This window comes from Arabidopsis lyrata (genome assembly GCF_000004255.2).
Source record: "Arabidopsis lyrata subsp. lyrata unplaced genomic scaffold ARALYscaffold_1, whole genome shotgun sequence".
Taxonomy (NCBI): Eukaryota; Viridiplantae; Streptophyta; class Magnoliopsida; order Brassicales; family Brassicaceae; genus Arabidopsis; species Arabidopsis lyrata.
This window is the reverse complement of record NW_003302555.1, coordinates 10153020-10403155: the sequence shown is the minus strand read 5'-3', so window position 1 is coordinate 10403155 and position 250136 is coordinate 10153020. Positions and strand designations below refer to the sequence as shown.

The 250136-nt window shown below is 35.3% G+C and overlaps 54 protein-coding genes, 4 long non-coding RNA genes and 5 pseudogenes across 73 annotated transcripts; 30 read left to right on the top strand and 33 right to left on the bottom strand.

Moving 5' to 3' along the window:
- Window positions 1–1905: 1905 nt before the first annotated feature.
- On the bottom strand, window positions 1906–4266 carry LOC9326643 (axial regulator YABBY 4). 2 transcript variants are annotated; one of them, XM_002890535.2, is made up of 7 exons: window positions 3712–4260; window positions 3487–3624; window positions 3239–3389; window positions 3095–3143; window positions 2899–2974; window positions 2670–2768; window positions 1906–2261 (listed from the first exon to the last, which is right to left on the bottom strand). In XM_002890535.2, exons 1-7 carry the CDS (start codon window positions 3808–3810, stop codon window positions 2145–2147), a joined length of 729 nt encoding a protein of 242 aa, XP_002890581.2. In that variant the 5' UTR covers window positions 3811–4260; the 3' UTR covers window positions 1906–2144. The 2 variants fall into 2 exon arrangements, with proteins under 2 accessions (XP_002890581.2, XP_020869495.1); XM_021013836.1 differs by lacking the exon at window positions 1906–2261 and having other exon boundaries at window positions 2289–2768; window positions 3712–4266.
- Window positions 4267–5298: 1032 nt separating this feature from the next.
- Window positions 5299–9225, top strand: LOC9329346 (CRS2-associated factor 2, chloroplastic). Its single transcript, XM_002893239.2, has 6 exons — window positions 5299–7143; window positions 7235–7362; window positions 7619–7844; window positions 7940–8067; window positions 8439–8583; window positions 8712–9225. The coding sequence occupies exons 1-6, from the start codon at window positions 6465–6467 to the stop codon at window positions 9101–9103; spliced, it is 1698 nt and encodes a 565-aa protein (XP_002893285.1). The 5' UTR covers window positions 5299–6464; the 3' UTR covers window positions 9104–9225.
- LOC9329347 (ubiquitin-40S ribosomal protein S27a-1) lies at window positions 5543–6346 on the bottom strand. Its single transcript, XM_021013165.1, has one exon. The coding sequence runs from the start codon at window positions 6256–6258 to the stop codon at window positions 5788–5790; it is 471 nt and encodes a 156-aa protein (XP_020868824.1). The 5' UTR covers window positions 6259–6346; the 3' UTR covers window positions 5543–5787.
- Window positions 9226–10175: 950 nt separating the features above from the next.
- On the top strand, window positions 10176–11631 carry LOC9329345 (F-box/kelch-repeat protein At1g23390). Its single transcript, XM_002893238.2, has one exon. The coding sequence runs from the start codon at window positions 10330–10332 to the stop codon at window positions 11491–11493; it is 1164 nt and encodes a 387-aa protein (XP_002893284.1). The 5' UTR covers window positions 10176–10329; the 3' UTR covers window positions 11494–11631.
- Window positions 11632–21479: 9848 nt separating this feature from the next.
- LOC9329344 (homeobox protein knotted-1-like 6) lies at window positions 21480–26849 on the top strand. Its single transcript, XM_021014895.1, has 5 exons — window positions 21480–21989; window positions 22154–22276; window positions 22374–22512; window positions 26144–26385; window positions 26464–26849. Exons 1-5 carry the CDS (start codon window positions 21669–21671, stop codon window positions 26620–26622), a joined length of 984 nt encoding a protein of 327 aa, XP_020870554.1. The 5' UTR covers window positions 21480–21668; the 3' UTR covers window positions 26623–26849.
- Window positions 26850–27144: 295 nt separating this feature from the next.
- Window positions 27145–28921, top strand: LOC9329343 (2-phytyl-1,4-beta-naphthoquinone methyltransferase, chloroplastic). The gene is made up of 8 exons (XM_021015283.1): window positions 27145–27335; window positions 27421–27485; window positions 27573–27663; window positions 27736–27824; window positions 27914–28047; window positions 28135–28196; window positions 28298–28397; window positions 28572–28921. The coding sequence occupies exons 1-8, from the start codon at window positions 27189–27191 to the stop codon at window positions 28670–28672; spliced, it is 789 nt and encodes a 262-aa protein (XP_020870942.1). The 5' UTR covers window positions 27145–27188; the 3' UTR covers window positions 28673–28921.
- A 1937-nt stretch (window positions 28922–30858) lies between these two features.
- LOC9329342 (pectinesterase inhibitor 1) lies at window positions 30859–32081 on the top strand. Its single transcript, XM_021010883.1, has one exon. It carries the CDS (start codon window positions 31325–31327, stop codon window positions 31820–31822), a length of 498 nt encoding a protein of 165 aa, XP_020866542.1. The 5' UTR covers window positions 30859–31324; the 3' UTR covers window positions 31823–32081.
- Window positions 32082–34340: 2259 nt separating this feature from the next.
- On the top strand, window positions 34341–37576 carry LOC9329341. Its single transcript, XM_002893234.2, has 7 exons — window positions 34341–34987; window positions 35072–35158; window positions 35237–35446; window positions 35728–35892; window positions 36264–36317; window positions 36423–36569; window positions 36989–37576. The coding sequence occupies exons 1-7, from the start codon at window positions 34802–34804 to the stop codon at window positions 37364–37366; spliced, it is 1227 nt and encodes a 408-aa protein (XP_002893280.1). The 5' UTR covers window positions 34341–34801; the 3' UTR covers window positions 37367–37576.
- Window positions 37577–38331: 755 nt separating this feature from the next.
- On the top strand, window positions 38332–39710 carry LOC110225479 (annotated as a pseudogene).
- Window positions 39711–41809: 2099 nt separating this feature from the next.
- On the top strand, window positions 41810–44491 carry LOC9329340 (lipase). Its single transcript, XM_002893233.2, has 8 exons — window positions 41810–42457; window positions 42536–42630; window positions 42711–42814; window positions 42901–43001; window positions 43097–43200; window positions 43281–43724; window positions 43806–43937; window positions 44044–44491. Exons 1-8 carry the CDS (start codon window positions 42206–42208, stop codon window positions 44225–44227), a joined length of 1416 nt encoding a protein of 471 aa, XP_002893279.1. The 5' UTR covers window positions 41810–42205; the 3' UTR covers window positions 44228–44491.
- Window positions 44492–46133: 1642 nt separating this feature from the next.
- Window positions 46134–48204, top strand: LOC9329339 (tryptophan aminotransferase-related protein 1). The gene is made up of 5 exons (XM_002893232.2): window positions 46134–46296; window positions 46459–46762; window positions 46991–47274; window positions 47443–47732; window positions 47812–48204. The coding sequence occupies exons 1-5, from the start codon at window positions 46211–46213 to the stop codon at window positions 48009–48011; spliced, it is 1164 nt and encodes a 387-aa protein (XP_002893278.1). The 5' UTR covers window positions 46134–46210; the 3' UTR covers window positions 48012–48204.
- Window positions 48205–49814: 1610 nt separating this feature from the next.
- Window positions 49815–53175, top strand: LOC9329338 (glutamate--glyoxylate aminotransferase 1). Its single transcript, XM_021012012.1, has 14 exons — window positions 49815–50099; window positions 50327–50487; window positions 50693–50758; window positions 50847–50964; window positions 51053–51134; window positions 51228–51315; window positions 51398–51556; window positions 51664–51837; window positions 51928–52059; window positions 52152–52217; window positions 52300–52364; window positions 52443–52534; window positions 52627–52783; window positions 52865–53175. Exons 2-14 carry the CDS (start codon window positions 50371–50373, stop codon window positions 52992–52994), a joined length of 1446 nt encoding a protein of 481 aa, XP_020867671.1. The 5' UTR covers window positions 49815–50099; window positions 50327–50370; the 3' UTR covers window positions 52995–53175.
- A 3725-nt stretch (window positions 53176–56900) lies between these two features.
- Window positions 56901–60854, bottom strand: LOC110224375. Of its 2 annotated transcripts, XM_021010374.1 has the most exons (9): window positions 60100–60852; window positions 58984–59111; window positions 58610–58848; window positions 58296–58499; window positions 58128–58220; window positions 57816–57917; window positions 57432–57725; window positions 57241–57357; window positions 56901–57089 (listed from the first exon to the last, which is right to left on the bottom strand). In XM_021010374.1, the coding sequence occupies exons 2-9, from the start codon at window positions 59105–59107 to the stop codon at window positions 57039–57041; spliced, it is 1224 nt and encodes a 407-aa protein (XP_020866033.1). In that variant the 5' UTR covers window positions 59108–59111; window positions 60100–60852; the 3' UTR covers window positions 56901–57038. The 2 variants fall into 2 exon arrangements, with proteins under 2 accessions (XP_020866033.1, XP_020866034.1); XM_021010375.1 differs by lacking the exon at window positions 58128–58220 and having other exon boundaries at window positions 60100–60854.
- Window positions 60855–61434: 580 nt separating this feature from the next.
- LOC9326642 (protein DETOXIFICATION 32) lies at window positions 61435–63685 on the top strand. Its single transcript, XM_021011691.1, is given in 11 exon segments — window positions 61435–61659; window positions 61662–61848; window positions 61850–61922; window positions 61996–62270; window positions 62360–62446; window positions 62526–62582; window positions 62652–62890; window positions 62991–63109; window positions 63199–63223; window positions 63226–63272; window positions 63344–63685. Coding segments are annotated over 11 exon segments (1491 nt in total). The 5' UTR covers window positions 61435–61472; the 3' UTR covers window positions 63539–63685.
- Window positions 63686–63695: 10 nt separating this feature from the next.
- On the bottom strand, window positions 63696–64290 carry LOC9329336 (60S ribosomal protein L27a-2). The gene has a single exon (XM_002890533.2). It carries the CDS (start codon window positions 64241–64243, stop codon window positions 63803–63805), a length of 441 nt encoding a protein of 146 aa, XP_002890579.1. The 5' UTR covers window positions 64244–64290; the 3' UTR covers window positions 63696–63802.
- A 169-nt stretch (window positions 64291–64459) lies between these two features.
- Window positions 64460–66508, top strand: LOC9329335 (protein mak16). The gene is made up of 9 exons (XM_002893228.2): window positions 64460–64625; window positions 64718–64827; window positions 65004–65122; window positions 65235–65332; window positions 65448–65535; window positions 65624–65764; window positions 65857–65977; window positions 66087–66205; window positions 66299–66508. The coding sequence occupies exons 1-9, from the start codon at window positions 64564–64566 to the stop codon at window positions 66350–66352; spliced, it is 912 nt and encodes a 303-aa protein (XP_002893274.1). The 5' UTR covers window positions 64460–64563; the 3' UTR covers window positions 66353–66508.
- A 253-nt stretch (window positions 66509–66761) lies between these two features.
- LOC110224754 lies at window positions 66762–68170 on the top strand. Its single transcript, XM_021011688.1, has one exon. The coding sequence runs from the start codon at window positions 66949–66951 to the stop codon at window positions 67765–67767; it is 819 nt and encodes a 272-aa protein (XP_020867347.1). The 5' UTR covers window positions 66762–66948; the 3' UTR covers window positions 67768–68170.
- Window positions 68171–68673: 503 nt separating this feature from the next.
- On the top strand, window positions 68674–69509 carry LOC9329334 (annotated as a pseudogene).
- A 2868-nt stretch (window positions 69510–72377) lies between these two features.
- On the top strand, window positions 72378–74074 carry LOC9329332 (ubiquitin-conjugating enzyme E2 variant 1A). Its single transcript, XM_002893225.2, has 5 exons — window positions 72378–72554; window positions 72769–72908; window positions 73309–73434; window positions 73528–73654; window positions 73839–74074. The coding sequence occupies exons 1-5, from the start codon at window positions 72527–72529 to the stop codon at window positions 73892–73894; spliced, it is 477 nt and encodes a 158-aa protein (XP_002893271.1). The 5' UTR covers window positions 72378–72526; the 3' UTR covers window positions 73895–74074.
- Window positions 74075–74466: 392 nt separating this feature from the next.
- On the top strand, window positions 74467–76536 carry LOC9326641 (probable peroxygenase 7). 2 transcript variants are annotated; one of them, XM_021011690.1, is made up of 6 exons: window positions 74467–74615; window positions 74897–74998; window positions 75129–75214; window positions 75514–75608; window positions 75941–76066; window positions 76199–76536. In XM_021011690.1, exons 1-6 carry the CDS (start codon window positions 74567–74569, stop codon window positions 76362–76364), a joined length of 624 nt encoding a protein of 207 aa, XP_020867349.1. In that variant the 5' UTR covers window positions 74467–74566; the 3' UTR covers window positions 76365–76536. The 2 variants fall into 2 exon arrangements, with proteins under 2 accessions (XP_020867349.1, XP_020867348.1); XM_021011689.1 differs by lacking the exon at window positions 74467–74615 and having other exon boundaries at window positions 74794–74998.
- Window positions 76537–77611: 1075 nt separating this feature from the next.
- On the bottom strand, window positions 77612–85423 carry LOC9326640 (mediator of RNA polymerase II transcription subunit 23). Of its 2 annotated transcripts, none has more exons than XM_021010913.1 (20): window positions 85256–85423; window positions 85139–85182; window positions 84958–85057; window positions 83865–84869; window positions 83494–83731; window positions 82993–83210; window positions 82682–82883; window positions 82323–82594; window positions 82025–82108; window positions 81822–81904; window positions 81500–81662; window positions 80989–81405; window positions 80792–80905; window positions 80585–80710; window positions 80361–80509; window positions 79872–80112; window positions 78879–79665; window positions 78579–78760; window positions 78208–78311; window positions 77612–78126 (listed from the first exon to the last, which is right to left on the bottom strand). In XM_021010913.1, exons 1-20 carry the CDS (start codon window positions 85361–85363, stop codon window positions 77919–77921), a joined length of 4845 nt encoding a protein of 1614 aa, XP_020866572.1. In that variant the 5' UTR covers window positions 85364–85423; the 3' UTR covers window positions 77612–77918. The 2 variants fall into 2 exon arrangements, with proteins under 2 accessions (XP_020866572.1, XP_020866571.1); XM_021010912.1 differs by having other exon boundaries at window positions 81822–81916; window positions 85256–85422.
- Window positions 85424–85565: 142 nt separating this feature from the next.
- LOC9326639 (dynein light chain 1, cytoplasmic) lies at window positions 85566–87477 on the bottom strand. The gene is made up of 2 exons (XM_021010914.1): window positions 87035–87477; window positions 85566–85920 (listed from the first exon to the last, which is right to left on the bottom strand). The coding sequence occupies exons 1-2, from the start codon at window positions 87263–87265 to the stop codon at window positions 85762–85764; spliced, it is 390 nt and encodes a 129-aa protein (XP_020866573.1). The 5' UTR covers window positions 87266–87477; the 3' UTR covers window positions 85566–85761.
- Window positions 87478–87729: 252 nt separating this feature from the next.
- Window positions 87730–88520, bottom strand: LOC110225237 (endoglucanase 4-like). The gene is made up of 2 exons (XM_021014449.1): window positions 88146–88520; window positions 87730–88053 (listed from the first exon to the last, which is right to left on the bottom strand). Exons 1-2 carry the CDS (start codon window positions 88518–88520, stop codon window positions 87730–87732), a joined length of 699 nt encoding a protein of 232 aa, XP_020870108.1.
- A 367-nt stretch (window positions 88521–88887) lies between these two features.
- On the bottom strand, window positions 88888–89975 carry LOC110225349. Its single transcript, XM_021014857.1, has one exon. The coding sequence runs from the start codon at window positions 89831–89833 to the stop codon at window positions 89261–89263; it is 573 nt and encodes a 190-aa protein (XP_020870516.1). The 5' UTR covers window positions 89834–89975; the 3' UTR covers window positions 88888–89260.
- A 1276-nt stretch (window positions 89976–91251) lies between these two features.
- Window positions 91252–93582, bottom strand: LOC110225348 (protein CIA1-like). Of its 5 annotated transcripts, none has more exons than XR_002329717.1 (6): window positions 93376–93582; window positions 92728–93074; window positions 92550–92614; window positions 92233–92430; window positions 91974–92039; window positions 91252–91759 (listed from the first exon to the last, which is right to left on the bottom strand). XR_002329717.1 is itself a non-coding variant. In XM_021014856.1 (6 exons), the coding sequence occupies exons 2-6, from the start codon at window positions 92742–92744 to the stop codon at window positions 91714–91716; spliced, it is 225 nt and encodes a 74-aa protein (XP_020870515.1). In that variant the 5' UTR covers window positions 92745–93074; window positions 93376–93582; the 3' UTR covers window positions 91252–91713. The 5 variants fall into 5 exon arrangements, 1 of the variants encoding a protein (XP_020870515.1); XR_002329719.1 differs by having other exon boundaries at window positions 92233–92288; XR_002329720.1 differs by having other exon boundaries at window positions 92223–92263.
- A 2870-nt stretch (window positions 93583–96452) lies between these two features.
- On the top strand, window positions 96453–97858 carry LOC110225236. The gene is made up of 3 exons (XM_021014442.1): window positions 96453–96878; window positions 97079–97564; window positions 97787–97858. The coding sequence occupies exons 1-3, from the start codon at window positions 96453–96455 to the stop codon at window positions 97856–97858; spliced, it is 984 nt and encodes a 327-aa protein (XP_020870101.1).
- A 5185-nt stretch (window positions 97859–103043) lies between these two features.
- LOC110225230 lies at window positions 103044–103527 on the top strand. The gene is made up of 2 exons (XM_021014425.1): window positions 103044–103400; window positions 103513–103527. Exons 1-2 carry the CDS (start codon window positions 103044–103046, stop codon window positions 103525–103527), a joined length of 372 nt encoding a protein of 123 aa, XP_020870084.1.
- Window positions 103528–103803: 276 nt separating this feature from the next.
- Window positions 103804–106610, bottom strand: LOC110225341. Its single transcript, XM_021014831.1, has 3 exons — window positions 106157–106610; window positions 104779–105025; window positions 103804–104093 (listed from the first exon to the last, which is right to left on the bottom strand). Exons 1-2 carry the CDS (start codon window positions 106385–106387, stop codon window positions 104984–104986), a joined length of 273 nt encoding a protein of 90 aa, XP_020870490.1. The 5' UTR covers window positions 106388–106610; the 3' UTR covers window positions 103804–104093; window positions 104779–104983.
- Window positions 106611–106836: 226 nt separating this feature from the next.
- On the bottom strand, window positions 106837–109132 carry LOC9326638 (endoglucanase 4). The gene is made up of 4 exons (XM_002890530.2): window positions 108199–109132; window positions 107777–107869; window positions 107269–107706; window positions 106837–107174 (listed from the first exon to the last, which is right to left on the bottom strand). The coding sequence occupies exons 1-4, from the start codon at window positions 108952–108954 to the stop codon at window positions 106851–106853; spliced, it is 1611 nt and encodes a 536-aa protein (XP_002890576.2). The 5' UTR covers window positions 108955–109132; the 3' UTR covers window positions 106837–106850.
- Window positions 109133–109540: 408 nt separating this feature from the next.
- LOC9329331 lies at window positions 109541–110224 on the bottom strand. Its single transcript, XM_002890529.2, has one exon. It carries the CDS (start codon window positions 110190–110192, stop codon window positions 109623–109625), a length of 570 nt encoding a protein of 189 aa, XP_002890575.1. The 5' UTR covers window positions 110193–110224; the 3' UTR covers window positions 109541–109622.
- A 2212-nt stretch (window positions 110225–112436) lies between these two features.
- Window positions 112437–113238, bottom strand: LOC110225453 (annotated as a pseudogene).
- Window positions 113239–113365: 127 nt separating this feature from the next.
- LOC9326637 (21 kDa protein) lies at window positions 113366–114319 on the top strand. Its single transcript, XM_021015253.1, has one exon. The coding sequence runs from the start codon at window positions 113452–113454 to the stop codon at window positions 114067–114069; it is 618 nt and encodes a 205-aa protein (XP_020870912.1). The 5' UTR covers window positions 113366–113451; the 3' UTR covers window positions 114070–114319.
- Window positions 114320–119887: 5568 nt separating this feature from the next.
- On the bottom strand, window positions 119888–121359 carry LOC110225463. Its single transcript, XR_002329800.1, has 2 exons — window positions 121072–121359; window positions 119888–120369 (listed from the first exon to the last, which is right to left on the bottom strand). It is a non-coding gene; the product is annotated as an uncharacterized LOC110225463 (long non-coding RNA).
- A 363-nt stretch (window positions 121360–121722) lies between these two features.
- Window positions 121723–123237, top strand: LOC9326635 (chloride conductance regulatory protein ICln). The gene is made up of 4 exons (XM_021010627.1): window positions 121723–121801; window positions 122114–122289; window positions 122788–122853; window positions 122956–123237. The coding sequence occupies exons 2-4, from the start codon at window positions 122154–122156 to the stop codon at window positions 123069–123071; spliced, it is 318 nt and encodes a 105-aa protein (XP_020866286.1). The 5' UTR covers window positions 121723–121801; window positions 122114–122153; the 3' UTR covers window positions 123072–123237.
- On the bottom strand, window positions 123136–124192 carry LOC9326634. Its single transcript, XM_002890526.2, has one exon. The coding sequence runs from the start codon at window positions 124133–124135 to the stop codon at window positions 123554–123556; it is 582 nt and encodes a 193-aa protein (XP_002890572.1). The 5' UTR covers window positions 124136–124192; the 3' UTR covers window positions 123136–123553.
- Window positions 124193–128437: 4245 nt separating this feature from the next.
- On the bottom strand, window positions 128438–130964 carry LOC9326632 (probable pectinesterase/pectinesterase inhibitor 6). 2 transcript variants are annotated; one of them, XM_021014438.1, is made up of 3 exons: window positions 129854–130964; window positions 128666–129364; window positions 128438–128575 (listed from the first exon to the last, which is right to left on the bottom strand). In XM_021014438.1, exons 1-2 carry the CDS (start codon window positions 130845–130847, stop codon window positions 128700–128702), a joined length of 1659 nt encoding a protein of 552 aa, XP_020870097.1. In that variant the 5' UTR covers window positions 130848–130964; the 3' UTR covers window positions 128438–128575; window positions 128666–128699. The 2 variants fall into 2 exon arrangements, with proteins under 2 accessions (XP_020870097.1, XP_002890570.1); XM_002890524.2 differs by having other exon boundaries at window positions 128438–129364.
- A 2627-nt stretch (window positions 130965–133591) lies between these two features.
- On the bottom strand, window positions 133592–138205 carry LOC9326631 (probable phosphoglucomutase, cytoplasmic 1). The gene is made up of 18 exons (XM_021013011.1): window positions 138051–138205; window positions 137377–137458; window positions 137202–137257; window positions 136735–136848; window positions 136537–136599; window positions 136282–136401; window positions 136078–136178; window positions 135921–135980; window positions 135722–135821; window positions 135472–135629; window positions 135289–135384; window positions 135117–135180; window positions 134949–135030; window positions 134688–134866; window positions 134522–134598; window positions 134279–134411; window positions 134050–134166; window positions 133592–133926 (listed from the first exon to the last, which is right to left on the bottom strand). The coding sequence occupies exons 1-18, from the start codon at window positions 138126–138128 to the stop codon at window positions 133855–133857; spliced, it is 1752 nt and encodes a 583-aa protein (XP_020868670.1). The 5' UTR covers window positions 138129–138205; the 3' UTR covers window positions 133592–133854.
- Window positions 138206–138475: 270 nt separating this feature from the next.
- LOC9326630 lies at window positions 138476–142228 on the bottom strand. Of its 2 annotated transcripts, none has more exons than XM_021011770.1 (10): window positions 141826–142228; window positions 141314–141673; window positions 141009–141224; window positions 140118–140776; window positions 139939–140035; window positions 139784–139837; window positions 139663–139703; window positions 139398–139588; window positions 139023–139297; window positions 138476–138943 (listed from the first exon to the last, which is right to left on the bottom strand). In XM_021011770.1, exons 1-10 carry the CDS (start codon window positions 142081–142083, stop codon window positions 138587–138589), a joined length of 2508 nt encoding a protein of 835 aa, XP_020867429.1. In that variant the 5' UTR covers window positions 142084–142228; the 3' UTR covers window positions 138476–138586. The 2 variants fall into 2 exon arrangements, with proteins under 2 accessions (XP_020867429.1, XP_020867430.1); XM_021011771.1 differs by having other exon boundaries at window positions 141314–141678; window positions 141826–142083.
- Window positions 142229–142391: 163 nt separating this feature from the next.
- On the bottom strand, window positions 142392–145656 carry LOC110224767 (transmembrane protein 214-B). The gene is made up of 10 exons (XM_021011772.1): window positions 145009–145656; window positions 144777–144914; window positions 144486–144674; window positions 144133–144270; window positions 143900–144018; window positions 143690–143822; window positions 143480–143609; window positions 143321–143400; window positions 143093–143233; window positions 142392–142987 (listed from the first exon to the last, which is right to left on the bottom strand). Exons 1-10 carry the CDS (start codon window positions 145510–145512, stop codon window positions 142715–142717), a joined length of 1845 nt encoding a protein of 614 aa, XP_020867431.1. The 5' UTR covers window positions 145513–145656; the 3' UTR covers window positions 142392–142714.
- Window positions 145657–146132: 476 nt separating this feature from the next.
- Window positions 146133–150044, bottom strand: LOC9326629 (4-substituted benzoates-glutamate ligase GH3.12). The gene is given in 8 exon segments (XM_021011014.1): window positions 146133–146752; window positions 146754–146937; window positions 146940–147127; window positions 147231–148007; window positions 148118–148154; window positions 148157–148209; window positions 148377–148569; window positions 149910–150044. Coding segments are annotated over 8 exon segments (1716 nt in total). The 5' UTR covers window positions 150010–150044; the 3' UTR covers window positions 146133–146568.
- Window positions 150045–151459: 1415 nt separating this feature from the next.
- LOC9326628 lies at window positions 151460–152562 on the bottom strand. Its single transcript, XM_002890520.2, has 2 exons — window positions 151889–152562; window positions 151460–151807 (listed from the first exon to the last, which is right to left on the bottom strand). Exons 1-2 carry the CDS (start codon window positions 152118–152120, stop codon window positions 151614–151616), a joined length of 426 nt encoding a protein of 141 aa, XP_002890566.1. The 5' UTR covers window positions 152121–152562; the 3' UTR covers window positions 151460–151613.
- Window positions 152563–153541: 979 nt separating this feature from the next.
- LOC110225187 (protein RALF-like 3) lies at window positions 153542–154298 on the bottom strand. The gene has a single exon (XM_021014236.1). It carries the CDS (start codon window positions 153888–153890, stop codon window positions 153621–153623), a length of 270 nt encoding a protein of 89 aa, XP_020869895.1. The 5' UTR covers window positions 153891–154298; the 3' UTR covers window positions 153542–153620.
- A 185-nt stretch (window positions 154299–154483) lies between these two features.
- Window positions 154484–155506, bottom strand: LOC9329329 (protein RALF-like 2). The gene has a single exon (XM_021014308.1). It carries the CDS (start codon window positions 155076–155078, stop codon window positions 154767–154769), a length of 312 nt encoding a protein of 103 aa, XP_020869967.1. The 5' UTR covers window positions 155079–155506; the 3' UTR covers window positions 154484–154766.
- A 7870-nt stretch (window positions 155507–163376) lies between these two features.
- Window positions 163377–164437, top strand: LOC9326626 (protein C2-DOMAIN ABA-RELATED 8). Its single transcript, XM_021010370.1, has 3 exons — window positions 163377–163608; window positions 163763–163858; window positions 163960–164437. Exons 1-3 carry the CDS (start codon window positions 163498–163500, stop codon window positions 164248–164250), a joined length of 498 nt encoding a protein of 165 aa, XP_020866029.1. The 5' UTR covers window positions 163377–163497; the 3' UTR covers window positions 164251–164437.
- Window positions 164438–165391: 954 nt separating this feature from the next.
- On the bottom strand, window positions 165392–166366 carry LOC9326625 (MLP-like protein 31). Of its 2 annotated transcripts, none has more exons than XM_021011723.1 (2): window positions 165991–166366; window positions 165392–165907 (listed from the first exon to the last, which is right to left on the bottom strand). In XM_021011723.1, exons 1-2 carry the CDS (start codon window positions 166186–166188, stop codon window positions 165623–165625), a joined length of 483 nt encoding a protein of 160 aa, XP_020867382.1. In that variant the 5' UTR covers window positions 166189–166366; the 3' UTR covers window positions 165392–165622. The 2 variants fall into 2 exon arrangements, with proteins under 2 accessions (XP_020867382.1, XP_020867381.1); XM_021011722.1 differs by having other exon boundaries at window positions 165392–165900; window positions 165983–166354.
- Window positions 166367–167489: 1123 nt separating this feature from the next.
- LOC9326624 lies at window positions 167490–171271 on the top strand (annotated as a pseudogene).
- A 142-nt stretch (window positions 171272–171413) lies between these two features.
- LOC9326623 (synaptonemal complex protein 1) lies at window positions 171414–175849 on the bottom strand. 3 transcript variants are annotated; one of them, XM_021011719.1, is made up of 9 exons: window positions 173181–173616; window positions 173024–173104; window positions 172793–172924; window positions 172509–172716; window positions 172365–172429; window positions 172202–172274; window positions 172066–172128; window positions 171884–171982; window positions 171414–171817 (listed from the first exon to the last, which is right to left on the bottom strand). In XM_021011719.1, exons 1-8 carry the CDS (start codon window positions 173210–173212, stop codon window positions 171926–171928), a joined length of 711 nt encoding a protein of 236 aa, XP_020867378.1. In that variant the 5' UTR covers window positions 173213–173616; the 3' UTR covers window positions 171414–171817; window positions 171884–171925. The 3 variants fall into 3 exon arrangements, with proteins under 3 accessions (XP_020867378.1, XP_020867379.1, XP_020867377.1); XM_021011718.1 differs by lacking the exons at window positions 171414–171817; window positions 171884–171982; window positions 172066–172128; ... (2 more) ...; window positions 172509–172716; window positions 172793–172924 and adding exons at window positions 173936–174022; window positions 174094–174204; window positions 174290–174397; ... (2 more) ...; window positions 175168–175290; window positions 175602–175849 and having other exon boundaries at window positions 173181–173777; XM_021011720.1 differs by lacking the exon at window positions 171414–171817 and having other exon boundaries at window positions 171885–171982; window positions 172066–172091.
- Window positions 175850–178470: 2621 nt separating this feature from the next.
- On the bottom strand, window positions 178471–180522 carry LOC9326622. 2 transcript variants are annotated; one of them, XR_002329261.1, is made up of 6 exons: window positions 180477–180522; window positions 180056–180146; window positions 179899–179975; window positions 179702–179796; window positions 179229–179626; window positions 178471–178775 (listed from the first exon to the last, which is right to left on the bottom strand). It is a non-coding gene; the product is annotated as an uncharacterized LOC9326622 (long non-coding RNA). The 2 variants fall into 2 exon arrangements; XR_002329260.1 differs by having other exon boundaries at window positions 179899–180146.
- Window positions 180523–184850: 4328 nt separating this feature from the next.
- LOC9329327 lies at window positions 184851–186353 on the bottom strand. The gene is made up of 3 exons (XR_002329263.1): window positions 186278–186353; window positions 185503–186132; window positions 184851–185379 (listed from the first exon to the last, which is right to left on the bottom strand). It is a non-coding gene; the product is annotated as an uncharacterized LOC9329327 (long non-coding RNA).
- A 2850-nt stretch (window positions 186354–189203) lies between these two features.
- LOC9326621 lies at window positions 189204–191114 on the top strand. 2 transcript variants are annotated; one of them, XM_021011721.1, is made up of 10 exons: window positions 189204–189334; window positions 189397–189495; window positions 189587–189679; window positions 189766–189835; window positions 189928–190010; window positions 190099–190181; window positions 190270–190386; window positions 190504–190567; window positions 190659–190742; window positions 190863–191114. In XM_021011721.1, the coding sequence occupies exons 1-10, from the start codon at window positions 189248–189250 to the stop codon at window positions 190908–190910; spliced, it is 828 nt and encodes a 275-aa protein (XP_020867380.1). In that variant the 5' UTR covers window positions 189204–189247; the 3' UTR covers window positions 190911–191114. The 2 variants fall into 2 exon arrangements, with proteins under 2 accessions (XP_020867380.1, XP_002893265.2); XM_002893219.2 differs by having other exon boundaries at window positions 189205–189334; window positions 189575–189679.
- Window positions 191115–193346: 2232 nt separating this feature from the next.
- LOC9329325 (paired amphipathic helix protein Sin3-like 1) lies at window positions 193347–195032 on the top strand. The gene is made up of 6 exons (XM_021014388.1): window positions 193347–193455; window positions 193560–193731; window positions 194453–194555; window positions 194634–194654; window positions 194749–194850; window positions 194928–195032. The coding sequence occupies exons 1-6, from the start codon at window positions 193347–193349 to the stop codon at window positions 195030–195032; spliced, it is 612 nt and encodes a 203-aa protein (XP_020870047.1).
- A 1930-nt stretch (window positions 195033–196962) lies between these two features.
- Window positions 196963–198210, top strand: LOC9326620 (annotated as a pseudogene).
- A 526-nt stretch (window positions 198211–198736) lies between these two features.
- LOC9326619 lies at window positions 198737–200541 on the bottom strand. Its single transcript, XR_002329262.1, has 3 exons — window positions 200282–200541; window positions 199112–199343; window positions 198737–199029 (listed from the first exon to the last, which is right to left on the bottom strand). It is a non-coding gene; the product is annotated as an uncharacterized LOC9326619 (long non-coding RNA).
- A 934-nt stretch (window positions 200542–201475) lies between these two features.
- Window positions 201476–202411, bottom strand: LOC9329324 (MLP-like protein 328). Its single transcript, XM_021014018.1, has 2 exons — window positions 202088–202411; window positions 201476–202013 (listed from the first exon to the last, which is right to left on the bottom strand). Exons 1-2 carry the CDS (start codon window positions 202260–202262, stop codon window positions 201742–201744), a joined length of 447 nt encoding a protein of 148 aa, XP_020869677.1. The 5' UTR covers window positions 202263–202411; the 3' UTR covers window positions 201476–201741.
- Window positions 202412–203621: 1210 nt separating this feature from the next.
- On the top strand, window positions 203622–205429 carry LOC9326617. Its single transcript, XM_021010623.1, has 6 exons — window positions 203622–203864; window positions 203927–204355; window positions 204435–204490; window positions 204585–204663; window positions 204735–204873; window positions 204953–205429. Exons 2-6 carry the CDS (start codon window positions 204198–204200, stop codon window positions 205256–205258), a joined length of 738 nt encoding a protein of 245 aa, XP_020866282.1. The 5' UTR covers window positions 203622–203864; window positions 203927–204197; the 3' UTR covers window positions 205259–205429.
- Window positions 205405–206115, bottom strand: LOC9329323 (10 kDa chaperonin, mitochondrial). The gene is made up of 3 exons (XM_021010624.1): window positions 205915–206115; window positions 205689–205828; window positions 205405–205600 (listed from the first exon to the last, which is right to left on the bottom strand). Exons 1-3 carry the CDS (start codon window positions 206017–206019, stop codon window positions 205552–205554), a joined length of 294 nt encoding a protein of 97 aa, XP_020866283.1. The 5' UTR covers window positions 206020–206115; the 3' UTR covers window positions 205405–205551.
- A 6345-nt stretch (window positions 206116–212460) lies between these two features.
- LOC9329322 (probable sulfate transporter 3.3) lies at window positions 212461–217008 on the top strand. The gene is made up of 11 exons (XM_021013510.1): window positions 212461–212859; window positions 212971–213019; window positions 213123–213330; window positions 213851–214022; window positions 214105–214170; window positions 214766–214879; window positions 214971–215087; window positions 215395–215999; window positions 216227–216312; window positions 216498–216574; window positions 216672–217008. Exons 1-11 carry the CDS (start codon window positions 212611–212613, stop codon window positions 216822–216824), a joined length of 1896 nt encoding a protein of 631 aa, XP_020869169.1. The 5' UTR covers window positions 212461–212610; the 3' UTR covers window positions 216825–217008.
- Window positions 217009–218632: 1624 nt separating this feature from the next.
- Window positions 218633–221902, top strand: LOC9329321 (auxin efflux carrier component 7). The gene is made up of 6 exons (XM_021012957.1): window positions 218633–220042; window positions 220135–220405; window positions 220496–220581; window positions 221016–221173; window positions 221255–221331; window positions 221494–221902. The coding sequence occupies exons 1-6, from the start codon at window positions 218869–218871 to the stop codon at window positions 221558–221560; spliced, it is 1833 nt and encodes a 610-aa protein (XP_020868616.1). The 5' UTR covers window positions 218633–218868; the 3' UTR covers window positions 221561–221902.
- Window positions 221903–228459: 6557 nt separating this feature from the next.
- Window positions 228460–230582, top strand: LOC9329320 (protein LAZ1 homolog 2). The gene is made up of 7 exons (XM_002893213.2): window positions 228460–228906; window positions 229006–229062; window positions 229142–229250; window positions 229334–229512; window positions 229585–229673; window positions 229750–229999; window positions 230097–230582. Exons 1-7 carry the CDS (start codon window positions 228769–228771, stop codon window positions 230484–230486), a joined length of 1212 nt encoding a protein of 403 aa, XP_002893259.1. The 5' UTR covers window positions 228460–228768; the 3' UTR covers window positions 230487–230582.
- A 1330-nt stretch (window positions 230583–231912) lies between these two features.
- LOC9326616 (protein WVD2-like 7) lies at window positions 231913–234255 on the top strand. The gene is made up of 5 exons (XM_021013745.1): window positions 231913–232124; window positions 232221–232270; window positions 232840–233390; window positions 233464–233635; window positions 233713–234255. The coding sequence occupies exons 2-5, from the start codon at window positions 232226–232228 to the stop codon at window positions 234037–234039; spliced, it is 1095 nt and encodes a 364-aa protein (XP_020869404.1). The 5' UTR covers window positions 231913–232124; window positions 232221–232225; the 3' UTR covers window positions 234040–234255.
- A 355-nt stretch (window positions 234256–234610) lies between these two features.
- Window positions 234611–235554, bottom strand: LOC9326615 (leucine-rich repeat extensin-like protein 2). The gene has a single exon (XM_021013746.1). The coding sequence runs from the start codon at window positions 235261–235263 to the stop codon at window positions 234778–234780; it is 486 nt and encodes a 161-aa protein (XP_020869405.1). The 5' UTR covers window positions 235264–235554; the 3' UTR covers window positions 234611–234777.
- Window positions 235555–237956: 2402 nt separating this feature from the next.
- On the bottom strand, window positions 237957–238871 carry LOC9326614 (mulatexin). Its single transcript, XM_021015001.1, has one exon. The coding sequence runs from the start codon at window positions 238683–238685 to the stop codon at window positions 238248–238250; it is 438 nt and encodes a 145-aa protein (XP_020870660.1). The 5' UTR covers window positions 238686–238871; the 3' UTR covers window positions 237957–238247.
- A 5971-nt stretch (window positions 238872–244842) lies between these two features.
- On the bottom strand, window positions 244843–247441 carry LOC9329319 (U-box domain-containing protein 11). The gene is made up of 3 exons (XM_002890504.2): window positions 246921–247441; window positions 246224–246736; window positions 244843–246141 (listed from the first exon to the last, which is right to left on the bottom strand). Exons 1-3 carry the CDS (start codon window positions 247197–247199, stop codon window positions 245095–245097), a joined length of 1839 nt encoding a protein of 612 aa, XP_002890550.1. The 5' UTR covers window positions 247200–247441; the 3' UTR covers window positions 244843–245094.
- Window positions 247442–250136: the final 2695 nt, after the last annotated feature.

Sequence of the window (250136 nt, the reverse complement as noted above, 5' to 3'; positions counted from 1 at the left end):
TCTCCTTCGCTTAGGGTTCAGGACTTGGCTGTTGTTTGATTCTGCTTTGAGTTTTCTGTCTCGACAAGCCTTGACGTTTGGAAGAAGCATTTCTCTGTTGGCATCTTCTGCTCGTGGACATTGGCAGGATTATTAGGAGAGTGCTTCCTCGTGGCAGGTCAAGTTGTTTTGTCTTTTCGGATGCTCTTTTGATCATTCTTCTGGCTGCAGTAGTGTTTGATTTGTTGATGTTTTAGTTACCGGTGGTACTAGCTTTCATCGCCAATTGAGGACGTTACATGTATACCAAGACTTTTGGTTTGGTTCAAGGCCTGGTTTTGTTGTGGCTTGCTTTTGTTTTTGCCTTTTGGTAGAAGTTTGCTATGCTTTGAGTGTCCGCCTCTTGCTTGCGTTAAGATTGTGCTATAGAGGAGCTAGTAAGGCTAATGGCCTTTGGTGTGGTGGTGAACTGTTTTTATTATTGCTCTGCGCTAGCCGACTTCGGGTGAACTTGGTAGAGGGAGCACACACTGTTGGCATAATGTGGCGTGTGAGGTTCCGTCCAAAGAAAGCTCATGGACTTGATCAAAGAATCGCTTCTGCATTTTGCGAGGAGAGAATGTGTGGCAGGGTTTGGAGTTCTTTTCCGTTGACATCTCGGTCTCGGGCCTCCTTTGAAAGGCTTCTAGAGCTATGTGTCTTCTGCAACTCGGCGGTCACAATTTGCAGTCGCCCTTCTCCTTTTGCAATTCTTCTAGGAAGAACAACAAAATCGTCATCGCTTCATTTAACTCTCATAGCTCTTTCGCTATGGTTGAGTGGATGGACCGAAAACCGTGGTTACTAACTTATGCTTCCATGTTTTTATATTTTTTGCCATGGAACCATTTTCTAGGATTATAATCATCGATTGTAAACCTAAACATTTTTCATTTTATGAAATATTTACATTCTTAGCAAAAAAAAAAAATAATAATAATAATAACAAGTTATGACAATATCTAAACTGCAATGTCAATCTCTTAGTATGATTTTTTTCTTCTTATTATTATTCCCCTCGCCGTGACAAAAGATTAACGAGTTTGTTATGTGAATCGGTTCAGGTTTAAGTTTAACTATGGTTTCTTTATGTTCATGCAGATCCACCGGCAGTTTATTATTGCAAAAATCAGAGCCGGCCCGCAGGACAGGCCACCCAAGCGGTGGCTTGGGGCACCACAAATTTTTTTTTTTTTTTAAGGTTTTTTTTTTTTTTTTTTTGGTAAAAAGGCCCATAAAATGAAAATATTTAGTAAAAACTAAAGTTTTTTTCGAAAAAAATAAATAAAATAGGGCCCAAACAATTAAATTTGAATGTAATAATATTCAAAATATCATTATTTTTGTATAATTTACTAAAAATAGGTCAAAAAAAAATTTAGCCCTAAAACTTATAAATATATTGGGCATTATTTTATTTTTCGTGTAGGGCCTCACAAATGCTCGGACCGGCACTGGCAAAAATTAATGATATGTTTAAAGGATTCCGGTCGATCCAACTCTATACCAAGATTTGTTCATGCATTTACAAATCGGAATTGGTCTGTTTTTTTTAGTTGAAAGAAAAAGGGCATGTTTCAAGCTACATATATAGTTAATTATGATGAAAATTAATTTCTTTTAACCTTTTTGTTTCGTGAATATTGATGGTTCTATATTTTACTTCATAGTAACTAAGTAACTAAGAACGGTCAAATGTAAATCTCAAAAACATTAATATATATAGATTACTAATGCGTTTGTTTTTCTTTATCGTACGTACAAAAGCATTAAGCGAAGTCATCAAGAAGGATCTTTATTATGAATTTATGATAGCTTAACAAAGATTCTGCTTACTAAAGTACTGTTTCGTGGAATGTTAAAACATTCATGGAATAAGAGTAGTCATGAATGCAAAAGTAGGATTTGGTATAGAGTCAATGTCTCTTCAAATTAAGTTCAAAGTTGAGAAGTACTACTAAACTACTGAACATACTCGCTCATTCCCAAGACTCTTCTCGAACACACAAATCCTACGTACGTCTTAGATTCTTCTTCCCTCTATCTCTCTCCAACAACAGAAACCCTAAAGCAACATAATCAAACCCTAGAAGAAAAGAGTCACCATCACATGTCATATGCCATTATTATTTTTTTGTTAAAATTTCATATCCCAAATTGTTATACTCAAATGGAGATTTTCCCCAAATGGAATGCCTCTGAGCCTTTCTCTCTCGGAACCCATTATTGCTTTCTTCATGGTCCTGCATCCCAAACATTTCAACAATATTAATTGAAAAATATACACATTCAGCTTGAATGCTTTAATTAGTTGAATGGGTTTCTATAAAAGTAAACTGTGTGCAGTGTAAGCTTCAATACTATATAAGGGTTTACGTCATAAATTTCACACATTGTAGTAGTTGAGGATCAATGATTCTCACTTACCCCTCTCCTTGCTTTCACTCTAATAATCAGTAAATAATTACTCTAGCTAGGGTTCTGAAATTTTTACCGATAGTGATGCTAAATGGATTAATGCTTATTTGGTTTGCTTTGAATATGACACTTTTTTGTGGAGTTAACTTGTGAAGTACTATATGATAATCGATCTTGAAGCAAGCTATATCACTAAGGATAAAGCTTAAATTAATATTAGTTACTGAAATTACCTCAAAAGCATTGCATGGTAGAATTGCATTGTTATCTTCCTCACAAAAACATTGATCTGAAGCAGCTCTCTTGTTGTGAACTGGAGGAAAATGGGCCCACTTCACCATCCCCAAATCAAACAAATTGAAATCACAAAATGTTATTAGCTTACTAGATCTCTCAATTAAGCTGACTAAGAGATGAAAACTAAATTAGGGGTTTTCTTCTTCAAAATTAAGCTCTAAGTACATTTTTGGCAGCTAAGCTGAAAGCTTCCTTGTGAGCCATGCTTGGATTCTGAGCCTTTAACCTCCTGATCTCTTCCCTGCTCCAAGCCATCCCCACAAAAAGGAAACCAATTAACTCCAAAAGCTTGTTAAAAGTTGTAAGATAAGCGTAGAAATGAAACTATATATGAAGATAGTGTGTTGGATTGATTTCTTACTTGATGAAGCAATTGTAAGCTGAAGGAGCTCTTTGTCGTTTCTCAGGAGCTGTATACAAACTCAAACACATTAATTAGACTAATCAAATAAGCTGAGAAATCACAAAACCAAAATTGTAAACAAAAAAATATACTCAAACGTACGTTTATTGACAACTTGGTAAACACGAGAGACATCTTCATCTTCATTGTCTGAAGATGAAACCAAAGTCGTTGGACTGTTCTCCTTCTCCTGATTCACCTTCCATGCTTCTTCTTCCACAGCATCCGTAGCTGCAACCTCCTCTTTCCCCGTCTGCGCACATATTTATATATAATCAAGAGAAGTATATATATATTGATCATATAAAGATGCATATTATTTTCTATGTATGGATGTTAATTATGGTAACCTCATCAAGATGGGACAGAGAAGCAAGGAGATGGAGAGGAATAAAGGAAGCCTTCATCAAATTGACAGAGAGAAGGCTTGTGCAATGCCCACATCTCACAGTCACTACCATTGACAAGCTTGTGAAGGGTACACTCACCTGCAACACATATATATTCATCAAATTCATGATCATAAATATAAAGAGAGGAAGAGAGATGGGAAGAGAAGAATAGTTAAGGTGTACCAGTAAAATAGTGGTGCAAAAACCACATTGGACATGGCAAATCTGCCCCGGCAGATCAAGCAGATGGTTGAGTGTTGTCATGTTGGGGAGTTTTGTCATAGAGAGAGAGAGAGTGTGTGTGTACGATGAATGATAGGAGATATATGTGTGTGTGGGTGTATGTTTTTATATAGATAGAGAGATAGGTATGGTTAATCATTAATGCAAATGTATAATTATAACTTTCATGTGTAATGCTTTGGTTATATGCTAAAATGCACAACTCAATTCAACTTATGTGCGTCTCTATCTCATTTCTATTAATTGGAATCTTTTTCGTCTCGATGAGCTGTAAGCAGTAAATGATTCTCATTCTTTCTATTAATCACATTAATTCCTAGCTAGCTAATTAACTCCTTAATATCAAACTACATTTTCTCTCTAAAATAAAAATACATTATGTGTATTTATAATATGTTGTTGATTATGAAGTTCTAGTGACAATTCACGTGACTTTTCTCTAATTAAGATCCGATTCCGGTTAGACAAAAGCATTATTATAAGATTTTTTATATGAAAATGATACATAACATTTGAACGTTTACCATTAGAGGAGACACTTTTGTTGGCAAAACATATTTTATAAACCTATAAACAGAAAACATATAAGTTCCCTTCAAAACCATTTCACGATCGTTTTTCTGATACATAACCGTGCAAGATAAATATGAGTTATTGTGAGATAACAATAGAATAACAAAATCATAAAATCAACGGTAAAGAGTAGTAGTGTTAAAAATGAACATGTGAAAATGGAAAGCCACGTTGCACAAGATAGACAGTGGATCGAAGAGAGGTGGGGTTAACAAATGATGTGATGTGGTGTGGTTTGGTTTGCAAGTTATAAAGAAAAAAACAAGTGAGGTTGAGAAAGAAATGCCTCTTTGTCTCATGTGTAGTTGTCTCTTTAAATGGGATTTAATGAATCTCTCTCACAAAACTCAACAGTCTTTTGGAGTTTTGGTTGAAGTGAGACTGAAAATGAAAGTGCAGTGAGTTGAGACTAGTGCGGGTGTTTCTAGGAGACTCATCACTTTTAGTAACTCGGAATCTTAGGATTTTGTCCTTCTCTCTCACATTTTGCTAACTGTTTCTTGACCATTTTGCCCAAAGTCTTCTCTCTCTCTCCCTCTCTTCAAGTTTCAGTGCTTTCTCTATGTCATGTTATTTCTACTGTCCCTCTCTTTATTGCTCTCTCTGTCTCACTTACTCTCATCTCCTATTTTGTGTTCAACCACAAGAAAAAGACTAAACATAATAATATTTACTCAATTTCATACCCATTGGTAAAAAAATTTGTGTAGGTGGAATCCAATGCAATGACCCAACCCTGGACTGGACAAGTTTCGACCCATTTTGATTAAAGCACACGTTTTAGCAACCCACACACAAAGGTAACATTTAAGAGATTAGATTAAAATATCATAAAACATGTTCATAGGTATGGCTTTTTGGTTTAACAGTCTTCTTCTCCACATATACTTCTCATTTCTAGTTTCAAACAAACTCAAACTTTACATAACATAGAAACACAAGTTCGATACTTGGTCAAACCTCACTGTTAACATAAAAGAGAAGCTTTGAAATCAAGATAAGACTACAAAGACAACACATGTTAAGGGTCTAACACACATGCTATCAATATCTGAGAGAATCTAAAACCTATCTTAGCAAACAAGTTACCAGAGCCGACAACAACAAAACTTAAGACATTAATGGTGTAACAATATGATCAGAATCGACATAAGGGGTAGATTTCGCCTTCCACTAATCCATACTAAAACTAAAGCAATGTAGCAAATCATTGGTTCAACACAACATCCTAATTCTACAGCCACAATTCACCATTTCCACATCAGTCCAAGCATAATAAAACAAAAAAAAATTGAGCAAATTTCTAATCAAAGATAATATAATGTATTAATGGAATAATAAAAACCATCCCTCAATAGAACAAAACCATCTCAAAATATCTGAATTAAAATTCCAAAGTAAAAAAGAGATAGAAAAAAAAAACATAACCTAACCCAATCATCATCACTCTTCATCAGCCTTCTTGAACACGTAAGTAGTTCCACATTTCCCACAATAATGTCTATCAAAATGACTCGCCATGAAAGTTCCAGGACCACAGCTAACAGAAGGACACTCTTTCCTCAACCTCTGAACTTTTCCACTTCCATCAACCTTGTAAAACTGCAAAACCGCTAGCTTCACTTTCTTATGCTTATGCTTAATCTTCTTAGGTTTCGTGTACGTCTTCTTCTTCCTCTTCTTCGCACCTCCTCTCAGACGAAGCACCAAATGAAGCGTCGACTCTTTCTGAATGTTGTAATCAGCGAGTGTTCTTCCATCTTCCAATTGTTTTCCGGCGAAGATTAACCGTTGCTGATCCGGTGGGATTCCTTCTTTGTCTTGAATCTTCGCTTTCACATTGTCGATTGTGTCTGATGATTCAACCTCTAGGGTTATTGTCTTCCCCGTTAGGGTTTTCACGAAGATCTGCATTTTCTTGTTTCGCTCGAAGAAAAACGCTGAGAGTGAGAAACAATGGCTTTTATATCAATGAAATTAGGGTTACAAGCACATGAATAATGGGCCTGGACTTAGGCCCAATTTAAGAAATAAAGCCCGTAATGATTAAAACGATGTCGTCTAAAGGATAAAGTTTGAAAACTACTAAAACTCTCATCTTCTTCATTGAATCAGTATCAATGGCGATTGTAGCATCACTACGAGACATTAATCTCTTCTCTTCACTTCCTTCAACACCTCCAATGGCGGATTCATCATCAGGAACTTTCCGGCCAGCTCCGCCGATACCAATTCCCAAATACGCACCATCCACTAGAAATCGTAATCGGAAAACTAATCATCAAATTCAAACCGATACACAGACGAAGAAACCACAATCAAATCCAGCTTTAAAGCTTCCGCATCACCGAACCAGATACTACAAACCGGTTAAGGAAGGAGTTATCTCTTCAGACGGCGACCGCACAATCGTAATTGGCGAATCCGGTGTCTCGTACCAGCTTCCCGGTGCGCCGTTCGAGTTTCAGTTCAGTTACTCTGAGACACCGAAAGCTAAACCGGTTGGGATTCGTGAACCGGCGTTTATGCCGTTTGCGCCACCGACGATGCCGAGACCGTGGACAGGGAAAGCACCGTTGAAGAAATCAAAGAAGAAGATTCCGTTGTTTGATTCCTTTAATCCACCGCCGGCGGGAAAATCTGGGGTTAAGTATGTGGAAATGCCTGGGCCGTTGCCGTTTGGGAGGTATCCAAAGGAAGGAATGAATAGAGAAGAGATTTTAGGAGAGCCATTGAAGAAATGGGAGAAAGGAATGTTGATTAAGCCTCATATGCATGATAATCGTCAGGTTAATTTAGGTGAGTGTTGTTGTTGTCTTCACGTTTTGAATTTTTAGGAGTTTTTGGTTTGGAATTTTCACTTATTGGATTTGATAATGTGTGTTTATAGGAAGAGATGGATTTACACATAATATGTTGGAATTGATACATTCGCATTGGAAGAGACGACGTGTTTGTAAAGTTCGATGTAAAGGAGTTCCTACTGTGGATATGGATAACGTGTGTCGTGTTCTTGAGGTATTTGTTTGGATTCTTGATGTAGTTTGTTCAGTAACCACTAGTTTCTTGGTTTTAATAGAACTAGATACTTTGTTTAGGTGGAGATAGAGAGGAGACTTGAATGAAATATCAGAACCTGTACAGGGTTCTTTTGATAGATGTTTTGTGGTTTGAGAGAGTAACAAAAGATATCTACTTTCGAACTGTTGGATTAGTATGGTTGACTCTTCCAGTTTTTTTCTTTTTCTGCTCTCTTTCATTTGCTATTGTCTAGGAAAAGACAGGAGGAGAGATTATTCACAGAGTTGGAGGTGTGGTGTACCTCTTCAGGGGTAGAAATTACAATTATCGCACACGTCCGCAATACCCGTTGATGTTGTGGAAACCAGCAGCTCCTGTTTATCCAAAGCTCATTCAAGAAGTTCCTGAAGGATTGACCAAAGAGGAAGCTCTTGAGTTCAGGGTGAAGGGCAAGTCTCTTAGGCCTATATGCAAGTTGTGTAAGTGTATCTTATCTTTGCTTTAGTTCTGTTTTTTTTCGTGTTTTGTTAGTTTCGGCGTTACTTACTATAATTGTCTTGGTTTTGCATTGCAGCTAAAAATGGAGTCTACGTATCGCTAGTCAAGGATGTTAGGGATGCCTTTGAACTGAGTCCCTTGGTGAAAGTCGACTGCCCAGGACTTGAACCAAGTGATTATAAGAAAATAGGCGCTAAACTTAAGGTCTATGAATCCTCCAGGTTTCTTTATTTTTTGTATCTTCATTTCAATCACCTGAGGTCAATCTCAAATCTTGAAATTCGCAGCATTTTACTGATAATCCTTTTCACTTGGCTTAGAAGTTCTAGAGTTAATTTGCTTCGAGCGTTGCTTGTTAGGAAGACAAAAGTTCCTCTTAATACTCTCCATTTTCCATGCTGATTAATTTCACTCTGGTTTCTTATAATAAGTTCCTATCAGAGTATTTTTCTACATTAAACTTGGATTCATGTTCTCTCTCTCATTTGGTGTTCATATTCAGTTTCAAGGTTTCATCATCCAACATTTCTCTATATATCTGAAAAGCTTTCTCTTCATTTCTTATCTTTTTGCAGGAGTTAGTTCCATGTGTGCTTCTGTCTTTCGATGATGAGCAAATACTCATGTGGAGAGGACGAGATTGGAAGTCGCGGTTTGTAGACAATCCTTTAATTCCAAGCCTTTCTGAAACCAACATAGCAAACGAACTTGATCCCTCAGGTATTATAACTCTTGCATACTCAGAAACCTCTAATTAACTATCTGAAGATAACAACAACCACTGTCCAAAGCTAATAATACTCAAAAAATGCTTCTCATATACCTTTTATCTGTTCTTTTCTTTTCAGACAAACCCAGTGACGAACAAACTGTGTCTGATCCAAGTTCAACGATCTCAAGCCCCAAAATGATCTCGCTCTGGAAACGAGCATTGGAATCGTCCAAGGCGGTGATTCTTGAAGAGCTTGACCTTGGTCCGGACGATCTATTGAAGAAGGTGGAAGAGTTAGAAGGCACTTCACTGGCTGCAGAACACAGTTACACAGCTATGGTCTTGTCAAATACTGATGGTGCAGCAGAGGATTACGTTGATGACAAGGACCGGTCCGAAGAGTATAGTGACATAGACGATGACTTTGATGACGAGTGTTCCGATGATGAATCGCTAGATCCGGTTGGTCCAGTGGGAACTTTGCCCGTTGACAAGATAGTTAGGAAGCTGAGGGAGAGACTAAAATAGAGCCAAAAGTGTTACTGTAATTGTTTGGTGTAAATGTTGTAAACATACTAAAAACCCATAAGAAAATGCTTATAGATCACGCATTCCTTCAATCAAATGTTGACGCATACCCTTAAGATAAACGGATTAGAACGTGAGAAAATTTACGGATAGATCACATATCATCTTGAACTGTCATCAACAAATTTGCAGGTAATTCTTAATTTCTTATAATCTTGCAGGAGTACATGTCCTTTCTCACATTAAGATTTAGAGAGTGGTGTTTATGTTGAAAATCTCATCGCACATCTCAATTCTCAAGCCTTATCATGTAGTAGTAGGTTATGAGTAGGTTATTGGTCTAATCAAATATTCTTTTCCTGTTTTTTTTTTTTTGTCTTTTTTGCATATATATCTCAAGTCATTTGTGGTGTTATGCTCATTATTATTGATATCTCCTTATCTGTACGTTAAATAGAGAATTGGAGCCACAGATATACAGTAAGAGTAGTTAGGATATGGTCCTTGGGAGGTTGCAAATGGTCCAGGCTTGACATTTGTTCTTCAGGTTGTACTTTTTAATGCATTTATTCCTTCGGATATGATACAGAAGATGAGACCCAGAAACAAGTATATATTATTATTACATACTTAACATTAAAACCAACATAAGAAAATCTACATTACATAATCATCAAGCATTAAAACTGTTTCTAATATCCGCAGATTACCATTATTTGGAACTTCTTGTGAGCATGAACTTAGCTATGGTTATCAAGATTTGGCTCCACTATGAACTAAGGTCATCGTTCTGCTCGATGATTCATTGGTACCATGACACAAAGTTCATTCATCATAACTAGCTGTACGTTGGTCAATGTGCATTAATGATTTGAGTTGGTGGATAGATAAGAATAAGATAACTCGTGTCGTTTAGATAAGATATAATATATACACGGTTTGATGTTATGTGTGTATTATTAGTGTATATTATATGAATTTTTTTTTTACTCAAGTTTCAGTCCATAGTGTGAAAGAATCTTTGAGTTTAAACTTAAGGGGATTCATAATCTTGGAGTTTTTTTCCTGGTATTTCTTTTTTTATGAATGATTGTGTAATCAATTAGCTTATAATTATCAGAAATTACATGGCCTTTATTAATATTCCGTGGATTTTAATTCTCGTCTCTATATAAAGACTTTTCCCTCCTTTACACTTCTGCATTATCCAAAAGTCGTTCCAAAAAATGGAGAATGGAGGAGAAGAAGTTTCCATTGACGGAGACATACTCGAATCAATACTCTCCCATTTACCACTCCTCGACCTCGATTCCGCTTGCCAAGTCTCCAAATCATGGAACCGCGCCGTCTTCTTCTCCCTCCGCCGCCTTAAAACCATGCCGTGGTTGTTCGTTTACAATCAGAGAAATTCTCCGCCGTACACCATGCCGGCGATGGCGGTGGCTTATGATCCGAAGTCGGGTGAATGGATCGAGATCAAAAACGAATCATCATCTCCCGTCGAACACGTCTCCGTTGCTCGATCTTCTCACTCCGCGTTGCTCTACGCTTTATCTCCGGCGAGATTCTCTTTCTCAATCGACGCGTTTCATCTGACTTGGCAACACGTGGCAGCACCGAGAGTGTGGAGGATCGATCCAATTGTCGCCGTCGTTGGACGGAACCTGATCGTTGCCGGTGGCGTGTGCGATTTCGAGGAGGATAGATTCGCCGTTGAGTTGCTGGATGTCGAATCCGGCGACGGCGAGTGGGAGAGATGCGAATCGTTGCCGGATTTTCTCTACGAATCCGCGTCCGCCACGTGGCTTTCCATCGCGGCGAGTTCGGAGAAGATGTACTTGACGGAGAAGAGATCAGGCGTTACGTGTAGCTTCGATCCAGAAACTAGATCGTGGACGAAGCTTCTCGATCTTTGTCCCGGCGAGTATAGTTTATACTCACGTTCCATCGGATTCGCCCGTAACCGTCTAATCATGGCTGCGATCATCGGAGACGAGGATAATCCGACGGGAATCGAACTATGGGAAGTTATAGTCTCCGACGAATCGCCGATGAATTTGAAATTCGAATCGATTGGATCTATGCCTAAGACGTGTTTGGATAAGCTCAGAGGAACTGATTCTGATTGGCCGTTAACCTCGATAGCGTTTAACGCGGTGGGAGATATGGTTTATATACACGATGCGGCGGAGAACGGCGGAGATATAGTGGCGGCGGAGATTGATGGAGGAAAGCTTTGTAAGTGGAGGACTTTGCCAAACGCAGACGCTACTTGGATTAATAAAAGTCACGCGGGAGAGAGAGTTATCGTTGCGTGTTCAAACTTTGGTTTTAGCGATTTGAAACTTGCGTTTAGGAATCATTTGAGTTTCTCAACGTCAAAATATTGAATGTAATCGTGTCCGTTAAATTCAAAGTTTCTAGTCACATCTTGTACTCTAGTTATTATTATTACTGCATAAGTTATTTTGTTTTTTGAGAGATAAGCATTCACATTACAGAAACACTTATAGTAAAAGTTTCTTACATTTGGTAAATCCAATTGGACCACTTCATATGATTTAGTTGAAAAATCCCTATTGGTCATCAACAACTTTGACAAAGAGAATTTGAGCTATTTTGCACATTAACACCTAATATATCAACTTTATTCTTTACAGTTTCTTACAGACAATACCAATTAACTTTTAGGTATTATGTAAATCTTTGGGATTGCATAAACAAACACAAATAAACTGAATCCACAATAAGATTCATCGGAGAGCAAATATGAAAACGGATATTAATGGAAAAAACCCTAGAGAGTAGAGAGAGGTAGCCAATAGTAAGATAAAACATTTTGGCAGGCTCGAAAAAGAATCGAGCCCTTCCGCTGTTCCATGACTTGCCGGTTTAACCCCGCTGGCTTACTACATTGGTTTATTCGATTAAGCGCATCAAGTGAACATTAACTTTCTTGGTTGGTGGTGGCTAGGGAGTAGGGAGAGCCAAACCCTCTGGTCCACCTAGAAGCTTCCGAGGAAGCTCAAGCTCCCTATTTGGGAATCAGCCTATTAGCTTTTCAGTTTGATACATACATAAATGGGGAGGGAGTGTTTGTCTCTCTCTCTTTGTTGTCTATAAATAGCAATTTCGCCTTAAAGTGTTTTGACGTTGAAATTTAAAGAACTTGACTCCAACATAACTTACTTCAATGCCATTCGATTATCATGGGTACGAGAGTAAGATTTTATTTTACTACTTATATCCAAAACTTCAAATAATACATTGTGAAAGCTCTAGGCAACGGCTAAACTTTGAATTCAATTAGGTGTTGAATCATGATGACAATGTCGATGTTAATTCAATTATTAAGTATATACTAACATTAAGACAATTTTTCTTTTTGTTGGAAATAAGTGGGGCACGTCAAAAAACCAATCAATGAATTATATGATACATTTTTAGGGGGTGTTATTGGTTTGTGATTTTGACTTTTAAGATTTAAATTGTTATGAAAAATCTTTTGTTATTCAGTTAATAATTTTAGGAATGTAGCTAGTCTTTATGACGATAAACTTACTAACTTAGCTTTCAAAAGCATTGCTACATTACTCGTTACACGAAACAGTTATTATGACAATACGGATCACTATACTACTACCCTTAAACAGGCCCACAAATTTGGCCCATCAGATATTTCATATGTTAACCCATTATTGATTGGAATTTAGAATGGATTGGTTTGCACCAAAAAAATAAAGTGGATTGGTTAAATGGCCAGAAAGGAGCTACACCTTCAAAAAGAAAGAAACTTCATGCACCTTCTTTGTTTTTCTTTACACTGTGTATATGTTTTTCTTTAAATCTCATCCAAACACCTAAAATTAGGTCAGTTATCATATATCTTAATAAATTTATAGTTGTATTTGAAAAAATATTTAGATAAATGATAGTATAAACGAGCAAATGTATACCAGCACAATCATTTGTGGTTTGGACTTTAAACGATTACATGAGGTGTCTTGAAAACAAGCATGTGGAAATATCTTTCTTCTTACGTTATTACTATAAAGTATAAACTTATAACAGAACCTATTACCTATCCGTGGCAGTGGAAGAGTCAAAAGTCGAATTGTTATATTCTTCGTAAGATATAATGAATATTTTGTAATGCGTACAAATGTTTGTCGGGTTACTAAATTAATTATTTCCTTACAAAACCAGAGAGGGAGTGAGGCAAAGATCCTCGCAATCCAATTTAAATTCGATACAACATAATTAATTAATTGATTAAGTAGTTAATTATATTTCTTGCTTATAAAAGACATGAAAGATAGCATCATGTTCACTGGAATGTTTTTAAACTACTCTTTTTCTCGAATTTAATCTCCAAGAAAACCACATTTTATTCAGATAAGAAAAAGAATGATATCTTTGTCGAAAATGGAAAATGGAATATTTTCGTATGCTTTCGGTTTTGACATTATAAAAAGTAGGTTATATGGGCTGATACGGGCCCATTATTCTTTGACACTTTTAAACAAATATATATATATATATATATATATATATATATATATATGATATATCTAATCAAATGCTTTTATTTTGTTGTGAATTTCCATCACACATCGAAGTTGTAACTTGTAAGGCATTTCCAGTCGTTTGGTCAATTTGATGAAGAAAATATGATGCTTGGCTTGATGTACGTACAACTATAGGTTCAAAAAAAATAAAAAATAAAAAATAAAAAATAAAAATAAAAAACTATAGGTTCTAGACAATGAATGTTCAGTTAAAAATGGTTCAAAATATACGCGGAAGAGGTTATTTTTGAAACCTAGAGCTAGTTTGATTAGGATAATTAGATTAGAAATGGTTGTGAATCAGCTTTCAACAATAAGAGGCCATAAACTGTTTTTCAAGATTATTTGAAAATATATATTTATGACATAATGAAAGAAAATACTTACATTAAAAAAAATAAAAAAAAAATACTACCGGTTATCTCATTTTGGTACAAATTAATCAATTTTTTTAATTAATTAGTCGGATGTTATATATTAGGGTTTAGTTGAAAGCATATTAATGAAACTGAGAAATTATGGATGCCATTATTATCGGAACTCAGAAAAATAATGGTGGTCTTGATAAGTCAAAGATAGAGCACTCGCCCGTCGCCATTTGGAAAGTGATTTTGGCTATTTAATTAGCTTCCACTAATGTAACCATTTTTTTAAAAGGGACAAATCAACGTTGATTAACATGACACTAATTCACTTAATTTGGAGTTTGACTAATTACTTATATTTATTTTTTATATGCACGGAACTTTTTGATTCACAAATGATGAACTAGATGAAAAAAAAACCTAACTTTTATACCAAGAAAATAGAATAATATTTGACTTTGCATAGCGGGGAGCTCACAAACCACGATCACAATTAGGCCACGTTTAAAAGCAGATATTTTATCAAGAAAAGACTCATTAATTTCACATATATATATATATATATATATATATATATATATATATAGTGATGAAATTCAATTATTTTGTGATAATTGAGGATATGTTCAATTATATGCTAAAATTTGCACCAACAAGGGAATCGCCGAAGTCGAAGCACCGGGTCAGGCCCACATGAACTGCAAGAGAGTCTTCCTCTTCAAAAAAAATTGTTGGCCGGTTTTGTTTCTCTTCTATCTTTCTCTTAACGTCCTCTTTTTCTTTGTTTCATTTTGGTAAAGCAAGAAGGACCACAAGGAAAGAAAGAAATAATGTGAAGGAATGATTCAAAGACAACTTTCTTGTTTCTGTTGGATCGAAACCTTAATTAGTTAACTTTCGATACATTTTAAAGATTATGTAACAAAATTAAAGACAAAGTTTGTAAATCATTTTGATGGACCACAGACACAAAAACCTAAGGACCACTTCCAATAAAAGAGAATATATTAACTCAACAACCATTTAACACTTTGCATCATATGATCATGACGATGATGTTTCGATCTTCTTTCTGTTTCAATGCATGCCCACAACATCACCAGATTTTTGGGGTTTATACTTTATACACAAACATGCACGTGGCTTTTTCGTCTGAAAGAAAAAAATATTAGTAGTATAGTAGTATACATCAGCTAAAACTCGATTATTATAGTAATAGTGATTATGGACGTACAATAGTAAAGTGAAAAGCCAATTCTGACTAAAAAAATATGGGACGCATATATTCTCCGACCGCAGTGGGCATAACACTAGAACAGTGCTGATGCATTTTTTTATTATATAATTAAAAACACCTTTGTCATTTGTTAGTTTGCTAGATATTCTAAACTTTCCTTTATTTATTTTTTATTAAAAAGAAGATTTCCTTTTGTATCTTCATTTGTTTATATGCTCTACCATTTAGACCTGATCTCGACTTAATATTATTGAACATTTTACATCAAACTTCAAATCTTGAAGAAATACAATTATAAATATCTTAGAAGTAGTTGGCTGATCCAATCTAATTTAGACCTGTCGAATTTTCATAGAATTTTCTTATTATTATCGTTTGGTGTTACACTGAATCATTAATATTTAATACTAAACTAGATCAATTCTTTGTAACTTCGTACATATTCATCACGGGAATAATTTGATAATTTCGTACATAGTGCATATGGTTAATAACTCAATACGCATAACACTATGGTTCGTGCTACTTAAGCTGCATTTCACTAGATTTATTCCCCCATATATTCCATGAAAAGATATGTCATTAGTCATTCATTACATACTAGAGTACTTATTTATCTTTTACAGCTAATGAAACCACACACAAATATATATACAGATTGTTGGTCAGACTCTGTCCACGTACCGCATTTGGATTGGTTTTGTTCTTGTCACGTTTGGATTGGCTAAAGTTGATATTTTATAATTTGGTTGAAAACTGGAAATCTATTTAAATATAGTTAGAATACAAAATTTGGCTTACTTCCATCAAGAGGTGATGGTGTATATATCAGTACATATAAGGCTTGATTAGCAACAACAAAGACCGAGATATTTGGTGCTCTAATCAGATTTCTAATCCAGAATTTTTTCGGTCCATCGTAGTCCACAGATATAGTCTATTCTGGGTTACTTCGTCCCCTTCCTATAATAGCAGGTACGTTCACATTTAACTTTGTTGAATGTGAGGTTTTTTTTGTACATAAATGATATCAATTATTAATCTGTTATGCTCAATCATGTTGATCAAGTGGTAATATATAATTCTTCCAAATAAACCTGCAATTTCCCTATATGATATTAACACTGATTCTGAACTTTTACACAGAAAGATTTTCAAATGATTCTTATAGTTTTATAAAAAAAAAAAAAAAAAAAAAAACAGATTCTTATTAGTTAGGAATAGGCATATAAAACCATTGCTCGAATCATATCAATTATATATCTTACAAACATTGATCGAATCATATCAATTATTTGTTATGCATCACATTCCAAAACTAAGATATCCAGGGTTTTTAATAATGCATGAATCGACTAATGTTATCATATTTGAATGACGAAAAAAAAAAATATCATATTTGAATATAAACATGGTATGTCATTAGGTCTAAAGATAAACGGAGATTTTAACCCAAAAAAAAAAAAGAGGAGATAACCGAAATCGTCAGCTCAAAAAATTGAATAACAATACCCACATAAATATTAAAATTCTAAAAATAACAGCTTAAACTACCTACATACATACATACACACCAACCTAAATTAGTAAATTACTCTTTTATTTGATGTAAAACACTTGACTAGTCGGCTATTTATAAATAGAACCATTGGTACAATAATATGACCAGATATAAGTATCACTTCAAATATTAAAGTGTTAACAAGTAGTTCAAGCTGATGGTATGGGTAGTAATTTTAAAAGCAACATTATTGATAATATTTTAAGACAACTTTTATGTTAAGAGACATGTCTAATAACTAATAAGTATTTAATATAAGAGTTATTAGACATGTCTCTTAACATAAGAGTTGTCTCGACCATCTTATTAATGATCTAACATTTATAAAATTTGGGTGAGGATCAACGGTCGAGATCCAAGGGAATGGGATGGAGGGACCAAAGCTGTGCTTGTTTTTTATATGGATTCATAAGAAACCGTAGCTTTGTGTCAGATAATTTCCGAACAATCATGGCCCAAAAATGGATGGGTCAATCAACCTGTCCATCAACGAAAAGACCCTTTAACACTTTTTTTTTTTGTGCGGAGAAAATTTAACATTTTTTTTTTTGTGCGGAGAAAATAAAGAAAGACATTCGATAAAATATACGGGTCTATAAATCCAGTTATTTGTTTTTTCTGTCAATGATTTACATTATGGAAACTATTATCCAAGGGCTCTTAATAATATTTCTTAAGAATATTTAAGTAATATTTTTTTTGTTTCATCTCTTAACATTTTTTTTTTTCCTTAGCTAAGAAACACTTTTTAGCTTAAAGACACTTTTAGGAATAAATATAATCAATTAAATGCTAACATAATTTTAAATTTTTCTTAAGAGACTACCTATAATAATGCTATTGAGCTCAACTGTAATATTCTATTCTTAAATCTATTGTTTTCTCTATAAAATTATTTATGAAGGGCATACAACCGTAAGAACTGATAGTTTAATCGTATATGTAAGGTTACCGAGAAAATGTAATGTTACCAAATGATGTTCTAATATTTTTCTTAAGTTGTTCTACAAATATTTTATAGAACAAAAATTAATTTATAGGAAAAAATAGGAAATACTAAAATATTTTGTTAAGACAGTGAATTGGCAGAACATTTATGTATTTGTTTTTTTTGGTTGTGGCAATGAATTGGATGAAATGAAACTAACTAATTTATGATCTAGTGGCAAGTGGCTAAACAAAAATTCTAATAAAATTGGAGATTCGTTGGTATAAATTCCCTGATTATTTAAAGAAATAGTTGAGAGGCTTAGTAAATTTCCTAAATAATTCATATTTGCTGCATGGTCACAATTAGAATGGACTACGAACCGAATTATAAATTCAGTACTTGCTGCATGTGTAGTCCGTAGAAATAGACGAACTTTATAATTGGGTTACATACATTTATGTCGTCTTGCATTATTTGGTAATAATTATTGCAATTATATAGATAGGTAGGGAGATAGGTACAGAAAAATGAAAAGAATCTATCAAATCACAAAGCCTAAATATGATGATGGGAAATTAATAGAAGAAACATAGCTATGTGAACAAAGCAAGTATAAGAAAGAACTCTAATAAAACACCGCAGCATCAACATGCAGCATCCAAGTGATAACCAGAGAAAGAAAACATCTCTGCTTTTATTTTATTTTTACCTCATATTGGACATTTTTATGTGTGTTTTCCGGAACTTTTTATTAAATTGAGTTTTTTCACCAATTATATGCATAAATGAACAAAGAATATGTTACTTTATATATATATATATATATATATACATACAATATGTTCACTGTTCACACGTTTTAATAAAATCCTCGATTCCTCGTTAAATTATACGTCGGATTTTTGCCAATAACACGTCACATAAGGCAAAAATCGTTTGTGAACTCTTTTTTTTTTTTTTTTGCATACGCTGTTATGACTTCATTTTTTATCTAATTTTCAAACCTCCATTATTTAAGGTAATTTCCTTTGATTAATTATGATATGTTAGGTGATTTAAAGTAACCAATAGTTTGCAACTACCTTTAAAATGAAAATGACTTTCTCTAGTCTTTTGGAAAAAAAAAATTGAAAACAAAAACAGAGTTTATATTAAAAGTAGTATGATAGAAGTATAGAACATGCCACTTTCCTAATTGAAAATTATATGCTAGACTTAAAAAGCTGTCGACAAAACTAAAAGAATGGTTCCATTATATTCGAAATATATTATAGATGCTCTCGTTTTTTTTCGCTTTTTGGTTAAAGTGCTCGTTTTTTTCTTGATACCCTCTTAAACTACGGCCAATTTTTTTTTTTTTTTTTTTTTTTGATAATAATTACGGCCAATTTCAAACTTAAAAAATATATCCCAAATTGCTTATGTCTATTTTTGTTAATAATTTACATGGTTCACTTTCATAAGCTAAAGTCATCGTGTATATCATCATCATCAATGGCATGATTATCATTAACCACATCCATCAATCTAGTGATATCAATATATCATCGAAAGATTTATATCAGCTAAGAGTCTGACCACTGATTTTGCAGCTCCTACGCCTAGGCCACCGTTTATATTAGTCTTGGTTTTATCCACAAACTTGCTTTACACAGAAATTAACTATTCTAAAGTAAACACTAGTTGATACTTGATACTAGATACTATTTTAATCTTAATTACAACAAAAGACGAACGATTTTTTATAGGGTCTAGTTCTCTTATATAGGAACGGACCGTCTCTTCTCGAAACCCCTTTTGTTCCGTACAATCGAAATGTCCAACATCGGAGATGGTGAAATTTTCATATATACGTTCTTCACATTTGATATCAACCATTCATCAATATTTCATATCATCATCATATATATTTAGACTACTCAGGGGTGTGGCAATATTTACCCTTGTTTCACTATTTGCAATCAAATAAACGATATACATAGGTGTATGTATGTTTACATGATGTCTAAAAATCCTTTAGAGATGGTTTAGACCCTAAAGAGGTGAAAATTGAATTTACGGTAAAAACCTATATCAAATTATTTTGTCCAACATTTTCAACATTAAATTTAAGTGATATGATAGTAGTTCATTTAATAGTTTTTCCATTTTGCTCAGATTTTCTTCACGGGAAAGATGAACTATTATAAGTTTACAAGTTACATGCAGTAGTTAACATATTAGGTATTTAGGTACCTATCGTTCTTAACCAAAAAAATTCAGATGAAACATAAAAATAAAAATTTACATGGAACATTATTCTGATACGATGATAAATCACGAGTACAAAATGTAACATTCATGAATATATATTTAAACACTTTTGATAAGTAGGATGATAGAATAGGCGAGATTTTTTTGTCGAAAAAAAAGAAGAGTAGGCGAGATTTTGAGTTTGGTTTCAATGAGATGAATATATAGAATATGATTTTCCAAGATATTAAAAAGAGCATGATATTCCATTGATAGTATATATTTACGTAAATATTTTTGAATGATGAAATTTTAATTTGAAACCAAAGTTCAAAATAATGGAACAACAGATTATATTAAACAGTAGTCCCGATCATGATGTTTTCATCTAATGAATAATAATTTTGGAAAATCATTATGACGAGTTGACGACTATCGCAAAAGTACATGACCAAATCTCTTAGAAGTATAACAAAATTGGTTTTTAATCAAGAAAAAAGCATATAAATCAAAAGATATTATGTATATTTTTGTATAAAGATATGTTAGTCTTCACAGCTAGTTATTCAGATAAAAATTACTTATAACTAAGTAAAAATGTGGGTGAACAGAATTATAATTAAAAAGTGATTTCTATAGACTTCATTGAGAATATATATATACACTGGAGATTTTTTATTTTTATTTTTTGTCGTCTACAACTCACACATGCATATTATCATATTTGATTCTCAATGATACGGTAACCATACTAATACAAATCACTATGTTACATACTCAGTTTGTTTTATAGATCATTAGATCTCAGGGGCATAGCTATATTGTCCACATGGGGGTCAATTGACCCCTATATATGAACTTGTAGAAATTGTTATTTTACTTGTAGTTGTAGAAGCAAAATTCATTAAAATGTACTTATTGACCCCTACAAAATTTTGTAAAAAAATGGATATTTAGTGTTAGCATAAAAAATGACCCCTGTAAAAGTCATGGCTACCTCCGCCACTGTTAGATCTAATACATCAAATCTATTTTCAGTCAAAAGAAATTACACAGCTTTCGAATATTTGGGTGTAGTTTAGTGGTTATATGTACTAGTAGCCTGTTTAAAAAAAAAAAAATGTACTAGTAGCTATGTTATTATCTAAAATTTATTGTCGATGAGAAAAAAGAGTTCAAATAATTTGAGATTGTATGCTGATAAATTACCAAGAATGATTAAAAAGACAGTAAAAAACACATTCTTCCATTTCATTTTCAATAATATAATTTGTTTGTCGCCATATTTCTTTGATATTAAAAAAACCTCATGATATGCAAATTCTGGCATAACACACAGCCTTGGACCTTTGTTTATGAAGGCCTTATGAAAGCCTGAAAAAGGCCTTTTAGCATATGTCCTTTTTCGTAATTATCGTTTTCTTTTTTCTTCTCCATTAACTTTTATATCCTTTTTTTTTTTTTTGCCAAAAGAAAATAAAATAAGATCCCTTGAGCCCCTCTCTCTCTCTCTACACACTCCCATAGAAATAAATAATATATGAAGAACCCAAAAGTTTGTTAAACAGGCGGTTTCATATTATTTTTCTTCATCGATTCTTGATTTTTCAGAAGACAATTCAAGAAGACGATTTAGAAGACGGAGGAGTTCGCACCGGAGATCTTATACTAATGGATGGAATGTACAATTTCCATTCGGCCGGTGATTATTCAGATAAGTCGGTTCTGATGATGTCACCGGAGAGTCTCATGTTTCCTTCTGATTACCAAGCTTTACTATGTTCCTCCGCCGGTGAAAATCATGTCTCTGATGTTTTCGGATCCGACGAGCTACTCTCAGCAGCCGCCTCCGCTTTATCTTCGGAGGCGGCTTCTATCGCTCCAGAGATCCGAAGAAATGATGATAACGTTTCTTTAAGTGTCATCAAGACCAAAATCGCTTGTCATCCTTCGTATCCTCGCTTACTTCAGGCCTACATCGATTGCCAAAAGGTGATCGTTCACTTTGTTTTGTTATCACTTAGAAAAATCTAGGTTTCACTTTTTAAGGATAAAGATAAGATTGAGAAGCTTTGAAAAAACTGTATAAACGGTATTGATTTGTTTTTATAATTTTATGGTTTTAAGTTTTAACAATTTCATAATTTGAAAAACAGGTCGGAGCACCACCGGAGATAGCGTGTTTGCTGGAGGAGATTCAACGGGAGAGTGATGTGTATAAGCAAGAAGTTGTTCCTTCGTATTGCTTTGGAGCTGATCCTGAGCTTGATGAATTTATGGTCTCCTTCTCTTCTCTTTTTTTTTTTTCCGATTTTTGTTCGGATTTTTTTTATTATTTTTAGTTTTTTTACTTAAGAAGATAGTTTTTACTTTCAGGAAACGTACTGCGATATATTGGTGAAATACAAATCGGATCTAGCAAGACCGTTTGACGAGGCTACGTGTTTCTTGAACAAGATTGAGATGCAGCTACGGAACCTATGTACTGGTGTCGAGTCTGCCAGAGGAGTTTCTGGTATGTCTTAAATTAACCCTCTCTGGTTTAGTGGTTCAATTTGGTGGTTAGTCTCTGAGTGATGTTTTTGATCTTTTGTGTTGTTTTTACTTAAATATTATGCCTTCCTCGATCTTTCCATAGGTTTTTGATTCATATGACCAGTTTTTGAAAAATGATTGGTTGCTTATTGATAAAATAACCCTAGGTTTTTTAAGTGATCAGAAGCAAAATAGACAAAAAGATAAACCCTAGGTTTGGTGACTGAGCCACAACTTTCGTTTCCATAGCTACTTTTTCGGGACCTTGATGGGTTTTGTTTTGTGGCTGGTTTTTTTTTTGGGCACGTTGAAACTCAGGAGACAAAGGTCTGTTTAAGGTGTTGTGCAATTATTTTACTCATTCATTTAATGTTTTAGCCATGGGATTAGGGTGTTGGAGTGGGGTGGGGATTTCCTCTTCTTCTTGTATTTGATCTTTGTGCTAATCATACATTTTTACTTTATATCTTTTTCCCTTCTTTCTCTGTCAGAAAGAAAATGGTGTAGAAAGCAATAAACTTTTGCGGTAGAGATTCTGATTTTGACGTTTCAGAGGCTTGTTGCGTACTGAATGTTTTTTCAACTTGTTGCTTTTTTCCAGTGAAACCCAATTGACAGAAAAACCTAGTCATAACTTTTTAACAATAAGTGTAGTTGATTTTCATGATCTTATTTTACTTCACTTCTCGTTTAACGATTGTAAGTCGCTTCCCTCTTCTTTACATTGTTTACTTATTGGGATTACCAGCTTTTCTAGGACTCCAACTTCTCTTGGTGAGATGATTTTTTAACCAATAAGCCAAACAAGTTATATTAGCAATTAAAAACACCTTTTTAAGCTTATTCATGGATACTGGAGATCTCATAATAGAAAAAGTAAGTTTTCATTATAATTTCTACGTATGCTTAAAGATTTTTAGTAGTAAAAATTCTATTATACATGTCTTAATAATATGTACCATACAATATTATCCATCTAATTAGTAGATTAAAATAATAAAGATATGACTGAAATTATATTTTAGAAGTCTACAAAACGACATTCTCTGTTGAATCCTGAATACGACATTTATTATGAAGAACTTAACTTTGGTCTATTTCAAGTTCCAACGGTTTGAGAACAAAAGTAAGGAGATTTTGGTTGATCATCGGAAATAGTAACATTGCCAAGTGGCTACTCTTATCTGCATGTCCTTGTTGGAGTCTTGTTGGACATACATGTGAGTAATAAACCAAAACTGACTCATGGTGTTTAGAGGGTCTAGGTTTTATGCTTATACATGAATGAAATGCTTCAAAGAAGTGCCTTTCTTTGTGGCCTTTCTTTGTGGATTTGCTGATATTATCTCTTTAGACCACACATGGATGGTTCTAAAACTAGCAAAAACATTGTAATGCCTTGGGAAATTTTTTTAATTTAAAATAGAAAGAAAAACTCCACCTGAAAGAGTTAGCTGTAAAGAAATGTAACTCCATAGATTGTTGGACTTTTTTCAGCTTTGCAGGGTTTTTCCATTATCGTGGTAGATCTCAAATGCAGCTTCCACTTATACTTTGGTAATATTGTTTATTGAGGAAAAAATGCTGCTGAGATATGAAAACACATCAGCTTATATGTTATTAACTAATCGAGAGTTAGCATAGAGAATCAACTGGAAAAGGTAATAGATCACTGCAAGTTGTCCATAATGGACGAATGTTTGTGATTAATTATTTTAAAATTTGTTCGAAGTACAACTTGCTTTTTGAATGATCTCATCTGGGTTTTTTTTTTTTATTGGGTGTGAGCTTTATATAACCATCTTTTTCTTTCACCTGAATACAATCATAAACTAATAAAGAAAAAGAAGCTTACAATTGTTAGACAAGATTCACATGGGATGTGATGTTATCTACTAATTTCTCAGTTCAATCACATGCTTTGGGTTCTTCCACTAAAGTGATCATATAGATTTTTGATTTCCCAATTCTTGATTGTTGTGATACGGTAATGCAAATTTAGCGAACGCCCTTCTTTGGACTTGCTGAAAAGCTACATACACATTCTTTTCTTCTAATGCTTGGTCATCTTGCTACTGAGAGAGGATGGTCTCTTAATTGACTTTTTTTAGTCAACATTTGTCTTGTTGCATGCAATCTCATCAATGTTTCATGTTTGCATATTTGATCTAGAAGATAAGAATATTGCAATGGGAAGAATAGGAACATAGTGCATGATAAGCTTGAATTAGAGGTTCTTTTGGTTTTTGTTATAAAGTAAAAGTAGAAAAGTCACATGGACTCCCGCGGATTCCGCTAATGACCCCACCAACTTTCTCTCCGAAGATTTTATTTGTGATTTGGTTTAAAAAAGAGAAAAAAAAAAGAAAGACATAGGGTTCTCTACACACCACAATCAAATCATCTATAAGAGACTGTGACTATGCTTCTTCTCTATCTTTCTCAACTCTTTTGCCATGCCCTCTGGTTGCGTTGTTCCCTTGGTGGGTCGTATTATGTCTCTCTGCGGCACGCTACTTGCACGTGTCTACTTGCATGTTACCTTCTTCAGTCAACCCTATTTTCCAAGCAGTCAATGCATTGCTGAAATTGTAATAATATTATCTCAACCACATACTAACTATCGTGTTTTGCCAGTAAACTATTAACCTAACGACTCTTACGTGTAGTATATTGTGTATACAATATTATGTGAACGTAATGGTCTCTCTAATATTGATCAGCTCATGTTTTATGCATTTTAAGATATCTTCGTAATTTATAATGGCCTGTTTGATCTCTCTAGTTATGTTTGGATTTAATTTAAGAGATTGTAGGATCATTTAACTTTCTTTATACATGTTAAAACTGAACATTTTTTTTCTTTTAACATTGTGTATGTAGTCCATTATTTTGCATGACTGACTAGATCTTTTAATTGGGACTAACCACGGTTGCTTGGTCCGACTATAGTTTCTGCCACATAGACAAAACTATTGTAAAATCAGGTAATGTTCTTGAATCATCTTTGGGTTGAGTTTTGGTGTCAGAAAAGCTTGGTAAGTGGGTCAGTAGAGTCGTTGGGGCATATATATAAATGTTCAAATTCATTAAAGAAAGAGAGAGACTGAAAGGAAATTTGAGTTTTGGGGTGTTGTGGAGAACATAAATATGAGGTGTAGCGTTATTTCCGGGGGTTCACACAACCTCTATGTGGTATTTAACACGTGTCGTATTGAGATTGGGTAATGAGTAGGCCAAAGGGGGATGTCTCCTCATGGGGACAAGACTTATTAGTCCTCTCCCTGACAAATGACAATGGAGGTAACTATTCACTGCGGCGGTTTTTTGACTGCTGCACTCAATCGTGTGCGTCCTCGATATTCTCTCCCCCTTACCACTCTTTCTTCTTTCCTTTTTTTGCCCTCTCTCTCTTCTCTTTAGCCGTTTTAGCCGAGAAAGCCCATTTAAACATGTTCATGGTAGTGTGAATAGTGATTATCCTTTAGTAGTCTACTTATGTTACATTTACTTGCTATAACCATTCTCTTTACTGTTTTCTCTACGTGCATGTGACATATGTTGAATTTTTGAGGCCTAGAAAGTTACTGAGTTGTTAATTTGTGTAACAGAGGATGGTGCAATATCATCTGACGAGGAACTGAGTGGAGGTGATCATGAGTTAGCAGAAGACGGTAAACAAAGATGCGAAGACCGTGATCTCAAGGATAGGTTGCTACGCAAATTTGGAAGCCGTATAAGTTCTTTAAAGCTGGAGTTTTCAAAGAAGAAAAAGAAAGGAAAGCTACCTAGAGAAGCAAGACAAGCTCTTCTTGATTGGTGGAATCTCCATTATAAGTGGCCTTACCCTACTGTAAGCAAAACAACACTTATCATCCGCGACCTAACTAACCAGTACACTTATATTTTTATATGTTGATGTGTTACACAGGAAGGTGATAAGATAGCTTTAGCTGATGCAACGGGCTTAGACCAGAAACAAATCAACAATTGGTTTATAAACCAAAGGAAACGTCATTGGAAACCATCCGAGAATATGCCTTTCGCTATGATGGATGATTCTAGTGGATCATTCTTTACCGAGGAATGAATTTATTTACCGTATTTATTTAACGTTGATAAAAAAAAAGATGGGTGTATTTGACATGTATAATTCTGCCTTGCTTTGCCGACAAAGAAGAAAAAAAGAAAGAGAGAGTGAAGCATGGGACGACACATGAATGAATATTACACTCACTCACATGTAGGAGAAGGAACAAGTCAAAATGCTTTGTAACTATTATTATCGGTGAATAAACATAACTTCTTTGGTCTCTTTCCTAATGTTTGTTCTCTCATGATTTGACATTCAAAGAATTTAGCTTTTTACCCTCTCATTATCAAAACGATGAATAAAAAAATAGAACTAGTAGATAAGTTAGATTAATCTATCAAAACTAATTACATAATATCTTGTTATTTGTGTAAATCACACTAAATTAAACACATTCTTTTATTTACAGTTTTACCTTCATGTATGCTATGCTAATTTTAGCCAATTTTTTACCTATCTAGCAAAATAATTCACCATCGGCCCATTAGCAAACTGAAACCAGATTTTGACCCAATCCGAGTATGCGGAACAAAACAACATGATCGTTAATCGACGGCCAAAAAATGGCGGCTCTAGTACTTGGTATCGTCTCTCCGGTGACCTTCACCGGCAAGCTCTTGCCGAATTCCCGATCGCGACGGAGAATGGTAGTCAAATGCTCAAACGAACGCCGGATTCTCTTCAACCGCATTGCTCCAGTTTACGATAATGTTTGAAAACAATCCCTTCTTCTTCTTATCTCCTCATCTTTAACCTTTCCCTGACAAATCGTCGTCTTCTTCTATGTTTTCGCAGTTGAATGATCTCTTAAGCTTTGGCCAACATCGAATTTGGAAGAACATGACTGTCTCATGGAGCGGGTGAGTGAGAGTATTACATCAGAGTCTATGTTCTGTGTTTTGATTATCTCTATTTTCTGATTTTTGTTGTTTTGATGTGACAAATAGAGCAAAAACAGGAGATAATGTTCTTGATTTGTGTTGTGGAAGTGGTGATTTAGCGTTTCTTTTGTCTGAGAAAGTTGGTTCAACTGGCAAGGTTTGTGTTCTTGAAATGTGGCTTAGCTTAATTGTGAGATTCTTGATTTAGTAACTTGGTAATACATTATAGGTGTTGGGTTTGGATTTCTCATCTGAACAATTAGCTGTTGCAGCATCAAGACAGAATCTTAAAGCAAGGTCTTGTTATAAGTGTATAGAGTGAGCACTGGTAAAATCTTGCTTGTTGTTTTTGTTGTAACGTTTCTTGGGAAAGAGTTAAAACTGATATTTTATGAATGTGTTGTTAGGTGGATTGAAGGTGATGCTATTGATTTGCCATTTGATGATTGTGAATTCGATGCGATTACGATGGGTTATGGTCTTAGAAACGTTGTTGATAGACTTCGAGCTATGAAGGAGATGTATCGGGTTTTGAAACCAGGTCTGTGTTTTTTTGTTGTATATTTGATTTTTAGTCAAGGCTTTTTCTAGTGTTATGTTTTATTTGATTTCTCTTGTTGGTTTTCAGGTTCAAGGGTGTCCATACTTGATTTCAATAAGAGCAACCAATCTGTTACGACGTTTATGCAGGTGCTTTTTGTTTCTTACTATGACTGTGCTGTGTGGTTTCATTTAGTTTGCTAATTGTATTCTTAGGAAATCATTTGGGTTGGTGTTTTTGGTTTTGTAAGGATTGGATGATTGACAATGTAGTTGTCCCTGTGGCTACTGTTTATGGTCTTGCAAAGGAGTATGAATATCTGAAGTATTCAATCAATGGGTACCTAACAGGTTCGTTCTCTGTTGATAGCATATATGCCTTTTCAGTACACGGCACAGCTGATATTTGTATTCGTGATCGGATTTGCGACATTTTCACCTGTTGTTAATTCCATCCAATTTTGAAGGGCTTATACTATATCGTGTTTTGATTTGCTGATTGGAATGTCAAATGTCTTTTTGCAGGAGAAGAGCTAGAGACTCTTGCTTTAGAAGCTGGCTTCTCAAGTGCCTGCCATTATGAGATAAGCGGTGGTTTCATGGGGAATTTGGTCGCTGAGAGGTAAACGAATAACTTTCGACTGCCTTTCTATACCAGATAGATTCACACTATCTTTATCTGGATTGTTATAAGAGAAGAGAAACGCTTTGCGTTAGGATGATGCCGATAATGTAGAGGAATTGTTTTTATCTGTATAACTTACTTCTTTGATCAAACTGTCAGTGTAATCTGTTTCTGATCCCAACGATGACCATGAATCTTTATGCATTTTGTCTCTGTTTATATTTACTTAGAGTAAAGAATATTTCAATAAGAGCAAGTGAGCAACATGTCTGATCCAGGGATTCATATCCATCATTTATATTTTAAATACGTAATCTACCATAAACTTTTATGGATACAACAACTAAGCACTAAATCACTCCAGCTACAACGCATCGATGGCCATACATCAAACGCTCAATCACTTCCACAATCCGCAAAGCGCTCAATCACTTCCACATTCCCTCAACAAGAAGATGGAGGCATTGAGCAAATCCCACGTCACCGGTTTAGGCGATGTAATGCTCAATGCCTTGCAGTTAGTCTCGGATTGTGGAATGTTTCAGTGCTTGGTGAATGCCATCAATGCGCTTCCTGGGTAGGCAAAGATGGTTATTAGAATGTCCCACATTGCTTGGGATTAAGATCTTTGGGTAGTATATAAAGGATGTGGCAATCCTTAACTCTTGAGCTAGCTTTTGGGTTAAGTTAGGCCACATTCCTAATAATGGCATGTCTTGTTGTATTTCCGAGATGTTGGGCTTGGGCTGTTTCCCGTTGGACCGTTTCCCACCCACATCTCGAGGAGGCCTATTAGAAAGTTCCACATTGCTTGGGATTAAGATCTTTGGGTAGTATATAAAGGATGTGGCAATCCTTAACTCTTGAGCTAGCTTTTGGGTTAAGTTAGGCCACATTCCTAATATGGTATCAGAGCTCAAGGTTGGCCCAACAAGCAAATTCCCACACAAATGGTTTCCCACCTATGTGGCCTATATAAGTGGCATGTCTTGTTGTATTTCCGAGATGTTGGGCTTGGGCTGTTTCCCGTTGGACCGTTTCCCACCCACATCTCGAGGAGGCCTATTAGAAGGTCCCACATTGCTTGGGATTAAGATCTTTGGGTAGTATATAAAGGATGTGGCAATCCTTAACTCTTGAGCGAGTTAAGGGTTAAGTTAGGCCACATTCCTAATATGGTATCAGAGCAAGGTTGGCCCAACAAGCAAATTCCCACACAAATGGTTTCCCACCTATGTGGCCCATATAAGTGGCATGTCTTGTTGTATTTCCGAGATGTTGGGCTTGGGCTGTTTCCCGTTGGACCGTTTCCCACCCACATCTCGAGGAGACCTATTAGAATGTCCCACATTGCTTGGGATTAAGATCTTTGGGTAATATATAAAGGATGTGGCAATCCTTAACTCTTGAGCTAGCTTTTGGGTTAAGTTAGGCCACATTCCTAATAATGGTCTCAAAGGCTTCAACGAGGAAATCAGTTGAGAGATTTGGAGGAAGATTTGTGAAGATTTAGGGAGAATAGGTAAAGAATTTGGTGGGGGAATAAACAAAGGCCTTGTGGAGCAAGGAGATGGAAGAAGATGTTATTGCCATTGATTGGTTACTTGAGGAGAAGATGCTACTAGATAAATAGAGAGAAACAGACATACACAAGTAATTGTGAACATGAATTTTTTTGTTAATGAGAGAAAAATAACAAATGCAACATTTAATTATACAGCTAAGAGTTGTAATGGTGCCCTACATGGATTAGTAATTTAAGACATTTTTCATGGATTAGTAACTTCATAATTCATATCCAAACTTGCTACAACCAGTAACATATGACGTTTTTAGAAGTACAATTAGGTCCCCGCATCTTCAATTTTGATACACGTTAATAAATTTGGTGACATACACTATATCAAGTAATTAAATGATAGAAAACACATTAAAAAGTTTAATTTACATTGTTTTGGTAAATATGGTGGTTGATTAAAGTATAGTGTGCAAATAATTAGTAGCATTATTAATTTAAAATTCTTCTAAGTCACTATATCAGGATTGTATCTTTTTTTTTTCAATATTAGTTAGAGCAACAAGAAAATTCACAACTCGAAATTCACACAAAACCCACCACAATAAACCTAAACAAATCACTTTTCTTTGTTTGTTAATTAGCCGTTTCATCCAAAAAGATCTTATCTCTTATCTTATCAATTACGTATTTACGTACCATTTGGTAAAAGTAATAATTCTTAATCTTAGCTATATATGCTGACATAATACTGTACATATGTAACTGAAATTCAACTCAATTTCAAAGACATCCATATGAAAACAGAAAATATAGATTTGTCCCCAAAATAGAAAAACAAAATAAGTTCAAAACAATACAATCAATTTAACAAGAAAACGATAACCCAATATCATACCTAATTAACAACACATACCAAAATAGAAATGTCCAGTCTAATTCACCGGTGGCAAATCAGTCAAAATACTTCTTCAAAAACTAACTAAATATAACCATTTTATTGCATACCCATATATAAACTCATCTCCCTCTTCTTCATCAAAACTAATCCACCACCCGGTGTTCAACAAACAAACACAAGAACGTGTATATATACACACAATATATATACGTTTCCGTGTATATACCATACACACAATGTCTATCAATCCCTATATGACCGTCCTCGGGGCGATCTTCCTCTTCGCCGCTACCTCAAGCCAAAGCATGGCAGCGTTGAGTCTTTCTCTCGCTGACCCCTGCACGGTCTCGGATTTTCCGGCATTGTGCAGAGGTACCATTAAGGGTCAAACTAATGTGAACGCAGCGACGGATGTGGCCATTAGAGAGCTGATGAAACGGACGAGGCAAGCCAAAGAAATCGCCGAGAAAGAGCTGAAACGCGATGGAGGAGTCGCGACTTGTTTGTCCAACTTCAATAGCGCGTTTGACAATTTGGACAAGGCTCTTACCAACATTAAGGAAAATGATGGTTTTAGCCTTAACATTAACCTTAGTGCCGCGTTGACGGATTACGATACTTGCAGCGACGCGATGAAGGAAACTCGGGAGATCAACGTCATTTATAAATCTGCTGGCGTTTTGTATAAAATGGCTGATAATTGCTTGGCGCTCTCAACCCTCGTTAAACATTGATTTTTAAGGAGAATTGGGGATTTCGAATGAAAAAATGTTTTTATGGGTTTATTTCTTTGTTATTTTATTTCTTTAATTTGATTAAGTTCACTTAAAAAAAAACAAGAAAAACAAACAAAAAGAGAGAGGATGACGATCATGTGTGTATGTAGATGGAAAATGTTTGGACACCGGGTTCTAATTTCAAACATGTCAATTTCTGTTCCATGTCTTAAAAGTTTTAATTCGTAATGTTATATTAGTTAGATATACTGTTCTACTTCTCTTTTTCACTCTTTGATTTGAGGTTCTAAATCTGTAGGTTTATTTTGAGAGAAATTAAGCATTCAACCGCAACCATTGCAAAACAAAAGTCTTTAATTAATAGGTTTTCTTTATTTGGAGGAGGGAGATCATATCTAAATTCAGATTTAAGGATGCGAGTAAAACTTTTGTCATTTTGAAAGACAATTACAAGTAAGGGTCAAATGCTTCCACAAAAAGAAAGACAATCATATGATTTATCGAAAATCAGCCCAATGTAGCTAAACCAAGGCAATGCAACTTGTTAAAAGAAATTGCAATTCACCTCAGGCAGATTTTCCCCCTATGACCTATGATAATACTTGCAAAAAATCCCTTAAAATGATAGATAATCGCATGTTCAATGTGTAATCTTAACCTCTCTTTTTTTTTTTTTTGGTTTTCTTAACTAGTACGTGTATTAGAATCTGTAATATTGTCATGGTTACATCATTAATGGACAACTCACAATAGGTATCCATTATGATGTACCCTAAACAAAGTTAATGCATGGTCCGAACATTAACGTCCAACCTTTCACGCCGCTTTGTAAATCATGTCTCATCATGTCATAGTTAATAACTCCAACGCCGAAACGTACTTTGTTTCAAACATTATGTCCTTAATGATCTAATTAACTAAGATCCTTACTGGTATTGTTCGAGATAAAATTGGAAAAAGCTGAGCTCTCGAGGTTGCTTTAGAGACACTATCATTGCTCTTACATCAAACTGTTTCCATTCTCCTTTTGTTAGCTTTAATACTCATCTTTAACTCTCTTTAACTTTTTTTCTCTCTCTCTCCTTTTCTCTATCTTCCTATCAAATAATTATTAAAATGTTACTCTAACTGTTATTTTTTTCCTATATACATTTGTTGCACATTTGATAGTATATATTGTTCATTGCTAAACTTCTCAAGGTCTAAATCAAGCTGAATTTGATTCTTTTGAAGGCATGGTAAGTCAAACTTAAGCGTCAAAGTCTGGTCAAATTTATATGTGTAATCTTTTTTTTTTTTTTTCGTTTTGTCAAAAAGAAAAATAATGAGAAATAACAAAATCATGATTGGCTAGGAACATTCATATTAAACGCATCCAATCATGTTTTTTTTTTATACCAAAGTTATGAAATTAAATATATAATAGAAATCCAAAGGCAACATTACATGTTTGCATGCTTTGGCTCTCAATCATTCCCTCGATTTTTAAAGACTAGACAATATCATTTTAACAAATTCACTCTCGAGGTCCATTCCACACTTCGTACTTGACTACTTGCTTTATTAAAAACGATTCTCTTCTAGACCAAGTTATATAAGATTAAATAGTGAATTCTAAAAATTTAAGGTGCCTAGTAAAAATTCCAACACGATAATCAGTACACTTGATTTTATTTGTTTGTAATGGAAATATCCAGGTGGACGAGCACCTTGAGCCAAATATCTAAGATATATCAATCTAAAGCATCTCAAGTAGTAATATATTAAGTAACCAAACTTATCTATCTTTTTGCTATTTAATAAACTCATTGGCCTAAATGTTTAAAATGTTAAGAAGCATTGGTAACATTCGTAATCACTTTGACGGATTCACCACTCTTTGAAGGAGGTTTACACTACTGGTTTCAGACTAGTGGCAATTAATTTTTCTATATATCAAACTCTTCTAATTTTTTTCGAACTTTCCACTTGTTGACGCATTCATTGTAAAACAGTTTTTTTTTGTTGAATATAATTTTACATTCATACATTTTTAAAAAATTTGAGTTTAAATATTAATTAACGAACGAGTTCTTGGAGTTTGGATGTTGGAGCCTATAAGTACTTCATGCATGCATCCTTGTAGGTCGTAGTAACATGAAAATTCATGCTTTGCAAATCATTATGCCCAATTGCTTGAGACTTATGAAAAACTATTTTTTAGTTAAATAATTTTGGACAAAGGACAATGTACCTTTTAGTATATTCAAGAGAAATCGACCAACACATACGTACCAAAATTAATATGACGAAATGTAAAACTAAATGAGTGTTAGTTTTCTTTGACACGATGGAATAAATAATAGATTGTTAAAGTAGCTGGATATTCAAATGTATGTGGAAAGTGGAAACAGAAGTTAAACGTCTAGAATAACTGAGAAAATCAAGATCTTAAGTTTTCAACTTTTATCTTTCAAACCAAATCCATGTTTTACCACAAAATTACCGTTTTCACATTACGATAAAGCTGCATCAAAATCTATTCTCTCCTTTTCATCATTTAATTAATATACAAAATTCCTCCCAAAACCCTAGTAAATAAAAAAATTAACACCATTCCATGATTTCATCACTACCTAGTATTTATATCACCTTATGTGTAAACCCACATGCTCCAAAACTTTCTCAACACAGAATTCTATCAATTTACGCTACTATACACTAATTCATTTATTTTTGAGGGGTGAGTTGATTCATTAATTCTTGGTTCTTTGGGGGTCTAGGTTTACTTAGAGAAGTGACTTATGTCTTTAATGGGTTTGTTGAAAGATGTGTCAGTGACATGAAGAAGACGAACAACAACAATAAGCTTGCAATAAATGTTTTGCCTTCATCTTCATCACACATCAACACCACACAAAAAGTGTTTTACATACTCTTCAGAAAAGTCAATACCGTGAAAAAGAGGAGACTCATCCTCACTCCTCAGCCATTACAATGTCTTCTTCTTCTTGTTTGATCTTCATTTTCATTCTCTTACTCTGTCTCTTCTCCTCCTCTGCTTCTCCACCAAATTCGACATCTGAAACTGAGATTCTCCGGCCTCTAAAAGAGATTCAAAAGCTGAAGCTCATCAGAAAACAACTCCAAAAGATCAATAAACCAGCCATCAAGACCATTCATGTAAATCCAAAAACTCTATTCCTTAAACTGTTTATTTCTTCTATATATAAACTAAGTCATGTAATGTTCTTGTGATGTTTGCAGAGCTCAGATGGAGATACGATAGATTGTGTTCCATCTCATAACCAGCCTGCTTTTGATCATCCTTTGTTACAAGGACAAAGACCAATGGTACTCACATTTTCTTGTTCTTCTTATTATAACTATTTCAATCTCAAAAGCCTCTAACTTCGCTGAAAACATGTTTAGGATCCACCGGAGATGCCCATAGGGTATAGCCAAGAAAACGAATCCTATGAAAATTTTCAGCTTTGGAGCTTGTCCGGTGAGTCTTGCCCGGAAGGTACGATTCCGATCAGAAGAACGACTGAACAAGACATGTTAAGAGCAAGTTCTGTCCGTAGATTTGGTCGGAAAATCAGGCGCGTGAGAAGGGATTCGAGCAGTAATGGCCACGAGGTACGTATCATTAGATTAATTAACTTTATCATAAAGTCAGACGTTTATATACTTTTCTTAATTTCTTTTGAAAAAACAGATAGATACATTAATAATACCAAAAACTACCTTTCTCGCAAATCTTTGCAATGCCATAAACAGAATTTTACTTGTCAGAGTGAATATTATTCTTTGCTCAAATCTATAAGAAAAAAAAGAAATATAATTCTCTAGTTCCACTTTTTTTTTTTTTCTCGATTTACAAACAAATTATCTTTTAGCATTATGGAAATAAATTGTAGCATGCGGTTGGATACGTATCGGGAAGTCAATATTACGGAGCAAAAGCAAGTATAAACGTGTGGACGCCACGTGTCATAAGCCAATACGAGTTTAGTCTATCTCAGATTTGGGTCATCGCCGGTTCTTTCGCCGACGATCTTAATACCATCGAAGCTGGTTGGCAGGCACGTGTCATCCATCACCTCCTTATTTTTTCATAGAAATAATTTATTGTAATTGTATTTGTATCTCTTACTCCCTCCGTTCCTAAAAGTTTGATGTTCTACCGTTTTGGTTTGTTCCACAAAGATTGATTTTTTAGATTTTTTCTTTAATTTTAGTTTATTTTCGTAGATTTCAAGACGTAATGATTAACTGTTTCAGATTACTATTGGTTCATAGGTTATTAAAAATGTTTAATAAAAATAAATAATTAAACAATGATTGTTTCTTAAAATATGTGAAATCTCTAGAAAATCAATCTTTTAGGAACAGAGGTAGTATTTACTTAGACTAAATGCTTCTAAATTTTTAGCATTTTGATTATGTTGGACAGATTAGTCCGGAGCTGTACGGAGACACTAATCCAAGATTCTTCACCTATTGGACGGTATAACTTTTCATCCAACTTCCATTATCTTTTGATCAAAAACTTTTTGTTTTTCTGTTTTTCTTAAAATTATTAAAAAGCTATTACTATTTTGTGTTGTTGCAGTCGGATGCCTACCAAGCAACAGGATGCTATAACTTACTATGTTCTGGTTTTGTTCAAACAAACAATCGAATCGCAATCGGAGCGGCAATTTCACCCGTTTCGTCGTATAAAGGTGGACAATTCGATATAAGTTTATTGATATGGAAGGTATTTCTCTTTTCCATGCATAACCATTTGATTAGTTTATACTTACTAATCCTTTATCTAGAATCTGTTCCCATTGGGTGGGGGCCGTGGGGCACGCACAACCGCATAAAGAAGGACTTTAACTCGAGTTTTGAGTACTCTTAAGTGTCTACCATATAGTTATTGACTTATTGCACGTCACATTAATTTAATAGAATTGTCTCCTAACAATTTAAACGCAATTGATTTGAGCACTAATTTAGTGTCTCCCTTAAATTATAGTACTAATATTCTTGATTAAAACCATGCACATGGCTTATCCATCATATGCTTTGCATGGTCAGCATAGCTCACTCAACTGATTCCGATACATGAATTCCATCTTTGATAGTTTAGAATTATTCCAATAACGCAATAATATGTCAAAATTCCACGTGTAGGACCCAAAGCATGGACACTGGTGGCTCCAATTCGGGTCGGGTACACTAGTCGGATATTGGCCCGTATCTCTGTTCACACACCTGAGAGAGCATGGGAACATGGTCCAGTTCGGTGGTGAGATCGTGAACACACGACCTGGTGGTTCACATACTTCGACTCAAATGGGCAGTGGCCATTTTGCAGGTGAAGGTTTTGGAAAAGCGTCTTACTTTAGGAATCTTCAAATGGTAGATTGGGACAATACTCTTATTCCGATATCTAATCTTAAAGTTCTCGCGGATCATCCAAATTGTTATGACATAAGAGGAGGAGTAAACCGTGTTTGGGGTAACTATTTTTACTACGGAGGACCGGGTAAAAACTCGAAATGTCCATAGAGAAAAGCAAAAAAAAGTGGATAGTGTTGTTCTGAGCTTACGTAAATGAGATTTTTTGGGATTTAGGGCTCAGGACAATGATGAAAGATCCATAGATATATTTTTTTTGTTTGTAAGAAAAGAATTGTATCGACTGATTGATATGTTATCAAATGTATAAATGTAGAATATGAAGTGCTAAGTGGAAGTAGGGCTTTATATTTTTTCCTATGTCTTTCTTTGTCTGTAATGCATGACTGAAAAAAATTATAACACATAATTTATAAACTGACAATTGGCTAAACTCTCACGGTCTATCCATACTTTCATTTCTGAATTATATACACTTCAGAAGACTCAAGAAAGCTAATGGTTCTCACAATACAAAACCAAGACTTGAATTACGATTCCATTTGATATAATTTTTTTTTTTTCCTAAAGATTATCCATAAATATAATTAGAGAAAAAAGATCTGATCTCGTAGACTTGTAGTTTGCTTATAGCCTAATACTTAATATGGATAGAAGAACAGAATTTGTTTTTAAAATGTTAACTGACGAAGTGGCTATTCGCGATTGGTGGTTTAAAATCCTAGGTGGACAGCTTCAAAAGTTTATAGCCTCGACTTTTATATAGTATAGATTTCAGATTTAATATTCATAATAGCTATAGAAATTGATAAAGAAAATTTCCTTTTTGTTTTCTTATAGGAATTAATTTGACAAGAAATTTGCTTTTTTTTATTTCATTAGCGCAAACAATCTTGCTATAATCTTCTATATTGATCTTACCAAAAAAAAAAACAAAACCTCCTTCCATATAGATTTGATTTTTATCTGTAACTACCTTTTTTTTTTTTTTCAAACATTTGTTGTTATCTTTTAGAAAATTTACTTTGAACTATTCATAAATATATAATTTTTGACAAATTTCCTTTCCTAAAAGTGGAACGAAATGGTGATTTTTTCCAATTATTTATATTCTCCTTTTTTTGATAAAAAAAAAAATTCTTAGGAAAAGTTGCAGAGAGCATAAAGCGATTAAGAGAGAAAATAGAAGAAGAAGAGTAGAATAATTGGAACCAAGGAACTACGAGGACAGAAGAATCTATCATCTAAAGAGGTAAGGGCATAGTGTTTTGCTTTTTGATTCCTTCTTCTATTTCCAATTACTCTTATTTATTTATATTTGAACCATATCGTCAATCCTCTCTTCATCAGTTTAGTATGGAATTGCTACCCCATGATGTGTTTGAGCAAATTCTGGAGAGACTTCCGGTGAAATCTCTCCTTAGATTCAAGTGTGTATCGAAACAGTGGAGATCTACAATAGAATCTAGGAGATTCAAAGAAACACAATTGATCCGTAGGCAATCACAGGATCCAGATGTCCTTTTAGTGTCCGTGGCTGATAATTCTGTTGCTAATCCAAACATAGAAGCTCTAAGATCCCTACTCCTTGGGAGAACACATTGTACCAAGTTTGTAGTAGTAGTTGTGACGGTCTGGTATGCCTCTACGATGTCGACAATTCAAGTATTGTGGTTAATCCCACCACTAGATGGCATCGAACCTTTCCTTTATCTAGCTATCAACTACTCACTTTCAACACTTGGAAAACAAACATGGCCACTGGATCCCCCTTCCCCCAGCTTGGATTCGGTAAAGACAAATTCAGGTGTATATACAAGCCCGTTTGGTTATATAACTCACTCGAGTTAGGCCTAGAAAACGCCACTACATGTGAAGTTTTTGATTTCAGCACCAACACTTGGAGGTTCGTAGTCCCTGCCTCTCCTTATCGGATTCTCTTTTCTCAGGATCCTATATATTTTGACGGCTCACTTCATTGGTTCACCGCCCCCTATGAGGGTGAAACCAAGGTTTTGTCTTTCGATCTTCACACCGAAACTTTCAAAGCCATCTCTAAAGCTCCTTTTGTCCACGACTCTCATACAGAGATCATCATGTGCAACCTTAATAATTGTTTGTGCGTGTCCGAGGTTCAGTGGCCCGAGCAAAAGATATGGTCGTTCAGTGCAGCGAAGGAAGCATGGGATGAAATATATTCGATAGATCTGGTTTCAACTTTTGATTGGTTTGGGTTCCACAAATTTGCACTCAGACCACTAGCAGTTTTAGGGAAGAACAAGTTACTGCTTTATGAACGTGATTCTGGGGATTCACTGGTACTACATGATCCCCAAACTGGATCATATGATTTAGTTTTCACATCTAAATCAAGTGCAGATATTCTTTGTTATTTCCAAAGTTTGATCTCTATATTGTAAACTCGGATAGAGCAGTGTGATGTTATGCTTTTAAACTTTCTGGTTTTGAATGGTAACCCATTATCAAAACGGTACAGCGTGTACAGTTTTGACATTTACCAATCACAAAAGCTTTATCAAAAGCGTTATTAGCAGTTTTACTCTCAGTTTTTTTGTACAGCTTTTTTGTACACCTATATCTTACAGTTTTGCGCTATATCTTACAGTTTTGCACTATTCCGGTAAAGCTTACAGCTGTAGCTAACAGCTAAAAAACTTGTACAGTTTTTGGTTACCAATCAGACTCTCTATTTTTTCTTTTGGGCTGTTTGTTGCAATACACCCGTACTATAGCCGTTTAACTCATATCATCATGTACTTTCGGCTTCTGCCCTATTTAGTATGTATTCTTTTTCTTCTTTCTAATTCTATCAAATCTATAAAATTCTTTATGAAGTCATAAAATTCAATTAATCTCATTAATTGCAATTAAAAATCGTAAAGCCGTGTTTATTGTATCACGATTTGGGGCAAAATGTATTTTTTTTCTTATAAAATCGAACACTCACTTTCAACAAGAGGGCTTACCTTGGGATTGAATAGTTTTGACAAGTCAAACTCGGTTTTACATAAATACAATATTTTGAATGCGATTTTACGATTTTTAATCACAAATGAAGGAGATTAATTGAATTTGGTGAACTGGAAAGAAGTATAGATTGGACTGAATTAGAAAGAAAAAGAAGAATACATGATAAATTAGGTAGAAAGTACAAATTGATATGACTTGAACGGCCATAGTACAAGTGTAATCCTGCATGCAACCTTTTTTTTTTTTCAACGAAAATTTTGATTTTATAGAGTTTTTACACCAATTAAGAAAAATATTTAATGTTTAGTTATAAATATATCGTTTATTCATATCAAACCCTTTCTCATAGCTATTAACCAATAGTAATTCATCAAATTTTAAAATTCTCAATTAATGATTATTGAAATTCATAATTTATTAACATTAATTGATAAAATTTTACAGAAAATCAATTTTTTTGATACAAAAATAAAACCTCAAAAATCATTCTTTATGATACAAAGGGAGTACAATCGAATGTTTGATTGAAAACTTAATAAACATAGTTTTTCGGATTTTTTTTCTCTATTTAAACAAATTTATTGTATGAATTTTAGGTTCAACAAAAATAAAAATATGGATGGTTTCTTTGCATGAGTCGTCTTGTTAGTTGAACCTTAAACTCATTAGTTTCTCGAAATTGCTCACATTCACATTTTAGTACTCCCTCTGTTCCTAAAAGATTGATTTTCTAGAGATTTCACATTTTTTTAAGAAACAATCATTGTTTAATTATTTACTTTTATTAAATATTTTTTAATAAATTATGAACCAATAGTAATTTGAAATAGTTAATCATTACGTTTTGAAATCTACGATTTATTAAAATCAGTTAATTAAAAATAAAAAAAATCTAGAAAATCAATATTTGTGAAACAAACTCAAAACACTAGAACATCAAACTTCAATGAACGGAGGGAATAATTACTTTTTCGAAAATCGTGAAATTTGAAACCTTACACTCATGCATTTTTATTAAATTTATTAAATCCATACATTAATTTAACGGAAAAAAAAAAACCGATGAGTAAAGAAGTACTCAAACAATCAAACTAATCTACCAAGAAGGTTATAGGTAAGATCTTTAGGACATGCTAAAGTTGACTACTCTGAATAAAGATTTTAAACTAATTAAGAGAAACATGCTTAATTGTAGAGATTCAAAATTAACACACACAAATCTAAAAGCTCCAAACCAAATTTACTTTTTCTCTGTAGAAATGTCATTCATAAAGTTTCAAACGTGGAGGTGTGTACGACGTGATTTAATGTGGACCACGAAAACTTATTAGAAATTTCACGAAACATGAAGAAGCATTCTCCCAACACTTGTATGTATTATTTGACAGTTCAGCAACTGCTCCTACTTATACCAACCAAATGTTACATTTATTTTTATTTAATTTTGTAAATAAAACAGTTCACCACATATTTCTCAAATCTCAATGGAACCCACTTTTATTTTCCCAAAACATACACGTTTCATCTTATACACAAGAAAGCATCAATCACGAAACACAATTTCGAGATTTTTCCTAAAAAACAAAGTTAAATAGAGAAAATAAAAATTAAGTGTGCGTCTTTCATTGGTCCTTAGAAAACAGAGCTCTCTTTCATGCGTGAGGGCAGAAAAACGAACGAGAAAGTTGTGTGTTTCTGAGAGATAAACCATTTTACACAGAAAGAATCATTCAATCAAAAACAGTGATTCATCATAATTTGATTGTTCATCATCTTCTTTAGGGTTTTTGATATTGATTCAATGTTGATACAGAGCAATCTCTGTTGACTCGTTTTCTTCTTTCTTTCACTGTAGTTTCTTATTAGGTAATCTGAAGAACCAAAATTGGAATTTGGTTCATCTTCTTTGTGAAAAATCAGATTTTGATTACTGGGTTTTAAACAAGATTGGTTTTTGAGACGAAAGATTTGAGTTTTGGGTTTTGGTTAAGGAGGAGGATGATTCCATGGTTGATGGTATCAGCTATACAGGTAGCAGAGCTATCTGTGAGCTCCGTTGTTCATATGTTTTATGGGCTTTATATATTTAGCTCTGCCGTCGCCGGAGATCTTACTCAGTCGTTGAGCGAGTCAATCTTCAAACCCAAAGCCACCATTGAAGTCAGACAAATTGACCAAGAAAAGACTAAAGACGTCAATGATTTGCCTCCCATTGTTTTGGTTCATGGGATTTTCGGATTTGGCAAAGGAGTAAGTTCAAAACTTTCTTTGCTTTTCTACATGCAAGTGTTTTTTTTTTGTTTTCGTTAATTGGATTTGCCATTGCAGAGATTAGGTGGATTATCATACTTTGCTGGAGCAGAGAAGAAGGATGAGAGAGTGTTAGTGCCTGATTTGGGGTCTTTGACGAGTGTACACGATAGGTAAAAGAGAAAGTTCCAATCTTTTTGTTATCATATAGTTTCAACTCTCAAGGGGAATTGCTGATAAAGTGTTTTTGTAGGGCAAGAGAACTGTTTTATTATCTGAAAGGTGGATTAGTTGATTATGGTGAAGAACATAGTAAAGCTTGTGGGCATTCTCAATTTGGTCGTTTTTATGAAAAAGGTTTAGTCTTTTATGTGTTCTCTTTGGATTTTTTGAGTAGCTTTTAGATTGACTCTTGTGCTGATGAATGGTTGATTTTACTTCAGGGGAATACCAAGAATGGGATGAAGATCATCCTATTCACTTTGTTGGTCATTCTGCTGGTGCTCAAGTTGTTCGTGTGTTGCAGCAAATGCTCGCTGACAAGGTAAACTGTGTAAAATAACTAAAGACTTTATCAATTGATTGAGTTGGATTTGGTTGTGTTGTTGAACTTATTTGCTTGTGTTTTGTTATGTTCAGATGTTTGAGGGTTATGAGAACACGAATGAGAACTGGGTGTTGAGTTTAACATCTTTGTCAGGGGCATTAAACGGGACTACTCGAACCTACATCGATGGAATTCAGTGAGTTTCTCTTCTTTCTTGTGACCTCTTCCTTAACAATTCTTCGAATTATAATCCAAAATGTGTGCTATTGTTGTCAGACCGGAAGACGGGAAGTCCCTGAAACCTATATCACTGCTTCAGATTTGCAAACTTGGAGTCATAATGTATGACTGGATTGACATTCCTTGGCTCAAATCCTATTACAATTTCGGGTTCGACCATTTCAACATGTCGAGAAAGAAGACAGGTGTCCGCGGCCTAGTCGATCTTCTTCTTGGAAACGCAGGTCCTTTTGCTGCATCTGGAGATTGGATCTTGCCTGACCTCTCAATCCAGAGTTCAATGAAGCTAAACGCTAGTCTGCAGACTTTCCCAAACACGTTCTACTTCAGCTATGCGACTAAGCGTACTACTAAACCTCTTGGAATGATGACTGTTCCTTCAGGCGTGATGGGAATCCATCCTCTGCTTTTCATCCGCGTGTTGCAGATGAGTCAGTGGCAATTTCCTCGTGACATTCCTCTGCCTTATAAAGGCTACAGGTCAGATTCTCTGAACTTTGTTTCTCCACTTAAAGCTACACCATACAGTATACTAATCTCTGTTCAAATTTGGTATTGCAGAGATGAAGATTGGCAGGACAATGATGGAGCACTGAACACAATATCCATGACTCACCCACGAATTCCGGTTGAACATCGTAGTCTCATTCTTCGTAGTGACTCAGACTGTCTCCCTCTCCTACCAGGCATTTGGTTAGTCCTCTTCTCGCTTTAGCCATTACATTTGACCTGGATTACAGTTTCTTGGAGATTCAGTGAAAGATAAATAGTCTTACCGGTTTTTCTTGGTATGTTTCAGGTACTACAAGATCGTGGAGGCAGATCATATAATGTTTATTATAAACCGAGAGCGAGCAGGTGTGGAGTTCGATTTGATCTACGACAGTATCTTTGAGCGGTGCAGGAAACATGTATTCAGGAAGGCTCCTCAGACATTGCCTAACGAAGCTCAACACCATGAAAGAGGAGACCAAGAAGAATAGAGAGACCAAAATGTCATCAACAAATGTATGGCTTCGTTTGTACAACAAGAATCCCCAAAGCTCAAGATTTTGGTGTCTCCTAACTCTGACCAGCGTCTTAAGATTACTGGATTAGGATTTGTAATTGACAGTGTTCACTATGTGTATGATAATATCCTATTCGAAGATAACGTTTCCATGTTGCCTTGAATTCTGTTAGAAATCTCAAGTCTAGTATAACATGAGACTAAACTAGTGTATAAAAGATATGAATTCATCTAGCTATTGCCGAGTATGTTTTTTGTTAGATCGTCGCATCTCGCGTGTATAAAATAGTGTAAGGCTAGTTTTGAGTCCTTTTGACGTTTAACACCACTCGTTTGACACGCAATAAAGGATGTGCATGTAAAGTGAGTGACGTTTTAAACTTCAAATAATTATTTTCAAATTAAACTGATATCTCTTTGTTTTAAGTTTATTAAGTATCCATAGATTCATTATTTATTGTTTTTTTTTAATGTTACTTTATATCATTAAAAACATTGTAGAAGCAGTGTTATTATGATCCTAAAACTAGATTTGATAATTTGCTTTTTTTGTCCAAATTAATAATTTGGCTTCATAGTAATACTAATAGTTGCAATTTTGATTATATAATACTATCAATTATATTTTAAATAGCATGAGATTTATATTGGTCATTTAAATATACTTGAATTAATAATATTTAATTTAAAATATCTAATTTAATGCTATGTTTTTTTTGTCAACAACTTATTCCCACTATAATATTTAAACTTTTATGTGACACAATGACGGTATTAACAAAAAGAAGACGGCGTTACATTTTTAACGTGGTTTAATATACAAATTTTATGTGACACGATGACGGCACTAACAAAAAAAATTACGGTACTACATTTTTAACATGGTTTAATAAAAAAATTGATGTGACACAATATCGGCGCTGATAAAAAATGACGGCGCTACACTTTTAATTACGGTTTAATATATAAATTTCACGCCAGACAATGACGGTATTAATAAATTTTATATGGTTTAATATAAATAAAATGGAGTCATTATTATTTTATTACATCATTTATAATTTAAATCATTGAGTTATAATTGATTTTTTTCTTTTTTAGCAATTCATAGTAGCTAAACTAAACTGCATAGAAACTCAACATGTTACATGGTAGATATAAATCTATCTGAATACAAAAGATTAATGTTTTAAGTTATACTCCTAAACTCTACTAGCGACTTTAAATTTAGAAATATTATAGCTAAATCCTAAACCCTAAATATTAAATTTTGAAAATTTATATCGATCCACATTTACGGATTCTCAATATATAGAGTCCACAATTTTATCAAGTTTGTATCTAAAAATATTTCTTGTACGGTTAAATTCGATTATATCTATACTAGTTATCTTGAACATATCACAAAATATCTTTAACTACTAATTTATCCCAAATTCACTGTAAGAACAAATAAAAAGGAAATGAAAATAGAACGATAACACAACACGTGGGGACATACTGCTGGAGTAAAACCTGTGTTCTTATCTAAGTGAAATGTATCTGACTTAAAATTCTAGTATTAAATAGTAATTAAATAAAAGAAATTATCTAGATAATAATCTCTTGACCACATCCCTTAAATAAGTTTTCTACAAAAGTATGATAGATTCGTTATGACATTTGGCGTAGTTAGGAGAACGATCATAACTATGAGATACATATTGACCCAAAATTGTTGAATAACTAAATATTGACCACAAAAATGGAGCATATGTTTCTACAGCTGACAATACACAACACAAATATTTTACCTTTTTGGAGTTGTATTTACCTTTTAATTAATAGACTCCATATAAGTTATTTATTTTCAGTACTCCCCTTATAAATAGACTCCATACGATTTTCCCAATCACTAACATTCTTCTTACACATTGTTAAAATAGCCAGCAAGAGAGTAAACAAGGACACGAAGAAGATGATTGGGTGTGAAAATTCGAAGAAATCATACAGTGATTCGAACAAGGAGAAGTGCTTGTCGGATGACGTCATCAATCTTGATCAGTATGTGTTCTATTTCTACCAAAAACTCACTTTTATTGCATAATCATCCACTGAAAATCAACTTTGTTAATTTCGTTTTGTCAAAGCAAACCGTCTTGACGTAGAGATTCATGATGGATTCTGAAAAAAAGAGATTGATTTGCTTGTAAACAATTTTTGCAGAGGAGATCCGACGGCGTTTCAAGAGTATTGGATGAAGAAGAAGGATAGGTGTACGGTGGTGATACCAGCATGGGATCTGATGAGTTACTTCAGCGATACAACGAACGTGTGTTGGTTCCTAGAGCCAGAGCTTGAGAAGGCGATCAAGGCGTTGCATGGTGCAATCGGTAATGCAGCTACCGAGGAACGCTACATCGTGGTGGGGACTGGCTCGTCACAGCTTTGTCAGGCCGCTTTGTTTGCTCTTTCGTCGCTCTCTAAGGTCAAACCTGTCAGCATCGTCGTAGCGGTTCCTTATTACTCCGTAAGCCCTCACCCACTGGTTTAATTTGGTGTATATATTTTAGATATTCACTAGCGTTCTTATTTTAGGGTTTTGACGTTTTGTAGACATGTTTCTTGACCACAAAGAAAAATACAAAAACTGACCTTAGTTTAATTAATGCTCATGTCCCAATTTTTTTTTGGCTACCAAAAACATATTCTTCATTTAAAGTACGCTCAATATTTTGGTTTTTATGTATTGTTATAGACATACGTGGAGGAGGCATCGTATGTTCAATCGTCGCTATACAAATGGGAAGGAGACGCAAGGACGTTTGACAACAAAGGACCGTATATAGAGTTGGTGACGTCACCGAACAACCCTGATGGGACCATGAGAGAGCCGGTGGTGAACCGTAGGGAGGATGGGAAAGTGATCCACGACTTCGCGTATTACTGGCCACACTACACTCCCATCACTCGCCGTCAAGACCATGACCTTATGCTCTTCACCTTCTCCAAAATCACTGGCCACGCTGGGTCACGCATTGGGTGAGACTAACTAACCACTTGATCATGTTTGTTTAAACACGGTGATATAGTTTTAAGCGACATATACTAAATTAAAATTTAGTTGTCTCTAAATCAACTTATTTATGTAAGATTTCTTTTTACATATTGTTGTAGAATTATTGAATATGTTACGTTTTGTGGGTGAAGGTGGGCGTTAGTGAAGGACATAGAGGTTGCTAAGAAGATGGTGCACTACTTAACAATAAACTCCATTGGTGTGTCGAAGGAGTCACAAACTCGAGCCACTACAATTCTCAACGAACTGACCAAAACCTGTCGGACTCAATCGGAGAGCTTCTTCGAGTATGGCTACGAGAAGATGAAGTCACGGTGGGAGAGGCTACGAGAGGTCGTTGAATCCGGTGACGCATTCACTCTCCCTAATTACCCTCAAGCCTTCTGCAACTTCTTTGGCAAAACCATCTCCACTTCTCCTGGTACGTACTAGAAACAACAAACCCATTTTTGTGTTGAATTTGTTAACGGTTGGGTCGTTAACGGTTTGTGTTGTTGTAGCGTTTGCCTGGTTGGGGTATAAAGAGGAAAGAGATCTTGGAAGTCTCTTGAAGGAGAAGAAGGTTTTGACGAGAGGAGGGGACCGATGTGGTTGTGATAGGAAGTACGTCCGTGTCAGCATGCTTAGCCGCGACGACGACTTTGACGTCTTTATCCACAGACTCGCCACCATCAAGGATCTCAAATGCAACCAGCCTTGAGTGTTTTATTTAACATTTTGGTAATGTTTTGTTATAAACTTTTTAAAGTAATGTTACATAATAATTTATCATAAAAGAACTTTAATGTTGGTTTTTAATCGTTAACGATACAAAAAAGTACTTGAGTTTGTATTGGAACAACCACAAGAATTTTTTTCCAAGAAGATGCTAATGAAAATGAATATTGGCAATGTCAAAGGATTTTCCAATGACTTAGAACTGAATAACAACCTTAACTATAAATTTTTCAGATGAGAAAACTTTTCATCTCATCTTAAAGAGCGAGTGTTAGCATGCATTTTTGGAAATGAACCTTAGAGCCGTAGAGTACAAAATTAAGAGCTAAAATCAACGGATGGTTTTTTCAAGGGGAGTTTTATAACACAAACTGTAGTATCTCAGCTTCTAAGAATTCAACTTTATTTTTAACTAAATAAGTTTCCCACATAAAATAAATTCTAAGCTGCGCTACAAGAGAAATCAACATTCTTAGTTCACGATAAGTGCTATTATACATGTTTATTAGCGTTTTCATAAACGCTATGTTATCGACATATATGGTAGATGTCATATATTTAGCTGACAGTTAATTTAATTTAGTTTGACTTCTTAGACTTTTTTCTCTTCTAAATATGAGATCCCATGCTATACCACGTTATTATATGTCTATATGCATATTTTAGATAACATCAAAATTTCTTTGACTTTAACCAAATAGGGAATACAAGTTTGCATAAATAGTCTTTCATATTTTTAGATAGATAATATCCGTTACAAATTAATATTTAAAAGAAACTAACATATATGTATATTAGGGTGGTTTACAATGATTCAATTTGCACATACATCAAAATGTAATACTAGATGTGGCAATATAAGCCTCGGTAGGTTGTATTTTTAGTCCTGAATTAATTTTTCTTTTGTCATCTGAATTTTATTGAAAATACTAAAAAGGAATACTTGTTGAAATACAACTTAAGCCGGTGGAAAGATAAAATTTCTCCGGAATCTAAAGCTCTATGAAAAGGAAACAAACGACTGATACTACATGTCTAAAGGAATACAATGATAAAAGAAGAAACCTACAACAAAGCTAGATGAGAACAGAAAATCTCGACAAAATAGAATCAACAAGAAATCATGTCGCCGAAGATCCGTTACTAGTACATATCGAAGATGCCTGCGGCCAACCATTGATAATCCAATCCTCCTCTAAAGATGCCAACTGCCTAAAAATAACATTTCTGAAATAAAATCCAATTCGAGATATATTGTCTATTGATATGAGTTAACCATTTCAAGAAAATATGACCAAGGATATGACTAGATCCACTAATTACCAATTGCTTATGCATCATTTGAAACACATGAAACTTAAGAAACTGTTTTTTCGTATCGATTCTTATAATACAAAAGAAAGTACTGATAGAAGAAGTATAAAAAAAATCAAACAACTCATTTTGATTCACTTATGAAGTCTTGAGTTCAGTCATTCACTTATCAATTCTCAAAATTGAAGTGTTGAAATAACTTAAGCCCTTTGAGAGTACGAGGAGCCAATAGGCCCAAGACGATCCACTAGTAAACACAAACGTGCTGCGTCCAAAAGAGAACGAAACAAAAACGAAGGATACGTGGGTCGACCCTATTGGTCGTCTCCCAAACGCACAATTTTCTCAGAAGAAGAGTCCATAACATGACAAAACTAAACAATCTCTTCGTCTGGAATCTCCACCACATTTTATTCTCTTCCAAATTATCTGCTTCTATTTTTATTTCCTTAAGAACGGTCTTCGTAGCATAAAAACGAGACACGGATAGATAGATATCGTGAATTGACTTTTGTCTGACAAATCGTCTTCGTCAATTTCAGTGGCTCTGCTGCTTCCTTTGTTGTGAAGCCACATGATTGGATTGAGGAATGATCCAAATTCATGTCATACACACAATTGTAATCTGCTACACAAAATACTTTTTAAAATCACACACACTAATATTTTAACTCTACCCACTCTTTTCTTGCCTTTGCTCTTCAACCAAACGTGACTCTCCAGATAGACTTTTGGGGTCACAACATTGAGTTTGAAGGTTTGTGATTTCTTCTTTTGGATCGATCATTGATCTTGAAATACCCTTCTGAAAAGGCGTCTCCTTTTTCTGTTTAATTAAGAATTTGTTCTGGAAAATGAGCTACAGAAACCCAGAAATTAGGGGCCTTTGTGTGCTCTTAGAGTCAATTTAGTTTTGATCTTGATTCATTTATCCAATCTGGCTTTTTTGTTTCATTGCTGTGAATTGTTTTGTTCCAATTGTAGAGGAGTGTAGAAGTGAGCTAGCGATTGCTTAAGAGTGAACATAAATGGCTCTCAAGGCATTAGACTATGATACTCTGAATGAAAACGTCAAGAAGTGTCAATACGCCGTCAGAGGTGAACTCTATCTCCGAGCTTCTGAGCTTCAGAAAGAAGGCAAAAAGGTAAACACTTTTGGTTGTCTTGTGCCTTTTCATCTTGGTTTTACTCTATGTGTCTCTGTATCCAACTTCAATATGAAACAAGGAGCTTTAGATAGACTAGACAGTCTAGACCTGTGGTCCTTTGTTGGTTTTGGACTTGATTCTAGCACTTGATTTGTCCTCAGTTATTGGCAGTTGCTAACTTGGAATGAATATTACATAACAGATTATCTTCACAAACGTTGGGAACCCTCATGCTTTAGGACAGAAGCCGTTGACATTTCCTCGTCAGGTATGTGTATCTACAATTCTCAGACGACTAGAGTAGTAGACTTCAATCTAGGTTAAGCCTAAATAGTAAAGAAAACAACCAATTGCAGGTGGTTGCGCTTTGTCAAGCTCCGTTTCTACTAGATGACCCAAATGTTGGAATGCTGTTTCCAGCTGATGCTATTGCAAGAGCTAAACATTATCTTTCCTTGACTTCAGGCGGTTTAGGTATGACCTTATTTAGCCCATCTATGATTTGTAAATTAGTGTTGACAATCAGAAAAAGTTAGTTATATTGCCTTTTCTGTTTCATTAGGTGCTTACAGTGACTCCAGAGGCCTTCCAGGAGTTAGGAAAGAGGTTGCTGAGTTCATTCAACGACGTGATGGGTATCCAAGGTGATTGCTCTCATTCCACTTTTTCCTGCTCAGTGGATTATATTTTGTTGTTGAAACAAACCCAGCTTAGGCTTTCTGCTTCTTTATTTTTAGTGATCCAGAACTCATCTTTCTCACTGATGGAGCTAGCAAAGGTGTGATGCAAATCTTGAATTGTGTTATACGCGGTGATGGAGACGGGGTAATGCTCTGTCCCAGGAGATCTTTTCTGCTGTGATTTACCCCTGACATTCATTTATAAGTTTCTATTTCCCGTTTGACAGATTCTAGTTCCGGTTCCACAGTATCCACTCTACTCAGCTACCATATCACTGTTAGGTGGTACTCTTGTTCCTTACTATCTTGATGAGTCTCAAAACTGGGGACTTGATGTTAATAACCTTCGACAATCCGTTGCTCAGGCTCGTTCTCAAGGGATAACTGTAAGCACTCTTGTTCCTTTTTCTCTTGCAATAATCGGTGATGCAGTTAGCGTTGAGGCCTATGTCTTTCTTCTTCCAGTTACAAATTGCTTTGAATGTGTATACAGGTAAGGGCAATGGTGATCATTAACCCTGGGAACCCAACTGGTCAGTGTCTAAGCGAAGCTAACATAAGAGAGATATTGAAGTTCTGTTATAACGAGAAATTGGTTCTTCTGGGAGACGAGGTTTATCAGCAGAACATATACCAGGATGAGCGTCCCTTTATCAGCTCCAAGAAGGTTAGCTTCTATCGTTGGCTTCATGTGTCGGAAACTTGTGCCTGATTTGTGATCCTTCTTTTGACATGACCATTCTTAAAAAATCATAAGGTTTTGATGGAAATGGGTTCACCGTTCAGCAAGGGAGTTCAGCTTGTATCTTTTCACACAGTCTCGAAAGGATATTGGGGCGAATGTGGACAGCGAGGTGGATACTTTGAGATGACCAACCTCCCTCCAAGGGTTTGTCTTACTCTCTGTTTTAACCTTTATTTAGTTACTTTATGTTATGTGTCAAACATAACATAATCATAATAAGATTTCTGATTTTGCAGGTTGTTGAGGAGATATACAAGGTTGCATCAATTGCCCTCAGCCCCAATGTCTCTGCGCAGATTTTTGTAAGTCAAAGGTCTTAAAGTAATTTGGATTTGCTTTTGTAGAAATCATCAGTATGTTCTGAGAGTGATATGACCTGTGCAGATGGGTTTGATGGTTAGTCCTCCAAAGCCTGGAGATATTTCATATGATCAGTTCGCCCGTGAAAGGTATATATATAAGCTTACACTCTCGTGATCATCAGCCATGGATTGAATAACAAATCCCCCTTTTGCACATTTCTTTAGCAAGGGGATTCTTGAATCTTTGAGAAGAAGAGCAAGGATCATGACTGATGGATTCAACAGCTGCAAAAACGTCGTGTGCAATTTCACAGAAGGTAAAACAATAATGAAGCAATAAGCACCTGTCCAGTGTAGATATTTAGAAGTATATGTTGTTGAAGTTGATTCTTTCTTGTGTAAATGCTAGGTGCAATGTATTCGTTTCCTCAAATACGGTTACCACCGGGAGCTATCCAAGCTGCAAAACAAGCTGGAAAAGTGCCAGACGTTTTCTACTGTCTGAAGCTCTTAGAAGCCACAGGAATCTCCACAGTCCCTGGCTCTGGATTTGGACAGAAAGAAGGGTAAAGAATCTCCAAATACGATTCCGTTCTTGCTCATTTGATCTCTTCTTATGAACTCATACCTCTTGTGGATTTTGACAGCGTGTTCCATCTGAGGACAACGATCCTGCCAGCGGAAGAAGAGATGCCGGAGATCATGGATAGCTTCAAGAAGTTCAACGACGAGTTCATGACTCAGTACGATAATAACGTTGGTTATTCGAGAATGTGATTACTTCTTCAGTTCTTGTGAACGACTATTGTGTTCTGCTACACTCTTTAAAACTAAATCTCTGTAGTACACTCTTTCTCTTTGTCCTATTCTATAAACTCTCTCTCTTTCGCTCTATACTTCTATTTTCAATTGGAAACAGATTAAATCTTTATCTCAATGAAATGAAGTTTATGCGATACCTTTTTTTTATGTGGTACGTACGTAATGTGAAATTTGTAATTATGCAATTATAATAAAGAAAAAAATAATCCATGTCCTAGTTTATTTTTGATTATGAAGAAAAAATCCGACTTAATACTTCTTTAATTAATTAATATGATAAATCCAAACTGTGATATAGTCTATTTATTCTTAATCCTTGCTTAAAATCCTCACTGATTTTTTTTTTTTCTTAATCAACGAAGCACCAAAGTTACATACGACAAAGCTTCCACAAACTAAAGAAACAAAACAAAAAGGAAAAAATTGTTAATAAAAGAAAATTTTGGTAAGCTATGGATTTTGTGGGAAAAGAGGTGCAGAGTAATAAGAAGGGTAAAGAAGAAAACAGAGAAGTAGCAGAATTGGAGAAGAAGCCAATTGTTAATGGAGACCAACTGATCAAGATTCTGTCGCCGGTTAATTGTCCTGTGACGAAGCCGGAGAAGGAAGAGGAGGAAGAGTGCACAACGCCTAAAGCAGAGGAGTTTAGGATTCCGCAGCCGCTAGAATGTCCGCCGGCTCCCAAACCTAAACGCCGGAGAGGCGGAGATCATTCTTCTCTGGTGGCGCCAACAATTAGTTTTCAAACTTTGTGATTTTTTTGTTTTTGTTTTTGATGCAAGCAACTTGGGATGAGGCAAAGATTACTCAATACTCTACTTATCGATTTATAATAATTTTGTTTGATGTTTTTTTTCTCGTTTTGGTGTTTCAATGTTTTAATATCGTTTATGTGATCGAGTTGTTTCGGCCTCAACTGCGATTATGAGAAGAAGAAACAACATGTTTCAAAGTCCAAACTGTTGCATCAAGGACAAACTCATCCACTGATGTTAAGCATATGGATTCAGGTATTGTTAATTAGGACATATCTTTTCTTTTCTTTTTTTTTTTTAATTTTAAAATTATATTATCAACCCAAATAGGCTTTTGGCTTTTGGGTTACAGACAAATCACGGTTACAAAAGAGACAAAGCCCAAAACGGAAATTGTCGGAGAAAAAGAGATCTTAGCCGGACGGTACACAGGAGACACGAAATCTAGACTACAAACCTGACGCTACCAAGGACGACTCCATAGCAACAGGGCTTCCGACGACGACAAGCACTTAACCGGATATGTTCAATCAATTAGGACATATCTTACTTTGTTTGTATTTTTTTTTAAATTGTTTTATCTACGAACGAATTAACAATATCTCTAGATTTACTGACTAACTAGTGATGCAGTTTAAATTAAAGATAATCTAATTAAAAAGAAAATTTATATGCTAGTATTTTTCTAGCATTGACGTTCTTCAAAAAAAATAACAGAAAATGATGTCGTGTGTCACAAACTAGTTTCACGTTCTAAAAATTCCCGCCTACTCCGATTACTCCCCGCTTAATCGCTAGGTCCATCCTATCCGCCTCGATTAATGACTAATCTCCTAAAGAAATCTTTGTCTTACTATAGTTTGACCATTGTTACTAAAGCAATAAATATCCTTGCAGTTCTACTTCTACTTTAGACTCCTTATAAACAGTGACGAACATCATTTCTTCAACTTGAGTCAAAAGTCTACCTTTTCTGGCGTTATTTCTTTGTTCAGTTCTTTTGGGGAATATGAAGAGCTTGAACCAACACCCGAAGTTCCAATTCCTCCAAGACTTCCAATATACTTTTGCAGAGCAGCTGATACCCGATTACTCTCCGCCTAATCCGATTACTTTTCGTTTAATCCGATTACTCCCCGCCTAATCTTACATATCCCGATTATTTTTAGATTCCAAGTATGAAAAAAACTTTTTATTTTTGTTATTCAATCATTTAAATTGGGAGTTTGTGATGTTTTACAATAACTTATGTTCAAACTTTAATAAAAATCATAAATTTGTAATAAAAATCATAAAAATTTGTCTTAAAAATACAGTTTTATATATGTCTTTACTGCAATTATGAAAACAATATTAGATTAATATGTTTTAAAAATATTAAAATAACCCTAAAACTAATCAACGATTTTAATCCGATTTTCCGATTAATCGCTAGGCCCATACTGAGCGTCCGACTAGCGCCTAGCGATTTTCAAACAAGGGTTTCAAATAAGGATGAAATTTTTTGTTGTGAAAAGTAATTTAAACATAAAAGGATTTAGATTTTTTTTCTTAAAACTGCAATTAGCCCTTGATTAATGAATGTAGATTTTGTAGAGGTTTTTGGTTATGAATTTTGTTAGCTTTTGTTTTTTCATGGCAATGAATGTTTCTGATCTTTAAAATAGTTTCTGGTAAATTAGATGACAATTCTTTTTCTTTTGACAAAAGAATATTATCTAGATAATTTATATCGAATTATAAATTGCATTAATTTGATTTATATTTGTTTTGTTTTTTTATAGAAAGATGTCGTCATTTGGTGATTTATAGAATGACGTCGTTTCCTTTTTTTTATGGTTGAAAATTTTCTGTCTTGCTCCAAATGCATTTAAATGTGCTTTGCAGTTTCCACAGACCAATTATAAGCAAACTATAATTTTCCGGTTGTATTTCCGTTCATGATGCTATTAGACAATTAGTAAATATTAATTTTTATAATAATGCTCAATTGCTCAATGTTGAATACTTGAAAGATAGATACCAAATGACTTGAGTTCAGTCAACTAATTTCAGAAAGTAAAATTGGGTGATAAAGGTCACTAAAAGTTAGACCACTTTATCCTCGATCGTACACTCCATTGCATCTCTGAATTATGGAACAATACTAGAATCTTGACAAGCCTTAACTAAATTTTTAGAACCTAGTATGCTTAATTACTTATAAAACTTTATATTTATCTATACGCTATCATAGACATATAAATATATGCATTATGCCCAAGCCTTTCTGGTCTAGTGGCAGATGAAGCTTTGGTGAAGGGTGAAATTCCCAGATCCGAGTTCGTTTCTTCCTGAAAACAAAAACACATTTGTTTGGGAAGTCTGTCAGCTTGGCCCAATTGGTTTACCTGGTAGTCAGAAATGCAGGCGGTCTGACTACCCCCTGGCATTAGTCGGAAGGTATTCCAAACTCGGATCATGCAGTGTGGTGGCCCAATTCTACATGGATCGGGAGAAGTCCACTCTGTAGTACGTCGGTGCGTTCCTACCGACACTACAAAAAAAACATGTGGATAGCATCACTTATTTTCTATACTTACATCGGTTATCGAATGATACAAATGAGTTACCATCACTTATATAATTGATATCAAAAGTGGCGATGCAAATTAATGCATCGGTTATAGCAACCGATAACAACATTTCCATCAATTATAACGAATGATGCTACAATACGTCAGTTATAAGAAATGATGTAAATATTGCGACGACTACAATAACTGATGTAAATATTTACTAACAGTTTTAATAATTGATGTAAATAATTTGCGTCAGCTTTCACAAGTGATGGTAAACTTGTGTCATTTAAAATATGTGATATTAATAGTGACATCAGTTAGTATAAACGATGAAATAAATTGTATCAGTTTATCACAGTTGATATTAACTTTTGTGACGTTTATAAAAAAATGATAAAAAATATTTATATCATTTATTGTAATTGATTCTAACAAATTGTTGTTGCATCACTTTATATAATCGTCGTTAATGGTTATGCATCACTTCTACAATCGAAGTAATAGACTTTTTTATTTTGTAAATAATATATCAAATCTATTAAATACGTGATAAAATAAAAATGCATCAAATATAAAACCTAGTTGAATGTAACAAAATGTAGATATCACTGTTTAAAGAAAGCAAACACATAATCCACAAAGAAATATAGCTAATGAACTTAATATAACCAGATCTTGTAATCCTAAGTACCGGAGTTGCCCACGTTCCGATTTTCATGTCCTTCTTGCATTGCCTATGAACAACCCAATTAACAATAAATTATGTCAGACTACTCTCTCCTGACTAGTTCTTCACAGATATTTCGATATCAAATAGAATATTAGAGAGTTGAGGAGATATGATGAATTAAACAAGTGAAGACATAAAAGATTTCAAAAAAATACCTGAGAATTTGGTGGATTGGCCAAGCTCGATAAAATAGTAGTAAAATTTGGCTGATTGGCTAAGTTTGCTAACAGAGCAGCTAAATTTGGCGTCGATCCAGTTGTCGATCCAGTTGTCTATACATACAGTAACATTAGTTCACAATAAAACACACTATTATAACATGAAAAACTAAGCACCATAAATTTACCTGAGTAGTAGAGGCACCAACTAATTGTTGAATAATTCCAGCCAAGTTCTGGACTTGGCTTTGCAACCCTGAAACTTGTGACCTCAACTCAACAACTTCGGAATTTGTTGCATCTAATATTGGAGTAGGAGAACATTTCGGCAATTTTGAAGGTGTAGGTCCACGTCCGACACAACGGACGCGTCCTGAACGCTCTGGACCAAATACTTTGGAGTATTCATCATCCAAACTTGCGGTGATATTGTTTGACCCTCCAGCTGAAGGATTTTGACTCATCAAGAGTGTGAGTTCATCCTGAAATATTTAATCAAGATATAAACAAGCATAACCATTGATAAAACTAAGCATATTAGCTTAACAATGCATTTATATAAAAAAACTAACCGCACGGTTTTTTGCCTCTTCACATACAAAACTTCCATCAGGTTTCATGCGACTTGTAATGAAAAATTCTGCTCGACACGGTGTTTTTCCAGTTTGTTCTTCCTACGGATACATTAAAAATGATTAAAGAGCAGACATTATTTAAATAAATCCTTAGACTCATTATATATGTATGTGCAAGAGCTTATTATTAATAAGAACTACAACCAATAATTATTCTATTAAGGCACCATATAACAATTAAGTAATATACAACAAAATATATATGAAAAAGTATGAGAATCACCAAAGTAAGCAATATAAGCTACTTACAATTTCACGTCGTTTTCTCGCAAAACTCTTTCTTCCACAAAGATGTGGTATAGTATTCTTGCTTTGGTTCTTGATATTCCGTTCTCGCATATTCTTTCAATTCAAATTCATTACCAGGAAGTTATTTGCATTTCACACAGTATATATTAGATTAATATAGAAACATACCTTCCATTTTTCAGTGAATCTCACTGTCACAAAATTTCGCCACTGATCATCTGGTACTACGGTGGGACGATTTAGCATTGTTTCACTTCGATCATTTCGTTTGTAGATCTTCCAAAGATTACGTTTAACATCCTTACATCTGCTCCCTAATACACTAAGCACATAGTCCTTTCTTGCTTCCGGTCTATCGAACCAGAATTTTGTCTGTAATTTAGAATCAAAAAAATTATTACATATGCTTTAAAGAAACAATGAGTTTTCAGAAAGTCAATTATATAACCAAAATATTACAAAATAATATTAATTATTGTTACCTGGATTAGTTCCCATACTCTTTCCTTTATGTGGAGAGGATATAATCTCCAATCACTGTAGTCAATAGGTAACAAATTAACATCATGACTCAATTGGCCCAACCATGACCCTAATAAACCTCCAGAGTCTTCATCAGGTTGGCCATTGCGTTCATCAAAATGGACAATGACTTTGCGGTTTTGCAACTTCCAGATATCTTTAGTCGTCAATGTTTGTTGTTCTATTTCTCCATTGGCATCTATTAAATAATCAAACACTTCTTTAGTTATTAAAGCGACACGATCCATAATCAAAATAACAAAATTAGGTGCTTGATGAGGAGTATAACAAACGTTTCTACCATGAATTTAGAATTATAATATATTAACTTTACCTATGATTTTTACTTTCCATTTGAAGCTGTTACATTCTGGTGCAAGTTCATGCGGACCACTGAACTCCATCTGTGAAAGTGGCACATCTTCCGGCGGTTGCGTCTCTGAATCCGTGAAATTCATAACTCTACACATGAAATAAATAAAACTATTAAGTACTGGAAAATATAATAAAGATCTTAAGTGATGGAAGAAATATGCATAGAAACATGTTTAACACAATCAAGTCAATGATAATGAACGAACTAGGACTAATTATAACCTGGACAAGAAGGATTATAAGCATTCAAGTCCATAACACGTATTCATGTCGATGTTAGGGAAGAGATCATCCAAAAGTTCTGCAGTTAAATCAAATTCAGCTGGAGCTGATTCAACTGGAGTTGCGTGTCCCCCAGCAAGTGTTTCAGTTGCATTTTCAACCACACTAATTTCTTCTCCATGTAATACCCAATTAGTGTAAGAACTTAGAAATCCAAAACACATTAAATCGCCTTCAATATCCTCTCTCGACTTAGACTTGAATAGACAGCAACGATTACAAGGACATTTCAACATGTCCACCTTAATTTTGCCAAATGCAAAATCTAAGAAACTTTTCACTCCTTTTGTATAGTCATCACTTAAACGAGGTTTGTCTATCCAAGACTTATCCATAATTACCTAGGTTAAAATAAGAAATACGTAGATATGTTATTAGTTTAAATTCGTCTCTACTTCTTTACCTCTCTATATATAACTATCGGGAGATGTGATTTTCAAGAGATTAAGTTCTGCAAGATTTTACAAATTGACTAATAATTTACTAACTCTTTCTATAATTATGTATGTTTATCAAAGCATCCAACACACACAAACAAAACAAACGATGGTGTGAATTTGAGTTTCAAAGATATAAACTAAGAAAATGATAAATTTTCCAAGTCGTACACAGAGAATTTAAAGTTTCACAAACAATCAAGTCAAACAACACAAAGAGGAGATAATCATGCTTTTGAATTACAAATTAGAAAATGAAAACTAAGCTAGGTGTGATTTGTTTAAGAGATCAATCATAAAACGACAATCAAATATCAATGAATCTGAAAATTAAAGAGATGAAATACTAGAATTACCTTATTTAGAGTTGTACTCAGATTTCTGAAACTTGGTGATCCTCTCTGTTGCTCTTGAAAAACGCTATATCAAAATAATTTTAAGGTGAATATATATATGGACGAGTAACTGACGCTTGAGATACCTAAGAATTATGATACCACTCCCGCTTAAGGTTAGAAATTTGCGGGAATCTAAATGAAATATTTTAGGTTTTCACATATATATATATATATATATATATTTTTATTAAGTGTTACATGAACGGTGCTGGGAGAATTCTTAGCCACGATCAGAAAATTATATATTCAATTTAATCAAAAATAAAATCAGTTGTAGATTCACCAACCCAACATCAAATATATCAAAGATAGGACATGAATTACATAAAAGAAGATAATTACATATATATTTTCTTCATAGTTTGTTCAGATCTGTGATTATAAATATTTAGTATAAGTGAGAGAGAGAGAGAGTAACTCATCTGCCAATAAGAGGCTTCTCTTTGCTCTTCATGAAATTTCCAAAGCACAAATCAAAATCATCCATAGATAGTTAATCAAATCGAAGACTGCTTCTTGCTCTATCGAAGGCATCGTGATAAAAGCGGCGGAGCTTGGAATCATCGGAAATCACCGTACTCTCAATCCAACAATGGATTACAAACAAAGGAAACAAAGAAAATTGATTTGCATCTACTTTAATATTCTTTTGGAAACAAAACTGAAGCAAAATCGAAGAAGAGCAGATGTGTAATGGCCAACGGCGGAAGAGAAGATGAACATATATGGGCTTTACTTAGATGGGCTTTGCAAGAGTCATTTTGTATTTTTGTCGTTAATTTGAGTCTACTCTATTCACATGGGTAGAATATTATTCTTATTTAGTTAATGTTTTATTATATTATATTAACATGACCAAACAATAATAATTAAGTCACATACATGCATCTGTTTTATAATTGAGGTTAAATTAGTATTACTTGTTATTGATGCAAATTTTTTTTTATTAAAAATACGAAAAAATTTGCAAAAGCATCAGTTATATTACTGTTACAAATACGAATTATTAGTGTTGCTTGTTAAAAGTGATGCAAATTTAGATTATTTAGCATCAATTTCAAACAAACGTCATAAATCAGGTGCTATTTACATCACTTATTAGAAATGATGTTGAACTGCCAAATTAGTGTCACTTATTATTAATTAATTCGAATTTGTGTCAGTTAATTTTTTGACACAATAAAACTGACGTTAATCACCCCTTTTTTTGTAGTGCGAGGCCGACCGAATGAACCGATAGAATTTATCAAAAAAAATAAAAAAAATATATGCATTATTTATTATGCATGCATGTCTAAGATATTACTATCTATCTTTAGCTCGTAAGACTTATGGAAACTCTCAACGTTGATCATGAAGATACTATCTCCTCAGAACAAGAACATCAAACACATACCACATCCGACACCGACATGCCTCCGATCTCCGGTGATAGAGACTTCCTCCGGCAGTTTGCGGCCGAGTCAAAGAAGCTGTGGTGGCTCGCGGGTCCTGCGATATTCACATCTTTCTGCCAATACTCGCCGTCACTCAGATCCTCGCCGGACACGTCAACACGCTGGCTCTAGCTGCCGTCTCCATACAGAACTCCGTCATCCCCGGCTTCTCTGTCGGCCTTATGGTAATAATTAAACTTCATTACGTAAATATAACTTTTACGCATATATATCTAAGACATGAATCAGTAACGTTACAAAACTTTTAGTTAATCCACCCTTTGGCTGATTCCTCAGCTCTTTGCTTACGCTGTCAACTACTTCGCCACCGCCAAGTTCTTGCAGGTAACAACATCAAAATCAGTTTACTTAAGGTAAATTCAACTTGTTTAGTTATGAGATTGGTTAATTATTATAGGCACAAAGCAAGGTGATTGCAATGGCGGTTATAGCAGTGACCGTGCTGTTACAGCACACTCTGTTGAGTTGGTTTCTGATGCTGAAACTCGGATGGGGAATGGCCGGAGGAGCTGTTGTATTGAATGTGTCGTGGTGGTTAATAGATGTTGCTCAAATAGTATATATTTGTGGTGGTTCTTGTGGCAGAGCTTGGTCAGGGCTCTCATGGAAGGCTTTCAAGAATATTCTCAGAGGCTTTGCAAGATTGTCTCTTGCCTCTGCAGTCATGGTTTGGTGAGATATCGGAACATTTTGGAATCAGATCGATACATAATGGTTCATTGATGAGTACACCTAGTGACCTTAATGTTTGTTGGTTTCAGCCCAGAGGTTTGGTATTTGAAGGCGTTGATTCTGTTTGCGGGTTACCTCAAGAACCCTCAAGTCTCTGTGGCTGCTCTTTCCATTTGGTGAGTTCTATCTAAGTCTCAATGAAGCTTGTGTTTTAGACTTTTAGTTAAGAACAGAATTAACGATTTTGGGTTACAGCATGAACAAATTGGGATGGCCGATCATGGTGGCCTTTGGCTTCAATGCAGCTGTGAGGTACATCACAAAGACTGAGAAAAATAAAAGATTAACAATTGGATGAGGAAAAATATGTTATATGTGCAGTGTAAGAGTGTCAAACGAGCTTGGAGCTGAACACCCAAGAAGGGCGAAATTCTTGTTGATAGTGGCAATGATAACTTCTGTATCAATTGGAGCTATGATATCAATGACTCTCATCGTGGTACGAGACAAGTATCCAGAAATTTTCTCTGATGATGAAGAAGTGAGAGGACACGTGAAGCAGCTGATTCCAAAGCTGGCTCTCACAATCGTCATCAACAACATTCAGCCTGTTCTTTCTGGTGAGATTCTTATGCAACATATCAACCATATACTGCATCAACTTTAAGGCTACTATGTCCAAGTTAAAATGTGTTTTGGTTTTCGATAGGGGTACAAAAGGTGTCGCAGTTGGAGCTGGATGGCAAGGGATCGTTGCTTATGTGAACGTTGGGTGTTACTATTTATGTGGTATAACTACTGGTCTAGTGCTCGGCTACAAGATGGAACTTGGAGTAAAGGTAAGTATAATCTCAAAACCCAATCTCGATAAAAAAAACTTGCATATATGTTAAGCTTGGAGTTGATCTGAATACACACACAAATACAGGGGATATGGACAGGAATGCTAACAGGACATGTGTTCTACTTTTGATAATCTATAGAACCAACTGGAACAGAGAGGTAAAGAAGCAATCCTTGTCAATTAAGTATCAGTTTCTGTGGTATTATTAACGTTTGTATAAAATGTCCAGGCTTCATTAGCAGAAGCTAGAATAAGGAAATGGAGGGGCCAAACAGATATAGGAGAAGAGATTGAAGAGATCAAATGTGAAGAAGATGACACTATTCAAAATGGTGAATACAATCAAAGGCTGAACAAGTCATTGCAAATTCATAATAAACAAAATGGCCTACACCAAAACAATCATGCCAGAAGAACACAGTGATTCCCAAAATTGATCAATCTAAGACATTGTTGTAAAATGCTCTTATATGAAATAAGAGGCAATGAACATGAAGAACATGACACAATTGTAAATGCAGAGATGAATCAAATCAACAAATCATAGAAACCAATCAAAATTTCCCAATAACACAAAGCAATTATGTAATCCAATACCATAGATTAAAAGATCTCTGATTCCAAAATCCAACAAAGCTGAGTTCAAAAACATGAAAATAATACTTAAAAAGAGACTGAATTGAAAAACCTAAGCAGTGAGAACAACAGCACCACCAGCTTCCTTAATCTTCTTCTCAGCAGTCTTAGAGATAAGCTTAGCCTTCACAACGAAAGGTTTGTTCTCAGGCAAATGACCTTTCCCCAAAACCTTAAAGAAACCATGCTGCGTCACATCAATCAACGGAACATTATCCTTGCTCGATTTCGCCTTCACGTCTTCAGGAACAAGTGACCAGAGCTTGTCGAGGTTCACGATTGGGCAAAAGAACTTGTTACGAAGCTTGTGGAAATACCTCATACCAACTTTGCCGAAGTAACCTGGATGGTACTTGTCGAAGAGGATACGGTGGTGATGCATACCTCCTGCGTTTCCACGACCTCCGGGATGCTTGCGATGTTTTCCGATACGTCCATGACCGGCGCTGACGTGTCCTCTCTTCTTTCTGTTCTTCTTCAACGCCGTCGCCATTTTTGGGATTAAGATCTAGGGTTTTGAAAAGAAATGAGCTATAAGGGTTTTTATATAGAGAGGAGGAATAAACAGCTAGGGTTTTATATCTTTTGGGCTTTTTAATAAGTTGGGTCTTATAGAGTTTCAGCCTTTAAGATTTGGGCTATGAGGCCCATAAAGATGAAACCCTAATAATCAAGTGTAGTGAACTACTTCCCTTCGAGTTTTTTCGACGACAGTTGCTCGCCGCCGTCCTTCTTCTTCATCTTCTCTCATAAACCCTAAAATCTCTCCCGAAAGCTAAACCCTTTAGCTGATTTCAAGCTTCACCGTGAAAGATGCAACACGATAAGGTTATATGGCAGGTCATCGGGCACAATCACTGCAGTTACATGGCCAAGTATGTCTTTTAATCCTCACTTCTCAGCTTTCAATTTTCAGCTGTATCTCAATATGTTGATGGGTTTGTTTTGTTCTCTTCTGCTTTTGTAGATTCGAAACTGGAATCTTCTGCAGAAATCAATATAACGTAACCGGAATCTGTAATGAAAGCTCTTGCCCTCTTGCTAATAGCCGATACGCCACTATCCGTGACCATGATGGTAATTTCTAAAAAGAGTCAATCTTTGAGCTGATTCTGTGTGTTGGAATAGTTAGGATTGGGTGTTGATTTAGTTGATGTAGTAAAGGGTAATTAGAAAGATGTTTCTTTTGAGTTTAGTGTTGTTGTGGTGGTTTCTTACAAATGGATTCTCTTGTGTTGTTGTTGTTTACTCAGGAGTGTTTTATTTATATATGAAGACTATTGAGAGAGCTCACATGCCAAAGAACTTGTGGGAGATAGTTAAGCTGCCTGTAAACTATGAGATGGCTCTTGAAATGATTGACAAACACTTGGTGAGCTTGAGATTTATTGCCACTGTTTATTTCTTTACTCTTCTTCTTCATTAGCAATGTCAATGTCTTATGATTTGGTGGGTCTTAATTCATTTCTTCTTGCGTGTGGCAGTTGTACTGGCCCAAGTTGTTGCAGCATAAGGTTAAACGAAGACTGACTAAAATGACTCATATGCGTATTCGTATGAGGAAACTTGCTCTGAAAACAAGGTCTTGTCCCCTTCTGGTTTTTGTTTGGGTAGTTTGGTATCTTGTTTGATTTACAAGTGTCTAGTTATTTTCTTGTTGTGATTAATTATTTTGTGCTTTTGTTTTTGAATGACAGGGAGGTAATAATCCCTAGGCCTAGGAGGCAAATAAAGAGGGAGTTAAGAAGAGAGGATAAGGCTAAAATAGCAGCTCAGTTGGATAAGGTCACGATTTGTTGTTTTTATGTTTTGATTTACTTGCTTAACTGTAGTTCTGAGGTTCTCATGATAGTGCTGATTCTTTTTTTTACAGGCTATTGAAAACGAGTTGATGGAACGTTTGAAGACAGGCATTTACCCTACTGACATATACAATATCTCAGATCGTGCGTTTAACAAAATTCTTAATAAAGAAATCGAACTCAACCAAGAAGTTGAGGAAGAAGAGGAGGAGGTACTTTTGTATAAGCCGTGTAATTTTGGTAGTCCATCAAACCTATATGCAACCTCTTTCTACTGATCTTCATTCATTAAATTATATCTCAGGAAGGAGTGGTTGAATATGTTGAAGGCGATGATGAACTCGAAGCAGAGGAAGAAGAAGAAGACATGGAAGACTTCTCTGGTCTTCCATCTAAGGAGTCTTACCTTGAAGGTGATGATCATGGTAATATTCATCTCCCTCCTGTTTCTTTCTTCTTTTCACTATTTTCACTCAATAATTGAATCCATGCATTTTGAGAAACTATATTAACCCGATCGTGAACTCTCTACAGACTCGGATGACGAGGAGAACGATGATGCTGAAGAACAAGTTGTGATTCATAAAAGAAGAGCTTTAAAGAAGTCTGATGATAACCGAAAAGCAAAGAAGAAATCAAGAGTAGTTGTTGAGGTGAGATTCCACAAGATAGCTTAAATAATTTGCAAGCAGATGTTGTTGTGTCTACGATTTCGATGTTTTCTTACATATGTATGTCTTTTTCAGGTTGAGCAAGAAGATGGAGACACAAGGAGATCCCTGAAAAGCCTTAAACTTTGAGAAAGATAGCGAAAGTTTTTGATACTTTTTGGTTAAAAAGGTAAAACTTCTTCAGTTGAGAGGCCCTTGGTTTTGTAGAATTTCTACTTTTATCTTGTAAAAGCTTAATATTGTTCTTACATTTATATTATAAACCATTTTATTTTCAAGTTTCAATTTAGTTTTTGATATTGTTACTGAAAACTGGATAACAAGAGGCCTTGTTTGAATAATTGCTTCTTTGTATAAGTATTATTTATTGTCAATTTTCTGTATTTTCTAAAATTTTTACTTTTTGAATATATACTTATTATTAAAAAAAAAAGGAATTTCGTTTGAAGATATATATATATATATATATATATATATATATATATATATATCTAAGTCAATTCTACAATTATCTTCATAACTCGATCGATTACAAATTATGAAAATGGACAATTAACATATTTTTACCAGAGAAAAAAAAAGGACATTTAGCAGACAAAAATAGAAAGAATCTATAGACGATGATTATTATAAGTGCATGAATTAGCTCTTGCGTGGAAGAAGAATCATAGCATCGTTCTCTCTCCCAAGAAAAAACTCCAAAACCCTAAACCAAATCGACGAAGATGCCAATTTTTAATACTGGTAAAGACGATTTAGCTGTGGCGAATCTGCTTTCACAAGCTAAAGATCACTACGTTCTTGAACAAGTCGCCAAAATCAACTGCTCTGGCTTCACCGACGACTCTGCTCTTCCCTCTAATCACGAAACCCGTTTCCGTCGTCTCAAATCTCTTCCGGTTTCTCGACCTGACTCTGTTTCGTCTTCCTCGAAGAAACTTCTCTCTCAGTCCAAGAGCAAGGCAAGTTACCCTAAGAAGAAGAGTCGTGGAAACGTTTCCTCTGTTTCTTCTTTTTCAAGTTTCTCGGGAAATCTAACTGGAAACTCTTGTCCTTTAGATTCATCTGTCGGAATCAAACGTGATACGAGTGTAAATTCGAGGTTTGAGAATAATTCACGAGGTGAGTTCGGAGATTTCTCAGATTCTGGGAGAATTGGCTATAGTTCAACAATACGGATAAACCCTAAGTTTTTGACTCCAACAACACAAACCCTGAAGCTTCGTCCTAAACAGAACTCAAGAACCAGTTCAACTTCACTAACCTCCATTGATTCAGCTTCCCCATCATCTTATCTGGACCAAAAAGAGAAATCGAAATCGAGGTTTTTAAGATCATGGTTTGATAAGTTACCCCTAGCACAAGCCATGGGTTGCTTACAAGGCAAGTCTTCATCCAAAAGCAAAAAGACAAAAGAGAGCTGCGTAGAAGGATTGTTTTGGGAAGAAGAATTCAAGAAGGCGAAGAAGAGAGTCGAAGAAGAGTCGAAGCAAAAGAAAATAATGTTAAAAACTCGTCAAAATGTCAAAGAAGGCCAGGTCTGACTGATTCAATACTTAATCGACTACTAGGAAATTTAAGTCCATATATTTTTAGGACCATGTAGCTCAAAATTCTAAAGACGAGTAATATCTTAACTCGTAACACATTTATAAATAATATTCAGGGACAGTGGCGGATCTACAGTGTGTTGAGGTGGGGCACGTGCCCCATACTCACTATTAATAATTACTCAGTTAATAACAATATTATAAGATGTATTAGCTCAATTGGTTAGGTGTGCCCCATGTAAACTCTCCTGAGTCAGGTTCAATGCCTTCTGTCTTCCTTCATGAGTCTTCTAACGCAGGCTAAGCGATGACCCATACTTGGGTACGTGTATTTGATGTAGAAAGTTGCATCTCTGGCCATGAGTCTCTGTCTCTCATTTGGCGGCTCCACATTTTCCATAGTTTCTACAACTACAATTTTGAAAAGATTGGGATTTTTAATACTTCTTATAGTCGTTCCTCCTCCTCATGCTTCTTATACTCCTTTTCACTCTGTCGATGATACATTCTCCTTGTGATGTTTTTAATCGATTAGGGTTTTCTCATGACATCATGCCCTGCTTTATATGTACATTCTTTATCTTTTTTTTTGAAAGGAAACTCGTTTTGAAGATAAATTAATAAATACATGTCAATTTTGTAGTGACCCTACATAGCAAAATAAAGGAAATTACTGAGTGTATAGATATATACGCATTCAATTACAAATTATGAAAATGGAAATTTAACATAATTTTAACGGATAAAAAAGGGAATTTAGAAGACAAAAATAGAAAGAATTCAAAGCCAGAAGAATTATTATAAATGCATGGTCAAAAGCATAAATTAGAAGAATCATAGTTTCATCGTTCACTCTCCCACAAGAAGAAAACTCCAAAACCCTAAACCAAATCGACGAAGATGTCAAGATTTTTCTCTGGTAAAGACGATTCAGCTGTGGAGGATCTGCTTTCACAAGCTAAAGATCACTACGTTCTTGAAAATCAACTGCTCTGGCTTCATCGACGACTCTGCTCTTCCCTCTAATCTCGAAACCCGTTTCCGTCGTCTCAAATCTCTTCCGGTTTCTAGATCCGACTCGGTTTCTACGTCCTCGAAGAAGAAGCTTCTCTCTCAGTCCAAGAGCATGGCAAGTTACCCTGAGAAGAAGAACCATGGAAACGTTTCCTCTGTTTCTTCTTTTTCGAACCAAGTTGGAAAGTCTTGTCCTTTAGATTCATCTGTTGAGGAAACACAGATTTTCTCGAGAACCAAACTTAATCAGAGAGTGAGTTCACGAGATGGGCTTGTAGAATCTTCAGGTTCTAGGAGAATTGGTTCGAGTTCATCGAGATTTTCTTGTGGAAACGTGTCCTCTGTTTCTGCTCTTTCTGATTTCTCCGGAAAGTCTTGTCCTTTGGATTCATATGTAAAGGAAACACAGATTTTCTCAGGAATCAAACATAATCCAAGTATGAATTCACGAGGTGGGCTTGGAGACTTCTCAGAGAGAATCGGTTCGAGTTCATCAAGATATTCTCGAGAAGGTAAGATTTCGACTACAACACAAACCCTGAAGCTTCTTCCTAAAGAGAAATCAAGAATCAGCTCAACTTCATCTACTTCCATTGACGTAGCTTCACTATCATCTGATCAAAACCTAAAAGAAAGATCGAACTGGAAATCAAAATCAAAATCGAAGTTTTTAACATCATGGTTTGATAAGTTATCTCCAGCACAAGCCATGGGTTGCTTAAGACATACTCCAAACAAATCATCACCTAACAACAAAAAAGAAGTGTATTGGGAAGAGGATTTGAAAAAGGAGGCCAAGGCGTCATTCAAAAAAACAGAGCAGGTGATAAGAAAAGCAAATAAAGCCATCGAAAGGTTAAGAAGATTGAGGTCTGAATCAAAATTTGATTAACTTGTACTAGGAATGTTGTTTTGACGACCATTACTAGTTGCACATCTTTTTTAGTTCTTACTACTAAACATTTATTGGAGATTGTATTTTGATTTTAAAAAAAAAAAAAAAAAAAATTAATTCTTGTGTTCAATTACATTTAGGTTAAATGGGATTTTATTTTATTTATTATTAACAAACTAAATAAAATAAAATGTTTGGAATATGGATATTTTCCACTTTTTTTTTTTGTTAACATGATTTTTCTACCTTAACAAAATTAAGAATTTCATTAGATTGACATTTTTATGGAACGTTGGTTAGATATTGTTTAACAGTAAAACTTCTATAAATTAATAATATCGGGACTATGATAGTTTATTAATTTGTAGTGGTATTAATTTATCTATAAATTAACATATTTCATCATTTAAGATTTTATTTTAATTTTTTTTAATTTATGATTTGATATTATTTTTATCAAAATAAAACTAATGATTTGCATGCTATAAATTTCGTAGTTTTATAAATAAAGAAAGAACTTTTTGAACTATAAAAAACAAAGCCTACAAAAAAGTTCACTTGTGCAAATGATATAAATCAATTCTAATTTATTATTAATGACATTGTCATATTTTAATAATTTGTAAGATATGAAAATAAAATTAATGCATATTTAGAAGTTGGAAACTTATAAAAAAAGTTTGACATTTAAAGACAATATTACCATTTTAGGGTTTATTCCGAACTTCTAACCATTGTTCAAAGTTCCTCTAACTTGTAGAACACATCCACATGTTGGTTAGAGAAATGATAAAGAAAATGTTTAAAGTTTAGCGGATAAATAACTTGAAAATGAAAGGCTTTAATTTTACATCTTAACGTGGTTACAAAATAAAAGAAAATGAGGTATTTTCATTTTATAGCTTCCAAAATAAATAAATAAAATATCTAACATATTTTACACATAATCTAGATGGTTTAATGCCTCTTAAACTTGATTTTGCTACAACTAAACTTCTCATCTTAATAAAGTCTTTTGAGAGATTACATACAAATATCAACTACTTGATCATGCATATTCACGTACTTCAATTGTACAGAGTTCAAAACTCATGTATTTTGTTTTTTTTCTAGAATCAATGACTCACTGTTTATATTCATATGAGATTAATCAGTAGAAAACATTTTTCAAAATTTGAGACCTCTAATTCAATTCACAAAATTCAACCTGGAAGAATCACAATCCACTTGAATATTAGAAATGACCATTTTGTTTTTTTTTTTCATTTTTTTGTTTGTCTCGTTCATGTGGATCTATATAAAATGAAGGATACTGATCACTAAAAAAGAACCACACTTTTTCTCCACTCCATTGATTGCAAGCCACTTATTTTGACACAGACCACGCAGTGATGGTGGTCAATGTCAAGAAAATTATAGGCAAAGAGGTCGCCGTATGTAAATCGAGTCACGGGAAACACGAGAGGACTTTTGGATACATACTGGTATCATTGAACAGGATGGTGATTAGCGTTCCGATTGAACAAAGTCCTCAACGGCCAAGTCATTTGCTCTCCGGATTCATTTCTATATATCCACCGGACCACCAGCATTCCGATTCATCCGATGGATACGTTTCTGATGTGTCAGATATATTTTCTGAAGAATAACGCCCTGAAAAAATCACAATCCACTTGAATATTAGAAGTGACCACTTTGTAAATTAGTTTGGAAAAGAATTTTAGAATTTAACATATATGTAAGAGATTTTTTATTTTGGACAAAATATGTAAGAGATTTATATTATACTAGATGAATACCCACGCTACGCGTGGGTTTGTTTTAAAAGTTGTTAATAACAAATTATTTTGATTGTTCTTGTTGCTAGTTAATCACCCGCTTTACGCCGCGGTTTTTTCTGGTTTTTTTTTTAATTTTGATTTATTTGATGTTATATTATGATAAATGTAATTTTTAATTATCTAATCATTTACTCATACAATGAACAACTATTCTTAGTATTAAAATACATTTTCAACCAGCATACTCAACAATGCATCACTCACACAATCCGTAAACAATCTTTCCTAAACCAATTTTATAGATGGTAATGTTAGGATTATAGAACCTCCAAAATTTGATGACCTTACGTACTCTTCACCCTCAGTGTCATATATAGATCAAAAAATTAAGATAAAAACTTACTCAAACCATTAGCTAATCCACTATACTATTATCCACTCATATTTTGAGTTAAGATTACAAAAATTAGCGAAAAAAACTTTGGAGTATATAAAACCAATAAAATAATTTCATGGAAAAAAACATAAATAACAAATAAGTTAGTATTAGTAAAAATCAATATGTAAAATTAAATAATATATATAATTAAATAATAAATATATTATTAACTTGTGAAATAGATTTTCAAATTCATATGGGTCATTCCTCATGGGCTATTGTGTTTTCCCCATTTGACAATAATAATTAGAAGCTGATGTGTAAAAAATAAAAGCTGACTCATATTAATGAAATATTTTGATTGGATAGAAAGAAAACTGATGTGGCATCTCCAGAAGAGCCTAAAATGCTGACGTGGCGATCATATGGAGAGAGATAGCCTCCTTTTATATATATGATTTTTTTCCTTATAATGTTTATTGTAGCTAAATTAACCAAAAGTCTCTCTATATCCCAATTATTATTATTTTCTATTTCTATAGAAAGCCTTCTTCTGCTCTCAAACAGTACTTGAACATTCTCTCTCTCTACCTATCTCTGAGATTGCTTCTTCGCTATTGCTGAATTCTCTCTCTTTTTCACCTAACCCTAATTATTCATTATTGTTCCTGATATTCATCGGCGATGAGTTCGGAGGAAGCCAAGGTCGTTGGTAAGTCCCTGTCGATTTCTCTTCCAATTTCATCAATCGTTCTCGTCAATTGAATTTTGAGATCTAGGGTTTTTTTTTTTTTGTTTGAATGATTCGATCTACTATTAGATTTGTTTCCGAGCTTTTGTAATCAGAATGTGATGGTCTCGATTAGGTATCGGATCTGGAAATGATTGATTTGGGCGATATGTAATGGATTGATTTTGTGATGTAGTTCCGAGGAACTTTAGATTGTTGGAAGAGCTTGAAAGAGGTGAGAAAGGTATTGGAGATGGTACTGTAAGCTATGGAATGGATGATGCTGATGATATTTATATGCAATCTTGGACTGGCACCATTCTTGGTCCTCCTAATGTATGTCTCTCTCTATCTCTGAGGGTTGGTTTAGATTTATCTGTGTTTGATAGAGTAAAGATGCAATTTTTAATACGTTTGGCTGAGAGAGAATTGTTAGATAGTGTTTTAGTGTTCAAACATTTTTTTGGATATGCTTTGGAGTCTTCTTCTACTTTTTGTCTCTCTGTTTTGGGTAATAGTTCTGTGTGTTTCTGAAGTAAGTAGTTGTTGTGTGGCTTTTACTCGAATTGATATATAACTGTTAGCTGTGTTATCTAAGACACTTTACTCCAAATGGTATGTAGTTACATTTCTTGATTACTATTGATTAGAGTGGACAAAAATGAAGGAAATTTTTGGTTTGTGCTTTTGGACTTTGAAAAGATTAATGTTGTTTTTGGTGATAAACGAATATCAGACTGCATACGAAGGGAAAATCTTCCAGCTGAAGCTGTTCTGTGGTAAGGAGTACCCTGAAAGTCCACCAAGTGTGAGGTTCCAGACCCGGATAAACATGGCTTGTGTTAACCCAGAATCTGGAGTGGTAATAACCTTTGACATCTTTGGTGGTATATATGTGTGTGTACTGTGTGGATATTTGCTTATTCTAACAAGTTATATCGAAATATAAAATCAGGTTGAACCGAGTCTCTTCCCTATGCTCACTAATTGGCGGCGAGAATACACAATGGAGGACATACTGGTTAAGCTGAAAAAAGAAATGATGACATCTCATAACCGGAAGTTAGCTCAACCCCCAGAAAGTAATTTCTATAGTTGCAAACCCCAAATGCGGTTTTCAGTTACTGTTACGAATTGATGAGGATGACTGGATAAGATATTGCTTTCTGTTACTGAACCCCTTTGATAGACAAACTTGGATTGAGAATGTTTGCTTTTGACAAGTCTTAAGACCATCAGGCTCTAATCAAAGTCTTGTTTCTTCAGGTAGCGAGGAAGCTAGGGCAGATCCAAAGGGACCAGCTAAATGTTGTGTGATGTGAAGAGAGAGGTTGGTGGGAATCGGCAATTTGTATTAATATAAAGGACAGTGTATATAAACATCATTTGAAGCTTTGAAAATTGCCTACAACTTCCTAATGTTATAGTCTTGTTTGAGAATATATATGTTCGCCAAAAACAGGTGTTGATTATCTTAATAAACCTTCACTCTTCTTTTTCTTCTTAGTTCTTAGATGAGTTCTAAGCTGTTCTCTGGATGCCTCAATTTGCTGTGAAAAAAAAAATGTTAGTGTTTTTGCTACTGTTATTGAGCCACTGATGAAGACGGAGAACATTTAAGGTCAGATTGATGAAAGAACAAGGAGAATTTGAGTAGAGATGGTACCGTGTAAGTGAAGAAAGGGATGATAGTGAACTAAAAATGGAAAGCAACAAAGAAATAAAAAAATGTATAGAGACTCACACTTTCTGATCCTTTTGTATAAAATGAGGAATGCGTCTACGCATGACAAGACATGTCCAAGACACATAAGTACAGACACACACACAAACCTCTATCCACATTAGCTTGGATCGAATCTTTTGTTTATATATAAGTATTACTAATACAACATCTATGTTTATATAAACCCCAAAGAATAATCCTAAACTAATAAGAAAGCTTGTGATAATTTCAGTGTTCTGAGTCATCTCCAATCTCTGATATATTTCTCATGTCTCATCAGGCAGTAGAGCTATTATCTGTTTCTCCCAAATCCAAAGGTAAAGTGTTCATGACCCATTTTAGCATGCACAAATGTACCATTTGAACATGGCTCCAATTTTTCATATTAATGTAGAAAATTTAAAAGGTCCTTTTATATTATTTCGTTGACATACATATAACAATAATAAAATATGCATAATGTGAAAAGGTCCTTTTATATTATTTCTTTTAATTTCTTAATTTCTCGGAATGTTGTTCTGTTTTTGTTTATGCAAGTCGAAAGAAATGGTCTACGCAAGGAAACATAACTATATATGTGGTTATATTCGTTATGTAGGAGGAAAATCAGATAAGAAAGAATTGACTGCATTGGAGAAACATGTGTCCTTCTTCGACAGGAACAAAGACGGCACCGTTTATCCATGGGAAACCTACCAAGGTACATACACAATTAGCTAAGTGTTGAAATTTTTGAGCAAAAAAAAAAAATGTTTGAGTAATAAAATATAAACAAGATTTTGATATGTTGCTTAACATATTTTTTTCGCTGATGTATATAAACAAAAAAGGATTTAGAGCGCTTGGGACAGGGCGTCTTTTGGCGGCTTTTGTTGCTATCTTCATCAACATGGGACTCAGCCAAAAAACTCGTCCGGTACCAATTAATACCATTTCTCTCTCCTTTTATTTTTTAATTTGATTTCTCCACTCTTGGTTTTGCAATGCGATCAAGCATAAGTTAAAAACGTTGACGGCTACAAAAAAAAAAACGGCTAAACCGAATAACGAATATATTAATAAAACAAGAAGGAAATGTGAATGAGTATTTAATTAGTTGGTTGATTTGATTTTGTTTCTAGGTTTAATTATGCAAACAATCTATATATCTTAATTCTTAAACAATTCGGATTATATCTTACCATTGTTTTTGAAGCCATAGTGATTGTTAATTAGGGAAAGAGATTTTCGCCGTTGTTTCCAATAGACGTGAAGAATAGTCACCTTTGCATGCACGGTAGTGACACCGACGTCTACGACGATGACGGAAGGTTCTTTCATCTCTTTCCTTGACATCCTTCTTTTCTTAATGTATTAGTTATCCATGTGTGTTTACAAAGTGTAATTACTTAACCAACGTGGGTTGGGCTAGTGGTACTTGAGGGGGTAATCCCAATATGGTGCCCGCAGTTCGATTCCCGTTGGCCACCGAGGTTTTTACCTGGCTCCCTCGGGTCTCCAGGAAACACACTGAGCGTTGGGCTCGGACGGCCCGACAGGGAAACGGCCTCAAGCCTTGGTGCTAGTCGGGCTTCCGTCCGCATACCTGGATTATCAAAAAAAAAAAAAAAAAGTGTAATTACTTTTCTCCTAAATTTTACAGATTTGTGGAATCAAAATTCGAGGAGATATTCAAGAAGCATGCTCGCACACATAAAGGTGCTCTCACTGCAGAGGAAATTCAAAAAATGCTTAAGACTAACAGGGATCCTTTCGATATCACAGGATGGTTCGTTGTTTCTGAATTATTTCAAACAAATTAAATTATAGTCACAACGTAACGTATCATTCCGATTTTCATAAAAAAAAAAAAACAATATACATATGGCACGATGCTTATACCTAAGTATTATCTGCACAGGCTTTCAGATTATGGAGAATGGAAAATATTACATAACTTAGCCAAAGACAAAAATGGTTTGTTGTCAAAAGATAGCGTCAGGGACATCTACGATGGTAGCCTTTTCGAAAAACTGGAGAAAAAAAATTCATCTTCTTCTCGTGGCAAGAAACAAAAACTACCTTAAATGTTTACGTGAATCTTCTTATATTATTATGGGGGAGATCAAATAAATTTCCTGGTTTATAATTATATAATTTGGAAACCAAATAACCTTTGTAATGAATATTTATGTAACTTGGAGATCCAGAACTATTTATATAATTATTGTGTATATTGACAAAAAAACACTTATTAAAGTATACTTCATTGTGGAAGCCCCCTTGGCTCATTGGTTGACCAAGGGTTGATTAATGCTTCTACACCAAGAGGTCTGGGGTTCGAGTCCCAGGTATTGCGATTTATTAATAAATTTGCAGATTAATGGAGGCAAGTGTGCAAGAGATCTCCAGCGATATACAATTATAGCCGTTCGCCAGGATTCTACGCAGAGAAGGAAGTGTCACGGAAGTGTAGTCTGTCGTGGATCTAGTAAAGGTCGGAAGGAATTGTCAGTTGTAGAATCGTCTATGTAACAGTTCTCATAATTTGCAATTAATAATAAATCTAGACGACAAAAAAAAAAAAAGTATACTTCATTTAAGTTAAAAATACCCGCTTTATCATCTAACGATAATTTAAATTCTAAATTTCATAAATAAGGGAAACAAAATGTTATCATTGACATATCTAAGACTCAATGACATATTGATGAATGAATAAGGAGAAAATACTTAAATGATAACATGTGGCCTTCTTCGATAGAAACGGAAACGGCGTAGTTTATCCATGGGAGACCTACCAAGGTAACATACACTAATGTGTTGAAGATTTTGACGAAAAAAATTGTTAAGTAATAAAATATGAACAAGACTTTAATGTGTTGCTTATTCTTATGTTTAACTTCAAAACAAATTTAAATCTGATGTATAATAATGAAAAAAAGGATTTGGAGTGCTCGGGACAGGGCGTCTTGTGTCGGCTTTTGTTGCTATCTTCGTCAACATGGGACTCAGCTCAAAAACTCGTCCGGTACCATTCAATACTACTTCTTTACTCTTGGGTTTGCAATGAGATCAAGCATACTATAAACAGAAGGGAATGTGAATGAGCATTTGGTTAGTTGGTTGATTTGATTTTGTTTCTAGGTTTGATTAGACAAACAATCTATGTTAAACTATTCAGTTGGAGAAACAAAGATCTTCTTCTTCTCGTGGCAAGAAATTTTACAACCCAATTCATTCTATATTTATGTGAATCTTCTTATACTATTATATAAATTTTGTAACGAATATACTTGTATTATTTGGAGATCATATAATATTTTTCAAAATGTTACGACAATACCGGTTGATATTACGACAAAAAATATGAGATTGACGAAAAACATCATCCTGTGACTTGTCTAAATATGCTTGGTTGAATAAGCCTGCTTTATCATCTAACATAATTTTAATTCTAAATTTCATAAATAAGAGAAACATAATGTTATCATTGACATATATACAAAATATATAAACAGAACAAGTTGTAACCATGAACCAAATTTACCAGAACAAGTCTGTAGATGGAACAATCTTTTGTGCTTCTATTGCTCTACGACTTTACCTCCACCATGGACACATTATCATCTCAGTGTTTATTAAGAGGTGTTGGTCTTTGCGGTATTCTGCTGATGAGCAGCTGCATATATCGAAGAATTCGGGTTGGTTTTGAGGTGAGCGAGAAGGTGTTGTACATCCGGTCGGAGAGAATCTGCTGCTCTTCCGATTAACGCCAAGATGTCAGGCCTCGGCTTGCTGCTAGTTTGAACAGCTCCTCCTTGTCCCTCGTAGTGAATAATATGGTGTCTGCAACAACAGTTTATATGATTGTTAATCAATAAAGACAATAGTGAATCCATGTTCGGGTATGGTAGTTTAGAAGCTTACAGGAAATCGATAAGATCAGCAATCTTAGATGCTTCAACAGGGGCTGTTGTCTGTGCGTTCTTTCCGAAAACATCGACCAGCGCGGTTAAGAGAAGGGTTAGCGTCTGTTGAGGAACAAAAAATGAACACCAAAGTCAAATTACAAGCAACCTTTAGTCGAACATGGTCTGGAAATGGAAGATCGTTCCATTTCTGTTGTTCACTCGACAGACTATGTATTAACATGCCAGAAGACGGCAACTACAGAATATTCAAATTCTATCCAGCCATTGATATAACATTTAACATGAACAGAATGTTACATAGTAACTCTCACAAGGATATACTTGAAAATACTGACCACTTCATATGGGTACAAGCCATAAGAGTACCTTGTTAAAGAGCGTATGTGTGCTGGCAAGCCTCGGAAGCAGTGGCCCCATAATACGAAATACAACTCTGAGCATTGCGACAGATGTCACAGGCCGGAGGTTCTTGATGATGGCATTCGTGCCATCAAGCCATTCTTGTGGGAGATTGCTGAAGAAAGCATGAAGCAAGGCGACTATATTTCCTGGAAGAAGACACAACGATACACATGTTAAAAAAAAACCCAAACAAACATTAACTTATGGATGTAAAAACAAAACCAAAACAAACATTAACTTATGGATACAGAAGCTATAGCGTACCTATTGCGGTCGAGGTGTTGTCCTGAGCAGCCCATGTTGGATCCATCAAAGCGTATCCAACAGCCGAGTCTAGTTCACCTTGTGCTCTTTTCCCATCCTTAAGCCACCATGTTTCCCTTGTCACACGTGCTGCCTCCAAGTAAAGCTGCGTGTGAAAATCCGGAGGGAGCTGAGCCAGCAGAAGCCCACAAGCTTGAATCAACAGACACGACAGTTGCTGACATGTATAACCGCTTCTAGAGACAAAGCTCGCCGTGTTGATACCAGGAATCAGACAAGTGGACCGGCTAGCGCTCATGGAGTCCGTGCTCCCTCCTGAGGGAGACGTTGGCAGTACCGACCCTTGCCCCACCCCGTTCGCAGCGCCGTGGAACCCGTTTCCAGATTGAATCAGAGTCGATTGTATGTTGACAATTATCTGGACAAGCGAAGAGACAATCTGTGCAGCGGAGACGGGAAGCGAGAGGATCTCGATCACGGCCGTCTCAAGAACCAGTTGAGTGTAAGTTCCTGGGTCTTGGATCTGATAGAATGCTTTCTGGCCCTCAGAGGCGTTTGCTGGTCCAGGCTGAGATGTTCCTGGAGTTTTCCCATGAAGAGGTCTTGCTGAGCTGTTTAAGATATCTGCCATTGAGCCAGACCTCGAGCTGCAGTTGCTGCTGCTGCTAAGTGGAGGTATAACGTTGTTTACAAGATTAAGCAGAAGAGAGGCAAAGTAATCTAGAGGTGGGCATACAGCGGCACCGGCAGGGCTAATGTACTGCGGGAATGATTCAGAAAATGGAATCTGCAGAAATGTCAAAAGAGTTGTTACGTTCTATTTTAATCGAATGTGGAAACAGTTACGAACAAATGCATCTAGATAAAATGGTGAGAAACAAAGAGGAAATAGGCGAGTATTTCCTCTAAAAATCTTTACACTGAAATCCAGAAGCCACATCAACTTGAGGTAAATTTCAGAATCAAAGTAAGATCGGGATTTATTTCAATTACCTTGCTGAGATCAAGTACTTTGAGCATGCGCATAACAAGTTTCCCAGGAAGATGACCATAGAAATAGGCGAGTATATCACGGACAAACGTAAATCTGAGAGGATGATAAGCTAGAAAATGCGAGTGTGCAAGCAAAAGATTATCAGCTTGCTCCATCGCATTGTTCTCGATGAGCCTGTAAACCACTAGAGGGATAACTGGAAGCAAACGCGCTGCAATATCATCAAAGAACGTTGGATACCTGCGTTTAACATAATAAAAAGGGAAAACATTTCCCCAATTTTAGCAGAATGCAACACAAAATTGCCAAAACAGATAAAAAAAAAAAACACTCATCTCCTGGTCATACACAAGTTTTCATGGCAGGTTCCATCACACATTCATGGTTTGATGCCAACAAAACCAGTCAAACAATCAAAGTCATGTAATTAAGTGATTTTTTTTTCAGAAATCAGTTACATTGACGTTGAAATGGGCTAGATATATTACCTGTCCTTCCAAGAAAGATGGTTTCCAAGGGCCTTCTGGAGTTCATTGCGTTTGAACACCTGTGTGACAAGCCAGTGCTCAGGAGACCCACGGTTTTGGCAATAGTTTTTAATCCTCAGCAGAAGGTCTGGCGTTTTAAGTAGGCTCATCTGTAAATATATTGAAAACAACATTGTAAAATTTCTATGATGTTAAGCTTCTTTCACGTAAAAGCATGAACATACTGCAATTATCAAGGCGTGCGGATCATCATCACGGTCAATGAGCGCCAGAAGAAAAATGTCGAGAGGAAGCATTTCATGTGTCCAGAAGAAAAATGCAAGATTTGCGCCTGCCTTGTCTAGAACTGCCTAAAAAAATATTAGGATGCAATGTAAGAAGATGGATCAAGCAACGAAAAATGAGGTCAATCTCTTCTGGCAGACAGAAACCTCTAAAGATTGTCCTTGCTGAAGGTCTACATGAACGTGGTGAAGCAAAACATCGACCAAAGTGTATATGTTAGCAGTGACTTCTTCAGGAGAAACTTCTCTCAGAACCCGTGCCTGATAATCGTTTGGAAGAGAAAGTCATACCACTATCAACTAACAATCAGTTCACAATTATGAAGAGACTAAGCAAAGCAAACCAGATTTGTGCTGTTGATGTTTTCAGCGTGGCCTTGCATCAGCAGACAAGCACCAGCACATAGATACTGACGGTGTTGAGGAAAACTGTGACTGAGGTATGTTGAAACGTAAGCGGGTTCAGCAGATGGTGAGAGAAGCTGAGTGCACTGGTTTATCACAGTTGTTTCAGCCTGTTGCCATGCCTGAATTGATAGGCCCCTCTTGTCTACCCGTACATTCAATGTGTCACGGAGAAGGGATGGGAAATGCCGCATCGTCTTCTCTGACCATGTATGCTGACTCGTCGCGAGTATCTGTTCCAACATGGTTTGCAGATAAACCAAGTGATCAGGGTCTGCGATACCACGTGTTTTGATAGTGATAGCAAGAGTCATGATGGTTATGCGGTTTAATGTCTCAGTGAATTCAGTTGGCCCCTGGTGATAATAACATAAGAACAATTACTTACACCTGAGATCCTGGCACAAAATAAGAAGGGGACAGAGAGCGTAATTCGAAAAAAACACTTACTTTTCCCTCCCGTTTCACGGAAAAAAAGTCTCTGAGTGATAAAATGAGATTCATGCATAAGTTTTCAGCTAGTCTGAATATACGGTGGTCACCACGTTTTCCTTTCAATGCAGATATTATTTTAGTAACATCATACATTAAAGTTTTACTCTTTCCTTGGTATCTGCAAAAGGTGCATCAATAAGATCAGTAATTTTGTTTAGTCGGGTCAAACAGCCAATATGGCGAAAGCCCGAAACAATTGTCATCTAACTAAAAGAATGTCCCAGTTAAAACGTAAAGAAGGATCGACTCCAACTTGAGAAATTTTCGCTCGTTTTACCTGTAGAGCGGAAGCAACCGATAGTTCAGAATCTCAAGAACAAGCAAAGTCACTCCAGGCTTGCTTAGTAGAGAAGCATTTCGCTGGGCCAATTGCTACAGAAAGTTAGCTAATCTTATGAATCGCTTATGATCAATAGACAACAGTTATAAAACATAAGATAATGAAAGTCAAAAGGTAACAGAAGGAACCAAATAGCTTACACTGAAATGCGAACGGAACATCGAATGAGGGGAAATCAGAAGCAATCTTGTGTATGTCTCAACCATTGCAATGCTAGGAACAACCTGCACTCAGATGTTTTACTACGACACTATATTTATTTTACTCAGGATTTTAAAAATCTACTATTAACATTTTTAAACAAGAAAAACGCTAAAGTTGTTTACTAAACCGTGGAGAAAACAGGTCACTAAGTAAAACTGGCCAAAGAAGATGTTCTTCATAGATCAGTGTATTACTTAACATATATAATATCTTTGTGAGACAAAGGAAACAAACCTGGCTAACAAACAAAGCTTCTTCCATCTGAAGGGCCAATTTCAAGCACAAATTCATTGAAAAGCCAGATAGCAATGACATAGGTAACGGGGTCACTTCCTGCGTCATCATTACTCGGTCGTTTGGCTGTAATCCCGGTAACTCAGCCATGCCAGCTGAAGATAGCCAATTTATAACTGTTTCACACGCTGGTTGTGCCATGGTGTAGGAAACAACCCAAAACATGCCAATCGACCTATCATCCATATTCATATAATCCATCATCCGCTCTCCTGACAACCCCAAACAGAAACAGAATGAGAGGATGGTTTTTATAATCAGGAATTCTCTGCTAGCCCTGCCATTGAAACCTTATGTACCTTTGCTTCTCCACCACTCATCGATCTGTTTTCCCTTCAACAGCTGTTCATTGTTTAGGTATGCCCTAGTTGTTGTGCTTAGTGACCAAATCCGTAGATTCTGACAACTGCTTACGAAGTCAAGCAACACACTCTGAGGATTATTGGGATCAGAATTTCTGTCTTCCCTGTGAAATGATAAGATCTTCCTAGTAGTCTCCACCTGAGAGAAAACCCAAATAGAGCACAAATTGGGATGTCAAGTTCGACGAAAAAGAAGTACAAGTAATTGCATTGCAGCTGCAAAGATATCATTGTAATTGAGTAACGACCTTTTTAGCATCTGAGTTCAAAGCAGTCATCACAAGCTCCACGCGTATTATTTGTGCAAGCAGCCACGTCACATGATTCGTCCGAAGAATATGGTTATCAACACCGTTAAGGCGTGAAACCAACTTGTCAATGAAATCAACAAAATCAGTGCACCCACTTTTGATTAGAAAGAAGAAGATATCTGAGAAAACCAGCCACTCTTGCCAACAATTTGCATCTGCATAGAGAGGGGAAAAAGTAACAGATACCAAATCAATACCAAAGCAATCCTAGTATAATGGTATCTCAACTCTTACTTTTATCATTTCTATCTAAGCCTAACGAATCAACCATTACAGAACTTCCACACTTATTCTGAACTAGAATAAAACGTAAATAATGTAGGTTCTTTACAGATTGTGATGACTAGCAAAACCACTTGCTATTTCAAAATCATTTCCACAGATTTAAAAGGAAGTGACAGATCAAAGACATGAGAAATAGGGAAAGACAAACATTGCCTGAGTTGGTCAGCTTAAGAAGCTCAACAATCCTGTCAATGATTGCCTCACAAATCATGTCAGAAGTGAATACAGCACCAGGGATAGGCCCTGGTTGTGTAGATGGTCTATAACAAGGGGCCACAACAAGAACACGCTTCCACCAGTCCGGTGACGGCGTAGTGCGGATAGCATGTCTAATGCAACGCACTGCTCTCTCCCAATCGAGGCTTCCTTTTGGAATAAACATCGCCAGATCCTGCCAGTGTCGAAAAAGAAGAAGAGAGGATTGAAGTTCACAAATTGTCTGCCTAATGCAAAGCATATACATTACACAATAACACCTAGAGCCTAAGCTATGAAACTAATCTCCACGATTTCAAGGGAATCACCTCTCCATACAAAGGTTCCCCAAGCACACTTGGATATGTAATTGGTGAATGTCGTAAGTGTTGCACAGCCTCGGCTGAAACATTGGCAGTTACTTGGGACACTATACGATGGGTACCAAATGTTGGACAGTGAAGATGTTGGTCCAACATGAGCATGTGCATGGCCATCGCATCTCGCCTCCGGTGTATCTCCATGATAAGAGTGAACAAGGCTTCATCATCAGGTATGTTCTCTATAAACTGTAGACCACTGCGCAATAACTCATAAAACGGAATTCGAGATTCAACCTCTTTTACCAACAGCCAGATCACATCCAAACAACTTCGCAACCATTCAGCTAAAGTCTTCTCAGATCTCCACGACGTACCTGCAGAGTCCTCAGTTCCCAGATCTCTCCTGTCCCAGTTAACAAGCCAATTCAACATGTACTGGAAAATCTCGGCATGAGTAACGGGTTTGAGACTAAATTCAACGCCAATCAAGATAATCTTGCAACTGAGCTGGCGCAGACTGTTTATAGCAGCAGCTCTAATCCGTTGACTATTTCTCATAGCATTCTCTCTTACAGTCTGGCCTGCTCTTGCAATCTGCTGCCCATTCTCCAACGATTTAACCTGAGCGAAAGTAGTTAAAGAACCCGGCTCATTCCCTGAAGCTGATGGAGAACCAATACCATGAGCTGAAGGCAACAATGACGTTGGATTGGTAGAATGATAGTTCGACGAGCTAGAGACAGGATTGGCAGACACAGGAACTAAAGACTGTGAAGAAGTAGCAGAAGAAGCAGCCGTTGCCGCGGCTTGAACACCTTGGCTTAACGAAGCCTCAGCAGCAGAAACCGAAGAGAGAAGGGATGGTAAAAAAGTATCCCAATTGATATAACTAATCCTACACAATGTACGCAAAGCAAAGAGAAGAAACTCAGCACGAGGCGCATGATTGCTACATTGCACCACCAAAGATATCAAAACTGACTCAGTAATCGTCCTCAATTGCTCTGGATCCTAATAAAGAGTTCGAAAAAAAAAACAAAACTTTATCTTACAAAATCACAAAAGAGACGATAAACGATAATAAAAAACGAAACTTTACATTGAATTGGCTCTGAAGCTGCTCAAAATCCAAAATGAATTGCTCGTTTCTTGGTGGTAAGTCTCCGTTAGGAGCATGAACACGCTTCTGTGATTTGTTCCTGATGAAAACAATCAACATACTCAAAATCAAACACAGGAGGAAGAGAAACAAGAGTTATTCAGAATCAATAGAAACATACGGAGGATCTCTGAGGGACTCATCGGGCTTTTGACGGCTTCCTCTCTGTGTAAAAAGACAAGGCAAAATCAGCAGAGAAAATTGGAAGAAAAATTGGGAGATTGGAAAAGAGAATAACCCCTAAGTATAGATTGAAAAGATCGATAATTGCAGCACGAGCAGGGTGGAATTGGTATGATCGAGAAGACGAAGGCGTTGCAGCGACTGTTCGCTGAGATTGATCCATTTTTTTCCTTCACTGATTTTTTTTTTTTGGGTGTTTTCTTGATTGTAATAAACCGGAGGAGCAAAATTGGTAATAGAGGTTTTGGGTTTAAAGCTCTTTTGAGGAAGAAGAAAATGTCAACAAACACTCAACAGAAAGAAAGAACTCGAATTACACAATTTTTTTTAACACACCAAAAAAAGTTAAGATTTTGAGAAAGATGAGAAGAAAAGAAGAATATTTTGCATTGTGAAGTTGAAACAAGATCACTTCTAATTACAAAATAGGAGCAACAAAGATTTTGACTTAGGCAGATTAACACGGTGAACTCAGGAATTACATAAGAGTGTGGTGGATACAAGGCAGAGAATTCTAGAAGGGAATGATTAATTGAAGATGCTTTAATGTGATAGTTTTTCTCATTTTTGATCTAACGGCTCCACGGCGGTTTTGAAGAGAAGAACGTAAACCTTGTCGATTTGAAAGTATATGAATCCTCCAATGGAATGAGTCACGTATGAACCAAAGCTTGTCCCGACGATGCAGTGCCATGCCGGGCCGTAGGCTGAATCAAAGTCCTGAAATGAAAGAAAGATGAAAAATCGTTTAGTGAATAGAGTTTTAAATCAGCTGCAACATGCCGTTAGACAAATGGGACAGTGAGATTCACTTCAGTATAAGAAACATATGAAGGTCTATTCCGAGATAAAACAAGGCAAACAGCAGAAACTGACTCATATGCCAATCAATCATAAAAGAGGTAGCCATTATTAAGAGATTGATGAATAATGAGACAAAAAGTAAGCTGCACACAGATAAGTGAAACATTATATTGTTTTACTTACTCAACCACTTCATAAAACCAGTGTATGAATCAATCAATGCCTCTACCTATTCGAATATGAGAAATTGAGGGATTCACAAACTAAAAAGTGCTCCATTTCGCTCCATATGTGAATATTAAAAAGCTAATCATCAAAACCCTCTAAGAAGGAACAACATCCTCACATTTTAAAAGTGTTAAATGTGTTATTCATCAAACACATAAGACAAACCCGTTTTATCATAAGACAACCGAGTCCTTTATATATTTGGGCAAGGCTCAAATCCTACGGCAAACATGCTTCAGAGTTATCATTAGGTAGCAACTAACTCTAACAGCACAGATACAGAAGCTTAGCAGATGGTGCATGCTAGGTCTAAAAAGACATAGCTCCAATTTCATCTCAATAAGCAACAAGAACATCCAGTTTCAAGACATTTCACAAAGAGACTCATACTTAAGTTATCCTCGCAATACAAAAACAACCTAGTCAAGTAGACTAACCAAAGCTACAAATAGAAAAGACAACAACAATGGAACAAACTACAAAGTCAAATGCAACCAAATGAAAGCCAAAGCAAATATGGAACCATCTATGAATTTCAACAAAATGCAAGTACACAAAATGAAATCCAAATTCAAGATTCATCACATAACTACACATCTTCAAACAAAATCAAGAACGAGATCGACAATAATCCCATTCTACATAAAGCATGCGACTTTGAGACGTAGCCTTAGAACCCAAAACCAGCTCAATACTTAGATTCTGTGTCAAAATTCAAAACTCACTCCACAGTACTAAACTTCAACGACTCCATTTCAACCCAGATACAGAGAAATCAGAAGAGAAATACAAAAGATCTAACCTTTTTTAGGGTAAGAGCGAGTCTTTTGTTGTCAGCTTTCCCAGGAGTAGCATTCAAAATCTCACGCGACAAACTAAAGGCTCTGTTCTGTTGAACCAAAGGCATATCTGAAGCCCTAACTCGAACATTGAACTCATCTTTCTGATCTTGCTGTTCTTTAGCCTTCTTCTTCTGTATCAAACTGTTCAAGAACTTGCTTCTTCTCTCTAGTTCTAGCTCAACTCCTTCCATCTCTATCACATCACTCGTCTCAAGCCCTCGTTTTCGCTTTTTCCCCCTTCTAATCGGAGATAACCAAGCTTAGTGTCTGTCTCCTTGTTAGTTCGTAAGCTGTTTCAGAACGAGCACCATCTGTTTGACGAAATGTCTGAGAGAAGAAGAGGTAATTGCGTGGAGGAGACAAAATAGCGTTCTTGTTCTTGTGGTAAGCGGAAAGCAGCCGACCAAAGTCCTAAAGACAAATTCCTAATTTTGATTATTTTTGGTCATAAAAATATTAATTACTCTTGTCTCCTTCTTACTCCCATTATTACTCTTGTATTCCCTAACTCCCATATGATTAAAATTTGATGATTGTTATTAATTACTCGAGTAAATGACCTACTAATTAATTTGTTAGCAAATTGATTTTTCGGTAACAATCAAGTAAAAATATTTCACAACAAAAATAGACTTTCATGCTTCGAGTTGTGAAATCACGAATGGGCCGAGAAGTAACCAAGAAGGCCCAAAAGAGGTGCGTTGATATAAGTCGTGGGCTCAGTCAGCTGAAAGTAAGGTCTCGAATCAGGAAAATCGTCAGTGATATTAGGCCCACCAACGACGGCGCCAATTAGCAAATTAGGATTAGGATTATTGCTGAGGAAGTAACGAGAACCGTCTTTGCACCCTATACGACCAGGATGGTCCACGACTGAAGGAACCGAGCTACCACGGTGGTGAATCATCTGCGGAAACCTCGAACCATACCCAACCATGTACGACATTTTCATCGGATTATCTCCTAGTAAGTAGTCCACCTATGTTAACGTACACCACCAAAACAACATTAACACTACATTAAATAATGTCACGATGCTAACAACAGAGGAATGTTGGTTAGTTTACTTACCTGACGCTTGGCAACTTGACGGAGAAGAGCAGGAGAAGCGATGAATTCGCCACATGCCACTACCTTATTGGCGTGACTTAGGTAATTAGAGTATGTTAGTAACAAAAACGATAAAGAACCTGACGCTACGTTATCTCCAGCGTCGTAGTAGCCTCCCGTTAAATCCACGCCGGCGGAGGAACCGTCGCGTAAGGCGGAGTCACGGCGCCATTTAAGGCGTTGGTCTGGTGGAAGCTTACCGGAGCGTTGACCTTCGAAGAAAAGGATGCTCTTGCGGAGAGCGTCGCGGTAGTCGTGACCGGCGTGAGTCTCCTGTGAAATAAGGAGAAGCATCGCGAGCATAATCGCCGGAGGGATTAGGGAGTTTCCCGCCATTTTATATTTCTCACTTTGGCTCTGTTTTCGTTTGTATTGAGGAGCGTGGTGGGACATATGTTTTTATACTCGAAAGAAAAAGAAACATCGACCAATGGAAAATCGCCACGTGGAATTCATGTATTGGATTAAGTTCCATGTTGGAGTAAATACCCTTGATTGACGTGTGATTTTTATTTAGATTTTGGTAATCCCAATAATTCAGGCTTTTTAGGAGTTACGTAAAGATTATTTGATTATTTCCCTACGGCCGTCGAGTAAAATTGGTTAATTGGTTAATATGTTAACTATTAAAACCATCAATAAAGAACACATTTATCTGTCAAATAATTATGAAGCTGAAGCGACAATATAGCCACGGCAGAGATGGAGGAAAGAACAAACAGATTTCATGTCGTTTTTAAGTAAATGCTGTTTTGCATCACAAACAATGACCTTTAGAATCATCCACAGCCTAAGCGAACCGTCAAAGATTTGCTTAGAGACTTATATATAGTGACTTAGTGAGATTCCGGTGAATGTGTAAGTAAATTTGTTGAATACGAATTGAAGAGGTTAACCTAAAATCTTTAAAACCGTTATAAAAAAAAATTATAAAGACGATGACTGAAACATTCAACAAAGTAATTAATGAGTGGCCTTTTAGAATCATATTAAAACAGAAGAAGAGTATTCATTAAGAAGGGAAAAAAAAAAAAAAGAAAGCATAAAAATATTACGTAAATAAATCCTTTTGTTAATCATCGATTAGCATCAGCATCAGGTTCAGCTCCCTCCCTCGTATCCAAGGCTTTGATCTCTTTTTTAAAATGTTCTTCAGCATTTTTGAATACCGTGAGAAGCGGGTGATAGTAATCAGAATGAGCCTTCATACACTTGAACAAGGTGTCCATGGTTGGTGTATGAAGACAACTTTTATTATTCTTCTTAGCTTTTTTGCAGAAGTCATTCCAAGCCATAAAAGCTTCTTTGCAATCACCTCTTATCATGAACTTGGTAAACATCTCGTCTCTGTCCTTTGGTTTCGCATGGAGGAAGGCATCGATTTCTCTCAGCATCACTTCAGCACTAGCGTTCTCCAACGCGCGATATGGCTCAAAGTAATCAGAGCGAGCTTTCATACACTTTTCAAGCATTGAAAAGGCTTCCCTACACTCATCTTTCTGCGCATCACAACCTACACAAGCTGTATATGATTCTTCGCAACCACCTTTTTTCATGAACACATGTAATGGACCTTTCACTGCCTTCGACTTCGAAGAGACTTGGTTATTTTCAGATTTAGATTCCGGTTTGAGATCCGTGGATGACATAATACCCTTGCTATTATTCAACGTTTGGGGTTTTAGTCAGAAAGCTTCTTCTTAGGTCCCTTATTCTTTATTCACAAGGCATATATATATAATAAATAAGAGGAAATATATTGAGAAAAAAAAAGTAAAAAAAAAGTGCGGAGAGATAAGGAAGATTGACCAAAAAAAAATAGAAGATTATCTCTTTTTATATTTAAAAAATAAAAGAAGAAGATAAATAAATACTTAGTAGAAGAGAATCCCTTTTGTTTCGCTTAAAATCTAGCGAAGTTAACTAAACAGAAAATTAATTCGGACTAACCAAGCGACCAGAAAAGAGTCGTGAAGAATTTCTAAGTTTGATGATGTCAATGCTAAACATTCAGCCACCATGAAAACAAAATCGATTTCAAGAAGTTAATACGGAAAGAGAAAAAAGCACGAGATGGCATTTGGCAAAGATAACCTAAGCGACCATTTAATATGGGAGCGAAAATTAAAATACTAAACATTTAATATTTGGCAAAGTAAAACATGAGATATAAGGAAGATTTACCCCAAAAAAAGAAGAAGAAGAAGATAATCTCTATTTATATTTAAAATAAAAGAAGAAGATAAATACTAAAGATTAGAAGATAATCCCTTTTGTTTCGCTTGAAGACCTAACGAAATTGGAGACGTTAAGGAACCATTAAAATAGTTAATGACTACCTTATCCTTAACTAGTTAACTTAATACAAAAATTTAGTTGTATCTATAGATAAATTTATTGTGTGAGCTCGGATCAATGAGTTGTATCAACTATCAATACAGTTTTAGCATGAGAAGATCGTTAGCAAAAAGGATTGTGTACAATAAAAACCTTCAATGGAGGTGTTCTAAGTTTCTATCACACCGCAAAATTAGGAAAATCAAACGCATAATACATGAAAAATTAGGGAAATCAAACGCATCTCTATATCTCCAGTTTTTAAGTTTCTATCACACCAAAAAATTAGGAAAATCAAACGCATTTATCTCCAGTTTTTTAGTTTCTACTAGGTGTATTTTTCTGAATCAAACACAATTGAATCTCTAACAATTAAGAAACTAATCTTATTTAGTCTAGAGTCATAATCTATTACTTATTCTTCTTTAAAGAGAAGCAAGATGATTAGTTGCTCTATTATGGGGATTATACGAAGCTGTTTTGAGTAGCATTTTTCGTTAATATTTATGCTGGAGAGTGGAGACTATGAATAGCATTGAAAATATTTACCATTGTCTTTCATTTTCTAAGATTATATTTTCACCATTAGTTCACATTAATTAGTTAAAATGATAATTTAATAATTTATTCGATACCATAATTTTTTATATTAAATAATTCTTCAAATTATGCTTTGCCTCTTCTTTTTTTAGATTTGGTAAAATTATGGATTCTTACAGTTAAAACAAAATTCCATAAAACTAATTCTTTGTGAGCATAAATCTTAATGAACATCAAAACATCTAAACTATAATTTAAATCCAAACACGTAATGTAATACCCAAAATGAAATTCGTCTCTAATCGTCGTTGTCGTCTCTCATCTTCGTCTCTCACCAGATTCTTTAACTTTATCTCCGGAGTCACCAGAATTTCAGACCACAAATCTCCGGTTAGAGTCCGTAGATTTTCAGACCACAAAACTATTCTTCTCAGCTTAAAGTCAGCAGATTCTCAGACGCCAAAGCTATTCTTCTCAGCTCGAAGTCCCTTTGTTTCAATGTACTCCTGTCTTTTTGGGAATCGGTCAGCCTTTGAAGCCTTTGAAGTTTTGGAATTCCTTCAAGCAATCGAGCTTTGGTTCTTCGAATCTCTGCGTTCATCACCACAACTTTCGCCTTATTCGTCTCAAACGAAAAAGCCTCCTCTGTTTCTTATAACGTTCCTCCCAATCTTACAGTTACAAAACAAAAGAAAAACCTACAAAACAAAACAAAAACCAGATTCACAGAAACGAAATGAAATCGTATAAATGAAATTGAACCTGAAGAACAGGTGTAAGAAATCGTCTTCTTGGTTGCCCAAGGAATTTAGTAGGACTTTACCAATGTTTTTTTCCTTTTTGATAAAAACTTTACCAATGTTTCATTCAAATACCTCAAAATCAAAAGACACCAAAGTGAGAAGTCTATACCTTGACCAATGAACTGAATATATGGTACGATCATGAAAACCAGAGAGTGTACAAAGAAGATGGGTCCTAAAAAAATCAAACAGGTAAATGTTGTATTAGCTACAACTTGGAATATGAAATCCCTAGCGAATGAAGAATATCTGACCGTATGCATCTTATGTCAAACTTAAAGACCATACGAAAACAAAGAATAAATCTTCAAAAGATGAAAATTTATATGCTAAACTCTATGAAGTGATAATTGATTACATATCCTCACCGGGGTACATATCCTTCACCAGATTGCATCCCTGCAATATGTCCATCATATTTTCACTGTTAGATCATCATTACAAGTTCAAGCAATCTTAGTATTGTCAGACCAGGTAACAGAGATGAAATCTCCGATCAGAAACAAGTGATCATCTCGTTCCCATCATCATTAAAGGAGATAACCCAGACGGTAGAAGAATGACCACTAAGTGAAGATTAAAGGCAACATGTTATAAGCATATAAGAAGGTTTAGAAAACTATAGCATCAAAGTAGGAAAATTTTGAACGTGTGAGAATAAAGAAGAGGCAAATAGAGGATATACTTGTTAGATTCACCCAAGTTTTGGACACAATTATAATCACCATATTCATCCGTAGACCACCAAACCTGTTAACAGAAACACAAGAATTGTAGTTAAATGCTTATATTGGCAAACAATTATAAGAAAAAAAAGTGACTTATTCAATCTCACATTCTTACGGATATGACAGAACTTTTACCTTGATAGTGTTATCATAACTTCAAGAGAACAAAAGATCCATAGTAGGATGCCACTGCCCACTGGACCATCTTATGTACAGATTACTCAATGCTTTCCTTTAAATCGAACAACAGCTGAAACTTTGTAATTGTCGATATACTCCACTTGAGGAATCTTGTAGGAATCACTTGAAGACATTGTCTCGTCCAATGAAACTGACCCATCATCAGATTTGCTAGGTGATAAAGCAACTTTGTAAGGAACTACGCTTGGCTTAACACTTTGTTGCAGAGGTAAAACATTGCTCGAGAAAACATGCTGTGTTGGTGCTAACTTCAATTTCAAAGCCTTGTTCGAAAAATGTTCCTATACAAAAATCGAAACCAAAAACAATGAAATTCAATAAGCAAATTCAGAGATTGCTCATAGAAACCAAATCCAGAACAAAAACTGAAGCAAAATTTTGTAAAATCACACAACAATCAAAGAAACAATGAATCCATAACGATTCTTCAATTGAAACAATTACGTTACAAGAAAATGATACTTTGAAAGGCAGAAGAATCGAGTTCTCTGAAATATTTATCTCCACCAATTCTAACAGCTAAATTGAACATAGAATTGCAAATTAAAAGATCTGGAATAGAGAAGGAAGGATGAGAATTACGTTGGAATTGGCTTGAGAGACTGAATCACTCGTAGATTGGTCTTCTCTAGCACGGAAGCAACGGAAGAAACAACCCATGGCTCTACTCTACAAATCGAGAGCCGTCGTAGAAGAGAAAGAATCTCACTGGTTACTAAACGTTTCATGCTTTAACTCCTCAAAAGCAACTGGGAGGGAGGGGGCCGAGCGAGCCTCTTCCGATTTCGATTTCGTTTTATGACTTTCAACCTTTTTTGTATTTTTGTTTTTTTTTTTAATTGTGCCAATATTGGTTTTCTCCGGTTTGATTTTTAATCCTCAACCGGATTGTGTGACTCACGAGTTTATTAGCTCTGTACCAATCCAATTTTTTTTCCTTTTTTTTCTCTCACGCTCATTATACGACCACTATAGTACACCATATTATAGTACAAGTCTTAGCTCAAATTATTCTATCTTTTAAAACAAAAACTATGTTTAAATATTTATTAAAACTCAAATATATGTTTAAACAAAACCGAACATTCGAATATTTTATAGTTAACTACACCCAGTTATCCCAAATATTATTATTCTTATCTCAAGTAATAATAATATTGGGACATGCAAACGGATTTTTATTATAAACATAGGATATAACTATAAGAAATGAAACGTCGAACATGAATTGAAGAATTGCAACGGAAATTAACAAAAAGAATGAGAAAAATATGAATGAGAGCAATCTCAATCGAATCGTGAGGCTCTTATACCATACCAAGATTCTTCATCGTAACAAACTTGTGAAGACGAACAAGTAGAAGAAGAAAGCAGAAATTGAGATTAAAAATTGCTAATTTTCTCATTAACCAACAAATGTTTACACAGTTTAGTATTTATATGACTAAACAGTACTTATGCTAATATACACCATATTAAAATGCTAACATACACTATAATACACAATATTAAAATGCTAACATACACTATAGTATACCATATTAAAATGCTAACATACACTGTAGTAAAATATACTTGATAACGTCCGCCACTGACTAACACTAAGATATGTTTGTGAGGATTATTACGTACGAGGTTGACTTATAAGGCGAGGGATGTTACAACTTCAACAAATCCGAAGGCTGACGCATCTAATCTTTCTTGCTCAATGCGTCAAACAAATATTTTTTATTTTTATTCCCTTTTTTTTTTTAACGTAAATCCAAAATGACTAAAAACAAAGCCAAATAATCCACAGAGATTTTCTCAATATTGTAGTTATATTCTTAAGAAATGATGTTTCCTTTCATGAAAATATAAAACGCATGCATGCTTTAAATTATACTCTTTGCATGCCATGATTATGTTTTCAAACAAAAAAGTTCAGATTTTAAAGAAACAAGTTGGACAGAATACTCATATATTTAGTTATCCGTCTATAGATCAGAATTTTTAGTAAATCGGATCTGGAACCATAATCTTTTAAGACTAGAGATCAAAAGAAATTAAATTTGTGATCTTTCTTATCTTCGGTGTTCAATTTTTTTTTTTTTAATACATATATCTTTATTCATTTTCCGGCTGTCCCAAATCAGGCGAACATTTGAAATTACATTTTTGATCTGCAAAATCAAAAACAATTCTTGAATACGTAATATGACGTCTAAACTACCGAGAGTGGTTGAGTTGGTGTATGATGTCTTCGTAAAGGTCAAAGCTGGTCTGGCGTGTTTTTGGAGAGGACGACGCCGTGAACGTTTCACGGTAGAGACGAGGCGGTGTAGTTGAAGGGTGGACGGCTTGGTCCATGCATGGCGGAGCTGACCACAAGGCCGTGACCATCGGTTTTGATCTAAAGATTTGACTTAATTAACCAAGTGTTCTTGGTCTAGTGGTTGCCACTTGTAGAGGAGTTGCCCTGTTGCTTGTATCTCGACACAATCTTCCCGCAAGCGCGCAATTGTTAGATCTCCACTGGGCTACAGGGATATGGGCCCTTTGCTTTCGGCCCATTTGCATACCCGGAGAGAGAGTCTATCTGTGGGCTGCCCCTCCCCCAGGGGATTAGTCTGGGCCCCTCCATAGGTTTGGGATTCCCCAGAGTTATAAAAAAAAAAAAAGATTTGACTTAATTTGAGAGGTGGTTCGGATATGTGGTGGTGGGGGGGGGGGGGAGACGCTAGCTATGCATGAAGTTTTTACATGGGCATTGATTAAGACGAGAGACTGATACGACGTAAATATTGATGGTTATGATATACATATTATGTGTATAAACATCATTTAGGAGATATTTAGTAGGAGTTTGTGATCAATTAGGGAATAGTTTGACAGCCAAGTAATTTTTTATCGTAATTGACGTAAAGAATTATAATGATTAGTCTATATGTTATTTCTTATTAATATGTTTCCTTTATACTATCGTAGAAGAATGTTTTTAAAAAATTTGTCACCTGATCCTTAAAGGTACAAAATTGTATGAGCTAATTTTTAGCTTTTTTGATCGAAAGTTATAAATTTTGAATTAGGGAATTACTCTTAATTATATAAGGTGAAATTTAGCTTCTTTTAATACTTACCTTGAGCTTAGAACTTATACCATATCATCTGGTTTTGACCAATCCGAAGAAGCTCAAATTCAGCTTCAATTTCTGATACAAGCCGTTCCATTTCTCCACCAAAATCATTCCCTCGGTTATATACACTACTCCATATATAAGATATAAACATACAGTACAAACGGAAATTATACCTTACAATACAGTAGGATAAGTTTATCTGATATCAAATTAGGATAGTTATTTGAAACTTACGTTTTTTTTTTTTTTTGTGTGTCATAAAAGTAATTTGAAACTTACTAGTATAAGTATACATTGTTTTCATGCAAAAATATTGTATAGACTGCTGTCAAAAAAAAAAAAAAAAAAAATATTGTATAGACTATAGTAATGAAATATATTAATGGGCCATGGCGTTTTTTTAAAAGGCCCATTTTGCATGTGGGTCCCATATTTTTTTTGGTATAAAGATTCTCTTTTTTCGGTCTTCTTCTTCTTCTCTAGTCTCAACTCAACAATTCTGTTATTGTTACAGACGATATCAAATTTGCGTTCTTGATCATGAAACAAGCATACCAGAAGATAGCTTCTATTGCAGGAAAATGGAAACCCAAACAAGAAGCTATAGATAAAGGACTAGAGATGGTAAAAGAAGTTACGAAAGAGATCACCTCCGAAACTTTTCAAAACATTGGCGTGAATCCGAACAAGTCGCCGTACTCCGATATCAAGATCACGGCGGGGAAGAAAGACGAAGTAGATATCAAGATCACGGCGGGGAACAAAGACGAAGTAAATAGCACCACCGCAGAAGAAGAACCACTTCAAGAAACGATCAAGAAACCCGACCCTGTGCGTGTTCACGACGTGATCTTCAATGGAAACGAGAAGAATAAGGATCATGTCGTCGAGGCTGAGGAGGATGTTGTTGAGAGGAAACGCACCATCACCCGCGAAATCAGATATTTTACTAAACCCGACCCTGTGGTAATCAATGTTCTTCATACAGTGTATTAGTATTATTTGCCTGGCAGTATTTGGTAAATCCAATGATTGATAAATAGAGGTGGTTCTGTTGCTTCAAGTGGATGTATAATTCTGGAACTGATCAACTGGATTACACATTTATATTTGTGTATGCCTCTTGTTTAAGGGATTCGATATAATTGTTTGTGTGGCTGTTGTAGGCTAGATCATCAAGCCTTGAAGGCTCTTTGAAGTACAAGAACATTTTTGGGTATGGAGACATCATGGACGGATCTCTTGCATATGGCTGTGATCACTCTGCAGAGGTCGGCTTGGGGATGTACTTGCCAAGGTTCAGAGGGCGTCCTACTCCATTTATGTCGCGGGTTTACCTTTCTATCCAAGATTGGCTTAAGTATTCTTCTTATAAAGAGCGAGCTGTTGGTCTTTCCTTGGGGCTTATCGCTAGCAAGTATCATGAGCTGGCCTACAATATTGCATGGCGTAACCTGATAGATCCATCGCAAATGGCATCAAGATCAATAAGGAGACAGCTGGGTCATAGTTTGGTTTCTGCTCTGAAGTACACTTTCAAAGTTGACAAGAGAAACTCATCCTTGAGGCCAACACGAGAGTACTCTTTCATCTCTACTTCTCAAATTGGTGGTCTTGCGCCTGATAGTGGAACATTCCGGTTTTTGCGCCAGGTTTGCCATTCTTCATTCTTATTGCCAGCATTTACATGAACCTCCTTGGCACTTAGTTCCTCGTTTAATTAGGCTTTTGCACCATGTATAACTTCCCAAGTACATCTGGTACTCTTTACTTATTGTGACAGTAAATGAAAAGATTGCTTACCCCTTTTATAAATTCTGTGGTTCTTTTATGTTTGCAATATATCATGTTGAGCGTTTCTTGTCCTTTTTCAGATAATCGATCTCAGATATGCTGTTCCTGTTGGGTGTTATCGTGCTGCTCTAAACTTTGGTATGGCTGCGTAATGCAGCGGTAAGATAGCAAAACAAGGTTTCAAGGATCAATGGATCTTGAAACAAGGTTTTGTGCTCTGAATTCTTTGTAAAACAGAGAGAATTCGAAGACTTCAATTTTGAGGGAAACCTCTTTTCTTATTCAATAAAAATCGAGTCTCTAAAGAGACATTACATATCCTTATATAAGCCAAGTCACAACCGACCTTAGCATTATCAAAACCCTAATCGAAAAGTAAAGTAAAGTTTATCAAAGAAATGGAAATCAACTCAGAAAAGTAAAACTCAAAGAAGAAAGGAAAGAAGTAAGAAAGCTCATGTCTTGCGCTAGAAGTAATAAGGATGACGCTACATCAGGTCGCCCGAGGTGAGAAGAAAATTCGCCCTCGAATTTTCATCTTCGTCTTCAGCTTCAAATGGAACCAAATGTTTGACATTGAATACGTCGGCTGTGTGCATATGAGGAGGAAGCTTGAGACGGTATGCATTGTTATTAATCTTCTCAACAATCTCAAGAGGACCTATCTTTCTCGATTTCAGCTTGTTGTAAGTACCGGGTTTAAAACGGTCTTTGGTTAACACGGCCCACACAAGATCACCCACCTTGAACTCAACATCACGCCTAAGAACATCCGCAGCAGCTTTATATTTTGCGGTCGAAATCTCTAAATTGGAATGAACCTGCTCATGTATTGTAGCAAAATCGTCAATGAAATCACATGCTCGACCATGGAAGCGAGTCCGATCTGGATTGATTCCCAAGTCTGTAGGGCAGCGAGGGAGATACCCATAAACCACCTTAAATGGACTAAAACCCGTACTGCGGTTCACAGCTCGATTATGAGCAAATTCAGCTTGACAAAGAATCGAATCCCAAGACTTAATGTTATCTCCAACTAAACATCTCAACAAGTCTCCCAATGCTCTGTTAGTAACTTCCGTTTGTCCATCCGTTTGTGGATGATACGCAGAGCTCATGTCTAGCTTAGTGCGAAGAAGACGCCACAGAGACCTCCAAAAATGACTTAAGAAACGCGAGTCGCGGTCCGAGACGATAGATAGTGGCAACCCGTGAAGTTTATACACTTCCCGGAAAAATAACACCGCAACTTGAACTGCATCTGTAGTCTTCTTGCATAGTATAAAATTAACCATTTTAGAGAAACGATCGACGACGACAAAAATCGAATCATTACCTCTTTGAGTTCGTGGCAAGCCAAGAACGAAATCCATACTCAAATCCACCCATGGTTGTGTAGGAATCGGGAGAGGTAAATATAACCCAGAATTGGTAGATTTTCCCTTTGCTGCTTGACATGTCCCACATCGTATAATAAAGCGTTCCACATCACGTCTTAACGTTGGCCAAAAATAAGAAGAACTTACCAATTTTAATGTTCTGTCCCGTCCAATATGGCCTTCTCCATGAAGCTCTCAAATTATTTGCAGCCTCAAACTACAATCTGGAATACATAAGTGAACTCCACGAAACAAGAAACCATCGTAGATGAGATAAACCGAACCAATTCCTTGTTCTGTATCCCTCCATATCTTCCCAAAAAAAGGATCGTTGGGATAGAGATCAGGAAGTACCTCAAAACCAAGTACTGAAACGTGTAATGTTGTCAAAAGAGAGTGTCTCCGACTCAAAGCATCAGCAACTTTATTAAGCGTTCCCGCGGTATGCTTAATAACAAAAGAGAATTGTTGTAAGTATGCAAACCAAGAGGCATGTCTCGCAGACACTTTATCTTGTGATCCCATATGCTTAAGCGCGTCATGGTCGGTATACAAAACAAACTCGCGATGAAAGAGATAGTGGCGCCAATGCTTAACCGCTTGAACAACAGCATAAAGCTCTACGTCGTATGTGCTATACCGCCCACGAGATCCCGCGATCTTCTCACTAAAAAATGCAACCGGACGACTTGATTGGCTCAAAACCGTGCCAATGCCACCTTTGGATGCATCACAATGTAATTCAAATGCTACTTGAAAATTGGAAAGAACAAGCACCGGTGCTGACGTAAGCTTGGTTTTAATCTCTTGAAATGCGTTGTCAGCCGCATCCGTCCATTGAAATGAGGCAGACTTGATACAATCTGTGACAGGTGCCATGATACTACTAAAGTGTGGAACGAAACGCCTATAAAAGGAAGCCAAGCCATGGAAACTACGCACATCGGTGATATTGCGAGGAGTTGGCCAAGATTGTATAGCCGAAATCTTGGTTGGATCTACTTCTAACCCACGCGAAGAGATGATATAACCCAAAAAAAGAACTTGATCCACCCCAAAAACACACTTCTTTGTAGCCGCAAATAATTTCTCTTTGCGCAAGATACCCAACACTTCACGAAGATGACATAAATGCTCAGCCAAAGTAGAACTAAAGATGAGTATATCATCGAAATAAACGACCACACAACGCCCAATAAATGGTCTAAGCGCCTCATTCATCACACGCATGAAAGTACTCGGTGCATTCGACAAACCAAAAGGCATTACAAGCCACTCAAACAACCCTTCACGTGTTTTAAAAGCTGTCTTCCACTCGTCGCCTGGTCTAATACGAATTTGGTGATAACCGCTACGAAGATCCAACTTTGTAAAAACAGAGGCTGTCCCAATTTGATCCAAAAGATCGTCAAGACGAGGAATTGGAAACCTGTAGCGAATAGTGATCTTGTTGATTGCCCTGCTGTCCACACACATGCGCCAAGATCCATCTTTTTTTGGTATAAGTAAAGCCGGAACAGCACACGGACTTAAGCTTTCACGAATGTATCCTTTGGCTAAAAGATCTTCCACCTGTTTTCGCAGCTCATCGTGTTCCATGGGACTCATACGGTAGTGAGGTCTGTTCGGTAAGACAGAGTTGGAGGCTAAATCAATACAATGTTGAATGCCACGCAAGGGAGGCAAGCCATCTGGTAACTCTGTAGGAAACACGTCTTGAAACTCTTTTAAAAGCTCATGAAAATCTGATGGTGCTTCTGGAATTACAGACAAAATCTGAGGTTTTGCAAGTAAGAAGAAAACCACATCTGATGATTGAAATTCTTCAAGTATCTGTGATTTTGAGACTAACAAGGCAGGTTTTGTATTTTCCCTTGAAGTAGAAGTAGGTTCCACCTCTGTACTGGAGACAATTGGTCCATCAGAAGCAACCTTAGAAGGAATCAAGGTAATACGTTTACCCTCATAGGTGAAGCTATGTGTATTAGCGAAACCATCGTGAAAAGTTCGTCGATCATACTGCCACGGGCGTCCAAGTAACAAGTGACAAGCGTCCATAGGCACAACATCACAGCAAATCAAATCCTTATAGTTGATGCCCATTGAAAACGGAACTCTACAACGTCTTTTAATTCGAAGGTCTGTCTTCGAAGTTAACCAAGCGATGTTGTAAGGTGTGGGATGTGGTTCTGTAAACAAAGCCAGTTTTGTGACCGCTTCCTCTGAAATTGCGTTTGTGCAGCTACCCGAATCAATCACCATTCGACACACTTTTCCTCGAATTGTACAAGTGGATTGAAAAATGTTGGAACGAAGCCAAGATTCTTCAATGCCTTGAGGAAGGAAGAAATTTCTGCGTAGTACTAACATAGGACCCAAATCCCCAGTGACTTGTTCGTCGGAGTTATCGTTTGCATCATCATCATCACCGTAATCATCAAACACAGGTTCCTCCTTTGCTAATAGACCACGACGTTGTAAATTGGGACATGAAGACTGTCGATGCCCTGTTTCCCCACACTTAAAACACTTAAAAGTTACAGGTCGTTGCCGACCCATAGATTCATTACCTTCCACAACTTCTATTGTTTTTGTTTGCTCTAACGCTTTACTAAGCCCTGTTTCAGCTGCTGGTGAAAGACGCGCTCGTTGAGAAGTCCAAGAGCTTGTTTGACCACGTGAGTGTTGTTCGATCAAGAGGGCTCTCTGATGAGCTTCAGAAACTGAAAGAGGGTCGAATTGGAGCAGCGGACTCTGAATTTGAGACCTCAATCCGCCAATGAAACGTGAGACTCGCTGTTCCTCATTCTCTGTTAATAAATTTCGTGCCATCAAAGAAAAAAAATCTGAGGCGTATTCATCTACTGATTTGGTTCCTTGCCTTAGATTCTGCAACTTTGTGTACATTGTACGTGTGTAGTTGTAAGGCAAAAAGGCTTTCCTCATCAATTTTTTCATCTTTTCCCACGAAGTTATCTTTTCTTTCCCTGCTCTTGCTCGAGCTTCCTTTAATTGTTGCCACCAAGCTGACGCACGACCACGAAAACGTGTAGCTACAAGTGGTACACGCCTCAAATCGGGGACTTCTTTGAATTCCAACAACTCTTCTATCGTATTGATCCAATCTAAAAACTCCTCGGGCTGCAGACCACCGTTGAACTCCGGCAAATCAAGCTTGAAGCCTGACTCCCATCGACGATTCTCAACTTGTGGAGCTGCAATAATGTCACGATTGCGGTTATCGTGACGCAGATGGTGCTCACCCAGCGGCGCAAATTGATTTTCAAAAACTTCATCTTCTTCATCCTCTTCAAAGATCTGTTCTTCAAGACGTCGATTCACCCTATTTGGATTTTGTGCTTGACCCAACGCACGTACTGCAGTCTCAATAGAGGTACGCATCGTATCAGTCATCTCTTGTTGAAACTCTGCCAACGTTGCACGAAACGCCGTGTTGTGTTCATCGAGTTGCTGTTGAAGACTCTTCTTAGGAGGCATGATTAGGAACTGTTTGTCTCTGATACCAACTAATGCAGCGGTAAGATAGCAAAACAAGGTTTCAAGGATCAATGGATCTTGAAACAAGGTTTTATGCTCTGAATTCTTTGTAAAACAGAGAGAATTCGAAGACTTCAATTTTGAGGGAAACCTCTTTTCTTATTCAATAAAAATTGAGTCTCTAAAGAGACATTACATATCCTTATATAAGCCAAGTCACAACCGACCTTAGCATTATCAAAACCCTAATCGAAAAGTAAAGTAAAGTTTATCAAAGAAATGGAAATCAACTCAGAAAAGTAAAACTCAAAGAAGAAAGGAAAGAAGTAAGAAAGCTCATGTCTTGCGCTAGAAGTAATAAGGATAACGCTACATCACTGCGGGAATCACATTTCCATGGGGAAGCGGGTACAAGAGCAGAGCTTCTTGTGTACCTGAGAGGTTCTTCTTAGGTGGAAACATGTCACCTCTGTGTTCTCTGGGAGGACCATCTGCGTTATGGGGATTCAAGACTAGGGGATTGGGTCCTAACGAGCCAAGGAGGGAAGTACAAGACGATGAGATCGGTGACACATCCGAACGGGATTTTGTGGGAGGGGATGTTGCGGTCACTGCGTTTGCAGACCTCTCTTTTGATCTTCCCCTAAAATGGTTCAGAGACAGAGGAATCCATGGACATGTGTTTGCATGTGCCGGGAATATGGCAGAACTGTCAGAGAACAAGTATAGGAACTTCACTGCTCCAAAGTTGTTGGAGACGTTCAGAAGCTCAGTTGGTGCAGGAATCGTGGTACCAACTAGTCTATTTCGCATGGAGGTTAGTTAGTTCTCTTGTTTCTATTTTCTCATCAAGAAGCATAAAAAAATTGCAATCCTATATTGATTGTTTGAACCATGATCTAAAAAAATTGCAATTTTCTGATAAACAGTTGTTTGAAGCATAAAAAAATTGCAATTTTGGTAGGTCAAAGTTTGAACCATGATCTAAAAAAGGTTAGTAAAAATGGTTAAGTTGCTCCTAGTTTTTTTGAAAAAAGTTTCAGAACCATACTTATTTATGATTGATCTTAGTATTGAAGATGGATCATGCCAGAGTAATAGATACTTCACTTGTGTTTAAGTATAACTATGACGGTACAAGAGGCCTTTAAGACTTAAGATCAATAGAAACAGATGAAGATCTATATCGAGATAGGAGATCAAATACCAGAACAAGAAGATAAAACAAGTTAAACAGCTGAAACAATGAGACAAAAAAGATAAGGTGCACATAGATAAGTGAACACTATATTGTTTTACTCAACTACTTCATAAAACCAATGTATGAGTCAATCAATGCCTCTACCTACTCGAATATGATAAATTGAGGGATTCGCAAATTCTTAGCATCAAAAAGTGCTCCATGCCGCTCCATATGTTAAAATCAAAAGCTAATCATCAAAGCCCTCACAGAAGGAATAATATCCTCACAGTTTAAAATTTGTTCATCAAACACTGAGCCATCTACACTCTGCAAAAAAAAAAAAAAAAATGCATAAATGGAAAACTCTATATTTGGGGTAGTAATGCCAAACCTGTTTATCAGAAAACACAACCGAGTCCTTTATAGAAGATTGTATTTGGGCAAGGCTCAAATCCTACGGCAAACATGCTTCAGAGTTATAATTAGGTAGCATCTAACTCTAACAGTACATATACAGAAGCTTAGTAAGATGGTGCATGCTAGGTCTCATAAGTCATGGTCTAAGTCAGCTCCAAAATCATCTCAATAAGCAACAAGAACATCCAGTTTCAAGACTCATCACAAAGACACTCATACTATAAACTTGTCCTCACAACACAAAAAAAAACAAGTCAAGTAGACAACAATGGAACAAAGTCAAATGCAACCAAATGAAAGCCAAAGCAAATATGGTACCATCTATGAATTTCAACAAAATGCAAGTACACAAAATGAAATCCAAATTCAAGATTCATCACATAACTACACATCTTCAAACCAATCAAGAACGAGAAAACAACAACCACATTCTACATAAAGCATGCGACTTTGAGACGTAGCCCTAGAACCCAAAATCAGCTCACTACTTTGACTCTGTGTCAAATTTCAAAACTCACTCCACAGTGCTAGACTTCAATGACTCCATTTCAACCCAGAGACAGAGAAATCATGAGAGAGACACAAAGGATCTAACCTTTTTTAGGGCAAGAGCGAGTCTTTTGTTGTCAGCCTTCCCAGGAGTAGCATTCAAAATCTCATGCGACAAACTAAAGGCTCTGTTCTGTAGAGGCAAAGGCATATCTGGCTCTAACTCGAACATTGACCTCATCTTTCTGATCTTGCTGTTCTTTAGCCTTCTTCTTCTGTATCAAACTGTTCAAGAACTTGCTTCTTCTCTCTCATTCTAGCTCAACTCCTTCCATCTCTATCACATCACTCGTCTGAAATGAAAGACAGACGGGAAACTGTTTGATGAGTATAGTTTTAAATCAGCTGCAACATGCGTTAGACAAATGGGACAGTGAGATTCACTTCAGTATAAGAAACATATGAAGGTCTATTCCGAGATTAAACAACGCAAAACAGCAGAAGCTGACTCATATCAATCATAAAAGAGATAGCCATTATTAAGAGATTGATGAACACTGAGACAAAAAGTAAGCTGCACACAGATAAGTGAAACATTATATTGTTTTACTTACTCAACCACTTCATAAAACCAGTGTATGAATCAATCAATGCCTCTGCCTATTCGAATATGAGAAATTGAGGGACTCACAAACTAAAAAGTGCTCCATTTCGCTCCATATGTGAAAATTAAAAAGCTAATCATCAAAACCCTCTAAGAAGGAATAACATCCTCACATTTTAAAAGTGTTAATGTGTTATTCATCAAACACATAGCCATAAACACAGTACACAGCAAAAACTGCATAAATGGACAACTCTAGATATGGGGTAGTAGTAACGCCAAACCGGTTTTATCATAAGACAACCGAGTCCTTTATATATTTGGGCAAGGCTCAATCCTACGACAAACATGCTTCAGAGTTATCATTAGGTAGCATCTAACTCTAACAGCAAAGATACAGAAGCTTAGCAGATGGTGCATGCTAGATCTAATAAGACATAGCTCCAATTTCATCTCAATGCAACAAGAACATCCAGTTTCAAGACATTTCACAAAGAGACTCATACTAAAGTTATCCTCTCAATACAAAAATGACCTAGTCAAGTAGACTAACTGAAGCTACAAATAGAAAAGACAACAACAATGGAACAAACTATGGGACCATCTATGAATTTCAACAAAATGCAAGTACACAAAATGAAATCCAAATTCAAGATTCATCACATAACTACACATCTTCAAACAAAATCAAGAACGAGATCGACAATAATCACATTCTACATAAAGCATGCGACTTTGAGACGTAGCCTTAGAACCCAAAACCAGCTCAATACTTAGATTCTGTGTCAAAATTCAAAACTCACTCCACAGTACTAAACTTCAACGACTCCATTTCAACCCAGATACAGAGAAATCAGAAGAGAAATACAAAAGATCTAACCTTTTTTAGGGTAAGAGCGAGTCTTTTGTTGTCAGCTTTCCCAGGAGTAGCATTCAAAATCTCACGCGACAAACTAAAGGCTCTGTTCTGTTGAACCAAAGGCATATCTGAAGCCCTAACTCGAACATTGAACTCATCTTTCTGATCTTGCTGTTCTTTAGCCTTCTTCTTCTGTATCAAACTGTTCAAGAACTTGCTTCTTCTCTCTAGTTCTAGCTCAACTCCTTCCATCTCTATCACATCACTCGTCTCAAGCCCTCGTTTTCGCTTTTTCCCCCTTCTAATCGGAGATAACCAAGCTTAGTGTCTGTCTCCTTGTTAGTTCGTAAGCTGTTTCAGAACGAGCACCATCTGTTTGACGAAATGTCTGAGAGAAGAAGAGGTAATTGCGTGGAGGAGACAAAATAGCGTTCTTGTTCTTGTGTTAAGCGGAAAGCAGCCGACCAAAGTCCTAAAGACAAATTCCTAATTTTGATTATTTTTGGTCATAAAAATATTAATTACTCTTGTCTCCTTCTTACTCCCATTATTACTCTTGTATTCCCTAACTCCCATATGATTAAAATTTGATGATTGTTATTAATTACTCGAGTAAATGACCAACTAATTAATTCGTTAGCAAATTGATTTTTCGGTAACAATCAAGTAAAATATTTCACAACAAAAATAGACTTTCATGCTTCGAGTTGTGAAATCACGAATGGGCCGAGAAGTAACCAAGAAGGCCCAAAAGAGGTGCGTTGATATAAGTCGTGGGCTCAGTCAGCTGAAAGTAAGGTCTCGAATCAGGAAAATCGTCAGTGATATTAGGCCCACCAACGACGGCGCCAATTAGCAAATTAGGATTAGGATTATTGCTGAGGAAGTAACGAGAACCGTCTTTGCACCCTATACGACCAGGATGGTCCACGACTGAAGGAACCGAGCTGCCACGATGGTGAATCATCTGCGGAAACCTCGAACCATACCCAACCATGTACGACATTTTCATCGGATTATCTCCTAGTAAGTAGTCCACCTATGTTAACGTACGTCACCAAACAACATTAACACTTAAGATTAATAAATGTCACGATGCTAAAAACAGAGGAATGTTAGTTTAGTTTAGTTACCTGACGCTTGGCGACTTGACGGAGAAGAGTAGGAGAAGCTATGAATTCGCCACATGGCACCACCTTATTGGCGTGACTTAGGTAATTAGAGTATGTTAGTAACAAAAACGACAAAGATGTTACATGCTGCATATTACTTCCTCCACTCTTCACTAATAATCCTCCTTGTGAGTATTGGACTTGAGGGTGAGAAATTCCAGGCAATAAAGAACAGATAAACTCATCAGCGTTTCGCTTAAAACTCTGAAAATAATCTGCTTTTCCCATTAGTACCATTTTGGAGATTAAGACATTAATCCCAGCATGTTTATTATCCCAACCAAACTCGTGGATCGTATCTCCAGCTCTTAGAATAACTTGGTTCTTCACAATGAACTCTCTATACACTCGTTTCTTCGACGCTTTGTGTAGCCAAGCCGCTCCCCAAAGCAACTCATCCTACACGCAACAATTTCATCAACAAACGTTTGTGAAAGAAATATCAAATTGTGGTAAAATCTTTAGTTACCTCATAACCGTTGAAATCGCAGTAAAAAGGACACACTACTTGGTAAAGACTATCACTGTACGCTCCTCGGTACTTTTGGGCGAACGCAAACACCTGCGAATATACATTTATTCAAAATTAGTTTATGTTCGTATATGTCAAAAATACACAAGTCAAAAGTTCTTTAATTAAATGGTGTGAAATGGTTAGTACGTTTCTACAAAAACCAAGTAGTTCATACTTCATAGTAGGTCTAATGCATGTAGGTCAAAAATGTACGGAAACAAACATTATAAGAAACAAATAAAGAGAATATTTATCACACAAGCAAAGTATATAACCAATTGCTAACACTTTTTGACAAATCACGATTATTTTTCCCTATCATAACAAAAAAAAGACGAAATAAAAAAAACGTTAAAGTAAAGAAAGTAGTAAAGTACCCTTGTTGCTCGGTCGAGGAGCATTTTGGAGTATATCGGATCGCGTTTTTCAAACACGATCGATGCGGCGGCTAGTGCGGCTGCGGTTTCTCCGGCGACTTCGGAACCAGGATGGTCTTTATCGATTTTATAAACCGTTCGAAGCGTGTCCATGTCCTCGGGACGTTCCCAACAATTGTGGTCGGAGTAAGCGTCTCCGACTTGGACAAAGACGACGCCGGGAATCTGAGTCGCTTTCATGAGATAATCTGTTCCCCATTTGATAGCTTTCACGGCGTTTTCAAGCTCCGGTCCCATTGTTTTACCGAAATCTATGACGCTCCATGACATCATTGTCGTCGTGAACGCCATCGGAAATCCGAATTTTACGTTATCTCCAGCGTCGTAGTAGCCTCCCGTTAAATCCACGCCGGCGGAGGAACCGTCGCGTAAGGCGGAGTCACGGCGCCATTTAAGGCGTTGATCTGGTGGAAGCTTACCGGAGCGTTGACCTTCGAAGAAAAGGATGCTCTTGCGGAGAGCGTCGCGGTAGTCATGACCGGCGTAGATCTCCGGTGAAATAAGGAGAAGCAACGCGAGCATAATCGCCGGAGCGATTAGGGAGTTTCCCGCCATTTTATATTTCTCACTTTGGCTCTGTTTTCGTTTGTATTGAGGAGCGTGGTGGGATATGTTTTTATACTCGAAGGAAGAAAAAAGAAACAGCGACCAATGGAAAGTCGCCACGTGGATTTCATGGATTGGATTAAGTTCCATGTTGGAGTAAATACCCTTGATTGACGTGTGATTTTTAGATTTTGGTATCCCAATAATTCAGGCTTTTTAGGAGTTACGTAAAGATTATTTCCCTACGGCCGTATCCATGACAAGTAAACTAATAGAATTAAATTTTTGTTCGATTTTATAGCAACTTTTTTCCTTTTTAATGTCTCAGTATTATAGCAAATTTCATAAACTTTTTGGTGATATTGAAATTGAAGTCATTGGCTATTCATGTTTTTTTTTTTTTTTTTTTTTTTGGCTATTCATGTTTTTGAACCAACATGTGCCTAATTCTAACTTCAAATCGGATTGTTTAGTTTTATGTAATATACATGATGTGAAATTCAAATTACTTTTGAATGTGCTATATAACATGGTCGAACATATATATATATATATATAACAAATTTCTCCAGTTATTTACACAAATTTTATATGATATAATCCTCCTTTTATTGAAATTTTACATGTAATCTTTCTTATTATGATCCAGAGTTGCAAATAAAATACAATACTGAGTCTAAAGAAAATTAAGAAAAGAGACTAGGGAGAGGGAGAACCTAACCTTGGAGATCATATTAAAAAAAAAAGAAGAGTATTCATGCAAAAGGAAACGTAAACAAAGGAAAAAAGCATTAAGATATTACTACATCCTATTCAAATCATCCCTTAGCCTCATCTTCAGCTTGCTCCCACGCATTCAAGAAGGCAATACGCTCCTTACTATAGTGTTCTTCATAATTTTTAACCACTGCGAGAAGCGGCTGATAGTAATCAGAGTGAGCTTCCATACACTTTGACAAGGTGTTCAAGGCAGGTGTATAAAGACTTCCCTTGTTCTTCTTGGCTTCTTCGTAACTATCCCTCCAAGCCATAAAAGCTTCTTTGCAACCACCTCTTGTAATGAATTTGCCTAACAACTCGTCTCTGTCATTTGGTTTCGCATGGAGGAAGACTTCGATCTCCCTAGCCATCACTTCAGCACTAGCGTTCTTCAGCGCGAGATACGTCTCAAAGTAATCAGAGCGAGCCTTCATACACTTTTCCAGCATTGAATAGGCTTCCGTACACTCATCTTCCCGCGAATCACAACCTACACAAGCTATATATGAATTTTCGCAACCACCTTTTTTCATAAACTCTTGTAATCGATCTCCCACTTCCTTGGTTGGGACTTGGTTATTTTCAGATTTGGATTCCTGTTTCAGATCCGTAGATGACATGGATCCCATGATATATTCACGTTTAGGGTTTTAGTCAAAAAGTTTCGGGTAATCTTCTTCATTAGGGTTCTTTATTCATAAGGTATATAGACGATAAAGAGTTTGCAATATTTGTATACAATATTCTGGCCCAGATCGGCCCATTAAGCGAATGGTTTACGGTTCAACATTTTCCCCAACCATTAAAATTGTCTATTATTTCTTATATTTATTTGTCCTTTTACAAAAAATCGTTTTAGAAGGTTTCAAACAAATTAGAACATCATTACGAAGATACAAAATTGTATGAACTGCTATTAGCTTTGTGATCGAAAAAAACAAGAAATAAGTTGACTATTTAGTATACATTGTTGTCTACATGCAAAAATATTGTATAGTAATAAAATAGTATTTTATTAATTCCACGAAGGTGGGAAATAATGGGCCATAACATTTTTAAAAAATGTCCATTTTGCTGTGTGCAAGTGAATCTCATATTTTCTATAAAGATTCATATTTTTTGCTGTCAGTCTTCTTCTCCTTCTCTAGTCTCAAGAATCTTTTCTGTTATTTTACAGGCGATATCAAATTTGCGTTTTCCGATCATGAAACAAGCTGCAAAGAAGATAGCGTCCATGACCCAAAAGTTGAAACCCAAAAAATAAACCATGGAGAAAGGATTAGAGGTTTTAAAGGAATTTACCAAAGAAGTGGTCTACGATGTTTCACCGAGGCAGAACCGCGCCTAGAGTAATGAAGGTCGGAAGTGAATTTATTAATAAATTTTGTGTCGTATAAAATAAATTCTTCAATTCGCAAAAAGAAATCTACAATACAACATAACAAATTTAAATATTAAAAATTAATTAAAATATGTTATTATCTATATGCATATTTCACTAAAGTTAAATCTAAGATAATAGATTTACGGTGATTGTGAACATGATTTAACAATTATATTAATCCAAATATATTAGATGAATAAAATAAGTGAGCACAATTGTACATTGATTGAAGTTTAACTTGTGAATAGTTTGTACAAAAAAAAATCTCTATAAATTAATATTTGATAAATTAATAATCATTATAAATTAATAAAAATTTTTGGTCTCTAGTCAGACCAGTATAAAATTTAACATAAAATAATAAAATAATAATTTATTTAAAAATCCTATGTAACTATATGATCTCGTTAGTATCATAAATTAATAATTATACAAACTTATCAATAAAATATATATGTATATATATGTAAGAAAATTTAGTAAAATATAATTTTAAATTCTTTTTATTTTTCTTACATATGCATTAATCCATCGTAGAGTACACTTCTAGTATTTTACGAAAAAATCATGTAGATTATAAAGAGTTTGCATTATTATTTCACCAAGTATTTGTATACAGTATTCCGGCCCAGATCGGCCCATTAACGGTCCAACATTTTCCTAGCATTAAAATCGTTAGTTGTTTAGATTAATCCCTCCTAATGTATATGCTTTCTCTATATATAAATATAAACTTGAGGTCACAAACACCAAAACCATCCATAACCCAAAAAGAGTCACTTCCGTGTCACAAAAAACCAACACACATAGAACAGAAGAAACCATGGAACCTTCTCTTCATCAACCACTTCTCTTCTCCTTCTTAGCCACCGTCCTCCCATTAATCCTGACCGTCCATTCTCAATCAGACGACTCAGATTTCATCCTCACGAGCTGCAATACCACATTATAATTAACCATCACGTTCCTTTTACTTATATTACAACTCTCTCTCTTGTTTCTTGGAGGAGGTTTGGCAGCTGCATTTACTGCTTGTTGAATGCTTGTATAATGACCCGAACAGTCTTTAGCCAACACAATAGACTCCGATTCTTCCAGAAGTTTACCGTCGGAAGAGGAATCCAAGAAGGGAACTTCTCGTTCTCGTAGGAAAACATGAATAATCTTCGGCGGCAACCTCCTCCACCACTACTTTCTTGCTTGCTGAATTTAGCGAACCACACCGCTAGATATTTCTCGGAAACCGCCCCAGCGGCAGCCTTAATTAGAGAACCACCAAAGATTTGCTTAGAGACTTATATAGTGAGATTTCCGTGAATGTGTTGTTGTACATATATAGGGAAATATGATGAATACATTGATCCGAATTGAAGATGTTAACCTAAAATCTTAAAATCCGTTGTGTATAGATAGGGATTTTGTGTAGTTTTTAGTTAAATGCCATGTTGTTTTGCATCACTATAAAAAAGACAATAATAAAGACGATGAGTGAAACAACAAAGTAATGAAGAAGAAGCAGAGTATTCATGCAAAAGGAAACGTAAACAAAGAAAAAAGCATTAAAATATTATGTAAATCATATTCAAATCATCCCTCAGCCTCAGCTTGAGCTTGCTCCCACGCATCCAAGAAGGCGATACGCTCCTTACTATAATGTTCTTTATAATTTTTGACCACTGTGAGAAGCGGCTGATAGTAATCAGAGTGAGCCTCTATACACTTCAACAAGGTGTTTGAGGCAGGTGTATAAAGACTTCCCTTGTTCTTCTTGGCTTCTTCGTAACTATCCATCCAAGCCATAAAAGCTTCTTTGCAATCACCTCTTGTCATGAATTTGCCTAACAGCTCGCCTCTGTCCTTTGGTTTCGCATGGAGGAAGACTTCGATCTCCCTCGCCATCACTTCAGCACTAGCGTTCTTCAGCGCGAGATACGTCTCAAAGTAATCAAAGCGAGCTTTCATACACTTTTCCAACATTGAATAGGCTTCCGTACACTCATCTTCCCGCTAATCACAACCTACACAAGCTGTATATGAATTTTCGCAACCACCTTTTTTCATGAACACTTGTAATCGATCTCCCACTTCCTTGGACGGGACTTGGTTACTTTCAGATTTGGATTCCGGTTTCAGATCCGTGGATGACATGATTCCCGTGCTATATTCACGTTTAGGGTTTTAGTCAGAAAGCTTCGTGTATTCTTCTTAATTAGGGTCCTTTATTCTTTTTTATTCATAGGCATGTAGATTATAAAGAGTTTGCATTATTATTTCACCGAGTATTTGTATACAATATTCCGGCCCAGATCGGCCTATTAACGGTCCAACATTTTCCTCGACACATTAAAATTGTTAGTTGTTTGGATTAATCCTAATGTATATGCTTTCTATATATATAAATATAAACTTGAGGTCACAAATACCAAAAGTCCAAAACCATCCATAACCCAAAAAGAGTCTCTTCCGTGTCACAAGAAACCAACACACATAGAACAGAAGAAACCATGAAACCTTCTCTTCATCAACCACTTCTCTTCTTCTTCTTAGCCACCGTCCTCCCATTAATCCTGACCGTCCATCCTCAATCAGACGACTCAGATTTCATCCGTACTAGCTGCAACACCACATTATACCCTGACCTATGCTTCTCCTCTCTTTCTTCCTTCTCTAGCTCTGTCCACAACGATCCAGCCCTCTTGGCTCGAGCCGCCATCTCCGTCACTCTCACCAAGACTCTCGACTTAGCCTCATACCTCGCCAACGTCACCACTCTCCAGCCGGAGAGCAACGAAGATGGTGCCCACCACCCAACCGCAGCCGCTGTTTTTCATGACTGCTTCGACAATCTTAAAGATGCGGTCGAAGAAATGAGAGGCTCGATGAAACAGATGAGGGAGCTGGTCTCGACTGGCTCGCTCGAGTCCTTCAGGTTCCAAATGAGTAACGTGCAGACGTGGCTCAGTGCGGCTTTAACCGATGAAGAGACTTGTACGGACGGGTTTAAAGACATTCACGATGAGCCGAGGAAGGATGACATATGCGCACGGGTCGATGACGTCAAAAAGATGACTAGTAATGCGTTGGCTCTAGTTAATCGATGTGTTGATAAGGCGATCCATTGAGCATTCTATCAATTAATCACCAAATATTAATTCTTCTTCTTTTTTTTTTTTTTAAACTCGAAAAAGAAATTATTGTTTAAATGTTTTTGGTTCTCACGCGTGCATGATAGAGATATAATAAGATAAGCCTATTTGTTATTGGCTGTAATGAAATAGTGATATTATGTAGTTGTTAACGCTTTTTGTTTGTCGAAATTACGAAAAGAATCAAGTGTGTGTAAAAAGAATTAGTAGTCTATTATTTCTTATATATATTTGTACTTTTACTATAAATCGTTTTAGAAGGTTTCAAACAAATTAGAACATCATTATATATGAAGGTACAAAATTGTATGAGCTGCTTTTAGCTTTCTGATCGAAAAAAACAAGAAATTAGTTGACTTTATTTGAATTTAAAATTTAGTGGTAGACAAAATAAGTTTGTTGTCGTTGTGTAGTTAATTTAAGTGGTGATAAAAGTATAGAAAAAACAATCAGAAGAATCTGGGCAAAGGATTTTAAATAATGCAAGAAAAATAAAATTATAAACGTCTTAAAACTGCAATGGATTGGTTTAAAACGCAAATTACCATTTATAACCTAAATGAGACACTTTTATATAAGCATTTTTCACTTTCAGTAATTAGGTTTAATATACATGCATGTTACAAATAAGTAATATGATCAAATCTATATCCTGACTTTCTAAAGTGATGAATAAAGCACATTATTGATATCTAATAGCGGCTAATGGTGTTACATAAATAAAGGTATATAGTGGCTAATGTATGCATGCGCTGGAAACCCACCACTATAACACTGACGTTATATGTTAATGCCCGACATGCTATATAGCTAATTCAATATGTTGCAACATGTATAATTGAGCGCATACATTTATCTTTTTGTATCCATTTTCGAATATAGATAATATAGATGTTATATGAGCGTATGTCGGTATGTGTATATTCGTGTATCAGTGTGTGTGTGTGTGTGTTTTTTTTTTTCGTCGTCAGTGTGTGTATGTGTGTCACTACTGTTTTCCAAGTCCGGGATTATAAACTATAAACTATAGTGTTTGGTCCACCAAACGTAGATTCGTATACATGTGATTTATTCATATATGACACACCAACCGTAGATGTTTATGAATAATTATGAGAAAATCTTCGTTAACATGATGATCAGAGATTCAAAGTCAAAACCAATTATAACAAGGGAATTAATTTAATTTATGTTCTTATATATTAATTTTAAGTTTTAGTCTTACAGTAATATGTACTAATTTATAGTTTATATGTGAGAATTCTAAGATTTACGAGTCTATTTACTAATAAGAACACTTAAAAAATCGGTCGTTTAATTTTTCAAGCAATCGTGTAGATTATGCGTCCAACACAATTATTTTAAAAAAGAAAAACAGATTTTTAAAAAGTTAATTGGGTTAAAATATCAAATATTTTATGAATAATGTATTCAGAACTACTAAATATATACTAATTAAATTTGAAAATAAATTGGTGTTTAGAAATATTCGATGGTAGCCAATTCCCGAAGAACTAATTAATGTTTAAGACCACTTGAAACTTTGGCAACATAAGATCAAACACTTTTTTCGACTTGAATGTACTATACAATTTTGTTTGATGCATAGTACATTTGATACATCTTTAAGGATTGGATGGAGTATATATAATAAATTTGTCATTTGATGCCTTTGACACTATCCACAGAACAGATTATTACTAATTACATAGTTATAATAGTTGATTAAAGCATACTAAATTTTAAAATTGCAAGGATTGTTAGGATGCGTGAAGAAAAATTAAATGAACATTTATAAATGGTTTGGAAGTATATGTTGGAGAAATAAGATCCGTGACCCCTGTAAAATTGACCACAACCCATTTGTTTGTCATAACACACAAAGGACATAATAGAAACTCTGTCTCACATGCCTTCTTACGCCTCATGCTTTTCCATTTATAAAATAATGACTAGTCTATTATACAATCACATAAGTTGTGTCCATTGTAAAGTATTCATATCTAATTAAGTAACTAAAACTGTTTCGTTTGGTAGAATATGCCTTCAAATTACTTATCTGAATGATAACCATAAAACATATACAAATTATGTATAAGATCTCTTTACCAAAAAAAAGAAATGCTAATACAAACGTTTGTGCCCTTTTGTGCATAACTTTTCTTAGATTTCACAAGATTTACGAAATATGATAAGTTTTGAATGGTTTTAAAAAGTCAAAGTGTCGTCGTACTATTTTACCAAGGAGGGAAAAAAAGAAAAGAAGAGAACCTCAAAAAGCTAATAGGTAGCAGAAATTTTGTGGAAGAGAGGAGGATTCACGAGACGCAATGAAACAAGAGTCATTTTTGTTTTCTAGTCACAATCCCAAAGGGTCCATCTCTGTTGTATCTACCTGTAACTTATTGCTTATAGTTTGACACCTGTTCATGTTCTCAACATGTTTTTTCCTTACTAAGTTGGGGAACTCTTACAAATTTTTATAATTCAATCGCCAGCCATAATGTCTTATCCATTAATTCATGATGTTTGATGTCAAAATAATTTTAATTTTTAGTGTGTTACATTGTTTCGTTAAAAACATTACAAATCATTATAGACAAATCTCAGTCAAAAAGTACTACTCATTAATCATTATAAACAAATCTTTCCAATGAGTACTTTTTGAAAGAGATTTGTTCACTTTTTTTTTTGTTTTTCTTAATTATCTCCGAATTGCTGTATGTTTCCAATGTCGTGAATTTTGTTGGATAAAATGATTCGTGAACGGGCTTAGACTTATATGATGTCTGGATTGTCGACATCATCCGATCATTTAAGGGCTTTCAGAGCCCAAGTGTAAGCCAGCTCTATACATATATTCTATAGACCTTGTTTTCATTATTCAAATCCTACGTAAAGAGTATGTACCCAAACCATATCATGTTTCAAACTTAAATATACTACCAGCTAATTATGGAGAAGTGGATGACTGAAACATTCAACAAAGTAATGGCCTTTAGAATCATATTAAAAAGGAAACGCAAACAAAAAAGAAAGCATACAAAAATTAAGTAATTAATTAAATCCTATTTTATCATCCCTTAGCATCAGCTTCAGCTCCCTCCCTCGTATCCAAGGCTTTGATCTCTTTTTTAAAATCTGATTTATGTCTGAATATCTGATTTGGAGATTTCAATATCTTGAAGATGAAGATTGCATTTGAATCTATGTTTTGCATTTGAAAACATTTTGAATCACATCAAAATATGTGTTATCTCCCTTTTGCATTTAACAAATCAAATTATGTGATAACACATGAATCTCTCTTTGTCCCATTTAACACATAATAACATACATGATAACATATGGTAACACATGAATCTCTCTACTTTCAAAAACCAAACCAAACTTTATTTTCAAAAACAAAAAAAAAATTAAGACCTCTTCATGGATATCTTACCATTGGACAAAGAATTTGTTAAGACCTTCTCATCTTGTCTTAACTTTTAAATCTCTAAATTTTAAGATTAAAAAATTGGTAAGATCTAATAAAGAAACCTACCATTGGAGTTGCTCTAAACCATCAATAAAGGACACATTTATCTGTCAAATAATTATGAAGCTGAAGCGACAATATAGCCACGGCAGAGATGGAGGAAAGAACAAACAGATTTCATGTCGTTTTTAAGTAAATGCTGTTTTGCATCACAAACAATGACCTTTAGAATCATCCACAGCCTAAGGGAACCGTCAAAGATTTGCTTAGAGACTTATATTTTTTTTTGCCGAATCAAACAGATTCGGCAAGCAACGCAACGACCAACAAAGGGATCGTGAAAGAGAGAAAGCTAAAACTAGCAACAAAGCTCAAATAGAGATCTAAGGATAGGGGTGAACTCATGAGTTCTACCAAAGCAGAATCTAAACAAGGGCAATCGATAAAGTAATCATCTTTAAATCTGAAGTCCTTGCCGAAACCACAAGGAGGAGGAAACAACGCCTCCAAAGTCAAACAGTCAACAAATGCTGAACGGGAACTATCTTGAACAACAACCCTCGCTTCTGCTCTAAGCAGAACAGTCTTGACGATAATGCTCCCTGTAACGATACCACTAAACACAAGTGAAGTATTTGGGAGGATAAAAAGCTCCATAAAGGAGGGATGAGGGCTATGAAAGCCCCGGTGAACCAGAAGAACTGGAACGGTGAAAGAGATCAAAGATCTCTGTCCAATCTGCCCGAAAGCGGCTTCTAACAGAGCCAATTCGAAGTAGGATCTGCATATTGCAGTAAAGGATCGCACTAAGGCGATAAGGGTGCCACGAGAGAGCACAAATGTGGATCCAGGGGGATCCAAAAACATAGTAGGAATAAGAACTATACCCGAATTCCACAAAGCCAGAACTACACTCTCAACGACCATCCAATAATTTCTCCAAATAAAAGAATCAGGGAGCGAAGAAGCGGAGCATACCTGGGGGAATGGGAGAGGAGGGATGGCGACTGAGCCGGAGAAGAGGCGTGGTTGGATGAGCCGTGGCTGGAAGCAAATCAGGTCACGGGATATGAGACAAAGGAAGGCTTGATAGGGGTAAAAGAGTGGGTTAGGTGTTGGGCTGAAAAGACCCAATAAGAAAACCCTCCACTTATGGCCCAATAAACAAACCCTCCATTCTAGGCCCACTAAGCAAATCACACAATTTTGGCCCAAAAAAAGAAACCCTAGATTCAACTTTTGGGGAACGTGTGGTGATGGGCACGCAGCGGCTTGAACGAGGAGGTACAAGCGCGGTGATGATCGGAGGAACATGTCTCGAGGGTGGCGGAGATGGAAGTTCGGATTCTCTGTGAACACGTGGAAGACCGGTGAAGTGTGGAAGGAGCGGCGGCTGAGTAAAATCTTCACCGGAAGAGGGGCGGATCTGTGGATCCGGCGGGTCCGGTGGCTCCGGCGGCGTCGGTGGAGACGGAGGATCCGGTGGTGGTGCTGGGGAAGGCCTCATGTCGAGGAAAAGGACCGAATACTTCGGGAAACAACGAGAGTGGCTCGACATCAACAGAGAGAAGGAAATCATCTCAAGTAGAAAATTCGACCGGAAAAACAGCAATGTCACCGGAAAGGAAAGCCCACCTGAGAGATCTAGCCTTAAAAAAGTCACCTATCACCAAAGAAGCTTGCCGGTGGAGGAAGGATGGTGGAAGGGGCTCATTTCGTCGATGGCAGTGGCTCCTTGGTCTTCGTGCCTGAGAGAGAACGTCTCACGGCTGTTGCTTAGAGACTTAGAGCATTATTATAGGTGGTCTCTTAGAAATTAATCTTAGCAATATTTAAATAATTTATTTGTAAAAGTGATTGTTAAGAGATAGTATTTTTGAGTTAAGATTTTTGTGTAATTAATGGTAGGCTCTTAACATGTGGTTCTTAGAAAAATAAATATTAATATAAAAATAAAATTTATAATTATAGAAAATTTAATAATTGTTGTAAATTAGAAAAATTAAAACATACATGAGATACAATTTATAACATAAATAACATAAAACACAAATGTTTTAAACTCAATTTATGGAATATTTTATCCATATATGGACTCTTTTTTTTTCGGTTTTGTGGCTTGTTGACGATCACCGTAAGAGTACAAGAACTATCCAATTCTTGCTCGAAAATATTATTAAATTCTTCGTCCAACGATTCATCGAATTTATCATTGGAAGATGATACCATTTTCTTAATTGGATTTTTTTGTTTGAAGTAGAATTTTTTAGGATTATTTTTAGTAAAAAAAAAAAAGAACAAGACTTGGATTTGGTATGAGAAGAAGAAATTGGTGTGAAAAAAATATGAACGCTTGGACAAAGGCTTGTTTAAAGATTGTAAGAACAAGATCATCTGAAAAGTAAAACTGTTCTAGACACCTGCTTTATGAACTTAAGGACAACCTGAACTTTCTGACGCTTTGGGATAATCTTCTGCTCTTCTTCTTTTCCACTACCCAACAGAGCTGGAGATGACAAAGGTGATGATGATACAGGCTCTTCACCCGCTTATACTTGGCTTATACAAGACAGAGATTTTGTGTCTTCTACAGCAAAAACACATTGAACACATTATAGAAAGTCAAACACAACATCGCTCCGCTGAGTAGTACTTGTTGCAGAAGACCTATTAGCAATACTCATAGCCCTGGCGAAACTGAGTCATTATCATATCTTCTCTATGCACATTCAGAACTTGGCTTAGTTCTCTCCCCAACATTCATGCGATTTTTAACACCAAACCCAAATCTCTCTTTCCTTACAAAAGCAAATAACGTCAACTAAATCAAGCTTTGACCTCAATTAACATAAGTACTAGAGAGATACAAACAAAACCCACCAACAATTCCAAGACCATATTCAGAAATCTTGTCGGCAAATATATACTTAAACACACAATTGCGAAGCGAACACGTGATTTGGGAATAAACCTCAGGACTAATTCTCATTTATGGTTTCAAGACAAATAATAAGAACACGAGTGTGTGGTTTGTGTTTGTCTATGTGTGTGTGTCCTACTCTTATTTTGTCCCAGCAAAAAAAACCTCAATAGATCATCAAGAACTAATCTAGCTGCCAATTCAAACCAAAAATATCACAAGAGATTTCTACACAACCAATTTATCTCAGAATCTTCTAGAGTCAAAATCTAAATACAATCTTTCACCTCACTAAAACCAAACACACTACGTACAGAAAAATCGCAATTAAAAACATATGATATCTTCTCAATACTCTATATCAACGCTTCATTTCCAGCAGAAAGTTCCAAATAGATCATCAAGAAGAAGTGCCAAGATATGTCCTACAAATTCTACATTAATCTAGCTGCCAATTCTACCATAAATACCAAATTATATCGATCACTGGATAAATTCCTGATGAGTAAATCCAATAGATCATCAAGAACTATGCTAATCTAGCTGCCAACTCAAGCAAACAAGAACAAAACTGCCATACTTGATGAGTAAACCTTCGATTGGGACTTCCAACAACCTACACAACTCGAAATCGCCGAGACGTATTGGATAGATTTTGCCATCGGAGACTTCGATGAATTGATGAAATTGGTGAATAAACCCCTCCGATTTGTCTCCGATTGATTCCGATTTGAGAGAAATCTATTCCCTTTGTGCAATCGGAGAGAAACGAAAATGAGAGAAAGAGTCGACGAAGAGAGAGAAAGACAGAGACATTTTTTTCCTTTCATAAAAAAACCCTTCACCCAACGTTGAATGACACCTGTCCGCCTCTTAGGTTAATAATTGTTTCTTAGCTAAGCAACGTTTGTTAAGATAAACATTCTTTTCTCATTTAATTTCAATTCTTTATTTCCTAAGATTTGTATTAAGAGACCACCGTTAAAGATGCTCTTATATATAGTGACTTAGACCATCCTTATGGGCAGTTTCTTAGCTTATTCTTAGCATTAATGATGAATTAAATTAAATATAAAATTACGATTAAAACTAAGAACGTCTCTTAGTTAAGAGGCAAAAACATTGCTAAGAGACGTCCACGTGGCTGAGTGGGTGTTCGATTATTTCTATATTTTTCTTTCTCTCTCTCTCAAATACGTCATTGCTCTCTGCGACGCGTTCACAGGTAAAAGCTTCTTCAATTGCTTCTTGGATCTTCGCATTCCTTCTGTGATTTCGTTTCTAGAACTAAGCTCTTTCCAATTTCCAAGGTTTGTGTCAATCTCAAATTAGGGAGATTGATAAACCTATTTGTCTCAAAAATTAGGAATGGTAATAACACAGAGTAGGATCTCAGAAACATGCTTCATTTGCAGCATTTTAGACTATGAGTAATTTTTCTAATTGAACCTCCTTTAAGATCGGTTTGTGGATTAGGTGATGGGGTTTTCAATTAGGGATTTTGATGCCTGATTATGAATTAACCTTGTTAAGTTGTTGTTCTCTGTTAGGAACATAGATTGATTGGTTAGCTGAATAATTAGGAATGGTAACGCATTATTGCTTTAAATCATTGAACACAGAGTAACATTCAAGATATGGTTCAATCCCCTTGAATTGTCAATGATTCATTTGCTTACTTCGATAGTACTGTGGGGTTTTTCGGATTCAACATTTAGTGAAACACTCTGCAATGATGGTTTTACGGTGCACCGGAAGGCATTTTACTACTCATGTTGTGTGTATCTTTTGATTTCACGTGAGTTTCTTTCTTTGAAGTTTGTTGCATTCAGTTATATTACTACCTTGTTGATGCTTCTATAGCTCATTTGATTGCATATAGTGTATTATTCCACAAACTGCAAATGAATTTCGTGCTAATTTTTAGTTGGTAGTCATATGAATCATTTAGAAACAAAAAAAAAAAAAGAAGTGGGAGTCGAAAATAAAATCATTGAGGCAGATAGCTTTTGATGTCTTATTAGTCTTGAAATACTATGTTTTGACAATAGTGTTTGATGTGATTATGAACTCTTTAAACACCAATTAGTTCTTACTTAGACACACACGAACTTATGGGTTTGATGATTTTTTCAATTGCTTGTTAGAGGTGTGATTAAGTCCTCTGTTCTCATTTTGCTAAGTTTGTGGTTTCTATTTTGAAGTTTGAACATATAATCACAAGGTTACTACTATCACTAATTGCAAGTTTTGGTTCCCTAGCCATTTACATTTTTGGTGTCATTGCATATTTCAGAAGAAAAAGAAGAAAGTGGACATAATTGGGTGTTTAGTGCTGATCAGATGGATGTTCGTGGAGGAGGTAATGGTTTCTTACGACCAGACTGAATTCAAGAGTATGTTAATGTATTCATCTTGAATGTTATGAAATAAATGTAATGGTTTTCTGTGTTTTGTTGACCAGCACATGAAGATGCAGAATGGCAAATATCTCAGAGTCCGACAAGTGTAATTGGTCATTCCAATGGAGATGAAGGTCTTGCTCAGCCTATGCTCGATTGTGAATTGGCTACTTCATGAAATTATATCATCAAGAAAGTCTAAATGATCTTAAATTGAGAGTGGAGGACGTAATTATAATATCAATCTTCAAAATCTATTCAATTAAGAAATCACAAGAACTTGGGTTTCACTACAACAAAAACATTTGTTTATGCAACTCAAAAGGAGTGTAGTTACAAAAACATTTTTTCCCCTCTAAGAACCCCTAATTAAGAACCTATCAATGGAGACAAATAAAGCTTACCAATAAGGGTGCTCTTAGTGAGATTCCGGTGAATGTGTAAGTAAATTTGTTGAATACGAATTGAAGAGGTTAACCTAAAATCTTTAAAACCGTTATAAAAAAAAATTATAAAGACGATGACTGAAAGTGAAACATTCAACAAAGTAATGCGTGGCCTTTTAGAATCATATTAAAACAGAAGAAGAGTATTCATTAAGAAGGGAAAAAAAAAAAAAAGAAAGCATAAAAATATTACGTAAATAAATCCTTTTGTTAATCATCGATTAGCATCAGCATCAGCTTCAGCTCCCTCCCTCGTATCCAAGGCTTTGATCTCTTTTTTAAAATGTTCTTCAGCATTTTTGAATACCGTGAGAAGCGGGTGATAGTAATCAGAATGAGCCTTCATACACTTGAACAAGGTGTCCATGGTTGGTGTATGAAGACAACTTTTATTATTCTTCTTAGCTTCTTTGCAGAAGTCATTCCAAGCCATAAAAGCTTCTTTGCAATCACCTCTTATCATGAACTTGGTAAACATCTCGTCTCTGTCCTTTGGTTTCGCATGGAGGAAGGCATCGATTTCTCTCAGCATCACTTCAGCCCTAGCGTTCTGCCACGCGAGATATGGCTCAAAGTAATCAGAGCGAGCTTTCATACACTTTTCAAGCATTGAAAAGGCTTCCCTACACTCATCTTTCTGCGCATCACAACCTACACAAGCTGTATATGATTCTTCGCAACCACCTTTTTTCATGAACACATGTAATGGACCTTTCACTGCCTTCGACTTCGACGAGACTTGGTTATTTTCAGATTTAGATTCCGGTTTGAGATCCGTGGATGACATAATACCCATGCTATTATTCAACGTTTGGGGTTTTAGTCAGAAAACTTCTTCTTAGGCCCCTTATTCTTTATTCACAAGGCAGATATATATATATATAATTATAAAGGATTTGAATCGATCTGTCTCTAAAACAAATCTAAACAAATCTAGATAAGGAAGTGCGGAGAGATACGGAAGATTTACCAAAAAAATAGAAAATTATCTCTTTTAAATTAATTATTTACACGCTAGCGTGTAAGTTAGATGTTACGAGACCAAACTTGCAAATTCATGGATCCTAATCATGCAAAAGACGGAAACAAAATTGAGAAAGCCAAATCGGTAGAAGTAAAAATTCTCACGACAACTCAAGAAATCAGTTCAGAGTTGTACAGAATTCCAATAACAAATACAACTTCCCCACAAGACTAATAAATTGAATAACGTAACTTGGATAGTATAAGAAGAAAGTATGAATAATTGGATTGTATGCCCTAAATTTTATTAGAATTTTGAAATGTATACTATAATTTTAAAAAATGTGAGATGTATTTTATTCTTTTTCAAAAATGACTTTTTGTCCTTAATTAATAACTAAAAATTCAGAAAACGAAAATAAAATAATTTGAGTAGTTAGTTTTTACAAATATTATTTAAAATTCAAAATTAAACTGTTCATCTTTAAAAACCTTATATACTCAAAATTTATTATTATTATTTGTGAAAATGTTAGATAATGATGAAACTAAACTAATAATTATGATATAAATTATGAATTTTAATTATATAATTAAATTAATAGATTTTGGGTTGATGTAGTAAATATTTTGGATAATGATTGGTTTAATATTAACTAAGAATTTTAATTAAATATAATTCAAAAATATTTTTTAGATTTTTTCATAGTTAATATTTTTGAGATATATAATATATATATATATTCCCTATATTTATTTTAATTTAATTACGAATATACATTATAATTTAAATTTAATTATCCTAAAATAAATTACTTATTTAAATATTATAACTAATAAATAATTATCTCTACTAAGAAAACAAATCAACAGTTCAAAAGAATCGACAATGTAAAAAACCAATTAACCAAGATACAAGTCATCTGTTTTAATATAAGTCAATAGAGAATAAAATTAAGTCGACAAAAATAAAATATAAGTCAATAGTTCAACAAATCAACTTTATCAATAAATCAATTTAAAATTAAATAAGTCAATAGTTAAAAAAAAGTCGACTATGTCAAATATCAATCAACCAAAATATAAGTCTACAATTATAAATAAGTCGATAGAAAAAAAATTTAGTCGACGAAATAAAATATCAGTCGATAGTTCAAAAAATTGACCTTTTTAGTAAGTCAATATAAAATGAATTAAGTCTACCATAAATAAACATGTAGACATCAAAAATTATAAATCAATGAACAAAATAAATAAGTCAATAGTTCAAAAAATTGATTATTTTATAAATAAACTAGTTAAAATATAAGTCGAGTGTTGTAAAATAAGTCGACAGAAAAGAAAATTAAGTCAACAAAAGCGAAAAATAAGTCGAAAGTTCAAAAAAATTGACTTTATCAATAAATAACCATACAATGAATAAATTTACCAAAAATAAGAAGAATATATTTATTGTTATATAATTTTTCATTATTAGTTTTAAGTAAATTACAAATCTTACTAATATTATCAAAAATAGTATTTATATTTTTTATCTATTCAAAATTTTAGATAATATATGATTACTCCAAGCATTGTAAATAAGTTTTTTATTTTTATTATTAATAAATAATAATGAATTTTAGTTATTTAAATTTTTTAATTCATATTATTTTTAATTTATTACTTTAAATAATATTTAAATTAATTAAAAGGGTATTACAGTAAATTTTTAATATAAAAGGAGTAGTATTCAAATTACTATAACACTTAGTGTAGTTTTCAAATTTCTTATATAATTTAGTATATTTATAAAAATCTTCCAAAAAAGTATCACATAGGTGCAGACAAAAGTTTATGATTTAAGTCGTTGAACTTGACAATTCTTCTTATGTTATCAAGGTTGGAGCTGATCGGGTAGTGAACTCCTCCATCTTGGACATCTTCATAGCTATGTCAACCTGTGAATCACAAGTATCCACATTCGGTGAGAGTTTGGCCAAAGGCTAATCAATTGTTTTTTACCTAATCAAAGGTCGCCTAAACCGAAAACAACATCTCGTTTTTTCAAGTCCGCCATTTTGGCTGAAAGAATAATCTTTCCAGTCCTCATTCCACTCTCCACAAGACCACAAGCCACACCGTCAGAATCGACATTTTCTCGGACACGATACTGAAACAGAAGGCGCAATAATATTAGAAATAAATAGATTTCGAAAAACTGTTTCAATTCCATTAAAAGAAAAAATGGCAATGTTATCTGTTCGAAATTGTAATCACAAAGTAGTTGAAGACTAACTCCGTGGCTAGAAAAACCTGATTATGAGCAAAAAATATATGTGTCATGATTATGATCTCTAGTCTGAGTTTAAAGATAAACGAGAAAGGAACATTACCTTTTTAGAAACCTTATGCACATATGTCATAAGAATGTTACCTGTGTCAAAGCCTTGCGCAGTGGCAAACTATTGATAAGGAAATGATTCAACAATCTAATCATACTGGATGGTTTCTACCTAGAGAAATACCAACATAAGAGAGACTGATAACCTACCGTGTATTAATTTATATAATAGCATTTTCTCATCTTCATATCTGACTGCATATCCAACCGCAGACTTTTGAGAAAGACTCGCACAAACAAACTCACACCCTAGTGATAGGTGGGGTGAGGCTCGCGGCGGCACAAAATACACAATTTCAGAATGATGTATGTAAGAACTATTAAAGGCGTGAAGAAACAGAACTTGTATGTACGTGGCTCCTCCTAAGTCATTGGTCCCGAACTGCAGCTGTGTTCGGGAGCTTAGGCCCATGTACTCGAGGCTCACAAGAGCCGTCGACAAAGTTGCATTAGCCTTCAGTTTAACTTTTTTAGTCACGGTAGCTTTTGCTCTTACATTGAAGGTACCGTCGGTGGTTGCTTTGCCAACAAGCACCAACTACACATAAAACGGAGAGATATTAGTAAGAAAAAGACATGAAATAAAACAGCTTTCATTTGATTTTGCTTATGCACCAAGCCATGGCCGGTCCGGAGGGCACGCAAGTGAATCCATTGTTTAGGGTCTCATATTATTTAACACTTTTTTTGGGATAATTTTTTTTATATATAAAACGCCTAAATTTTTAGTGATGCATAATCATCAAAAAAATTTTGAAAACTTTGGACCGGCCTTGCACCAAGCTCATGGCTTGACTCTGCATTCATTGAACTGTATCAAGCAAACGAGGTCAGTGAAAAACACCAAGAAAAAGAAGAAAAAATGTCTGAAATCAGTTGATGATGATTCTTCGCAACCACTTCTTTTATAAACACATGTAATAGATATAAGGATTAAGATCTCACTCCCTTCGGCTTCGACGGGACTTGGTTATTTCAAATTTGGACTCCGGTTTTAAATCCGTGAATGACAGGATCCCAATGCCGTATATATGAACTAATGATAATCGATTTAGGACAATTCGGGTTTAATTAGGGTTTTAGTCAAAAAAGCTATCCGTATTCTACTTATTCACAAGCATATATGTATGTTTTTTTTTTTTTTTAATATATATATATTTGTATTTGGTCTGCAAGGCTCTCTATATAAGAGAGAAAAGGAAATATATATACAGCAAAGAAAAGAGAAGAAGATTCGCAAGAAAAAAAAATGATGATCCCTCTTCATATACATATAAAAATAGATAGCAAAAGATGGAGTCGGTAAAAAATATATACAGATTTACAGTTACCTATTAAAATAATTAATACGTAGAGTATCTCCTTTGTCTTTTTCTCCACGTTTAGTCCTTCAGATTTTTTTTTCTTTCTCATATATATAATATAGTTTTTTTTTGTACATGCATATCTATTTGGTTGACAAAACAACAAATATATTTATGAATTTTTTTTTGAAATATTTATTAATTTAATATAAGATCGCATGCTTATAAACATATAATAATATAAACAGTACAAGTACCAGAAGGTCCAGAACATTCTGAATTTATGATTCACAATAGAAACATTTTAAGGAAAAATATATGTATATATAGCTATAATAAATCCTTCACCACAAAAAAAAAAAGACATTTGCATACGAGTTGTAACTTGTGAGTAAAATCCAATTAAAATTTAATTTGGCATAATTATTTAGTAGTTATAAAAAAAAAGTAAGTTTTAACCCATATTACATTGAAGTTTCTTATTGTATTATATTCAAGACAATCCATCCATTACATGGGATTTGGGAAACAAAACTATATATAATCATTACACGCCAACAAACAAAAACATAAAATCAACAAAGACCACACTAAGTCGCGTTACCCCGCGTAATAGGGATTGGCTATAGATCGGCCTTGTCGATGCAAAGATGTCAAAAAAAAAAAAAAAGAAGACCACACTAATCAAAAATTAAAGATTCAAATCAAAGTCAAAGTCCATCGTTGACCGGTACTCCCGCCGCCGTAATCCAATAGTTTCCGTCCAAGAAATTCTCCACCGTGAATTTCCCAGCCTCCGTCGCCGTCTTTAAAACATGATAACCCGGCCATTTAACTCTACCGGAGACACTTGCTCCGGCGCCGGTATTAGCATACTCACCGTAATAAAGAGTACTCAGAGCAAACTCGCCGTTCCAAGGCAACCACCCCGCCGGATTAACCAACGCTCCGAGATTACATTTCATGAAAACCGTCCTCGAATACGATTTCCACGGCCGTCCTAAATAAGTCTCCGAGGCCGTAGCCACCGTCGAGCTCTGGACGACGAAGCCAGTGTTCTCGTTCGGGTCTTTGCGTGATTGGGCGGTGATCGTGTTTTTCTGGCCGCTCATCGGCTTACGAGCGTAGATGTTACAGTTTTGGAGGATGGCGGTTGCGTCTCCGAAGATGAAATCGACGGTGCCGTAGATGTTACAGTTTCTCAAGAACTGACGACGAGAATGAAGGTAGAGAGTGTCTTGATAGCCTTTGAAAGAGCAGTCGTAGAAGACGGAGAAGTCTGAACCTGATCGGAGAGCCACCGCCTGATGTTTCTCCGGTCCCGCCGTGTTCTCGAATGATATGCCTCGTGCGATAAAACCGCTGCCGGAAACAGCTGTTGCGGATTAAACAAAAATTTATTTGTTAAATATTAGTCCAAAAGTTATATAGTTCAAGAGTAAATCATATGATTTTGTGAACAAATCATTAGTGGTTAGACGTCAAAAAGAGAGTAAAGTGTATGCGTTGAAACTTTAAACACCAAAAAACGAGTAAATTATTTTTCTTTACCCTAAAACGTAAATAATATTGGAATTTTAAAAAAATGAAAATAAAAGTTTTTAGCTAAAAGTTTATAGGAACTAGCATCCACATCATATTAGTTAAATTTAGCAACTTCTATCAAAGTAATTTTTGTTTTGATAATTAAAAAATTGTAGAAACTAAAATCTTAATACAATCGGATAAACAATGGCTATAAGTTATTTAGTTTAATAAATGTGTTTATGTAAATGTATGTGCGAGAATTGATATAGTTCTAATAAATATCACTTTTAGAAAGTATTTTTGATAAATTTCTATCTATATAGCACGGGCGACGTACCAAAAGTTGCGGACCTAAACGTCGTCGTGCCATCTTTAACGTTCTTATTACCAGTGACGATGGTAGAATCAATGCCGTCTCCGATAACCATCACGTTCTTGATCGATTTCTTGATCACCACGTTTTCTTTGTAAACGCCGGCTTTAACGTATATCACAAGTCTAGTGTTTCTCCGAGGAAGTTTGGCTGCTGCGTTTACCGCTTGTTGAATGCTTGTGTAATGACCCGAACCGTCTTTAGCCACCACAAGATCGGCTTTCACCGTAGTTTCGGAATCTTCCAGTAGTTTACGGTCGGAAAGAGGGAACCACGATGGAAACTTATCGTCGGAAAACATCAATAATCTCCGACGGCCACCACCTCCACCGCTACTTCTTTGTTTACTGAATTTAGTGAACCCCGTCGATGGATATTTCTCGGCAACCGCCTCGGCCGCAGCCTTAGTAACTGCCAAAGAGTTGCTTAAAGACTTAGTGAGATTCCGGTGAATTTGTACTGGGAAATACTTTGAATACGAAGAGGTTAAGTTAAAATCTTTAAATCCGTTTCTGCAAGTGTCTTGATTAGCTATGGCTGCGCTTAACGCGGTTTGTCTATCATGCGGCGAAGAATATTGACCGTACGATCTCCTAGAGTGGTTGAGTTGGTCTATAGTGTCTTCGTAGAGCTCCAAGCAGTCAAACAAAGCTGACCTTGCATGTTTGTGGAGAGAATGACGCTGTTTCACGGTAGAGACGAGGCGGTGTAGTTGCACGGCATGGTCCATGGTGGAGCTGACCACAAGGTCGTGGAAAGTGAATCCATCGGTTTGGTCGTCTAAAGTTTTGAGAGGTGAATTCGACATGTGGTGGTCGCAGACGCTAGGGTATGGAGTTTGTTTGCATGAAGTTATGAAATGGGCATTAAGATGAGAGATTGATACGACGTAAATGATGGTTATGATACATTTGGTGTATACACATTTGGGAAATGTTAGTAGTAGTTTGTGATCCATTTGGGAATTTGAGAAGTACCAATAGAGATTTTTGACTAATGTAGATGAGTAGAGATGTGGGATATTGTTTCCTTAGGGAAGGTGAGTTATATATAAATGCATCTACGTAACAAATGTATGGATACTCTCTTTCAGTCTCATAAATGAATGTTTACACGTATGCGGCCACGTCAGAGCATTGATTTATGTTTGATGTAAATATATGTAAATTAAAATTAAGAAGAAAATATGTTATAGTAGCCGATCCAAGTTAACAATGGCTATAGGTTCGAACTTATGGCATAAAAATTGAACATAAAATAAGAGCTTTATGTGAAATTAAACAACTACTTACGAAAGGAACTCAAGAATCAAATTAGTATAGATCCTAAAATGTGATTTGGCTAATGGCCTGCCACATGTGTAAGAAGTTTGAGAGACGACATGTACGTTTCTCGTAGTGCCACATGTCACTAAGTCTGAGATTCCAAATGGTGGTAGGAGTTTGATAAGATGGAACAAAGATAACATATCATAAGCAAACGAACAAACCACGTAAAGAAAAGTGATTTGAAATAGTATAACAAATAGCAAAATTTTCTATTTTAGGAAAATATAATTCATGTAAAAAATGTAGCATATAAAACTTTCAAATTTTTTGTTAATTTTTGTGTGTTTGTTCCAATAGTGTATTGATGAATTTCAATTCTTTTTCTCCTTTTCTAAAAGAACTCCTATACGTATACTGGTAACAATACAAAATTGATTAAATAAAGTTATTACAGCTATATTTGCCGCTCCAACCACAAAACTAGATATCGATCACCATTGAAAATATAAATTTTGCATGATGTGAAATCTACCAACCAAGCGTTAGGGAGTTTCCCAGAAAGAGTTTTAAGTAAATATCAAAATCAAAGGTCAAAAGGCTAGCTTTCACATAATCACATGAGTTTCGTGTGAGCTTGACCAAATTAAAGTTTTTGATGAAAAGTTTAATTAAGTCCGTCTTTTGTGGGAATTAATATGTTTTCTCACTGAACAAGTTTTCTTACTTTATCGTTTAATTAATGGTTTAGGTTTACAAAAGCGACATTTTCTTCAATTTCAGTCACGTAGCTAGATCATAACAACTAATCATAAGTTAACCAAAAAATAAAGTATGTAAATCTTACGACTAACTTTTCAATTCCATTGTTGACAATAGGAAAAAAAAAATTCAAACATATATTTTGGTAACTGTACATGCTAGATATTTCCGTATGATACAGTAGAAAATATGCATTTACACAGTATTTAAGCATTTTCACGTTAAAATTTCTATTTCATTTGCATGGAAATAATCGATAATTCTAAATTTGGTATACAGGGTACGAACATTTTACTGCCAATAAAAAACAACTATAATTCTGATCATGTCATATTTCATATCTAATTATGGAAATTCACTACAAAAGGGAAAAAAATGCCACACTAATGGTGATAGATGGCGGTAGAACTAATCTCTCATTAATATTTTTGTCGATATCGATTACGAAATTTACATCTTTTTTTTGTCATCAACGTGTTACTATATTTTGGTACTAATTGTTTGGTCGTCCATCATTATTTTGTACCATGAGAAAATTTATGTAACTTGTGAAAGATTGGGTGTTGGAAATGGAAGTGAATGAGCTACATTTTTGTAGATGTTACGAAAGACTTGTCTTGAATTCATATGAAACTTTGCGGAAAAATTGACCTATCTCAAAAAATATATTTACCAACAATATGCATCTATATCCGCTAAAGTGATAACTAAGAGTACAAGCTAAGACCACTAGTTGAAATCTTTAGATGATAGATCGGGTGGGTACGTACTATTGGAAGTAGGAGTTTGTCTTCCATCGATTCGAGGTTTTAAATTGACTAAAATATTACTTCATCTATGATTCATTAGAATCAGTTTTGAGTCAATATATAGGCTTTGTTTTGCTTATTGTGTGTTATGAGTGTGATAGACCGTAGTAGTGCGGGCAGTGGTAGTGCCGTAGTGGTAGTTCGTTAAGATGAGTTTGGTGTTTTTGGACATATCAACAAAACATGCTAACTCTCTCACTAGCTAGCTTTTTCATATGCATAGCTTTTTCGAGAAAAAAATAATATTACTCGATTATATAATCCAATTCTTTTTTCTCACGTTCATATATACGACCACTCAATTATTCACATGGTATTGATACTTGACAGAACTCAAGATGTCTGAATTTGGATTTGAAATATACTGGTAGCTCAATTATACAAATATTTGATACTAAAAATTAAAAGAGAAAGCAATGGAGCATAAAAAGGAAAGAGATACTTACACGAAATAAAGGATAGTGTGGTTTAAGTGGAGTCGAAAGTTGAATGGAGCTTCGTTCTAAATATGGAAGGTCCGGTTGGAGAATTAGGGTTGTGTACGACTCTAACCAAATCTTCGGGTTTCCTTGTTCCAATTTTCTATATTCATTACGAAAGCAACACTGATATATATTGAATCTTTCATTTATTCTCTTTTGATTCAAGATCGATGTCTTTCCCTACTTTAAAAAAAATGAGAGTAAAAAAATGGTTTTTGTCCATATATTATGGTATCATGCAACAATACCACAGCAATGAAAAACGAGACGGTGAGGTAATTAGACAAAACTCTGAGATTTTGTCAATGGATGTTCGTAGCATGCTTAAATGTTGAGGTATCAATGAAGTTAGATGTTAAGAGACCAAACTTGCAAAATCTTATATAAAACCGCAAGAACAAATCTTAATCATGCAAAAGATGGAAACAAGAGAAAACAAAACCGAGAAAGCCAAATCCGTACAAGTATATATAAGCCTCACGACAACTCAAGAAATCGTTCTTGGTTGTTCAGAATTCCGATAAGAGATACAAATTCTCCCTGAGACTAATTATTCTTACAATGGAACTTGGATAGTATAAGAAGAAAGCATCATATAGATGCAGGAAAAAAAAGTGTATGATTCGAGTCGTTGAGCTTGACCATTCTCATGTTATGACGGTTGGGGCTGATCGGCCGGTGAACTCCTCCATCTTAGACAGCTTTAGAGCTAAGTCAACCTGTAAATCACACATCAACAACAATTACGCATTTGATGAGAGCAACCCCCGTTTTGGTTTAGTAAAATAGGACTGAGTTGGAAAACAATTATGGATTTGATGTTTTATATTAAGCAATCTTACCAGAGGAGACAAAGCTTCCTGGGATTCTCGGCCGGTTTTTGAAGCATCCTTCTCGTACTGTTCAATGTAGAGCCTGATGGTTGCTCCTTCTGAGCCAGTTCCAGAGAGACGGAAAACCTTCATATGGTTTCAGATAGAACAAGAGAGGATTAGTTAGTTTTGATTTCTATCACTTTGTTCTTAACTGGAATGTATACAAGCTCAAATACCGAAGAAAAAGATGACTTACAAGTCGTGATCCGTCTTCAAACAAGTAACGGATTCCCTGGTGCTTCGAAATGGATCCATCAACTGGATCTTTGTACTCGAATTCATCGGCACTGGCGACGTTCGCCACATGGGAACGAATTCCTTTCACAATCCTGAATAAAATCAATAGAGAAGAAGAGGTCAGGAAAACAGAGTACCAAACTGATGAGTACGTATCCAAGTATAAAAGGAAGGGATTTCAGAGAAGTGGAAGTGTGTGTACTTGTTAACTTCAGGAATTGAAGATTGCAATTTGACCAAATGCTCCATCAGTTCCTTAGCTTTACCTGCGTCTACATTCTTTGGAGACAAAATTTGAGATGTTAGTAAGGGTACTGTTTCTTCCGCATAATATGGTATAATACAATCACCAAACTTAGCAACTCTACCTCATAGTCGTAACGAGTGTAATAGTGACGGCCGTAGGTAGCCCAATGCTGGCGGACAATGTCTTCAACCGACACCAGTTTAGCATTACCGTCAATATTTCCCTTGTTCTTGTGAGCAAGTATGGACATCCACGCAAGAACTGCCCAAATCCCGTCTTTCTCGCGGATATGATCCGAGCCTGTGAAAGATCTTTCTTTCAGAGCTCTATAGGTTGTTTTCAAGTTATTAACAGATGTATAAGTGTGGAAATAGAAACTGACCGGTTCCAAAACTTTCTTCCCCACAAACAGAACACATCCCAGCATCCATCAGATTACCAAAAAACTTCCAGCCTGTTGGAACCTGATATGTGAATTTATTAGAGATGTGAATTAATTTATGTAGTTAGGAGAAAAGAAGCTGGATAGAAGTTTCAAGGTGACATGTACCTCAAAGAACTTCAAATTCAAGCTTTTTGCAACGACATCGAGAGCAGCTGAGGTGGGCATACTCCTAAAACAAGAAGTGGAAGTTAAAAAATAAGCCACAAAACGATATATTAAAAGAGTTGTATACACAGAAATCTGCTAGAAGTTAAGAAAGAGCCCCAGTGTATAATACCTAGCAACACCTTTCAAACCAGAGCTGAAGTACGGAATGGCCCCAATAGCATTTGCAGCAATTATGGCAACTGAATCTGAAGGAGTTACAAAAAACCTACGAAAGAAGAGATACTTTAAGTTTAAAAGTACTTGGTATACTCGTTCCATGGATGAATCTCACTTAAAAACATGAGTAAGCTACCTTTTACCAAGGATCATGTTACGGTCTGCATCACCATCAGCAGCGGCGCCAAACTCTGGAGGTTCACCTCCAGTGTCGGATTTACTTAGTCCCATTCGTGCCACAAGCTCCTTAGCATAGGTCAAATTGGGATCCGGATGCCCTCCTCCAAAGTCCTCCTGCAAAACGTTGTATTGTGGTAAATATTGAGCCTGGAGGTGTATTTGTAATCATTTAAGGAATAGCATTTCTTGGTTAGACAAAATAAGACCTTGGGTGTGCAGTTCAATAATGCGCTTTCTTGCGCACCGAGTTCTTCGACAAAAATGCGATGTGCATAGGCTCCAGCAACTCCATGCAATGCATCATAGCTTCATAAAACAAAGTAAAATATAACATTAAGTGATGGAACATATATTACAAACTTAACTCAAATGGAAAAGGTTTGGGAACCAATGTAAGCTAAATACCAGAATGTAAACTTTGGAGATGAAAGCAATTTCCGGATTGATTCAAAATCGAAGATTGACCTGAAAGAGCGAGAAGATATTTTAAGAAAAGATCATAGAGATTGTACATCGACGAGTAGATTCTGGAATCATGCTTTTAAATTCAGGGAGCACTCACTTCATCAATTTAACGTAGTCATCTGCAGAGTCGAAAACTTCAACATCAAATTTGCCATCAGGTCCTTCAAAGCTAGTTACACCGATGGTAGAAATATCAACCTGTCGCATTCAATCACAGAGACCAGATAACTATGAATCAACAAAAGACAGATAATGGACAATATGTTGTCATAAAAGAGGATTCTTCAGAATGATTAGATACATTGGGTAGATCGTCTGCTATTGGGTACTCCTTGATTGTCTTAGTGTTCTCGTAAATTTTATCAGTGATTGATTCCGGAGCAGGTCCTCCGTTTTCCATATTGTATTTGATTCCAAAATCCTGTACAGGGGTATGGAATCAACTCTTAGTCTTATTATCCATCTAGAAATCTGATTATAAAAAATGAACAAATAAAGAGATAGAAACGAGCAGTTCAACTGAAAGGGGACAGAGCACAATAGAGACGGAACAGACCTCAGTAGGGCCACCAGGATTGTGACTTGCTGTTAAGATAAAGGCTCCAGTTGCTTTCGATCCCTGTAACCGGAGACTGGGGTTAAGTCTCTCGTAACCATCGTTACATCTTGCGCCAAGCGCAAACATAGTGAATAACCAACAAAAATAAAATACTTAAGGTCACTACAAACATGAGCATAGAGAAAGATATCTCACATCAGCCCCTGATCTTTCACGAATCACAGCTGATACAGCAGGAGTTGATAACAGAGTGTTTTTACCAACCCACACACTCCGTACACCATTAGCTGCTGCCATCTTAATTATGATCTGTTAACATAGAAAATAAAATTGTATGAAAAGCTGTAAAACATGGTCCAAATTTGTAACACTAGCAGGTCAAACAAAACCTTAACTTCTAAGAACCTCTAATCTCTCTATAGCTATTTTAATGCAAGTTTTAGAGATGGACACAAAGATAAATATGTGAGGCATTGATGATAATAGCAGGCCTCCCTACATAAGCTTGTTACCATATTGCCAATGTAATGACATAACACATGAGTTCCCTCCAAAAATATTGTATACATTGAACACTAATTCATAATTGTATAATGCTAAGTATTGGATACACAAATTAAGTTCACCCAGATTCAGAAGACAAGGAATCTCATTAGTCTTACCTGAACAGCATCCTTTGAATAATAACGACCATCACCGGAGACCACAAGAGTGGCACCTACACAGATGAACAAATACTCATGATTTAATCGAATGAGCAGCTATCTGCCTAAGGAACTGTTAAGTTAACAAGCATCCACTTAAATAGCAACCAAGACGAGTAAGAAAAAATCTCACCTTTAACCTTCTGCGCCGTAAGAGCATTGAATGTTGCTTGCACAAAATTCTCTAGATAATTGGGTTGCTTGAACACTTTCACCTACACGATTAAAAAAATCAAAATACTAATCAGAGATAACAAAAGATGCTAGTTTGATATCTGCAGAGAGTAGACCAAACAATGGACACTAACTAGCTTGATATGTTATGGCTGAAAAGTGCGTTTTCATTGACATATATGATTTGCATATCCATTCAAAGATCATTTATACTCGAAAACGTACTATAATGAAAGATCTGAGAATAGCAACTAGGCTCTTCTTCCTTAGAATCAAGAGAGATTAAAGTAACTGTACACAAATCCAATCCATATAGTCTCCATTTCGCTACATCAATTCAAAAACGTAATTTCAAGCTCTATGTGTATATAATTGTATCAAATATATACTCAAATCAAAGATAATAAACGTGATCTCGAACTTGATCCAAATAAATACGAAAAGCCGATTCAAAGATGAGATTTACGCAAATTTGTCATCAACATAGATCAATGCATAGATCAAAAAATCTAAATCAGATGGTTAATCTCACTTAAAATCCACTCAAGACAATCTAAACAGATCTGATCCAGATGCAACAATTCGATTTCGCTCGATTCACTCGATTCGTAAGACAGAGATCGATCAACGAACCTTCTTACGGAGACCAGACGTTCCTGGTTTCTGGCCATCAATAGGAGATGTTGAAACGGTAGAAACCTTGAAAACCATATTCGTCTTGAAGAGAACAAAGATCAAAATTGAACGCAGAGAAAGTGATGTGGTGGTGGTGATGATAAAAGCAGCTCTTTAAATTACGCTAAAGGAAGCTTGCTTAAAAGCTAAACGAGACCGAGACACGTGTAGCCAAGTGAGTGAACTAGAACGTTTCTCTCGTTTTCACTAACACAGTAAGAAAATCTCAGCCGTTGGATTGGATTTTCAGATTTTAAATTATTTTTGCTTGCGTAACAATTTCAATGAGTAAATGTTTGATTGATCATGTGGATCTCCCGAATATGCTAATTTAATATACGTGCTACGTAATCCGATTAAATTAATGTAATTAACTTTTCGAATATTCGGAAAAACATTATATTATTCTAATTGATTCCAAAATTTACATGACAATAATCTGAAATGTTTTAAGTAACGAGTGTGAGTGATTCAAGAAGTTGTAACTTTGTCTTTTAAACGGGTAAATTTCTGAGTAACCGAAGAGCTTTTTCCCATTGTGGTCTTTGAGACATAACGATACGTCTCAATACTGGTACAGCTCCTGCTCTTATGATGGCTGTGTGGTTCTCACTGTCCATGCTTAAGTTATACAATACTGACAAACTCGCTTCAACGCACCGCTCGTTTCTTTCTTCTAGAAGCTTAACCAGTGGCTCGATACCTCCGTGTGAAGCAAGAGTTTGGGTAGACTCTGGAACTCCCTCGGAGATTATCCTGTTCAGTTCCAGAACCGCTGTTTCTTTCGCTTCTGGTGATGAGGAAAAGCTCATTTGTTCTACGAGGCTCGGGATTGTTTTGTACAGAGTTACCTTATGATACAAAAGTAACAAAAGATGATTCAATAATCTAAAGTTTGTAATGGTGATCCGAACCAATAGATTAACATACCTCGATGTTGATTGGATTGTTGAGGGGTTGAGGGGGAGAGGAGAGAGCGGTGAGTTTGACAAGACAAGCAGCAACCCAGTCTTTGTAGTGTAGAGGGAGGCTAGATTTTAGGATCTTCCTTAGTAATTCTGTGAAGACTGCGACATCTATTGTTTGGCGAAAGGACTCAGAGTCGACAAGTTTTGTCAGTAGCCTTGAAGCAGCGGAAATCGTCAAACCAGCTTCTTCTAGCTCAAGCAGATGTTTCTCTAACTCCTCAGCTTCGTTCTCAGGTTCTGCATTTCCATAAAAAGTATCGTATGTTGTCATAAAATCATAAGAGAAACCCATTTGTATAAAAATTCAAACAGTTATATCAAATGATAAGTTTTGTACCTTCCAGGACTTTCTGCCGGAGAGCAAGATCAAGAACAGTTGTGATATCCCCAGAGATGATCGTGTCCATGTTTGGATTACTGACTATACCAAACTCGATGACAGAGATTGCATTTCTTAGCAAGTTTGGAGAGGCTGATTTCGCAATCTGGACAAGCCGAGAAAAAACAGCAGCGTCCAGAACTTCCTTCCTGTTCATTCCCATCAGATATTCGAGTAATTGATAGAATGAGCTGAAAATAGGAAAATCGAGAAGAAGACTGACCTGGAGTCTGCTTTTGATCCATTCACCGGTCCTTCATAAAACTGTAGCATGTAGAGATATAGTTTAAGCCAAATGTAAACAGATTTGATGTAAGATAATAAAACTTGGAAAATAAACACACCTTGGATTCCATTTCCTTGCTAGGATCTAAGATATGAGCAAGTATATCCAGAATCTGCAAACATTGTTCACAAAATACTATTTCACGTCCAGTTATTCCATTATAGCCTAGACAAAGATATCAAAGAACAAAGGAAGTAGAAAACGAAGTCATACGTGTTCTGTGACGCTTAGTGAGATCTCTGGCTGCTTCAGAAGATTAATAAGAAACCATACTGCACCTTCAGCTTCAATCCTCTGGCAAACAGTGCGGCTGCATTTAACCAAGTATAAATAATCTCAACCTCAGGAGAAACTGCTAAGTAAAAATGTAAAGAATACACAAAGATAAGCACCTAAGCGATAAATTTTTCAAGGCACGGATGACTGGTAATTTAACAGCCTCTTTGTTGTTGTTGGCTAAAAGCTGAACCAAAGGCTTTACAGCTCCGGCTTCCATGAAAGAAACCCGCATATCCTCGTTGATAGATGCATCAGCAATTGACTCTGCAGCTCTTGTAACTGCCAATTCGTCTGCCAATCCAAGAATCAAGACTAATCGAGCCACACCATCTACACAAGGAAGAAGAGTAAGCTGCTGAGATTTCCCTGGCCCTTCGGATTTAATTTCCTTCTCAAATTCAATTGCTCCAATACGGGCAAGGAACTGCTGATTTGTCCTCCCAATTATTGCTTTCATTTTCGCTTCATCTACGTCGTCAACATTCTTGTCAACATTTAAACCAAGGAGCAGCTCAGAGGCACCAAATCTTGAAGGAGCTTTTGCTGTCTGCTCAATATTTATACCATCTGGTAAACTAGGCCAAGAATACAGATCCGGTCTGAAGGACTTGTAAGCGTCTGCACCAATTATGGGAATAGGTACAACACCCTCCTCAATTACGAGAATTCTGTAGTATTCGTCTTTGGCGAGCTCCAAAAGCACATTTCTTGCTTCTTTTCTAATAACTTTAGACCCTTTGTTTTCTGTATTATCGCCTTTCAACACTTTTGCCTGGATTTCAATTGGGAAGGTGAAAAGTAAGCTGAAGCACAACCAACAAATCGACAGTTTCTCCATATAAAATACCATTCCCCTAAGTGATTCTCAGCCAATTCCGCATCCTTTCGGTAATTTCAATTCTCACCCTTGACTATTAGCAATCATTTCACTCTAACGTGCCACAGATAAGCTGTAATATATGGATATATTGTTATATTCTATAAGATGGAAAGCAAGGTCTTACCAGCTTGGGTATGACTCCTACTTCAACCAGAATCTTGTGGTTCGAGCGGCTAAGGGCTAGATTGGCCAAGACACCACCAGCTGCTTCCTTTACGTTTACATCATCATCTTCAAGGAAACTAATGAGAAGCCTAAGGATATCAAAGTCAGCAACCTTTTCCCTAATTTCTTCATCCACTGTCAGATTCCACAGAGCACATATGCATTGTTCTTTCACCTAAAAAACAAAAGTATCGAATAATCATACCTCAAAATTCTAATCCAACAATCAAAAGCATACTACTTTGGAACCATAATTCTTCATACCACTGTAGCTAACGAAGGCCGGCTCAATAGAGCGATTATCTCTTCCAACGCTCCACTCTCAGCAACGGATTCTCTGTATAGATTCACAGCAGCTATAGACCGTATCAACCCAGCAGCAGCTTCACAAGCGGAGCTGGACTCGGACTTAAGAAGATTGACAATGAGACTCAAACAACCATGAAACTGCATAATTGCATCAACGCATTTCTTCCCACCCAAAGAGTACTTCCATAGCGCCACTATTGCCTGCTCTCTATCAAGAGGATCGTTGTCCAAACCGAGCATTCCCACAAACAAGGCCACATAGCTATCTCCAACACCTGAAGAGCTTTCACCCCTCACTTCTTCACCATCTTCAAACTAAGCTTATACACCAACAAACAAATATCATCATCGTTCACTCGTTCAGTATACCAACCACAAGACACAAAGCATTAAACTTAACCTATAATCAATGTTCTTTTTCCGATAATACACAATCTGAGAAATCCAAGGTCATTAGAGGGACTTACCGTGGTATCGGAACCAGTTTCTCCACTGTTGGAACGATCAAAACTCGAATTGAGCTCGGAGAAACCATGACGAAGACGATGGTTCGAGTGGATAAGTACTGGAAAGTGGCTGAAGGAGAGCTCGCGTCTTCTTCTTCTTCTAGGTTGTTTTCTAGCTTCGACAGTAAGAAACTGGATTTGGGTACATGAGATTGGTAACAGACGCAAACAAGGGAAGTCGAGAAAGCCGATACCAGAAGCTACTGTAGAGAGTGACATTAAGAAGCGAATCAATTCGAACGTTCCTTCTGTTCTGTGAAGCTATCTGATTCTTCAAAGTTCTTACCTTTTTCTCTGAGAAACTGAGACGAAGGTACTCGATGTTTCAGCTAAACTTTTTTTTTTTTCTTTTTCTGGCCAACAAAAAAAAAAAGGCTATTTTTTTCAAAATAAGAACTTTGTGGTTAATGAGAAGCTTTAGGGAATGTCATTGAAAAACTTTTTGCAGGTATGCTTTGTGGGCACTGCTTCTCAACTTGTGAGATTTCTTCAGAAGATACAATCTCGGAAGAGTTTTGGCATGTAGATTTGGGGGTACGAGCTTAACATAAGAGCAAATGGAAATATAACGTTATTGTTCCAGAAAAGAAAAAAACAAAGAACATCTTAAATTAGACAGTCTCAACTCTCAACTACAACAACTTTTTGAGCTTTGAAAAAAACTCCTCAAAAGTACATGATTACAAGAGAGAAACCTCCTTTTCTCACTCTTTAGCCTCCTAACCTCTCCCTAATGCCGGTCAGGTTTGTAATCAGAGAGCATGGAAAAGGCGGCTTTTCCAGGACTTCTCTACACCGACGATAAAGAGTGTACTTCTCTTGCTTATCGTCCCCCTCATATGTATTCCCTTCAGTTCTTCAACGCTGTCATTACTGTCTCGGCGAATTTGTTGAGGTCCAATGACTCCACTAGGTTCTTTAGGTAGGCTATAGCCTCGGGGTTGGCAGACACAGCAGCAGCACCAGCAAAACCAGTAGCAGCCAGAAGTGCAGCAGTGGTAGCTATACTTTTGATGCAGCCACCACTGGAGAGTTTCCCAGCGATCACCTTGCAGTACTTGTCTGCGTCTTTGTAAAGGGACTGGCTTGAACCATTACCTCCCTCAGCAAGAGCTTCCTCATTCTGTAGTTTAGTAAAACATAGTTGGATCAGAATCAGTATTTAATAGTTGATGGGTAATTAATCATTGGCCGAGAGATATAAAAGATGGAATATTAGTTGTGGAACCTTTTGCCTCAAGCTCTTCATTGTTTGGTTGAGAGTGAGGGTTTCAGCAGGAGTCAACTTGACAGAACGCTCCTCCCACTCGTCAATAAGCTTTTTAAGAACAGCGACACTGGCTTCCAAATTGTCGGTATAAAGATTCTCCTGTTGACCCGCAAACCGGAAACGCCAATAAGTAAAAATCCAGTCACGAATAACCTCTTATGTGGGAAAAGAAAGAGTGATTCCTACCCAGTGTTTGCAGCAATCAACGTTTTGGGTGAGAGCCCAGATAGTGATTGCAGCCACTTCCTTGGCTAATAAGGGATTTTCTGTACCAAGACATATTACAAAAATTTTAATTGCACCGTCTTCTACAGGACGTGTAGGTAGGAGAAAGGTTTGTCATACCTTCCCCGGCTGCTTTCAGAGCAAAAGTGAATATTTGCTGTGTGACTTGCTTCATTGCCTTACTCCCAGGAGCACCAGCAAGAGACACCTCCTTCAGTAAGGGATATATTGCCTCAAACCTCTCTGTAGCCTGCGCGTCAAACCATTCTAGAGGTCAAAACCAATCCTCATTCACCTAAATATTGCATTCAAATCTCAACGTTACTTTACCTTCACTCTTGCGGATGATGCAGGGAATGTAAGTCGAACCAAGATCTCAAACGAAGGAGGTGGAATCAATCGCTCTCCCTTCCTAACAGCCCCATTTACAAGTATGGTCCGGGCCTTCGGGTTGGACAAGATTCTGCAATAAAACACAATAACCAAGATTAGATAATCATCACACATAGACAGAACATCATATGAAGAAACTTAACTCACCTCTCAACCAACTGAAGGATGAGATCCCTTGACTGAGGATTGCAACTCTTGCTACTGACCACGGGTAACAAGTTGTGCGCCAACGAGTACAAGCCTACTGATATATCACCTTGGGAGGCCTGTGCATAGTTAGCAGTTAAGAGAAGGCAAATTTCAGAAACTCAATCATAAAAACAATAAAGGTTATGGTAATTTTGGTTCTTCGTTTATATTAAGAATAGAACTTCACACACCTGAGCCATCATCCAAACTGTAACTGGAAGCTTATCCTGTCCCTGATACTTGGGATTCTCCCTCAAAGTTGGCAATATATTAGTTAAAGCATCAGGTTTCTTACGCAAAACCATTGCTACCGCCACAAATATCGCAACCTATTCATCAAAAGAATTGAAAAATGATGAAGCTAGTAACACAATGGTAACTGATAACAAGTTCAACCAGATCGACAATAATAGACTGATAAAAGAAAGTGACTAGTATGACCAAAAATCAGAAAGTAAATTCGACATATGCATCCACAACACCTAGGCAATCTAATTGGTGTAATTCAGACCAACAAGACTATAACATTCAGCTACCATAATACCTGAGATTTCGACGAAGCATTTTGTGCTCCCTTCTTACCACTCTTGGCGCCTCCTTGTTGTACAGCAAAGTCAGCAAGAATACAATCCAACCCCCACAATACAAAGGCTCCAAGTGCCTCAATGGGACGTTGGTTAATCCAATCAGCTGATGTCTTATACACAGCTTCAGGAATATGACAAAGTGGAATCTGTTCAAGAAGATGTCAAACAATTACATTCCCATACCTACACCATTACATAGCCCAAAATAGTCAAATTGAAAAAAGGATGAACAAAGAGGTATTGCTCACATCGATCAACTTGGACAAAGGAGACTCCTTGAACGTTTTCACCCAAGGAAAATGCGCTGATGATACCTGAGAGAGTGATCTCCCAAAGTAATCAGCATATCTCATCAGCTGAATCTCTGGTTGACTCGCATATGATTCCTATCAAAGATTCAATTTTTACTTACCAATAAGATCACAACTTTCGACTAAAAACTAAACAGATCAAAGCGCAAATTCACATCCATGCACATACCGAAGCTTCAACGAGAAAAGCTGCGAGATTAGATACATCAATTTTAGCAGCAGCTTCAGCTAAAGTAACCTTAGGCTTCTTCTCCTTCTTAACCTTCGGTTTCTTAACTTCCTCCACCTTCAAATTCTCTTTCCCCACCGCGATTTCACTGTCGCTGTCATCAAAATCATACCCTTCGTCGCCGTATCCGTTAGATCGCCGTTTAGATCTCACTCCATCCGACGCATCTGCAACATCAGAAGCCTTCTTCGCCGCGAGGATCCGTCGATGACGATCTTCAGCTTGCTCCTCAAGAGAACGGAAGATGTTGTCTCCTCCATTGGATAAAGCTCCATTGGGAATTAGTTTTCCGGAGACAACATTCGCCACCGCCGCTTGATCCGCCGGTTTTTGCTTCCGGTTACGTTTTGGGTACACTACTTTCTTCCAACCATGGTCGTTGTTGTGAGAGTCACCATTGGTGGTTTCAAAGCCATTGTACTCCACGGATTCGATTGGATCCATAGCTTTTTCGAAATTAAAAATTCAAACTTTTTTCTGTTTTTTTCGTTTTTCCGGCGAGAAATAAAAATAACGACGACGACAAAGAGACGACGTTGATGACTGGACGGAGAGTATAAATAGGTTAGAGGTTAAAATATCTTATTTAAAAATTAGGCATTTATTTATTTATTTCTTTTTGTCGTCGATAATATGACAATTATTAATTTTTATTTTATTTTCGTTGTCGATAGTATGATATTTATTAGCATTTACTTTTCTTTGAGCAAATTAAGAAACAATAGTAGTATTTACTATACTCGGAATAACGAAATTATATGATGCTTCTAGTCGATAATATATACTTGCCAACAATAATAACTGGATTTTGGTAAGTGTTGGTTGTATTATGTATACGAATTTTCTGGATTCGAATCTGGATAAATAAGAATATCCAGCCTTAGTCCAAATCCTTTTCATATATGTGTAATTTATATAATGACCAGAAAAATATTTTAAATTATACGTTTATTTTTTAAAAAGATGGACCATTTATTAGAAAATCCATGATAAACAAATTTCAATTTTTTTTTTAAAAAAAGATTTCAAACCAAAGAAAAAAAGAAAAATGGAAAGTAGCGCCGGTGGCGGTGGTGGTAATCGGTGGAGAAGTTCGTGACTTCGTGCAATAGTCAAACAAATACTCTCTCATAAAGTCAACGATATTAAAGGGCTAAATAACAAAATTACAAAACCATGCATGTGGTTAATTGTCTATCTTCATCACTACTTACGTTTTGTGACAAATTAATTAAATTTAATTAGTACGTGAACACGACGTGATTATAACATGCGAATTTGCTATCATATTTACTTGTTTGCATGTCTACAATTGGAAATTTTGTCTCTCACAAAGAAAATAATGATCCTGTCCTGTGAGATCTTTTATCGCTTATACGATTAATTTAATTTTGTTCAAATTAGGCTAAAAACTGTTGTATGGCCCAATTTGATTGCTAGCATACGCATTACGCACTAACGCACATGCATATTTTATTCAAAACTAAAAAACATTTTAATCTATCCGGTACTGAAGAATGTGGCTAGTGGCTACCACATTTTCTCTATTACCTCCAAGGCTTTTGCAGATTTAATGCACCTCGGAGTCTTGTATTGGCCAATAGAAGCACCTTGTGAGATGAAGAAATCCATGAGAGAATCAAATGTCCCTTGACGCACCACTTTGATCTCCAATGGTCCTACATTCCTCCTTAAACCGACAATTCTTGTAAACCTCGTCAAGTGAATCCTCCATTAGTAAACAACACTCCGAGAATGTCTCTTGTTTGAGCTCTATGTGCTTCTTGCTCTTCTTGTCTTTGTTTTTGTCCTTTACTTCCCAATAAACTACGTAGTGACCCGGGACAGTGGAGATATCAGCATAGCTAGCATGAGATCTGATGAGTCGAGAGTGAGTTTTCCGCGATTCACGGCCTTAAACAGATCATCCTCGTTAGTTTTGTCCAAGTCAATGCTTAAAACCACGTTGTCTCTTCTTATAAACCTAAACTGAGGTGCTTTGTTGTGGAAACCAGTTACCACTAGAATATCTCCAACTCTTATTCTATACAAGCCTGAAGCAAGAAAGAGCAAGAAAAACATTCACATTCACAACATCAAATAATAGAATTAATTAATTTCATGGTTTTTAATATTCATAATGTTTTATCATTTATTACCTGAAATTTGTAACCACAGCTTCATAAGAACATCCGAGTTTGACATCAGCAAGGTCAACAACATTGTTCTTGTCTCCATCCACAGGTATGAACTCGAAGTAGGACACGTTTGGCATGAACGTGTACGATACATCTTCAGGCTTGCACATAGGATTGAGATTTAACCCGAATTGAGTCTCCGAAGAAGCGTAGATTGTTGAAATGAGAGGTAACATATCATTAGAGTAATAGTTCAATGTGGGAACATACTGCACCATCGAACCAGTAACAATAGTTTCAATATATTTAGCTTTTGGCCAAAGTCTTGTTACTATACCTTTCCAACATTTTTGGTTGCATATTTTTTCAATGGTGTTTGCCACTTAAGGTTGAGGCCCACCAAGAACTAGAGACACGGAATCTCGACAACCTATGTCCGTGATCCACTCGCTGAGCTGCCCCGATCGTATGTTTGACCACAACTCCTTCTATGAATCTTCAAGAAACTTTATTGCTCGGACCATGACTGAGGCGAAGATGGAACCCATTCTTGTAACCTCGTTTCTTTGAACTAGACCACAAAGCAAATGGCAGTAGAGATTTTGTTTGTTGTCTGGACATAGAGTGAGTTCATCTGGACTGGTGTACGTGTAATACCAGTTCGATGGACGGTTCTTGAAATAGTTGCTCTTTAAATAGCTACTACTTGCGACGCGAGCGGGCAAGCCAGAGGGAGTGATGGATTCGAGTTTAGTGAAGTAAAACATCATCGCCTTTCCTTTCTCCACATTTTTCACATTACTAGAAATTAAAGAACAAGAATTAATGATTTTATTTATTTATTTTATAAGTAATATATATCATTCATGAGTTTTCGTTTATATATATATATATATATGGATCGGACTTACTTGCTTATAACATGCATCCGAAGATCATACAAGAATCTAAATATTTTTCATTCCATGGCATCATCTTTTGTGCTCCCCCTGAAGTTCCCGAACTACAATCAACATTTTAGGAATTAGGCTTTGAAATTTTCACATTTGAAATTTACAAAACGATAACACAATATATGATAACATGCAACGTAAAACAATAATGACCTTAGGTCTTGTACTCGCAATACATATATAAGAAAGAAACCATGACATGAACCTCTTGTTTTACCTTAGTACGAAACCGGTTATAGGCTGGGCTGAAATGACATTCGAGGGCTCTCCATTCACTACACGTTCGATTTATAGCTTAACATCGTCATAAGTCACCACTGGTACGTTCTTCTTGAAAATCTCTTTATCAAATCTTCCACGGAAGAAGCTTTGGAGATAATTTGTGTTTGCGTTAAGTGTGAGTATTTCCTATTGGGAGATCGATGAGATCGACCCAAACCGAATCGAGATCGACGGAGATACGAACCAAGATCAAGATAAGATTATGGAAAGATTGTGGATTTGTCAATATCGAAGTTTAAGAAATTTAGCATTATCTCTACATATATTATTTACATTTAAGTTTATCTTAATTTAGAGAACTTAGATTTATTCCATCTCTATATAAGAGAATGTACTTTGTATCTTTATTCTCATGAGAGTCTATTATAATTTTTCCTAAACACTTTTGTGTTATTTACTCTCATCAATTTATCATGGTATCAGAGCCTTGATCCGATTTCTTTGGGTTAAGGTTTTTTTTGTTTCCGTAGTTATGAAAAAAAAAAAGAAAAAAAAAAATGTTTGACCGTCCCAATTTCTTTTTTCTATCGATTTCAGCTTCTTTTCTTTGACCTATCCCCAGCGTTTCTTTTCGTTGGAGACTTCTTATTTGTCTTGCAATTACAAGTAGCAAGACTTCTCTTACTCCCATCGATTGTTAAAAAAAAAAAAAAAAAAAAAAAAAAAAGAAGAAGAAGAAGAAGAGAACATGTAATTGTGTTTTCTTATGAGAGAGAAGAAACTGGCCATTATGTGGTCTCTATGAAGATGATTCGACTATCATCACGTTCTTAATAACAAGAAGATGATGATGGCGTTTATACTAGATGTGGGCCACGAGGCTTTTGATGACTCCGACGTGATACGATGCTGATCCGGCGGTGACAAATTTGAATCCGACACAAGTTTCTTCATGAACAAGATGTTCGAAGAGCGACCAACACTTATGATTTAAAATCGATGGAAATACACAACTACGAAAGATGTATTTTCCACTAATTTGACCCTACGGTAGGGTTTAAACGCCCCACGACCGGGTATAAACGTCGATGACCTAACGGCTGGGTATTGTAGCCGCTTTGAACCCTACGACCGGGTATAAACGTCGACGATGACCCGACGGCCGAGTATAAAGCCGTTATTCTGAAGATTTGTCCAATCTCACACATGTTACCACGTATGAGCTTGCCGGGGGGTATTGGGAGATCGATGAGATCGACCCAAACCGAATCGAGATCGACGGAGATACGAACCAAGATCAAGATAAGATTATGGAAAGATTGTGGATTTGTCAATATCGAAGTTTAGGAAATTTAGCATTATCTCTACATATATTATTTACATTTAAGTTTATCTTAATTTAGAGAACTTAGATTTATTCCATCTCTATATAAGAGAATGTACTTTGTATCTTTATTCTCATGAGAGTCTATTATAATTCTTCCTAAACACTTTTGTGTTATTTACTCTCATCAATTTATCATTTCCTCCAATACATTGTCTTGTAACTGCGTTACATTTGATGTTAAATCCTCTAGAACCTTCAGTTTATCAATGGGTTTTTCAGTGAGATCAGAGATTATACTCATATTTGGTTAACTCTAATTCACATGAAATTAAGAACTCCACACTTGCTTCTATAAATAGAGCAAGAAAAAATAATTAATAAATCACAAAGCACCTGAAATTGATTAAAAGTCAGATATATCGTGTAAAACGATTTTTGGAAAGATCTTAAGCTACTAAAAGATTCTTCATGTTTGTACCTTAAGAACTTGGGATATACTAATATATGCTTGATAATCTGTGATCTCTAAAGCCAAGAAAATTTATATGTAATGTATGGACTCAACTTCCTCGGATCCTCCGAATCACATGCATATGAGAAAAATGAATGGAACCTTAAACTTTACATTAAATTACTAATATTATCTTTAACATACCAATCACATGCATATCAGTAAATAATTATGAACTAAGTGTACTTTGAGTGTATATCACTCATCCATGTTTGATGTTTCATTTATAATTTCCGTCTTTTGTAAACCCTAGTTTGAGTATATCAATTTATATTAGTCGCAACTCGCAAGCATTGTATTTGAGCTAGCTATTTATGGGTTTTAAGCTTAATTAGTTGAATAGAAACTAGTAGATAATCACATTGAATAGCACCTTTTCATCCATTGGATTTCTTCTTGAAATCTTCTAGTTAACTCCGATATTCATGATTTTTTTTATTCGTTTTTATTAATTTATTACGATACCACCGTCCAAAAATGAAATGGTCAATGTTCGTTTATGAACTCGTCATTAATTTTGCTACAACCCTACAACAAGTTGTCTTATATGTTGGTCTTTTGTTTTTTGGAGTGACTTTTGGTTGAGGCAAATAAACTTGTTGAAAACCCAAATTAGATCATTTAAATTTCGAAGTAGATGCCTCATGAGGTTTTCAAGAGTTAAGAAAAAGGATCGAGATCACACGCCATAAACCGACCAAATCTATTTGGATAATGTATTCACATGTAACTATGTAAGGTCACACTCACATCCGAGTTCAATATTTGTACATTTTTTACTTCTATATAAACCAAATGTGTGATTTATGCTCTAAAATATTACTAGTTATAAATTTTGTATTAGAGGAATATCAACCGGATGATATTTTAAAAATTAAGGGATATGTCATGTTTTTGTAATATAGATTTTATTCCTAACGTGAAAGTAGTTGTTTTGTTACTCCAAGAGATATATTAACTACCTGTCTATAGATAATATAGAAAACAATAACCAATAAAGTTACTCCTGGAGAAGAAAATGATCAAATCTCTCCAACAACAATTCCACATGCTGTCGTCTCTGAACCACTTGCAAAGTCGAATATACTAAAAGAATAGGACCATGAACTTTTCACATTTTTTGTAATCTAAAGTTATTAACTAATTTTAAGCAATGCAATTTTCACATTTCTGGTAATCTAAAGTTCTTAACTATTTTTGTAAACAAAAAGAAAACTCCATTGGAGAACAAATACCAAAATCTAAAGCCAAAGAACTTGAAACTTTTATTTCCTGAAACCATCATAAGAAACAAAAACAAATCAAAAGTTCAAAAATAAGATAAATCAAAGAACAAAGACACAAACCAAACATGAGAGCATTCAAAGAAACAAAGAAGACACACATATATGTCTCTAATGGGTAGTCACTTTAAGACTAAAAGATTTATTAATCCAAGCCTTAAAACTTCCACCAGATCCTTTCCTAGCTCCATTATTCGGAAAATTCGATCTTCCATTGTCTCCCTCAACCTTCTTCTCCTCTGGTTTCTTACACAACATAAAGTTCCTCACTCCCACCGACCCAATTGCTTCCCACGGACTCAAAGCTACAACAAACCAATCTTTATATAATCACAAAACAGAAGAGAAGTGTATAAAAATCAAAACTTTGGTAATTATGAACTCACCTGCAGGTCCAACCATAGGACAATAAAAAACAAAATCGTTGAAATCAGAACCAAGAATCGGAAGACGACCTTCACGAGCATAACATTTCAAAGCAGTATCAATCACAGCTGCAACAAGATCACTTTCATTAGCAACGAACCGGATCGGACCAGCACTACCAAGAAACGTAACGCTGATCAAGATTCTGTTTCCTTTAACAATCTGATTATTCTTCTTCTTGTAAAGCAACATCTTTTCAAAAACCCAGAAATTCAAAATTGAAAATTAGATCGGAGACGATGATGATGATGATGATGATTTCACGGGTCGAGGCCAATGCAACGGAAGTACCAGCCTTCTTTGCAAGAACCGAAAGCGAAAACAGAGTCTGAAGAGAGAGGGATGATGTAAAAGCTCGCCCTTTTTGTTGAAAGGGTGAGCTTAAGATTATCACCTATCGGATTAGTTTCCACCATTCACAAACGTCACCGGAGTTTAAAGATTACAGAGAGGTGAAATTTTCCGACGAGGATTTGTCGGGATGTTTTCCGGTGGTGAAAGGTGGAAACTTTAAGGAAGATTCCGAGAGGAGGAGGAGGAGGAAGAGAAAAAGGAAAATCGAATTTGTGAATTTGATGAGAAGAGATGATCAAGAGGCGTGTAGAGCTATTTAATCAAGATTAGGGCATAAAGGTTCTTTTGGGAAATTTTTGTTTTTGTGTTAAACGCGTTTTGCTTTTTGTTACCGTATTTTAAGAGGAGATAATGAAAAACCCAAAACAACATTATGGATAAGTTTCTTCTGTTGTATGTATCACGAAATAAGTGTGGTAGACTATGAATTTTCTAACTTCCGAAAAATATTATGTGATTGAATTAATGTTTCTTATTGGTCACTTATTTCATACTAGAAAAATAATCAGTAAAACTGACAATATAACAACCATAATTTGTTAATAGATGATTTATTAAACATTTGACGAAAAGGGGAAAATTCATCCATCACTAAAATGTAAATCAACATTTCAGAGATTTTTTTTGTTGATGCAAAATTATATCTAGACTAAAGAAAATTATAATGATTTTATATTTGCATTTATCATCAAAGATTGACTTTGAACTTGAAAACAATTGATCACAGTTGTATTTTGACGACGAAGATCAATTTTCTCAGATATACATCTCTTGATTTTAACGGTGCTCCAAAAAAAATAAAAAATTTAATGGTACTAGTATACATATATGATAAATATAAGAGAATATCGATTAACTAACATTAAAAGAGAAAAAAAAAAAGTAACTAATCATGCATGAAAAATATGAGAGAAAAATTCCATAAAAATACACCAACTATTTATGAAAAATTTATCCTTAATTAAGCCAAATCGTCCTTCGTTACACGTATATGTCTCTCATTTTTTTATTCAGTAGAAGACAGTATTATTTTTAAACATATTAAAAAGAGTTATCTATCAAAGAAACTTAAACGTTTCCAAAAAAAAAAAAAAAAAAAAAACTTAAACGTTTCTTTGATAGATGACTCTTTTTAACTTGGTTAAACGTTAGTTTCTCAAATTCTCTCTGAAAGTTGGCCATTTAGTAATATTACTCTTAATAGAAATTAAGGAAATGCAACCATATATACTTTGACAAAAAAAAAAAAACCAAAAGAATTGCAAACCAGATAATTATTCGTTTAATGATTATTGACTTTTTGTATAACATTAATTGTTACATATAGTTCGAAAAAGTTTATCGACCACCGTCACGCTGACATCTTGTAATTTTTGAACATCCTCGCCGGTACGGATTCGCTGGTTGTTTTGGTAGGCACGTTTGAGGATATTTAGGATCACATCCTCGTATTATTATTGGTGTGTACGGATTCGTTCGGTCTTCACCAAATGTCTTTTTTGGATATCCAATTTCTTTACCGGCTTCAGCATTCATGATGCTTAAAAACACAAATGAGACGAGTATTGCCACGAGTATAAACCTATTAGTTCCTCTCAAGTTACTCATGATTTAAATTTTTGTTTTTGTGAACTAACAATAAAAAGGTTCAGTCCGTTGTATTTATAGTGGATCAATCTTATGAAGGATCTATACATATTAGTGGTTTAAGTATTTTTTTTTTTTTGTTTAGAAGTGAATATACTTGTCATAAATATCTAATCTTTAGTTGTAAATGTGTCTTAAATATATATTGGATGGTCTATTAAAAAAATCCATGTGTCATTCTTTGTTTTTCTTAAAGAGGACTTCCAATCCTTAGTATTCATAGTGAATAAAATCCATACATATTAGTGTTTATATGTGTATATATTTTAAATCAGTATTCTTTCTGGGGGAGTCTTACAAAATGGATTTACTTTGTCTATATTTTTTTGGAAAAGGATGCAGTAGTTTAGGCCATGAAATTATTGGTTTATCTATTGGAAAAAATTAAATATCATTTGTCTTTATTTATCCATATATATTAATTAAAAGAAAAATAAATTTCTTTATTCTATGTTTCATTATATATATATATATATATTCAAGGTAAAGTTTCCATACCTATTACAATAGAAAAATTGTTTTTACAAAAACAAAAAAAAAACAACACAAACTATAACAATTAGACAAAATTCACATTGATCTAAATGTTGCGAGTCCATTCGTTAATAGATGTTGACTCAGATAGTCAGATACCAAATGGAAGTAAAACAACATCAATTTATATGGCGAAGAAAGCCATTTTTCTCGGTTATGCATTTCTTGATCATAACAGTAGATATATAGGAGACCAAAGTGAATTAAAGAAATACAAAATCATAGATTTATTCATTAATGATCGTAGAATTGCATTAGTTTCATATGATTATAGCATATCTATAATCTTTAATCATATATTGTTCAGAAGAGCTGCTTGGCCTTTGTCATCACCGCGACTACATCTAGTACTTTTTGAGGATTCAGAAGAGCTGCTTGCTTATCGCCATCGCCATCGCGTTTACATCTTGTAATTTTCTCACATCCTCGCTTGTACGGATTCTCTGGTTGTTTTGGTCGACATGGTACTGAAGGATATTTAGGACTACATCCATGTGCACCATCACGTCCTATTGCTGGATATCCAATTTCTTTTTGAGCTTCCACCTTCATGATATTCATAAACACACATGATAACACGAGTATTGCCACGAGCATAGGTCTTATTGCTTCCATCCTCGAATTTTGTTTTTGATTTTACTAAAATATATATGTATTTGCATATAGAAAACAAAAGTGAAATATATAGTGTTAAAACTATTTTACGAAGAATTGTCTATACATATTACTGTTTAAGTAAATGTGATTTTTTTGTTAATCAATATGAGGTGAATTTACTGTTTCAATCAAATATCTGGAATGATTTTTGTTAAGATAACAAATCTTGTGTTGTTGATTCATGATTTTTATAAAATCTAGTGTTATTGAACTATAGATCTATATGTACAAATTAGTTTTTATTGTTGGGTGATTTCCTACAGGAATCCACTATATTTTTTAAATCGCCAAAAAATAACCTATTGAAAATTTGAAAATATGAAAACCAGCTTTTCTTTTCTGTGTATAATACTCTTCATGAAATTGTTTCTTACTCTTTTGCAACCGAAATATTAGATTAAAAAAAAAATCAAGTTACTAATTTAAACTGAAAATAAATTTTTTTTTTTTTAAATATCGTTTGGATTTAACTTTTAAGTAAAACATTATTTTGAAGAAAAAAAATGTTTTGTTATATGAATATTGAATTTACTTTGTGTAGATCTTTAGACGTATTTTTGTCATAAAATTACTTTGTCTAGATCTGTAGATGTATTTATGTCACATAATTTACTTTGTTTAGAATTTTAGATTTGTCTACTATATATAACTTTAAACTAAAATTAGTAAGCAATCAATTACATAAAATGACATTATAAAATAGTTACAACTAAAAAAAGATACAATTTTCTTTCAAATTAATTGAGTACCTTTCTTATTTTTTTTTTATTTTACACTATTTAAAAATTAAAATTTTGTTATAAACCATATGGATGGACTCCATAACCGGCCCATGGCCCATTAGGGTTTTACCTTATTCTCTGTATCATGCTATTATCCTTGTATATATATCCCTTATTCTATTAATGAAAAACACAGTTCACAACACGTTATCAGCACGATAGCCTCTTACCCTAAAAAATTAAAAAATCCCGAAACCCTAAATCTCTCTCACAAAAACCAAAACCCTAGCTGTCTCTGCAAACAAAATTTTAAACTCTATCGAGATAAGTTTTCTGTTCATATTTGTTTCTGCACGAATTTTGCACGGATTATCTGTTATCAATCCTGTCTGTATTTCTGCACGAATTTTGCACAGATGATCTGTTATCTATTCTGTCTGTAGTTTTGCACGAATTTTGTACGGATTATATGTTATCAATTTTGTCTGTATTTCTGCACGAATTTTGCACAGATTATCTGTTGTCAATTCTGTCTGTAGTTTTGCACGAATTTTGCACAGATTATATGTTATCAATTTTGTCTGTATTTCTGCACGAATTTTGCACAGATTATCTGTTGTCAATTCTGTCTGTAGATTTGCACAAATTTTGCACGGATTATTTATTATCAATCATGTCTATATTTTTGTACGATTTATGCACGGATTATATGTTATTGATTCTGAACTGTTTTATGCAGTATATTACAGAAACCCTATTTTTTTTATTTTTTTTACTAATGTAATAGCCATGTTTCTATGAGCAAAATTTTGAGTTTCTCAGGAATCAGGATTATATATATTGAGATTTTGTAGGAAGTCCCAATATTTCCAATCTCCGTATCAGATCTCGGGTCTCTGTTTCACTTCTCCAATTAAGATAAGTGCTATTTATTTATTATGCTTTATATACATGATCCAATTAAAGTTTGATAAAATAAAATTGGATGAAAATTGGCACATGTGATTTGATTTATGATTTTTGTTTGGAGAATTAATTGAGAAGTTAGTGAATGGAAAGATGTTTAATGGCATGATAGATTGAATGTTTTAATATAAACCCTAGGTTAAACCGAAAGTAAACCGAAACCCTAAATCCTAGGTTAAACCGGTTTAATAAACCCTAAGTCACGGTTTAGGATCAAGTTTCCCATATAAGGAAAGTTTCCAGAAATAGAAAGTTTCCATAAATAGAAAATCTCCATAAATAGAAAGTTCCATATAAGGAAAGTTTCCAGAAATAGAAAGTTTCGTAAAATAGCAAGTTTCCCAAAATAAAAGGTTCCCTAAAATAGCAAGTTTCCCAAAATGGAAAGTTACCAAAATAGGAAACTCCTTCATAAGGAAATATTCCAAAACCCTAAAGTACACGTTTGTTTAGGATTTCTTTCTAGATGAGAAATAGAAAGTTTCCATATAAGAAAAGTTTCCATAAATAGAAAGTTCCACACATAAAACCGAAACCCTTGAAAAAACCCTAGTACTATAAATCGCGGATGCTAAAACCCTAAAACTTAACCGCGAAATCCTAATATCCTAATCTAGTATGATCCGATTGTTTGGTTGTTGCATACTAAATCAATCTTCTAGGGTTGATTTCATCCATATATATATAACATGATTGTTTAGAAAACACTTGCTGAAGACAAGCATGGCTCGGTCTTAAATACCGCATGACTTGGTCTAACCGATTACATGAGTTCTCATTTAACTCTATATATTATAGATATCAGAAATCAACTATTATGAATACACGGCACTCAATGCCTCTGGTGACAATTATTTAAAATAGGCTTTGGACACTGAGATTGTCCTAAAGGAAAAAGGGCTTGGTGAATCTATTATGGAAGGAAACAATGTCACCAGAAGAGAAAGATATAAGGCTATTACTGACATACGCCATCACCTCAATGAGAGTCTCAAAATCAGTACCTCACTATTAAGAATCATCTGGACCTCAGGACAGAGTTGAAAAAAAAAAAAAAAAAAAAAAAAAAAAATTCAATATAACCACCAAAGAACGGTGCTATTACCCAAAAGCCCGATTTGATCGGAAGAATCTCAGATTCCAGGAATTCAAATCCATGAATGAGTATAACTCAGCACTATTTAAAATAGTGTCAATACTGAGATTCCGTGGTGAGGAAGTTACTGAGAATGACTTGCTAGAGAAAGACTTGCTAGAGAAAGCATTCTCGACCTTTCACACAAACAATATATTGCCTCAGCAACAATATCGTGAAAAAGGTTTTTACCACATATGCAAGTCTAAACTCTTGTTTTTGGGGAGGACTCCTCTGTAGAGAGTGCTAAGGAGTGAGGCTTTGGAGAAACCTTGATGAGAACATTGATTCTGATATGATACTTGCTGAGCAAAACAATGAGTTACAAATAGTGAAATGAGACCTCCTGGTCCTACCCCATTATCAGAAGCCCGTTGGGCTGAAGAGCCTAAAGAGCCTAAAGAGACTAAAGAGTCTAACCACGTCTAAAGAGATAAGTATCATGGCCACAGTCATGGTAAATGGAATGAACGTGGTAGAAGTGGAAATTATAATTTATATGATCAAGGAAACTATTCATATGGTTAAGGCCACCGACCCGACTTTGGTCATAATCGAGGTAGGCCACGGTATACCCAAACCACAACACTCAAATAAACTTGTTTGCCACTGATGAGGAATGGGGAAACCATTGGACTAAGACGTGCATGACACCTAAGCATCTCGTTGATCTCTATCAAGAGAGTTTGAAAAGAATCTAGAAGCTCATTTAGTTCATCACGATGGTGAAGAAGATTTCGACCATGAGATAGATGACTATGAGAATTCAATAAACGAAATATCTAAAGACATGGTTCATTAGCCAAATTGCGGGTATAGCTAAATTTAGTGAAGGCTAAGGGCAGGCCCATGGCAGGCCCATGGCAGGCCCATATTCCCAAGGGCACGCATCCTCAGATGCTTCATATTCACCCAGCCCAAAGGGGCTTGTTGAGTTTCAAAGAAATGTGTTTGAATGGTTTCCACATTGAAACTTAGGGTGAAGGGAACAAAGGATTCCCATATATTACTAAGAGCACCCAAGACCATGAGAAGGTCTTAGAGACTATACCCGCGTCATAGACCTTTACTATGCCAAGGTCAATATGATAAAGGCTAATACAGTAAACAAAAGGGTTTACTAAGAGATTCACTAATGGCATGACCGGCTTGGTCAACCTCCTAACATGATTCGTAAAGCTGATATTAAAATCAAAAGGGCACACCCCTTAAGGACCTCACGTGTATAGCATGTACTCAAGGGAAACTCATACTAAGGCCATCACCAGTCAAAGCAACTAGAAACTTGGTGTTTGCTAGATTGCTGGCCCAGACCATAAGTCTGTGAGCCCACATACTTAAGACTATATGTCTAGATAATGCTGGTAAATTATGTCCCAAGCGTTTTATGGCTACAGTATGTCCATGAGGGGGAGAGTAGTATACCCCGTGGCACATGTCCATACTTGAACTCACAATAGCTGATTGGGGACACGCAATATTACATGCAACAAGAGCTTATACGCATCAGGCCATTCTAGTGAGCATAGATATTCCCCATCCCAATTGCTAACGGGTCATGAGCAGACGTTTCCCATCTTAAGACATTTGGGTGTTCAGTCTATGTACCCATTGCACCACCACAGAGAGCAGATAATAGGACCTCAAAAGGGGATGGGAATATACGTTAAAAATGATTCTCCCACCATCATTAAGTATCTCGAGCCAAAGGCCATATACAAGGATTGTCATCTCAATGAATCCGTTTTCCCAACACTGGGTGGAGAGACTAACAAGCTGGTCAAAGAACTTACATGGAATCAAACATCCTTCACATAGCAAGATCCTCGGACTCCATCAGAGATCCAAAAGACTATATATCTGCAAAAGCTAGCTAAAACAATTGCCAAGATTCCTATAATGACCCAAAGAGAGTAACAAAATCGTACATACCAGCTTGTAATGCACCAGTACGTATTGATGTTCACAAGGAACACAATCAAGTTGCTACAGAGGCTACAACACGTAAGAAACGTGGTAGACCCAAAAGGTTCCAAAGACAAGAACCCTCGGAAATCAAAGAAAGGTGCAAGGGAAACCGAGAAGGTTCAAGAAACCATAGACATGGCCGGCTAATAGACATAACCCTAAGGTACCAATCAATGAGGTTTGGGACGCCAAACCTCAAGGTCCTGAAGGTGTAAAGAGATCTCTATAAACTATATCATGTCTAGAATACAATGGAACCGAAAAGATGTCGACATCAATGATAAAATATTTGCGCACAAGGTAGCAACTGAAATGAATGAGGATCAGGAGCCCACGTCTATACTAGAGTGCACTCAAAGACATGATTGATTAAAATGGTACAAGACCATAAAACGTGGAGCTAAGAATCATTAAGAAGAAGAATGTGTTTGGTCCAATACAAAGGACACCATTCAATGTAAAGCCAGTGGGACAAATGAGTCTTTGTGATAGTGTGAAATAAACATAGTGAAAGCGTAATATATCAGACACGGCTTGTCGCACAAGGATTCACACAAAGACCAGAAATAGAGGAGATATACTCCCCTGTGGTGGATGCTAAGACATTTAAATCTTTGCTAAGTCTGGCTATATAAAAGAGAAAGATTTGCGGCTAATGGATGTAATGCCTGCATATTTATATAAGTCCATTGGATAATATATGAGATTACCAGAGGGTATTGAGCTCAAAGATAAGAAAGATTCTCGAGAACAGCACTGCATAAGGCTGGACAAATCCTTATATGGACTGAAACAAAGCGGACGTATGTGGTATAACCGGTTAAGCGAATATCTCATCAGAGAAGGCTATAAAAACGATCCGATCAGTCTATGTATTTTTATCAAGAAGTTTGCAAACAAAGGATTTGTAATCATAGCAGTGTATATGAATGATTTAAACCTCTGGGTAATCGACCAAACAGTTGAAAGACCTAGGCAATAATTAAGTTCTTTTTGGGATTACTACCTGAGTACGTGAATAATGGAATCCTTGTGCATCAAATGGCATACACTGAAAGAGTACTCAAGGAGATTTAATAAGGACCAGGCCCGCCCATTGACCAGGCCCAATGGTGGTGAGAAGCCTCAGATTGGATAGTGATCCATTCAGTCCGGAAATGCCATACCTCAGTGCCATAGGAGTTCTAATGAATTTGGCTAGACACACTAGACCAAACATTTGTTTTGCCGTGAGTCTCCTGTCTAAATTTAGTTCATGATCAACCCAAAGGCACTGGAAAGGTTTAAAGGAAGGTTTGATTAAGTTTTAAAGTCTATTATTCCTGCGTTGTTTACTTGGTTTATTCTATACTGATCTAACCAAAGAAGGTCCAGTTTGCTTTGGTTTAGTTTGATTTACTAATGCAGGATATTCATAAGATCAGATTATGGTATGGTCAATGAATAGGAACTACGTGTGGCTTGATCCCTTCCAAGGGTACGTAGGCAGCCTTTATTTAAGGCGCAACTGCTACTACATCAAAGACCATCATATTTGAAGACAACGCAGCCTGTATTGATCAACTAAAGGATGGCTATATCAAAGGGGATCGAACGAAGCATATTCTGCCTAAGTTCATCTTCACTCATGAATTACAGAAGGACGGTCAGGTCAAAGTTCAACAGATCCGGTCAAGTGAGAATTCAGCCGACCTATTCACCAAATCATTGCCGACTTCAACGTTCCGGAAGCTCATTCATCAGATCGGGATGCGCGGACTTAAGGATCTACAGTGATGCTCAAATCAGGGGGAGTAATGCGTGTTGTACTCTTTTTCCTTCACCATGGTTTTGTCCCACTGGGTTTTCCTGGTAAGGTTTTAATGAGGCAACATTCCCCAGCGCATTATAGAGATCCCGGTTTAGTATCGGACACGGTTATGTCTTCCAAGGGGGAGTGTTATAAACCATATGGATGGACTCCATAACCGGCCCATGGCCCATTAGGGTTTTACCTTATTCTCTGTATCATGCTATTATCCTTGTATATATATCCCTTATTCTATTAATGAAAAACACAGTTCACAACAAATTTCAATATTTTAGGTATAAAAAATCGATCCACGGTTTACGGCGGTGTAAAATCTATCTATATGTACATTTAAATAACATAATAAACAGGTTATATATATATATATATATATATATATATATATATATCTAATCATTAATAATATTAATTTATTCTAATAAAATAAAACATAGCCGATGTTTTTCAAAAAATTTAGTACCTATTACATAAGTTTTCCGTAAACGGTCTCGGAGGACTAAGATATTATGTAACAAAATGATATGACTAAGATATATACCTCAACTTTCATTTGGTTAAACTGTGTAACAAAAAAATATTTATCATCAATTCTTCAACAATTTACCAAAATCATGTTACTACCATTTAGACTCATAGTATAAGTACGATTTCGAATGACTTGTAGACTATATAGGCTCTCAATTTATATATAAAATCTTTATTTTTAAGAAAAAGCTGACAATTTCTTTTTGCTGAATATCCAACTTCTTTTTCAGCCCATCTTCAAGATACTTATAAGTTATAACACATGATGATGATATGAGTAAAACCTATTTGTTATTTTCAAGTTGCTCATGTTTTTTTTTGTCAAAAGAAATTGGATATTCAGCAAAAAGAAATGGGATAGCAAATAGTTGCTCATGATTTATGTTTTTGATTTTGTGAAGCAATATGTATTTGTATATAGAACAAAAAAAATGCTTAATCCATGATATATATATATATATATATATATATATATAGTGAATAGATTTATGAAGGATTATCCATACATATTAAGATTTGAGTAAATATATTAAATTTTGTTAATCAATATGAGGTGAATTTACTTTTTCTTAATTTTGAGATGTATTTGTGTCATAAATCTTTTTTTTTTGTACAAATTGTGTCATAAATCTATTGGCGGGTTTACTCAAAAAATTCTTGTGTCTTTATCTACATTTCTTAAATAGAGAAAAAGGTTAAATTTCGTGATATCTATAGTGAAAATTTTTATGATGGATATATAAAAATAATAATAATTATAAGAGTAATTTTAATAAACAATATAAAATGAATTTACTTTGTCTAGATCTTGATGTATTAATGTCATACAATTATTGGGTGGTCTATTAAAATGATTTCTTGTATAGTATCCATTTATTTAGATTCAAAAGGACAAAGGGTTCTTCAATCCTTGATATTTAAATATTTATAGTGACTATAATTAAGAAGGAATATCCATGCATATTAGTGTTCATAATAAGTCTAATTTTTTTAATCTATATGAAATTAATCTAATTTGTCATAAACTTACTGGTTGGCCCATTGAAAAAAAAAAAAAAAAAAAAAAAATCATAAGTCAATGATTATGATTTAATTGCAAAGCATAAAAAGATTCTCCAGAAGATGCTCTGTGTAGATAAAAGTCAGAGACTTTAAAGAGGCCAGAAACATCATCTGCTTCATTATTCTTCTGCAACTCGTTTCTCTTTTAAGAACCCAAGAACAAGACAAAAGACAAGAGTCGGAGGAGACATGGAGAATCTGGTGGGACTTCTCAGAATCAGAGTGAAGAGAGGGATTAATCTTGTTAGTCGTGATTCTAATACCAGCGACCCTTTCGTCGTCGTTACCATGGGTTCTCAGGTATCTCTTATGTTCTCTGTTTTCAAGATTATACCTTGTAGATTCCAATTTCGGAAAAATAGAACTTTAGAAGATTTGAGAATTACTCTGTTTTTGATGGAACTTATAATGGAGTTTTAATAGACTTGTGATGATTTTAATCAATTTGTCTCAGAAATTGAAGACTCGTGGTGTGGAAAATAGCTGCAACCCTGAGTGGGACGATGAATTGACGCTTGGAATCAATGATCCTAATCAACCTGTGATTCTCGTGAGTTTAGTTCTTGATCTTCTTGAAATATCTATGTTTCTTTGTTGTGGGATTCTTGATCTTCAAGGAGTCTTTTGGTTGTGTTTTGTGTTTCCTTGTAGGAAGTGTTTGATAAGGATACATTCACTTCGCATGACACGATGGGAGATGCGGAAATAGACATCAAGCCGTTTTTCGAGGCTCAAGGAACGGATATTCAAGAACTCTCTGATGGAACCGAGATACATAGAGTGAAGCCGAGTGGAGACAACTGCTTGGCTGAAGAGAGTAGAATCATCTTCAGTAATGGAAAGATTGTACAAGACATGATTCTAAAGCTGAGAAATGTAGAAAGTGGTGAGGTTGAGATTCAAGTCGAGTGGATCGATGTTTCTGGTTCAAGCGATCTTTGAAGGAGAAATGTATATAGCAAGTTTCTTGAATTGTTTTTTTTTTTTCTGATTGTAATAAGGCAGCGATGATGTCAATGTACTCATACCTTACTCAAAATGTTACAACTTGCATATGTACACACAAATAGGCTTACGTCGAACTCTTTGGACATTGATATAAAGAACTGAAACAGAGTTTCAATTATTAGTCTTAGATTTATTTTATTTTATTCATAAAAAAAATCAAATTTAAACTTGAATAAATACAACTTCTTCCAGCTGTTTTAGGCAGATAAACTGTTTTTGATTGATCCAACGATTTGGTCCCCTGTTCTAAAAATCGGCCGCTTAGGCGCTGATCGGATGGAGACTGCGGCGATTTTGTCCAAATCGGTAAAAAAATTCGGTGATCCGATTTTTGTCCACCTAGACCGCCTAGGCGTCCGCCTAGCCCGCCTAGACGGCGCCTAGCCTAATTTCTTTTCTTTTTTTTTTACATTTTTTTTTCTTTTTTTGATTCTAAAATTTAAAACGTCTCACTTATGTTCATAATTTGTATAAAAATCATAAGTTTGACCTTAAATTCTTGTTTTCATGTATTTAATGCAATTTTAAAAACAAAATTATAGAAATTTCTTATTTATAATAGATTAATATGTTTTTAAAATATTAAATAGCCTTAAAACTAGTCCCCGATTAATCCCCATTTAATCTCCGATTTTCTTGCTAGGCGCTAGGCCCACCCTCACCGCCCGACTAGCGCCTAGCGATTTTTTAAACAAGGATTTGGTCACATAATGTCTTCCTCAAGGTAAGTCTTTTGGTTTTGGTTTCTTGCTGGAAAATTGTTCATAGTACGTAGCCTTATTTGTGTGATGAATCTGTAACCCTTATTTCAATATATTTGTTGTTGTTGTTGTTGTAATGTATTAATCAATAACCAAAAAACAAACTTATATATTTACAAGAGATCCAAAATTGGTTAAATAAGATGATAATGACTCAAAAATGGCGTAATGGTGTTTAATTTCCGAAAATATATCTCTACAAGAAAACAAGACAATCCTGACAAAATTTCTAACGGATTTCCAATGAAATTTTACAATTTGACCATCACAAGAATTTCTTAAGCTTCACAAATTTAATTATTGCACTTACAAAAAGTATGACGCTTTTGTTTTTCTTAAAACATAACATGCATAGGTGAAACTTATAGCAACAGAAAGGCTACAATTTGCAATTACAATTACAACTTCAAACGTACGTAACACAAACTCTGCAATACTTGCAGACTAGATCTCTTCATAGAGAGAGCACATTATTGAGACATCATCTTACAAAACACCCACAAACATAGATAGATAGATAGATTGATGGAAATCCAACGACTCCTCTAGACTTCGGACAAAAGCATTTCGTCCATGTCTTTGGCTGCCTTGACAAACAACGCGAGCAGCTTCTCCGGATGAGCCACCTCCTCGTCAATCCTCTCATATTTGAAGTGACACTTAACCACACTTCCTGATCCTCTTAGCTTTGGGGTTGCCTGGACAGTAATCAAGAAGCTCTTGAACCCGTTCAACATATCTCCATCTACTACCCTGAACGCTATCAGATTCTTCTCCTGATCCACTGCCTCGATCCTCTCCTTCCCCACCTTTGGCTGCCCATCTGCACCCAAAAAGAAGGGTTAACCAATCAAATCTTTTATGCTGTTTCAGAAATATATATTTAAATAAATGTTTGTGCTTACCAATTAACATAGTTCCAGAAAATGACACTGCCAACTTTGCCAAACTCTCCCTCATGCAAAGCACATCCTTGGATGTCAGGAGTGGCTTTTGCAATATCTTGTGGTCTTCTAGAGAGCATCTGATGGAACTTCTTTGCAGATGCTTTGATCTCAACATCTACCTCAAGCTCCCCTTGCAGAGAAGACTGACGCATAGCTTGTGCCATTTTTTTTATACGGATGTTTTGTGTCTCTAGGTTTTTATGAGAGTGAGTAGGTGAGTATCTCTTTGGAAATTCATAGCCACTTTTATAGAGGAAAGAATAAGCAATATGTGGCAGGAGTCATTCTAAAACAACAGAGTTGCCGAATGTTGGAATATATATGGTCCCTTACGAAAGGGAAGGAATCAGACCAACAGAGTTATCCAATAAATTTTGTCATGATGTTTTTGAAAAATATATTTTCTTGAAATCTTTTTTTTTTCAAATTGTGTAAACATTTTAAGTATGCAATGGTACTATGGTAGGCCTAGGCCATTTGTAAAATTACAACAATTGAAATAAGTAGTTTGGACTGTATTAGATCTATTCAGTGAGTAAAATATTTCATCAAATCATTTTAGATTATCTTAAACGTTAACAGCTTCAGGCTGAACCATATAGTTCTTCAAAGACTTTTTGCTGATTTTTTTTTTTATAATCATAATTATGTCTATTCTATGATTATTATTGTATCTTTGATGAATTAATTAAAATAGTCTATCGTAATTTTCCAGTGACATATAATGTAAAATCTATCAACTTTGAAGTTGTTTACTCTAAATTGCTCTTCAATTACTAGTATTAGATTTATTTTATTTTATTCATAAAGAAATCAACACTGACTTGAATAGATACAGTTTCTTCCAGCTGTTTTAGGCAGATCTACTGTTCTTGATTGATCCAAAGATTTGTTCACATAATTTCTTCCTCAAGGTAAGTCTTTTGGTTTTTGGTTTCTTGCTGTTGTTCATACTAAGTAGCCTTATTTGTGTGATGAATCTGTGTATTGAAATAAGGATGTATATATTTTTTGAGTCATTATCATCCTATTTAACCAATTTTGTATCACTTGTAAATAATTTTTTTTATTTGGTTGTTAAATAGGATGATAATGACTCAAAAATTAAATCAATGGCGTAATGGTGTTTAATTTCCGAAAATACTCTAATAATATATATACTACAAGAAAACAAAGATAATTCTAACGGAATTTCTGACGAATTTTCGATGAAATTTTACAATTTGACCATCACAAGAATTTCTTAGGCTTTACAACTTTAATTATTGCATTTACAAAAAGTATGACGCTTTGTTTTTCTTTAAACATAACTTGCATATGCGAAACTTATAGCAACACAAAACAAAGTGTTGAGATTTCTAATGCAAGAGATTTATGCTCAAATAAGCTTATTAAGAAAAATATAAAACTGAAATTAGATAGCTCATTAAGAACTTTATTATGCAAAGAAACTAAAAAGGAGAGAAAGCTTAAATTAATTGTCACCAAAATCAAATGATTCTTAATATGATTTCATAAAAGGTAAAGGAGGAGAGTTGTTTTTGAGACAACTCTCAAAGTTAACAATCAAAGTTCTCATTACATGACTATATGTATGAATCCTTAGCAAGAACCCTAGTTACAAGGGCCATTACATGAGCTTTTGGACTTCTCACAAGACATTATTTTGGGCTTCATATAGATCCACTAATACAAAGGTTACAGTTTGCAACTAATTACAACTTCAAACGTACATAACACAAACTCTGCAATACTTGCAGACTAGATCTCTTCATAGAGAGAGCACATTATTGAGACATCTTAGAAAATACACACAAAGATATATAAATAGATAGATAGATATCCAGCGTATCCTCTAGACTTCGGACAAAAGCATTTCGTCCATGTCTTTGAATGCCTTGACAAACAACGCGAGCAGCTTCTCCGGATGAGCCACCTCCTCGTCAATCCTCTCATATTTGAAGTGACACTTAACCACACTTCCTGATCCTCTTAGCTTTGGGGTTTCCTGGACAGTAATCAAGAAGCTCTTGAACCCTTTCAACTATTAATAAAGGGAAAAACTCCAGTTGACAAAAATAAAAACTTAAGAAGACGTACGTAAAACTCCTTTGAGAAATCTCAATCTTGTTCATAAAACATAAAAACTCGTTTTTCTCAGTGAGTCTTTCTGTCTGAAAAGTGTTGAATACTTTTGTCTTTCTCAGCTGTTTCGTGGGATATAAGGAGGAAGCTTTGTTGTTCTTGTAGACTTGTTCTTCGTCTTCTCTGTAATTCGGTAAACTAATACACATAAACGATGATCTTAATTCTTTCGTTTTTTTATCCTTTCTTTTTCTTTTTTGGGCATTACAATTTTAATCGTAGAGTGAATGTGAAATAATCTGAGGATTAAGTTAAGATCGAATGTTTCTCAACTCCTTTCGTGTTTTTATTTTTCAAAAATTGGTTTTGTAGCTGCTAGATCTGCAGGTGTTCTTGTTGGGATGAATTTAAAGTTCGATTCTTTGAATTTCCTTGTATATGTGATTGATTTGGAGTTTTATTAGGATATGTGTAAGCTTATTATCGCTTATTACCATTAGTTCGATGCTAAATGTTTCATCGAGTAAAGTTGTGTCATTTGAGGAATGAAATTATGTTTTTTTCGTTGAAGACTAATAATTGAGCTTATGAGCACATGGATAATGGGTTCTTCAAGGATTCAATCAACGTTCTTTGGTCTTTTGAGATGTTGAATGGCTTTTTAATGATCTGTTTTTGATGGTTATGAAGCTCTATTCAACTTCAAACCATGGTTGGAGGAGCAAGTGCACAGAAGCTAACTACAAATGCATACCTTAAAGCTGTCAAGGATAAATTTCAGGATCAACGCGGAAAATATGACGAGTTTCTTGAAGTCATGAAGAATTTTAAATCTCAGAGGTATAATTTTTTCTCTTTTATGTTTGGTTTTGGTCTTAGTCTGGATAATACTCCATGGTTTCTGAGACCTGAGTTTCAAATTGTTTTTTTTTTGCGTTGTAGAGTTGATACAGCTGGTGTCATAACCAAAGTTAAAGAACTTTTCAAAGGACACCAAGAGTTGATACAGCTGGTTTCAATACCTTCTTGCCAAAGGGTTTTGAGATCACACTCCAACCCGAGGATGGACAACCTCCACTAAAGAAACGTGTTGAGTTCGAGGAAGCTATTAGTTTTGTTAACAAGACTAAGGTAGTTACGTTATGTGCTGAAACTGTCCAATGAAAGTACCGCTTTTTCCTTTCCTGCTCTCTTAGATATTCATTCATTTGCAGACAAGGTTTCAGGGCGATGATCGTGTATACATATCATTTTTAGACATTTTAGACATGTACAGAAATGATAGCAAGTCCATCACTGAGGTCTACCAGGAGGTAGGCTCGTTGATACTATGTGGTATTTGTTTCTAATTGCTACTCAGTACTTACTTTTACACTTCTATGTCAGGTTGCCATCCTTTTTCGAGATCATAACGATTTGCTTGTGGAATTTACTCACTTTCTACCTGATACTTCAGCAACAGCCTCTGTTCATTCTGTTAAAACTTCAGTTCTTGACAGAGGGATTTCTCTGCCTGATAAGGTTCTTCTCAGGCATTTAGTTTCCTAGAAATACAATGCTCTATATGTTTTAATCTTTTATCGGACATCAGTTGCTTGCAGAAGGACCAGAGCATTACTCCACATCGTGACCATGACTATGGTACTGAACATACTGACCTGGACCGAGAGAGACCTCTGAAGAAAGAAAATAAAGAACACATGAGAGGTAATACCAAAGAAAATGAGCATAGGGATGCCAGAGATTTCGAACCTCATAGCAAAAAAGAGCAATTTCTCAACAACAAGCAGAAACTACATATTAGAGGCGATGATTCTGCTGAAATTTCCAATCAAAATAAATTTTCAGGAGCAGTTCCTAGTTCATCTACTTATGATGAAAAAGGTGCCATGAAAAGCGAGTTCTCGTTTTATGACAACTTATTTGAAAGATGATAAGGAGTGAGTTTTTCGTTCACTATTCCGTGTGTACTTAAAATTGTCTTACGTGATGTCAGGTTACAGTCAAGATCTAGCTATTGTGGATAGAGTAAAGGAAAAGCTTAATGCCTCAGAGTACCAGGAGTTTTTACGTTGTCTTAATCTCTTTTCAAAAGAAATAATCAGCCGACCAGAATTGCAATCTTTGGTATGCATATATAAAATGCTTAAATTTCAACTGTGGCATTTGTTTGCAATGATCCATGAACATTTGTGCTTGTATCAGGTGGGAAATTTAATTGGAGTATATCCTGACCTCATGGATTCCTTTATAGAGTTTTTGGTGCAATGCGAAAAGACTGGTAAGGAGGCAAAACTATGATTCTATCTTCCTACATTCTTTAATATCAGAAAAACCAGATTCTTAACATTTTCAATCTTCTTGCAGGACTGCTCTCTGGTATTCTGACTAAGAGTAAGTCTACTTATCTTTTGCAAGGTTACATGAATCTGATTCTGAGTGACAGAGCCTTTTTTCTATATATTTTAAGTATTCATGAGTACTGACTACAAAACTCCACTATTATGTTTGATCTTCTTTCCAGATATATCTATTTCTAGTGCTGAAAAGAAAACAAAATCCATTCTAAACTATACTGCAGAATCCTTGTGGAGTGAAGGCAAATATCCTCAACCGTCACTGGACAATGATAGAGACCAAGAACAGAAGAGAGATGACGGGTTTAGAGACAGAGATCATGATAAGGAAAGGCTTGAAAAAGCAGCTGCAAATCTGAAATGGGCAAAGCCGATTAGTGAACTAGATCTCTCGAACTGTGAACAATGCACTCCTAGTTATCGGTTACTTCCAAAGAATGTATGTGGCTTCAGCTTGTTATATGTGGATCTGTTAGTCTTGAGTTCATCTTTTGTTTCATTAGTCTTATTTTGCTTTCTGCAGTACCCTATTTCTATTGCAAGCCAGAAGACATCTCCGTCACATCAGGAAGTGAAGATTATTCATTTAGCCACATGCGCAAGAACCAGTATGAATGAAGAGAGCCTCTTCAAATGTGAGGATGACCGGTTGGTTTATCAACTTCTAATGGTGTACAGGAAACCCTGTATTTCATACCTTTCATAAATAATGGTTACTGTCCTGTTATTGTGAGTCATTTTTTGGGTCAAATTTTGAGCCATTATGTTGGGTTTTTTTTGTGAATATATATCTCTCTTTCTGCTTTAGGTTTGAGCTAGACATGCTATTAGAGTCTGTGAAATTATTGGCAAAGATTAACAGTAATGAACTGAAAACCAACAGCCCCATCCATGTCGAGGATCACCTCACAGGTAATATAAGCTGGTGTAAAACAATAAGCAGCATGAAGGTTGAAACACTAGTAGCTGAGGGTAATCATAGATTGAGGAATGATATCAAGATATGTTCTGTTTCTTCAAGAATTGTAAAGAAAAAGTGGAAATAGCTTTGAGATTATGTTCATCACGTTTACAGAATGCCAAAAAGAAAAAAAAGCCCTCGAGTGTGCATCACAGAATAACATGGGCTCAAGTTTTTTGCCAAATAATAGACAAAGAAACTCACCAATGAATGAATCTCTTCCTCGCAACAACATCTTCTTCATCTAAATCTTCCAAATCTGGTGGCTCTTCTTCATCTAAATCTTCCAAGTCTTCTTCTTCTTCAGCTAATGGTGCCAGCTCTACAACATAATCAGGTCCAGCTATCAATTGATTGAGCGTATCTTCAGTAAGCCACTCCAGCACCACACTGTCCACAAACAATGCCCAATCAGATTATTATAATTATTTTACAAAGATGGAGAGAGATAGTTACAAATTTATGTCGATGTCGATCCCGGGCCTTGCAGTGACCAGCTCAGCAACCCCTGTCCTTGCTTCGAAACCTTCGTGTAAATCTCCTCCAATTCCGCCTCTTAAGATGCATTAAACAAATAAAAATGAAAGATTTATCCACTAAATTGAAAATTAAACAAACTCATAGTTAGAATAACTTACTAGCTTATGCAGGTGGGAGTAGCTACCTTCACGTAGCCGCATGAAAAAGGTTCGAAGGTGCTCCTGCATACAAATCAGATAAAGATCGTTTTTTTTCAAAAATTCATCATTTATATGCAGATCTAAAGTCGCTTACCTCTGTGAGGTCTGCACATGTTTGAAGAACCAAAACTTTAAGTCTCGCATCATTCATCGTATTCGCAACTTGGCTGTAGAAATAAACAACCAAAGAAAAATCAGATCAAAATTTATACAAAAAAAAATCAAAACTAAACTATGCATATACCACAAATACTCACACTAAGGAGATCCCTGTAAATCCGCCAGAGCTAGATAAATCTAGGCTTGTTAGTCTCCGCAATCCCTGGTATATTTTCCACAATATCTATGTTAAAAAATTTATATGAATTAAAATCAAACAATCAATTATCCAACAAATATACCTCAAAGATGATCTGCACTTGGCTGTCTAATAAAGAAACGCCACGTAGTCCGAGATGGTTGACCGCCGGGCAATTTTGCACAAATTGCAACAGGATGTCATCATCAACTTCCATATGTCGGTTACCATTAATGTCATCATAGACTAAGCGTTCCAGGCGTGCACAATGTGTAGCCAAGTTTTGCATCACATTGACAAGTGGAATTGGTCTGCCAAAAAAGAAAAGAAAAGATAAATAATTATAAAAAAAAATTCTAATTTATTTATCAAAAGAATGAAACTTACACTGCATTCCAAGAAGATGCATTCTTCATCTCGAAATCCTGCAAGGCGGAGCACTGGGCAAATACCGGCAGCATATCCTCGGAGGAAGTACTAAGCGATAATCCGAAGAAAGCCAGTTTTGTCAAAAGCTTCCTGTACAAGAACAAAAGTAAAAAAACAATTTGTTAGCTAACACATCAGCATAAAGAAAAAAATAGTATCCAAAAAGAAAAATTAAAAGAAACAACCTACCCAAGATACTGAAATGGCTTTAAAACCCTAGTAGTGTATAGATAATTGGGGCGTATCTTAGGGCAACCGATCACAAGGGACCTATTAAGAAAACTCAAATTCAAATTAATAATCAATCAGACACAAAAGAAATCATACTTTTAGGTAATAATCATACCTCATCTGACCACCAGCACGACGCATGCACATAAGTGCGGTTAAGTCTTCTGCTGCGGGAGTTTCACTGAGATCGACGTCTTCTTAAGCCAATGCAGAACGACCCGCCCTGTAGAATAACTTGCAAACAAGCTCTGCTCTTGCAACTCGGGCACTGCCGCCAAACTTTGACAGTATCATGGCTGTGACCCCAACGTCAAATGGCCATGATACTTGTGGTTCTTCCCCTAGCAGCGGCCCTAGCAGCGGCTGTAGCAGCGGCTGTGGCTCTGGCTGCTCACCGTATTTGAATCCGCTGAAACAGATCTCAGAGTATGCTGCATGACCAATGGTGAAGCCTTCAGTGAGGTACAGCGGAACATGCAATTCTCGACGAGGCTGACTGACTTTGTTCAAGTAAAATAGAACAAACTCTTCAGGCTGAAGAGAGGGATTAATCCATGAGGAAGTGTTTATAATGTGTAGCCATGACAAAGCAGAAACGAATTAAAATATATATTTGATTCTCTGCTTGTTCGTCATCATTGTCTGCCCTCACTCTTATATGCTCTCTTCTTTTGCTACCACCAAAACGAGAATCTTTGGAAACTGAATAGTTCTACAAAATAATTAACATCATGTCAACCATACGATGCAAAGCTAACAATATCTAGTTACACATACATATCTTCCAGTTATTACCCTGTTAGTGTTATTTTAAGAACATATTTTAAGTGGAAAGATAACGATAAGTAGGAAAATGAAGTCCACTCTAACCTTGTTTGAGTTTACTTCTTGCTCTTCAGGTGGATTGTCACTCATCACCTTCCACTGTAACTGCACCAAAGCTCTTTGCTTCTCTTCCTGCAAGGTTAGCCCATTAGTTAAACCCATAAAGTAACATCTTATAATGGATCTTATTAAGAAGCACTTACTTTTTTCCTTTGAAGATCTAATTCTTCTTGCAGCTTCTTGCAATCATCTTCATACTGACACTTGAATGCTTTCAACTGAACATCATGCTCACTCTTGAGAGCTGTTATCCTCTGGATAAAATATACAAACTATTTGAATACTGAAGGCTCTATAGTTTAGTATCTTTCTGAACTATCAAGTTATATCTGTGGGTACCTCTTTCAGTTCACTTTCAGCCTGAATCTGATTTTGTCTCAGTTCCTGGTCATACTTGGCTTTGAGATTCAGCTCCTTACTCTCATGCTCCTCCCGAATACTGAGAATCTGGGGAACATGCAGCTTTTATCAGTCTATTTTCAATATAGTTCTTACTTGGCTTGACATGCTGTCAATAATAAACTTCCAAACAGATACTTGATTTCAACATCTATTGTTAACAACTCAACCCTGTTTGATCATTATAAGCTATAATACACCTCGATGCTTGGTGGTGGTCAGAACCATCAGATTTCTTTCGAATCGAATAACACTCATTGATACTATTGGATGATTGGAACAATGCATGAAATCAGTAACAGGATAAGATGTGATAGCTTTAGCTTAGAGATTCTTAAAGAAACCTTCTCCAAAAGTTCGTAAATGATTTCCAACGTATGAAAAGTCAGTATGATCTGTTAATTAAAAGATAAGTTCAAAGATAAAGACTAGATGCCGTGCATACCAGAGAAGCATGTTCCTCTTGAATGGTCAGCAGCTGTCTCTTTGATTCTTCTTTGCAATCTGAGAGTTCTTTATCATATTTCGTAGACAGCTCTTTGATAGTCTCTTCAACCTGGAGTTAAAACCACAAAAAGCATCACCAAGACATCATCAATTGCTCAGTACACTGCAACAAAAGATACTCTAGTCATTATACCTTGCCCTTTTCAGAACTAATGATTTCCTGCTTCTCAACATCATACTTCCTCTTGATATCGTTAATTGCCTAAAAGGAAATTAGAGAGATTAAATTGTCTTTTCATATTGCATTATGATTGTGAATCCTCACAATACAATTTTTGCTAATATATATGGAAACATTGATTCGAATATACCTGGTCGTTCCTCTGTGATAATTCTTTCAAGTGCCTTGATAATTCCAACTGTTTACTTTCCAGCATCAGATCATATTGCTTCTTTGCTTCTACAAGCTTAGTTTCAGCAGTGGACTCCTTGTCCTGCAGTGGGATTCATATTTGATGAGTACTAAAAAGGTGCATTAAAAAACCTTAAAGCCATGTCCTAGATAGAAATGTCCTAGAATGAAATTTTTTAGACCTTGATGTCATGTCCTACAAAATAATTAACATCATGTCAACCATATGATGCAAAGCTAACAATATCTAGTTACAGATACATCTTTTCCAGTTGAGCAACAACGAACCCCTTTCAATTTATCACCAGAATTCTGGGGACAAATAATTATGTTAGAACATCCTTTGCTAAGAAGAGTGTACCCAAAATTTGACTAGAAAGAAAAGGGACAAACCAATTGAATTTCTATGATTCCACTTGAATGCATCCGTGAGAATAAGCCTCCACAGGGACGGGAGGTTTGCCGTTGCCACCACGAGAAGGGACCGGTGGACAACTCTCGCCTCTGGTCAGGTGGACGCCAACAGCCGCTGCCACCGTTGCAACCGTAACCACGGAGAGAGCTCATCGACGGAGGGAAAGGTTTTTTCGCAGAAAAAACAAAAAGAGAGAGAGAAAGAGAAATGGAGAGTGAAAAGGAGACTGTACGAAGAAGGGAGAGGGGAGAAGGGAAATATATTCTCGGTTTTCGAGGAAAGCTTATTTGTCCAGCAAATTTTCATATTCTTAAAAAAAAACAATAGAGAAAATGTTACGATGCAAAATGACCATTCAGTCCTCTAATTACTTTCTCTCCACGTTCGAGTTCGTCCTCTAATTACGTCCATTTAGTCCTCTAACAACAAATACGATACTTCTTATTGATAAGTCTCTAGCCGCCATAGAGACTTCCCAAAAAGGTGAAATTTAAATTCAATTCCAAATATTGGAAGAAATGACGACCCATCTCTATAATCAAGTTATTTGAGTCTTAACTTTAGAATTCCCAAAAACTTTTAATATTTCCTACCTACAATACAACAAAAGAAAAATAAAAGTGAGTGAATACGACTGAAGCATCAATGGATATTAAGTTACCGAGAAGCCCTTAATTCTGAATGTATTACATGATGATATATACCATCTTTCTTGTTCTGGATTGTTTTATAATGTATATAAATATTCTCTCTCATTTGTAAAAACTTAAGCAATAATTCAATAAGAAAGTCTCAATTTCAAAATATCTTATTTTAATAAAAAAAAGTTTATGGTATTGGAATTATGAAAGATTTTTTTTTTATGTTCGTCACCTCTCCATCTCTAAATATTGTTAATTCTATCATCGATGAAGCTCATAAACCATAACTTTAATTTTTAGAAACACAAATTCAGTCCTTCACAAATTTCTTGGCTTCATTACTGGTAATATCAAAAAGCAGTTCTCAACGTTTACACCATATCAACATACCTCAACTCTAATCCCAAATTCTAACTATGATGCTTGGTTAATTCCAAACTAATCAAGTGATTCAGTCTTGGCTTCTCGGTTCTATCTTAGAGGGAATGCAAAGTGTTGTCATTCACATTCACTGCACAACATCTCAAGAGATTTGGCGTGCACTTGACCTCTACTTCAACAAACCCTCGGAGACTCGTCAATATAATCTTCTTTAAAAGCTTCAGATGGTAAAGAAAGGACATCAATAAATGGGTGTTTAGTACCTTGGCGATATTCAGTCACTTGCAGAATAACTTCCTGCAATTAGTAATCCTGTTTCTGAATCAATGAAAGTTCACTCCATTCCCAGGGCTCTTGGACACATTCTTAGCCATCTTAATTCAGATCGTGAACATATTCACAAAATCACTTCTTACTACTGTTTCAGGGAATGCAAAGTGTTGTCATTCACATTCACTCTACGCTACGCAAAGCTTCAAAATGTATGCCTTTTTCATATACTACAAAAACCATTAACGAATCATTATCGGATTTGTAGCTTTCTTTTTTTAAACAAATTTGGAAGGAAAAAACAATAAATTCAAGGGGCTTTTGCAAAAATGCCCCTTTTTCAATGCCACTTTTCAAAAATGTCCCTTCTTTAAAACTTTATAAAAAATGCTCTTAAAAATATAAGATTTATCCAAATATGTATGTAACATTATTAAAACATACACAAACTACATTTCTATGTATCTAAAATCTTATAAATACTTTATAAATACCTTATAAATATATTTTAAATACTTTTAAAAACCATTAAAATATCTTGTAAAACCTTTGAAAAACCTTAAAAATCCTTTAAAATAACTTGTAAAACCTTTAAAAACACCTTATAAAACCTTATAAATACTTGGATCGAGTCTTCAAGTAGTAGTTACAATCCATAAGTACCTTATAAACCTAATAAAACTTTATAAAAATTTCAGATTTAAAAAGGGGCATTTTTGAAAATGGGCATTTTTGAAAAGGGGCACACCAAAAGGGGCATTTTTAACAATTTCCCTAAATTCAAAAGCAAAACTAGACCTGGGCATATGGGTAACCCGTTCGGGTTCGGGTAAAACCCGTTCGGGTTCGGGTTAAATGTGTAATGAATTTATGACCCATTCGGGTATTTCTAAACATTCGGTTCCGGTCCGGTTTGGGTATCGTCGGGTTCGCGTCGGTTTAGGTAAAAAAATTTAGACCTTATAAATACCCGAAAAATATGGGTATCCGTTCGGTTCGGATATTTTATATGTAAAATATCGGGTTTTATACGTAAAATATCGGGTACCCGAAAAAACCTTAAAAATTTGTTAAATTTTAATAAATTTAGTTATATCTACATATACATTTTTATAGGGGTTTTTTGCATTAATTCATTTGGATCTAGGTTTTATCCGGATTTAACTCTATCCGGATCTTGGATAAGAAATTTTAGGGATGTTGTAATAAAAACTGACATTTAAGGCTAAATTAAACATACAATTCGTTTTAATCTTATTTCCTTAACTACTTTCCACATTAATCGGCTCTATTCCTTTTTATCAATAGTAGCATTAAAGATTTTCCGTTACGAATCATGCAAAAATCTCTGCTTAGTCCACGATTAGTTTCCAAAATAAAATCTCCGAGATATTTGATAGCATTTAATTACTACCAAATTATCATTTTCGATTTTCCTATTCTACATATCTCTAACAACTCGATTATAAGCATCAATTTAAATAGTTTTCTCCAAAAATCTCGACACAATCTTTCTAATAATCTACATAATACTTATTTCTTCTCTACCAAAATATGCATATCAACGATTTTTTAAAGAGTATTTACCTTAACAATCGGATTTAAAGAATATGCTTTATATAGTTACCATAAATTTTAAATAGCGAGATTTTCAAGATTTTGAACTTAATCACCAAGATTTTCTCGCTTTACAATCAAAGCTAACCCTAAACATCTACAACCTCTATATATAACCAGTCAACATATGCAAAAATAAAAAATATCAGCTCATTAAGAATCATTTTACCTTTTACATCCAGAAAGAAAGTTTTTCAGAGACCTGCGGCTTAACAAACTCGCTTGACGAATCCAAGTTAAGATCTGCATCATGATTCAGGAAAGCTTTGTTTCAGTGTTAGTTGGATTTGGAATTGATCTAATATATGTTTATAAATTGTTTTGAGCAAGAAGTTTACTGTGTGTAGGCAATGAAGAATTAAGATGATAAGAAAGTATCCTCCCCTAGCCTACAAGTATACACTAACCCAATAGAAAGATGAAGAAATTAGAGCCGATTAGAAGGACCATTTTTAGGCGGAAAGAAAGACGATATATTTCTTCATATGTGTACTCAGATTTGGTATAGTATTAATGACTATTCATCTGATAAATTTTTAATTTGAATGCCAGGATATGCAGTATAATGTTTTACTAATCATATCACTTACTAAAAGGGTTCAAGTAATTTCTTACTTCTACTCAATGAATCAACCAACTCTATATATTAGCTATATTCATGAGTATATGATTATTAAAGAAATAAGTAATACTGACCTGTTTCAAGGAGAAGTGGCAACGTATGAGTATATATATGACTCTTGCCTTTTGATATTAGTCATGGACCTGTTTGCTAAACCATGTGTATCAGACAAACAACCATTTGTTTTGATATTGATATTAGCCATGGACCTGTTTGCCCATCCCAAGTCATCCAAGTCAACCATGAAAGATGTGAAAGAAATTGTTAAAGGACCTAGATCTAACAGGCCACATGGAAATAAGTAATATTCTCTTTTTTATATGTGAAATCAAGAGGCACAAAAGTTAAAACATCCAAGTCAACCATGAAGTGTACCTCCAGTCTCCAGAGCCTTCGCATAAGAGTTGATGAAAAGCTGTGACTTCCAAGCAATAGTTCTTGAATGCTGCCTCAGGTACTTGCTTATCTCCATCTACAACCAGGAGGAATGGCTCAACCCTACGTGCAAAACTTAAATACTGAACCACGATGAATGGAGGATACTTACATCTATAGCTCCACCTCTAGGAACAACAGTTGAGTTCTTCACAGCTCTTCTCACAATCATGATTGGTATTTGGACTTGGAGGACTTCACAAACACCTAACAAAAGATACACAAAACCTAAGTATTTATCATAACGAGATGATGCGTAATCTATAGAAATTTCTCATAAATAATTTATCAGAAAGAGTGGATTAGTACCATCACCATGTTACAATCGGGTTCTTACTCAAGAGTATCAGATGCTGCACCGAACAAGTTACAATAATCATCTTCTTCTGGATGAAAAATTCGATGAAGATAATGCAATGAAAATAATTGTTGTAGCAAGAGGTGAAAGCGTGTTAGATAACGGAACATGGAGTATTGAAGAGACCAATAGTGAAGTATTGAAGAGACCATTAGAAGTACTGGCAGATCTTTGCCATCTTTCGATTCCGAGAAACCACCTACCATATACAAAAAAAACAACAGAACTTCTAACTCAAATCTCAATAAATTAAGCATCTACAACTATGAACCCTAATTGCCATTACCAAAGTGAAATTGAGAATGATCTAATGACTTTGGACTAGCTTTCTCATTAAAATTGGGAGATTCAACTTAAGTAACTGAATTTTCGATTGAGGATAACCTCTCGCTAGATTTCTTTAAAAATTGAAGTCAATTCACAACTAAATCAGATTAATTTCACAGAATCCATCAAATTCAAGTAAGATCACAAGATTAGAATCGGGATTACGATCACCAACTCTACAACCAAAGAGGAGAAGAAAAACCTGGAGAAGTGAGCATGGTTCAGATCGACTTGAATCATGGTGATCTCGCATGACTCGGTTTTTGTCGGGAAAAGCTCGAGAAAGAGAGAGACGACAACAAGAGAAGGAAAAAAAACACGGGACATTTTTTGTTTTCCTTTTGCTCATTTTTTTAACCACTCAGCTATTGACACGTAGCGCATCTTAGCTTCTCTAAAACATCTTAATTAAGATCTGCATCTTAGCAATTGTTTGTTGTTTTCATTAATTTTAATTACTTTTAATGCTAAGATTTTGTTATCAAGCATCAAATCGATTATTACAGTAACAGCAAATATATATTTTTACCTTTCAATTTAGACAAAAAATTTCAAGCAGATCTAATTTGTTGGTGCCGGCTCCTATGGACTTAATGGATCTTCGGTTTTGGATAGTTTATCTTGAATAAGGAAAATCGGGGCTCTCATCGAAAAGAAATGTGAAGAATGAGAAAGAGAATCGTCAGAAATCGAAGAAGAGGAAAGAAGATGAAAGGGGTTTTGACAGATTTTTTTTTCTCTCAAATGGGTTAATTGTTTTCTCAGGTTAAATTGATATACTCAACTAATATTTTAAAATTATGGTTTTTATAAAATTAATCGACCTGCGGTGTACCGCGAGTCAAAATCTAGGTAATATTACCGCGGGTCAAAACATTAATCGACATCTTTCCATACTGCCAAGATTTATTCAAAGTTTCAAGATGGCAGAGGATGGTGAATTGAAGTTCTTTGATAGTCGGAATTGTTTTTTCGTTATGACACCGACACACTTTAATCCGTTAACGGTACCCATTTCTTCCCGTTTTTTTTTTTCGATCATATACACACATTTAAAACTTATATTTCTTTTCACTAAATATATGTTCATAAATACTATAAATTTTATTTTTACAAAACTCAATATATTCAAATGAAATCAAATACAATATCTTATGTGTGTAATTTTATAAAATTGGAAATGGCATAATTTGAGTACAAGTTAGTGATGTATTGGAAATTTTTATAAATCTATATTTACTAAAATGAAATTGAAATTGACTAATTCTACCATTTATAGATATATATACAACTCTAACTTTCAATACATACATTTAAATTAATTAAAATTTCATATATATCACATAATATATTTAAATTAATAATTAAAAAAAAAATCAAATAATATTTAGGCCCGCGGTGTACCGCGGGTTAACATCTAGTTTGAATACATTTTGCTAAATTTTGACAAACATAACAAATAATTTTTGGATAGTTTGGTTGTTTTGGGTATTTAAGTTTAAAGTTAATTGACATATTTAGATTTATAATTGTAATTCTAGATAATTAAATTATATTACAACTATATATAATTAATATTTTTGATATTTATTATATATTCGGGTATTCGGGTACCCTGTTTGGGTAACGGGTATTACCCGGACCGACCCGATACCCACGGGTTTTCAAAAACTGTATCCAATGAGGTAATTTCCTCTTACCCGTACCCGCCTCGAACCGGTTTTTTCGGTCCGGGTTTCGGGTCCGGTTTTTTTCCCCAGGCCTAAGCAAAACTAACAATTAACTTCAAAACCTAGGATTTTTCACTTGTAAAATAAACAAATTGACTCACTTTTTTTTTATATTCAATCAGCGTTTTAGAGTGTTTTTTTACTAAATCAAAAATTTTGTGTTGAAGATAATTAGTTTGTCTTTAAAAGTCCATATCATTTTTTTAAACCCTACAGAATAAATTTATAGCTTTTGCAGCATATCCAAAACTTAACAAATTTTTAGTTTAAAAAGCCCTAAAATTTTGAGGCCCCAATCGCTGGCTTCAGTTGCTTGGCCTCTGCGCCGGCCCTGCATTCACTGCACAACATCTCAAGAGATTTGGCGTGCACTTGACCTCTACTTCAACAAACCCTCGGAGACTCGTCAATATAATCTTCTTTAAAAGCTTCAGATGGTAAAGAAAGGACATCAATAAATGGGTGTTTAGTACCTTGGCGATATTAGTCACTTGCAGAATAACTTCCTGCAATTAGTAATCCTGTTTCTGAATCAATGAAAGTTCACTCCATTCCCAGGGCTCTTGGACACATTCTTAGCCATCTTAATTCAGATCGTGAACATATTCACAAAATCACTTCTTACTACTGTTTCAGGGAATGCAAAGTGTTGTCATTCACATTCACTCTACGCTACGCAAAGCTTCAAAATGTATGCCTTTTTCATATACTACAAAAACCATTAACGAATCATTATCGGATTTGTAGCTTTCTTTTTTTAAACAAATTTGGAAGGAAAAAACAATAAATTCAAGGGGCTTTTGCAAAAATGCCCCTTTTTCAATGCCACTTTTCAAAAATGTCCCTTCTTTAAAACTTTATAAAAAATGCTCTTAAAAATATAAGATTTATCCAAATATGTATGTAACATTATTAAAACATACACAAACTACATTTCTATGTATCTAAAATCTTATAAATACTTTATAAATACCTTATAAATATATTTTAAATACTTTTAAAAACCATTAAAATATCTTGTAAAACCTTTGAAAAACCTTAAAAATCCTTTAAAATAACTTGTAAAACCTTTAAAAACACCTTATAAAACCTTATAAATACTTGGATCGAGTCTTCAAGTAGTAGTTACAATCCATAAGTACCTTATAAACCTAATAAAACTTTATAAAAATTTCAGATTTAAAAAGGGACATTTTTGAAAATGGACATCTAAAATGGGCATTTTTGAAAAGGGGCACACCAAAAGGGGCATTTTTAACAATTTCCCTAAATTCAAAAGCAAAACTAGACCTGAGCATATGGGTAACCCGTTCGGGTTCGGGTAAAACCCGTAGTTTGAGGAGGGATATTAAAATAAAGTCTCCATCTCTAACAGTGACTCCAAATATTATACAAAACGGCAACTGATCTCTACAATCAAATCACTTAAACCTTAACTTTGGAAAGTTCAAGAACTTGAACATCTCTCGCCTACAACAATCTATAATAAAATAAGATAAAAAAAAGAACCACATGATCAAAAATAAAAAAAAAGTGAATATAATTAAAGCATCAATAGGTATCAAACTAACCAATTCATCGGAAACCCTTGATTCTAAATATATTACATGACGACACCATATATCTTGTTCTGGATTGTTTTACGATATGTATAAGTATTATCTTGCACACATTGTAAAAATTCAATAAAAAAGTTTCAGTTTCAAAAATATATCTTGTTTTACAAATCTTTTCATTCAACTCCCTGTATTTGTTTTATAAAAGATGCTAGTACGACAAACTTACGTCATCTTTGCATTGGTTACGAGGTCTGATTTGTTATTTTTACTGATGTTCAAAATATAAGTTGTAGAAATTGTGATCTCTTTTTCGTAATACTTATCTTCTTTTTATTTGCAGCCTCTTTATCAGTCTTTTTACTTTATACTCCGTAGTTGTTGTGATAATGATATGCGTGTAATTAATTAATTTATATGCATTTTGGGCTGCCATAAAATAAGATGGACAACAATTCCTAGACAAATTTTCTTTTATTGGTATTGTTAAAAAATTTAATAGACTAACTTGATTTTTTAGTAGATAATAATTGAAGTAAAAGATAATTTATTATATATAAATAATGACCTAAAAATAAGTCAGTACTTAGTTATTTAAAAACAAAAGACAATGCATCGTAACAAATTATGTCATAGCTCACCTCGGTCGATCTAACTGATCCAGATCCATTCTTGTAAATTATTTTAAAAACTTCTGTTACTTACGGGCCAATTTTTAAAATTGTCTGCCATAATCAAAATTGAAATTATCTTCTTCTTTATTTAAATCGTAGCAGAAGTAGATATTACATCTTCGGGTATAATTGAGATCAAATTTACGTAAAAGAGGAAAAAATTAGGATCAAGTTTAAGCAAAAACAAAAATCACGTGGGAGGTACGACTACACACCACACCACGCGCAGATACAGAGAGTAGAGTAGGATATAGATATGGATATGGATATTGACGAAGATATTGTTGTTCTCACACGCGATGCTCCCTCATTAATTATCCACCCACTGTCACCACTTTTACCAGTCTCTCTCACCCTTGGTACTCTTTTCAGATTTAATAAGTAAATTGTGGAAAAGATGAAGAAGAAGGTCCAAGACCTCGGGAAAACGCGTTTGGGTTTATTTCACCAACGAATTTTGCGATATCACCATCTGAAATTAACTTTTTTTTTTCGCTCCCAGCATCAGCTGGCGATAGAATAATCTCATTATGTCAAATTTCAGTAATTATGTAACCACCACGTTAATAACATAATTAGACCATCCTTAGAACAGTATGTATTACCCCAAAGTTTGAAATTTCTCTATTCACCTAAAAACGGTTAGCCTAAATTCGGAAAAACCTCTAAAGAAATCCCAAAGAGGAAAAAAAGATGGATGATTTACATTATGTATTACCAACGTCTTAGTAACAATAGAAACGTATCAATCAATTAACCATTTCTAACTCTGACCAGAGAGACCAGAGAATTTCTCACAGAGAAAAAAAAAAGAGCATGAACAAACAAGAATCAATAAAGAGCATGAGAGAGCGTTCAAGAGGCAGAAATCTAGGCTCAAGTTGGCTTATCGAAGAGAAACCAAAACTCCAGGTTTGATCAGAGAACGCGAGCAGAGTCACCTGATGAGAACAGGTTTTCCTCCATCCAGTTTCTTGGCAAACTCGGGTTGTGCCTTTTCATATTCATCCTTCACATATGAAGCAGCTTCCTCAGCTTTTGCTGCATCTACAAACATCCCCTAAAGCCTGCTCCACTGAACCGAGCTCCGTATACACCAGGTGCCTTGAGAAGAATCTTGTATATCTGAATCAGTGGCTCCGCACCTTCACCAAAATGGTGAATATAAGAGATAGAGAGAGAAAGTAATTTCTGTGAAAGCAGACTTGTCATCTGTTTTCACTTTAGCATATCTTGCATCCGGAGTCAAGGAAGGAAAGAGACTGTACCGCATTCGTAATTCTCAATAGAACTCAAGCCGGACGCTGAAATAAGATTTCCAAATTCTTCAAGATTGCCTGAAATTTAAGTATCACAAATATTCATACAAGTCCTTAAAGCCATCATAGAGGACTCAGTGAATCATTTATGCACATAACGAGGCTTCTATATATAAGAATTCGCATTTGCCTTTAGTAACCCGCATGTTCTCCGAGAAGTAATGCTCGGCTCTTCTAGCCAAAACCGGTTTCAGCTCATGCTGCACGAGCAAGTAAAATCGTACTACTTAAATTTATAGACCTGATACAGGTGGAACCTGGTTTACCACAACTTTCTCTATATCCATAGTTATTTATTTTACAAAGTCTACATATTGGCTTGCGAGTCCTTATATTTATCACCTAGAGAGCATAGCATGTTCTAAAAGAGATATGAAAAACTGGACGAAATTAAATCAGAAAGGCGGAGTACGCATATAAGAGAATTTATTACAAATAGACTCAACAAAGGAGATGAGTAAAGACTAACCCAAGGTTCTTACCAAAAAAAAAAAAAAAGACTAACACAAGGTTTCCCATTATTGTTCCTCCAGTTGGAAAATCAGGTGCAGGCGGCATGTATTCAAGTAGTTCTTGCAGCTGATGGGACAAAGAAGCAAGTAGCATCATATGAGTTTTATAGTCATGTCTACTTATAAAGCAGGGAAGTTTTTATGTTAGACAAAAGATCCCACAATATTGACAATCACACTAAAGCAAAGCGGAGAAGAGGTAGCTTTGGTACCGTGGCTTCTGGATTATGGATCAAAGCGCAAAGCACATTGACCAACTCTCCAAGATTATGAGGAGGAATATTTGTCGCCATGCCAACCTAAAGAGTGTGAAATGATCTAAACTCAATTGCATATATAATCTGATACAGCTAGAAAAACTGTTAACGATAATAATTAAATAACAAAGATGACTATTTCACTCTTAAGTGTTAAGAGTAGATTCTAATTATCTATATACATATATAAACAAATTTGTATTGCATATATATAAGTATATAACTATATAAGACTATATATCTAATTATCTATATACATATATAAATTCAAATGTCAAAAGTCACAAAACCTAAAACCTATGACATACATATAAGTATATAACTACATAAGACTATATATCTAATTATCTATATACATATATAAACATGTGTATTTCTTCGGGTTTGTGGGTACCCTAAATGGGTAACGGGTAATCCCCGACCCGACCCGATACCCACGGGTAATCCAATACTCTACCCAATGAAGTAATTTTCTAATACCCTAACCCGTCCCAACCCGATTTTTTCGGTCCGGGTATCGGTTCGGGTATCGGATCCGGGTTTTTTGCCCAGGCCTACTTGGGTAGGTCACTAATAAAGCCCCAATTATTTCTCACTTCACTAAGCGAAGGAGGGGTGAGTTAAAAGATGCCACCGCATAAGTCATAACACTGAGACCCTCCAAAATAAAGCGAAAAAAAAAATTAAACAACTGATTAAGTATTTCCACTCTTGTTCCATAAATTGCGACCTAATTTCTAGGAAAAGTTATTCAATTTTGGAATCTAAAATATTCTTACAAATAGATTATCAACTATATTAAAATTGTTATTGTAGTAACATATATGTAAATGTTCAACCAAATAGTGATGGCATGGTGGCAAAAAAATTCGATAACATACCGTTGATTCGTTCTCATTTTAATTTAGTTTTAATTTAAAATTTATGTATTCAGTTTGGTCATGCTTTCATCGGAAATATTGCTTGTTATTAGAAAAGAAAAAGAAAAATAGGTATCTACATATACATTTTTATAGTACATTTTTGCTTTAATTCTTTTGGATCCGGGTTTGATCCGGTTTTAGTCTATTCGGATATTGGATAAGCAATTTTAGGGATGTTGTCTTAATTTCAAACTGATAAATAAAGTCATGTTGTCTTTAATTCATTTACATATTCTTATACTATTTCCATATTAATCATCTCCGGATACTTAGCATTTACCATTCGCAGAATTCAGTTTGTTATTATTACCTAAACTAATTGCCACATTAATCGTAACTTAATAACTTTATTCTCTAATTGATTTCGAATATATTCACAATCTAAACTAATTGATATCACATATCTTATCTCATCTATTGTTCCTTTAAATTCTACTATATAATCTTTTAAACAATTCAAAGAAAGAGTGGTTGGATTAAAATCCAAACTAAAAACAAAACAAAATCACAAAAATCATTTTAAATCTTTTCATATTAACTTTACATAAAACACTAACATTTCTTTTTAACAGATCAATTAGCAATAATCACGTTGATCTTAATCCATTAATTATTTGCCTAAACAACTAACTGAATTTTATACAACTGTTATAGAAATTTTAGGAAAAATTAATCACTTACTATAAATACATTTTAAAAACGTTTAATGCTCAAATCTTTAGTTAAGATTTTGGAAAGAATAATAATTTGAAAATCAATTTCTACTCAGTTTAGCAAATAATTAATTTTTATTCATTGACATAAATATAGATTACTTAAAATAGATCGTAACAATATTTAATTTGATTTGTTTATTTAATTTCACCCATATAATTCTTAATTTAATTTGTTTATTTTTTCTTGCAGGAAAGTAGAAGTTTATAGCAATCCTCTTTTGATTTGATCTCATTTTTTAAGCGTGAAAGTATTATTGGAGAAAGAGTAATGTGGTGTACTACTTAAGCAAGGCTCAACAATAGGAATGTTTTAAAAACAAAATATATATGTAATTTGATCACATTTATATAATAATTTTATGAATTTACTTAGAAAAAGTTTAACTTTATTAAACGTTTTAAATATGTATAATATTAAAACTTTTATGAAGTTTCAAATATTATAAATATTTGAATTTTTAGAAGAATTTATAAAAAGTTTAAATATTATAAATATTTATAAAAGATATTAATACAGGACAGTATACTACGGGTGAAATCCTAAATATAACAATCAAAATACAATTATGAAGTTTGGGTCGATATTAAAACTTTTATGAAGTTTCAACTATTATAAATATTTGAACTTTATACGAATTTATAAGAAGTTTAAATATTATAAATATTTATAAAAAATATTAATACGAGACGGTATACTACGGGTGAAATCCTAAATATAACAATCAAAATATAATTATGAAGTTTGGGTTGATATTAAACTTTTATGAAGTTTCAAGTATTATAAATATTTGAACTTTATAATAAAATGACAAAATGACGTTTAATTTCACGGGACAGAGTTATATGGTGAGACGGGTTTTAGTCGATATTAATATGAGATGATATACTACGGGTAAAATCCTAGAATTAACAATCTAAATACAATTATACAATCTTAAACACTAAACAAAACAAGACAAACAATATTAATAAAATAAATACAATTTAAAATTTCTAATTATTAGTTATAAAATATTGTCCCAAGGTGTACTATACAGTAGCATATATTTATAAATCATCTTAAAAAAATATTCAATTTTTTTATTTAATAAAAATATAGACCCGCGGTGTACCGCGGGTTAACATATAGTATCTATACTTTCAAATTGTAAAAACCCAAATATAAGAAGAAATGAGCTCGAACTAAACTAATATAATCGGCCCATATTGGGCCCATAATAATAGGGATAAAATGTGAAAAACCTAGAGAGAAAATATCGCAAAAGAAACTCAGGCAGCCGCACGGAATGGACATGATGATGGAAACGGCCAAGACAGAGGAGTTGGTACAGAGTAAGATGCGCCGGGAGATTACGAGTCTCGATGATGATGAGGTATGCTAATTGCATGAATGATTATCTGTTTATTTATTTACGCCTGATTTGCGATTTTGCAGCTTTGGGCAGAATTTGAACCGGAGGGAATTGATAGGGTCCTGAGTGGTGAAATCAAACCTAAGACCTTGATCACTAATTATGGTGTCCTACGATATCGTGTAAGACCCAGACCCAAAGTGGTTGTATATATATCTTGTTATAGTTACAGAAGGTTGTTAAATTTCTCTTCTTTGTCAGCGATTTCCTCAGAGGGGAGCTTTGATTGCAAAGGAGATGCTCTCAGTGTTCCCGAACTCTACATACATTAAGTGGAAGTGGGGGTTTAGCAACTCACTAAAAGAGGTTATACATAATTGCTTCAAAGTTTTTTTTTTTTTTTTTTTTTTCTCTAAACGGGTTTTGTTTATATATGAATCGTTGCGTTGCAGCTCATAGGAATAGCAAAAGAGAGGGCTTGTACATCTCTCGTTCTCGCTCGGACAAACAGTGATGGATATGGTACGTGGTTAAACTCTGACGTTCCGTTCTTGCTGGATGTTATATATACCTCTAGGATCATATATATTTTTGCTTTCTTGTTTGGTTTGCAGATGAAATACGTATCGTAAGCTTGTTGAATGGTGCTGCCGCTGAGTTCAGTGTTCTTAATCTCATCCCACGGGAGGATATACCGGTACTAGCCTTTCTCTTTGTATGCACTTCCTAATTGGTCCAAATATGTAATTACTCCAAATCTGGCTCATAGTCAATTTTTCTTGCAGGATCAAGCAAGTCCCCCCATACGTCTCTATCCTGAGGTTAATATGGGATTATTTACATCTCCGGCCAGTGTTGGCGCAGCCAGGTTCAAAACTATTTCACACTAGCTAGCTAGCTAGTTACACAAAACTTTATTTGTATCTCACTTGTAATTTACTTGTTTTTATTTTCAGATTGATCCAATCACTCTTCCCCAAGGTTACTGATTCCGGTCCAAGGAATGGTGCCTGTCGAAGGAACATTGCATTTTTCCAGAACCAAAAGGGTTGTATCCATTACCGACATTATTGGTAACCACTTTTTCTTCTCTTTTTTTTTTTTTGTCTGACTAGAAATAAAATAAAATTAATCAATCTTTTTAACTTATATATATATATATATATTTATTTATGCACTCTCGTGGTCAGGAACCACGCTGAGGAAGTCTCCCGTGTAGGAGACGGAACAAGGGTTATGAAGGTTACCAAAAAGGTTGGGTACTTTGCCATATATATCTTATACTTTTTGCTGAGCTTATCATGTGTTGGAGATGTATGTAGCATTCTTGTTATTGATTTGGCAGGAATGTGGACCTCAATTCGTACTCATGCTAACCGCTTTAAGCAAGATAGCAGTTGAAACGGGGAGTGAAAAACGAATTTGCGTGGTAAATATCACTGCTGCAATTACATTTTGATTATTGTCTGATCTTATCAATGACTGGTTTCTCTTGACAAGGCCCTAACGCAACGCATTGTTTCTCTTTTGTTTTTTTATGGAATCGCAGCCGCCGTGGATTACCCTACCCGTACCCCCGCGTATTTTAGGCTCTTAGTCGTCCCAAGTTTTTCTGCACAAAACCGAAAAACAAACTCTGGTGGAGGTTTATTTATGTTTGCAATATTAGTAAGACTAAGAATGTCAATTAGGACTGTGACATGTTAGGTCCTTGGATATTTGTATCGTCCTTTTCCAACAAACTAAAAAAGAAAATAATCCTGAACTATATATATTATCAACACTTTAACTCGTTTCCTAAGTACACGTGAAAATCTATTTGAGGCTGTTTCCGGGAGGTTTGGATAAAACTTTTTTTTTTTTTAATTGATTTAGAAATCCTCTGAAATATAATATTTCAATCTAATAATTAAAAAACGATGAGATTTTTATTTGTTTACCATACCTAGCTTAAGTATCAAAGAACGTTTAATTATGAATTTATAAAGTCCCCATTAAAGAAGTTCCGGTTCGTCAAAACATAATTATAGGGACATAGCCACCCCACTCGCGCTTGACGGGCGTGTCGCGCTGTAGTCCACACTCCACACGGCACGATTTCGCCACCTCTCTTTCCGGCTGTAATCTCGTTTTTTCCCTCTAAAAATGGTGATGAGGGAAGTCACCATTTTGCATTGCTTCTTTGAAAGAAGAAGACTCTAACCCTTTGTTTTGGTGATCTATCCAACACCATTGGGAACACACATCTGGTGAAATTGCGTATTGGTCTTTCTACAACTATAAATCTCCTGCCTGTATTCGTCATGCCGAGGCTTTCCCCCTAGAGAGTTTACTTCCCAAACTGGTATCTGAAAGGGATACGAGGAAGCCCAACGCGTCCCAGAGGAATCAGGACCAGATTCGTTAACCCAAGCTCATTGAACACGCGGGCCTGGATTTTGCTATATACATCCCGGGTAACTTTTTTTGATCTTTTCTTGTACCTTGACAACACTTTTTTAGTGAGGCACAAGATTGTCCTGACTCGCTCTTCAGTCTATATATGCTTGTTTTGTTTTCTCAGCTGTACATGGACCGGCTAGTTTTGTTCTTCTTTTGCAACGCAGACTGAAAATGTTCAGTCCCGAGAGCACTACTTGCTTTTGGAGTTGGACAGGATAAAATCGACACATCGAATGCTCCACCAGGATCGCAGAGGTATTAGTGATATATTCCTGCACAACTCAGCTGTGCTTTCTTTCAGGTCAGGGCATGTGTTACTACCGTTGCCAAATTTATATCACTGCTGGTGGAATGATATGTTATCTGCAAGTCATGGACAGCTTCAGGACTATATCATCATAAACTTCTTGTTCTAACCTGGTGGGCCCCCAAACAGCACAGCTCGGGGTCGGTTTGATTCAAATTTGGACAGTGTACCGCATACTCATCCTGTACTTGAGGACTATGAAGGGCCATCAATATTGTATCTATCTCTCTGATGATAAGAAGCTAATATATATAGCGACTTCAATTATAGAGAAACATGTGCATCTAAGTAAAGCTTACCGCTTTTGCTGATCACATCCAGCAATATTGTCCCATGATATCTCATCGACATGATCATCCCCAAGGCTTGTTAACTCCGTTGATTCTCACTCCCATCGATTCAAGTTGAGAAACGGTTTTGTCCGTAGACGTTTCACGTGCTCTACCTCCCTTGTTCTGTCCAGCTTTTGTTCCAGCTATTTGCAACGCTGAAACAAAAGCCTCGACTTCTTCACTAGTCAAGCTTCCCTTCTTTATGAACTCAACTTCCTCAAACATGTTTTTAAAAAAAAAAAATTAAAGCCAAAGAACATTTGAGGAAGAGTGAGCAGATACCAAAAGAGAAATGGACTTGACCACTTTATCAGACGTAATTAAGGAGCCAAAGATACGACATGCCATGCCGTTTTGATATGTCAAAAGTTCTCTCACTCAGTAAAACCTTATTATGGCGATAGTCGCACTAGAACAGGGGACTTATATTTGTTCTTACATTATATTTGTTGTTAATAATGTAAGAAAAAATATAAGAAGCTAATATAGCAACTACGTTATAGTAGTCTAACAGTCGTAGTCTCGTAGAATAGATGAGTCCATGTTTTTTTTCTTTTTCTATGTTTTCTTTAGCCCGAATGCTTGTGATTGGTGAGCCAATAGCCAAAGTGGTTATAAAAGCAGGGGAAGAGGGGAAACAGAGATGAAGCCAAATCTTGTTGGAAGGTTCTCAATTACGGATGATGACTCTGAGGTGCCCCAAAGAAGCTTTTGATGAGATCAACAAAAATTTTACAATGCTAACAAACTTCCAAGGAATTACTGAGGCATTTGATTTTCTTTGTTCATCCCAACCTGCTAAAGCACTGCACGTTACATGCCAGCTAAAAAAACAAATAACAAAATACATTGCAAACAGATATTACAGCAGCAAAAGAACTCAGAGAGAGTTTCAGATTTTGGTGCAGAACTTAAGTAGATGATGAGTAGCGTACCAAAAAAACTTAAGTAGATGAGTAGCTGTGTCTTCTTCCTTGAGCTTGAAGGAGTCACCACTATTCACTCCATTAGCTTCACAGAACTTTCTCCACTCTTTTCCCAATCTCATTCTTCAGCAGCAAGTGAACTTTGGCGTGGCTTGTGAAAACCAAATGCCTTGTGTCCATTTTTGCTTTGGCTGCTCTTGTCTAATGAGATTCCAATTTAAACTTCTTGAGATTGTAAGGTGTGAGAGTTGGTGTCAAGAATCTGTCTTGGCTTGTTGAATATGAGGAAGAAGAAGAAAAAGAAGCTCGGTTGTACATGGATGAACACAACTGGAGAACAGGTTTTGTACCTGATTGCACAAGTTTGAAAGTCATTAAATCGTTGGCCATTTTTCGATTTTCGCGTCTGAGGTAAACGGCCATGTGTTTTGTGGAATTTCAGCAACGTTGTCCATGGTTTCCCATCTTCATTCAATAAAATGATCTCGCACTCACGATTCATTAAACCATTAGACCTTGAAAAGGCTCTTGGAAGAGTCTGCAAAGTTTATCAGAGAGTATATGATTTAGATGCAAAAAGGTTCTTAAGAGTTATGGTTTTAAGGAGAGGTACATCTGATACAGAAGCAAACTCTTTTACCAGTACATCTTTCCTTAGACTCGACGGGGTGACACGAGCTACAAAACAATATTTATGGAGATCCTGCTTCTCTTCATCTACATTGTCCTCACTGCGTCCTACTTCCTTCCGGCTTTCCACACTTATTTGCCACATCAGCCTTATAAAACTAGTTCTCAGAACAAAATCTTGTAGAACTATGGGGACAGATGACTTGTGATTAGCCTGCAAGAGGGAAATGTTTAAACTAGGACCAGCAAAAGTAACTGTGTTATATATGACGACTAATTCATCTGTCAGCACGGACTATTTGATTAAGTTGGTTTTGAGTGTTATAAACCTCTTCAGAATCAGCATAAGCTACTCCTCTCCAATGCTGAAGAGAGCCATAGAAGTGTGTTGTTGTTAGTCTAAGTTTAGCTAAGGACTAAGTGTGAAATAGTTATATATACATTCAGAATATACATGACCGTCGAAAGTGGATATATCTGGAAGATATAGTCTCTTTTGTAGACCCGGTAGAGATGGTGTCATTGCAAAGGTGAAGGAGCTCTTGAAAGATCATCATGATCTGCTTCTTGGTTTCAATGTCTTCCTTTCAGCTGAGGCTAAGATAGTCATTCCTTCTGAGGCTAAGAAAGCTGAGTACCTCGCTAAGTCTGCTGATACTGAAAAGAAACATGCTGATGCAGAGGATTTTATGAACAAGCTTAAGGTACAGAAATGCTAAAACTGACAAATGATCCTAGAGAAACACCAAATCTTTTGATTCCTCTTTTGCTAACTACAACAAATTCGTCTATCTGCAGACAAGGTCTCGTACTCTTGATACTCATGTAGTGGGGTCATTTAAAGCGATAATGAGAATGTTTAAAGAGGGAAAGATGTCGGTAAAAGAGGTGCACAAGGAGGTATGTTCGTTCTTGGTGACCTATTTTGTGTTTTCTGTTTTTGTTCTCTTGGTTTGATTTGTTATATATCTTTGCAGGTCACTGATATTCTCTATTATCATGAAGATTTGATCAACGACTTTCTCAGATTTTTCGAAAAGAATGATCCTATAGCATCAGCATCACTACTACTAGAATTGTAACGAGATGTATTTGTAAACGAGAACGGAGTGTATAGTTTTCTTTTATAGAGGTGTTAGTTTAGTTCGATGATTCTGACATGCACTTGTTTAAAATCTTTGCTTTTCAGTTTTCACCAAGAAGAAATGAGATTTGAATATTTTCCATATATATTTAGTTTTGTTATGTACTTAATTAATTGTTAGTATATTAGAAAAAGACAAAAAAGGAAGTACTTAATAATTAATTAAAATGCTTCAAATCCAAAAAGAGATCACGAACATTGCATCGAGAGATTTCTTTAAGAAAAATATATGGAAAATCTTACGTAACCGTGGAATCATAATTCATAAACAAAACCCTATTTAAAGAGATCACGAGCATCGAGAGATTTCTTTAAGAAACTCGTCTCTTCTGTTTCGTGATCGTGAAGCTAGCCTTCTGCATTCGTCTCCGAAACTCGGTAACTATCTATACACATGTGATCTTCTTCTTTTTTTTTTTTTTTGTGACTTTCGTTATGTCCACTACAAGTTTTTATTCTCTGTCAGGTTTGCTTTTGCTAGATCTGTTGCTAGTTGTATTCGTGGATGATATCGAATTGAGTTCGTTGAATATATTAATTTCATATATGTGATGAATTATCAAATCCGACTGATCGATGAAGTTTAATAAACTTTGATTCTTGAACCTTTTTGTTAAAAGGGTTTTCAAATTAAATGAAAAAAACGATTACAAATATATGAGGTCATGTAGTGAAAAGAAAACAACATACAATTAAGTAGATTCTGATTCTAGATTAGAGAAAGAAAAAACAATGGTCAATGGATTAGGTCGATTAACCACGACTAGCACAGCCACCACGACCACGCTTGCCAACCGTAGTCCATTATATTGATTCTCTTGAACTTTTTGCGTAGGCTGGGTAGGAGTAAAAAGAGTATCCATAGTTGGAGGAGTACTAACCATTGAAAGCTTCAGTTGGTGCAGCCTTTGAATAGGCTAAAGTAGTTGGAGTAGAGTCGGCGTTTACTAACGCAGTAGAGAGAGAGAGAGAAGCCAGGTACGATGACACTTGGTATTGATGGTTCCTCCTCGGATAGAGGAGATGAGTGAGTTAAAGCAGAGACAAAATCCATCTCAACGTCTAGTGAGTGGAATTAGCTGGGACATACAACATTAACAGGTGCAACGACTTCTAAGGGATAGATTGGCGGAGAAGGATTCATCTAGTTTCCTTGTATCCTAGGTGACCACATTTCTCACACTTTTTTGGGAGCCAAGAGTACTTAACATCAACCATTGAGACATTGCCTATCTCTTGTTTAGTTCCACTTCCACCATTAGCTTATATAGTCTCACCCATAAGGGTCGGGTCCAACCTTGGTTTGTTGGTTAGCATGGGTGCTCCTAATCCTGAAGCTATCCAACTAATACCCCATTCTGAATAAAGACAGCTTGGGAGGTTTTGTGTTGTTCTCAATAGAAATGTTAAGCTAATCTATAGATCCCATCAGACTGAATACTATGGCAAGCTTTTAATTGGTGAACTGAGTTCTTCTATCTTTGGTTAAGAATGAGATTAAGATCCGGTATTTGATTGGTTTGCCCTGTGTTTGAATTGACTACTTCACAAGTGTAGTTTATGTGTCATGTGGTCCATAAATAGAGGAATAAGACTAATATTATCTCTTAATCCCATCAATTTGATGCTAAATTTTTTCCTCGAATAAAGTTGATTGATAACTAATAATGGTCCTTGAGGAAAGAATTATTTTGTTGTTAAGACTTTGGGGTTGTCGAAGGATATCCATTAATCATTTTTTGAAAAACCTTGTACCGTCTTTTGAGATGTTACAAGACTTAATATAATTTTGTTTGATTCTAATAGAGTTTCACCCTTTTTTTTGGCTGCCTCTCTTTGGACAATAAAGCTTTCCTAAACTTCAAACCATGGTTGGAGGAGCAAGTGCACAGAAGCCAACTACAAATGACGCTCTTGCATACCTTAAAGCCGTCAAAAAAAAAAAATTCAGGGTACGTGAAAAATATGACGAATTTCTTGAGATCATGAAGGATTTTAAATCTCAGAGGTATAATTTTGTCTCTTTTATGTTTGGTTTTGGTCTTGGTCCGGATAATTCTACATGGTTTCTGAGAACTGATTTCCAAATTGTTCTTTTTTTGTTTTTGCGTTGTAGAGTTGATACAGCTGGTGTCATAGAAAGGTAAAAGTCCTTTTCAAAGGACACCAAGAGTTAATATTGGGTTTCAATGCCTTCTTGCCAAAGGTTATGTGATCACACTCCAACCCGAGGATGGACAACCTCCACTAAAGAAATGCAATGAGTTCATGGACGCAATTGGTTTTGTTAACAAGATTAATGTACGTAGTTACATTATGAGCTAATTAAACTGTCTAAGGAAAATATTGATTTTCCCTTTCCTACTCTCCTTAATATTCTCATTCATTTGCAGACTAGGTTTCAAGGCGGTCGTTCATACAAATCATTTTTAGACATTTTAAACCTCTACAGAAAGGAGAGAAAGTCCATCAAAGAGGTCTACGATGAGGTAGGCTCATTGATTGATACTAAGCATTTTTTTTTATTGCTAATATTTTACTTAGTTTTACACTGTTAATTATCTCAGGTTGCTATCTTGTTTCGGGATCATTCGGATTTGCTTGCGGAGTTTACTCACTTTTTGCCTGCTACTCCAGCAACGGCCTCGTTTCATTCTCTTAAACCTCAAGTGCGTGACACAGAGATTTGTGTGCCTATGATGCATCAAATGCACTATAAAAGCATCCACTGTTTTGCAGCTGCTATGATGTTCTTAGTTTCTTTTTTAATATGGTATTTTTGTGTGCAACCACAGTTTGGCATAGATCATCCTGAGGAGTTGAATTCACAAGGGATTGCTATGTTATTTCAAGCGCTTCACATATAGCTAAGTAGTATTTTTTTACAAGTCAAAGATAATAGTGGAGGTTTCTTTTTTCGAATGTGATTAGTAGCTTTTTTTTTTTACTTATAAAACTACTCATGAGTATCAAAATTCAAATTTACCATCATTTAGTTATTTCCATGCTTACCTATGAATTGACTATGTGTATGAAGAATCCGGCAGCGATACAAGGATAAATTTTATCGGAATTATTCTACGAACAAGGCGACAAAGTTTTCAGTCTACCGGTAATATCATTATGCCGACAAGCTAGAGTTAAACCATTCTTCTATTAGTAATGCCTAGCCAAACGGATTTTAAGATTTAAGCAAAATCGAGCATAATCATGGAATTTTGATTTACTTTAAATCAAATTTTTAGTTACATTTTTTTGTCCACTCCTAAATTTAATAGTTCTGATAATTTTGCATTAAGTAATTACTTAGAATTTTAAGAAAAAAACCTATATGTATTTAATATGATTAATCATCTAAAACTTTAACTTAGAAAATTATTTCCAAAAAATATTAATAATTTATTTATATAAAATATTTTCAAAATTAAGTATGTCTCCCACATAACAAAGGAGGTTAAAAATTATAAAAGGAAAATTATTAAAAATAATAAAAAGAGAAGATAGATTTTATAACTCTCCAAAAATGATATATCAAAAAAAAAAAAAAAGGAAGTAATATAAAACAAGAAAATACAACTTTAACAACACATTTTTTTAGAAAAAAAAAAGGAAATGTTTTTTTTTTGTCAACAGAAAAAAAGGAAATAATAACAAAAAAAAAAATTAAGCGAACGAGAAAATGTATCAAATAACTTAAGAAGACGGAAAAGTTTTCTCGTTTCTCTTGCAACACGTCCTACTCCATGTGTCTTTGTGTTCGACACGTGTGTTATCAAGAGTTTATCCTTCTTTTGTTTACTGTTTGTAATCGATTGGCCTTAAAAATGACTTGTAAACGCTCTCGTATGTATCTCCATCTACTACCCTGAGCGCTATCAAATTCTTCTCATGATCCACTGCCTCGATCCTCTCCTTCCCCACCTTTGGCTGCCCATCTGCACCCAAAAAGAAGGGTTAACCAATCAAATCTTTTATGCTGTTTCAGAAATATATATTTAAATAAATGTTTGTGCTTACCAATTAACATAGTTCCAGAAAATGACACTGCCAACTTTGCCAAACTCTCCCTCATGCAAAGCACATCCTTGGATGTCAGGAGTGGCTTTTGCAATATCTTGTGGTCTTCTAGAGAGCATCTGATGGAACTTCTTTGCAGATGCTTTGATCTCAACATCTACCTCAAGCTCCCCTTGCAGAGAAGACTGACGCATAGCTTGTGCCATTTTTTTTATACGGATGTTTTGTGTCTCTAGGTTTTTATGAGAGTGAGTAGGTGAGTCTCTTTGGAAATTCATAGCCACTTTTATAGAGGAAAGAATAAGCAATATGTGGCAGGAGTCATTCTAAAACAACAGAGTTGCCGAATGTTGGAATATATATGGTCCCTTACGAAAGGGAAGGAATCAGACCAACTAACTGATAACATCTATAATATTCTTGTAGTCAGTTGTGGGAATCGATTCAACGAGGTGTGTCCACAAAAAAAGGTGTGTTTCAAGATTGCTATAGGCTACTATTATCGACCACTTCCATATACCAACGACAAGAGTAAACCCGTTCATAAGAGTATAAGAGCAACATTATTTGTAGTCTCTTAAGATTGACTCTTAACGATAGTTTAGTATTAAAATTGTAAAATTTAGAGTTAAGAGATTGTATTTTTGTTTTTAGTTTTTATGTGTCTCCAATGGTAATGGTAGGTTCTTAATTTGTGGTTTTTAGGAAAAAAAATATTAATTTAAAAATGAAATTATATTTTAGAAAACTTAATAACTGAGTATATCCATCTCATGTCAAATGACCATTCACACTATGATCAACCTAGGAAACAATATTAAAACAACAATCATAGCTGAAATCGCCGACTCTTACGAATTAGCCACAATTATGGCTTCTACTATGTGATAAATAATAATGATTCATCGAACTTAACAGTCAAATTACATGACAAAACTAATAACACTCCGCAGCATAGAATCCACAATAATCCCCACGAATCAAACTACGAATGGCAACTATTATTACCCGAACACGGTGCGGTGAGCTACTTCGAGGGATTGCCAATGTTCGTTGGGATTGAGATTAAGATCCCACAAAGTATTAATCGAAACAATCATCAAGACAGATGCAAAACACTCAAATAACATCAATTCATGCAATCAGAGAGAGATTCCTACTAAGACAAACCGATTGGTGAAGGATTAACTCCGATTTGTTGAACGAAACTCGAAGATCTGGTGAAAAAACTCTCCGATTTCGAATGCATTAACTCGCCGATTAGATGTACCAAAGTCTCCGAGGACAACCGACGTCGGTGGAGATGATGAGATAACGGCGGAACGACGGCCGGAGGTCATAAACATCGGAGACTCCTCCGATTGCTTTTGATTTGAGGCAAATCGCCTCTGATTTCACTTTGGTAGAGAAACACGTAAAAGAGAGAGAGAAGAGGAAGAGAGAGAAACACAGAGCAAATTTCTTCTTTGTCCAATATAAAAGCGACACGCGTCCGTCTCTTACAGAAATTTTTGTCTTTTAAGTAAGAGACGTTTTTTAACAATAATCACCATTTGCCATTTAATTAAATATATCTTAATACCTAAGATTCATCTAAGAGACTGCTGACAAGATGGTCTAAGACCAATATCGTATTTCGAGACAATTAATGTACGCTGTCTTGAAGCCGCGCAGGTAGAATCTGCAAATGAAATAACTTCTCGTATAGTTACTATTCCCATATCATAACACAGCATCCATTTATCGATTTTGGTGGCATCATGTGGTGTATTTATCTAATAACTCTAAACAAATCATTGTACGGATTGGATGAGTAATTCAACTAATGATGCAAGTGAAAGTAACAACTTACGTAGAAATTTTTTGCATGTAAAAGTCAATAATAGAAAGTATGTAGATTTTATAGCGAAAATGAAAACAATTGAGAAATATATATTATATATCCACTAATGATATAAGTGAAAGTGACCAAATTTTTTACGTGGAAACTTTTGCATGTAAAATTCACTAATAGAAACTATGTATAAAATTATAGCGAAAATGAAAACATTTATGAACAAGGGAACCCACCTAAAATTGAGGTGGGGAGGGGGAATGTATATTATTCAAAGGGAAATTGCCTTTCTCATGTCAATTTTCTCTTTTAGGGAATTCGGTGCAATTTATGCTTACTTAGCTTGAGGAATTTATATTCCTCATAAGTAATTCATCAATAATATACATATAATATTATATAAATTATAAAATAAAGTTATCCAATAAATTTTGTCATGATGTTTTTGAAAAATATATCTTTCCTGAACTCTTTTTTTTATTTTCAAATTGTGTAAACTTTTAAGTATGCAATGGTACTATGGTAGGCCTATGCAATTTGTAAAATTACAACAATTGGAATAAGTAGTTTGAACGCTATTAGATCTATTCAGTGAGTAAAATATTTCATATTAGTTAATGCGATTTGTTTCATGTCATCATTTCTATGGACACCGGATATAGTTCTATAGGACAAAATAATAACTAAAATTGATAATTTTTTCTATTGAAGAACAGGCTGTGTATTTTATTTTATTTTTTTTGCATAACAAGATCTGATTTATATAACAAGGAACTCAGAGACATTAATGATATGATCATGATTCAAACAACAATCTAGTCTCGAGGTCGCGTGTGTAATCTGCAACGAACGCAGTGTATCTGGTAGGGGGAGGAACGTCGTCGTTTAGCTTCTCGTATTCCCATGTCCACTTGGCAATACAAACTTGATCACCTTTAGGAACAACGTCAAGTGTTATCTTATAGCTCTTATATTGCTTCAACACATCTCCTTCAAGAGCTACGAAAGATACCGACTTGTTCTCTTCGTCTACCTCTATCTTCTCTTTGATCTGCTCCATCTTTCCATCTATAATAAATCCAAAATAATCGATGGAAGTCAAGAACTAGAAAAATAAAGACAACTAAGTTAATAGTACATACCAACGATGAAATTCCAGATCTGAATAGAGGAGTTGGATGTGGGATCTTCACGATGAACAGAAACTGCCTCTGTCTTGTCCGTGAAATTTCCTTCTTTCTTTTTGAAAGTCTTGAAGAATCTCTCAGCGGTCATGTTCACTTGGATCTCCAGTTCGAGAGTCTGGACACCAGGCATGGCTTTACGATACCCTAGTCAATGACGCTGGCTCTTGTGTTATCTATCTTTACCATAACAAAAAGCATAGAGTAAAACAAAAAGAAGAGAGAAAAAAACAAAAAAAAAAGAGGTAGGTGCCGTCTTACGTAACAGTTTCTTGATAAGCATAACACGTGTTTGCTGACTTTGGTTGGCTCGACAATTTACTATTGTACATTACACTACACCAATGTAATAATGCTTATCAACTAGAGATTAACATCGTGACAAAATTCGAGAAAGTAGTTATAAAAATGGTAAGTGTATCAGGAAGCGTAATTTTCATGTTAATTTTGTTATATGAGGAGATCACCGCTGTGGCCTAGTGGTAAGAGAGAATTGGAGAAATGTTGGAAGGAAGTAACCTACGTTCGATTCATCCTGAAAATAAAATTCACATTTGTCTGGGAAATTTATGTTTGGACCAAAATTCACATGGTATCCATGATTAGGCTAACTGCATACGGGCATTAATCAGAAAGCATTTCAAACTCGGGGTTAGACAGTATGGTAGTCCAACACCTAAGTGTTGACGACGAGTTCACATGATAACAGTTCAGTATGTTTCCTCCAACGCTAACCGGATCAACCGATCGGGTCTATAAAAAAAAAAAATGGTTACATGAGACTATGAGATTCTAATTTATTATATTAGGACGCAATATGATAAATTACACGTCCACACTATATATGACGCCACACGAAAACAAAACATGTTACAAAAATTTATATGTTTTCCATAATAATTAAACGAAGGAAAAATTCAAGAATGATTAAATATTCCTTTTTAATATTTTCAGTTATTTAATTTTTTTTTTTATTTTTAATTAATTTTCATTAACTAAATTTCCTCTCAAATCTTGTCATTGAACAAATTGACTACCATTGAAAGCCAAAATTATTATTTTTTATTCAAAATGCAGAAAAAAAAATCCAATTACTAAAAATGCAGAGATATGTAAAAAAAATAAGAAGATCAGATCTTGTTTTGTTTATCACTCTTTATGAAAATTTTGAATTGGTTAAAAAAAGAAATATCAAAAACAAAACCAATATCTGTTCTAAAAGCTACAAAGTACTCAATGTTTTCACTTTTCAGTTTTCACCATCCCAAAGAGGAAATTTTAGAAGACAAATGTATTTACAACACAGTTACACTTACACACTAAACGTTGGGCTTAGCCCATATTCAGCCCACACCTATAAACCATGCATGACGCTGTCTCTGAGATACGTTCTTGTTTCGGATCAAAATCAAACCGGTATATAAACCGGTTTGGGTAAGTGCATCAAGAAAATTGATGAAGAGAATATGCCGTTGGAGTAGAGAGAGTTAAGGAAGAAGATTCCGTGAGTCATTCGCATCTCTCTGACTCTGATTCTCTCTGCTTCTACTTGTTCCTTCTCTATCTCTCCCTCTTTATAGCATTTCTTCTTCAACAATTCTTATAGAGTTTTTACGGCTATTCCTTCAGGTTAGATCTCTCTCTATAATTTTGCATGTTTCTATTTAGCATATAACATTTCGTTGCTTCTTCTTAGCTTTGCCTTTAAAATTTGTTCAAAACGTTATATGCTTTGGTTATTCTGTATTCATTAGTCTCTATCGTGGATCATTTGTTCTGCATTTTTTATATCTCAAGTCCATTATTCACATAAAATTCATACGCAATTAAAAAAAAAAACAGATACAATTTTCTGGTCATTGAGAATTGAGCAATCAAATTTTAGGTGTTGACTTTGAAACCAATTTCTCTCTGGCGAACACATGTATGCCCAATAATTATAGTTTAATTTATGAATATTTTTGTTTTGTCATCAGAACAGAAGAGAACAAAAGAGGCAACAAAGTAGTTGGATTGTTCTGGTATCGTATAGAGAGATTTTGGTTCTGTGTGGTTTCAGGAAGATTTCATGAGCCTCCAAAATGTATCAAAGTCAAGCAATAATGCCCTTGAGGGTATCCATGGGGTTCATGTCACGTCTCATTCGCCCTTCTCATTTGAGAAGACAACTCAAGTTAGTGACTCCAAATCCACAGACATGGAATCAAATCAGAGACTGCTCATCGAGTGAGTTACTTAACATTAATTTGTGACATTCTCAGCTTTCGAAATGGTTTCAATTCCTGACTTGTTTTCTCTTTTACAGACGTTTTTGGCAACAGAGACCTCCATGCTTAAGGCCAATCTGTTGCAGCATCCGCGGTACGAATCCTTCCATTTTTGTTTTTGGTCTTTTATCTTTCCAACCTCAAGATGGTTAATCGGTCTTTTATTATGTAACCGAAACATATGACAGGTGACCAGAGTGTCTTAGAAACAGCTGCTAATGTGGCCACTTCACTTCCTTTCATATTCCTCGGTTTGCAGGCACCAAGGTAAAATGTTCTATCTTTGCAAAAATCATTTCAAGTAGAAAGATTCTCTGACAAGATACTATGCAATGTAGGAAGAATCTGAACACAAAGGTGTACGCAAACTCCTTAATTGGAGTTGGAATTGCATCGAGTCTGTATCATGCCTCTAGGGGAAAGTTGAGGAAGTACCTGAGATGGGTAGATTACACAATGATAGCCACAACAACAATAGTAAGTTCCACTCTTCTTAACCCATCTCCAAATTCTTCTTCAGAAAATTTAACCGATTAAATCTGGTGTGTGTGGACAGTGTCTCTCAAGGGCTCTAAGGAATGAGAACCCAAAGTTTTTGATGGCTGCATCAGCTTTAGTTCTACCTTTTCAGCCTCTCATGGTCTCTGCTGTTCACACTGGAATGATGGAGGTCGCATTTGCTAAAAGAAGCTTAAAGGATCCAGATCTCAAAACAGCTCATAACGTACACAAGATGTCTTCATTGCTAGGAGGTGCCTTGTTCATAGCTGATGATTTCTTCCCCGAGACACCATTCATTCACGCCGGCTGGCACCTCGCTGCAGCCATTGGAGTTGGAACATGCAATAAGCTTCTTGAGTAGATCAAGATTTCCGAAATTCCTACAAAACTTCTCTATTCTTAAAACATTGAAACAAATGGTTTCTCTGTTTCTCCTAATCAGTCGACACAACTAAGAAGCATTCTAGACTTATAGTCAGTAATCTCTATGTAAGAAGTAGATCATCATTCCCAAACAAAAGAGATTATTGAATTATAAGAACTTGTTGCCAACAATGAACAACAATCATAACAATTGATCCAAAAGTCGAAATCAATAGACTATCGCAGACAACAAAACGAATAGCAAAGAACCAATTCTATCTCTTTCCCACATCAATCGTGAAGTGTAGCCATGATATCTTCATCCCTATACAAAAGGAACCTGCAAAGAGAAACGAAACACATAGTGAAATAAGTCACTGAAACTTATTTTTCTCAGAGGAATTACATCGAACAGTTTAAGAACATACTCTTTCTCTCCTAGCTTAACTTGAGTACCACCGAATTCAGGCAAAAGAACATTGTCTCCTTCCTTAACCGAAACAGGAATCAGATTCCCAGCTCTGTCTCTAGCTCCAGGACCAACTGCTATCACTTTCCCGGAATTCAACTGCGTTCGATCAAATCCAACAGATTTATAGTTCGTCCAATCGAAGAAACAGATAAAGATGAGAATTTTTCAAGAAACCCGTTTACCTGAGATGATTTCTCCGGTAAGAGAATGCCGGAGACGGTCTTTGATGGTGGAAGAATCTTCTCCACCAATACACGGTTGAGAGTCGGGATCAAACGCTTCGCCATTTCTCTCTGCTTCGACGACGACGACGGAGATCGGATTACGAAAATGTTGCTCTGATTGAGTTGGTAAAAGAATATTCTAGGGTCTAGGGTTTAAGCAGAAGAGGTGTTTTGGATTTTAGGTTTTTAAGGTTACTTGGACTTTACGTGGCCCAGGCCCATTAAGTGTTTTTAACAAACATGTTCTTGTTCAATAATGTTGTCAAATTGTTGGATAAAAATAAATGTTATTTTACTAAATATCACGTTAAATCATAAAAATCACTTTTTTAAGATCAAATTTGATACCGTTTTTGAGATTTTTTACAGAAATAAGGACACTACAATTAGATAACAAAACAAAAAAAAAACGAAATCTACGAAAACAATCATATTATGAAAGAAAACCACATGAGAAAATGAAATCAACAGTAGGCGCGAGCATTCGCCGAAAAAGACACAACTATACGAAGAGTTAAGCGAGTTCGATCGCCAATTGAAGCTCCCAAACACGAAAATGTCATTATTGTTTCCACAAGTGAACCGCTATCCAAAGTAAGCTCTCAGTACCTCAAAATTTATCTTAAGTATAGAAAATACATTGCTCAATCCGTAAATAAAATTATCATGAGTTTTGCGTTTGGGTTTACAAACAAAAAAAATATACTTCGAATACTCAAAGTTGTGGTTGACTGGTTGTGGGCGTTCGTTTAAAAAAAGTAGACATTAAATACAAATATAAACCTAAATGTCGTCAACACTCAACAGACAATTGATGTCTAAATCGATGGTAAAGTCAGTTTGTAGAAAGACAATGCACGTATGCAGAGCATTTTAGACCACATATATAGGTTTTGAGCTAACAATCTTGAATAGAACAATTACTTTATTACATAGTGATGTCTCTAAGTCAGCCCAAAAATAAATGAATTGACAACCAACTGGAAAATACTGATGCAACAAAAACTTCATTCCGTGTTAATTAAAACTTATTTCCAAAACCAATCGTGCATTCAACTTTTATTTCCATTCTTAAATTTCAAAACTAAAAAAGCTTAAACGAAAATTGAACTAAAATTTGTATTGGATGGCATGGCCCTATCTCTAACTAATTTGTTGAACAATATGGAAAAGAAAAATTCTGACACTTGGAGGTCCCTAAAGTGGGCAAAGATGATAACAAAGCAACACGCAATCAAAAGCTCAATGTGTCTTTTAGGAGGTCCCTAAAGTATAATAAGTATGGGTGATAGATCTCATGACAATGATGAAGAAATGGATAGGCACTATAGCATAAAGATTCACCTTAATTATCATCCAAGCAAGAGTGTAAAATAAAAAAGAGGATCTTGACACTAACATCGTATCGAATCTCACCATAAATTCAAAGGGAACATTACAAGCCTTGCATCGTGCACCGACCTTTTTACTTTGAAAAATTAGGAGGAGATCATTCACAACACCTAATAAGACAAGAGCCAAGTTTTAGCCATTGGTGGGTTTAAAGTTCTTTCTTGAGGTGCCACGCTATTATATAAATTTCTTAGATAAGAAAAAAAAAAAAGGGACTTATTTCACATTGATGTTTGATTAGGAAGCTACAAATCAAAAGTTATCCACCAAACGAATGGCATACGACTTGCTGTAGCATCTTTTTTTTTGGTATTTTATTTCTGTGTTTGTTTTTCCTTCTTTCTTATTGTCAATTCCTCTCATGGTTGTTTATTCGCTTGAATATTAAGTTTATGAACTGTTGATTCACATTAACGATATTAAAAGAAAAGTATTGATTTCAATTCATGAAATGATTTTTATAATGCACATGTAAAGTCCAAACGATCTTAGTTTTTTTTTTCTATTTATTTACTCTAATCTACATAGAGCCGGAAACAATTTTCAGACTATTCTCTTTGGAAATATTTCTTCTTCCAAGTGGACTCGAACTAAAGATTTCCTCTTTCAGGGAAACCATTATACCAAAAGTCACTTGATTAGTTTTTAGTTTATGCCATGTTATACTAAAAACCATTTGAGTCTATCCTTATTTGTTATGATTGTGGGTAGATTGGTTTGAAGATTTAGGTTGTATAGGTACAATTTATATGTAGTATATATGAAAAAAGAATACAGCATCTAAATTCTAAAGTCTAATTTTCTTTACTACAACCGAAGAAAAAAATTGTTAGGACTTCACATTTGGGATGAAATCCACGTCTTGTCTTTAAAATTTTATTAAAACTGTAGACGTATAGAAAACTGGTACAGCTCTTTTCAGTCACAGTTACGTATATTTTCATAAAGATAAGAACGTGATGCTAACAAACAAAAACCAAAATTGCATCAACACATCACGATAATGCAAAAACCAAAAAAACATATCAAAGACAAATCCGTATAAGTGGTTTGATGTACTATCAAGTTGGTTCCGAATAGGGGTTGAAAGAAGGTTGAAATAATAAAATCGCAGGACCGATCTTGTCAGTCGTCACTTTCTCAAGTCGCATTATTATTTTTAGGGACCCTTATTTCTTACTATTGGACGATTGGGTCACACCGGTCAGATTGTATGGTTGTAACTTGGAAGGAAATAGACATTGGCCTCTTCCTTTTTCACCCTTATTTGAATATTTGCTAATCAGCAGTGTCTCATTTGACATTTGCCGCCTTTGTCCCACCTTCTCATTTTCCTGCTAATTTGAATTCAACATTTTGATTATCTTATCAATAGCTAGTACATCATCTTTTGCTAGAAAAAGACCAAAAAATCATTGGCAATACAAAAATATATGATCTACTGGAGTTTTTTAGAAAAATTAAAACTATGAGGTAAATTGTCGGTTGACAAATTTTGTGGCTGCACTTATGCATATAAACAACCCAATTGAATCATTCAAAAATGGCACCCCGTCATAATTTAGCCTTCTTCCCTTAAGTTTTTTTCATATATATATATATATTTCATATATATTTAAGAAGATTGAGTTAAATAATTGATATTATTATGTTGAATGCATAATTTTGTAAAACGATATTTGTATCTATACTGCTAATTAGATTCTAAGCTACTCTTTGTTAGTTTGAATTTTTTTTTATAGCTAAAATTAGACTATCTGTTATAGCTTTACCAGTTCAATGTTGTAGGTTTATAGTGTGGTTTCTACGTCGTATTTTAGTGTTGCATCGTTCAACAAATATTTATTGGGTCCAGACTAGGTAAAACAACATGAAGAAGTTTCATTTTCTACTTCTCTTTTTCTCAACGCAAAAAATTTCAGGCTCTTTATGTGTGTAATATTTATGTGCATTCCTAAATCGCCATGTTTACCCTAAGTTTAGAGTTTTGAATAGATGTACATCCCTTTTGGTAATTTGTGACCATTATAAAATATCTTTATTGATTATACTATACAAGATGATCTCCTTATTTCTCTATATATTATTAAATGCGAATACTATAGATTCCTAAAAAAGTCGATGACTTGTCTAGTGGAGGAAGCCAAGAGATTCATGTGTCATGTCTGAAACATGGGTTGTTATATGCATTTTTTTTTTCATTACATACATGAACATTTATGTATCCTTGAGCTAATATTTATTTAATTAACAAGAATTTAACTATGGTTTAACTCGCAGCTATAATATATTTCAGAAAATTTAACTTTAAAATGTGGATAGATGGTCAACAATAGAGTCACGCGAATACATTCACAAGTGCGCAATGTGCATACATTCCAAAAGAGTTGGGTATCAGATCCTTTTTCTATGAATAACTCCATTCATGTCCCGTTACTTTTCCCTTTTGTTTCTTTCTTCTGCTATTCTTTTTCAATTTATCAATTCGATTTGGCCTACCAATATCCATACCATTTATAATATTCATTTACTTGTATTATTTGGCTTCGTGTTCATTGCCCTCCCATGTGACGTGGTACACGTTTTCATAGATCATTCTCATTCTTCTTATTATTCTCTCTTTACACAATGATTTTGATTTTTTTCGCACCGAACCAAAACAACGTTATAAGAAGAAAAAAACATAAGCATACTTAGTTAGGGTTTTTAACGATGCAAAGGAAACGAGGGGTAGGAGATGAACAAAGCATACAGAATTTAAAAACCAAATGGAATAAATTCTATTAATTAATAATAGTATAAAATATTGATAGAACTGGTGAAGCGAAAAATAAATGTTATTTAAATGGATATAATAACTATTTAAATTTGATCAGATGTTTCCTATGATTTACCAAGCCAAAACATTTTTGTTCGATGTACAAAACTAAAAACAAAAATCTTCCAAAAAATATATGTCAATTATTTTGTTGGTATAGAGATAAATTGTGGTCCGGCTTCATGAACCAGAACTAGAAATAATATCAAAATTATAAATTCTCTCGATTTCTTCTCAAATCCCGATTTAATATTAGTTTCTCAAGATTTCATCTTTCGATTTCGATTTTATGTCTCAATTGGTTTTTGTCAACGAAAATTCATGACTAAATTGAAAATCAACATAAAATTGAGCATTTTAATCACCGGATACAGAGTTCATGCTTTAAATCAACGAAAATGAACAATTGATGATTTAAATGACATTTTTCCTATTTAATTTTACCATTATATTGCAATAAACTGATTCATAAAGCCGGTTAATTATACCATTTCACCGCAAAAAAAAAACAATTAGAATTCATAATGAATCTACACCAATGCTCACTTTTTGCTCCACCATTTTTAGATGGACCCAATAATAATCAGTGGGTCAAGAATCTTGCAGTTTGGATTATAACTTATCAAAAACAGTTTGGTATTTTGACTCAATCCTATACATTGAAACCAAATTTTAAGCAAATTGCATTAACTAATTAGTTCATTTGATCCTTCACTGGAATCGCAATAATTATGTCTAAGGGTGGTTTTTATTCATATATATATAATTATAATATTAGCCAGCTGGATTGATTCAAATATGTAGGTTAAAATCGTAGGTTTTTGCCGTCCATATAATCGACGTGTTTTTTGTCGACGTAGATAGGTTTGGTTGGAATTTTTTCTATTTCTTTTATAAGTGTGGTTAGATAATTCATCTTCTATGAATATGTAAATAATTCTTTAATTTTGGTCCCCTCGTTTCTTTCACCAGAAACAAGGAATGTCCGAGTTTCATTTATTAAATTAATATATACTTGATCTGATTCACACGAGAAGACAATCGTCGAGTAACAAACTATAATACTAGTATCACTTACTTATACGATCATGGTTCAATATCACTTACTAGCTAAACTTATACGATACTTCATAATGTACTTGTTTTATTTAATTTTGTCAGCAATGAAACTGTGAACTATATCTTAGAGATATATATGATATTTTTAGAGATAACGATTGACATAAAGAACGAATAATGGATAAATTGTTACATATTTTTCATCTGTTTCATAATAAGTGTGGTTTTAACAATTTTCACTCGAATAAAGACAACACATTAATTTTTTTCTTAAACTCTTTAAATCAAGTCGACTCTTGATATTCTTCTATAGAAAGTGAGGCTTTTGATAATTTATACTATATAATACTTTAGATTTATAGTTTTTTTTTTTTTGTGGGCTCGACTCATAAACCCAACGATGATAAATCAAAAATCATAAACTTTCTTTTTGTCCGGATGAATGTAACAACTAACAACAACCCCTAGTGCATGTGGACTAGTTCTTCGTCTCTTTGTTTGTTAGCGATATCAATGGGTACATGACCAGATAGATACATTTATGCATTATTGTTACTCAAATTGTCTTAGTTGTTATGTTTTCAAAACGTAATTAAGCCATTTATTTATTATTCGTAGTATATAATACTATTACTTAAGTTCTTACGTTCTTAAATTGTGGAAACTAATTAAGACTGTTATAAATTATTGTTACAAATATATATATATATATATATATATATATATGTTGTAACTTAAGTACTATATATATATATATTATATATAGATATAGTGTTATAATTAGTACTTATCGTACTTAATAAAAAATACTAATCAGTTGTTGTTTATTATTTTCTACACAAATAAAAACCATTCAACTAAAATAGATATATTGTTCAGTCGCTTCACAAAACTATCCATCTACCATAAATGATCATAACTATATAATTCTGTTTTTTTTTTTGTCTCTACAAAACCAAGTTTACTACAACCAGTTAAATTTGCTGAATATGCATTATTACAAGTTCTCAAGGTGGCGATGTGAAAGATTTGGAGCATATATAGACACGAATCAGTTTCTTATGTTTTTTTTATATATAATAGTATAACACGAATCAATACTCATAGGGTAAATAATAAACAAACGCCAAAAACAAAAGACAAAACAAAACGGAATATCGGGTCAAATTACAAAATTTGTTTTCCTTACAGAGACAACAGTACGTGTAACTTTCCGAATTTTTTTTTTCTTACCAAAAATAAAAGAGAGGCCAACAAGATAAGATACCATTATAAAATGTTAAAGACCGACCCGAAAGAATGCTAATGTTTAAATTATCAGCAAAGAGCCAAGAGAGGAAACATCACACATTGGTGACAAAAATTCTTAGGAAAACCAATTAATTATGGAGGTGCACAAGGTGGTTGCTCCACCACATAAGAGCACGGTGGCGAAGCTTAAGACAAGACTGAAGGAGACCTTCTTCCCGGACGATCCCTTAAGACAGTTCAGAGGACAACCAAACCGTACCAAACTCATACGCGCCGCTCAATACATTTTCCCTATCCTCCAATGGTGTCCTGAGTACAGCTTCAGACTACTCAAATCCGACGTCGTTTCAGGTCTCACTATCGCCAGTTTAGCTATTCCTCAGGTACGTACGTAGCAAAAAGCCGACGACGACCCATTTCACGTTCCGATCAATAACGACCACCATTTAATCCAATTCTTGATTTTTTCTTCTTCTTGGTTTTCATAAAAACAGGGGATAAGTTACGCGAAGCTAGCAAATTTACCACCAATCGTTGGTCTATGTGAGAATCTAAAAGTGAAATTGATTAGAATTATCCTTTCATACACATGAAACATTATAGACTATTGAGCGTTACATAAACACGTGTGTTGATGTATGTGTAGACTCGAGCTTTGTGCCACCGTTGGTATATGCGGTCTTGGGAAGCTCAAGAGATCTAGCAGTGGGACCAGTCTCCATAGCGTCGTTGATCTTAGGATCCATGCTAAGGCAACAAGTATCACCCGTAGACAATCCTCTTCTCTTTCTACAGCTAGCCTTCTCTTCTACCTTCTTTGCTGGTCTCTTTCAAGCCTCTCTTGGAATCCTCAGGTTATAAATTTATATATTTACCCAAAAAGTTACTTAGCTTTACATTAACCATGTTTTATATCTGTTGAAATATTTGTGTGTATGTGAGGTCAATATTGGGCATGGCCTAGGCTAGTGGCAGTCTGTAGGGTTACATATACACACTAGTATAACTAAACGTTAAATGTTGTCGGTGCTTATATTACTTGCCTTTGAAGATTAGGAACAAATTTAAGATTGTTTTTACGTTTTATACATATTTAGAAGATAATTATCATATTATTGACCCTAGTCCAAAGTATAATAAGCTTTTTAGAAAAAGTGATAAAGAATAAATCATATATTATTACTATTCTATCACTAATTAAAAGATATGGATTTCATAAAATGTTCTAAGAAATATGAATGTGTATTTTAACATAAATATGAAATAATTCATGATCAAACAAAAAGAGTAATTTGCACCACCAAGTGTCAATGGAGAAGATGTTGTTTAAGAAAAAGAAACATTGTGTGTACTTTTTTTTTTTTTAATGTGTAGGCTGGGATTTATAATAGACTTTCTATCAAAAGCGACCCTAATAGGGTTTATGGGTGGAGCAGCCATAATTGTATCACTCCAACAGCTAAAGGGTCTGCTTGGGATAACTCATTTCACAAAGCAAATGAGTGTGGTCCCTGTTCTCTCCTCTGTTTTCCAACACACCAACGAGGTTTCTCTTCTTCTTCTTTTTCCTAATTCCTCTGTTTTAGTCAATTTTGATTTACAATGTTATTAATGGTACTATTGTGCAGTGGTCATGGCAAACAATTGTGATGGGAGTTTGCTTCTTGCTCTTCTTGCTCGCGACACGTCACCTCGTATGTTGCTTACCTCTCACTATTCATTTGTCATTTTCATTCTCCATCAATATGCATGTACAACATTTGTTACGATGGACCGCCATTGTTTCTCTAAACCTTCTTCCCGCCATAAATAACGAACTAACTGTTTTGGAGTAGTAAAACAAATAATTATTTCATCAAAAAGTTAATTATGGTAAAGATTTGATTAGTTTAATGATTATATAGCTGTTACATACTTTGCTCTGGTTTTGTTCTTGTTCCCCTGTTTCTCATGAATATTATGCAGTCAACCAAAAAAAAAACACTATTACATAAAGAGATTTTTTTATATATAAATAATTCACATTTATTCACAAATCGAAAACGAATAAATGACATTTAAATGTTACATTAGGATGTCAAAACTAGTTTTATGAACAGAAAACATCAAAGATATTAATTTAGATGCACCGAAACATATATCTTACTGATTTTTGCTTGTCGTCGCTAAAAAATGAATGTTATATTTTAAGAAATTACTGCATGGCGATTTTTTTTTTTTTTGATAATTACTGCGTGGGGATGTCAAATAGTATATTTTAAGTAATAATAAGAAGGAATCTGAATGCAGAGCATGAAGAAGCCGAAGCTGTTCTGGGTCTCAGCCGGAGCTCCACTTCTTTCCGTTATCGTCTCTACACTTCTTGTCTTTGTTTTCAGAGCCGACCGTCACGGAATCAGCGTCGTAAGCTTCCCTCTTCCCCCTATAAACCAATTCTCTGTTTTTCTTTCTCTTTGTTTTGCAGAAATTTTGAAATCTTTTAATTTGTTGATAGATCGGGAAATTACAAGAAGGTTTGAATCCACCGTCTTGGAACATGCTTCAGTTTCACGGTAGTCATCTCGCACTCGTCGCCAAAACCGGACTCGTCACCGGAATCGTCTCCCTCACGGTATAGTTTTTTTTTTATTCTTTTCAAACGCAACTTTTACGTGAGAAATAAATATATCACATTTTCGAAATATAAAACAAATTTTATGTTTACATAAAATACATTTTTACTATAAATGCAAAATATTTGGCGTTTACTTTTATAAGTTAAAGAAAATCATTTTGATTTAAACGTTTAAAATTGTCGGTTCAAGTTAAAAACAAAATTTGTGGGTTCACTTGACTAAAGATATGAAAAAGATTATCTTAGCGTAAAAAATGTAGAGTTTGAAACAATTGTTCACCTGACTAAATTAGTAATGGAACAGGAAGGAATCGCAGTGGGAAGAACATTCGCAGCGCTAAAGAACTACCACGTAGATGGAAACAAAGAGATGATCGCCATTGGTCTAATGAACGTAGTAGGCTCTGCCACATCTTGCTACGTCACAACCGGAGCATTCTCTAGATCAGCTGTAAACAACAACGCGGGAGCTAAAACCGCGGTTTCAAACATCGTGATGTCGGTCACGGTTATGGTTACGCTTCTCTTCCTAATGCCGCTTTTCGAATACACTCCCAACGTGGTCCTCGGTGCCATCATCGTGACCGCAGTCATTGGTCTAATTGACCTTCCCGCGGCCTGTCAGATATGGAAGATCGATAAATTTGATTTCTTTGTGATGCTTTGCGCGTTCTTTGGTGTCATTTTCCTATCCGTTCAAAACGGTCTCGCCATTGCGGTAGGGCTATCGTTGTTCAAGATATTGATGCAAGTAACAAGGCCGAAAATGGTTATAATGGGTAATATTCCGGGAACGGATATATACCGGGATCTTCATCATTACAAAGAAGCACAAAGGATCCCAGGATTCCTCGTCTTAAGTATCGAATCTCCTGTCAATTTCGCCAATTCTAACTACCTCACTGAAAGGTTAGCTGTAAACTACGATTCTTTTCTATATGACTATATACAATTTGGAAGTTCGGATACATTAGATTTTGATCTCTTAAAAGAAAATGAACCGCGATGTTTATTAAATTGTAATGGCAAACGGAATCTGAATTACTATACAAGAACCACATTTCTTAATAACTATGTTGCATTGATATATAATATACTAACATTCTCTGCTTTTGTGTTGCATAAAAAATTTATAGAACATCTCGTTGGATTGAAGAATGCGAAGAAGAGGAAGCTCAAGAGAAGCATTCTAGACTTCAGTTCTTGATTCTTGAAATGTCAGGTTAGTCTTAATAAAATCCTATTAGAATTCCATAACGGAAATGTGATTAGAGTTAAGGTAATAAATAAGGGACAAGGTAAATTCATTCATTAACAATTGGTTTTAGTTTTCTTACGAAAAACCCATAAAACTTAAGTAAACCAATATATTTCAACTAGCTAACTTTGTTTTTATATATGTTAAAGCCGTGAGCGGTGTAGACACAAACGGAGTCTCCTTTTTTAAGGAACTGAAGAAAACAACCGCGAAGAAGGACATTGAGGTAAAAAAAGTTGTTTTCACAAACAGGTTTTTTGTCACTGATCCAAGGGAACTAATTAGATTTTGATATAAACCGGATATTTATTTTATGTGTGAAGCTTGTGTTTGTGAACCCTCTAAGCGAAGTGATGGAGAAGCTACAAAGAGCTGACGAACAAAAAGAGTTCATGAGACCCGAGTTTCTCTTCTTAACCGTCGCTGAGGCCGTTGCGTCGCTATCTCTTAAAGGGCCACCTCTCAATAACGTTTAACTGTAATTTTTTGGGTCGGTCCAAAAATGATATTTAACGGATGGTTAAATTTTTCCTTTTTGTCTCTTTTCATCTTTTCATTTCAGTACAGATGTAATGTTATGTTTCTCTCTCTCTCTTTCCGGTAATGATTTTGGTCAAGATTACAAGATATGTTTAATATGAGTTTCGCCATTTTGTAGTATTACTTTGCCATATTTAGTCTCCGAGGATAAAATTGATCTTGAAATCGAATTGATGAATTGAATCTTAGCTAGATCAAAAGGATTATATGTGTATATATATATATATATATATATATATATATATATCAAATTTAGTTATGAAATAAACTGATTCAAAAAACTATATAGGTAATAGTTTGTATTAAGATAATTAATTTTTATAATATTAGAAAATATGGCAAAGATGATCAAATCATGAACCAAATTGTGTTAAGAACTTTGCCAAGCTATAGCTTACAAAGTCGATGAGTTTTTAATTGTCACAAGGGATATGAAACTGACGTAGATGAATCAAGAAGAAGCAATTACTTTCAAGAAGACTTCAAATCAGCTATGCGTCTGCATCAACAACGTCTTGTATGTTTCGAAGCAAACTATACAAAGATATATACATGTGTAACGTTTTAGGCAAGAGTTTTAATGTCAAAATAAAACTGATCTATAAATCGAATTGATTATTTAGCTAGATTAAAAGATGAAATGAACTAATAACATAGATGATTACTCTTTTTTGTGAAATCATTAAATTTTTCTGAAGTTGTAATAACATTGTGAAATAATCTATGCAGTTCAATCGAATACATTCAAAGCTGTAGTAACATTGTGACTTCTATGAAAAAAAATTCTTGATACGGTCACGTGAAGATCTTTTAGACTTCATATCGCATAAGGTATCCTTTTAAACTACTACTTTCCCGACAACAACAAAGAAAAAACTCGTACCTTTTAAAAACAAAAGGCCAGATAGAATGTATCTGATAAGCCTTATGAAAGAAAATGGACAGGGTGGCTTAAAAGTGTGAACCAATTTCTTGGGAGTGCATATGATGTTATAATTAACCCCTAGCTTAAAAAAAAAGACGATTGGAAATCAAAATTCAAATTTTGGTCAACCTAGTTAGGCAAATATGACCTGCAACTCTGCAAGCCCCTTCTTTACCAATTTATAGTAATCTTTTGCTCCTTAATCACGTGTTTAAATCACCACTACGACATTATTTTTATGCTTATATTTGTGTTTACGTTTATTTTGTTTCTGTTTGGGCCAAATGCCCATTCATATGAGAAACCAAGCATAGTAATAATGAGTCAGTAGCCCAACTGCCCAAGAAGCATATAACAAAATATTATGTTTACTTTTAGATAAAACCAAACCTCTTTTTTGGGAAAAACCACAATATCTATTACTTTTAGAAGCATTTATCAAGGACTCACAAAATTCACGGAATGGAAATTTTCATTTACTTGTGACACATATCCTTAAAGAGTTAAAGATATAGTGATAGTTTTAAACAATAGTATTTGGCTAAATAAGTGATTTGTCCTAAATGTACGTGGTGTACTACCGGACTAGTAACTCTTAAAAATCTCCACAATCCACTCTAAAAATTTTCAATCAATTTCGTAACAAATTCTTAACCTATTTCAAACACAATTCATAACCATAAACACTACATGAATCTAATCTGATATTTCTTTATATCATCTTAAGTGGTACAGAAATTAAGGCAAAGTTCAGATATAGATAGTAGGAAAAAAGTACAAAAATAGATAAGATTTATATATGTTAAAAGAAGTAATAAAATAAAAATAGGAACTAATTAGGTCGTCATGTGTTTGCTGTATAAAAAGCTGTAAAGGGACATCTCTCGTAAATCTAAAAATCATCAAATCTTCTCCTTCTTCTCTCTCTCTCACACACTCACTAGCTTCTCTGTTAAAAGCTTCCGTCATCACACAGAGCACATAGACTGACACTAACTCACTTCCTAACGGTTTCCACACTCAAAATTACACTTTTGCCACTCCGGCACACAACAATGATCACATGGCACGACCTCTACACCGTCCTCACGGCGGTGATACCACTCTACGTAGCTATGATCCTCGCTTACGGCTCCGTCCGGTGGTGGAAAATCTTCTCACCAGACCAATGCTCCGGCATAAACCGCTTCGTCGCTATCTTCGCCGTCCCTCTTCTCTCTTTCCACTTCATCTCCTCCAACAATCCTTACGCAATGAATCTCCGATTCATCGCCGCCGATACACTCCAAAAACTAATCATGCTCACTCTCCTAATCATCTGGGCTAACTTCACTCGCTCCGGTAGTCTCGAATGGAGCATCACAATCTTCTCTCTTTCAACACTTCCCAACACTCTCGTTATGGGAATACCTCTCTTGATCGCCATGTACGGCGAATATTCCGGTTCACTCATGGTTCAGATCGTTGTTCTTCAGTGTATAATCTGGTACACGCTTCTTCTCTTTCTTTTCGAATACAGAGGAGCTAAGATCTTGATCATGGAACAGTTCCCAGAGACTGGTGCTTCGATTGTATCATTCAAAGTTGAGTCCGATGTTGTTTCTTTAGACGGACATGATTTTCTTGAAACTGATGCTCAAATCGGTGACGATGGTAAGCTTCATGTTACGGTGAGGAAATCAAACGCTTCTCGGAGATCTTTTTACGGTGGTGGTGGTACTAATATGACTCCTCGTCCGTCGAATCTCTCCGGAGCTGAGATTTATAGTCTAAACACTACTCCGAGAGGATCTAACTTCAATCATTCTGACTTTTACTCTATGATGGGATTTCCCGGTGGTCGGCTTTCGAACTTTGGTCCAGCGGATATGTACTCTGTTCAGTCCTCGAGAGGGCCTACTCCTAGACCTTCGAATTTTGAGGAGAGTTGTGCTATGGCTTCGTCGCCTAGATTCGGGTATTACCCGGGAGCTCCTGGGTCGTACCCAGCTCCGAATCCGGAGTTTTCTACCGGTAGTAAAATTCCAAAAGAGAATCATCATCCTGTCGGAAAATCGAATAGTCATGATGCTAAGGAGCTTCATATGTTTGTTTGGGGATCTAACGGATCACCCGTTTCGGACCGAGCGGGTCTTCAAGTTGATAATGGAGTAAATGAACAAGTCGGAAAATCCGATCAAGGCTGTGCCAAAGAGATTCGAATGTTGATCTCTGATCCTACTCAAAACGGTGAAAACAAAGTTTTTTAACTTTAAATTCTATATTTTTTTGTAATATATTGATACAAATTAATCTCAAACTATATTTGCTTAAATTTGTAGCTGGCCCGATGAACGGAGACTATGGTTGCGAAGAAGAGTCGGAGAAAGTCAAGGAAGTGCCCAACGGACTACACAAGCTTCGGTGTAACTCCACAGCAGAGCTAAACCCTAAAGAAGCTATAGAAACCAGTGAAACTGTACCGGTAAAACATATGCCGCCGGCAAGTGTGATGACTCGGTTGATACTAATCATGGTGTGGAGGAAACTGATAAGGAACCCAAACACTTACTCTAGTCTCATTGGTCTCATTTGGGCTCTTGTTGCTTTCAGGTAACTTAATCAAAAATCAGTTACTAGTGGAAGTTAATTATTATTATGAGATTAGATGAGAGTGATGGTTATGGTAATTTGGATATGAAGGTGGGATGTGGCAATGCCTAAAATCATTCAACAATCAATCTCAATTCTTTCTGATGCTGGTCTTGGTATGGCAATGTTCAGTTTGGGTGAGTCATCTTATTACTCTGTTGTTTTCCGTTAACTCATTTACTTTCTTTCTATTTTTACGCCAATCAAATGTCACAACATACACATTCGTACGGAAAAATTTGTAATTTTTTGGTTGAGGATTCCAATAATTGAAAATGGTTGGTATTTTTTAAGATTTTTTGGAATGGCCCGTTACGGCATGGACCATCCGACAGGTAGGGTCAATGATGCGACATCGTATTATATAAACGGTCGTGGTGGGAGGACATAGCTCGTGTTCTTGATTGTTGTCGTGGTCCCCATATTAAGTGGAAGTTGATTGGACTTACAATGTACATATATGCATCATCATCATCATTTATTGGATTTAGATTACGTTTACATGTATGCATCATTCAGCACTTATTGTTTTGAGTGGAAACGTATTAACTGAGATGTGAAAATGGTGAAGGGTTGTTCATGGCATTGCAACCTAAATTAATTGCTTGTGGAAATTCGACTGCGACTTTTGCAATGGCGGTGAGATTCTTTACTGGACCAGCGGTGATGGCCGTAGCAGCAATGGCTATCGGATTACGTGGAGACCTATTGCGTGTGGCCATTGTTCAAGTAAATTAAAATTATTTTCGTCTGTTGTTAACAATCCCTTTGTAAGAAGTAATTTAACCAAATCTTGTGGTAACATTGTAGGCTGCATTGCCTCAAGGGATCGTGCCGTTTGTATTTGCAAAAGAGTATAATGTTCATCCCGCAATCTTGAGTACAGGGTAAGTAACTAATATTGCATCAATAATAAAACTTTTCATATACAAAAGATAAGATTACTAATATTGTTGATAAGTAACTAATATTGCATCAATAATAAAACTTTTCATATACAAAAGATAAGATTACTAATATTGTTGATGTTCTTATGTGTATTATTGCAGGGTAATATTTGGAATGCTTATCGCACTACCGATCACACTTGTTTACTACATTTTACTCGGGCTATAAGCTCTGTAATGGAGAAGTTCTGCTTGGCTGAAGAGGATAAAGAGAAACAAGATAATTTATCCAAGATTAGTGGAACGCAACTAGCAAATGTAATGTAACACGAGATTTAGTAAAAATTTAAAGGGGCCAAGATTTGATTTGAGGATCCAAAAACCCTTTTCTTGTCTATATATCTTCTAGAGATTACTTGAGAAAGAAGGGGATGGAATGAGAGAGACAAGAGGAGCAAAACAAGGGAAAGCGGACAAAACAGAGGACTAAGATTTGATTTGAGGATCCAAAAACGCTTTTAATTTTTCTCTTCTTTTTTGATAAGAAGTGTAAAAAAAACCTTTGATCATATATTTTGATTAGCAATATTTACTTTTACTTTCAGTTTGTTTAAAATTAAGTAGGTATTCAGTTTTTTTTTTTTTTTTAATGTGTAGGTTATTTCTTTTGACGAAACGAAAGTGTGTTTTTGTATATTTTCCTTTATCATCTCGTATACATTGTTATCACAAAAGCAAAGACTGTTTTTATGAACCCATAATAATCAATTAAATGAAGAAAATGACCTCTTAGGTAGCGATTAGACGTTAAAACATATTAGAATTTGGTTTATTTAATTTTCGTTGTTGTTTCATGACGTATATGCCTAGATTTATATTATATTACATCAAAAGCTATGAACTGAAGAAACTCATATCATAGAATTCGAGTAAGACCAGGAAAAAAGATGGACTCTTTTCTTACAATTCGGCTCTTCATTAAAATAACAAGGGGAAAAGTGAGTTCAAAACATCACTAAACATTTGTAATTTTGTATGAAAACTAATGTGAAAACTAAACATTTGTGTCACTTTAAATTTTACTATGTTTATGTTTGACATATCACTATATACTAATGTGGGCGTTGAGAAAGTTTTTTTCTTTTTTTTTTTCTCAAAAGGAATTTGTCTAGTAGAACTTTAGATGCTGTTTAGACAAGTACGTATTAATTGCCATAATGAGATTGGTCTCATTGGTGTGGGAAGAAGTGGGTTCGGCGGTTTTGCACTCAAAAGGCTTTGTGTCGTCGTTTTAGTAAGCTCTGTGATGTAACACAAGTTTACATATAAAAAAATAAAAACATAAAAGTAATAAAATAAGAAGCAGAAAGTTACTTAAAAGTCAAAAGCAAAAAAATTGAAAGAAAAGTAATAGCTGCTTTATTGGTGTGTGTAAAGTGTTTTACTGATTTTTCATTGTTTTCATACTTTTTTTATCTAGGTATGTTCTCAAATACTCCGTCTGTTTCATAAAAAGTGTCATTTTGACACATTTCACATATATTAAGAAATGAGTTAAATATACAAACATACCCTTATTTAATACTCCCTCCGTTTCGTTTTACTTGTCGTTTTAGAGTTAAAATTTTGTTTCATAATAGTTGTCGTTTTAGGTTTTCGATGCAAATGTTTTGTGAAAATTCCAGTTTTATCCCTACTGTTTTAATGTTTCGGCCAATGAATTTTTTTATAAAATATATTAATAAAGGGTAAAACAGAAAATTTAATATTTTTCTTAATTTGTGTGAAAAAACCTTAAACGACAATTAAAACGAAACGGATGGAGTATACCCCTAATAATTTAAATACACAAGATTTTAGTTTTAGATAAGGGCCAAAATCTAGAAATTAGTTACAAAAGTTGCATCGAAAATGTAAAACGACATTTTTTTTGAATCAAAAATATAACTCTAGAACGACACTCTTTGTAAAACGGAAGAGTATAAGAAAACGATTGAAAATGACCCATTTATTAGGTGACGTAATATGTTAATGTTACTGTTAATATGTTAACTAGAGTCTCCGACTATTACTCCTGATTTTGCGGTGAACGAAGAACCAACCCCAGTCTATTTAAAAACTCAGTTAATATTTTATTGATAGCTTTCTTTATCTCATTTAAGCTCGATTTAAGTTGTAATCGAACAACAACCGTGAGACCTTGTGTGTTCAACCAGTTCTGGTCTTATGGACCAACATTAAGTGTGATTGGTTTTTGAATATAATTTTACTATGAAAATGCATATTTTTGGTTGAAATAGAAACAAGTAATTATAGGTACTACTCCCTAAGTTTAAATATTGTTGGGTGGACGATCGTTGGGTTTCGAAATATGTGACCAATTTAAAGATCTATTGAATTAGATGTCGAAGTGGAAGGGAACATACACAACTCTTATATAGTCCTTCTAGAAAATTGAAACAAGGTCTTCCAACAAATAATCTTCAATCACGGATTTGACCAGCCACTGAAAAGGTAACTAATTTGGTTAATCATCGAGATTAGTATTTCGTTATCTTAAGAGTTAAGACCAACATGCGACGCATAAAAGCTATAATGACTTCGTGCACCATTAATTTTAATACGACGTATGAAGATATTTTATTTCTTGTTATTATCGAAAATGCCTTATGAAATCAGAAATCTTTATCGGTTAGTCGTCACATAAACGGATAGAAGGGGATTGTCTTAATGACATGGGTCGGAAATTCTTGATAGGAATATTTCTTTTGTTTTCCTAGATATATAGATTTAGTATAAGTTCTTACCTTCTGTTTCACAAAGAGTGTCATTTTAGAGTTTTGCACACAGATTAAGAAAACATTAAATTTTTTGTTTTTTCTAAACAAAAACATCATTAACTATATACCTAAACATAATCTGCCCAATAGTAAAACAATCTGCAGAATACTAATAGTCATAAAACATAAAAAATCATTAAATTTTGCATTGAAAACCTAAAACGACACTCTTTGTGAAACAAAAATAAAACCTTAAAACGACACTCTTTATGAAACGGAGGGAGTAATAAACTAATTCTTTGTTTCTACAGGTTTTTCATAAGTATAAATCTTACGAAATGATCACTTTAACCTTTAATCATTTCGTCATTCCATAATTTCATAAAATTATTAACAAAAATCAAATAAATTTTTCATCCCGCAAATAATTATATCTTAATGATCTTGAAATTCCACATCATATTTTTTCCTCTATTATCTGGTTCCACAGTAGAACAAATTACAGCCATACAGACATCATGATATATATGTTGAGGTGTGAGTGACTAGCTAGTGTACTTATTAGCCAATGTCTAAAAATGTCGGCTTCTTGCTTGTTAGCTTCTTCTTCTTTTTATGTCTATTGCCTCTATTATTCTCTCGGCCCACTCCCTCATCTCATGTGCTCTCTATAGCTATAGACCTTCCTCTCATTGTCTCTTTGTGAGTTGTGACACTCTCTTCATTGGACTTTACCCCAAGTCATGTACAGATTTGTATATCATTACATGTTCTTATAACAAAATTGATTTAGGCTTCCAAAATGTTCACTGTAATTAAATTGATGCAACCATCATATCAATCGGGCCGTACACTCCCCCTAAGCCTTCCCTCCACGCCGCGACAGCCAACGGGTTCATAAGGTGGACCGTGGACAGCACGGACGATACACACCTCCTTGATAATTTAATGAATTATTGAGAGTTGTATGCATCTACTGATCTACAATGGATCGTGTGCATGCATTTGAAATCGAGTAGTAACAAAGAAACGGACCCAATTAAAGAAGAAAGCAACGTTGTCTTTGTTTTGAAGTACTAATCCATTTTGTATGTAATTTATTTTATGAATTTTTTCGCTTGATACCCTTAAAGTAACGTCCATATATAATAGAAAAAAAAAGATCTATACATATGATTTATGTAAAATACTATGAAATATGGGTGCAAAAGAAATGAATATAACAGCTAAAAGTTATGCACGCTCAATTTATAATTTGGATTTCTTTTTTTTCATTTTTATCATCAGACTTTGGAGTTTTTAATTTTCGAACTGGAATCTTTTTCTTTCTTAAGTTACTTTTTTGGGATTTTGTACTTGAGGCTTTGTTTGAACAGAAAATAGGGATTCTTGCACATATGAATTCCAACAAGAACAAGATTATAGTAGAAAAAGCTGGTAGAACAGTAGATCTCATTGAATAGCATAAGTGGAGGAGTTATTTTTATTTTTATTTTTTTCACTGAAAGGATTGATTATATTGATATATACAAAATTCATCACTCAAACCTTTGTACAAACAAAACAGGTTAGTGGAAGAGATTGGTAAGAAAGAGATATACCAATCACCAAAAAATGGCAGACGCCAAAGACTAAAGAACAGAGAGAAACAGGAACAAAGCCAACCATTAAGATGAAATTCTCTCCTCCTCAAAAACGTGATGAAGCCAGCGAGGGTGACCAACTGCCACATAAGACTGCAATCTATCCTCACGAACAATACTCTGAGCGATGAGAGAAGCTCCTCTATTCACTGAACCTTTTTCCTCCACCAATCTCCATTCCCCAAACTTCTCCAAAAAATAACGAATTTCCGAAATTTGATAACTAAAAGAAGGCCAAGCTTTTGGTCTATGACACGCATTAACCAGATCGGTCGCTTCAGTAGCAAATAACACTCTATTCAGCTTATGACTATGCATACAATCCATAGCTCATACCAAACTTTGAAACAGAACCTCTCTTCTGTTAATCAACCCGCCAAAAGCTCTCCTGCTGTGTAACAACACCCGCCCTGTTGCATCTCTAACAACCCAAGAACAGCCAGCAGACCTCTTCTTATTCGACCACGCAGCCCCAATATTACACTTCACCCAGTCCACAGACGGTGGTTCCCATTTCTGCATGTTCCTTACCAAAGCACCACAAACTGCAGGACCTTCCTCAACAGACTGCAATTTAGCATCAAACCATTCATCACATTCCTCTCTTATCTTCAACATTGAGTCCAAAGGTCAGAAACTTACTCCTTCAATACATAATTTATTCCTGTTTTTCCACAATCTCCACAGGACCCAAGGACACAAATTACTGACCTGTCTGTTAACTCTTGACATGTTTTTTGTATCCAACAGAAACTGAAAATTAGCAAAAAGAGAACCTCTACTAAAACCATTCTCTTGATTAGGGACTCCAGAGAGAGCCCACGTCTGCCTAGCCACCGCACAAGTGAACAAAACATGATTAGTGGATTCGCCTTCCTCTCCACAAATCTGACAACTAGAATCAGCCCTCATTCCTCTGTGAATTAACTGGTCAGCCACAGGCAAAGCTGCACTCAAGGCTCTCCACAGGAACATTTTAATATTTGGAGACGAATCAGGAGACCAAATTCTCTCCTTCAACAGATTAGTCGATGGTTGAACCTCAGCCAGTCTAATAACCTCCGGTTTATTAAGCTGATAAGCATAAGTGGAGGAGTTAAGTTGGATAAATAAATAAATGAATGATTAAATAATTAAATTAATTAAAAAAAAGTTAGATAAACAAATGAGATAAAAATGATTAGGATTGATAGGGAAGGGTGGTGTCCTCGTGTGCGTGGCTGCATCCTCTCGTGGTACACCACCATAAATAATTATTGCTATTCTAATAGAAATCATTTTAAGCTTTCTATTAGTAAAAAGAGAAAATATAATATATATTTTGGTAAAGAAAATAAAGCGAGAAATGACAGGTGATCAGTGTCGGCGAAACCACGGACCACCGGTTCGAAGTGTCCGACAAGTGAACAATTGGTTAATGGGACTTTCACACTCTTTCCGTATTACACACCCATGCCAACGCCCATTCTTCTTCTCTTTGTTAACAAACTTAAAAGCCCTTCATCTTTCTTTGTCGAAAACAAACAAATAAAAAGATTACCAAAAACATGATAGACTTATGAGTTATGTCTATGTTTCTTTCACATGGGAATATGTCCACACAAAAATTCCCAGAAATACAATTGATGCCAATATTTAAAAAATATATATATATTGATGTCTAAGAAAAACACAAAGTAAAAAAAAAAAAAAAAAAAAAAAAAGAAAAACACAAAGTTTATCACTTTTGTCACAACAAATTTTGTTTATGAAAAATCGACAAGTCTTGATATCATATCTAAACTCGGTTGAAATAAATTATGTTTGGTTCTTGCGGCATTGTTGTTATAACATTTATGTCATCACATACATGATTAGATGTAATTTATATTGCGTCTGGACGGTCTGGTCTGTAACAAATTCCGATTCGCCTTAAACATATATCACCGATCATATACAAAGGTTTATCGGTTAAACCCTAATTTCCTCGACGTGACAATTTGTTACAGATTGGGCCGTCACTATGTTTGGGCCGTCTCACCAGTCCATTAAGGTTCCATGAAAACACGTTTAACCAATTTAAAGAATACATATTTCATGACAACTTAGACACGTAGGTCTACCGACACAACAACAACGACAACTTATTATGGTACGGTGTCGGGTCTATTTCTTTCTTAAGACCTAATCTTCTGATAAATTTCTCTAATTTGCCTTTCTTGTTCTCCGATTCTCCTTACATCAAAAATAGTCAACATGACCAATTCCGCTTTCTCTATACACTGGGTTAGGTCTGGGCAAATAAATCAAACCAAAACCGAAGCATAAAAAACCAAACCGAACCGAACCGAAAATTTGGAAATAACCGAATGATAGTAAATTTAATAACCGAAATAACTGTAACCGAATCGATACCGAACCGAAATATTTCGGGTAACGAAATATCTGAAATACAATTATATTTTTAAAATAATTAGTTATTTATAGACCAAATAATCAAAAATACTTGAAAAATATGTAAAAATAGTTAATATACTCGAAAATAACCGAAATATATCCAAAAATATCTGAAAATACCAAAACTAACCGAAATATCCGAAAATATCTTAAGCAAAATAACCGAATGGATACTAAATTTTAAAACCGAAAGAATCAGAACCGAACCAGAATTTTAAAATATCTGAATATATACTAAATTTTGAAATCGAAAAAATCGAAACTGAATGGACCCAACCGATAACCGAAAGCGCAGGCCTACACTGGATCTACTTTTCTTTCGGCCCACATATTTATTTCCAAGTTATTTCACTTGCTCAAACAATTTTGTCTGTTTTACAGTCACCTAGTATCAATATCTTAGAGACGGCGAGAAACACGTGTCATAGAACGCAACTGTGGCATCTGCGAGCGTTAGCCACGTGGACATTACAACCTTCAACCAACGTTGAGATAGAAAGCAAAAAAAAGAAAAAACAGAAACAAAATGATAATGTTGTCTGATCTATATCAGAAAATATGTATAAAATTTTGGAAGAATGGGAGTAACGGAGACAAGTACGTACAGAGATCTACATTTACCGTCTTTGATCATCGGAGGATCATTCGCCGCCGTTGCCATTTGTCTCTCCCTTTTCTCTATCCTCCAACATCTCCGTTTCTACACCAATCCTGCTGTACGTACAAAACGAAACTCCACTCTCTGTTTTTTCTTATGCGTATAGCTTCAATTTACATTGTATATATGCATGATTGATTCATGATTATAATTATAGGAACAAAAATGGATTGTTTCTGTTTTATTTATGGTGCCAGTTTATGCAACCGAATCGGTAAGCCTCTTCTTCTTCCTCTTCCGGAGTTTATGAGTCTTTTCTTATATTTTTAAATATAATCTGGTTTTGGTTTTAGATCATTTCCTTGTCCAATTCGAAATTCTCGCTACCCTGTGACATTTTGAGAAACTGCTATGAGGCTTTTGCTTTGTATTCCTTTGGAAGCTACTTGGTGGCGTGTCTAGGTGAGTTATGCATGTGTGCTCTTTCTCTTCCCGTTTAGTAATTGTTTAGCATCTTTAAACCAAGATGCAATATGAATGGTCAGGTGGTGAAAGAAGAGTTGTTGAATACCTCGAACATGAATCAAAGAAACCATTGTTAGAAGAAGGAGCAAATGAGAGCAAAAAGAAGAAGAAGAAGAGTTCATTTTGGAAATTCTTGTGTGATCCATATGTCTTGGGACGAGAGCTCTTTGTGATCGAGAAGTTTGGTCTCGTCCAGTATGTAAGTCAAGTGAATTGGCTTCTTCTTGCAACCTAATTACATGTTTTTGAGTTTTGTTGATAATTGTCTCAGATGATCCTTAAAACCTTTTGTGCCTTCTTGACATTTCTGTTGGAGCTTCTTGGTGTCTATGGAGATGGTGAATTCAAATGGTATTACGGGTATGTGAACTATTATATCATAGTATTTGTTATTTCATCAGATGGAAAGACAAGTGATGAATCTTGAATTGTGTAGATACCCATACATAGTGGTGGTGCTAAACTTCAGCCAGATGTGGGCTCTGTTTTGCTTGGTTCAGTTCTATAACGTGACTCATGAACGCCTTAAAGAAATAAAGCCGTTGGCTAAGTTCATTAGCTTTAAGGCTATCGTGTTTGCCACTTGGTGGCAAGGCTTCGGAATCGCGTTGCTTTGTTATTACGGTATACTTCCAAAAGAAGGAAGATTCCAGAACGGGTTGCAAGATTTTCTCATTTGCATTGAGGTTACTAAAAGCCTCTCTGCCACAATTTATGATCCTTTTAAAAAATTAACTATGTTTCTAAGGATTCTACTACTTGTTGGTGTACGTACATTGGCAGATGGCGATTGCAGCGGTGGCTCATCTTTTTGTTTTTCCAGCTGAACCTTACCACTATATTCCGATATCAGTGTGTGGTAAAATCACAGCCGAAACAAGCAAGACGGAAGTGAAACTAGAAGAAGGTGGTCTTGTTGAGACAACGGAGACTCAGGTTGAAGCATCTGGCACAAGCATTAAGGAGAGTGTACAAGACATAGTTATTGATGGTGGCCAACACGTCGTGAAAGATGTGGTTCTTACTATAAACCAAGCAATGGGACCGGTGGAGAAGGGTGTGACGAAGATCCAGGATACGATTCATCAAAAGCTTTTGGATTCGAATGGTAAAGAAGAAACAGAAGTGACTGAAGAAGTGACCGTTGAGACTTCGGTGCCGCCAAAAGAGTGATTTTTGAGATTTGCTCTTTGTTGTACTTTTGTTTCATAGTTCTCTTTTAACGATTTGTATCTTTTATCAAAGATAGTACTTCCATTGATTTATTTTCTTACAACTCTCATACTTCTCTTATATTGAGAGGTAGAACAACTACTCTCTGACTTCTATTCTGCGGGCTAGGGGTGTCAATTCGGGTTATCCCGCCCCCTTTAGCCCTCCCTGATGTGCCGCGCCCAAAAATTAAATTAGACTTATAACTGGCCAAACAAAAAATAAAATAATAGGTGGGCAAGAAATTTTTTTACCAGGGCAACATATTTTATCTTATACTACTAATTATTACATTATGTGGCATATATCCATATTTTCATCGGTGGTAGTCCCCATGCTGGCCATGCATCATTTAGAAACCTGATGATGTTTATAATTGACTCCACAGCGGACAATCCTATAATTCATACTACAAAAATCTATGATAAATGGTTACATGCACTGATGCACCATGTTCACGATGAATATATTTATCTTTTAACACATAATATCTGCTGGAGCCTAAAATTCTTCAATAAAATTTTCTTCCTTAATATGCATAATTCACATTTTTGTAAATCAGTCTCATATTTAGTATATTAAATTTAGTATATTAAATTTCATTGGACTTCTACAAAAGAGAAGAGTTTCAGAGTGAGAATCATTTGCAATTGAGCTAGATATGGTATACGACTTATATATTCCCGCAACCGCGGGAGAAGTCACATGCAATTGCGATGCTATGGTCTCTTACCAAAAAAAGACATTTCTTATTAATGTTATCACATGCTTGGCCTGTGATGAGGTCTCAATTATTATGTTTCCTTGTTCACTCTCCATGATATATTGGTGTATACGACGTATAGTCCTAAATGTTATCTATCTTCATTACAAAAATTAAAAAAAAAAAAAAAATCATCTGTTTTTTATCAAGCATTCATGCAAAAAAAAAAAAAAAATGGTAGAAATATATGCGCATTAACCTTAATGTCATATAGGATAAATGTAATTACCAAAAAAAATATAGGATAAATGTTATTTTGACACAATATCTCAATGATGTATATATATATATAATTTTTTATATATGACCGACACAATACATTGGTTTGTATTGCTAACGTTCTCGTGTCACCCAAATTTAAATAGACATAATAAATGTTGTTAGGAAAAATAAATTTATTTTTATACATTAAGCAGATCTAATGGTCCGTCCGTTAGATTTGGAAACACTTGAACATGTCGTTTGCGCTTTGTTGAAAGTAGCCATACGATCAATGATCATAAAACGATCGAACGGTTACGAATAATTGCCACAGCATTGGAAACTCTCGACGTTGATCATGACCCTCCGAATTAAACGGCCGTGATAATGGAGAACGTGAGAAGCGTCCGTTTGAGAACAAGACAAAACAAAGAAGAAACGAAAGCACATGTGACATGACATGACATGAACATGATTATTTGATTAGTCAGCTTTCTTTGCCAAATCTGAATTCGACGTTTTAATTACAGACTTCTCTTGTCCAAGTTCCTCATTCGTGCTCCAGAGTTACTTCATCAAATTTCGTATATTACTCTGTTATTGTTGCTCTTTGCTCTACATACGGATTCTTATAGGTATGCTTGATTTTTTGTTTTTATACTTTATTTTCTTAAACAGAAATTTATTAAACTCCGCGGTCATTAATCTCGTCTCGTCGAACACTTTACTAGATTATATGATGGCGGGAGAGGTTCAAGAGCCATTTAACCTAAGCCTTTTGGTAATTTTTGCAACTTTATTAATTATTCTTCTCATTTCCAGATTATATATGTCTCCAATTCAACTATATAATAATCTTTTTCCTGGGCTTGCTTTCGTTTTCTTGGACTCATTGATCCTGCTTAAGATAGCGGCTTATATGTTTGGTCCTCGTGTTGAGATCTAGGGCACCCGGAATACTTCTCTAGTAGCTTGACATTCACGAAACGTGTTTCCTGTTTATATGCTAGACGTTTTTATTTTTAGCAAGAGAGTTCTGAAAGTTGAAAAAAAAAACCGGTTTAATTCGTTTGGAGGATTCGTTATTCAGTTTAGCTAGGAGCGGCTAGTAAGCCTAACGGTTCTAAGCTATTTTGCAATGAAAGTTTATGTTGAGTACAAGAAAGATATTTAATTGAATGTCTGTAGAACTTTTCTTCTGTGTTTGCATTTTGCAGAGATATTTTATGAAGTACCTAGAATTTTTTATATATCAAGAATAAGATTTTATCAATGTTTACGTAAACGCAAACGCAAAAATTGTGTTTGAAACAACAGAAACGTTAATAGGTATTTGAATGGGCTCTGCAGGCGAATTCTATCCACTCGGGATCAGTATCATTTGGAAGATTCGAGAAAGAATCTTTATCATGGGAGAAGAGATCATCCTTCTCTCACAACAGATATCTAGAAGAGGCTGAGAAGTTCTCTAAACCAGGCTCTGTTACTCAGATGAGAGCTCATTTCGAGGCGCATTTTAAGAAGAAAGGGATTCGGTTTCCGAGTTCTGTTGAAGCTCAAACATGGGGTGAAGTTGTTCATCATCAAACTTGTACTGAGAAAGATGAGAACACAAGTCAATTTGGTGATTCTTGTGTGAGTTATGACGAGACGATTCTTGTGAATTCTGATGATGATGTTGATACTTCTATTTCTGTTGCTTTGGAGAAAACTGAAATTGGCCAGAGTGAAGATGAAAAAGAAACATCATCTTCTTCCTCCGCAACTAGATTGAAGCCTTTGAAAAATGTCCACAAATCTGTTCCTTGTTCCGCGACCAAAGCTTCTACAAAGAAGCATGTTATCATAGCAAAGGGATCTTCTCCAAGTTGTAATACTAAAACCAGTATTGACACTAAGAGGTAGCTATTTGACGCTCTTTTTATGTCACGTTGTCTATATATGCACCACTCTTAACGATTTTTTTGGTGGCAGACAAAAGGAGTTGAAGCCTAAGAGGGTAGTTAAAACCATAGCATCTCAATCTCCAACAACATCAAAGAAATCTGAGATCCTAACAACTCCTTTGGTGGCTACAAGAGAAAAGAGAACAACTACTAATGGTTTCAGTTTCAGAAGTAACGAACGAGCCGAGAAGAGGAAAGAGGTATACTCTGTTTTTCTCTGTTCCAGTTTCACAATTAGAATTTTGAGCTTATGAGGGAACATTCTCTGATGCTGCAGGAAAAGGTAAAAGCTGTAGTGCCTAAAGGTCATAACTTAAAAGCAAGACCATTGCCTAAAAGCACACAAACTAGACCTCAACACACGTCAACAGGTCAGGCAAAGGCAAAGGCAAAAGCAAGAGATGATCACTCATATATAGCTAGTTGTGATCGGTCATTGGCAAATGGAATGGCCAAGAGTAAGCTCATTATTAACAAACAGAAGGCGGATATACAGAGGAGTCTAAACGGAATTCGACCAAAGACAAGCGATCAGACCGCGAGAAACAATACACACAGAAGGAGTTTACCGGTTAGGCGTTCTGCGGTTGAGGTTGCTTTGTGAGCTATTCAATGTCTCTGCTTTTGTTCTTTAGATTCAACTTCGGCCGTAATTAGTAGTACTATGGCCTCAATTGGTTCTTTGTGTTTTTGTTTCTATGCTGTAATGAGTAGAATGTTATATCATAGAAACGTAAAATACAAATAAACAATCAGAACCTATGTAACCTTGTTTTAGAATCACCATTTCACCTATAAATTTCTAAAAGCTTATTACTAATTACTACCCTCTTTGGTAAGGACAATTATTTTAAAACTCTAGACTCAAGAATTTTTGTGCAAAAACCATAAAACCTCTGTTTTTCCTTATAACATTAAATTTTAAATTTTGATTTTCAACTAAATTAAACTCGAGGCGGCCTAAATATCCTTTTCAGTTTCTGCTTCCATGTGTTTCCACATAATCAAAAGTCTATTATTAATCCTTTTGTCCATACGTTAACCTCCATATTGGTGTCCACTATCTAATGAAGTCACTCACGAAAAGTGACGTTATTGACATTGCTTGTGCCTATCCTAATTCAAGGATCGCGACAAATAATTATATGATGTAACTTTTAAATTGCATATATGTCTTACCGTATCAATATAATGAGTACTATTAATAATACAAGAAATACTACGAATAATGTTCTTAGCCTCCTAACATTTTTTTTTTCTGCTCTAGTTCCGCTTCAGTTGATTCTGAAGTATTACAATATTTCTTACATAACATAAGAAAAACTTCCACAAGAGTTACTAATTAAGTTATAAACAAAATGTTACCGAGAACTCCAACCACCACAAGATTTGCCACGGCTACGATCCTCACCGTCAATTTCCCTGCAACCGCCACGTGTGAAGACGACGAGGTTTGATCCGTTTGGTGAGGAGGTTTTCTGTAGTAGTAAGGGAAGTACGGCAAGATAGCATCCGGCGGTGGAGGACCATAGAAGTTGCTGCCACTACCGTCTCCGCCACCATATGGTGGAGAAGGGTAGTCTGGTATATTCCCAACCGGAGGAGGGTAATTCGGTAAATTCCCAGCTGGAGAAGGGTAGTTAACGGCTGGAGGAGGATACGGTGGTGGTTGAGTCATGGAGGGCGTGGAGGAGCCACCGCCAATAGGCGGCGTTGGATAACACGGGTACGGACACGGCGTCTCGGATATGGCTAAGTAGGGGAAGTAAACAAGAGAAAAGATGAAGAATAAGCTCAAGAGGCGAAGGCCATGATCGTTTGTGTTCATGTTTTCTTTTGTTTTGTTTTACAAGAACTTGGTGAAAGAATGGTTCTTTTTTTTTTTTAAATGGTAAACAAAGAATTTTGGATAAGAGAAAGCGGGAGAAAGTAAATTAAGATAAGTTTTTTGGCAAAAGCTTAGTTGGAAGGTGTGGACTCTACCTAGAAGACACTTGTCTTGTGAATTATTGGAACTAATTTATGGTTTGCTAACTAGTCTTCTTCCTTAATCACATTGCTTATTGGTGTTATTTTATCTCTAATTATTTGATGTTTAGTCCATCTTAATCATCGTTTGTTGATGGAATTTCCTTTGTTAATTGTGGAATAACAAAGGAAATATGTTATTTATTTCTTGGATCTTGGTTTGATTATACTTGAACAAAACAAAAAGGGCTTTTCGGCGCTCTGTGTACACTGGACAGACGTTTTGGTTAATTATTCGTGTATATTATTGACCCATTATAGTTTCGAAGAACATGCAAGCTTTGCTATTAAAAAGAGAGAGATAAACTGCAATCATTTTATAAAAAATAAAAGCCATTTTGTTAAACGACAAATTTCAGATGAATATTCTTCTACACATATATCAACCACTAAATGACCTAATTATGTCCTCTAAAGAAACTAATGCGCCATAGATGCTTAAAGTGGTCGATGGATGTATAATATTTTAACGCTCACAAAGAAAGATGGATATACATTCTGCATCTGTTTCCAGAAGCCTTATCGAAGCTTCAAGTAAAATTTTCTCATTATTCAAAAAATTGAAATTTTTATTTTCATATCTCAATGTATAAGAAAATGTTACTTGTGATTATAATTTTGAGGACAATTTGTGAGCATATCTGTAAAGGGCTAGACGTTGAGTGACATTGAAGGTTTTAAAGGTACATCAAACCTCTTTCATTTTTTCCGAGGTAATGGCATCGATAAGCAATCTTTTGTAATTGCAAATTAATTAAAGTCTAAAGTCATTTTTCTTTCTTTCACAAACCTAAAAGTCATAAAATACCATTTATTTAAAAGGATTTTTGTGAAAGGGAAAGAGTAACAAATAGAAGAAAATTGAACCCAAGAAATAAAATAAAGTAGTGGCAAAATGGATTTTTCTCATGTAAAAGACGGTGCGGTTGTTATGGCTACTACTCGCGACTTTCCTTTAACCAAAATAAGTAAAAAAAAAACTGATGATGACAATCAGACGTGAAGTAAAAGTAATATCATTAAACCAAAAAAGAACAGAATATACATTATATATACCTAGTGAGCATGCATAAAACTATAAAGGAGTTTGTGGTGTGTTGCCTTTTTGAGGCAATAAAAGCATAATCACAGCTGTGTGGTGCACAATTTTTTCAAACGTTATAAAGTCCACAACAATTACTCCTTCATTGATTGTTTTTTTTTTTTGTTACTAATTTGGGCAAATTTAATTCTGGTTTTAAAAGTAAAACTAATGAAAGGAGATCGTTGATTCGTTATTGAGTTTTAAGTCGAATACGGATATCTCATCGAATATCTCACATCGCATAGTAAAATATTTAAAATACACAAACAGATTAAATACACAGTCACAGACAAGTAAATGTAATAGTGTATTTTTCTGAAACTATATATATATATATATATTGAAACTAATTATATGCCAAAGCTTAACTAAGAAAAAACAAATGTTTAAAATATAGATCAATCCAACTACATTATTTTTTCTTTAAATAACCAAAAATTTAAATCGTTTTAAGTTTTACAAATTCTAAATTTGAATACTACACTTGGTTTAGTAATATGATTTACGTAAATACTCGGTATGTATTAGTAAGCGTTGAAGAAAGAAAAAAAAAAAAAAAAAAAAGTAAAAACGTAGGTAAGATGGGAGGAGATTTGGTAGCGTTAGGCGAAACAGATTCACATGTCATGTCTGAGGTCGGCTTTGCAGGACCCATTTTTGTTGAAACCCAAGTTGATCTCCATTTCTTTCATCTCTCTCTGTTAGCATCTACACGTGTCTTTTTACTTTTGATATGGTCAGGTATCCTTCTCCACCTCAGAATTATTATTACAATTTAAGTTTTAGTTTTACACATTTCTATTTTCAAAATTATTTATATTTTAAGGACGTTTTTTTAGTCTAATATGAAGTTCCATCATCGATTGAATTTCTAGTTTCTACGGATAAACGGTCCTTGGGCTATTTGCATTAGGGGCCAGTGGGTTTATTACTTTCTTTGTAGCTATTTACATATAGTCTTTATATATTTTTCGGATTAAAATTCATTTTTTACATATAAAAGAGATATACATTTAAACCATATTAAAATATATTAGTTATTTTAGATTATTTGGATCGGATTAGATTAATTTATCCAGACTAAACATCTCTTAACTACTGATTATAGTAGTTTGTCAATTCATCAATTCTCTCTAGTTTATTAACTCCATCTACAATATTTTTGGTCAACTCATGTCATTTTAAATTAATCTACTTTAGACAAAACATACTGACTTTTCATAAATTACTTACGCATATGAATAACAACTAGTTAAAAGTATGAAGAGGAAAGCTAAACAAGACAAAATATTTTCGAAAATTCGTCTTTCTAACTTTACAGTTCCTTTTTGAAAAAAAAAATATCTTTACTTTTATTAAGAACAATTTACTTTTTCATAAAATTATTCCGCACAAAGAAAACTTTCCAATTTTGAGAATCAATTCAATGGCAAGTTGAACAGAGAACATATCACATCAAGAGAATACATTTCTAGAATTTACATATTTCTCTAACATAAATTTTGGTATACGTATACCTTATTAACTTGGTTAAAAAACCATTAGAAAATTTGGATATAGGAAAATATGATGAAACATATATGATCCTAGCTAGAAAAATTATTAACCAACGATCAATAACGTTCTTCAATAACTAATTAAAAAGTATCTGAAACATACCAACAGATCTTCAAATTTTTTTTTCTCCGATCATGTTAATTTCAAAGAATCAAGAACCCCATAATTCCAAACGCGATTAAACCGGAGAGCTTCACCACCGTAAAACTTTTTCCGGCGGCCGCTCCGAATTGCTCATCAACGGGGTAGAGATTTCCCGGCGGACCGGTGATGTACAAGAAATTAGCCGGCGGCGGAGGCGGTGGGCAGTAGGAACTGACTTTCTTCGGCGGAGGTGGTGGGAGAGCCGGCGGTGGAGGACACGCAGGTGGTGGCGGAGACGGTGGTGGAGGAGACGGCGGAGGAGGGTTTTGGATGCAGCTTGGAGAACACTTTATAGGATCAACCTCATCGAGCTTTCTTGCTGCTAAAGAAGCATCTGATGATGATGAAGCCTTGATGAGTATTGGACACGTCAGCAACGTGATCATCATCACGGTGAATATGACGACGGATCCCCGGCGGTGAGAATTTCCCGGCATGGTGTGATCGGCGATTTTGATCAAAGAGAAAATGAAAAACAGAGTTTTGTAAATATGGAGATTGTGAGCTTAAAGAGTTGAAAATTAAGAGGAGACGAGAAAATGAGAGGTGATGATGAATGCGTTCTCGTTACGTAAGTCAAGTGCATGGGACTCATAGACTTATTAAATAGTGTATGTATCATTTTTCTATAAGCTTCGAGTCTTTTTTTATAACGAAATTATAATTAAATTAAAAAAATTACTCTATAGTCTGAAACTAAATGATAAATTAGGGAGAAGGTTAGTTAAGGAGTACTCGTCGGTCCACAAGTCATCGTATTTTTCATGTGAGTTGGATCCCTCATGCACTATTTTGGTTTTCCTCGTCATTAAATTGTCTTTGGTTGTGGAATTATTAATTAGCGATTAAAATCCCACCGGCGTCCACCAAAATAAAAGCATTAAATAATAAATATACATTAATTTATACATGTTTTTGAGATAAATATTATAGTGGTCCATTAATTTAACTGTATGTGATTTCATACTATATTTGTTGTACTAAATGGTTTATCTTGATAAAATATGTATAATCAATGTTTTCTCAACCAAATATGAATAAAAGTTAAAGAAGTATAATCGTATACGATAGGCTTTAATTTGCGTATAGACTATAGTGGATACTGAACAGTGGCTTTGTTTGCAGAAGACTTTATGGATATTTTCTAGCACCAAAATATATAAATGATTAAAAATTTTGGCTGAAAATAGATAAAGGATATTTTTATCAAAAAGAAGTATAATCGTACATATAAAAAAAGAGAGAGTATAATCGTATATATGCGAGGGCATGTGTGTAGTTGCTTAATGCGTAAGTGAGTGCTTTTTTAAAGGAACATTGCTTTAGTTGTTCAATTACATAAATGAGAAGGTAGCAGGAAACTCTCTTATGGTATCGTATGGAAGAGAAAAAAAATGGAAAACAGCTTTCGTATGATTGAAGAGTAATTTGGGGCAGAAAATTTAACAGCGTCTACTATTTTTTATAAATATATTACCCAAAAAGTTTGGTCATGGTTGCCATAGAACATATACACATAATGTAAAACAGATTTAAGTGCATATTATCGTAATATAGCTGTCTATTGGTCGGTCTGTCCGAGTGATCATAATATTATTATGTGGCGAAAACAACATACGACTTTGTATTCATTAACAGGATCGTGTCCAAAATAGAACACATTGTTATTATTATTGCCTTTCATAACGGGTAATTCCACAACCTGTCTTGTGTTGAGGTTACAAATTTGTACTCTTCTCCATTTCTGAAACACAACAAGCCACGAATAGAGCTCACGAAGCGGCCTCCCCCTATTGTCGGAATGGTCAGATCTTGGTCGATTACAGAGACCGATGTGTCCGAGTGATCATGATTCGATGATGTGTGCAACGCATACTAGCTATGTTTCTCGCTATCCACAAAATAGGCGAGATAACGACTTCGTGGTGAGGGTTTAAGGAATCGGTTGGTCAAGTAACGAGATAAGATGAGTGAGAGCCAGAGCTTTGAGACGCACTTGAATCTCATCAGAGATTTCGCCGGCAATCTGATCTCGAACCTATTTGTGTTTACAAACCTATTTGATATACATTGCATTTTATTTTTTTTTTTTTTGCTAAGAATGTGATATACATTGCATCTACAATTAATTTATATTAGATTTTGCATTACTATTAGGCATAAAATATATAATATTTTCACATACATGTAAACATAAAAAAAAAAACAATCAAACCAATATGATATAATGCCACCTAATTATGTGAATAACAGTTTTGAGGCCTTGTTATATCATAAGAAGACTAAGCCTATAGAATTTAACTGGGCCTATAGAATACGGACTTAAATATTTCTTTTCAATTTTTTTGGATAAATTTATTAGTGTTTTTGAAATCCATTGCCAAATCCAGCAGCGACCAAGGCCCAATAAAAAAGACGCCCGTTCGGAAAAAGAGAAGCCTATTCAGAAAAAAGAGAAACCCAAACAGAAGCCCATCAAACAAGCTTGGCACCGACCATAGGGGTAGAATAGGCATTTCAAGACTGAGGGATGCCCTACCTCCGTACCTTATAAATACAAAAGGGGAATGATTAGACAAGGAGATCCCGAAATAACCGTTTCTACAGAGAATATCGTGCAACCGTCAGAGAACTTTGCGGCTCGGCCCGTAGATTTGGTTTTCAGCTCGTCCATTTTGTAATTGTCAGCTCGTGCTTAAATAAGAGATTCTTCTTTCTTCCCTTGAGATCCCGTATTCGTATTTGTGTGATTCGTTTATCAACAATCTTAATGGCAAAAGCGAATTTTTTTATTTTTATTTTATGAATAATTCAATTAGCATTTCATGCTCATGAAAAATGAAAAATGCTCAGAGCCCAAACACATAGAAGAAAAGAAGAGGAAGACGACTCAACAAATAAAATTTTAGTAAAATTAGGAGAAAAAATGTGTCGGGTGCTGGAAACGCGAGCCAAGTGCGATTACTCCTTGTTTCTCATCTTACTTATTCTTCTTTTGATTCTCAATTTGCCAAATTTGTTTATATATAAACACTTTTCTCTTTTTCGTCTCTTGTTTCGAGTTCTTCAATTTCACTCACAATCTGTTTTCTTTCTGTTTGTTTTCTCTTTCTCGTCAAATTTCGATTAAAAAGTTGAAACCTTTCTTCTTCTTTCCTTTTCTTTTCACGCTGAACGTTTACTTGGGCTGACACGCGACGACATCGGATTTGTTTCTTGACTCTCTCATAGTTAAAACTAATTTTGGGATTTTGATTTAGGGTTTAGGTCGTAGATAACTTTGGACGCAAACGATTCTTTGTAAAGACTAAAAAAGGAGAGAAGAAGAAATGACTAGAGTTTATGTGAAAATAATGTATATTTTTATTTACTTATAAATTTTTCTGAAAATAGAAAATATAAAACTTGCTCAATTTTTAATTTTATAGTGCAAAAACTAATTATCGTCCTCAGTTTAGCCATGTTGATATTGTGATTCATGTATGCGAAGATAATTTTGGTAACGCCGATTATATGCTCTCAATTCCAAAAAATACATTAGTGGGTTGATTACATTTACCAAACAGTGATTGGGTCTAAAGTTGATAAACATTTTCACATTTCACCATTTTATTTTAATGACGATTAGCAAAATGAAGCTTTTACCTTTCTTTTTCTACGCTACTGATTTTGTATTTTATTAATTGTTTGATAAACACATGTTTAAAACCTCATTACATAATGCATATTTGTACTTAGGTAGCACAATAGCTTCGCTGGAGGTTTGATTTCCATTTAAAAATCAAAATCGGAAATTTTCGTAAGCTCTTGAAAAGTTGTTTAGTGCGTCATTTAGGATTTGTATAAATTAACCTTTTTTTTTTTTTTTAAGCATTTATAAAGAACATTGTTTAATTTAGAATATGGTACAAATCCTATGTAAAATGTTATTATTTTTTTTACTCGAAATGATGGAAGATCGACAAACTACAAGAGCTTATAGCATCAGACGACATCCCCCGTATCTTGGGGCTACATCCGAGTTCGTCCTTCTCGAGAGACCTTTTTATCTAGGCCCATACCAAGTCTGGTAATTATACCGTTAAGTCGGGTTATTTGGCTGCGACTGCAAGCCGGCGAGGGGATTGTGACCTCCCTTTTCAGGGACCCAATGTTACCGCACTACAGGCACAATCATGAAAAATTCCAACTTCAAGAAAAATTAAACATTTCATCTGGCAATCTGCCACAGGATGTCTGGCAACATGCCAACGACTAGCTGACCGTCACCTAGGAACTGATCGAATGTGTCCCCGCTGCGGGATGGAGGAAGAGACCATCAATCATGTCCTGTTTGAGTGCCCTCCTGCTTTTCAGGTGTGGTCTTTATCTCATATTCTTATTAGGCAGGGTGTTTTCCCTTCGCCTTCTCTATTTGCAAATTTAGACTATCTCTTTTGGAGAGCGAAGGAATCAGGAGGGAACGAAGAGGTTATTCGGATTTTTCCTTGGATCATGTGGTTCATTTGGAAGGCCCGTAACTCTAAGGTTTTTGAAAACAAGGATACCCACCCTGATGACACGTTTCAACACGCATCGAAGGAAGCAGAATCTTTCCGAGTAGCTCGAGCCCGAGATTCTTTTATTAAGCCCAAGGTAACCACTCCTCCCGTAGAACCACCATCTTCTGACATTGTAGTTTGCCAGGTGGATGGTTCATGGGTGGATTCTTCTACCTTAAGCGGAGTTGGATGGATTGTTAGATCAAATAGAGCTATTATTCATCTCGGTTTGAAGAGTTTTCGCAGATGCTTATCCCCTCTCCACGCAGAGGTTGAGTCTCTTCTCTGGGCAATGAGGTCCCTTATCACACTTTCTCTTCTTGAAGTGGCTTTTGAAACAGATTGCATGGAGTTAACACAGGTTTTAGACACTCCCGATGAGTGGCCTGTTTTTTCGTCAGAATTAGAAGATTTTAGCTCTTTGAAGTCATCTTTTACCTTTTTTAATCTAGTTTATGTCCCACGCTCTAATAACATATGTGCTGATTGCCTTGCAAAAAAGGCACGATCACGTGGTGTTATATTTTCCCATGTAAGCTCTGTACTTCCAGACTGGTTTTCTCCTGCAGAAAACGGTCTGTTTTTAGCTTGAATGGATGAACTATATTTGCTGTCAAAAAAAAAAAATGTTATTTGGGTTTGGGCTACTTAGCTAACAGTGACCTTTTTGGCTATGTAACATTTGATTTCTATGCTTTAAATAGAATGCCATTTATGAACACAAAAAAAATGTTATTATTTATTATGAGGCAGTTATTATGAAATCGAAGAAAATGATGATAAGAAAATGATGTCATAAAATTTTAACTTTGAATAATAGTAAAGCTGAGATATTTTTAAAAAATAAAAATAAAAAAATCTATTCAAAGGATTTGTGTTGTTCATACAACTTAAATTTACCCGTTTCTAACTCCATGTAACTTAGATTTGTACTTCTTGACCAAACTAATTACCCAATTCCAGAGTAAATAAAACTGATTTGAGTGTGATTTCTTTTGGTACATTTTTGTTGTCCAGATTAAAATTTCGACAAGTATTGATAAAAAGGGAAAGAAGCAAGAAACGTGGTTTTAGAAAAAGGTTCCTGATGTTTTGAATATCTTATGCAAAATAAACTTAGATCCTGAAGTGTCGTCTTCAAACTACGATGCAGTTTATTGTATCAGATGAATCAAACCACTTGGAATTTTGTAAGAGACGGATAGTTTCATGACTGTCAGATGAATCAGAGACACTCTTCCTCTCTTTCTTCCGTTTCGACCACATGTGACAGTGTGACACAAGTTGTGAGTTGTGACTTTGGTACTACACTGCTCTCTCTGTTCCTTGTTCGTTATCGAGAGATGATACAAGAGACAGCATTAGATTCTCAATGATCTCAGTTTGATTGTGTCAGAAGCAAATCATTAACACTCTTCTTGTTTATGGTAAGATGCAAAATGATTTTGATTAACCATCAAACAAGGCAATTGGGGTTCCTAAGTTGTTGTGAGGCTCAAATTGTTTGGTTTCTGATCCCCAAATGCTTCGCTGCTTCATACCGAAGTCGTTGACCTTCGCCTTAGTGGTGTCTTCAGCTGACTTTTCTGATTTCTTGCTTTCCAAGTTAACTACCCCCATAAAAATGCTGGATTTATGGGTAGTTGAAGATGATAATTGAACCATTTTGTCAACAACTACTCAAATCAATGAGAAGACTAACATGACTCATTTCGCTTTCGGTCTTGAAGAAACTTTCAAACAACCCCAAAAATTTATAATTCTAAATTCAATCATTGAATGATTTCGGAATCTGTCATTTTCTTCATTTGATGGAACATTATATGTGAGGTACAGAAACTTATGAGGTAATGCTGTTTGAGATTTTGATACCTCCAGCGAAGAAAATTGACTCTTCAGGTAATCACGCCGGTTTATGAGGACATGTGGCCCTCTAATTGCTACCGAACCAAGTGAAATATTTGACCTAAACAATTATTTTTATTTTAATTGTAACTGTTGCGTGTCTTCTAAGGAACTTTTATCAGAAGAGTAACCAATTCAAAACTAAGGATCAATTCAATAATACTTATTCATTCATCTCCAATATTATTACAAATGTAACAAATAAATACACAGCGAGCAAAACAGAGTTCGATTTTCGAACACCATTTTAGCTCACCATCTTCAAATTCGATTCCACAAATGGAATTAGTATCCCCCAAAAAAATCAAATCAATTGAACAAGAATATTAACATAATTTAATAAACTCAATAAAAATGAGAGCTTCATGAACCTTTTTTGTTTTTGTCAGAAGACTAATTATTATTGGCATGCTTTACGGAGAAGCTCTAACAAAGATATGGCTTTCCTTTTGCCTCTTTCTGTTCCATTCTTCGATAGATCCATCAACGGGACAACCGCGCCGAGTCTACCGATAGAGACCAGTTTCTCAGTGTCTCTCTTACACAGAGACAGTAATATCGCTGCTGCGTTCTCTCGGTTTCTAGTTTGATCCGTTTGGAGAATACCTATCAATGCAGGTAAAGTATTTGCTTTCACTATAGCGGATTTCGCGTCTTGATTATTTGCAAGAACTGAGAGAATTGTCAAAGCTTCATCAACCATCCGGTGGCGGGTGGAATCACTGAGCATCTTAACCAATGCTGTTACTATACCGGCTCTGACTGCTCTACCTTTGTTTCCATGATAAATGCAGAGATTGAACAATGCCGTGGCTGCATCTTTCTTACCTCTCGGGGTACCGTTCTCTAGCAGATCCACTAAGGCAGGTATCGCACCCGATCCGCCGATTATGATCTTGTTCTCATCGGCTAACGAAAGGCTAAAAAGTGTCGCTGCTGCGTTTTCTCTTGCTTCCATGGTTCCGGCTCTAAGGACTTGAACGATTGAGGTGACTGCACCAGCAAACATTATCAGCTCTTTGTTGTTTTCATATATAGAGAGGTTGAGAACACATGTAATTGCGTTTTCCTGCGTTGCAACGTCCTCTGAGGTTAAAAGGTTCACCAAAACAGGGATTGCTCCTGCTTCTGCAATCAAAATGCGATTGTCCGTGCTTCTCTTTGACAGAGACCGGATTTCAGAAACCGCATTCCTACGATCCTCTGTTGACCGGCTTGAGAGTCTCTGAACCAAGGCCCGGATCACCGACATATCTCCACTGTTTTTTGACCTGCCGTTAATGTAACCTGCAGGTTGCTCAATGTTGTGTTCAGTGCACCACCGAGAGATGAGGCTTCTGAGAACATAGTTTGGCGTAAGCGTAAAGTTTTCGAGTTTCTGCTGAGTCTTAGGACATGTTAGATTCCCACAGTCGATCCATCTCTGTATGTACGCCCTCTCATAAGTCTGCCATTGAAGAAAGACAATATAACCAAGCACCAGACAGTAAAATTCATAAAAAGTGCTACAAAAAATCTCAAAACCAGACCTGTCCTGTAGCAACAATAACTGGATCCTTCATCAGTTCCAGCGACACCGGACAAAGAAAATCAACCGGAATCGTGAGTTTATCAGATTTCTTCGATTCATCAGTGTTCTTGTTAACCATTTTGTCTAATCTATCGGTATCAGCATCCTTGGACAAATAATAAGCCAAAGAAATGGAAGAGCTTCTCCTTAGAGGCGGCGAATCTTGCTTCTCCTCCTCCTCAGCAAAATGAAGTGTTTCTGAAACACTCTCAAGCTTTTCCTCAGCTTTGATCTTTATAACATTGCTAAGACCATCTCTCTCCATTGGCTCAGATAAAGCACTCGAGAACTTATTCGAATTCAACGACCCGTATCTCTGCATTGCTCTTCGCAACTGCGATCTCGCTAGCTCCACTTGTTCTCCAACTTCGTCAGAGATATCATAAAGATCATATGGAAGATTGCTCAATGCTTTCTCAAGCTTCCATGTAACACACTGGAACTGGAATGAGATTCTCTTCGCAGCACCATCCTTCAATCCACAAAATTCAAATCTTTCAGCTAAACCGGAGATAACCGTACTATAAATCAATGGTCTAACTACATTTAACCGAAGACTAAACCAGTAATTCTATGAATCTGGGATTTTTTCATGAGATTGAAGAACAACAAATCGTAATTTGATTTTTTTTAGGAGTTAGTTAGATTTTGCTTACAGAGGAATCGCGAGCTTGGAATCGAGCTGTGGAGAGAAGACGCTTCGCGGCTTGAAGTCCCGCCACAAGATCAGACCACCAGTCATTTTCCGACGAAGACGAAGCGGCGGAATCGATCGGAGTTGAGTCTCTAATCTCTTCTAACAAATGCGTCAAGAGACAGACTCGTCGAGTGAGATCCGCGCAATCCTTCTTGAAAATGCCGGCGTTGAGTGGAATCTCGACGATATCGGTGATTAGGTCGAGTAGAGTGGCGGGTGAAACGATTCCTCCGGCCATTACGCCGTCGCCGATCAACCTCCGTCAATCGGAAAAAAATTGAAAGAATAATACAAAAGAAAAGAATAAATGAGCTTTGGGATTCGTTCTTTACTCAGAAGCGACTAACGTTGCTTTTATTTATTCACGCGATCATTAATTGTCAAGCGAGAGGTCGCTGTTACGGCACCGTTTTGAAGGACCTACGTCTTGGTCCACTTTTCTTTTGTATTTTTTTTTCTTGTCAACTTTTCTTTGTAATGAAAAATATAGTACTAGTATATAATTTTTCTAATTCAAATCAGAAATAGTCTTTAGTTTTATTAATTGAAAAAATTATCTACATTTAAATTTTAAACTCTAAATTCTAAAAACTAAGTCATAAATCTGAAATCTGAAACCTTAGTTCCTCAAAAACAAAATAGAACTACTAAACTAATAAATAAATTAAAATTATAAAACCAACAATAGATTATAGTAGTTTTTGCTACTTAATTATTGTTATGTCAATGTTCGGATTCAAATTTTCGATGTTATTGACAAAAAAAATCCGACAATCTATGTATTTTTAATTTTTCCAACTTTTGAAAGAATTAAATTATTTTTAATTCATATTTTAGATTATTAATAAAATAAAGGAATGAGTAGATAATGTCAAAAGGAAAAAAAAGAAGGAATGAGTAGATAAATAAATCAATAAATGAAGAAAAAAAATATATGAAAAAAAAAAGAAAAAAAAAAAGCGAGATTGGCGGTGGTAGATGTAGGAGAAGAAGAGAACAAAACAAGGAGGATACAGTTGGCTTTGGAATATTATGGTTTATAATGAAACCAAACACATATAATTGAAATGAACCACACACACGCTTTAATTATTACACATAAGAGTGATCGAGCACCATTACATTTTCTTTCCTTGCTTCGTTGTAAAGCCGACCTTATATTATCATCTCCTTTTTTTAAAAAGTTGTAATGGGTTTTAATAATATATAAACAAAATGGGTCAATCTAATTAATATTCGGACCACAATGTTAAAAATTAGTTATCTGTTTTTTCCCGGCCGGAAGCAATTATGAAAGTTTAAAAGATTATCATCATACGGTTTCTGTAAATTTATTTTGCTTATACATACTTTTAACAATTTATTACCAAACGCTGCGTTTTGCTTATTATGAAATTCTATACTATTCTTGATAGGAAGAAAAATGATATCATCATCAAAAAACCAGTCAAAATTGTTTTCCATAATTCATTGGAACAGACCAAGTCAGGTATAACGACTTATAGCAATTTTGTTATACAGTAACAAGTTCTCTAAGTTTACGTGGTATATATAGGAGCCTCTCTGAAAAATCACCACCAAGTTGGTGGAATAATAAAATCCAAAGACTTCTAGCTCTTTGGTGCAATTGACATGTGAGAATTACATAAAATGGGTTAAGATTTAGAGAATGCTCTCCAATTATTGATTTTCCATAATGAAAGTGGATCACAAAGAGAATGTGGTCGTGGAGCTAGAAACTTGGGTTAAGAGGCTCATATCAGAACTCACCTCAAAGTCCATATCGTGTCAAGGCAGGCGTGGACGAGGACATCAATTTAGGCCGTAGTACTGTCCCGTATTAAACGCAATAATAAAATCGTACCCTGAAAGCTATAAGAAAAGAGAGTGAACAATCGACAAATGACAACAAGAAACATTTAATGAAATGAAAATATCTATGCTCCAGACACATAGATACCCCAAAGCCAGCCAATGAAATACTCCACTTACAAAGTTGCAATATACCCTACTTGACAATTCGTACATCAACCATTGAACCATATCGTGTATATTTAATACTATTTAAGTTCGTGTATTGTATGTAGTAAATGTAGAATTATTTTGTGCAATAAAAAGAAAATTGTTGATTTTGTTTTCTTAGCTCGTGTATACCTATGATTTAAATAGAGTTTATAGGTCGTGGATTTGTAGTAAAAAAATGTGTGCTTGAGCTAATTAAAGTGTGTCTGGTCTCTGGTGGGACGTTAGTAGCATTATCTCAGTTTTTCCAAAGGAGGTCGAACATGCACTTTTAGTTCGATCCAGTTTGCGAGAATTGATGTACATCCAAATCCTGGGTCGATAGGGACTTTATGGGTTCGAGAATTTCCTTAGGTTAAAATAAAAATATCTTTTTGGTCTCTAATGACTGTTTAAACTATATCATATTTTATAAAAATAAGATATGTTTTGAGTGAAAAAGATATGCAATGCAATGTATTAGTATGTTGTTTTAAAAGAATTAATTGTAATTATCAATTTTATGGATATTTAAAACTCCTAGCTACACTTACTACTGGCTAGGCTATCATTGTCATGGAAGTGATTTACAATATTGTTTGTCATGTAAGTGTCACTTACATGACAATGCTAGACGTAGCTGATTCCTCGATTGGATCAAAATGACAAAATGTGTAAGATTGTGTATTATAAAGAGAAGAAAAGCGGACAATCTTTTCTGCAACCCCGAAAGCACAGCGAAATTTCTCCATTGCATGCTCATCTCTAACCTTTGTTCCAAATTCATGTAATCTTGTAGGGCAATTTATGGAAATCTGAGACGGAAATTCCGGAGAGGAGGTGAAGCGAGGCTGTGGATTTGAAGCTTTGACTAATTTCTTCAGTTGCAACAATTAATTTGTGGAGAATATAGACGTAAGACATTATTAGAAAGTCCCACATTGCTTGGGATTAAGATATTTGGGTAGTATATAAAGGATGTGGCAATCCTTAACTCTTGAGCTAGCTTTTGGGTTAAGTTAGGCCACATTCCTAATATGGTATCAGAGCCCAAGATTGGCCCAACAAGCAAATTCCCACACAAATGGTTTCCCACTTATGTGGTCCATATAAGTGGCATGTCTTGTTGTATTTCCGAGATGTTGGGCTTTGGCTGTTTCCCGTTGGACCGTTT

What these genes read in the sequence shown, in the direction of transcription:
- LOC9326643 (XM_021013836.1), bottom strand. Translation starts at nt 3,810, where the DNA reads ATGACAAAACTCCCCAACATGACAACACTCAACCATCTGCTTGATCTG. An exon ending in CTCTGTCCCATCTTGATGAG is followed by an intron (nt 3,390 to 3,486) that starts GTTACCATAATT and finishes ATATGTGCGCAG; the next exon opens with ACGGGGAAAGAGGAGGTTGC. An exon ending in GCTTACAATTGCTTCATCAA is followed by an intron (nt 2,975 to 3,094) that starts GTAAGAAATCAA and finishes GGCTTGGAGCAG; the next exon opens with GGAAGAGATCAGGAGGTTAA.
- LOC9329347 (XM_021013165.1), bottom strand. Translation starts at nt 6,258, where the DNA reads ATGCAGATCTTCGTGAAAACCCTAACGGGGAAGACAATAACCCTAGAG.
- LOC9329346 (XM_002893239.2), top strand. Translation starts at nt 6,465, where the DNA reads ATGGCGATTGTAGCATCACTACGAGACATTAATCTCTTCTCTTCACTT. An exon ending in AAATAGGCGCTAAACTTAAG is followed by an intron (nt 8,068 to 8,438) that starts GTCTATGAATCC and finishes ATCTTTTTGCAG; the next exon opens with GAGTTAGTTCCATGTGTGCT. An exon ending in AAACGAACTTGATCCCTCAG is followed by an intron (nt 8,584 to 8,711) that starts GTATTATAACTC and finishes TTTTCTTTTCAG; the next exon opens with ACAAACCCAGTGACGAACAA.
- LOC9329345 (XM_002893238.2), top strand. Translation starts at nt 10,330, where the DNA reads ATGGAGAATGGAGGAGAAGAAGTTTCCATTGACGGAGACATACTCGAA.
- LOC9329344 (XM_021014895.1), top strand. Translation starts at nt 21,669, where the DNA reads ATGGATGGAATGTACAATTTCCATTCGGCCGGTGATTATTCAGATAAG. An exon ending in CCTACATCGATTGCCAAAAG is followed by an intron (nt 21,990 to 22,153) that starts GTGATCGTTCAC and finishes TTTGAAAAACAG; the next exon opens with GTCGGAGCACCACCGGAGAT. An exon ending in CTGAGCTTGATGAATTTATG is followed by an intron (nt 22,277 to 22,373) that starts GTCTCCTTCTCT and finishes TTTTACTTTCAG; the next exon opens with GAAACGTACTGCGATATATT.
- LOC9329343 (XM_021015283.1), top strand. Translation starts at nt 27,189, where the DNA reads ATGGCGGCTCTAGTACTTGGTATCGTCTCTCCGGTGACCTTCACCGGC. An exon ending in TTGCTCCAGTTTACGATAAT is followed by an intron (nt 27,336 to 27,420) that starts GTTTGAAAACAA and finishes ATGTTTTCGCAG; the next exon opens with TTGAATGATCTCTTAAGCTT. An exon ending in CTGTTACGACGTTTATGCAG is followed by an intron (nt 28,197 to 28,297) that starts GTGCTTTTTGTT and finishes TGGTTTTGTAAG; the next exon opens with GATTGGATGATTGACAATGT.
- LOC9329342 (XM_021010883.1), top strand. Translation starts at nt 31,325, where the DNA reads ATGTCTATCAATCCCTATATGACCGTCCTCGGGGCGATCTTCCTCTTC.
- LOC9329341 (XM_002893234.2), top strand. Translation starts at nt 34,802, where the DNA reads ATGTCTTCTTCTTCTTGTTTGATCTTCATTTTCATTCTCTTACTCTGT. An exon ending in TACAAGGACAAAGACCAATG is followed by an intron (nt 35,159 to 35,236) that starts GTACTCACATTT and finishes AAACATGTTTAG; the next exon opens with GATCCACCGGAGATGCCCAT. An exon ending in TAAGTTTATTGATATGGAAG is followed by an intron (nt 36,570 to 36,988) that starts GTATTTCTCTTT and finishes TTCCACGTGTAG; the next exon opens with GACCCAAAGCATGGACACTG.
- LOC9329340 (XM_002893233.2), top strand. Translation starts at nt 42,206, where the DNA reads ATGATTCCATGGTTGATGGTATCAGCTATACAGGTAGCAGAGCTATCT. An exon ending in TTTTCGGATTTGGCAAAGGA is followed by an intron (nt 42,458 to 42,535) that starts GTAAGTTCAAAA and finishes TTGCCATTGCAG; the next exon opens with AGATTAGGTGGATTATCATA. An exon ending in CTGCCTTATAAAGGCTACAG is followed by an intron (nt 43,725 to 43,805) that starts GTCAGATTCTCT and finishes TTGGTATTGCAG; the next exon opens with AGATGAAGATTGGCAGGACA.
- LOC9329339 (XM_002893232.2), top strand. Translation starts at nt 46,211, where the DNA reads ATGATTGGGTGTGAAAATTCGAAGAAATCATACAGTGATTCGAACAAG. An exon ending in TAGCGGTTCCTTATTACTCC is followed by an intron (nt 46,763 to 46,990) that starts GTAAGCCCTCAC and finishes GTATTGTTATAG; the next exon opens with ACATACGTGGAGGAGGCATC. An exon ending in CACGCTGGGTCACGCATTGG is followed by an intron (nt 47,275 to 47,442) that starts GTGAGACTAACT and finishes TTGTGGGTGAAG; the next exon opens with GTGGGCGTTAGTGAAGGACA.
- LOC9329338 (XM_021012012.1), top strand. Translation starts at nt 50,371, where the DNA reads ATGGCTCTCAAGGCATTAGACTATGATACTCTGAATGAAAACGTCAAG. An exon ending in CTTGACTTCAGGCGGTTTAG is followed by an intron (nt 50,965 to 51,052) that starts GTATGACCTTAT and finishes CTGTTTCATTAG; the next exon opens with GTGCTTACAGTGACTCCAGA. An exon ending in ATGTCTCTGCGCAGATTTTT is followed by an intron (nt 52,218 to 52,299) that starts GTAAGTCAAAGG and finishes TGACCTGTGCAG; the next exon opens with ATGGGTTTGATGGTTAGTCC.
- LOC110224375 (XM_021010374.1), bottom strand. Translation starts at nt 59,107, where the DNA reads ATGAATTTCACGGATTCAGAGACGCAACCGCCGGAAGATGTGCCACTT. An exon ending in CGAGAAAACGACGTGAAATT is followed by an intron (nt 57,918 to 58,127) that starts GTAAGTAGCTTA and finishes ATGTATCCGTAG; the next exon opens with GAAGAACAAACTGGAAAAAC. An exon ending in TTGGTGCCTCTACTACTCAG is followed by an intron (nt 57,358 to 57,431) that starts GTAAATTTATGG and finishes CTGTATGTATAG; the next exon opens with ACAACTGGATCGACAACTGG.
- LOC9329336 (XM_002890533.2), bottom strand. Translation starts at nt 64,243, where the DNA reads ATGGCGACGGCGTTGAAGAAGAACAGAAAGAAGAGAGGACACGTCAGC.
- LOC9329335 (XM_002893228.2), top strand. Translation starts at nt 64,564, where the DNA reads ATGCAACACGATAAGGTTATATGGCAGGTCATCGGGCACAATCACTGC. An exon ending in AAACTTGCTCTGAAAACAAG is followed by an intron (nt 65,333 to 65,447) that starts GTCTTGTCCCCT and finishes TTTGAATGACAG; the next exon opens with GGAGGTAATAATCCCTAGGC. An exon ending in CCTTGAAGGTGATGATCATG is followed by an intron (nt 65,978 to 66,086) that starts GTAATATTCATC and finishes AACTCTCTACAG; the next exon opens with ACTCGGATGACGAGGAGAAC.
- LOC110224754 (XM_021011688.1), top strand. Translation starts at nt 66,949, where the DNA reads ATGCCAATTTTTAATACTGGTAAAGACGATTTAGCTGTGGCGAATCTG.
- LOC9329332 (XM_002893225.2), top strand. Translation starts at nt 72,527, where the DNA reads ATGAGTTCGGAGGAAGCCAAGGTCGTTG. An exon ending in GGAGGAAGCCAAGGTCGTTG is followed by an intron (nt 72,555 to 72,768) that starts GTAAGTCCCTGT and finishes TTTGTGATGTAG; the next exon opens with TTCCGAGGAACTTTAGATTG. An exon ending in GTTAGCTCAACCCCCAGAAA is followed by an intron (nt 73,655 to 73,838) that starts GTAATTTCTATA and finishes TTGTTTCTTCAG; the next exon opens with GTAGCGAGGAAGCTAGGGCA.
- LOC9326641 (XM_021011689.1), top strand. Translation starts at nt 74,809, where the DNA reads ATGTTGTTCTGTTTTTGTTTATGCAAGTCGAAAGAAATGGTCTACGCA. An exon ending in TCCATGGGAAACCTACCAAG is followed by an intron (nt 74,999 to 75,128) that starts GTACATACACAA and finishes TAAACAAAAAAG; the next exon opens with GATTTAGAGCGCTTGGGACA. An exon ending in TCAGCCAAAAAACTCGTCCG is followed by an intron (nt 75,215 to 75,513) that starts GTACCAATTAAT and finishes ATTGTTAATTAG; the next exon opens with GGAAAGAGATTTTCGCCGTT.
- LOC9326640 (XM_021010912.1), bottom strand. Translation starts at nt 85,363, where the DNA reads ATGGATCAATCTCAGCGAACAGTCGCTGCAACGCCTTCGTCTTCTCGA. An exon ending in TGAGTGGTGGAGAAGCAAAG is followed by an intron (nt 82,595 to 82,681) that starts GTACATAAGGTT and finishes TGGGGTTGTCAG; the next exon opens with GAGAGCGGATGATGGATTAT. An exon ending in CAACACCTCGACCGCAATAG is followed by an intron (nt 78,761 to 78,878) that starts GTACGCTATAGC and finishes GTCTTCTTCCAG; the next exon opens with GAAATATAGTCGCCTTGCTT.
- LOC9326639 (XM_021010914.1), bottom strand. Translation starts at nt 87,265, where the DNA reads ATGGAAGGAGTTGAGCTAGAACTAGAGAGAAGAAGCAAGTTCTTGAAC. An exon ending in TCGCTCTTACCCTAAAAAAG is followed by an intron (nt 85,921 to 87,034) that starts GTTAGATCTTTT and finishes CTTTCATTTCAG; the next exon opens with GACTTTGATTCAGCCTACGG.
- LOC110225237 (XM_021014449.1), bottom strand. Translation starts at nt 88,520, where the DNA reads ATGGCGGGAAACTCCCTAATCCCTCCGGCGATTATGCTCGCGATGCTT. An exon ending in GTCAAGTTGCCAAGCGTCAG is followed by an intron (nt 88,054 to 88,145) that starts GTAAGTAAACTA and finishes ACGTTAACATAG; the next exon opens with GTGGACTACTTACTAGGAGA.
- LOC110225349 (XM_021014857.1), bottom strand. Translation starts at nt 89,833, where the DNA reads ATGTCATCCACGGATCTCAAACCGGAATCTAAATCTGAAAATAACCAA.
- LOC110225348 (XM_021014856.1), bottom strand. An exon ending in GGTGAAGGATATGTACCCCG is followed by an intron (nt 92,040 to 92,232) that starts GTGAGGATATGT and finishes TGATTTTTTTAG; the next exon opens with GACCCATCTTCTTTGTACAC. An exon ending in TATTCAGTTCATTGGTCAAG is followed by an intron (nt 91,760 to 91,973) that starts GTATAGACTTCT and finishes TTTGTTTTGTAG; the next exon opens with GTTTTTCTTTTGTTTTGTAA.
- LOC110225236 (XM_021014442.1), top strand. Translation starts at nt 96,453, where the DNA reads ATGAAACAAGCATACCAGAAGATAGCTTCTATTGCAGGAAAATGGAAA. An exon ending in TTACTAAACCCGACCCTGTG is followed by an intron (nt 96,879 to 97,078) that starts GTAATCAATGTT and finishes TGGCTGTTGTAG; the next exon opens with GCTAGATCATCAAGCCTTGA. An exon ending in CATTCCGGTTTTTGCGCCAG is followed by an intron (nt 97,565 to 97,786) that starts GTTTGCCATTCT and finishes GTCCTTTTTCAG; the next exon opens with ATAATCGATCTCAGATATGC.
- LOC110225230 (XM_021014425.1), top strand. Translation starts at nt 103,044, where the DNA reads ATGTCACCTCTGTGTTCTCTGGGAGGACCATCTGCGTTATGGGGATTC.
- LOC110225341 (XM_021014831.1), bottom strand. Translation starts at nt 106,387, where the DNA reads ATGGAAGGAGTTGAGCTAGAACTAGAGAGAAGAAGCAAGTTCTTGAAC. An exon ending in TCGCTCTTACCCTAAAAAAG is followed by an intron (nt 105,026 to 106,156) that starts GTTAGATCTTTT and finishes CTTTCATTTCAG; the next exon opens with ACGAGTGATGTGATAGAGAT.
- LOC9326638 (XM_002890530.2), bottom strand. Translation starts at nt 108,954, where the DNA reads ATGGAACTTAATCCAATCCATGAAATCCACGTGGCGACTTTCCATTGG. An exon ending in GCGATTTCAACGGTTATGAG is followed by an intron (nt 107,707 to 107,776) that starts GTAACTAAAGAT and finishes TGTTGCGTGTAG; the next exon opens with GATGAGTTGCTTTGGGGAGC. An exon ending in GTCAAGTCGCCAAGCGTCAG is followed by an intron (nt 107,175 to 107,268) that starts GTAACTAAACTA and finishes ACGTTAACATAG; the next exon opens with GTGGACTACTTACTAGGAGA.
- LOC9329331 (XM_002890529.2), bottom strand. Translation starts at nt 110,192, where the DNA reads ATGGGATCCATGTCATCTACGGATCTGAAACAGGAATCCAAATCTGAA.
- LOC9326637 (XM_021015253.1), top strand. Translation starts at nt 113,452, where the DNA reads ATGAAACCTTCTCTTCATCAACCACTTCTCTTCTTCTTCTTAGCCACC.
- LOC9326635 (XM_021010627.1), top strand. Translation starts at nt 122,154, where the DNA reads ATGATTCATTTGCTTACTTCGATAGTACTGTGGGGTTTTTCGGATTCA. An exon ending in TGTGTATCTTTTGATTTCAC is followed by an intron (nt 122,290 to 122,787) that starts GTGAGTTTCTTT and finishes TGCATATTTCAG; the next exon opens with AAGAAAAAGAAGAAAGTGGA. An exon ending in GATGGATGTTCGTGGAGGAG is followed by an intron (nt 122,854 to 122,955) that starts GTAATGGTTTCT and finishes TTTGTTGACCAG; the next exon opens with CACATGAAGATGCAGAATGG.
- LOC9326634 (XM_002890526.2), bottom strand. Translation starts at nt 124,135, where the DNA reads ATGGGTATTATGTCATCCACGGATCTCAAACCGGAATCTAAATCTGAA.
- LOC9326632 (XM_002890524.2), bottom strand. Translation starts at nt 130,847, where the DNA reads ATGGATCACAAACTACTACTAACATTTCCCAAATGTGTATACACCAAA. An exon ending in GTTTAGGTCCGCAACTTTTG is followed by an intron (nt 129,365 to 129,853) that starts GTACGTCGCCCG and finishes AATCCGCAACAG; the next exon opens with CTGTTTCCGGCAGCGGTTTT.
- LOC9326631 (XM_021013011.1), bottom strand. Translation starts at nt 138,128, where the DNA reads ATGGTTTTCAAGGTTTCTACCGTTTCAACATCTCCTATTGATGGCCAG. An exon ending in CGTCTGGTCTCCGTAAGAAG is followed by an intron (nt 137,459 to 138,050) that starts GTTCGTTGATCG and finishes TTAATCGTGTAG; the next exon opens with GTGAAAGTGTTCAAGCAACC. An exon ending in GACTACGTTAAATTGATGAA is followed by an intron (nt 135,981 to 136,077) that starts GTGAGTGCTCCC and finishes TCGCTCTTTCAG; the next exon opens with GTCAATCTTCGATTTTGAAT.
- LOC9326630 (XM_021011770.1), bottom strand. Translation starts at nt 142,083, where the DNA reads ATGTCACTCTCTACAGTAGCTTCTGGTATCGGCTTTCTCGACTTCCCT. An exon ending in AAACTGGTTCCGATACCACG is followed by an intron (nt 141,674 to 141,825) that starts GTAAGTCCCTCT and finishes GTATAAGCTTAG; the next exon opens with TTTGAAGATGGTGAAGAAGT. An exon ending in ACAATCCAATCAACATCGAG is followed by an intron (nt 138,944 to 139,022) that starts GTATGTTAATCT and finishes TTGTATCATAAG; the next exon opens with GTAACTCTGTACAAAACAAT.
- LOC110224767 (XM_021011772.1), bottom strand. Translation starts at nt 145,512, where the DNA reads ATGGATCCAATCGAATCCGTGGAGTACAATGGCTTTGAAACCACCAAT. An exon ending in CTTTGTCCAAGTTGATCGAT is followed by an intron (nt 144,675 to 144,776) that starts GTGAGCAATACC and finishes CTTCTTGAACAG; the next exon opens with ATTCCACTTTGTCATATTCC. An exon ending in CAGTTTGGATGATGGCTCAG is followed by an intron (nt 144,019 to 144,132) that starts GTGTGTGAAGTT and finishes AACTATGCACAG; the next exon opens with GCCTCCCAAGGTGATATATC.
- LOC9326628 (XM_002890520.2), bottom strand. Translation starts at nt 152,120, where the DNA reads ATGTTGCTTTACAAGAAGAAGAATAATCAGATTGTTAAAGGAAACAGA. An exon ending in TCCTATGGTTGGACCTGCAG is followed by an intron (nt 151,808 to 151,888) that starts GTGAGTTCATAA and finishes GGTTTGTTGTAG; the next exon opens with CTTTGAGTCCGTGGGAAGCA.
- LOC110225187 (XM_021014236.1), bottom strand. Translation starts at nt 153,890, where the DNA reads ATGAGTAACTTGAGAGGAACTAATAGGTTTATACTCGTGGCAATACTC.
- LOC9329329 (XM_021014308.1), bottom strand. Translation starts at nt 155,078, where the DNA reads ATGGAAGCAATAAGACCTATGCTCGTGGCAATACTCGTGTTATCATGT.
- LOC9326626 (XM_021010370.1), top strand. Translation starts at nt 163,498, where the DNA reads ATGGAGAATCTGGTGGGACTTCTCAGAATCAGAGTGAAGAGAGGGATT. An exon ending in TCGTTACCATGGGTTCTCAG is followed by an intron (nt 163,609 to 163,762) that starts GTATCTCTTATG and finishes AATTTGTCTCAG; the next exon opens with AAATTGAAGACTCGTGGTGT. An exon ending in CTAATCAACCTGTGATTCTC is followed by an intron (nt 163,859 to 163,959) that starts GTGAGTTTAGTT and finishes GTTTCCTTGTAG; the next exon opens with GAAGTGTTTGATAAGGATAC.
- LOC9326625 (XM_021011723.1), bottom strand. Translation starts at nt 166,188, where the DNA reads ATGGCACAAGCTATGCGTCAGTCTTCTCTGCAAGGGGAGCTTGAGGTA. An exon ending in GTGTCATTTTCTGGAACTAT is followed by an intron (nt 165,908 to 165,990) that starts GTTAATTGGTAA and finishes CCCTTCTTTTTG; the next exon opens with GGTGCAGATGGGCAGCCAAA.
- LOC9326623 (XM_021011718.1), bottom strand. Translation starts at nt 175,775, where the DNA reads ATGAGCTCTCTCCGTGGTTACGGTTGCAACGGTGGCAGCGGCTGTTGG. An exon ending in GAATCATAGAAATTCAATTG is followed by an intron (nt 175,291 to 175,601) that starts GTTTGTCCCTTT and finishes ATCCCACTGCAG; the next exon opens with GACAAGGAGTCCACTGCTGA. An exon ending in CTGAAAGTGAACTGAAAGAG is followed by an intron (nt 174,205 to 174,289) that starts GTACCCACAGAT and finishes TATTTTATCCAG; the next exon opens with AGGATAACAGCTCTCAAGAG.
- LOC9326621 (XM_002893219.2), top strand. Translation starts at nt 189,248, where the DNA reads ATGGACATGATGATGGAAACGGCCAAGACAGAGGAGTTGGTACAGAGT. An exon ending in TCCCACGGGAGGATATACCG is followed by an intron (nt 190,011 to 190,098) that starts GTACTAGCCTTT and finishes TTTTTCTTGCAG; the next exon opens with GATCAAGCAAGTCCCCCCAT. An exon ending in GTGAAAAACGAATTTGCGTG is followed by an intron (nt 190,743 to 190,862) that starts GTAAATATCACT and finishes ATGGAATCGCAG; the next exon opens with CCGCCGTGGATTACCCTACC.
- LOC9329325 (XM_021014388.1), top strand. Translation starts at nt 193,347, where the DNA reads ATGAGTAGCTGTGTCTTCTTCCTTGAGCTTGAAGGAGTCACCACTATT. An exon ending in TTTCAGCTGAGGCTAAGATA is followed by an intron (nt 194,556 to 194,633) that starts GTCATTCCTTCT and finishes GCTGATGCAGAG; the next exon opens with GATTTTATGAACAAGCTTAA. An exon ending in TAAAAGAGGTGCACAAGGAG is followed by an intron (nt 194,851 to 194,927) that starts GTATGTTCGTTC and finishes ATATCTTTGCAG; the next exon opens with GTCACTGATATTCTCTATTA.
- LOC9329324 (XM_021014018.1), bottom strand. Translation starts at nt 202,262, where the DNA reads ATGCCTGGTGTCCAGACTCTCGAACTGGAGATCCAAGTGAACATGACC. An exon ending in GATCTGGAATTTCATCGTTG is followed by an intron (nt 202,014 to 202,087) that starts GTATGTACTATT and finishes GATTTATTATAG; the next exon opens with ATGGAAAGATGGAGCAGATC.
- LOC9326617 (XM_021010623.1), top strand. Translation starts at nt 204,198, where the DNA reads ATGAGCCTCCAAAATGTATCAAAGTCAAGCAATAATGCCCTTGAGGGT. An exon ending in AATCTGTTGCAGCATCCGCG is followed by an intron (nt 204,491 to 204,584) that starts GTACGAATCCTT and finishes AACATATGACAG; the next exon opens with GTGACCAGAGTGTCTTAGAA. An exon ending in CTCGGTTTGCAGGCACCAAG is followed by an intron (nt 204,664 to 204,734) that starts GTAAAATGTTCT and finishes TATGCAATGTAG; the next exon opens with GAAGAATCTGAACACAAAGG.
- LOC9329323 (XM_021010624.1), bottom strand. Translation starts at nt 206,019, where the DNA reads ATGGCGAAGCGTTTGATCCCGACTCTCAACCGTGTATTGGTGGAGAAG. An exon ending in TACCGGAGAAATCATCTCAG is followed by an intron (nt 205,829 to 205,914) that starts GTAAACGGGTTT and finishes GATCGAACGCAG; the next exon opens with TTGAATTCCGGGAAAGTGAT. An exon ending in GTTAAGCTAGGAGAGAAAGA is followed by an intron (nt 205,601 to 205,688) that starts GTATGTTCTTAA and finishes TTCTCTTTGCAG; the next exon opens with GTTCCTTTTGTATAGGGATG.
- LOC9329322 (XM_021013510.1), top strand. Translation starts at nt 212,611, where the DNA reads ATGGAGGTGCACAAGGTGGTTGCTCCACCACATAAGAGCACGGTGGCG. An exon ending in CCAGTTTAGCTATTCCTCAG is followed by an intron (nt 212,860 to 212,970) that starts GTACGTACGTAG and finishes TCATAAAAACAG; the next exon opens with GGGATAAGTTACGCGAAGCT. An exon ending in GCCTCTCTTGGAATCCTCAG is followed by an intron (nt 213,331 to 213,850) that starts GTTATAAATTTA and finishes TTTAATGTGTAG; the next exon opens with GCTGGGATTTATAATAGACT.
- LOC9329321 (XM_021012957.1), top strand. Translation starts at nt 218,869, where the DNA reads ATGATCACATGGCACGACCTCTACACCGTCCTCACGGCGGTGATACCA. An exon ending in TGGGCTCTTGTTGCTTTCAG is followed by an intron (nt 220,406 to 220,495) that starts GTAACTTAATCA and finishes TTGGATATGAAG; the next exon opens with GTGGGATGTGGCAATGCCTA. An exon ending in CCCGCAATCTTGAGTACAGG is followed by an intron (nt 221,332 to 221,493) that starts GTAAGTAACTAA and finishes GTATTATTGCAG; the next exon opens with GGTAATATTTGGAATGCTTA.
- LOC9329320 (XM_002893213.2), top strand. Translation starts at nt 228,769, where the DNA reads ATGGGAGTAACGGAGACAAGTACGTACAGAGATCTACATTTACCGTCT. An exon ending in CTACTTGGTGGCGTGTCTAG is followed by an intron (nt 229,251 to 229,333) that starts GTGAGTTATGCA and finishes ATGAATGGTCAG; the next exon opens with GTGGTGAAAGAAGAGTTGTT. An exon ending in GAATTCAAATGGTATTACGG is followed by an intron (nt 229,674 to 229,749) that starts GTATGTGAACTA and finishes TGAATTGTGTAG; the next exon opens with ATACCCATACATAGTGGTGG.
- LOC9326616 (XM_021013745.1), top strand. Translation starts at nt 232,226, where the DNA reads ATGATGGCGGGAGAGGTTCAAGAGCCATTTAACCTAAGCCTTTTG. An exon ending in ACCAGTATTGACACTAAGAG is followed by an intron (nt 233,391 to 233,463) that starts GTAGCTATTTGA and finishes TTTTGGTGGCAG; the next exon opens with ACAAAAGGAGTTGAAGCCTA. An exon ending in GAGCCGAGAAGAGGAAAGAG is followed by an intron (nt 233,636 to 233,712) that starts GTATACTCTGTT and finishes CTGATGCTGCAG; the next exon opens with GAAAAGGTAAAAGCTGTAGT.
- LOC9326615 (XM_021013746.1), bottom strand. Translation starts at nt 235,263, where the DNA reads ATGAACACAAACGATCATGGCCTTCGCCTCTTGAGCTTATTCTTCATC.
- LOC9326614 (XM_021015001.1), bottom strand. Translation starts at nt 238,685, where the DNA reads ATGCCGGGAAATTCTCACCGCCGGGGATCCGTCGTCATATTCACCGTG.
- LOC9329319 (XM_002890504.2), bottom strand. Translation starts at nt 247,199, where the DNA reads ATGGCCGGAGGAATCGTTTCACCCGCCACTCTACTCGACCTAATCACC. An exon ending in TCCAAGCTCGCGATTCCTCT is followed by an intron (nt 246,737 to 246,920) that starts GTAAGCAAAATC and finishes TGTGGATTGAAG; the next exon opens with GATGGTGCTGCGAAGAGAAT. An exon ending in TTATTGTTGCTACAGGACAG is followed by an intron (nt 246,142 to 246,223) that starts GTCTGGTTTTGA and finishes CTTCAATGGCAG; the next exon opens with ACTTATGAGAGGGCGTACAT.